Source organism: Chinchilla lanigera, unplaced genomic scaffold (genome assembly GCF_000276665.1).
Source record: "Chinchilla lanigera isolate Chin_1 unplaced genomic scaffold, ChiLan1.0 scaffold00022, whole genome shotgun sequence".
Lineage (NCBI taxonomy): Eukaryota > Metazoa > Chordata > Mammalia > Rodentia > Chinchillidae > Chinchilla > Chinchilla lanigera.
The window spans coordinates 17,954,379-18,242,736 of NW_004955423.1; the positions used below are offsets into that span (position 1 = coordinate 17,954,379).

The 288,358-nt window shown below is 39.4% G+C and overlaps 3 protein-coding genes and 2 long non-coding RNA genes across 8 annotated transcripts in view; 3 read left to right on the top strand and 2 right to left on the bottom strand.

Moving 5' to 3' along the window:
• Cryz (crystallin, zeta (quinone reductase)) overlaps window positions 1–21,604 on the top strand; it is a 23,200-nt gene extending 1,596 nt beyond the window's left edge. For 2 of the 3 annotated variants that reach the window (XM_005385232.2, XM_005385233.2), the window contains exons 2-9: window positions 3,132–3,255; window positions 4,620–4,772; window positions 7,559–7,722; window positions 11,424–11,475; window positions 16,088–16,237; window positions 19,818–19,919; window positions 20,013–20,108; window positions 20,533–21,604. In XM_005385232.2, the coding sequence (XP_005385289.1) occupies window positions 3,145–3,255; window positions 4,620–4,772; window positions 7,559–7,722; window positions 11,424–11,475; window positions 16,088–16,237; window positions 19,818–19,919; window positions 20,013–20,108; window positions 20,533–20,694 (990 nt within the window). In that variant the 5' untranslated portion in view covers window positions 3,132–3,144 and the 3' untranslated portion in view covers window positions 20,695–21,604. Of the gene's footprint in view, window positions 1–1,113; window positions 1,419–3,131; window positions 3,256–4,619; window positions 4,773–7,558; window positions 7,723–11,423; window positions 11,476–16,087; window positions 16,238–19,817; window positions 19,920–20,012; window positions 20,109–20,532 lie in introns of all 3 variants that reach the window. The other variant, XM_005385231.2, reaches the window with a different exon arrangement.
• A 12,146-nt stretch (window positions 21,605–33,750) lies between these two features.
• LOC106148556 lies at window positions 33,751–42,570 on the bottom strand. The gene is made up of 3 exons (XR_001234116.1): window positions 42,338–42,570; window positions 37,619–38,040; window positions 33,751–34,643 (listed from the first exon to the last, which is right to left on the bottom strand). It is a non-coding gene; the product is annotated as an uncharacterized LOC106148556 (long non-coding RNA).
• A 12,294-nt stretch (window positions 42,571–54,864) lies between these two features.
• On the top strand, window positions 54,865–155,962 carry Erich3 (glutamate-rich 3). 2 transcript variants are annotated; one of them, XM_005385238.2, is made up of 14 exons: window positions 54,865–55,734; window positions 78,337–78,430; window positions 80,824–80,949; window positions 85,591–85,662; window positions 87,126–87,254; window positions 91,767–91,925; window positions 96,186–96,404; window positions 107,431–107,611; window positions 113,987–114,173; window positions 120,131–120,411; window positions 125,565–125,801; window positions 134,328–134,780; window positions 151,834–154,135; window positions 154,850–155,962. In XM_005385238.2, the coding sequence occupies exons 1-13, from the start codon at window positions 55,712–55,714 to the stop codon at window positions 154,101–154,103; spliced, it is 4,431 nt and encodes a 1,476-aa protein (XP_005385295.1). In that variant the 5' UTR covers window positions 54,865–55,711; the 3' UTR covers window positions 154,104–154,135; window positions 154,850–155,962. The 2 variants fall into 2 exon arrangements, with proteins under 2 accessions (XP_005385295.1, XP_005385296.1); XM_005385239.2 differs by lacking the exons at window positions 54,865–55,734; window positions 78,337–78,430; window positions 80,824–80,949; ... (1 more) ...; window positions 87,126–87,254; window positions 91,767–91,925 and adding an exon at window positions 93,303–93,510.
• A 26,915-nt stretch (window positions 155,963–182,877) lies between these two features.
• LOC106148543 lies at window positions 182,878–184,810 on the bottom strand. Its single transcript, XR_001234089.1, has 3 exons — window positions 184,718–184,810; window positions 184,027–184,133; window positions 182,878–183,095 (listed from the first exon to the last, which is right to left on the bottom strand). It is a non-coding gene; the product is annotated as an uncharacterized LOC106148543 (long non-coding RNA).
• A 1,970-nt stretch (window positions 184,811–186,780) lies between these two features.
• Window positions 186,781–250,119, top strand: LOC102030440 (leucine-rich repeat-containing protein 53). Its single transcript, XM_013514452.1, is given in 6 exon segments — window positions 186,781–186,808; window positions 235,922–236,035; window positions 238,325–239,137; window positions 244,454–244,969; window positions 247,587–249,728; window positions 249,731–250,119. Coding segments are annotated over 6 exon segments (3,768 nt in total). The 3' UTR covers window positions 249,886–250,119.
• The last annotated feature ends 38,239 nt before the right edge of the window (window positions 250,120–288,358 follow it).

Below are 288,358 nucleotides of genomic sequence, written 5' to 3' on the forward strand. Positions count from 1 at the left end.
GGATAGTTAAATGTCATCTTTGTCGCTTAGTCTCTCACACTGTCATCATTGTAAAAATTATTTCTAAGAAATTAAGCTAGTATTTCAAAAGATGACATTTAAAGGCTTGTATGATAAGGAGGGGGAAATTAGCTAACATTGAAAGTATAAGAGTTGGGTTTTAGCTCTTTGTGTAACCCTGCTCAAATCTCTTACCTCTTTGCTGTGTATTTTTATTCATAAAATGAATGGTGATTTTATTTTTACTTCTGCATAAAATAACAGGTTTAATAACTATTGTTTCTCTACCTTTTGTGATCATACTTATATCGATAAAAGTGAAAGACTTGCTTTTCAGAATAAGTCAGGTATTATAGGAATTTAAGAATTATAATTGCTATTAGTAGGCCATATTATTTTATTCTTTTTATGATTCCCTTTGATATAGCTCCTGTATTATGAAACAGGTGGTGATCTTGTAGTTGAGTTCAAAGGCAGTGATTGTAGATTGGAGACTGATCAATCAGAATGGCAAAGGCTCAGTGGGAAGTAAGATCAAGAGAAGTACAGTGGAAGGTAGTGCTGTGGAGGTTGTGCCCATCACTTTACAAACTCTACAGGACAGAGTGGACCTAGGCAGGCCATGTGGGTATCCTCTACCTGGTAGTAAGGGTGGGTCTCCACCTTCTTATGTTCCTCTCTCCCAGGTTAGCCAGGGCCAAAGTAGAGGAAATAAATGAGTTAGATACAAGACAGAGACCCTATTTCAGGATAGTTTCGATTTTATTGTTACTTTTTGTTTTTAGTTTTTTAGTTTTTGTTTTTGGTGCTTAGGACCAAACCTAGGGCTTCCAGCTTGCTAGACAAGCGTTCTACCAGTGTCTGCTGATGGAAATACAGTTGCAACTGTGTGTGATCTCACATCTGTCTCTGTGTGCACCTATGTATGTGTTTATATGTGTCCGTGTGTACAGACCCAGTGTGTGTGAGCACAGGAGCTGAGGGTATGTGGCATTTTGTCTGCACCCTTTGTGCTTCCTGGGTTTAGCATAATACCATGAATACATTTTACGTTAAATAAAAGTATGGTTTGCATGAAAAATCATCAGTGTTTGGTGTTAATGTTTTGTTTAGGTGATCGAGACTAGATTCTCTGAGGGCAACAGCTTGTTTTCACAAGAAGGGTCCTGTTAATGTTTTGTTAAAGTGATTCTGGAATTGAAGAACAGAGCGTATGTTTATGCGTAAGAAGCTGGAAAGAACAGTAGGTGAAAGAGGACCGGTGAGGTAAACTGTATACGGGAGCCTGCTGTTGTCAAATTCTGTGCTTGCTGTGCACCAGCTCTCCAGCACAGCATGGTCCTTCTGACAGGGAGCCCAATTTTCCAGGGAGGAAACAGGCTCGGAAGGCTGACTTTCTTCCCAAGGCACCGGGGCTGGTAAGAGATAAACCAAAAGCTCAGAACCAGAGCTGTTGAATTTTAAAAGCCATATTCCTTCTGTAACAACATGTTGAAAACAAAGAAAAAAAGAAGGAAAGTAAAAAGCTCTGTGTTTTTTCCACCATGGAAAACTTAACCAGGACCATCTTTTCTTTTCCTGTTTTATTTTCTTTCTGTTTCCACTTTCTTGTCGAAGAAAATCCCAGCTGGAGCAAAGACCTGCAATGTGCAGTACTGAGATAGCGGCAGGTCGGCCTGCCCTCCCCACTGCCTGGGTGCCCTGGTGTGGTCAGTGTCGTCCCCTCTGCCTGTGTCTGCTCTGTGCATTCAAGCATGGCCTTTCGGGATGCATGATTGCTAAACCACTGGGAGAAACACACTGTTCTATATCGTTGTAACAGGATTTTTAAATGATACACTTTCGATTACTTATATCAAGAACTTTACATTTGTAATGCCACCAAAATAATTTTGGTACCCCTGCCACACTATGGAATACCATTTAATAAGCAGCATAGGATCTGTTCTGACGAGCCCTGTGCTGAGCTCCCGTAACGTCTGCACTCTTTCATCACAGGTCCTAGCTCCTGCAACTCTTTCTGATATTAAAACTGCTTGTGTTTGAGGAATATGATTATTATAGAAGTTAGCAGAGTGTGGTAGGTTGTAGAAGAATCTAAAAATCTTTGATTAGGTTTATTTCAAGAAATTATGATAACCCACAATTAAAATTATGGAGGTGTAGTTAAAACCCTTTCATTACATCTTTACAGTTACAGAAGACTTTCTAAAACTATATAATTTGATATACTGATGCTCTTTGCCTCCTCATGGAGTTGAACTTTGAGTCTTCTTTTCATTTTAATATTAACTGAGGTAGGATACAAAGGTTAACCGAGCACTTGTCATTTATAAGACATTGTACACAGAGCAGTGTTTTTAGTTTTTAGTACTTTTTATCGTTTGTTAAAGTCGTGTTTCAACACTGACAAATCTCAAAAACTTAGTGGTAAAACAAAAAGGCAAATTGCAGAATTAAGTACAGTACAATCTAAATAAAGTTGGAAAACATGCAAAACAATACCATGTATTGCTTACTAATACACATACAGGTAGTAGTGGTATAACAGGCTTAGGAATGATTAGCACAGAAATTACGGTAGCAATCACCTCTTAAAGGATGGGCCAGAAGTAGATTGTAGGGAGAGATTCAGCAGGCTTTAAGAGTATTTTAGGTTTTTACCCTGTTAAGATTTGTTAAAACTTGGTATAAGTGTGTTTATTACATTCTTTGTGTTTCTCAGTATGTTTGAAATATTTCATAATCTAACAAACTGGGAGTCTTATTTATTTGATGTCAATATATCTTTCATTAGCCCCTAAAATTTCCAAGATATTGAGATCTGAGCTTACACAAAAGCAAAAAGATACAGTATCATGCTATGTCTGTCCAGATGTTTCTGTTTGCATGTTTAATCCCTTGTTGAAGGCCCTAAATCCCCACAGGAAGTAGTATGAAGTATTTTGCTTTGTAGCTGAAGGATTTGTAAGATGAAAGGTCCTTAAACATGAAATGAGATCAGTGGTAACCGTATGATTTAAGTTGTTTTTTTGAAAAGTTGTTTGATCTGTCCCCTCAAGGAGGAAAAAATAGTGATAGCCTACATACTACATATATTATGACAATATATTGATTTTTCTTTTCCTTAGTATCTGCATCACCATGGCGACTGGACAGAAGTTGATGAGAGCTATTAGAGTTTTTGAATTTGGTGGACCAGAAGTGCTGAAACTCCAGTCGGATGTGGTAGTGCCGGTTCCAAAAGACCATCAGGTGGAAATAATTACTTTACCCAGGCAGTGATTATTCCAACTGTGAGGCTCTCGTACATTAAGTTAGGGTTGAGAAGAATCACAATGATTTCTTAAGACACTGAATTTGGACAGAATTTGCAGTGTTTATATTTTTGAACTTGACAAAATTATCATAAATCTAATTAATGAAGTAGGCTTAGAAAACAGTTATGAGAAAAGTTTTGAAGTGGAGACTTCCCTATGGAGTGCAATAATTGGATTTTTCTGAATGGAGTCATAAGCAGTTCTGAGTCAGTTTTCCTGTTGCAGACTTCCAAGATTTTTATTTCGCACATGGTGGGAAAACAATTTGGTTCTTCAGTCATGCTTTTTCACATATGATTTAAGATAATTTAATTGAAGAGTTTAATCATCTCCAGTGACTTTAACAATATCCTTTTGATTCAAAATTATGTAGTTTTATTACTGCATCTTCCATAGCTCCTAAGTCTAATTTCCTCAGCAAGCCTTAGGAGAATTTTTACAATTTAACTATAACTTATCTTTACAGATTTATTTCTTATTACTTCCTCAGTAGGCTGGGCTGCAACATCATCAGACTTTATCCATTTTTCCCAAACAGCCCTTACATTCCTTCTATCAGTGTATATCCCCTTCTTTTTACCTGAAATACCCATTTTTCTCCCATCCTTACAGAACTTCTACTCGTCTTTTAAGGCTACGAATACCACTACTAATTCTTCTGTAAGCTGCCTCTTACTCTTATATCAGAGAGAATTATTCTGTGTTAATGGTAAAATTAGCCACTCTTGTAAATGTAACTGCAAAATCTTAATGGTTCAAAAGTAGAATGTTATTTCCCAAATTTTAAACTGCTAGTGGCTTGCTCACCCCCACAGTAAAGAAGACAGAAGCTTCTGTCATCATATGATTGCCAACTTGACGGTGTGACTTCCAGGTTTCTCGGGAAGGATGAAGGTGTGCACTGCCCAGGAAAGTTTCTCTGGGGCAGTCAGAAATAGCCACCTTCACTTACCTTCCACGGGCTGTAGCCCAGTCCCTTGATTATTCATAATTATAAAGAAGGCCAAAAAATCAAGTCTGTCCTAGGTACCTAGGAAGAGGAGGAACTATTCCATGAAAATATAGAGGTCTCTGCTCTATATCCTTTAAATATTTCTTCTACTGTTTTCCCAATTTCTTTAACTATAGCATTTTTTTTTTCATATTGCCTTCTTTTTATTTACGTGTTAGAAAAATTAAGAATATGAGCTTATTGAGAGCAAGGACTTACTTGTCTTGTTTTCTTCACTTTTATAGTTCCCATAATACTGAATTAGTGCCGAAATGCTCCATGTGAACTAAAATACCTTGTCATTGCAGGTTCTAATCAAAGTCCACGCATGTGGCGTCAACCCAGTGGAGACATATATTCGCTCTGGTACTTATAGTAGAATCCCACCCTTACCATACACCCCTGGTACTGATGTGGCAGGGGTAATAGAATCCATTGGCGATAACGTGTCTGCTTTCAAGGTATTACATTTTTAATTATTTCTGTTTTTGCTTAATACTCTTTTTTCTTAAAATCCTTTAACACAGCTTTAAAACATATCTGTATTTAAGGCTTTCAAAGGCCCCATTACGTAGTTTCTGCCACTTGGGGGACTCCTCTAGTCAAAAAAGAAGTGATTTCTTATCCAGACCCCGGTGTGTTTGCATTGATGGGAATAAATGCCTGATAATTTCTGTGTCTTTACATTTCCACAGAATAAACTGTGATCCTTTGGATTTAATACAGATTTGCCAATAAAATTCTACTTAGGATTTCCTCTTAGTAGTTGTCAAGCCAAGCTATTTAAAAAATTATTTTATAAATTTAGTTGCGTGAAATAAAGGGAAAATGAATTCTGTTGAAGAGTAGGTAAAGTGTGAAAACATGCAAGGTCACTATACAGTTCAGAGCTTTGAATCAGACTAAGGTCAGTAAAAGTGCTGTGATCAGGGCCTTTGCTGTTTGTATGCCAGCAGAATAGAAAGCATTGATAGTGTGCTCAGAGCACACTCGTGTTCTAGCTTCTTTCCCCATAATGTCCTGACCTGCTCAACTTTGGCAGCACATTTACTAAGATCGGGCTGAGAGTGAGCAGAAGAATGTGCCCCTGTCCAGGAGGGTGGCGAATTCTTACAGTGTTTCCACTTCTCAGCCGTAGCAATCTGGCTTTTGCCCCTGTTGCTCCTCTGAAACGATTCTTGCTAATGTCACTAATGGCCTCTGTATGGCTGGAGCTAATGGGCCCTTTTATGTCATTATCTTTCTTGACTTCCCTTGACACTTGATGCTCTCAACCACTTAAATTTTTCTTAAAAACCTTTCTTCAGCTTCTGTGACTTCATTTGCTCTTATCCTCCTGTCCGCCTCCTCACTGGGTATTATTTTTTGAGGCCTCTTTAACTCTAGATGCTTCACAAATGTTGGTGCTACCCAGAGCTCTCTGTCCCTATCACAGCTCTGCTTTTTGTATGTGTGCTGGGAACCTTCGTTATGATGATGCCAGCACTCCCTTTATTTCTAGTATCAGATGTGATACCTTTAGTTTAGGGTTTTCAACTAAGCTTGGAACTGTGCTATCCAAAATGGTAGCCACTGGTTGTATGTGGCAATTAAAAAATGTAAATCAAGTTCACTTAAACTCAAGTTGAAAATCCAGCTCCTCAGTCACCCTGGCAGCGTTTCACATGCTTAATAGTCCACACATCTCGCCTGTACTCTACTAGACGGCACAGATGTAGAACATTTCCATCATCACAGAAAGCTCTGCTGCACAGCACTGGACCCACAAGGTCGGAATAAGGAGCCTCTTCCTAAGCTCGTCTACAACAGCTCATGTTTTCTTACTGCAGGTCCATTCTTTTCTTGTTTCACTGCAATGGCGACTTCAGGGGTTTAAGTTGTATCTCAGTTTTCCTCACTCAGCTCTCCCTTACTAGAACTACTTTTTCCCTCCTCTTTGTCCTACCAGAGAGGGAGAAAGAGGGAGAAAAGGAGGGATAGGAACATTCCTTTCTGGCTTATTTATTTAGCTACTGGGCTAATCATTAGTTAAATCCACTTATAAGTACAGCACCCCCATGACCCAGTTACCCTCCAGAGACTTTTGAAGAACATTTTAGATCTATACTGTAGCACACTGAAATCAGTTTTCGGCATATTTAAGCTGCAGAAAGAGAACTGGTCTTAGTCTAATCATGCTTGACCGTTTGCAGGAGAGAGTACTGAGTGATGATGCTTTTCTTTATCTCTTGGATACCCTTTGAATCTTTATTTTGTATCTATCCTTCTGAGTGATGCTGTTACTATTCAGATTTCTTTATTATAGGACTAATGTATACTGAGCAGCCTGATGTTTTGCCTACTCCAAAGAATTTTTACTTTATATTTTTCCAAGAAAGAAGAGTTAGGGTGGGTGATTACAATGGGCAGTCTGATTTCCCCTGGTGTAAAAATTGTATTGGAGCTCTAAAACCATGCGTGTACTTTTCATTTTTTTTTTTTTTTGGTTTTTCTCTGGTACCTGGAACCGAACTCACGACCTTGCACTTGCCAGGCAGGCGCTTTGCCACTGAGCTAAATCCCCAGCCCCCATGCATGTACTTTTCGATGATGAGGGCCCAGCAGATGTTCATTGAGAGTTTACTCTGATTCTGCTGACAAATAAAGAGGCCCATTGTCCCCTGGGGGTCCTCACGTGTTTCCTGCTTTTGGGCGTATGCATGGAAAATGATGGGAAGGCATGGGTGAGGATACCCACAAAAAGCATTTGGTATGTGGAAGAAACTTTACACTCAAGTATCGTGCACACAAGTAACTATTTGTGGTGACTGCCACTTGCCAAGTACTTGGGAGGAGGGAACTGCAGAACGTTTTTGTGCTTCAGTTTCCTTGTCTGTGTGGTGGGATTTAAAGTGCAGGTAATAATAGTGCCCATCACACAGTACTGTGAAGATCAAATAGCATAATGCTCATAAGACCCTGAATGCATTGCCTGGCTTCATAAGATCCCGGCGAAGGTGACTCCTCATCACTGTCATCATTATGTGCTTTAAGAGCTTCTCCTTTTGACTTTCCCATTTGCCTTCATTTTTCTTTTCATTGGTTTCCATCAATAAAACATTTTATAGCATTTGGTATTCTAAAATTGTTTTTATGAGGTTCTAAGATGTAAGAAACAGTGTGTGAGTGTGTATCTGTGATGGTACCAGCTTTGCTATAAAGGACTATGCCCGTTCTGCCGCATGTATTAATGTGATCTCTTCCCTAGAAAGGTGACAGGGTCTTCACTACCAGCACCATCTCGGGGGGCTACGCAGAGTACGCCCTTGCCGCAGACCACACCGTGTACACACTGCCTGAGAAGCTGAACTTCAGGCAGGGAGCTGCCATCGGTATCCCGTACTTCACTGCGTGCCGGGCTCTGCTCCACAGGTAAAGGGACACTGAATGTTGTAGCCAGTGCCAGAGGAGAGCAGCGTCAACTGCTTTCCATCTGGCCATCCGTCCATGCATCTCTGTTACTTTGGTTACTAGTTATTTACCATTAAGCATTTACGGAATGGAAACTATTAATTTGGGGGATTGTGGCGATCGCTGGGTGCTCAAAGCAGAGCAAACATATGTTAAAGATCCTCACAGTCCAGAGAGAAGGACAGACCTCAGAGCACTAATGTTCAGTGTGGGAAGTACGGAAGGGAGGCGTGTGAAGGGATTTACAGGATCACCAGGGATGTGTCTGTGGGGGTGAGGCACGGTTTCCTGGTGAAGTATAAGACTTGGATTATTTTAAAGCTGTGGTTCGTAAAATCCTGTTATCTGTTAGAACCATCTGGGCAGCAATTTCAAAGTACACTCTGGGCCCTACCCTAGACCCACTGAGACTTGAGAATCTATGTTTTGATCAGATCCGGAGGAGGAGCAGCTGGGGGGTATAAGGATATTTCTAACAATGGCAATAGCGTGGTGTGTGGGGAAAACTGCATGGTGTCTGAGGAGAGCTGCAGCAATTTGATTTTCTTGAATAGAAGATTTCAAAGCAAAGAACTGCAAAGAATAAGGTTGGAGCACAATCTCTTAAAAAAGTGTTAGCTGTTACCATAAAATAAACAGGTTTAAGATGGTAGAGATCTAGGTTACGGCACTCGCACATTGTTCTGTAATGGACTGAGGGTCATGAGGTGTCTGATTCAGGAGAGTGTTATTATTACATTTGTGTCTCACTGGGATCACTGATCTGCTGTGTGCAGGATGGATTTGAAGACAGGGGTGGAGGGAGAGATAGAGTCTTGTAGGAGATCCCTCTGAACAAAATGTTTATGGGGCCAGAGCAAATGTTATGTTAAAAGAGGTGGAGAGAAAAGATCTACTATTTAGCGTGGGTAAAAGCAGGGGTTTTTGGTAATTATTTCCAAGTGGAAAGTATTCCCAGGGAGAGGGAGAATTTATGGGCGCAGGTAGCTTTCTATCTGGGGTAATTATCAGGGACCTGGCCAAGATCCCCAATTGCCTGCTTGAGGGGTATGGCTAAAGGATGAAATAAGAAACAGATAAATTTAGTCATGCATGACGGGGGTCTAGGAGGTCAGTGCCTTACAGCAGGCAGAGACAAAGACACTCCCGACCAGCCACTATTTATTGGGGGGATATAATGTTAGGAGGGGCTAGCAGAAGATTCCAGGTCAGTGGAAGAATCAGAGGTGGGTGACTCAGTGACATGGATGACTTAGGATGACTCGAGTGCGTGGAGGTGGTCTTCTGCTAAGAAGGATCTTGCCCTGCAGTCTTTTTCAATCTAGTGGTCTTAGTTTTAACCTTAGTGGGTGGAAGAGGATGGCCTACCCCTAAAGAGACAATGGGAAATCTCAAAAGGGTGATGCCTGGTGCCGATAATCCCAAACCCACTTTATCCTTCAAGGAAGGGTGCAGAGTTAGCCATTGTGAATTTGTGGTCCCCAACAGGTAATATATAATTGCAACAGAGAGAAGGTGCAGAAATTGTTGAAGGTAAATGGTGCTCAGTTTTGGATGTCTCAGTGGAGAAGCCCAGGCACCTGTGGAATAAGCGAGTCTGGAGTTTGATGGCTGGAAACAGAAGTTTGCGACTGTCAGCATGTAAGGGAGAGCATACAAGATGAAAAGTGATGGTTACCACTTAGGGAGTGAGAATAGGACCCTCGGTGTTAAAGAATGTGGTCACAGGGAGGGAACAGAGTCTTCAGGGACCAGAAGGGAGTGGCTCTCAAGGTCAAGAGAGTATCAGGGTTCTAATACTCATTTAGCCTTCAGTAAGTTCATGGAAATAAAAGAAAACCCTGGGCTAGAGTACTGTCTTCACTCGGTACTAAGTATACAAACTTGGTCAGGGTGCTTGTCCATGTCAATTACAGCTTACTGATTTGAAAGTCATGGATTACAACAGCAGCTACTCCTGGGGTGTGGTGGAAAGGAAAAGCTCTCAGGATAGCACCTGTCGGCATGTTAGGAGCAGTTGTTGCTGAGGGCTGCTAAGGCGGGAAGCTGAGGGTCACATGTAGCAATGAGGTCTCTGCAGAAGAAGCAGTGGTCGGGCTTAGCTGTGATAGCTCATGAAGATGCAGAAGTTTTGCAAATCTACAGTTCGCTGAGGTAGGCTGGAGATTCAAGAAGAGCTGTGGTTGAAGTTCACAGGCAGCCCTCTGGCAGGATTCTCTCTTGCTTGGAGGAGGTCAGTCTTTGTTCTGTGCAGACTTTCAACTGATTGGATGAGGCCCACCCCGCCTGCAGAGGAGAATCTGCTGTACTCAGACTGCACCAATGTAAATGTGAATCTCATCCCCCAAAAAGCATTCAGAGACACTTCCGGAGGGATGAGTGAACAGATACGAGGCACTCGAGCCAGTCAAATCGATACGTAAAATTAGCCATCGCAATGACTGGCAATGACTATGCGGGGACAGAGTGATCATGGTAGAAGTGGGGTGCAGGAGGGCTTTGCCTATGTTTTTCCCACTCTCCCCAGCTTTGGGAGATTTAGGAATTGGGAGATTTAGGGATGTTCTTAGTGTTTAAAGGGTTGTGTGTAAGAGTTTTCCAAAACTTCATTTAGTGTTCATGTCCTATAGCGTAGGTTTGCTACTCTGATGCCATCCAGACGCAAAGCTTTTGGTCCTAATTCTGTTCTTACAGTTGAACTCACTGTCCTCAGTCCCCTTTGTCTCCAGCAAGAGTGGCTTGTTGCGGTTGGCACACAGCTACAAGCTGGACTCCTGGCTGAGCACAGCGTCTGGGGAGCAGACAGCAGCCACCCCACACTGTCTAGGAAGCTCGGGCTCCACCCTCTGAGTCAGACCCGGATCATGCGGCCGCTGCTGGCTGTGACTCGATGTTAGCACTTGCGCATCTGGAACTGCGAAGCGTCCCCTCACTGTCTGGGTGCCTGTTCCTTGCTTTTGCTGTACAGCAGAAACGTTTCATGAGAACCGGAAGTGGAAACACTGTCCTTCCCCTAGGCGATCTGATCATTTTAGACGGTGACACGGGAGCCTCTGTGGCAGGATTTACTGTGTGTCCTTTGTGGACTTAGCCCTGCTTTCTGGAATGAAAGCATGAAGGCAGGGGCACCCTGATGCTCGAAGCCATGGAGAAGTGAAATACTTTCTTACTCCTGGTCCCAAGTCATCTTGCTGCAGTACACGCTGGGGCATTGCTCTGGACCCAGAATAGACTGGGCTTGAGGAGCCTTCCCCTGGTGGTCTTTAGTGGGGCTCCTAACAGTGAGAAAGTCCAGTTCCTCCATGCCTGGCAGCTCCATGTAACACACCCACAAGCACCGCAGTGCCAGGGTCAGAGGCAGCACCAAGTCCTGACACCAGCACCTAGCACAGGGCCTGGCGTACGTCCACTCCCAGGAAACATCTGCGGAATGAATAAATGAATGGGAGGTGCTCTTTATCTGCCAATCTGAAGAGCTGTTCTTGTTTGATCCCACAGAGCCTAGAGAATATCTTGAGCTTTGAGGGTGCATTTGCTCTTCAGGTAAGTGTGAGCTAGAATAAGGGAGGAGTCCTTGAAGATAATGCAGAATACCTGAACTTCATTAACTTTGAAAGATCAGGTGATGGAACCTGTGTGTTTTTTTTTTTTTTTGCATGCAGTGCCCGTGTGAAAGCTGGAGAAAGTGTTTTGGTTCATGGAGCCAGTGGAGGAGTAAGTGTTTCTCTTTTTTCTTTTTTTTTCTAATTTAAGTTTAAATGAGCTTGGGTTTGTGGGTTCACATTACAGTCAAACCATTTCTAATACCTACACTTAGTCACAGGTGCTTTTTTTCCCCTCTTTTCTGCAGTGAAGCTTTTCTTAAAATTCAGTCTTCTGAAGGTGATTCTTTGTCATTCGTTTAGCATCTCTTGGTTAATAAATTCAGCATAGCACCTCATCAATGATGTATGTAGTAGGTTTCTCATCTGTATTGGGTGTGGACCAGGATAAACTGGTCTTGTTTTTCCCTTCAAGTAGCATATGTTGCGAGAATATTTAGTTGCGAATTTTAAACAGCTCTAAAGGTTAATATTAATTCCATATTCCCTCAGATAAGGAAATAAGGCTCATTAAAGCTTTACCTGTGTGCCCAGGACAGCACGGCAAAGCCACTCTGTGAGTTCTAAGTCTCCTCTCTCCCTTCACCGCTTGCCTGCTGTGCTTTGATGACTTTCGTGAAGGGCACAGTGTACAGCTGTGTCCCTAACACCACAACCCACGGCTTAAAATGCTAATGCCGGGCGGGAGCACTCAGAACTTATGAAAGAAGCCCCTCGCGGAAATCACCCTGTAGCAGGCCTGTCAGAAACCTCTTCGAGAGACGGCTGCCCATCTGCCTCAGAGGAGCTTAGAGGAAAAGTTAGAGCTCTGAGGTTGGAATTTAACAAGAAATCCACATGACCTCTATCCTGCGTGTAGAGGCTTTAGAAATTTTGGAGACGAGATTTCACCTTGTTTAAAAATAAAGGGCCTAGGGCACCACAGCTCACCTGCAAGAGGCTGGTTAACCCTTTGAGGGCGCTGTGTGTTCTGAGGAGTCGATGGAAGGAAGTAACCTATTACACGGCAGATTATGCCCTGAGTTATGAGAGTAGTATCCTGAAAACGGGAATTTACCTCTAAAGAGTGGACAGAATTCAGTCCATTTTCACCTTCCTGCACCTTTAGATAGATAAATCATAAGGCTGCACATCTGCCTACCTCTATACCCCAAATAGGTCAGTTCTGCAGGATTTCACAGATCAGACTATTTACTGAGAAACACCAAGGTTGTCCTTAGGAGGCTTGAGAAAATATGACAGATAAACCTTGTCAAAAACTCCTATTGTTTACCTTTACCAAAGAGGCTGTATTTGGGTTAAATTAAATTTAACCCTAAATAACTGAATGTCTATCAAAGACATGCATTTATTTAAATTGCTTTGGCTTTCTGAGAGTTGACTCATGCTCTGTAAGAAGGGAAAAATTTCAGTAGGAAAGAGAGTGAAGAGTTTAAAGAAAATCTCTTTTGATTCCCTTTACCCTCTTGTAAAAAGCTCAGGCGCTTCACTGTGATTTTTTTTTAAAGGTAAAATCCACACTCTTCTCGGGGCTGGCTGTGTTTGTTAAATCCTTGGCTGGTAGGGATGGGCAGGCATCCCGATGTGTGAAGCTCTTCTGATCCTTCCAGCCCTATCGAGGGAGGCAGTGCTGGATTTTGCCTTGTTTCTATTTGTACTTTCTGTCCTCATTGAATTCAAATTCCTTTGGGATTATGTCATATGTTTAAAACAGTGTGGGATTTGTGAGCACAGCAGTTGCACCAATGTATTGGTAGGGAGTGCTGTTAGTGTTAGCAAAATAAACGGAAGGAAAACAGTTGACAATAATGGTGCATAATCCATAGGGAGATAGCGTTACTATTGTAATTGTGGACAAGAATAAACAGTGCCCTTAAAGAAGGTATTGGGGAACCTTAAAAATAGAAGGTAAGGATCTATATTTACATTAAATCTTTAGTTTAAAATGTGGTTTTCTTAGAGGTCTATTTTTATAATTGAAAACTAGAGTAGAAGTCAACTGTACCACACAGTCAGCTGACCACACAGTATCTTGTATCTTACATCATTGGATATGTTTCTTCACGCTTACACAGAGAGTTCCATGTATTTGTTAAATCAAACAGATCCCTGCATAACCTGGCTGCGTTCAGGCTCATCAATCCTGTATGCCTCAGTCTGTAAGGTACATTTCGGGTTTGGGTTTTTGCGACTGCTACACTTTTAGCAGGTTCCTCTCATCATTTTTCATTTTAATTATTTTCTATCTTGCCCAACTCAATCCTTCCTCTGGATCAGTGGTTATCAATAGAGGTGATTTTGAATCTTTCCCTCGTTCCTTTCTGGGACATTTATCGATGTCTTGAGGTACTTTTTGGTTGTCACCTTGAGGAAGAAGATTCTGGAGTCTAGTAGGGAGAATCTGAGGGTGCTGTCAGACCGTCCTTCCAAGATCAGGAGAGTCCCCGCAAGAAAGAGTTACCTGAAATATCAGACAAAGAATGTCACCAGTGCCACGCTCAGAAACTCTGCTCTGATAGTGTGATGCTTGGCTGTGCCATTCATTTGATGGATAATCAAATATATTTCCCAGCATTATTGTTTCAATAATTGCTCTGTATTCCTAAATTCTACTTTTATTTCTCCTTTATACTAAGCACACTTGTCTGGTGTTCTAGTGATTTCCTTCAACCCTTTGGCTTCAAATACCATCTAGAAGATGAGCATCAACTGTACGTCTCCTGTTCTGAGCTCTTTTGAGTCATACAGTGGTACCTCGGTTCACAAACACTTTTGTTTGCAAACAGTTTGGCTCACAGATAGAAGCATTTGACAGAATTTTGTTTTTGTTTGCAAACCCTGCGTTGGGTGACAGACATGACCACGGCCATCTTTCCCACCCAAACACAAATGTGGCCATCTTTTCCAGAATTGTAGAGCAAAATAAGTTTGTGGACTGAGAGCAACTACTTTGGAGATAACATAGCAATGTACTGACCATTGTTACTCTCCTTCTACCTTGGCTTGAAATTTTGTATCATTGTTTTTAGTGTTTTTTCTCTTTAAAAGAAAAAGAAAAAGTTTGTGATCCAAGTCCACTGTGTCATTTATCTGGTTATAGAGCATCAGCGCTTGGGTGAGTGCCGTGCCACTCAGCCTGTTCTGAGTAAATTCTCAATGCTTCAACAAACTGGTTGCTCAGTTACTGTAACCCTTGAATTTGGACAAAGCCCCAGGAGGCATCCTTGTCTCATCTTCACTTCTACATTTACTTTGTGAGGAAGTCACTTCCCTCTAACCTGTGCCGCCTCCTTACTTCTCTTATCTGGACTGTTATATCTGCCCTAAGCTGATCTTCCTTCCCCACCCCTCCTTACCTCTTTGTGCCTGCAGCAGGACTGCAGTGACCTTTCCTAAGCCTACACTGATCGTATGCCTCCGCCGGCTGAGCTCTGAATGACTCTGCATAGCTCTTAATGTAGCCCAGAACGTTTACCTTCCCCTCCCCGGTCCTGTGTTCCTTGCCTCCCTGTCTCTTGTGCTGTGTCTCTGAGCCATGTCCACCCTCTTTCTGTCCTCTGAACCCTTGAGCGCATTTTCACTTCAGCAGGTTTGCCTTGGCCGTGTTTTCTGTCCACACCGGCCCCTCTGTGGCTGCCCTGCTTTTCCCGTGTGGCTTGGTGCTCCCTTTCTCCCCGCCTCGTTTCTGTTTCTGCAGAGCGGCCGCCCTGATGGCCTCAAAACCCCTCCTTCTAAGTCTCTCTGACACAATATCCAGCTACAATTTTTTTTTAGCTGTTACTATTTTCTGAGTTTATTTTATGCATTTATTTATGCCTATGTTTATGGCCTTCCTGCTCCTTAGAAGGTAAGTTTCTTTCATGAAGTACAGCGGCTTGCATGTAATAAGCACTCAACAGTTGTGCAGCAGTGAGTTACTGCTTCGTTGCGGTGACAAAAGAGCTACCGTAAACAGCTCAAAGAAGGAAAGGTGTATTTGGGCTCTTGTGCCTTCAGAGGTTTCAGTCCATGGCCAGCTGGTTCTGTTGCTTTTGGAAACGTCGTGGCAGAGGGATGTGGCGGAGGAAAGCAGCTCACCTCACGGCTACCAGGAAGCACAGGGGAAGACTCAGAGAGAGGGAGGGGCTGGGAGCGAAATACACCTTCAGAGGCACCGCTGCCCCCATGACCTACTTCCTGCAGCGGGCCCTCACTTCCAAGGGCCCATTCAGCTGAGAACTTGTCAGTGGATGAGGTCAGTGCAGTTGTGACCAGTCACCTTTGTAGGCCCTACCTCTGAACACTGCAGTAGAAAAGCATGTTCAAATCCTTTGCAGCCCGCTCCTGTGCACACAACGGAATGTTGAGGTGCTGTGGTTAACAGCTCCAGTTCTGTAGTCTAGTTTGTGCAGCTCTCTTCCTTCTCTGTATGTGACTTGGGCAAGGGGCTTGTTATTTTGAAGTTTGAGCTTCCTCACCTGTAGAATATAGACATATGGACAAATAATGTGTACTTCATAGAATCATCATGAGGATGAAGGAAAGCAATGTGTCTAAGATATTTAATAGCATATCCAGAAAATTATAATGCTAAAGTCATTTTTCTTACTTCTTCGTGTATGCTGTAAGTTCTTCCAGGACAGGTGAAGTGGTAAAAGAATCTTAAATTCATTTTATAGAAATATTTAGTGAATGTTTGCAAGAATGGAGAGAATACATAACTGTCTCGTATTTTATTCTTTCAGGTTGGATTAGCAACATGCCAAATTGCTAGAGCGTATGGCTTAAAGGTTTTGGGCACAGCTGGTAGTAAGGAGGGACAAAAGATTGTTTTGCAAAATGGAGCCCATGAAGTGTTTGATCACAAAGAAGCTCATTATATTGACAAAATCAAGGTAAAATTTTCTGCAATTTTATAGAAGTCACACATTATTTATTGGAGACTTACGTGGTTGTTTTTATTAACTTATTCACGAGCTCGTCTCTTCAAGTTGTTTGCTTTGTCTTTTATGTGTATATGTGGTTTGTGTGCCTATGTGTGTTTTAAAGTTGTAATTAATTTTAAAATCAGAGATGTTCATTGTACAACCTTCACTGTGATTTGCATATTGCATGTATATTAAATATAACCTTTCTAAAGTCTTAGAGCTGTACAAATTGATGTTCTTTAATGCAAATCACATTTTAAGTAAAGCTGGAGCTTTATGTTTACAGATGTGAAATTTCCATGGAAGGTGAGGTGAGGTATCCACAGAATACAAACTGGATCTGTCTAGGCAGGGAATAAAGTTTTGTTACCTATGTGCTTGGGAGGAATAAGTACTATCTCATTCAAAGTGGCAGCATTTAGTTGTTGCATAAGAGTTCAAGTGGATTCTGAAGTTCCTCATTTATACTGTAGTACCAATTTACTAAACTGATTACTTTGCTAATCTTCAAACCCCTAGGAAAAATTAGAATTTCCCAAGTTGTGGATACTTTGCAACTAGGTCATTGCAAACTGACAAAAAACACAAGTGCAAGTTTATTATCACTAAACCCTTTTGCCAGAAAACTCAGCAAAGTGATCCTTTATGTCTGTCTAGGGAACCTAGGACGCAGTACATAGAGCCAATAACATTCTACAAGAATATGTACAACAATGAAAAATGGCTGGTTACTGTATGAATGTGTTTTGTTATTGAGCAGTAATCTAATTTTATTTGTTTTGTTTTGTTTTTTTGGGTTTTTCTCCGGTACCGGGAACCGAACTCACGGCCTTGCACTTGCCAGGCAGGTGCTTTTGCCGCTGAGCTAAGTCCCCAGCCCCAGTAATCTAATTTTAACGCCATGGTCTTGGAGCTTCTATATTTTTCACTGATTCCCTCTACTTAGGTTTCTCCCCTTCTCTATAGATACCATTTCCTTACCCTAGCAGCTCAGCCCCTTTTTCTCCTCCCCTTTCCCATCAAACTTCTAGAGAAAGAAATGACAACTCACCTGCTTTTTCTCCCTTACTTCCCATTGCAGTTCCACCTACATCCCAACTACTTAAACTTCTGCCAGTGGGTCACTGATGCATTTAGTCACCAATCTGCTGGGCATGTCCAAGTCCTCGTTCTGTTTGACTTTTCTGGAGCACGTGACCCTGCTCATATCTCCCTTGTAGCTGATTCTCTTCCTACCTTTCTGACAATTCACTGTCAGTCCACTATCTTTGCATATCACTGATACATTAGTGTGTCTAGGGCTTTTTCCACTCATCTGATCACGCAAGACAGAAACCCTCCTTTCATTTTTTATACCTTTTAATCACCATTCTCCTTCCCACCCATCAAGTTGGTCACCTCATTCTAGCAGTATTGTCTCTGATACGTCTTTGATATGGATCTCTTTCCATATCATGACTTCGCTTAGGTTTCAATTTCTCCAGCCTCGGCTATTACTCATGTTTGAGCTGGTGTCCGCTTTTATATTTTTGCCTATCCTTTAAAAAACAAAACGAACAAACCAACATAGAATCTCTTATTACTAGAGGGAGTTTTCACTCTGTCATTCTCTATTGCTGTTGCAGAACCTAACACAGCACCTGGCATGTGGATTAGTGAACACCTGCTTTAAAAATATTTTTCCAAATTCGTTCGCAGCATTTAGTGTATTTTCACAACTGTGCCCATTGACAGCCTCTTCTATCTCACAGTGGTTTGGATAAGCACCCCTCGGAGTCCCTGTGTTAAAAGTCTGATCACCAGTCCCTGGCACTGTTGGGAAGGAGTGGAACCTTTAAGAGGTGGGGCCTCATTGGAAGTCTTCTGGTCACATGGAAGCATCCCCTTCAAGGGGATATTGGGACCTTGGGCCCTCCTCTTTCTCTTTTGTTATGGTTTATATCTACTTAGCCCTCCAAAGCCTCCTCATAATTGGGGCTTTGGGGAGATGACTGGATCATGGGGGTGATACTCAGCAGTGGACTCAACCACTGGTGAGTTTATAGCTAAATGTGATGTTGAGAGGTGAGCCCTGGTTGGAGGAGGTGGGTCGCTGGGGGTATGGCCGGGAAAGGTCTGTCTCCTTCCCTCCTTTGATCTCTCTGTTTCCTGCCAGCCCCTGAACCTCCTCTGCTATGCCACGCTGCCTTGCAGCCAGCTGACTATGAAATGAACCCTCTATAGACAGTGAGCCAAAATAACTCCCCTTTCTTAAGTTGTAGGTGTCAGGTATTGTGTCTTAGCAACAAATAAAGTGACTAAGCCATCTCTCTCTGCTGCTGGGCCACCATTGGGTGAGCAGCTTGCTCCGCCATTTGCTCCCCGACTGCCTTGCTAGCACACAAGAACATCAGGGCTGTGAACTGAAGCTTCCAAGATAGTGAGACAGAGTAAACTCTTTCTTTTTATAAAGTCATTATCTCAGGTATTTTGTTGTATTAACAGAAAACTGACTAACACACGCCTCTTTTTTTTCTACTCCTTCTCAAACTCTCCTTGTATTCTTTGCATTTTAGTTCCTTGTATTGAGATTCTGCCTCTTGTCTGGCTTCCTCTTGCTCCTCTTCCTTCCGTTTTTGTTTAAATTCCTTTTCATGCCTCAGGGTCCAGCTCATTGTCTGTGGAACGTTCTTTGACCATGCAGGCAATCACACTTTAGCTTTTTCTTCTATAACTTATGGCTTACTTCTGCTAAGGTAGCTCATAGGCCATTGCTTCTTAACTATAATTACAGTATTTTTTATCTTTCTTTCTACCTATGTTTTTGAATTCAGTATGCTCATTCTTTGCCTTCTGGCATAATGCCTGGCACAGGTACTTGTTTTTGTTAAAATAAAATAAATATAATGCAAATATGTATTAGCTTTTCTTAAGTTCCAGTTGTAGATGTTGGGAACCAAAAAAATAAAATTAGTGTGACAAGCAGATTATAGATCATTTGGAACACAGCCAAATACTCACATGCATGTGTGTACATACATACATACTCTGTCTTTGTCTCTTTCACACACACATATACATTCTCTCTGATACTCACACACACACACACACACACACACACACACACAGCCTACAATACCAAGCAGCCATTGCTATTTTTCTTTTTTTAATAAAAATGGGAGTTCCCTGAAGGTCTTGAATTTTTTATTTGTTGTTTATTTCTCTGCAAAGGTTCATTTTGGAGATAGAAGACTTTTAGCTAAGGAAAAAGTATTTTGTATTCCAGTTGAGTGTAGCACTTGAAAATTCCAGGTAAATTCTGTTTTATTACAGCAATTTATGTAATACAAACCTTTATCATTTTAGGGTTATCCTGGTTCCTACTGTTTAGCTAGTACCTTGAAATTGGATCATCTTTATATAACTATATCATTTAAAAATTTGCATTCTCTTTAAAACATAACATTTTTTATGTCACTTTGAAGAATTTTCTGTAAAACATGACACTAAGAGCTATTTTATAGTGTTTTTCACTTGTTATCTTATTCCACTCCTTGTTATTGTACAGAAATCTGTTGGTGAAAAAGGAATTGATGTGATTGTTGAGATGTTAGCTAATGTAAATCTCAGTAACGATTTGAAACTTCTGTCATCTGGAGGCCGAGTAATAGTAAGTAGTTTTCTTTCCCACTTTAAAGTTTTACAACAATTTAATGCTATTTTGCAGTAATCTTTAACTGCAGACATGTTGTTTACATAACAGGTCGTGGGCAGCAGAGGTTCTATTGAAATAAACCCACGGGACACCATGGCTAAGGAGTCTACTATAACTGGGATTTCTCTGTTTTCATCAAGCAAGGTCAGAAAGGAAGTGATTTTGATTTTGGTAACTTAAATATCAGTAGACTAAAAGTTAAAGTACGTATGAAGCTCACTCCTCTGACTAGAGGAGTAGCAAAAGATTGGTCACCCGATTATGAGGAAAGAGTAAAATTTAGTACCCTAGTCAAGACATTTTGGGGAGAGAGAGGGGATAGTGCTAGTAATGAAGACAGTGGGTTTTGTTTTTGTTTTTGTAAACTAACACTCTTTTGGGCAAGTGGGACTTACGGTTATCCTTTAGAGAAATATGTTTTGTATAGTTCTGGACAAGCTGACAAAAATCACAAATTTATGAGAGGTTTTTTGTGGTATATTTCTTAATTCTGAAGTTTTTTCAGTGCTTCTAAAAGTTCAGTCAGATGGTCCACTGCAACAGGTGTTTTTTTTTTTCTTTCCTTTAGGAGGAATTTCAGCAGTTTGCATCAGCTGTTCAAGCAGGGATGGAAACTGGTTGGTTGAAGCCTGTGATAGGTTCTCAGTATCCACTGGAGAAGGTTTCCCAGGCTCATGAGAATATCATTCATGGCAGTGGGACTGTTGGAAAAATGGTTCTTCTGATATGATGCTGCTTTCGTGGGCTTCCAGTGTAATTAGGAGATTTTCTTTCCTCCATCTTCTTTACATTGTCTTTAACATTTATTTGATTTAGTGAATTTGTCTTGAAAAAACAAACTATTTCTTTAGGGAGCAGGGACAGTGGAGTAAAGTTTATTTCATAGATGGTAATCATTTTTAGTGCCTTCTATCTTAAATCAAGGAGTCATCATAGTAGGAAAGAGCATGGTAGTGTCACTTGTACATTCCAGAAATTCTTAACTGATACTTGTTTAATTCTGTGCCATTGACTAACACATACTAATTCAAGGTAAGACTGATTGCCACGCCGACTAATCTTTATTGAGTGTTCCTTAATCAGTTCTGATTATCCCATACCTAATGGGACCCCACAGACTTTCTGGACTTAAAAAAAAAAAAAAAATCCCTTTTCCAAACTAATCTCATTGGTAGTTACCTAGAAGGGATGAATAAGTAATGTCCCAAGAAATTTTTTGGTTTTCCCAATATTTCCCTAAATCGTACAAAATTCACTGCATCACTGGATGATTGTCTGTGACCTTCCTGTATGTTCTTTGAGGATAGCACCCTTCTTGGGTCGATGAAGCTAGGTAGAGAGGCACCAGGTAAGCACTTTGTGATTAGATTTTCAGAGTAGATTTACTTACCTTTTATGTGCTGTGGATCAGACATTTTTATTTAACGAGTCCACAAATTGGACATATTAAGATGATCTCCTTTTGTTTCATAACACAATAATCTGTAAGAAATTCTGCAGATCAATCCTGTGTGACCTAGTTTGCCTTTGTATAGTACTTGCCTCACATTACTTCAGCATAGCTGCTAATGGTTACTTACTAATAGTGTTCTGTGTTGGAAGCCTTTGCCTAAACTAAATAAAGGAATAACCTTTTAGAAGTCTTGTTGTCAGAGTTATGTGTAAGGAAATAAGTTTTGGTGATTGATTTTTGCTTTTGCTTTTCTTCGTGTGAATACATCTTCCTGTCTCTTGCTATATTTTGCAGTTGAAGTTCTTACCTGATTTGTTCTGTAGAATGTAGAATGTTGTATTTTGACATAGAGTCCTACGCTGATAGTGAACAGATAACAGAAAGCACTGCTGATTTCTGTAACTGCGGGGTATCAGTGGCTTCTAGCTCTGTGCTGTGATGTGATTTTCGCTATGAGCATTTTCTGTGTTCATTCACTGTCTCTTTTACAGGTTAAAGTATCCTGTAAAATAACATTTTTGGAAAAAGTATGAAAAAGCAAATTTATTAATCTACAGACTAGCACTGTGTATGCTTCTTAAAGTGGAGGATTCTTTTACATGCACAAAGAGAAAGGAATAACAGTTCTTTAAAAGTCAGTTTAATGTTTTCACATTGGCCTCAGCCATACAGTAAACTAAGCACACTATCTCAATACTTCAAATTAATTTTGAAGATTAAGCCACCGAAACTGTGTGAACAAACTGCCGCATTTATGATTATGTGGCACAGGGCATGTTTTCTACATGAGTATCCTTATAATTCTAGCTCTAGCCTTGTCCCGGTTTATAGCGAACTACATGCACGGGTTAGGGGTTAGGGCTACTATGTAATTCCCGGTGCGGTGCCTGTCCTTGATGTAAAGTAGTGTTTTAAAAAGGCTTTATCCCACCTCTATAATGGAGTAGTTTTCTGTTCCTATTGCTTTGAATTCTGTGACCTGGACTTATATAATGTGTTTGAGACCAAATTGATCAGCCCCCCGAGCTCCAAAAGATGAAACCTGCTATAGGAACTTCAGATTCAGGGGACTTTTGTTCTTGTTTTTGTTTTTAAATAGGCTGTTGATGTAAAACCATAAACTGTTGAACTTTAATTTTTCAGTCTTTGGCTTTCCTAGCTCACTGTACCTTTGGTTTCCATGGGACTTAACTTCCTACCTACCAGCTTCATTTTGCCAGGAATTCCTAAGTTCTGACCCATTCATCATCCTTACCTCAGTTATGCCCTGTCTCCTGATTTGGCAAGCTTTTTAAAAGAGGTTATTCTATTCATCCATTAGCTCAAGAATTATTTACTGAGTCTCAGAAGGCACCTTACTAGAATTTGGGAATGCCAACTAACGTAGACATGGTCCATATCCTTAGTTTGCTGTTGAGTAAGGTCAAAACTTAAAACTTTTTGGAGTATAATGAATGGCGCGTACTAGGCAGGGTTCTTCAGAGAAACGCATATATTAGGAGATTTATTTGAAGCAATTCACGTATGCAGTTGTGGTGGCAAATCAAGGGCGGTTAGAATTTTCATGGTATAGTCTTGAGGAAGATTTCTATCTTTGGAAAACCTGTTATAGCTCTTGAAGCTTTCAACCAATTTGATGAGGCCCATGTGTACTATTAAGAGAAATTTCCTTAACATTGAACATAATTTTATGCAAGCGCATAAATAAAGCACAATGATTTTATGTTGGTATATATAATCAGCCATTATTAGCAGTGACAGGGACATAGAAGAGAGATAAGATAGTTAGTATAGCTTGAATTTCCAAATACACATTTAATTTTTCAAATGCATGTTTGAGCTCTATTCCGTAATAGCTTTGTCCACAGAGGTAAAAAACATTTTGGGTGCTTCTGGAAAGGGAAAAATCCGATTGTATTTTATAATGTCCCTAAATGTGTATTATTAAAGCAGAAATTATATGCATGGCAGGAGGCTTCCAAAATTCACAAAGACTTTTTTTTTCTAAGCAAGATAACTTCCCAAGAACAGCAAAACCTACCCGGTCACTTCGACCCTGCTCTGCGCTTCCTCAGCCACAGACTAGAAAATACCTCAGCTCAGTCCTTGGCATCTCTTTCTAACCGTAACAATGTTTAGTGCAGTGCTTTTAAAATGTGTCATTTTAAAATTGTCATATGACAGATATACTATGCTAAAGGGCTCATTTTGAGAGCTTCATACTTCCAAGGAGAGGGACTAGGAAATATATGCCAGAAATTTAGGTTCGCTTTGGTCCTCATAGGTCACATATGAGGACAGTCCATGTATATTTAAGAGTCAGCCTAATGCTGATCCCAAAACCACTGTGTGATACAGATGTCCATTAAAAAAGGGTGAATGTGCCCACAAGTGAAGTCTGTTTTATTTATTCTCAACTCCATGTAAAAATACCCATGAAGTTCGCAATAATACAATAAAGTGAGAAGGAGACCCTGTGCCAGAATCCAATTGGAATTTCTGACTCTAGCACCAAGCTCTGCACTCACTGGACCAAATTAGCTGCAAGGTAAATAGGAAGAAGCCTCAGCTTGGTCACTGTCTCTAACTTAGGACACAGGAGCTGTGCTGCGTGGAAAACTACATTCTGTATTGCGCAGAAATCACCTGAGCTATTTGGAGCTGACATCTATGCCCACGTCATGGTTTCCTTCAATTTTGTGTTCATATTTTTTTCTTTATAAATTGCAGATTTCAATTTTCCATGAAGCTACAGGTGAAGAAGGGGGAGACAAATTTACACCTTGGGTGTTGCTGCTTTTAGGTGTGAAATCTTCCCCAAAGCCCAAATGTTAGACTTTGCCTAGAGGCAGGGCTTAGTGAAGGGTCTTAGGTGATTGAAGGCATGCCTTCCAAGGGTATTTTTTGGACACCCATTTCTTCTTTCACATCCCCACAGTGAGATGAAGGGGGTTCCATGGTATACTGACTGCCTCACTACAGGCCCCAAATCAATGGGCCCTACTAATGATGGACTGAAACTTCCACAGCTGTCCACCAAAATAAGCCTTTTCTATGAGCTGATTATCGCAGGTACTTAAAGCAACAAAACTAACACGGGTGTGCAGCCACCGCAGAGAAAGCATTGATATGGATGGAGAGCAGAGGTCCCTGGGTTGTAGCAAATGCTGGAGAGAATTTGACACTACAAATAATCTTTGTCTGACTGGAACAAAGCCAGGTCATTCAAGAACTGGAACAGGAGACGCTCACACTTTAGTCCTGATTTCAGGTATTTATACTGCTTGCCTACAGGTATTGATCAGAAAGGAGCAGAGCTCCCTTACAGACGGATAAGATGACCAGAGGCATTATAAAATTCTCTGATACAGTTGTTAAGAGCATGGGTTAGGGAGGCAAAAGATTTGGCTTTAAATGCTAGCTCTGTGACTGGCCAGCCATGGGGTTCTAAAATAATTATTTAATTATTTGGAGCCTTAATTTTCTAGTTAGCATGACGTGGTAGGTATGAAATGAAATGAAAGTAAGATAATGGCTGTGTGGCCCTTAGCGTGCCACCTTGAACAAAAAAGTTTTCAAATACACCTTTTGTTGGTCATAAAGAGTGAATTGAGAGAAAGGGGGGGGATGGAAAGGGAGCATCCTGAAATATGGAGCAAAGGAGAACCCCAAAGGCAGGTTCCCAAAGTGAGAATATAGAACGCTTACTTGACTGTGTGCATATATTTGGTAACTCTCCAAGAATACGCGGAAAAAAATGCAGGAAAAATATGATAGAACAAACAAATGAAAATGCAACCTTGGGGTTGTAGGTATACTTGAAAAATAGCCCAGAAAAATAAAAGAAGTAAAGGAAACTTTCCTGAGCTAAACAAAAGAACTGTTTTTCACTGATTATATCAGTTTTGTCATATTACTGGTAATATAGCATAGCATATCCTTTAAGGTTTTTAAATTTCACATAATTTGATTGGGAAAGGAACATACAGAAGAATCATTGTTTGCATCTGTATTATTAAATACCTAGAAAAAGCAAGAGGACAAATGTAATGAATTCAGAAGGGTGGATGATCATGTAATAAATGTATAAAAATCAAATTAATATTGATCCATCAAAAATATTCACAATTGCAACACCAGTATCATTGCTACCTTAAAATGTAGTGAGGCATAAGCAGCCAAAATTATAAGAAACATACAGGGCTTTTAGAAAGAAAATTGGAACACTCTCTCCCAGGGAACATAAAGGAATCTTCAAAAGATTCTTGGTCAGAATCGTGTAAAGTCTGTTCATTCTCTAACAGTTCACAGAAATATATAACAAAATCTCAATAGGGACTTTTAGAACGTTGGCAAAATATTTCTAAAGGATTTTTAGTGAGAAAAAAGGCAAATTGCCAGAAAAATTCAGAAAAGAAAATGACTTGGAGCCAGTCCCAGCAGACATGAAATTTTTCTCAGAAGTTAGTTACCGGACTCATAGTGATTGTAATGCTCCAAGTGAGAATGGATCACTGGAACAAAATAAACTCTAAAAGTGCTCCTTATTTTGTGGGTCATAAAAACGACCTTTTAGTAGGAAAAGAGATTATTAAGTAAGCAAACTGGCTACCCTTTTAGTAAAAAATATAGCATTTTTAGTGTAAAAAATTTTTAGATGGTTCCAAATGTTAATTATAATAAAATATCAAATAAAGACATAATAGGGGCTGGGGATTTAGCTCAGTGGCACAGCACTTGCCTGGCAAGCACAAGGTCATGAGTTTGATTCCCATTACCTGAAAAAATAAAATAAAAAAAAAAGACATGGTAGAATATTGTCCGTAATCTTGAAAGGTGAAAAGTCTCTTAGACAATTACTCAAAAGCCCAAACTATGAAACAATAAAGTTAGCAAAGTAGAAAAAGATCTCCAAGAACAAAGATTATTAATCATAAAAAACCTTCAGAGTAATTAGCAAAGGAAAAACAACCCACAAGAAAAGTGAGTATGAGTGATAATTCATATGAAGTTAAGGAAAGTGTGTTCAACCTCACTGGCAGGAGGGATAGGCCCTCCTCGCATTGAGGAGGTACATTGTTTGTATCCTAGCAGACAGATAGGTAATGTATTTATATTGAAGTATGTGGATTTCCTTTAACCCATTAGTTCCACTATAGCAATTTATCCTGAAGATATAGACATGTCTATAAGGGCACACATCAAAATTATTTTCATTGTAGCATTGCTTATCATAGTAAAACATTGGAAAGAACCTCAGTTTTCATCAACCGAGTCATTAAAATGCTAATGCATCCAAGTAGTCCAATACCATGTACGTATTATAATGATGAAGTATATCCATAGTTCCTGACTTGGAGAAAACATTCAAGGCATAGTATTTAGAATGTTAGGTTTAAGAAGAAGGTACAAAATGTGTGTAGCACATTTCTACTTCTATATAATTGTGTTTGTTATGCATTGCCAAGAGATGCCTGGTAGACATTTATTAAAACATTGTCTTGGTGTGGGGATTACAAATATTTCTCCCCAAATCTTATTTTTAATCACTTAAAATATTTTAATAGAAAGTCATTTCTGATAAATTAATAGTAAAAGAAAAATGCTTTCTTAGATAATAAACATTAGGAAAATTAAACTAAGTATCAAAAATAAATGACCATATCTCAGAATACTTGTATTTATCTTTCCTTGAGTCCTTTATAATTGGATGTCTATAAATTCAGAACTAATTCTTTCTTGTGTTGATAATGTATTTTTTTCTCCAGATGTACTCTGCAAAAAATGATAGTGTATTTGTATTAAATTTACACTAAGCAGATCATAATTATTTGTATTCATGTTTTTGAAATAATGCATAGTCCTTTGAAAATACTCCATTTTATTTTAGAAAGATAAAGTATTCTCCCAATGAAAAGAACTATTTGATCCTGGGGAGAAATTTCTGTTTACATTTCTAATAATGAATTGTGAGACTGAACTCCTGCTTGATATAAAACCCAAGATGAACTTGGGCTTATCAATTTGTTTTGGTATTTATTTTGATTGCAACCTCACATTTGAAATCCTATTGTAAGCATTATTTCTAATCAAAACACTTTTAGTAGGTGTGACCGGTGCATTTTAACAAAATTGAATCCGTGCATTATCTGGTGAAATATTATTTTGCTTAAGAATTAACACTGTAATTCTATTTCACAGTGCATCTATGTCATTTGAGTTTTTACATGTCTTGCAGTTCCTTTCATCCTAGAGTAGGTTTTGAGTTTATTAGCTGGTTTCACTTAGTCTTGTTTATAAGCGTATTACTATAGCTTCTAAGTGCCTCTAAGATAATAGTGCCTTTTATGCCTATCAAACTACATCTCCACATAAATGAAAACTCTTTAAGTTGCTGGAATTCTTTGCCTTTTTATTGTTAGTCTGCTGGTTAGTAAAATGAAACACACTACTTTCCCTCCTTTTGTTCTACCCAATGTTAGAGAATTTGTCTACATTTTTTTCTTACAGGGAAGGAAATAATAACCCTGTTTACACTTGCAAATTTATTTGCATCCTTTTTCTCTATTCTCTCATTTCTTTAGAAGGGACAGGCACTCCTCTTCACTATGTACAGTTTCTCCAAATCCCATTGTGCTGGCCTCATCGTGAACTTCACTTTATAGGTTACCCCACTGCTGTATCTTCATTCTCTCCTTAAAAATATAAACATCTCAATTTCTTTCCCCCCTGACCTCTAGAACATCATTCTCCTGGTACTTCACTTTATAGGTTACCCCACTGCTGTATCTTCATTCTCTCCTTAAAAATATAAACATCTCAATTTCTTTCCCACCCTGACTTCTAGAACATCATTCTCCTGGTACCTCTCCCTGAGCATTTCTCCATTTCTTTTGTGAACATCTTTTCTTCCATGAGCCTTTGAAATGTCGGTGTCCTTTGATTTCTGATTTATTCCTCTCTGTGCAGGACCCTTGGCTGATACCTCACCCCGGTCTCAGTAGGACCTGTGTGTTGATGGCCCTCAAACCTTTATGTCCAGCCTACTCTGTCATAAGATCCATCTATTAAACTGACCACTCGGTCATTTCTTGAATAGTCCACAAACTTCTCAATATGTCCAAAATCAAAGTCTGTCCAACAACAAACCCGCTCCTCTTCCCATATTTTCTACCTCAAAAGATGAAGGCAGATTGTATATACTTAGCCTTGTCTGGAAGCCATTCTTAATTCTTACTTCCTCCTAGTCCCCTGGCCCAGACTGGAAAGGACAATGGAAATAGCAGCAGTGCTCAAGTTCTCGCAAGACTTAGCAGCTGCAAGACCAGGGATAATTTCCTTGGTCTAGACAGGCTGCCCGCCCCCCGCATCAAAAGCACTTAGGGAAAAATTTTAAGAAGCCATATGCCTTGTGCTGGGTCCTAGTCACTGAAATAGCAGAATTTGCATTGCTATGAGCTCAGTGGCCCTACTCCCAACCTAAATGGTGAGGACTGGAAAGATTTAAGTTGTACACTTTCCTAAGGTGATCAGAGAGTGGGCAAAGCAGCTTGCAGAATGGAAGCACTTAAACTCATTGTCTCAGTCCATTTTGGCTACTAAAACAAAATACTTGAGACTAGTCAGTTTATAAACAGAAACTTGTTTCTCATTTATTCTGCAGACGGAGAATTTTACAGGCAAGGTGACAGCAGATTCTGTGTCTAGTGAGGACATGGTTTCTGGTTCATAGATGGCACCTTCTCGCTGTGACCTCACGTGGTAGAAGGGGAGGTTACTTCTCTGGGGACTCAGGACTTGATCACCTCTATTTGTTAAATCCCTTATTACCTCTCAGGCCAATGGCTTAACCAGCTCTCACATTCCACCAAGTCCAGGTTGGTCACTACCCTTGATTACCTTGAAACCTCACCCTGGGTGAAACCCGTAGTCTACTTCCAACTTTCAGCTTTCTCAGCACTTCACGTACTCAGACTCTTGTCCTTAATAAAACAGTATGTTCCACCTAGGCTCCACCTCCAGCTTGCCCTCCTAAATCAGCATTTCCCTGCCTCTCACTCTGCTCATGACGTTTGCTCCCCATCTATTACCTGTTCTTCGAGTAAATCAGAGAATTGATCGTTTAATTAGGTTTAGGATAATATGCATGTATCTTTGTTGCAATATTTAGAAGATGACCAACGTGTTTCATCCTTGGAAGGTAAGTGGAATGTGGGGGTAGCTATTCATCAGATGGCCATTAAACCATAAGTGAAAGCAAATTTCTCTAAACTACACAATAGGAAAGAAAATGGAGGAGTGAAAATTAATATGACAAGCAGTTGCTAATCAGGAGATGCGGATACTTCCATCTTTCAGTTTAACTTTTGTGCATGTGTCTTGTAGTGGAGATTGAACCCTGGACCTCACACAGAGTACGCATGTACTCTACACCTGAGGTGCACTCCCAGCCCTTGCCATTTTTGCACTGGTTCTTAAAGCAACTTGACATAAGGGATAAAAACTGGAATGTTGCTGGTAGAAACCAGACACTCAAATGTTTTAGGAGTGAAAGATTATGATGATAGCTTAGATTTTCCTGTTTCCAAAACTTCCTCTTAACTTTGGTATGTATGGTTATATATGTAAATGTGTATACTTAATTTGAAATTTAAGTTGCATCACAGAACATACAGAGCTATGTACATGGGTTTATACATTCATAGACTAGAAACGACATTCGATCAAATGTGAAAAATTTGGCTTTATGTGTTATCAAATCTCACTTTTGGGTATTTTCCATTTTGCTTCCAAGAAAACTTCATTTTCATTGGCTAAGAGAAAAAAGTAGAATTAAAAAAAAAAAAAGGAAACCAACCCATTGAAACATTTATTTATATTTATTATTTTGTTTGGGTGGAATAAGAATCTACTTTTCCTAACCCCCTTCAATTTTTACCTTCAAAACGTTTAACAGCCTAATTCAAAGTTATATTCTAAATACTAAGAGTATAAAACATAGGTCAGTATTAATTTTTAAAATATCATTTCAAGTCCATAGAGAAAAAGAAATTGGTGTGCTCCAGTAGCAACTTCCACTTGTTTTAACTTGTTACATTAAAGCTTGCAATTCTATTTAATTGGCATGTAATTTAATTGCCACATAAGTTATTTAATTACATACTATAAATGGAACATGTTGTTTATAGGCAGTCATATCTCTTTTGTTAAAAGTCAGGATGCTAGATCTTCCTCAATCTTGTTTCCATGTAAATCCTTCATGCCGCGCTTTTACTTTGCATGTAGCATCATAACACATATTGACTGATTCTGCCATTATTTATAATGGGGGGTGTGGTATGTGGATGTGCATATGTAGTTTTGCTATATTTTATTAATGAATTGAGCAAGCCAAATTTCAGTCTGCTTAATAAAAGACAAAGGCACAAAAGTCCAGTGTTTTATTTTAATGGAGATGATCATATCGCAATAATTCACACATGCCAGTAGATGAGGCCAGGTGGCCTTGCCCGCCATTCTTTGGCTAATTCCACCATATTCCTTTTGAACTTTTACCTTGTTACTTCTACTGGGAAGGCTTTTCTGACCTTGTTCATCAGTAGGTGGCTTTTCCTTATTTTCCTTTAAATAACATAAGAGCTCAGAGTCAGAACTAGGGCATCATCTTTATCTTTCTTAATTTAGGTAACATGATGGTGGGCTCCCACAGTTTAACTTCGAAGAGGCTCACGTTTCTTGATTGTAAATCAGGGATGACCAATATTTATTCCATTTTTACTAAAAATGTATTAAACAAGCTATTAATGACTTTCAACAATGATTCACACATAGAAAACATTTGACAAATTTTGCTTCCTTTTATTAAGTGGTAATAGATAAAAGTTGCTTGCACGAATGGATTATGATTATCTATTGACTGGCCTGGCTCCCACTCCTCTGTTTATTCAAGATGGGCCTGTGCATGTTTGTTTTCTGAAAGGAAGAGAATGGTACCTGTGATGTGGTGATTGGTAAATTGTGACAGTCTCTAGCTTTCTAATCTAACTGAAACTTTTCATGACTACTTCAAATAAATATTACTCATCTAACAAATATTTCTTAAACACTTGCTCTGAACCAAGCATTGCTTTGCAGGTAGGTTATAAATCTGTGCTCAGTTTCTTTTTTTGTAGAATTTTCGTGTCAATGGAGAGACTAATTATAAGCACACAAACAGATAAGTACCTGTTATGTTAAGTGGCGGTGATAAGAATTACACAGAAAGATATAGAAGAGGCAGAAAGCAAGAGAGTGCTACCAGCATTGCTCCTTTATGTAGCATGTTGGGCGGGCTCCTTTCTCCCCAGTGTGGATGATATTTGAGTAGGACACCCTGAGAAAATGAGGGAGTCAATGCCATTGTGGATAGACACAAAGTTTTCTGGGTGGATGGAAAGGAAAGTGCCCAGGCCATGAGGAAGAAGCAAGCTCAGTGTGTTTCAGGAAGAGCAAAGAGCTATTGTTCTTGGGTGGTCAGAGGAGAGAGAGGGTAGTAGAAGATGCCAGCAGGATAGCAATGAGCCTTCTGCAGCAAGGGAAATATCTAGAATTTTATACTGAGTTTGATAGGAAGTGTATTCATTAGCATTTGAAATAGAAATAACACTAAGCTATTTCAAGAACATTATACAGAGTAGGTGCTTGAAAACTACCACAAAGGGTAGAGGAAAGAGTGACTCCTAGATCAAGCCTTTGAGATACATTCCCAAGGGCAGTTGCTCTCTGCTCTTATCTAGAAACTAGGGAATTAGGGGCATCTTTTACCTGCCATTCAGGAATTAGCAACCCATCGGCAACCATATCCACTTTCTGCCACCCCTGAATCCAGTGCTGGACATGAGAGTGGTGGTCCACAAGAATCCAATGTTCCCACCACTCTGGTTGCTGGCAGCAGTGGCCAAATGCAGCAAGATATGAACTTGCGTCTTTAAAGTCCTACGAGGGTGCTTGAGTTGGGAGAAGTAAATTTTACTGTAAAACTTGGCTTTCTAGCTTTTGCTGTAAAGGAAATTGAGCAGAAGGACATTCCACCAGACTGTGAGGTCCAGTCACGAACGATCCCCATTCTGTTCACTACCAGCAGCCATGGGAGGTAGTGACTTCAGTGGCATTGCATGGAGACCACTCTGGCTGCTGTGTAGAGAAGAGACAACAGAAGACCACTTAGGAGGCCACTGAGATCATGCCGTGAGAGAGAGGAGCATGTTGGTGGAAAGTTGTGTTGAGAAGAAATGTAATCTAGTGGAACTCATTCATTGAGTTCTCAGTCATTCATCCAAAGGTTTATGTATTTTTGTAATACACCATATCAAATGCTTGAGCAAATATATCTGTGTGATCTTATTCCAAACTGAGTAAACATTTCTGTAAAACTAATGGTGAAATTTGTAGGGCCATGAGAATCAAAGCTTAATGTTAATCCTTCTTCCCAGAGATAGTTACCCACATCAAAAGATTTAAATGCATTCAGAGCAGTTTTATTTTTCAACATCAAAAGAGAAATTAATATTATCCATATTTTAATCCACTTGGCTACATGATCAGACTGTCAAAGCTTGTGGGGATGCCCGTTTCGGACAGTTAGCCCTTTGCAGGCTTGATATGAGACCAAAGCACCCCGCACGTTTGGCAATATCACTTATTTATATATCCCGCCTGGAAGCTCATTATTTTATATATCAGGATGCAGTCAGCACTCTGATGAAGAAATCACGATTATGTAGCCAAAGTGGGTTCTTATACAAAATATAATCTCATGTGGTTTCCTTTTTCTCAGTTCTTGAAATTCATTTAGATTGATGTCAAATTCTCAAAATAAATGCCACCTGATGGCATTTAAATTTGCATCTGAAATATGTGGATCGGCATTAAGCGGATGATTCCAAAATAGACTTCAGAATAAATATAATTTTTATTTTTTGACCAGATATATTTGTGAGTAAAAATAAGTCAGCTTGCCTGTTATTATAGGATAGGTAGACCGAGGTAATACTTTTAACACATTACATCTGTTTATGTTTGAATTTTTATTATTTTGTGTCTCTTTTTAATAAATTATCATGACATAAATATATACTTTATCTTTTTTAAAAGAACAGTGTCTGATTGCTCTTGTGGAATATTGTGTTAATTGAAACAATTTTAAGATTACCTATATGAATATACAAGGGGTAATCAAAATATATAGTAAATATTTAAATTTTAAAAATTATTATAGGAGGCTGGGGATTACCTCAGCGGCACAGCTCCTGCCTGGTAAGCGCAAGGTCGTGAGTTCAATTCCTGGTACCAGAAAAAAAAAACAACAAAAAAAAACAACAAAAAAAATTATCATAGTAAAAGGTACTTTGCCGTTAATCCCTCTCAGAATACAGCCCCTTATTTCCAACACATTTATCTCCTTCTTCTTGCCACTTTCCGAAGCGGTTCTGGAACTCCTTTTTCATGAGTGTCTTTACCAAGTATGACAAAAAATACGGTGAGTGCTGCCGCCAAGTGGCATCCATGGAAGGGCAGGAGTGGAAAACAGCTCGGCACCTTCATCCGCTTGTTCACTGGATCTGGCATGGTATGATTCTGACTCTTCCCAAGACAAAATGACTGCTAAAAGTGAACATTTTTAGTATATTCCAGATACCAAGGGAGCCAAGATAGCACCACTAAAGACTGTAATGAAAGAGGACTGCCAGAACTGCTTCAGAAAGTGGCAAGAATGGGATCAGTGTGTGTGAAGTAGGGTTGGGATTAGCGGGTGGATGTATTTTGAGGGGCACTAGTGGCAACGTGTTTTTTAATATAATAAATTTTTTAAAAAGTTCACCATAGTTTTTCAACATAGTATATATATATACATTTTATGTGCATGTGTATAAAATAGTGATCATGTATTTATGTGTATGTGTGTTCATAATTTTGGCTTGTTAATTTAACAAGAACCTGATCTCTTCTGCAGGTTTCATGAATTATACAGACATTCCTTATTTCACAACCTACCTGTTTAACGACTGTTCACACTCGAAGCCCGCATTCACACTTGGGATACAGGAATGTGAGGGGTAGTGCAGCCTCAGAGTACAGCACATTGTGGCTTCTTCCACAGTACAGTGCGGTCGTTTTTGCTCATTGTACCATTCAGTACCGTCCTGGAGTTTGTGTTCTATTATACATTACAGCACTGCACGTAGGAGCTATACAAAGAAAACCAAAGTCATCAAGTTGGACGCTACTTTGAGCATTTCTTTGTTCTGAATATTGTCATGTATGTGCTATCTACAGTTCCTCATTTAGTGTCCAAGTCACTTAGCAACCCAGCCTCCACAATGGCACTTGGTCCTTAAGCAAGGAATGTCTGTATGTTCATGTGCTTGGTTAAAGAAGTGATATTATTTTACTGGGTAGTATGATATAGATGGTTAAAGGCATAAAATTATTCTTTAAATCTGCAACTTTATATAAAAATGACTTGAATTAAGTAATGTGTTCTTACTACTAAGCCATTATAGGACAAATATGTTTAATAAAGAAAATATATATACATCTTTATCACATATATATATGAATATACAATGGGTATTCATATGAATATTCACTGGTGTATGTTTGGTGTCCATATATGTGAGATACCACACATTTTTAATACATGGCACTGTTCCTGGATTTATGCTATTTTTAACATTTTTATCTTGTACGGTAGTTTGTACATACAAGCTTGTACTTAATAAATATTTACTGAATAAATGACTACAAGAGCACATCCTTGCCTGATACTCAAAGAGCAAAATGTGTTTCTTAGAATTACCTTGGATTCAAGGGAAGCCATAGTCTCTTTTTCATTCTATTTAATGTAGAACTTATAATTACAGGTGTTCATTTAAACACGTTAAGGCTTTGTTTGAAAAGAACATTTGCAGTGATCCAAATTTAGCAAGGACCAGTGCAACACCTATCCACTACTGATACAAGTTAGCAGCGCTGGGCCCTTGTTTCTAAACTGCCTTTGTCAAACGTTTTTTCAGGTGGGTTTTTTAAAAATCAATATGCTTTTAAAGTCTCTAAATTTGGATTATAAAACTTGTGTGCTTGCATGTGTGGAGTAAATATGATGCAAAATGTCTCCTAAAACCACATCCAAAGACAAGAAAGATATCTACAATAAAAAGCTGGAGTTTCTCTTTGTGTAAGCCTCCATTTATAACCATATAAGCTTAAACTATCTTTTGAAAATGCATCATCTGGGCCGAGGATATAGTTAAGCCTGGCAAGCTCAAGGTCCTGAGTTCAATTCCCAGTACACATCAACGAAAAAAAAGCATCATCCACAGTGCTTTATATTGGCTATGTTCTTCCCCCCAAAACAAAGGTGTATTTTTACTCCATATTGCTTATCCTAATTCAGCCACTCACCTCTCCAGCACTCTCCCAAGAGCTTCCTGCTTACCGTTCTGACCTTAGCTAACCTCCTTCCCTTCCTTCACAGTCAGGGTGATTTTTCTAGCAAGCAAATCTAACCATATCACTGTCCCACTTACCCTTTCTAATGGGTGCCTGTAGCCGAGGGCATAGAACTTGAAGTCACTTCCGGTTCGAAAGCATACACTGTGGGTCTCTCAGACTCAGGCACATAACATTTTCAGTCTGGGCACCTTCCTCTAGACACGCCCCACCTCTTACCTTGTTGCCTCATGAAACCTCACCCTTCAAGATTCAGCATCACCTGCTCTGTGATCCAGGGGATGTAGTCGTCCCCCAGGGCCCTTTAGTACCTTACACATCATCCCAGCCTGGCGCACCTGATTATAAATGTCTACAGATGGATATGTAGATAAATTTCTTCTCTAGGAGTCTGTAAGATTACTGAATGTAAATACAATATCTTCCACTACCCGTTATTTCAGTGTCTGTCGCAGGATATGAGACATAGCAGGTAGTAGTCACAAAAGATGGGTTTGAAAGAGTGAAATCTACTCAAGAGAGCTATTGTCTGAAATTTGTGTTTGCTGTGGCTGATGAAATGCAGTTTGTTTCCTCCAGCAGGTGTCGCACTAGCTCTATCTTTTTATCTTGCTGTTTGGCTATTCAGCTTGGCTGTAACATATTAATTGGGCTGTTATGGGAAGGAGATGATAATTTAGGCACTGTTTACAGAATAAAGCTGATTTAACCTTCAGTTTTTCTATGAACAGTTTTTCCCGAATGCAATGTTCCAACTGAAATTGCCAAAGTAAAAGGAAGACTTCAAATTTGAAAAACAATTAAAGTAAAATAAAAATTCAAGATAGTGCATCAAGTGAAGAATGCAGGAAAAATGTAGAGCACAAAACCAAAACCTCTGAATGGTAATAGCACAATAATAGCTCTAGCTACACAACCCTTTCTTTCCACCTCGCAAGCACGATGCAAATTGTGTTTGGTGTTTGAGGCAGACCACCTAAAGGGAAAGTGAGGCCCGGGAGGAAATACTCCTTCCTTAAAAGGGTGTCTTTAACTTCGACTCACAATTCTGTGTAGAGAACCTTTGAATCGTAGCTTTTTGGACACTAGACATGTGACACTTTTACACAATGAGAACCGGGGAAAACAGAGACACAAACAAGGAAAGATACAGTCTGGAGATGATAAGTAATCATTGAAAGTATGAAGATAGATGGTGAAAATAATTCCTTAAATAATAAAGGTGGTGATTAGGTACACATTATTGGATAGTAGCATCTCAGGATAGAAAAGGAAAGAGAGTCATGGGGTTGGAAGGCCCTGGTTACATGTTCTACAATGCACAAGATCCTAAGATTATAGGTACCTAACCACCAGGACTATGTATTTCCAAACGTACTTTGAAATTTTCTACCCATCTGCAAAGGGTATTGTAAAGATCAAGTAAGTTAATGTGTGTAAACATAGTTCATGTTCTTCAAAATGCAACATTAGCATAAATGAGTATTAGAAGGGTCAACCTAAATAGAAACAGAGTTTCTCCGAGGAATACTGACTTTTTTGGGAACTGCATTGCCATAGGAATATAAGGGTCATGATAAGTTATGGGCATATTGAAAGAGGTTCCAACATGAGGATGTGTCTAAACTGAGAATGACTGCAGCAGATATTTGGAGCAGTAATGTTTGACTACAATAATTAATAGCAAGAATGGCACCCATGCAGGGCTCACCGGTTACTGGGCAGACTCAGCAGAGGTACTTCTGGTACGAGGCTGTAGTGGCCTCTGCATAAGTTCGTGGTCCTGGCAGTCTTTTGTGATGCTTACTATCAGGCAATCATGAGTAGGAGCCCTTTCTTCATAATCTCCCAGCTTCCTTTACTATTTTTTTTGATAGGATTGACACAGATGACTCCATTTTGAACCTGGCAACTTTCACATTTCTTTCACAGTGGACGAAAGTGAAGATCCCATCTCCTGAGCATCTATCATGTACCAAGAGCAGTACCAGTGACCTTGCACGAACACCACACACAAAGATCTTCCGGTCGGCAAGATTCTCTTCACGGGTTTTCACTTAAACACCTGCATCCACAGCTTCCTCCTCACTGCGCCCTCGTTGTTTCTTGGGCTTGTGAATCGTGTCCTGGTACCTGTGAGACATAGACGAGGTAGATATTACTGCCCGGCCACAGACACTGAGGGTTTGTGTCAAAGGCCGAGCTTTACCAGAACTGACAGTTTCCAGTTTCCAGACACCTTGTGGGAGTCGTGAGGTAGAATTAATGCTTCTAAACAAGCTGTGGATATGTTTGCCAAAAAATTCCCAGTGGAAATTTTCTTTTGAAGATGTAAAACAACTTCTCATCAGATTGAGTTTATATATACCTTATAGACCTTTTCAGGTGATTCAGTGAAAATCTCTGTTTCTAATTCAAAGGCTTCTTTGATGACAGGACAAAACCAGCTTCGGAAGATGACACTTTGAGATGAAAATACCAGCCTTATCCTAGATAAACTCAGTAAATATTACTCAATGAACTAAGATTAAGCCTTGTACCAGGCAATACCATAAATCTATATTCCTAAGGTTATTGATCTCAATATGTGCACAGAATTATAAATTATTTCATAGACTGTGATTTCTATTCAAAAATAATTGGACTGGCAAAATATATTGTCTTGTATGTGTATGTTTTGGGGTGCACTGAAGTCAACATTATTATTGTTCTAAGGAACATAGTTTGGTTGATAGGAATAGTAAAGAACAAAATAGTGAGAGAAAGGAAACTCCAAGGTTTTATTCAGTTTCTGTTTCAGAAAGCAAACCCACCAGCAGTGCCTACCCTTAATTCCATCCTAACATTTCCTTTTAGTCATCTTTGGCTTTTCTGTAGGTTATACCTGAAGTATTTGCTGCTAAATGAAACCAAATAGTGCAGGAAATTAAGCTTTTCATCCCCCTAATTTGCAGACATTCAGATCAGTTATCATACAAGCACTGTTGGAATATTAGCAATCTATGCAATGGATTACAACTTGTATAGATTTTCTTGTGCACTTCTGCAAAACTTCACTATTTCCCTGGCTGTTGAACTGACACTGTTTCCGGTTGGTAAAAAAACTGGCCAAATACTATGTCAGTTGCTGATTAGTAGCTCTATTCCTTGACAAGGTTACCATGCTGCCCTTTGATGTCTCATCCAATGTGGAATTAATGTTGTTCCAGGAGGTAATGGAAATGAACTGAGTTCCACATCAACCGAACAGGCTGGACAGCAGGGCAGCCTTGCACTTTGGTCTTTATGAGTAGTCAGATGCTTCATCACCACAAATCCTGTCTGTCAAGTTCCCCCAAATAAGCTGGATTTATGAATATGGGTTGTTACTCCTTGTTCCAATAATGAGCTCCACTACTGGTGGTTGCTCAAAGAATCACAGAAAAGCAAAGCAGCGGACCTGTCATTAGAGAACACCCTACGTAGGCAGTGGGAGTTGGATATAGCTTTTAACTCCAGGCCGTTGATGGTAATTTTTGGTTGCTTGCCTGAGTTGCCTGAGGCAACTGAAAACATCACCTGAGTTTTATTCAGGCTAATTGTCAGCCTGTGCAGGGGTCCCAAACTTCAGACATGATTGACAACCAGATACGTATTCTCAGGTATACGAACCTCCAGTTCACGGTCATTAGCATGCAGTTATTCAGGGTGGGCGGCCCCAAAGATGTTCGTAGAGGCCAGAAACGTGCAGAAGGAATAGCACACTGTCACCCAGGTGTTTACAGCTCTTGTTGCCTCACTGAGAATCCTTGCATAGAGGAAGATGGATGGCGTGGGGACTGTGGGCGACCTTGTTTGACATCCGTTTGTGTGGGAGGCTGTTCAGGCTGGACACCATCTGTCCTGTCTTGGCCACCGTATCATCGCGTGACTGTTACTCCACATGGATGGATTTCTTTGAATAGCTGAGTGTGTCATGCCTTAGCTAAGTAAAAAACATTGTATAAACCCGGTGCTGCTTATCACCTTTCTTCTCTCCTTAGAAAACTGTAACACTGTCTCTCTGTGACTTGTCTATAATTTTAAGGGACATACCTGACTATAAAATAGATGATTATATGTGTGTATTACATAGTTTGCCTTTAAAATCTAAATACGTCTGGAACTCTTTTCTTTCTCTGTTCTTTTAAAATGTATCCTCCCCACAAATGTGCCTGTTAGTGCCTTTTTTTTTTCTTTTTGGTGCTTCTGGTGCTTTGTTGGGTAATTAAGCTTGTATTAAAATCAAAATCCCTATAAACAAGCTGTCAGCAATTACATCTAAAAGCAGGGTTGACATCAGATGTGGTATGTTTTGAAGCATTATATCTTTTTCAGGCAAAGACATTTGAAGTAATATAGTAAATATGACTTTTTCCCCAGCCTGGGAAGAAAAGAATCCAAGCATTTAAAACTTCCACAAGTCTTCTGGTGCTCACTCTAACCTTGCTACACTCCTTGGGATCTTTCCTGAGAATGGCTTTCACTTCAGAAGTGGGAGGGCCTTCATGTTCCCTTGAGGGGGAGATCTGTTCCCTACATATAGGGGCTAGTATTGCCTCAGGACACAGTAGCCTTCCAAGAGCTTACACTTGAGAGAGGATCTCTAAGGAAAGAGTTCCAGCAGGACAATGCGGCCTGCTTTAGACCTGCCCCGGAATATTTCCTGCTTGTCTTTATCTTCGGTTGCTAAGAGATAGGTATCTGTTCCTCCACAGGGAGACAGAAATGCATGCTTGGGCTTCCTGCCCTCCCCGCCCTTCTCTGAGGACCAGGCTTTCCTGATTAGCAGAGTCCAAACCTGTATTTATAAGCTGGAAGCTACTGGCAATGTTCTGATCATAGGTACCTTTTGTTTGCCCTGAAGAGTGTTTTAAAAAATTACACATTTCACCCAAAACATCTGCCTTTTTGACTTCATTGGAAAAATTAGAAGATATGTTAATCCTAGAAGATGTTTCTAGATGGCAGCAAATGTCTGATCCCAGGAAAAGCTGAGTTTTAGACAGGCTGTGAGATGGGATTGCCACTCCTTAGTGTTTTGTGTTTTTCGCCTGCCTTTGTTTTTCTGATTCCTAGCTTAGGACCATAACAAAGAACAAAAAGTGTTCCAGATCAGACATTTCTTTCACAGTGGAGGTCAAAGAATTCTTCATATGCCCAGTAATGTTAAGTTCTTTATTTTTATCCCCACTCATTTTTCAAATTCTTTACTGAAATAGCCACAGCCATTGACTGCAATCTATAGACTTTCTGGGGTGTTTTGAGTAGTTACATAAAGCCTGAGGGAAACAAAAGTAAGAGTTGGATCAAAGGCCTTATAAACCCTCCTTTCAGGAAGGAGGCAATGGGAAGTCCTTCTCCCAGAAGTGCTCGAGGTTCTCAAGGGATTGGCATACTTCAGCTCCATCCCTCAAACTCAAAGTTTCCTGAAAGTCTTATAATCCACTTCTTTCCTATAACTGTAAGAATTTCCGATAGAGAACTTCTGATTCCCTTTCTTGATCGTTTCTAGAGGTTAAAATAGCTTCCTACCATGAATATTTATTTCCATCCCATTTTTGGACTTGCCCTCTGTGAAATGGGTAGAAAGTGTAGATATGTTAATCCTAGAGCACTTTTCTAGATGGCAGCAAATGTCTGATCCCAGGAAAAGCTGAGTTTTAGACAGGCTGTGAGATAGGACTGCCACTCCTTAGTGTTTTATGCTTTTCGCCTGCCTTTGTTTTTCTGATTCTTGGCTTAACACCATAACAAAGAACAAAAAATGTTCCAGGTCAGATATTTCTTTCACAGCGGAGGTCATAGAACTCATCATATGCCTGGTAATGTTCTTTATTTTTATCCCCACTCATTTTTCAAATTTTTTACTGAAATAGCCGTAGCCATTTGCTACAGGTCAAAACTCTGACCCCACAAGGTTGTTGAGATAGGGATTTTAGTCACTTGCTTCTGGAAAGGTTGTACTTTCTTTAAGCCAAACAGTATCTCATAACTTGTGATCTCCCATGGAGCTAATCTGCTCCACCCCTCTTTTCCATACAAGCTGTTAAGTGTTGAGTGACATTAATACTTCCCAAAGTCCCATTATGTTTGGTTTAAAAATCACCAGTTATTTCATTGGTTTCTCCTATGACAGTTTCTAGAGTGCTCACCATTTTTATAAACATGCACAATATTCTGTGCTCAGAGGCAGCACTTCACTGTGGAGTACTGAATGTCATACCCAGGAGTAAGTGCAACAGACTTTTTCTACTTAATTTCAGCAGAGGTCATAGAGGCAGAGGACAAACATGGGCTAGTAGGGTTGCTGAGTCCAAGCTTGTAAAGAAAACCATTCATATGAATCAAGCACCAAGTGAAGGGTGAACCCTGGAGTTGTGCATGTGGGGCACAGCCTGCCCGATCCTACCTGAAGCTCCTGACACACCCTGGAGAGAAGCGCTGACTGCAGGTGCAAGCTGTGCGTTAGTTCATCACCTGCTTCAGGGAAATGAAAGAAGGTAAAGAGTTTATTACCAGGAGCAAGAAGCCAGTGGTGAGAATTTCACCGGAGAAAGCATTCAGTGTGTCCACTTCTCCTTGTTCCCACACCCATCTGCCATGTGTGTGAGGATGTTTCCCCCCACCTTAAACAGACAATGAGACTGTCAGAGTACAACTTAGAGAACACAACCCCTGCCTATGAACTTGGAGACTATAGTGACTGGTATGTTGTCTCCTCACTGTAACTCCTGCCGAGTTGCTATGGCACCGCCAGCTGGAGGTCATGGGCTATGACGCAGAGCCAGTATGGCACCTAGCCAATATGCTGCTGGCCACTAGAGGCCACGTACTAAACCCCACCCTTTTTCCTCTGAGTCAAATTGTGACTTCCTACTTCCCTTTTTGTAATATCCTGTTTCCCTTTCTCATGCTCCTGCCCAATCCTGGTCTGCCACATCAAGCGGTCCACCCCCTAAACCCTGCCTCCAGCCGGACCCTATTTAACCTTTGACCCTACGGCAGACCTTCAGAAGCTCCTCCTCTCTCCTTTCTGCTGTGGTTTTTTCTGCGCCCACAATAAAGGCATTTTTACTTTTGTTCTATTCTTATCTGCGCCAAAAAACCTATCAGTATGTGCGCTGAGATATAATTGTCATATTTGCACGGTGTTATCAGTGTGATCCTCAGAGGACACTGAACATCTGAGAGTTCAAGCCTGTATCACATTGATATTTTTTCAGTTGTCATGTGACAAAATTATTTTATATTGGGTTTCTAAGCAACTAAAACATCTAGGTCTTTCTTAAAGAAACAAATTTGACCAGACATCGTGATATTGCATATGGGCAAATATTCTTCTGGATGCTAATTTAGAAGCAACTGGTTACAGAAGCAGCAACCCTGGATTTATTTTTTTTTGGTTTTTCTCCGGTACCGGGAACCGAACCCACGACCTTGCGCTTGCCAGGCAGGCGCTTTTGCCGCTGAGCTAAATCCCCAGCCCCAACCCTGGATTTAGAATGCCTTGGTTGGCATCTCAGCTTGTCTAATGACTTGGTCAACTGCTATCTCTCTGAGCCTAATTTTTCTTATCTGTATCATGAAGATAATAATGCCTTCCCCCAGGAATCAAGAGTTAAATGAAATAATGTGTGTGGGTAGATAAGGACGGATAATTCCCTTCTGCCTTTTTGTAGGACACTCAAAATTTGTGATTTGCTGAATCCCCAACTACCCTGCAGGGGACAGTGTGACACAGAGGCTGAAGTCCATGGCTAAGGAGGTGTTACCACTTACAGGTGTGTGACTTCAGGAAAATTACTTTAATTCCCTGCCTCTCCAAACCTTTTCCTGCTAAAAAGGTAGAAATAATAGTGTTTGAGTACACGATAAGACATGACATTTAAAGCAGTTGGCACACAGCCTGGCACACAGCATGCATTCAGCAATTTTTTTTTTTTTTAAATTGTCATTACTACTGTTCTGGGCACTGCGACCAGAGTAGAGTTTATTTGCTTCGATGGCAAAGCTTACAGCTTTCCTTCCCAAACCTGGACATAGCGTCTCCTTGAAACACATGTAACCATGTTCATTTTCTGGTGATCACTGAAGAGCCTTTAGTTTAGTCTGTGAATAAATAGTGTATTTCCACCAGGAGGAGGGGAAGGGTGGGGAGGGACACCAAATGCCGCGGCAGTGAACAGTTTCATTCTTTCTACACAGGTTCTTGCTGATTCTTCTGAGAATATCCTCCTCCAAATTCTAGGTGTCTTGTCTACATCCTCCTAAATAACTAGGTTACTCTGATCCTGTCCCTCCCATTCCATCCTTTTATCTAATGGACTCAAGAGGAGGAGGCTTCTCTGAATTCCTTCCTCTGTGATCTCTCTGCTCACCCTGCCTTTGCCGTCATCCTCCCTCAGCCACCGTCCTTCTTTCCTTGCTGTTTTTTGCTACTCTTCAGGACACTAGGGATGAACTGTGTTATCAGGAGCTAAGTTCCAAAAAATGGAGAGCCATAACTTCAGGTTTGAACTAGCCGAAATTTGAGATTTAGGGTTTCCATAATATATTCTTTAAATTATCATTAAAATGATGAAACAGATTATACTTTATTTAGGAATGGTAACAAATAATGTTTTCCTATGAGAAAGCTACAATGAAACGATCCATTGTGAGAGAAAAGGAAGAAAGAAAATGTATTGTTATTAGTTTTAGTCCTTTTCCTCTCTATGAATATATTAATTTTTTCTAGATTTGTAGAGGTCTTAAGAATTGCTTGAAAGCCCTTATTATTGCCTTAATAAGCCCTTGGGAGTTGGCAACCTCAGATTGGGCATTGCTGGGTATGACTTTAGCCAGAATCATTAAAACCAAATCTGCTAATGAAGGAGATTCCATATTAAGGAATACAATGATTTAAAATTTGAAATGGCTTATTTCATTTTGTTTCTTTAATGTTAAGACATTTGTTTTGGTTACTAATATATCCTAAGTAATTTCTCAATTACTTAGTGGAGAATTAGCTACTTTCTTTTTGGGGAGGAGAGGTGTGGTAGAAAAAGCAAGAGCTTTGAACCAGAAATATCTGTTTCTTCTACTTACATGATGATTGACCTTCACTAATCTAGTAAACCTATCTAAGAATTGGTTTCACCAATCAAAAATGATCTTCATACTGACCGCCTAAGGTTGATGTGAGGATGGAGGATGCTCTATATAGATAGTGACTAGAGCATTATAGATAGCTAATAAAGTGCATCTGTTACTAGGAGAATGAGAAAATTACCTTTTTTGAATGTTACTGCATGCCAAGACTTCCTCCTTTTCTAATGAGAGAACAGAGGGTTGGAGAATGTAAGTAGCTTTTCCAAAGTCAGGTAACTAAAACACAGCTGTGTTCATCACCATCGACCAGTTTTGCTGTGATTAACAGCAATCCCCAAATGTCAGCGGCCTTAACCACCAAAAGCTTGTTTTGACTTGCAGTCACTCTTGTCCACCGTTGGTTTGCCTGGGAATGAGGGGCTGTGCTCCATGTTTTACTTGCACAGGAGGTGAGCTGGGGAAAAACTGGTATCTGGAATGGTTAGTTGTTTTGCATGAAAAAGAAAGCTGGAGAAATCTGCAGGAACTCTTAAAATATTTTCCAGAAGTGTCAGACATCACTTTTCATTCATGTTTCATTGACTATAAGAAGCCACATGGCGATGCCTAACTTCAGGGGAGGGGAGACATGCAAGCCTCTCTTATGACCCAAAGAAGTTCCATCTTCATGGTGACAAAATTCAATTCAAACCCAGGTCTCTGGTTTATGAGTGGACAAACAGGGGACACATAACCTCTCACCTCTTCTTAAATCAATTCTTTAGAACATGGCATCTTTGGTACATCTGAAAAAGCAATTTTAGAATTTATACTATCACTTGCATATCAAGTCTTAAGTGTGGGGGAACGATGCCAGGCAAAATGGAGGCATACACGGGACTTCTCATTTTGTGATTATGGATAATTCAACTATGCACTTTGAGAGATTTGGCCTCTTTGTTATTTATTTGCCTTTTAAAAATCAATGAAGTTGTGCCTTCACCTCTATACTCCACTTTCTGCTTATTAAATATTTCTCCAGATCATAACACACTCCGGTATTAACCACTTTGCTATTTCCCTTTTGGCTTATAGCTTAGGAAATAGCCTCAGACTCTGTGGTGACTACAGAACACATCGGAGGAAGGACTTCACTGACATTCTGCACTTCTGTTCCCAATGTGGTGGAACCTCATCTTAACAGAGCATTTCTCCCACATCCTTGTAGGACTGATCATTTGCTCAGAGAGAAAACTCTCTACAGCAATAGCCTCATGCAGGTGCAGAGAATAAACTTTGCAATCGTGATTCCTCTTCCTCAGCAAGAATGTGGAATCTGTGTGGCCTTTACTAAGGTAAAAACCACTAAAAAAAGAAACTTAGAAGAAGGGAGTAACCTTACATTATTATTTTTCTTTTCTCTGGTGAGTCTAGAATGCAGATCCTCCTACCAGGCAAACTGTCTACTGCTGAGCCTCATCTCCAGCCTGACGTCTCACAATTTTGGTGTTGGATTAACTATAGGTGTTATATTGCAAAACTGTCTGTATCTCAAGGGATTCTCACTTTGTTTCCAAGCAAATTCCTAAAGATCCAGGACTGCAGCCTCGATGCTTTACTCTGCCTGTTGAGTGACTAATGTCACTGCTTTGGGCTTCACTGAAGATGATCAGTGGGTAATCTCTGCTATAGTTGGGTTCTGGAATGTCCCTGCTTTGGTTCCCAGCTTGATTGTAGTTGGATTTTTTTTTTTTTTTGTATCTGGAATTGAACTCAGGACTTTGTGCTTGCCAGGCAGGCACTGTGCCACTGAGCTATATCGCCAGCTCCTATATTTGGAGGTGAGGGAACTGTAAGAGGTTGGGCTTAGTTAGAAGTCTTTAGGTCACTGGGACATGTTCCAGAAAGGCATAAGGAACCCTCATGCCTTCCTCTTCCTTTCTTACACTTCCAGCCATAAGCTGCACCCTTTTTCTCAACCACACGTTGCCCACCAAGGTGTGCTGCTTTATCACGGGCCTAAAAGCAATGGAGGCAACTGATCATGGACTGACTTTCAAAACTGTGACTTAAAACAAACATTTTTCTTTGTAAGTTGATTATCTCAGGTATTTGTTTTATTGACACAAGACTGGCTAATACATCCTCTTTAACTCCAAGTGAACAGTTCTGTTTTCCCCATTTTATTTTCTTTGAAGCCTATTCTGCAATATCTATTGGATTCATGTCTTTCATTATAACAATAAAATCTCATAATTCAGATTTTGTAATCACTTCAGTAGCGACAACACTGTTTTTTTTTAACCTTTTGTGCCCATAGGATGAAACGTTGGTTAAATAATTACTAGTGAAAGCACGCTTGTTGGTGGAATATTGGAGCCCTATGAGAAGATGCTGTAAATTTTATTAGAGGTGCTTATTTACATAAAACTAAGATTCTAATTACCAAAAGTGTATTTTTATCTAATTGCTATTTCTCATAGTTCCCATAAGGTAGCACTTGCTGAAGCTACAATATGAACTCCAATATGATGGGGAAGTAGTAATAAAGCCATGCTTTAGTTGTTTAAATATTATAGACCAGAGATGTTTCGGAAGCCTGAGTATCATCTTCCTCAGATGAACCATCCCAGGCAGTCTTCTCCAGGCCCTCTGAGTTGAAGAAATGGAAATGATTTTATCTCCACCATGTAATTCAAGGACTCACAGCTCCACCTTGCCTTCCAGCTGAACAAGATAATTCAGCCCAGAGTTTATGATACCAGGATGCTGGAATGCCATCACCGTTTTGTTTTCAAGCAAGAGCAAGCCCAGTATTGCTTAAACCAAATGAGGCTATTAAAAAATAGAGATGGCTGCTCCTGAGTTGAGAGTGTGTGGGATATTCTATTTCCCCTGTCATAGAACAGATAATTATTTTTTTTTATTTTAAAAATAAAAGGAGGAAAACATTAACACACAGACAACATTTTACAAAATAGCAAAGGAACAGTACGGACAGTACGGAGTTACAAACAAAGTGGTAAGGAATTAACAATGCTTGTTGTATTACATACTGATATCTTCAAAGTGGTTTCTCATGAAAACAGATATAGACATGCAATGCTGATCAACCAAGGACTCATTGACAGTTTCTTTCAGCAAAGAAATACAAGACAGTAGAATAGCTATGTTAACTATCCTGCATATACATACATACAAAATTTCTCCTTTCCCTTCTCTTTTCCCACATCCCAGTTGCCCTTTACCTTTGAGTGCTTTCCTATCAATTCACAATGTCTATCATATCTCCTAGTTTAAATTAACTCTTTCAGGTTTTACACTAGAGAAACAATGTGGTGCTTGCACATGTATGTTTGATTTATTTCACTTATGAGTATGGTCTCTAGTTGTGACCATTTAAATATAAAAGCCTCGAGTTTATCTTTCTTTACAGCTGAGTAATATTCCATTATATAAAAGTACCACAATTTTCTTATCCAATCCTCGGTGGATGGACATTTGGGTTGTTTCCACATTTTAGCAATTACAAATTGTGTTGCTATGAACATAGGTGCACATACATCACTGTGATATGATGTTTTTAGATAATTATTTTTTAAAGAGGAAGAAATTCTTGTTCTTTGGTATTTTTTCACCAGCAACATGGCTGACCTGCTCTGAGTGACGAGACTCCGAAGAACCATGAGTACAGCTGAGAGTGCATTTCAGGCCAGTGACCTTACAATCACTACCCGCTCCTTGTGTCCTATGCCTTCTAATCTCTTGGAAGTGGGAAGGAATGCAGCAAAGTGTTTAAGAGTATGGGTCCTGGAATCACAGAGAACTCAGTACCTGAATCTCAGCTGTGCCCCGTACTAGCTGGTATATAACTTACGGGAGCCTCAGCCTCCTCATGTATAAAATAAGGATAAAACTACTACCCACTTCCCAGCTGTGAGGACTCAGAAGTGAAGCACTGGGCATGGTGCCTGATTCATAGGAAACCCCTGTCATAAGCCAGGGAGAACCTTAGTTCTGTGCATCACAAGCATGTTCTCGAAGGATGCTCTCCAGCAGGGAACCATAGTGCCAACTGTCTGTGGCTGCTTCTGAAACACTGGATCAAGTATGCAAACCTTGTCTCCCACTGCACCCTGCCATTGGCACAGCTCTGCTCAGGTCCTCTCCCCAAAATTCGGTGTTTGTGGCTTCGAAGACATTTTTGCCTAACGGTGGACAGTAATCTACACAGCGAGCTCCTTAACATCTAACAAATGCACTCATATATGGGCAGGGCCAGAGCCAGAGAAATATTTATTCATGACTCTTCGATGTCATATTCTTCACGTCTTCTCCTCTAAGTGCAGTGTCAAGGAAAATACAGACTATATGCCTGTTATTTATTCAATACATGCTTATTAAATACTTCCTAAAGGCCTGGAGATTTGTTTGACACTGAAGAGCGTGAATTTGCTTTTCAGTATAGAATATAGGAATAGAGGATATGAAATCCTGGGGTAGCAGGAAATGAATAGGACATTCACACAAATAATACAGCATCTTTTTTTTTTTTTTTTTTTTGTACTGGGAATCGAACTCAGGACCTTGCGCTTGCTAGACAGGTGCTTGTGCCACTGAGCTGTATTCCCAGCTCCGTAATACAGCATCTGAATACCTGGTGGAACACATACAGACAATACACATTGGAAGAGGAGGTGACCCTGAGGCAGTAGTGTGACCCATCTGAGCCCTGTATGAATCTCATCCTCTTGATCAAGGCTTCTCCTACCTCTTCTCCTTTTGGTCCTCTCCTTTTTCTCTGTCCAGATCATGAACTCCACTAATGTCGGGACTACAGAAGTCAAAACAGTGTCTACAGACACCAGCTGAGCCCATCTTTCCCTGGAAAGACTTAAATAAGCAGATATTATCTTGCGGGACACTTGCCTCTTACCCCTGTTCTCATCTTCTCAGCTGACTTCTCTACATCCTTTAGTGTTTATCTTTCCACAACCTAAGACCTGAGTTCAGAACTTTTGAATTTCTCTAGATAAGTTTTGGGCTTGGGGCAGAGGATGTGTCATAGTCACTTTCCTTGTTGCTGAGACACAGTACCTGACACCCACAGCTTAAAGGAGGAGAGGTTGATTTTGGTCCATGGTTAGGGTCCATGGTGGCCTGGCTCCAGGCAGAAGCAATATGGTGGAAGGATGGGGCAGAGGAGAGCTGCTCACGTCATGGCAGTCAGGAAGCAGAGAGAGAAGGGAGGGGTGTGGAAGGGAGATGCGCCTTTCCAGGTCCCACCCCCTTGTGACTTCCCTCTGACTAGGCCTCAGCTCCTAATAGCAAGTCAATTATAACCTTCAGTGGTCCAATCACCTTCCAAAACCTCGCCTCTGATGCAGGAGAGTGTTAGGGGTCATTCTTGGTCTACATCACAACAAGGTGTGTTTATTGCACATTCTTACAGGTTTCCTAGTAGTTATGCCTCAGTCACAGGCTCTGTATCTCTCCTACTTTTGTTTTTTTCTATCTCTTTCCTCTCCTGGTATAGAACCCTGGGACAAGATACTTGGAAATAATCAGGATGTCAAAATGTCTTCGTATATTTCCTGTTGTTACAACAGAGTGCCTGCACCCGAGAAATTTACAAAGGAAAAGCATTTATTTATTACAAGAATTGACTCATAAGGTGATGGTGGCTGAGAAATCCAAGAGCAGGCTGTCTTCTAGCTGAATAATCAATGAACTGGTAATGGGACTCAGTTCTGATTCAGAGGCTTCAGAACCAGAGAAATTGACACATAGTTTCCTGACCGAGACAAGGGGCCCAAGGACCCCAGCTGCAAGTCCTACAGTCCAAAGGCCAAGGTGCTCTGATGCCCAAGCACAGGAGAAGAGCATGCAACTCTGGAAAAGAAAGAGCAGTGGAGACCCCTTCTGAATTTTCACCTTCCACCTGGGCCCCAGCCTATATGAAGGTACCCACCTATTTGAAGGTGGTCCTCACAAGCCAATATTGCCTGGAAGTAGAAGTACCCAGAAAGAGATTTTCACCTCCCACCTAGCTCCTTAACTCAGTCACGCTCACACCAAAAGTTAACCATCACACAAGGCTAGAGGAGATAATAATGTGATTAGGGAGAAATGATGTTTATCGGCACCAGCAGTGAGTACATAGCTGGAAATGGTGGGGATAGGAGGGATAGGAAGATGTATTTTCATCATAGTATTTAGCATTTTGCTTTGTCATTTATTGTCTGTACGTCCTTATAGCTAATAGACTTCAAGTTTGAGAGGAGACAGGAATTATGATAATCTCTGAGATCTCAGGTCTAGCAAGTACCGTTGATTTCACATAGCCACTAAAGAAGTCCATTGACCATAAGTGTTCAAGCTGATTTGTTGGCAGATTTGATCCAAACAAGAAATAGGGATGGAAGGACCTAGACACCTTGACTAACCAGGATACTCAGAACTCTAAATTAGGAATGTCCCTTTGAGTTTGTCTCTATCCATTGTATATGCCCTGTACCCTTTCCCATATCTAATGACATGCTTGACTGGATGGCTCATTGGAATTAGACGTTTCAGGGAAGGCTCATGTCTTTGTGCTGATATAGCAAGATACCACAACCTGTAATCCCAGCTGTTTGGGAGACTGAGGTAAAAGAATGCCAAGTCTGAGGCTGGCCTGAGCAATTTAGCAAGATGTTATCTCAAACTTAAAAAAAAGTGCTGGCGATGTAACTCAGTGGTGGAGCAGCTACTAGGTTCAAACTTTAGTATTGCAGACAAACAAACAAAACCATGGACTGGGCAGTTTATGAACAATGGAAGCATTTTTCAGGGTTCCAGAAGCAGGAAAGTCCAAGATCAAGACGTGGGCTGGCTTGGTGTCTGATGTGGGCTGCTCTCTGCTTGCAACATGGTACCATGTCGCTGCGTCCTTTGGAGGAGCTAAGGCAGTGTCCTCGCCTGACAGAAGGCAGGGAAGGGAGTTAACCCATGTTTTGAGCTTCCCCTCAAGATTTAGTCATCCTCTGAAGGTCCTGCCTCTTAACACTACTATTGTAGTGATTAAAAGTTTGAACGTACACATTTGGAAGAATTTGGGCCAGAACAGATGGGAAACAATTTCAGGAGAGTAAATTCATTCTTTCAATGGTTTGGAGTTAAATCCTTATCACTTGACTGCAGCATATCCATGCTACATCTTTGAGCAACCAAAACTAGCTTTGGGGGATGTGAGGTATTCCAAAGCTCTCCCGTAGACTTAACCATCCACACAATCGAGCATAGCCTGAGGAAATATCTGTATTAGCCACCTCCACTGGTGTTTTATATAGTGTGTATAAAGGAAGGTAAGGCCGGCACACATCTAATTAATATGTCCCCAAGGCCTTGGTTCTTTGAGCCTATGGTGAAGTAGCAGTTTTCTCAAAGACCTCCACCCAAACAGCTTGGGTTATATGTGAGGGGATGTCCTGGCTACCTCATCTTTTTCTTTCAGAAGGAAAATAAACATATTTCACCTATCTATTCATTCTTTCCTTCATTTGCTTATTCAGGATCAGCTCAGTGAGAGGTCCTGTGACAAGCTGTGGGGATACAATGATGAAGACTGCAGTACCTGTTCTTCAAGTGCCTGAGGATAAATCGCATCCCTGATTCTGGAGATGGTATAGGCTGAAGGTCTGCAAACTTTTTCTGTAAAGGGATAGATAATAAATATTTTAGGTTTAGGGGCCATAGGATCACTGTCACAGCTACTCAACTTTGCTATGTGCAAGAGCAGAGTAGATAATTAGAACACAGATTAGTGATTTGCACACAGGTGAGTGTGTCCAGCTTTATTCTCAGACACTGAAATGTGAATCTGAAATCGTTTCCATGTGTTGTGTGATATCACTGTTCTTCTGACCATTTTTCTGAAGCACTTGTGAATGTTGCAACAATTCCTGCCTGCAGGCTGTAACAAAAGTGGCCGTGGGCTGTACTGAGTGGGAGCCACAGGTTATCCACCCCGACTGAAAACATAATCCCTGATAGTTCAGCTCTGTGGTTCCCTAGCGCAGCTCCTGTTCACCCCACGAGGAAAGCCAGCCAACAGGTTAAGCGTAGTCCTGCCTTTCCTCCTCTACTTCTCTCCATCTTCTGCTCCCAGCTCCCTCCCCAAAGGTCTTTCTCCAAAACAGAACCCTTTGTATGAATTTCTGATACTGCCGCGGACACCTGGGTGCTTATGTTCCTGAGGAAAATGCAAATGACTCCAGTGACTATTTGGTCCTGAAACAGTTTAATTTAGTTTATTTAGTTTTTTTCTCTTTCTTCATTCCCTTTTCCTTTCTCCATGCTAGAAATTAACATAAAAATTCCTTCTGGCTAAATTCCCAATGCATTTTCACAGTGAGCATTTTCAGAAGCGAAAATTAGTAGCTTCCTTGCAGTTTGCATCAGGGATGTGAAATTGTACAGCTCACAGGGGTGGAGAACTCAAACCCCATTTATGAATTAATACATGCTGCTGAGGGGACCTCACTGTCTGTAGAGTGCCGGGGAATCATTTCTACCAGTGAGAGAATACCATTTTCTTTTTGAAAAAAAAAATGAATTAATATAGAATATGTAGCACTTCTATAAGATTACATTATTTACGTCGTCCTGAGGGACTGACAGCACCTGAGGAAATTATATCTCTTTCTCATTTTTCCCTCATCCTTCCGATTTTTATCCAGGTGAAATCTAATTATTGTGAGCATTAAGGGCAACTTCAAATGGGACCCACAGTCCGGTGTGGGAGAGTAAACATACGGGGAAGACAACGACTTCTGCCTCTCCCTAGCTCCAGCCATCTGGTTCCCACAGCAGCTTTGAATCCTTCAGCCTCAAGAGCTGAAATATTGAGCTAGCGTCTTATTTTTTTCTTTTCCATTCCCTCCCGCCTCCTCATGTGATGCTCCGTATAAAAAATCTGACTTCTGTAGCAACTTACAGGACTTGGGCAGGGGAAAGAAATCTTATTACAATTGTTAAAATTATTACAGTTTTTGCACTCGGACAGATCTGGGTTTGAATCCGAGCTTTTCCACTCAGAGACTTCAGGCCAAATAACTTCTCTGTGTCTCAGTTGGGATAGCTCTGAAATGGAGGAGAAATCCTATTTCAGGGAGCAGAGATGAGGATTAAATGAGATAAGGGACAGCGGATAAGTGCTCTATAAAAGGCTGATAGGAGCATTTACTAAGTACTCAGTAAAAATCCTTCCACTTAGAAGACATTTCTTTTCCTTCATTTTTTGCTCCAAACATTTGTTGAATTGCTGCTTGCTTCTGAAAACATAGAAAAACACAATCGATGTACAAGATAGAGAGGCTCACATCTGAGTGGTTAAAAGGCGGCTCCTTACTCAGGCAAGTGCAGTACAAATGGGTGAGTGTAAGACATGTTTGTTCAAGTCGGTGGGCACACAAGCCAGGGCTATCCTGGGCAAGGATCTCAAGCCGCCTGGAAGATGTCAAAGCGGGCAGGGTCCAAGCTGAGTGCTAAAGAATAAAGAGACATTTTCACAACCTTATTATATTGTAAACATGTATTATATTGGAATTATATTCCCAGCAGAGGCAGAGCCCAAGAGCCCGGTTTTTGCTAGAGTTTAACGTGGTAGAGGGGAGAAAGCGGGCCAGATGAAGGCTGGTGGAGGCTACAGGAGGCGAATGAAGTGTTTTGTATGTCAGGCTAAGGAAACGGACTCCGCCCTTCACGACAGGCAGGAAGGCAGAATGCCACTGACAAGCTGGCGTGGGTGGGTGTGGATGATGGTGTGTGAACTACAACTGAGACCCACAGCGAGCGCAGTCGCCCCTGCAGGGCCCGCCCGATCGGTGAAAGCAGGGTTCAAGTCACCCGGCACAAGGCCTGACAGAGCAGGAGCAGGTCATCTGAAGCCAGCGCTTGAGCCTGCTCCGCCCAGCAAGGCCTTCTGGCTTCTTCGGCGCCCTGCGCTACAGTCTCGGGTCCCAGCCTAAGCACTGGCCCCTTTCCTGTGCAAATCTTCCATCTCTGAACATCCTCGGAGCCTGCCGGAAAGGAGGCCTCGGCTGGGGGCAAGGACGGGAGTTTCCAAGGAGGAAGGGCGTCTCTAGCCAGGCTTTCAGATGCAGAAACAAAGCCATGTTGAGAAAGGAGCCCTCTGTCTGTCTCTGGAACTTGCTCCTGGCCTCTGTGTTACGACTGGGAACAACTGCATTTCCGTGTAGCTGTGCCTGCAGGCACCAGGGGTCCGGCCGTCCTTCCTTCCTTCCTCTCTCCCTCCCGCCTTCCTTCCTTCTTTTCTTCTTCCTTCCTTCCTTCGCTAGGGCCCTGAGGGAGCACACAAGCCACAGCCACGTGTGTGTGTGTGTGTGTGTGTGTGTGTGTGCTCCCGCGTGTGTTTGTGTTTGCAGATTACAGGTGCCTGGGGAACCCGCGCCGAAGCACAACACAGAGGGACCGGTCTGGGTCTCCTCCCACATTGCGGCCCAGAAAAACCGGTGGAAGTTGGCTTCGCTTTGCGGCTTCCCAGGCTGGCTTCCAGCAGCGCCTGTGCGCCCGCCCGCACCTCCTCCCTTAGCAACCGGCGGCGGTGGAGACGCCCAGGCCGGGCCGCGCAGGGCAACCCCCGCGAAGGCCAAGGCCAGCGCACCCGGGCCCGCGCGTGCACCTGCCACCGCTCCAACAGCATCCTGCAAAAATGAGCCTTTCTCACCCCGCTGGGTAAGTGACAAGTGCAGCGCTTCCACGCGGCGCTGCAGTCAGCCGCCCCTCCTCCACCCTCCTGCTGCAGAGGGGGAGGGAGGAGGGGAGGGCTGGGACAGGAACCCAAAGGAAGGAGGGGAGGAAGGAAGGAAGGAAGGAAAAACAGAAAGAAAGAAAGGAAGGAAGGAAGGATGGATAGATTCGGGGCTGCAGCAAGCATGGCAGAAATCCCAGGCATCCTGCGTCCTCCCTCCTCATCCTTCACTTCTTCCACTGTAGTTCTCCCCTTTTGAAATTTTCAGCCTGGAAAGATTAAAAAAAAAAAAAAAAGAAAAGGATGTGAAAAATGCATACATTAAGCGGAGACGTTAGCTGGGAACGAAGAAGCTCCTATGGTGGGGAACATATGTGTTTCAGTGTAGAGCTAGAGGTTACCGAAACACGCATGCCTCGGCAGGGCGAGCCCGCTGAATTCCCACGTACAGCTTGGCACGCAGGGCGGGGAGGCGGGTTGATCCAGGTAGGAGGGAAGCCCCTCATGTCAGAATCTTTGTCTTCCCCATATCAAAAGACTCACAGAGGTCTTTTAGAAGGATTTTAACTAACGTCATATGACACAGGGAAGAAAAGAGGAAGCAAGAGATGAGTGTCATTGTGTTTACCTGTGATCTTACCTGCGCTCTCTCTTGGGAAGTGAACTCCTCTGAGGACCCGTTTTGGCAATATTCCATATATTCTACAGAGTTAACACAGTCGTTATTGGCTGTTGTCCCCTCCCAATTAAGAAAAAAATCTCTCCATTCTTTTATTGGGAGAATATCCAATTTCCTTCTGAATTAAGCAATGTAATACATATGAGATGGGTTTTTATTGTGATACATCAAGTAAGCAGATAAATATCCTAGTTGATCTTACAACTCATTTGAAAATGCTTTCCTTTTTAATAGCATTTATGGCACATTTTCAACAGCAGCAAATTAGCAGAGGGAACCACGTATTTAAGATCATTTGGAGTTTGTGATGTCTGAATTACTACATGAGTCGTTCTTGAGATACACAGTCAGACTCAAAGATTTTGCCTTCTCATGAAGGCAAAATCTCTCCCAATGCAATGACATAAATGAAAAGGGTTGAGAGAAACGAAGGCCTTATCAAGTGCCGTGTTGGAAGTCGGTTTCAGAACTTTCTGGAAAATGATAAAGCGATGGCTAAGTGAGCTTCATATTTTATTTTAAATTGAATTAGGTTAGGCACATAAGTGTTTCAAAGCTGAATTTGTGTGCAATTTGGTTGGCCCTGGGTCACATGGGATGTAAATAGAACTATTTTTCTGCAGCTGCCGATTGCAGTATGTCTGCATTTGGGAAAATGAACGTGTCAGTCATGGTTGTCTTCCTGTTTTTCAAGTTTTTGGCAAAGTTAGAATCTGATTAGACCATTTAATCATGTATTTTAAAATGTGGAAAAACCTGAAGCTGCTTATTAAATTGTGCATGATTAAGATTTCAGATACTAAAGTCAAATTTTTCTGAAGTTCTATTAGTTCCAAGCACATGGGGAAAAGGAAAAATTTGTGGCTTAATGAGAGTGTACGCTTTGGGATACTCTTCAAGTATGATATGAATAGGGCAACAAATATTTTGCACTAAAATGCTGAATCCCTATAGTGTGGGTACCATGTCTTATTAATTTTTCTTTCCCTTGTATGTAGGACAGTGTACAGAATAGAGTAAAACTCAACAACTATGGAGCAAATGATACCATAGGATGGCATTTCCAGTTTCTTTCACATTTGAAAGCCATGTTTGTGCATTCATTAAGTGCTTACCATGTGCCAGGATCAGTGCTTATGTTTTACATGAAATATTTCATGGACCTGTCCCATCCACTGTCTGAGACAGGTTCTAGCCACCCTCATTTTCACAGATGAGGAAGCTGAAGACTGTGAAGTTTATAAAGGAGGCCCAGCTAGGAAGAGTCAGGACTGGGACACAGAGGCAGGGCGTGCAGCTTAAGGGCCCCGGGCTCACTGCCACCGAGCTCCGTTCTCAATAGCTGGGAATACATGTGTGGAATCCTGAGTACATGTGCGTTCTTATCTAGATCAGACCAAGATGTGATGGTGAACTGCTGAAGTAACCACTTAGCACATCAAGATATAATCAGAGAGTAATTTTGTGTTCATGTATTTACATCCATGCTTTTTGTTTCAGTGATCAAAAATAAATGAAAATAATAAGCATAAACATAATCAATGCAAATGCCTTCAAATTCACCCCAAGAACAAATTCATTCAAATTGCTAAAGTTTTCCCTCCAATAAAAGTAGTGATTATTTTTCTTGCCTGTGTTATCACTTGGAAATCATAAAAGTTTCAGCAGCAAATAAAAGGTTTCATTCAAACTGAGAAGGCTTTTCCATCATTACTGAAACTGTTCGGACTGCTCACATTTTAAGGATAAAATGGTAATAAAGTGCAGTCGTACAGGAAAACAGAGTTTACATCCATGAAATTCTATCAATCAATAAACGATGTCCTGATGCTTTCTCTCAGTGTTTTCTCTAAGTTTCTTTGCTTACTTCATCACAGCATGAAGCACTTGGTGTAGAATTGCGAAAGACCGGTGCTAGCTTCATTCAGAGTTCAGAGTAAATAAAAATGGCCTTAAAAACTTCTGCCAAAGATAATAGAGACTTTGAATCTGAGCTGCATCATAATTTGATGGAAGTCAACTATAAAATACCATTTCCAGCACTGCCATCTCTAATGAAATTGTTTGAGGGTGGAAAATTTCAATTGATAGTCCCTCCAGCTTGCCGGATCTCACCCGCGTTGCTGTTCGTGTGTGCTTGTGGGTTGTGCACTAGTCCTAGAGGCGGGATGGGGATTTTATACCCCTCAGTCATGCATGAGGATAAAATGACATGGCTCTTTGGGCTCCTTCCAAGGAGCATTAGTGGATCCATGTGAAGTTGGCCGCTTCTGCGAAAGAAGCGCAGGACTCTAAGGAGAGATAGTCACACTCAGCTGTGAATTTCCTTTGAGGAAAAAAGAATGCGAGCATTATCATTTATGACAAGGAAAGAAATGCCCAAGTGTATGTTTTGAAGGATTGTTCAAAGGCTTAGAAACTTTCTGGTTTAGACGCATTGGTTTATGCTTTTTTAATCTAAAGAAGGGTTGCTGTCCGGACAGAGTGCACTGGTGTGCAGTAAAGAAAGAATTAGCACATCCTATTACATCCTCTAACTTAGTCATCCATCAGAGCAAAAGTGCTGTCAGTAACCTTGTCAGTACCCAAAACTGACGGATGTGACCCACCATCAAAGTTGTCTCTTTATCAAGAATTTCAGACTTCAAAATAGTAAGTACTTGAATTCAGATTGGGTGCTTTCTCTGCATCCCCGTGTTTAATATTAGCCAAAGAACTATAGTGTGGGCACCATGTCTTATTAATTTTTCTTTCCCTTGCACGTAGGACAGTGTACAGAATAGGGTAAGGGTAAAATCGTTCCTGTTAAATGATATGTGTTCAATACCTCATTTGCCATAGCTTTTTCCTCTGATTATTTTAAGTGCTAGCTTATGCTTTTTAAAAGATAGATGCCATGTCTATCTTTTACTTAACAAACTTATTCCTATAAGTGCATGGGAATGTAAGGGTTTTGTTTTCACAGTGTCACTAAATTCTTTGTACTCCTTCAGAGATACACATTTTAAAAAATCACATAGTGATTTATCACTAAAAGGTTTTCAATGAACTTTTGATACTTTCACTAGTTCTCCTACAATGATGTTCAAAACAAAGGACTTGGAACTGTTTGCCACCAGATTCCTTGCCAGGTCACCAAAGCCATTTATTGTATCAATATCTGGCCAGTACTTCAAATTGACCCTTTGCTTCTCAGATGTTTTTCCAAGTCCAGTGCATCCCAATAAGATACCAGATGCTGACGGTGTACCTTTGTTCTATAAAAACAGAAAGAAAATTATAAAACAGTTGGAGGAAGCCTGGCATGATGGCACATGCCTATAACCCAGAACTCTGCATGCCAGTAACCCCAGAACTCTGAGATGCTGAGGCAGAAGGATAGAATTGTGCAACTTAGTGACTTAACAAGATCCTATCTCAAAACAAAACCCCCAAAGCTCCATACAAAAGCCCTGGGTTCAATGTCCAGTACTGGTGGGGGGGATTAAAAAGGGCAAATTAACTCCTCTACTACATGCTCTACCCTAGTATAGGGATGTAGCTCAGTGCCAAGTCTCTGGGTTTAATCTCCATACTGGAAGAAACAAATTGTAGAGGCAGAAGAGAGAAGCAGTGAAGAGGTAAAAATCAGCATGACCAGAAACGCACTTTCAGAAGATCAGTTTTGAAAGAACATAGAGGAAATTTGAGGAATAGAATTAATTCTCCTAAAATTATCCTCTCCTGAGTTTCCCAGCAGTGTACATGTCCTGATTGGTAGACTTCCGGTTTAGAGAACAGGGAGCCCTCAGATGAGGTCTTCTGCAGTGTTCCATTTCCTTTCTGAGATCTTTACTGAGGAAAAATATCTTCAACTAGGAGAAGTGGAGATTTCCCAACTTACTTAGATTATTAATAACTATACTGTAGTTGATCAGGGAGATGAGAAAACACAATTTCTCCAACTCAATTCTAAGTCAGCCCCAGATATTCTGAAATTGTGGTAAAATCCGTCAATTTTTGAGACTTTGCATTTCTAGAAATATCATTTTTAATGAACACTTCACAGAAAGGAGGAGAAGTTTATTTTGGCTCACAATGTCAAGTGGTTGGCCAACTCTGAGGCAGAAATGGCATGGTGGATAGTCACAGTAAATGAAAGCTGCTTATACTATGCAGGCAGGAAGAAGAAAGAGAGGGGAGGAGCCAGGGAGAAAGACTACGTCCTAGGCCACGCCCCCAGTGACCTGCCTGTTCCAACCAGGCCCCACTTCCGGATTCATGTTTGGGTTTCTGTTCTATCACTATGACAGCGTGAATTCTGTTGTATATGCCATTGTGTCAGTGCTGCCTCCTCATGGCAGCCCTGCTAAGCTAATGCAACCTGCAAAAGTTTAAGATGGCCTTTAAAAGAAATGCACAGCCATGGAAAAGAAAGGATCTGTTTATTTATAATGATTTGGGGATCACAGGTGCCTTAGTCCAGTCAGGCTGTAACATGCCAAAGGCTGGATGATATATAAACAGAAATTCATTCACACAGCTGGGGAGACTGGGAAGTCCAAGTTTAAGGTGCTGGCTGGCAGGTTCAGTATCTAGTGAAGCCTGTTTCCTGGCTTCAGATGGCGGCCAGATGTCTTCTAGCTGTGTCCTCCCTTACCGGAAATGTCAAGATTCCCAGGGTCTCTTTTCTGAGGCCGTATTACCATCCATGAGGCATCCACCCGTATTTAATCACTTTCCAGAGACTCACTTCCTAATATTGCCATCCTGGGGATAAGGATTTCAATATATCAATTTGGGGTAGGAGAATAAACATTAAGCCCACACATAACACAAGGAGTGGATATTTGAAAACAAAATTTCAAATGGGAGATAAAAGCCAAAGCTAACAACAATAAAAAAAAAAATCAGTAAAGTCCCAGTGAGAAGATGTAATTAAGATAATAACTCAGTGATCTCTACAGGTAAGTGTTGGACTTTTCTTTTGTTAAGTCTGATTAGCAATCAAATTACTCCCTACTTCCCAGTGCCTGATGCTGATTGGGATATAAAAGTGAACATTTTAAGCTGGTGATCCATTTTTCTGTGACTGTTATTATTTTTCTATAATAGTCATAAACATTTGTAAATTAATGAAAATTCTTAAGGCAAAATATTGAAGCAAGTGAAAAAACAGCAGGGAACTAAACAGATAATATAAATTGCACATAGTAGTTATGAAACAGCATTAAAAACTAAAGATTTTAAATTGAATTGAACCATAGTGTTTTATAGTAGCAGTTAATTTGGCATTCCCTATGTGAGATGGATTGTAGTTTTTCATATTTGTGAATGTTATGTGGCTCTCATATTAAGATGTTAGTTCTCTTCATAGCTTGCTCCAAGATATTTACAATATTATTGTTTCTATTGTTTAGATTCAAATAAAAATAATCTGCTGTAATGAGCATAGTAGAGTGAGAAGGAATGTCAAACCTCTGGATTCCAGGGATGCAAATGGTTTTATATTTTCCTCTTTGTACTTACCCGTAGTTTGAAATTGTCTGCTTTGAGCAGAGAAGTACAAAGAGGAAAAATCAAAATTGCTTGAAATCCTACCATCTATAAATAATTATAGCTAGCTTTCTACTCGGTTTCTAGTTTATTTCAGTTTTTAAAGATATGTTGACAAAGCTAAACTATTTGCAAAGCTGTTTTAGAATTGTTTCTAAAGTTATACCAATAAGTACATGTAAGTGTTTCCCTCAGAGTGTTTGAATTATCTTTGCATCTCCCATACAAATTCCAAACTATTTAGAGTGAGTTTTAAAATAGAGTCCAGAAGTTAATGAACCTCACTGAGCTTTGCTATCAGTAGGGATGATTGTATCAATTAGGAAAGTGTTCAGGTGCAAGTAAGAGAAAATAAAACTAATATGGCTTAAATTGTATTAACATTTATTATTTATGAGTAGCTGATTATAGGTGATTACCTTTTTTATTAATATTAGGACTAGGATTTTTTTTAAGTGCTCATGATTGAACCAGAGTTCTGCTCTAGGACTTGGGTCTTTATCTCTGAAATTTTCTTGGCCTTTTTTTGTATGGTAGTAACATGTCAACACTAGCACTAGCATTATATTCTTATAAAACCATCCCAAGGAGAGAAGAAAAATTTGGAGTAAATAGGAACTTTTCAAATTTTATCCAGAAGTAGAAAACATTCCTTGATCAGTCCAGTAGACTTTCTTTTGTACCTCCTTGACCTTAGCTGCAGCATTGGACATGCTTAGCTATGAGGGACAGTAGCAAAGAGCATTTGGATTCTCTAACCTGTAATGTGGGACACAGCCAAGGGGGAGAGCTTGGGGAATGGCTTCTCAGAGATTGATTGGCTGGCAATTGGCTCCAACTGAGTCTTAGATTGTCAGCGTCACCACCTAGCTGCCAGGGGACTCCAAGCAAATTCTACGATCTTTCAGATTATTGTGTTTTTTGTCCTTTGGGAAGACATTTCTCCTTGCATGTTGTTAGGACTAGTTGAGATGAACTGGTACATTGAGCACAGAACTTGGCGTATAGTAAATGTTAGTATGTTAGCTTGGTGCTTGGTTGTTTAAATGTTAATGGCACAATGAGTAGACACAGATTTTATGCAAGAGAATTTCCATACCTAAGTCCTGAGCTCCATGTAGAGTTGGGTTAGTTCAAGAAGCCATCCTAGAGAGACCCTAGAGAGATTAAACTTAATCTTTTAGAGAAGAGCTTTGAAGGAAGGGTGAGGCATACAATATTATGAAAACATTTAAAAATAGCAAAAAGGCATTCTCTAAAATCACGGTATTGTAATTGCAGTCATTGGTGCGGTAGACCATCATGACTTTGAGTAAGTGGGAGAAGACAGCAGCTTTACTCATTTATTTAGGGGCCTTATTCTTAGAAGCAGGCAAGGATGTTCTGAAACTAAGTGAAATCTGGCCTGTGCTGAGAGTTACTACCTAATTTAGTTTTAACTTCCCGTCATTTTAGATACTTGAATAAAACACAGTAGGGTTTTTCTTCTTTCAACTGAAAACTAGTTGCCTTCAATTTTAGGTAAAAAATTAACTTCCGATTTGTATCTGGTCATCTCCTAAATCTAAATCCTCATAGAATTGGATGTGGACATTTTCTTTTCTTGAAATCAATCAATAACTTGGAATCTGTCTCTGTAACTATAACAAATACCCATTTGCTCACTACAATTCATAGGGATTTTACATAAGAGTACCACATAAAAGTCTTCTTCTTTACAAATTCCTCTTTGCTGTCAGTCAAGCTCTGGTCCTGGAGCTCTGTCCTGGACTGGAATCCTCTAGAAAAGGTAGTAGAGAGTTGGGGAGGCAAGGCCCAAGCTGCCCTGTGTGAAGAGAGAAATTGAGATTTGAACCCTCGTGAGGAGGTAGACCCAGAAAAATAAATGAGAGTCTGAAAGTCTGAAATCTCAGGGCCAAGTGCAACAGAATGGAGCAGAAATCAAACTCCAGGGCTGGTGAATAGGTGGAAAGTGGGGTGGGGGCCAGGGATATAGCTCAGCAGCATAGCACCTGCCTGGCCAGCACAAGATCCTGAGTTCAATTCCAAGTACAAAAAAAAATGGGGTGGGAGATGAGTCCAGGAGACTGTAGCCTTGCACAGGAGGCAGGAGCATAGGTTTGAATCAAAACTGGTCTTTCTCATTTTTCTATAGTAGTTGTGGGATTATTTTTCAGAGTCGGAAAGACAAGGGTTTGAATTTCAGTTATGCGTTTTGTAAAAGTAAGAAACTTAATTTCTCTGTGTCTCACTTTCTTTTTCCTAAAAACAGGGCTTATAAATACTTCCTTTGCAAGAATCTTGGCACATAATAGAGGTTTGATGAATGGCAGCAGTAGTGCATTTCTTTTGATCTTTGTGTAAAGCGTATATTGCTTAAATCTTGACAATTTAATTCTTCGGATATGGCAACCAAAAGTAAATAAAATATACAGTTCAAAATCAACAGAGATGTTCCAACCTAATAAGGAAAGAAGATGGGGAAGGTGTTTCCAGTCCATAAATCACTTTCTTGTTCAATTAAACTAATTCGTTTTAAATGACAGCCTATTTTTAAATTCATGAATTTTTGCCAAGAAAATTAACATTGACATACCAATTCATGACCCCCACAAATGGGATTTTTTTTTTCCTTTAAAGAAACCATTCTCTGGACAACTGAAAAATTTAATTCAAATGAAACTATGACCCTGAGAGTTTGTATTTCTCCAGCATTTGGTCTTATTGTTAAATTTGAGCTTTCCGGGCAGACTTAGGAAGCGGCATCATTATTTAGACCTTGATAAACTGCAGGAAGACTGGTGAAAATCTTACAGGTATGCATATTTTCTAGTGATTGAGCATTCACAATTTAGTCAAGCTCTTTAGCCTTTGATCAGAGGCTATTATCATCTTGCTATTGCATGTAGAATTTACATTTTAGGGAAACGAGAAGGTTTTAAAAGCGGTGATTAAGTTTCTCTTCCGGACATACACTAATTTTATTGGTGTTGTACCCTTGGCAGTTTGATGTGTTTTATTTTTCTCTTTCTTTCTTCTTCAGGACTCTGTTCCTACTTCAATTCTTCTTAGATACCTTTCCTGTCTAGGCATAGTTCACTTTTTCATAAGATGGGATAATAACCTGAGACACAGAATGTTTGTAAGATTAAAGAAGACTACCTGCAGGTGCAATAAACAGCAGTTGCTATGATAGTAGCACATCAGACGTTTCTTGGTGGGACTGTCAGAATGGTGAGGGTAGGGACTACTCTTGCACAACTTTGCACTTTTGAGACAACACAGCCCAGGCACAAGCAGGCACACCGAATGAGGTGCCTCAAGTAATTATACAAGTGATCTTCTCTCTATCTGGTAGCAGGCGTGCCTGTGGACTACCCTCCTCTCTGATCATCTGCCCTCTGCAACATGGTGCTCGGGGTCCTGCTGCTTCCTGTGGGGGTCTGAACTCTGCGTGTATGACAGGGGTGAAGACAGGGGCTCTGCCGGTTCTAGTGGGAGGGCAGGGAAAGGTAGGCACTGTGGTGTTCTCTTAGCCCTGGGCCTTCTCTTAGCCCCAGGCAGATGATAATCCTTCTTCCCCTCTTCCTACGGCCTGGCACGTACCTCATTTCTTTCTATTGGCTCAGGTTTTATTTCACTCCTGATTATTTAAGTCAGCCTCTGCTCCCCAGTCTCCTTGAAGAACCCCTTCAAGGACTCTGAAACACGGTGTATTTACCCTTTGAAGAATGCAGGTATGTGCATGATTCATTTAGCAAGAAAACAGTGCTAACAATATGATAGCAGCATTGGTTCCTCCCACTGTGCTGAGATGTTTCCTTGCCATATCATACTTTATCTCCAACAAAAGCTCAATGAGCATAAAGCTCTACTGTCTGTCCCTGTTTATAGATGAGGAGCTGAGGGTATTAACAGAACAGAAGGGGCATCAGAAGATTCATCCTAATCTTTTCAGTTTTACAGTGTGGGGATCACTGCACACCATACTGGTAATATAGTCTCGAAAGAAATTAGAAATAGTGTGACTTTTAAAAAAATGGCTCCTGTGAAACCAGCATAACCTTTGGTGGAGGAAAATAAGCAGCATTTGAATGAAACTCTTTAGGACAATTTTATGTTTTTGCCTCAGTGATAGTATCTATCATTTATGAACTATGATACACTGCTTCACTCTTTGCCAAATGCACCATTGCTGATAGGATCTACTTATTAGGCATTTGTCGTTGTTTATTTACAGGTCAGACCCATGCCTCAAGCTGTCTGTCATAGTCACCTTGACTTGAGCCCTGCAGAAGAGTTAGTGGACTGCTAATTGTGGAGGAAAACCTAGCATTGGGGATTATGGACATCCTGATGCATATACAAATTTTTAATTTATTTTTAGTAAGTTTGGATTTTGTTTACAAGTAAATTGAATGAGTTAGCAAAGAAAATTTCAAGTTGGATTGTGACAAAAAAAAGGAAGGAAAAGAAATAAAGAGAAGCATTCCCAAATACAAATCAGCTATGATATCAAAGGGTAATATTTTGCTATTTGTTATCATTTTTTGCCAAATGTGCCATTGCTGATAAGACCTACCATAAGGTGTTGGAGGTGATAGTAATATGGTTAGATTAAAGCAATCAGGATCTTTGTGAAACAGAGATTATTATTTCCATAGTGGATTTCAGAAAACATTTTCTCCCCAAAGTCACCTGTTTGAGTTTCTGATTCTTAGTATCTCATAATCAGAGTTTGTACTCTAAGGGGCTGGGGATTTAGCTCAGCGGCACAATGCCTACCTGGCAAGCACAAGGTTGTGAGTTCGATTCCCGGTACCAGAGAAAAACCAAAAAAAAAAAAAAAAAAAACCCAAGAAACCCCCCCAAAAACCAGAGTTTGTACTCTAGACTTAAGCCCTTGATCAGGTCAAAATACAAGTATCTCTGCAACAGGGAACACATTGCTGGGATACACACGGGGGGTGGGCACCACACGGGGCTCCCTTGCTGCCCATCTGTGGCAATGTAATCTGTTGATTCTCTAGCTCTCAACATCTTGGGTTCTGCTCAGCTCCAGAGTGCACCCTTGTCTACAGTGCCTTCGAGGAAACCCAGGGTAGGGTGGCCCGTGTACAGCGTAGCTTGATTTCTCTCTCTGCTCTATCCTGCTCCAGCCTTTTTTCTTTTCATAGGTTCCTAATAAACATGTTGTACCCAAGGTGCATTTCACCATATTCTGTATTCTTAACAACCTTGAGAACAGCTCACTGGAGAATACCTAAAGATGGAAGAGGAGCACAGGGAAACATGGGTAGGAGAAGAAGAAGGACAGAAGGAGGGAGAAGAACCTGACAGTGCCAGATGGTTTAAGAGAATCACTTAGGAAAAAGCAGGGACACAGGAAAGGAAGGCTGAGTGTGTACAAGCCAGTCATTACCTACTTGCTAATTTTGCTTAAGCCAACTCCAGATGTCAGGATATGTAAGTAGAATGACATGGAGATTTTCCGGATTCTCTCTAAAAGATGGCAGCTTTCTACTCTGTTAGTACTAAGTGGCTATTGGCAACTAGAAAGAATTTGAAGATCTTCAAAAGGAGCAATACTTGTTTTTATATTAAAAAGCATATTCTAGGCATTTCTCTATAGTACCTTGAATACTGGGCACTAGTAAAGAAGTCTAATTAATGCCTTCATGGGGTTTCTAATCCAGAAGAAGCCTGGCTGTCTAATTTCAAGGAGAATCCTTGAATTTATGCAAGCCTCTTACTAAGAGGATGATGATCAGCTGCCTAGTCTTTCAGCATCAAATAGAGAGAAAAATTGTATCTGAGGCCTCTTCCAAGGAAGATTATTTCCTGATAATAGCTGAAATTAAATATGGGAAGGTTATTCACAGTAGAAGTTTTAAGTTGTTTTGCCCATGTAATGTTGTTTCAGTTGAGAGACAAGGTGCTAATTTTAATGTACACTGAGCATTTACTAAGTGCTGATAAATTGCTAAGTGCTGTATACATATTGACCCATTTAATGCTCTCATTGACTTCAAGGAAGCACCGATATCTTGTCTCAGGTCAGGTGAAGGAGGAGCACAGGATTTCTTTTTTTTTTTTTAATTTAAATCAAATTTATTTTTTATTTTTTATTTTTTTGTTTTACTTTTCTTCTGGTACCTGGAATCGAACTCATGATTTTGCGCTTGCCAGGCAGGGACCGTGCCGCTGAGCTAAATCTCCAGCCCTAAGGCACAGGATGTTTAATAGCTTGCTTCCGCTACATAAGCAAGAGCCAAACTCAGACACTGACTTGAGACCCTGAAACTCAGCTACCATATCCGCCTCATCAGACACTGCAGGGAGATGTTTAAAAAGACAAAATAATCTGGCCATGGCATTTCCCTGCATAAAACCTGGTACTGCTACCACAAAGCCCTCCAATTCCAAGAGCAGCAGCTCCCAGGCCACTGCTTCGATTTTTAAGCAGCTGGCCTTTTACCCGCTCTGTTAGTATCATCTGCAGGTCAGCTATCGGCTTCTCTAACCTTGCTAGGTTTTCCCTTCTCCAGGCTGAACTCTTCATCACAAAGTACAGCTCAGTTCAGTGGCTAAGATGGAATGGTCCCTGGTTTGAGTCTGATTCCACCTTTAGCAAATGACAGCTAGTTATCTAAGCACTCTACCTTTATTAACTCAACCATGGGGAGAGAGGATAACAGCGCTTTACAGGGTTGCTGTGAGAATTAAAATATATAGTGTGTGTTATATAGAGTGTTTGCTGTATGCACTGCGTGATGTTAAGTGCTCAGTAAATGCTTGTGATGATAATGACTGGCTTCTAAATCTTTCTTCCATGTTCACCTTCCCTTTAACGGTCTCATTATGTTCTCTTAATTTGAGTACTGTTTTTTTTCGTTAATTCATATTTTTAAAATGGCCATAAGGGTTTTTTCCTGCTCAAAGATGGAAAATTTGAAAAACAAGAGACTGGAGGTACACAGCATGGCTTACCAGGGGCTGGGTGCCCCCGACCTCCGTTGCCTCCTTTCTGAGCACTGTGAAACTGTCTTGCCAGCGGTGAGCACAGTTGGAGACCGGTTTTGTTTTTACTAGTCACTGCAGACCATCATATTAAGGCTATAAATACAATAATATTACAGTTTTCATCCGGCTGCATTGTTAGGATATAGTGGGAGAAATTGTAAATCAATATTTAGCATAATTGCCAAGATCTGGCAGGACTGGATGCAAATAAAAAAGAATGAAGAATGTAATATAAAATCATTTATATGATATCAGTTCAATCACCCCCTATAAAGTGGCAGGCTGCAGAGACTTGTGGTTGAATTTTAGTTGGCAAACAGTTTTCTTATAAAGGAATGAAAAATAATTGACCCTTGTGTCAATTGTTCTTCTGTATTTGCTTTCCTTCAAAATTTCTCAAAAGGATATACATTTTTTTTTCTGATCTCTGGGAACTTTGTTATTTCTAATGCAATTGTGTAGCACACTACAAAGCACGTATTTGACCAAGAAAAAAAAAAAACAAAAAACAAAACCCAAAACAAAACAACAAAACTGACATTGTTAGTATGATCATCCACGCAGAGCATTTTGTGTTGTTAAAAAGCCAGAAAACAATAAGCATGCTTTGGACCCTTTTTGGTCAGACTGCTTGTGGTTATTGTTCTGAAACAGAAGAAATGGAAGGTTGTGATCCTCACATGCGGATTTAACAAAATGCATGTATCAAAGACTTGGGGCAATACACTTCGTTTCCATAAGCTGACTTACTCATTTATTCAACAAATACTGGGAAAGTGCTTACTGTGTACAGGGCTCCATAGTCCATACTGTGATGGAGGGAAATGGGAAAGAACCTTATGTGAATTTGAAGGGAAAGATGAAAGACAAGTAAAAGTAATTTTGGTAGAAAGGAGTGAGACAAGAACCATGGGAAAGGAATGGGTCCCGTTTGGTGGAAACTTCTGAGACATTCTGGCATGTTCTTCTTGAATATTTCTTTGAGTTTATCCGTAAACCATGCCTACTTTTGCAACCACAGTTTCCTGAATATAACATTATGGAGTTGACCAATTCTTATGTGACCATTTCTGTATGTCATTTTCTATAATACAGTGGCACATAGCACCAAGTAAATATGTTTTCAGACCCCTTAGAGAACCTACTTCAGGAAGCTCTGTCAACATTTTACTTCATGAGGATGGGGGAAAAGATTGAATTCTCCAGGGTCATGCATCATGGAGAGGGTGGAATTAGAATTTGAACCCAAGTCTTCTAGCTCCAAATTCTGCTCTTTTTTATTGCATCAAACTTTACATCAGGCTTGAGGTGGTTAATATAGATTTCTCTCCCTTAAATAATTACAGAAATATTATCATACCTGTTTAGAGGAAAGATATTTGGTCCCATATTTCCTAAATTTCCTAACCTTTAAATAATAGACATAGAGTTTTCAGTGATAGAAAACTAAATTCTCTAAACTAGAGCTACGGTTTAACTTTTTTATTTTTAATTTTGCTGTTCTAGTTAGTGATACTATAATGAGAGATTTTTATTTGCAGAAATTACTTTCAATTTAGATTTTTAAAACTTCTTTACTAAGAATCTTGCTAATATTCAAAGTCTTAGACTTGGTTGTGTGGCTTCAGTGTGATAAGTTTGTTTCTTCGTGGAGCTGGAATTTGGTGTACTCTTGCATATTTTTCTAATGGACACTGAGGACAGCATTGGAGTCAGGGGCAAAGCTCCACTGATCATGAACTGTGAACTAACATAAAGGCAATCAAACTCGTATATTCTGTGATCTGTATAACTTGCTTTCCCAATAAAAACACTTGATTTATGAGTTACAGAAACATGTTACCTGGTTTTTATTAGAAGTCTGCTTAGTGTTCAAGTCAAAGACCCTCCTTGAACACTATCAAATCTATAAATTGACGGAGATCCTCCTCGAACACTATCAAATCTATAAATTGCAGATTTAGTGGCTGTTGAAATGCAAAGCACCTCTCGATAAGGCTTTTCATTTTCAATGATAAAACTGTACTCACTCCCTAAGTCGCACTTGATCCTGTTGAGCATAAAATGGTGTAATCAGTTTTTCCACACTGGTAAGTGAGTTGAACCTTTCCATTTTTGGCAATGTAAAATTGCATACAAATTTCTTGATTGAAATGCAGCTGAAAAACAACTCTTTTGCTAGAATCCTTATGTTCTTTGGAGAAGGGATAGGAAATAGCTAAACAGGTACATGAGGCCTTTGGAAAAATACTGCATATAGAAGATGAATTTTCAGGCAAAATCTATTAAATTCATACTTCTGTGTATTCACTCCTATGATGAATCATGTTATTTATTCCCTGTGCTACATCTTGCCACTTACTTTTAAAATTTAAGCAGCAGTATGCTGGTAAATTGGCTTTTCAGGAAAAGAGCCCTGATACGTAGTGTTTGCCAAATTCTGTGGTATAAATACTCCCATGATGTCTAATTTCAAGCTACCAGTGCCTTGCAAAATTCCTGAAAAATTCAACAAGTTTCTCATGAGAGGCAGTATGAACCAGTTCCAGCACACCCTCTTAGTAATTTTCAAATACACTTCTGTGTATTTCCTAATTGTTTTATGCATAAAATCATTCTATTTTACTTCATTTTGAAGTTCCTAATGGGAGAGGCCCTGCCATGTACTGATTCATGGCTTTTTTCCCCTCTTCCTCAGATTTATCTAAACACATGTAGTCGTAAGCATGCAAAGGATCATTTTCATCAACAAAAACACAATTTTTCTCATTTTAATATCACTAAAATAATTCTCAGCTTATAGGCAAGGGCATGTCATAGTGCAATTGGTAAGCTTTCCTTCTTAGTGTTTTATGTAAAAATATGATTACCTAAAATTCATAAAATATTTTAAGTACTGAGTAATGGGTATTTGATGTGGGTGTGATTACATCCTATGGATGAATCTGTCGTTCCATGTATTAAATTAACCTAAAGAAAGTTATCTCTATGCTGTTTCCATGTAAGAAAAAATGTGAGTTGCTTGAAATGCTCTTTAGTGTACTTCTTATTCTTTTGTCTTGGTGTGTACATCTGATACCTCCAAATCAGATCAGCAAGGTGGGCTTTAACTCAATTTGTGTATTCAGTCCTGGTACCAAGTGCTGCATCTGGGAGGAGTCTGTTTTTGAAAATGGAGATCAGTGGCATGATTCATCATGGAACAACACATGTTACAGTCCAGTTGCTCTGCCTTTGGAGTCCAGCAGATCTGTTCATTGACATCTGGCGCGTGAGAAAAGTCCTTGCAGTAGGCAAAAGAATGTCTCCTTAGTGGTGTCCAATTCCTAATTCTCAGAATCGGTAAAAGTATTATTTTACATGTAGAGAGAGGATCAATGGTGTAGATGGAATTAAGGTTGCTAATTGGCTGACCATGGCGGGAGTATCCTAGGTTCATCTGGGTGGGCACCACGTAAGGACAAGAGTCCCTAAATGAGCAAGAGGGTAGCAGAAGAGCCATTTGCTCGCTTTGGCAATGGAAGGGGGAAACAATCCCAGGAGTCTGGGCAACCTCAGAAGATGGAAAGAAGATTCTCTGTTAGAGCCTCCAGGAAGAATGCAGCCCTGCTGACACCTTGGTGTCAGTCTAGTGAGGCCCATCTTTTGACTTCTGCCTCCCAGGAATGAAAAGATAATGAATCTGTGTTGTTTTAGGGTACTAGTTTGTGGTATTTTGTTACAGTAGTAACAAGAAACTCTGAAATATGTGATTAATCCAAATGGGCTAAGTAACAATTTGGATTAAATAAAAATACCGTGGTTATATCAAAATTTAGACTTTATGTTCTCTCTAAACAAGTTTGCTAGGGAAATTTGTGGTATGAAGCAGATTGCAGCACTATATATTTAAGAGATTGACTGATTTAAAGATTTCAGCACATTGTTTTTATGCTAAAGATATATCTAATTTTAAATGAAAGCTATGCATTTGTTAATTTATTTTATGAGTTTTTTGCTGAAAAGTTTTCTGTCTCTCTTCTGGAGAACTGGTGGAATGACATGCCCTGTGAGTATGTCTAGATTCATATCATTTCATATAAATCCTCCAGGCCCCACTTTAGCAAGACCTGCTGAGCAGCATTTACTCTGGTTGGGTGTATGTTATCAGGAACAAGTTTTAGGTGATACGATCTTTTGGAAGTAACTTAAACTAAGGTTTAGTTTCTTATACTTTCTACTATGGACTACAGATGTCTGACCCCACCTCGAAATTCATGTTGAAACCCTACTTGCCAATGTACTTGGAGATTTGGCCCTTTGGAGATAAAGAAGTCATGAGACATTAGTGCCCTTTTAATACAATAAAGCATTTATCTCTTTGTTCTCTGCCATTTGAGGATACAATAAGGAAATAACCAGGATGAGGGTCTTCATCAAGAACCTGATTATGCTGACATTTTTATCTCAGACTTCCAGGTTTCAAAACTACTGGGAAATATGTTTGTTCTTTTAGCCACCAGGGCCATGGTATTATATTATAGCAGTCTGAGTAGACTGAGATAGAATTGGTATTGAAAAGGAGTATTGCTCTGATAAATATCTAAAAATATATATGTGTAGTTTGGAACTGGGGCATGGGTAGAGATTGAAAAGATTTTGAGTTCATGGTAGAAAAAAGTCAACACTGCCATGAAGAGAGTTTTAATAGTGATGGTGGGAAAGGCTCAGGATGGAAAGAGGGGAGCTGGAGAGACAACTTCCATCTTTGAAGAGATTACATAATCACAAACAGGATGTTAGTAGAAATAGGAAGGGTCAGCCCATTCTGAGGAAACCTCAGATAGAAATGAAGAACATGTGAATGTTATCAGAAACTGGAAGAAAGGCAATCCTTGTACACTGGCACAGAACTTGGCTGAGTTGTGTTTGTGTCCCAGTATTTTGTGGAAGGTAGAATGATTAAGGCGGAAGGAGGTAACCACTTGCATCTGGTCATGGAGCCAGAAATGGTGGATGTGGACCGAAGCAGAGCTGTTGTCTTAGGTGCTATACTGCTTTTCTTCCATGAGGGTAGAGGGTAGACAGTGTGGGGACAAGCAGTCTAGGCATGGAGGTTGGGGCTAAAGGGTACTGTTGGCCAGAAAAAAATGACTCTATCAAGCATGGTCCCCAAATAGCTGTTACCTCACTCAGAGCTCCCTAGGACTGACTCACAACAAATAGTAACCTTACTTGAGTGTTTTCATTTTAGGAAGCTAGAAAGCTGTGATGACCAAATACTGCTCATCTTCCAAGGACCTGAAAGAAATCAAATTACAATATGAAAATGGATATGCTTTGTAATATGCAGAGTGGGAGATGGATATTATACTCCTTCCCCTGCTCAGGGCACAGTGTCTGACCTAGAGATCCTCAGAATGAATTCTCCTCTGATACAAGAAGAAATCGAACCTGTGCATGTACACACACACACACACACACACACACACACACACACACACATACACGTACACACAGTGCATATGTTGATTAGACTGGCAGCTTTGTAAGTGCAGTATCTGTGCCATTCCTGCACCCGTAGTGTTCTGCAGAATGATCTAAAGAATACTGCACTCAATAAATGTGTGTGATTAATAACAATTATAGTGCCTCTCCTTTGACTTGCGTTTTTATGGGGCAGACTCTCTCTCTTTTTGGGGCCAGATGGAGGAACTGATAGGAACTGCTGACTTTTATCTCTATAGAGCACTGTTTATGTACTCTGCAACGGTGGGAGGCAACCATTCAAAGACTGAGTGCTAAAAAGCTGCAGCTGGGAAGGCAGCATGTCTAGTGACTCAGCGTGAGGCCTTGGAGAGGTGTGGGCATGTCTGGAAATGGTGGAAACAAGAACCAGCATAGAAAGCATTGCTTTGTTTCCTTGGGGACTGGTTTCCCAAGTGCACACAGCCCGAGAATGGGTGTTTCCTCACCCAGAGACCTGGCAACCACACTAGACCAGTCTGGCCAGTCAATTGTAGTGCAAGGTGTGGGTAATATGGCCTGTGGGTAGTATGGTCACAGTGGAGTAGGTTAGGTCACAGACAGTATGACCAGGAAGGCCAGCTTTGACCATAGATGCAGAAAGTAACACAGAAAGGAAGGGCATGTTCAGAACGTACACAGTCACCAAGCCCGGAACCAGGTGACCTTATCAACCCCACAGTTATGCCAGGTGCAAGAAAAGTAAAAATGGGGGTAGTGGTGGCAGTGAATGCAGAGGACAAAGGCAGAACTATCAGGAAAAGCTCTAATAACCTATGTCTGTGGCTTGTTGAGTAAAGGTCTTGGAATGGAGCGAATACAGAGAGGCTACAAGCCCGCATAAGGACTGGGGCGCAAAGGATCAGGTCGGCCACAGTTGTGCTCACAGGAGATTGAACCGTCTTCCTAATAAAGTGCACTTGATGGGCAGAACAAAGCTGGCATTTGTGTGAGCACAGTGGACATGTTTGCACTGATCACATTGCCAAATCTATCTCCTATCTATCTATCTATCCTAGTGCAATTTCTGATTATCAGTATATTAACCTAAAGTGGCCACTGAAACATATTGTCTGAAAAACTAAGTCTGGGATACCCAGGCCAGTTGTGTGGTGCTAGTTGTGGAAAGGGTTGCTTTACAAATGACTTCTCAGTCAAGAGGCCACGTTCAGTCCTACCCATGAAAAGGTGAGAGAACTGATGTTCGCAGAGGATTCCACCTAGACTTCCTCAGCCTTTGGGTGAGAGTGAGCCAGGGGAGGGTTCACTATGCACACTTACTCACCTAGTTGGAGCCAGAGAGAGTAGAAGAGAATTCAGGTTACCCAACGCCAAAGCTGGCTAAGAATTGTTATTAGGACCCTAAATATTTAAAAAGTTAAGGTGTCTGAATTGAAAGAAAGAATATTTAATCTGTCAATAGGAAAAGTGAGGGAGGCTTAAGTTATCCTAACTTTTGCCCCCACTTCATTTACTCAAGGTTTTAACACTCCTAGCTACTCCAAAACTATTGACTTTTTTTTATCCTGGGTCTGGCAAACAGACAAAAGACTATATATGATATCACCCTAATGATTTATCTTAAGAATCTGTGAACTGTGGAATCGTGATTGTTAGGACTGAGAGACACCTGCTCACCTTTCTGAAATAAGGAGTTGAAAAGATATTCTGAGATTCAGAAAGGGTAAGGGATACAATGTTGACCTTTTGGAGACAGGAAACCTTTGATGAACTATAGGACATCAAGACAGTTCATTTAAAAGATGGTTTCAGAGCATTATCCGGGGATGCCTTAGTGAAGCTCTTCAGCTGTCTTTTTACATAACCCGAGGAGATAATGGTTTCTGCAGCTGTTCATGTCGGCAACCCTCGTGTGGCACCTTGGCTTCTGGGCCTTGTAACTGCCTTTCAGTCTCCTTTGTGGGCAAAGTTAAATTTTCTTTACCATTTGACGGCATGGAGCTTTCTTGAGATGGGCTGCTAAGAAGAAAAGAGACAGGAAAAGGTCACCAAACCACCCTCACGTAATTAAGGTGGTGCAAACAGCAAAACAAAATTATTGCTAATGACATTGACCTGAATCTATAACATGAGTCCCTCTCTGGTCTGGGAAAGTTAAGGATCAGCTGCCACTAAAACATAAAGATTGTAAATCTTGGTTGTAAGTAACATTGTAAATACTGTAAAAGATAGGTTTACTGGTTTCCTTTAGGACCGTGTTTAGGCTGGCTTGTTTTTTCTCTCTCTATGTATATACATAGACACATATACAATTAAAATGTATCCATATATATATATATCAATATCTATGTATATGAATGCATGTACATCTACATATAAGGTTTTTTGTTTGTTTTATTTTGTACTGGTACTTAGGGATTGAAGCCAAGGGTTCATGCGTGCTAGGCAAGCATTGTACCACTGAGCTATACCCCCAGCTGTATGTATAGAATTAAGGTACAGAATGATTAATAAAAAGTTAGAAAGAAAAATAGCTTCCAGCTTTGACTTATAGACTGAGATTGATCATCTACTAAGGGACAGTATGTAATCAAGGAGCCAGATTGTCCTTTTTATTATTTTTTATTTTTTTATTTTTCCTGGTACTGGGAATCGAACTCATGACCTCGGACTTGCAAAGCAGGTGCTGTGCCACTGAGCTAAATCCCCAGCCCCCAGATTGTCCTTTTTAAAAACTCTTTTGGTTTTTTTGATGCTGAAGATTAAGCATAGGTCCTTCATGCTGAATTACATCCCTGGCCTCTTTTCTTTTTTTTTTTTTTTCCTCAGTTTTCATTTTGAGTCAGGGTCTCACTAAGTTTCTAAATTGCTCAGGCTGGGCTCAAACTTGTGATCCTCCTTCTTCAGCCAGAGTGGTGAGATTACAGGCATGTACCACTGCACCAGGCTCTTAGTAATCTCTTAAAGGCCCTAAATTCAAGGTAATCAATACCTTTAAAAATGTTTTGGTGCTAGCTATAGAATTCGTGAAATCATCTAGATATACATGAGGATGTTAATACTTCAAAAAAACAGTTTAAACTTAAGTGAAAACTTATGCCAGTAAGAGTAAATCCCAAAGTTGTATCTGCATTTACTAGGCATGTTATTATTTAGAGACATAGCAGGTAATAGTAATAGGGACACCAAGAGTCCCACATGCTCCTGAACTTCCAAGCGAACAGAAGTGACCAAGAAACAGTAATTCCATACTGTGGGATGTGAGGTGCAGCTCCGGGTCCGGAGGAAGAGTGGAAGAGAAAGTGTTATAGTGCGCTGGGTGCACATCAGGGGACGTTTGCTTTGAGGAGAGGTGCTTGTGCATCACCTTCTCTCTGACAGCTGAAGAATGGGTCTTGGCAGTCAAAGGACTGCGTTGTGTCTGGAGGATCTGAGAAAAGATGAGGAGGGGAAGCAGGGAAGCGCGAGGTATCAGAGTTTAGGGTACACAATGAGAGGTTGAGAAGCCCTCTGAAAGAGCTGCTCCTTGTCCATCATCCATCTCGAAGGCTTTTCTGACAGCCGGAGCTGGCATCCCCTTCCCTGGGTTCTTGTGAGTTTTTGTACTTTTCCAGTACCGAATTTCTCACCCTAATTTAATTGCTCATTCTTCAATTCTGTATTTGTCTGCAAGATAACCAAAGTCAGGACGACCTCCCAGTTATTGCTATAAAACCTCGAAAATAGCAGGTGCTCAGTAAATGTTATTAAACACATACACTGATAACTAGCCGGCTGGATGAGCATGCGGTTATGGACAGCTTGGGGATAAGAAAGTCAACCACTGCCTTGGTTAGCAAGCAACAGTTCATAAAACCTTAATGGCTTCATTTTTCCGTTTCAGATTACTAGCGGCGTATAATAGCCTGACCGATAAACACCTGGCTGGATATTTTAACAATACCAGGATAAGGAGGCATCTCTTAAGATCAGGGCTGGTAAGGTTTGTTTTCTTTTCCACCTACCTGGTTGTTTAAGTTGAATAATTCTCAACCTTTTCAGGTTTCCTCTTTGAGCTAGTCGGCGCTATCTTTTTTCTACTCATTTCAGAAAAATTACTTCCTTTCCAAAGTTCTGATTTATTTATTTGAGGCTATTTCAAAAGATGAGAAGAGAGGTCACAGTGGCAACTGAGGGAACATAAATTATTGAGGAACTGTCTCTGCTAGTTTTCCACAGCATAGTTCATTTGCTTGTGCATTCATATATTCAACATGTGTTTATTGGGCACATTCTAGGAGCCAGAAACTGTTAGAGAATGAGGACAGAGAAGACTTTATTGTCTTTGAAAGAAAATATTATTTTTAATAATCACAGACTATGATGGGGAAAACATGAACAGTTCAACATTTCCCCCTGAATTTTTTTCAGCTCTCATTTCCTGTGACAGTTTATTGAGACATTAGCATCTTTCATTAGCTTCAAATCTGTCCTTCCCACATTTCCATTCCTCTAAATGTATATGATACGGAAAGTTTTAAAAATGGCTATGGCTTTCCCCTGAAAGAGAGGGGTGTGGTTATAGAAAGTGTTAGCTATTTACTTACTCTCTCAAAACACAGTGGATTTTCTTAACAGTTGTTGCCTTGGTGTTGAGAGGACACACCTTGTGTTTTTCATTGTTACGTGCTTGGTGCTCCAGCTGGAGAGATCTCAGAGCACTTGCTTCCTGTCTCCCGGGGCTTTGTTATCCAACAGACCTGGTTGAAACCTGGCTTGCCATTAACAAGACAGAGAATCATGAGCAAACCACTTACTTAACTTTTTCACCCACAACTTCCTCAATTGTGAAATGAAGATCGTGATGCTCAGCCCTCAGAATTGTTAGGACAACTAGAGATGCGCATCAAATGGAGTTATCCTGGCTACTATTCACAATGATTTCCAGGGGCAAGAGTCCATTGAGCTTCACGTGGAAATGGGGAGGGCTTTGTATTTACTCATCATCATCATTGACAAGCACTTGCTGACTTCCAGTTACGTGCTTGGCATCTCAAGTCAGGAAGACTTGGCCGTTTCTCTAGAGCAGTGGTTTAAACATAACCCTCAGCAGCAGCGTTCAGCCTCACCTGGGAACTTGTTAGTGGATGCAAATTCAAAAGCGCTACCCCAGACCTACTGAATCAGAAGCCATGGGCTGGGGCCCATCAATCTGCTCCCCCTCATGCTCTCCCAGTGATTCTGATCCAGGTTGAAGTTTAAAAACCTCTGCCCTGTAGGAGCTTCTAGTCTAACTGGGGAAATCAGACGGAGTCTGGAGAAGACATGACAAGGATACATGTGAACTGCCAATGGAACGGCAGTCACAATTCTAAGGACTGCAACTGGGTTATTTGTCATTTTAAGCACACTTTTTATAATATATACTTTTCTTTCACTGGAAAAAAATGTATATGGATCTACTATATATATATATGCTATTGATTTATATATGTATGAGTTATCAATAGCAATTGTAACACACATCTGGTTGATCTTAATACTAACATTTTTGAAAAACTTAAACTGCTGTTAGCAAAATAAAGAATAAATATGTGGTTTGGCTTAACTGTAAAAGAAGAGTGGAGCTTATATAAGTGGAAAAGTGGACAATCGAAAGAATAACACCCGTTGTTTACAGGAGATATAGAAAAATACACAAAAATGCCCACAGGAAAGAGCCAAAGAAAAATACATAAAAAACAAACTGGTACTCCTGGGGCATGCAGTGATATGAATTGAGACTAATATTGAATACCTTCTATCTAAAGTACTGTGTCGTCTGTAAAATTCTAAACCACAACAAATTAAATTACACTGTGGGCTGCAGAGTAGAAGAAAAAGCAGTAGGACAACAAAGTAATGAAACCAATTATTTTTTAGAACAAGCCGATGAGACCCTCTGTAGCTGGCCTGTTTTGCTCTTCAAAGCCTTGTCTGAGAGCTCATCAGTCCTGTGATCAGGGCTCCTGCTCCTCCTCTCAAGGTAGCCTGGCGCCCACTTCTTCCCAGAATTGTTCACAAAGAGAAATGAAAAGAACACCTGGGTTCCATCAAGGGAAAATTGTTCGTCTAATGAAAACCCTTTTAAACGTCAGGTGCACCACCTGTATGTGTTTTCACAGTGATGGTATCTGAGACTTCCTTTCTCCTTTTTGCCTTATGAAATATTCATTGGAAGAGAAAGTTTATCCACCGGAGTGGTGTGCTCCCTTAAGCTTTGAAGATACTGCCGCTGTCTCTGCTACCTCCCTGCTTTCTCTTTCTGTCTCAGTCTTTCTCTCTCTGCCTCCCCTTTTTGATGACTAGCAACTGATTTTCTACTGTGTATTTCTATGTTTGTTGATTACAGATCACAAGAAGTGGAAGAATTCTTTCTGAGAAAGAATACAAACTAAATATAATGAAGCGGGATCATCAAAGATATATTCGGGAGTGCTTAGCCCAGGCCATTTTCCATAAGGTTCTTGATATGGAGGTACAACTATTTTTTTTATTATCTTCCTTATAATTGTTAGTTTATAATATGATAATTAATAATGCTTCTGTACCCAGGAGCAGAAAATTCATCCTGTATTTCATGAAAAAGTAAATAGACCCCAGCGATTTAAGGAGTACTCTCTATCTAGGTAGGCAATAACCAAGAGAGTAGAGTTAAGCTTTTCTCTATTTCATTTGGGAAAAAATATGGACATCATGGTATATTTTGTGATATTTAATTTTCTAAATGTAGATTTTTAATCTACAATGGCTACTCTGAAACATACCAGCCCTCACCATCTGTACTTTAATTTCCATTTGCTAAAAAAAAAAAGTGACATCTGTTTAAATATCAGTAATTCCACTGCCATGAATTATTTCAGATCTGTTATTCTTTTAAGGCTTCGAAGCTGAGCCGTATGTTAAGTTTCAAGGAATAGGCATTGAAACATCTGCTGTCCCTCCTACTTTAGGCCACATTGGTCAACATAGATTTACAGCCCAGGCACCAACAACGTTTTTTGTTTTTTTTATCAGACATGGCATTTTTAGTGGGATATCTAGCTAACTTGATAAATTATTTCAGCCTTGCTCCATGAAACTTGTGGCTTCCAGCATCAACACCATTTTAATCTCTGTGAAAAAGTGTGCCACTTCCTGGCTTGACCATACAGCAGTAAATCAGAAAACTTGGCTGATAAAACCACTGACCTGTGGATGCAGTAAACATTTATGAACAACTGTAGAATCATCAGTAGACCAATACTAAGATTGTCAACACTGAAAATATTTTTACAACGCTGTCATATTGATCAAGTAGAGTATTCACTTAAGATATATGTATATTATATGATCTATTAATTTAGAGATTTCTTTTTGCTTTATATCATATACATGATTATATAGAATCACTGTTTATGCCCCCCCAATTCACTTGTTTATAAGAGTATTATTTGGAATTGTTCAACTCTGTTAAAAAACAGTACAGCACAAATCAGTCTATACCTTGTTTCAAATGTATGCAGTAGGCACTGAGTTTGATATTAGTTTGATCTTTTCACTTTGTTTTTTGGCCACATTATGACAGATCAGAACTATTAGACACACTATCAAATCATCTAAGGATCTTCAGAAGTCTAAAAGTTTGGAATAAACATATTTGACAATATAGAAGTTGGGAATTCCTCATCTGAAAATATGAAATCAAAAATATTTCACAATCCAAGACTTCTTGAACACTGATATGATGCTTACCAAGTTTTGGATTTAGATATATTTGATACTTCAAATTTTCAGGTTAGAGATGTTCAACCAGGAAAGTCTATGCAACTCTTTTATTTTTTTTTATTTTTTTCTTCTGGTACCGGGATTCAAACTCATGACCTTGTGCTTGCCAGGCAGGCACTTTGTTGCTGAGCTAAATCCCCAGCCCTGTAACTCTTTTAAAACGTCTGAAAAACTCTGAAATCTGAGACACTGTGGTCCTACCCACTTTGGATAAGAGATACATAACTTGTATCGTATATTAATATCCTAGATCAAACAATATTTCCCTATAAATTATCACATTTGTCTCCCCTTTGGTCTATGGTGATTCAGCTTATCAAAATTGTTGCATTGGTATTTGTATTCATCACCTTTCTGGTGCTGGGACAAAAGGCCTGAGATACACAAATTAAAGGAGAAAATGGTTTATTTTGGCTCATGGTTGCAGATACTTCAGTCTGTAGTCAGCTGGTTTCCTGGCATTTCATCCTGTGGCAAGGCAAAACATCACAGTGAAAAGGCACAGAAGAGGAAAGCTGCCAAAGAACCAAAGAAGAATGGGCCAGGGACCAGACCTAGTTCCCAAGGGCATCCTCTGTACGCCACCCAGACACACCAGAAGTGTGTTTTACTAATGTCCTAGGTGTCTTTCAAGCCAATCTAGATGACAACCAAGATTAACCGTCAGCCTGGTGTCATGGCACATACCTGTCATCCAATACTCTGGGAGGTGAAGGTAGGGGGAAATCACTATTTCAAGCCCAGCTTGGGCAACTTCGTGAGATCCTGCCTCAAAATAAAAAATTTTAAAAAATGGGCTGGGGATGTAGCTCAGTGGCAAGGGTTCAATGCTTGCTACTGCAAAAACTAACACAAAACAAAATAAAAAACCAAAACCCCACATTTTAACCATCACAGTATTCATATTAATTCCAGGCTTACCATATGCCAAAATCAAGCTATATGTTTCAGCTGTAAATATATCTTTAAAAACACTTTAGGAAGTGATCCAATGCTAGAAGAAAGTCATATACAAAGTAGTTAGGAAAAAGAGGGAAAGATGGCTTCCCCTGTTGGGTCAGAACAAACAGAACAGAAATCCTATTTGAAATGCGTCTTTAAAAATGAATGAGAATTCTCATGAAAACTAAGGACAGGCCTTCTGGACAGTGAAGACAGCTGCTGTGAAATTACAATACCTTGTGAATGGACAGGCAAGCTCACTGAGCCCAGATTGCATAGCGGGTTGGTTGGGAGCAAAGACAGGAAGTGACACTATCCAACAAGTTGGAGCTCCCTTTCTGGAGAGCTTTAAACTCCCAACTTAGTTTGAAGTGTAGGTGATGAGGCGATGAAATGTTTTCCAGCAGGGGAGTGAAATAAATGAGCAGAACTGTTTTAGAAAGATGATGTTGCTAAAAATGTGGAAGATAGATTAATGAGCTGGAAAAGATTGGAGGTGGGAGGTCAATTAGGAAGCTGTTGCCAAAGGGTGTGGGCTAGCAGCAGCAGTGGTAATTCCGGGGAGATGCAGCTGTCTGCAGAGACACAGAAGATGAAGAAAGCCTTAAAGCAACAGAACAAGGCGGAGTGAGGGAGAATAAAGAGGGCAGAGTGACTCTGAAGCTTCTAGCTTGGGTTAGGGTAGGTGTACTTCTGGGGCACAGGGACCCCACCAGGACAGGGAAGAACCTTTGAGTAGGAAAACACATGCCTGAGTGAATGGTGTCCGGGATGCCAGGAGGTTCTTACAAGTGGGAGAATGCTTAAAGAAGACGGATCCCCGGAAAAGGAGCAATGATGTTTAACCCAGAGCACAAGGACAAGGGTGGCCTTAGGGAAAGTGCTGTCCGTGGTGCTGAAGAGGACCGGCTACCTGTAGTGTTGGTAAGGAGTAAGTGGAAGGTGCAAAGTGGTTGATAGCGAATTTAATAAAGTTTGGTAATAAGTGGGTGAAAGACCAGAGAAAGGGGAAAAGGAAAGGGATGTGTCAGTAAGAGGCTTGAGGATACTTAGGTGGCGAATGACCAAGTCTTCAGGGTGCCCACGATGGCAGAAATGGATCAAAATCAGAAAAATAAACTTCTTTCCCCCACAAAGGGTCAGTAAATAAAATGTCCTTACATGCATCTCCATGACTTCAATCTGAATTGTAAGCAGATTCTTCCTATGTCAGTTTTATTTTTAAATTATAACAATATATTACAGCAACTTTGGAAAACACAAAGTACGTATCACAAAGGAAAATAATCACAGATAGTTCCTATTTGCAGAGATTACTATCATCATATGTTTTGTAGTTTTATCTTTTCATGTTTATGCATTAATAAAATCATGCTATGCTGTGCAAAAGACATGATATTACAAAAAATAAGAACAAATGAGAAGAAGTTAATGTCAGATAGAGCAAGATTCAGATTACAGTTCGGTAACTGATTGAATGTATGACCTGGGGCAAGTTTATGATCTTCTGCCTCAGTGTCTTTGTTTTTAGAATGGGACTGCTTGGTAATTAAACACAAGGGGGCCCTGGAAGCCACAGGCACAGGCAGAGACTCCTCGCCTGGAATTCCAAGAGCACAAGAAATAGTATGAAGAACCAACAAATGGAATTACAACAAATTAAAAAACTCCTGCACCACAAAGAAAATGACCAGAAGATCGAAGAGTCAACCTGCAGAATGGGGAAAAAATTTTCCCAGTCATTCTTTTGGCAGAGGACTGATATTAAGAATATATAAAGAACCCTACGTGGCCCAATGAAAAAATGTGTAAATGAACTGAAGAGACAACTCTTGAAGGAAGAGGTACAAATGACCAATAAATACACAAAAGTGTTTATCTCAAATGCAAAATAACTTCTTGCACAGGGACAGTTACATGATATGGCTTTTTCATCAATTAAACTGTGTTCCTGTGCAATTTTGAATCCTACTTTTTCTTGCATTATATGCATTTTCCATTTTTAAGAACAAAATCCTTGTAATTCCCATGTCAGTGGTTATATCCTACTCCCTTATGGGATATGCCAAAAATTTAACCATTCTCTTGAAAACTTACAACAATGTTGTGGGTAGCATTTTTGTGCATACAACATTTAAAAATTATTATTCAGTTTCCCCCAAGGTGTAGGAGTGAAATGTTTAAAGGGCATGACTACTTTTAGCTGCCTGATATATATTTGTAACTGACTTTTCGAAGAGCAGTACCAATTTATATTCCCACCTGCACACTTATGCAGGTGGTTCTTCTCCATCTCAGTGACAAGAGGGATAACTGAGAATATAGTCGGCTATTGCGGTTATTTTCCTCTTAAAACTCTTTTTGCTATGATTAATAAGATTCTCTCCTTCATTCTTTCCTGTATGCTTAGCGTTACCATCAGCTTGAAATAAAAAGGAAACTGGAGACCTTAGCTAGGAAAGAGCGGATTCAGAGATTTAAGGTAAGGCAATATGTACTCTCATTTATTTATAATATTATTTTGTGATTTCAGAAACCACTGGTCATATTTCTCAAGTTCCCTAAGGCTCTCTACATTTGAGTAACACATAGCTGAGGTCAAAAAATGGTTCTACTGAGTCTAAATCTTGGCCATCATCATTATAAACGATCGTGACAAAGTAGAAACTGTTTGTGTGAAAAAAATTTAATAAGGCAGAAATCTTTCTAAGACCAAAAAATCAAGTTTAAAATTTTGCTTTAGTACTTTCTTGTGATAGAGCCCAAAGGATTTTTGCCTGGCTAAGTAAAAATAGATGGTAATGCTCCAAATGTAATGACAAGTAGAGCATTGTGAGAATTATACAATGGCATGTTTTCATGTGACTGTCACCCTTGAAAATTATGGTGGGAACGATCCTCTTTAGGAAAAGAAAGCAAAATTAGATTTAAGGCATTTTGTCCTAAGCATTTTCAAATCCCTTGCTTCTGTTCTATTTTTGTATACGATATCCCTTCTTTGAAGTGAACTTATGAGATACATAAATTTGAATCAAGCGATGAGAGATTCAATTAGGCATGTTTGAAAGATTGCAGGTTAGTCTGTCAGTTTTATTCGATTTCTTGAGCCATTCAAAATCACACGTTGCCTTTAATTTTCAGTGCAGTATTACAAATGTGGTACCTGTGACATGTTTCACAAACTGATGAGCATTTGTAAAGCTTCCATAGAACCACTTGCCATTTAAAACTGTAATTCTTCCCTTTTGCCTGATAGACTCAAATTTATTTCATTAGGGTCAGAAGATAATCTTGTTACAGAAATGCTGTTAAGTGACTGAAGATAGCTTAGTTTTTCTAGAGATCAGAAGAGTTGGCCTGTAAATATTGAAGATTAGTTCAGCTTTGCTGATGTTGCCCTATATCAAGGTCTGAGTTACTGGCTCAATCATTCATCTGCTGTGGTGTTGGTGGGGGAAAATAGTTAACGGACACAAAGCGTGAGTGGCAATATTTGAAGCCAGGTTGCTGCATGCCTGTGTTTTGTCCACTCCTTGCCAGGTGGCCAGGCACAGTAACCTGTGCACACATGAGACTACAGCCTTGGCATAGTCTTGACTCACTGTAGTTGTCCAGTCCCTTCCTGTAGGATTTTTATTTGTCATACTTTTCACTACATAACTGTAATTGGCAGAAAAATGTTTTAGGTCCCTTTTATTTCATAGGCAACCCTCTTTGCTTAGTGGCATTATTAAATTATTTCTAAAATAGAAACAGTACTACTTCCTGATAGTCTCTACTGATCAGACTAGTGAGCAGCCTTTGTTTTTCCGTAGTGATCAGTTTAAAGCAGATTAATGAAGTCTTTGGTTTCATAGTGTATCTTGAACCTATGTTGTATACCAACCTAGCCCAAGTGACTAACAATCACATGCATATATCCACTAAACCTTTTGCCTGTTCCAGGGGGAGCTCACAAGGCAATCTGCTGAAAATAATATGCCAATCCTGTCCCCTCGCCCCCCCATTGGCCCAAAGATGCACCGTGGTCATAGTATTCTGGTTAATGAAGGACATTCCAGTCCCTCAACACTGGTGAGTTGTACTACCAGCCCCCACCACTTAATTTGTGATTTTCTACTAATCTCAGAAATAACACTCTCTGAGAGTATGCCTGCATGATCATGTGAATTCTGCTGAATGAAAACATACTCTTAAGAATAAACAAGAGCCATAGACTTCTGTCTGGGCAACTGTCCCAACTGCATGTCTCCTCTCCAATCAAAATCACTCCTGCCACGTCCATTTTTTCTTGCTACCTTTAGATCAGCTTTCTTGAGGTGCAGATTACTTACATTATTTGAATGACCTGATATCTTCCCTGGCTCTGCATTGCTTAAGGAAAAGCACAGACTATCTCACGTAACGTTTGAAACCCTAAACCAGTGATAGTGAACCTTTTGGAGCTTTCAGTGACACACACAGCATACGGTGGCATGCGTGCCACAGGTTTGCCACCACTGCTCTAACCCGTATGATCTCAGCATAGCTACTGCAGTGTCGCATTCCATTTGTTTCTTAAGCCTCCTACAGCACAGGAAGGTTGAACCGTGAGTTGTTTCATCCACGTTCTGCAGTTTTGATCACTAAATTTTGTTCTTGTGCTTCCCTCTACTACCACCTTATTTGTGCAAATCCCTTGGTACCATACTTCATGTTGGCTGGATACTAAAGTTTGGACTTCTTTTATTAAAAGTGTAATCAAATGTATAGAAATTCTCTTTGAAGAAATTGGAGATTGGTTGCTATTCCAGTTTGATACATGTATAACCTAGAGGTAGGTGATATTTACCCAAAAGAGGGTGAGGCACCTTGAAACAATAGTTACAGGAAAAGATTTGTAAAATATTTCCTGGAGGCTGGTGGTTTAAGTTATAACTGAATTGCCTGGTTACATCTTTATTCTTATTTTGCATAACCTAATGTATTTCCTTGTTAACATGAACCCTTTTATTGTGTTGCATAATATTTATAGAGAAATTACAAAGCTTTTCACAGAATGTTGCAGTAGGTTCATCATACAGAGCGTTAAGCTTTGACATTTTCTCAAAGGGAAATATATTTTGATATTTCCTGAAGAACAGCTCAAGTGATGACAGCAGCCATCTTTCCTTTGTTGTTACTCTATTTCCTTGTTTGATTTATGTGTATAAATAAACAAATAATTCTTTTATTGGCTGGCAATTCACTAGATTCTCAAAAGCTTAACCCAGGTGAAACAAGAGAAACAATTAAGTACTGTTTTCTGTCTTACCACCTGTTTCGGAAAGAGAAAACCCTTTAAAAGCTTTCTTTTCAATTTTCCAGCTGAATACCCTCAATAAATAGTTTATGATACATCCAGGAGATCTTAATGTGGCAGGAGTGAGAAAGTAATTTAAAAATTACAGGAAACATTGACACTAGCACTTCACAAGTCTTTCTCTGTGATAAGTCTGGATTCTTCACTTGGCCACCCCCTGTGTCACTCTGGCACCTAAAGGGGTAGCTACTGTGGTCTTAGAGTTGTATTTCCATTTTACAGAAAATCAAAGCACCTTTCTTTTTGTTTTCTTAACCTGGATACACATCTTTTAAATGTCACTCCTTACCCCAAGTGAGATGAAGATAAAAATCCTTATAGGATACTGCCATCACAGAAAATTCTCAAGTGAATAAAGAAAGCAACCGACGCAACCTTAGCATAGCTGGTCACTAACTGCGCCTAAACCTTCAAAATACCATGCAGGCTTTTAACTGAACCACTACCATTAAAACTGGGGAGAGCCCTTTCAACTAATTCTGTACATTCTAGGAAAGTTCACCTCTCAATGTCTTCTAGGAATTAGAAATGCTCAGCTCAACTGAATAAGCAGCAGGTAGTCAGGGTCAATTCACATTCTGGTACAGCTCTCGTGCCATAGCTATTCCAGGAGAATATATTCCAAACAATTTACAATATAGCAAATTTAAGGTAGTTTCTGATGTGAACTACAACAGTTTGGAGCTCACAGCTGTTAGTTAATGGTGCAGATTTGTTTTCAGAGATAAATGTAATCAGTTAAACATTTGACTGCCACATTCATCTAACTGAATGATATTTGTATGCAAATGCACGGAAGTAAAATTTAGAGCATAACAGCCAATAGATCATGTTCTAGTTTGCAGTAACCTGCTTTCTTGAATTCCTACATTATATCTTTCATATTTTTGTGTTCAGCTAGATTAGGTGAAAAGAGGGAGTCTTAAGGCATGTTTGTTTTTGAGTTCCAGACAATTGTTTTGGGTGACCTGATTCCCTTGTTCAGAAAACTCTAGTTTAATTTCTCTTTGAGGATTTTAAAAACCTTTACCTTTTGGTCCCTATAGGGTTATATCTTGTTACTTTAAATCATGTGCCACTGTAGTGAATCCACTGGGGCTGGCTGTGACATAGGTTTGTATGTGGATTAAACATAAGGACCTCTCCCAGTGCCAACACACACTTATGATGCAGCTGGTGTGCCATTTTTGTTCTAGGAAATTAACAACATGTATTCCTTTTGTGTTATTCATCTATCCAACTTAAGGTGTTGCTTTTATCCACATACACCAAATGGTTTATCACCATATGAATACTTCCACCTGAGGGAAAAAGTGAAAAGAAAATCTAAGGGCACACTTCTCAAAGGGCATTAAGGAGAAGTTTCATGTATCACTTCTCATATCTTGCTGGTGAACATGGGGCATACATCTACACAAGTTATAAGGGATTCTGGGAAATATAACCCTTATTTATGACAGCCACATTCCCAGATAAAAATTCTATTACTAGTGAAAAAGAAAAATCGATAATGGGGGTGTTTGCTGCTCTTCTTGTATCTTGCTCACAAATGGCTGTACTTTGGTGTTCAAGTTTACCATTCTTCTCTGAATGTCTATTTTCATCACATGTTTAACCATTTGGATAAAATCTGTTTCTGTGAAACTTGAATTTAGTTAGCTGCATTGGCTTACTCCAAGTATTCTAAGACCTCTAATTCTGAGTTTTGTTGTCAGGTAATTTGTTGTCTTTTTGGCAGTATTTGTATGGTTCATTTGACACTAATTTTCTTACAGTCACTATTAATTCCTTTTTATCTTGGGAATCCAGTTAATACTGAATTAAAAAATCAGAGATTTCACAATGGACAACATGTTTCTCAAGTACTAAGGCTAGTATTTGGGAGTACAAGCTACCTTATCAACATTTTAAAATATTTTTACAGCCTTTCCAGGATGAAATATTTGCTGTTTATCATTCCTTTGAGCTGATATACAATGCTTTGTTCATGAATCATTTATATATCATCCTTCTCATACCCTCTTAGCCAAATATGCACGTCCTATTCTTGACAAGTTTTCTATTATCTTATTATAATAGAACAACTGGATCACAAGCCTCCTTCCTTTCCTCACTTCTGACACATTGCTAATCTTTATACTAAAGTTATAATATTTTTTGATGCCCCCAAAAGGCACTTCTGATGCTCCATGCTGGCACTTTCGGTGTTCACTGCGGTGCAGCCTTGATTGGAAAATGTCTCAGTCGGGAGCTCAGCAGGGAACAGATGGCTCACACAAATAGAGTAATTAGGAAGTGTTTAATAAAGAAACTATTTACAAAGATGCAGGCAAGGTTAAGAAAAACTAACTAGGGGTGTTAGGCATGTTAGGGTCAGCACAGTGAAAATCCACAGCCCATAGGATTAAGGGAAAAGGAGAGGGAGGGGATTCCACAGCCAGCAGATACTACCTGTGGCTGAGAGAAGGCTTCCCAACAGCAGCGGTGGACTTAGGTGAAGGGACCTGGCTGACCCACCGCAGCCCATGGGGGCAGTCCAGGGGAGTAAAAGCCCCAATTTTATTATCATCCTGTCCTTGGTGAAATCCAAGCTGCAGTTCTGAGGTTAGCTGGTAAATGTCCAGAACAAGGCCAAGCAGGTGAATAGGAGACCTATGGGGATAAATGGGAAATAGTTGCCAGTTACAAGTTTTTCATTTTTTTCTTAATATATCAAGGAAGCAGTTGAATAAATGGTAATACATTATACCTAAGCATCTGCCTTGCCTATTGTCTGCTTTTACTTCAGCACCAATCTGAAGGCTTGAAGCATACAGAGTAGAATTTATTTTGAAAACATGAAAACAGAAATGAGTCCATTACAGTATCCTTTTAGATCTCTAAAACAGGAACATTATTCAACCTAACATTTAATGAGCAAAGCCATTCTATGCACAGTATAAATTAAGTACTGTCAGTGAGTTTACAGTATGAATAAAAATACAGGGATGTAATAGAGGACATCTCCTTTGTCTAGAATACTCTATAATTGTGGCATTTAGTTATGTAGAGGACTCCAACACCATATGTTTTAACAAATACTTTGGGTCATGAGGGTATGTATAATGGAAGGACGTAATTATAGTTTAATCTGTTCCATAAAAAGGCACCATTAATTACTCTAGGCAATTTGTTGCGTTATTAATTGGCTCTGGAAACATGTCAAGATACTAATTTAAATGGAATTTTTTCCCCTCATTGTCTAGACATCTCCTCGACCATACACCGCCCCAGGAAATATGCAGCCTCCAATTCGATTACAGCCGCTTCCCAGTAATCCTGCAGTGAGGACAGTTCCAAAGCTAACTTCGGGATCCAGATCAAAAACCTCACTGCTGGAAAACGAAGCTCTGTTTCCCATGGGGGTAAAGGTTATTTTTTGAGAAACACTTTCATTCGTCATCAGAGTATTGGCTCATCACAGTTAATATGTTAATATAATATTAACACAATTAATATAAGATGTTATATTCAATTAATCCACTGGCTTAATTTTCTGCTATGTGTTTATTAAGCACTTACTGTGTACTTCTGATGAATTATATCTTACTCTAACTGGAAGGCCTAGAAAATCTGTGTTATTGAGTGGAAAGGGTAAGGAATAGATTTGTAATAATTTATGGTGATTTCTTATTAAGTTGAAAGGCTAATTTAAAAACAAAGAGGAAAGACCTTATAGCCATACATGTCTTCTATCAGAAATGACTCAGTTTCAACTCTCCAGATTTTAAATGTATGAAGTCTAGAAAATGAAAATTTCTCAGAATAGGTTTGCATTTGCATGCTGAGTTACTTTTCCATCAGTGTATGAAATTGCTTCAAGTTTGACTCTTGGACGGCTGAATATAGAAGGAAACAAATGTCCATCTTTTAAAAATGCTGAGTTAATCATACCCGGGAGCTCACCTCTGCTTTCCTTTCAAGGTTATGTCCCGGGCAATTCTCACTTATTTAAATGCAGCACCAGAAGAAGGGATGGTAACTGTGAAACATGGGTTACTTAAGCAAGGAAGAATAATTAGGACATCACTAACTAGCGAAGGTTTTGTTTGTGTTTCTAACGTGAAGAAGAAACATTTGCCTGCCAAAGAAGGAACCGTGTCATGAGCATCATTGCTGTGACTTGGAAAGGGATGAATTATGCTCTATTTCTTACCCTAGACATGTAAAATTAAGGTTACGATATTTTTATCCTTAGCTAACAGATAACCTTGACACAAAGACATTCATTCAGATAAATAAATGATCGTGTTTCACAGTAAAAGTCTAAATATAACCCCCAAAAGGATAACCTATAGTTTAATTCATTTCATGTGCTTTTCAGCTTGTGTAGCACTATTCACAAACATTATTTCAGTTAATTTAGAAAGCAGGAGAAATTAATCCAAAAGTGGCAGCTCTTTGTCTTTAGAAAACTGCTCAGAGTTAGACAGGAATTGGTTGGGTCATAAGGTAATTATTCTGGCACTTTCTAGCATCTAGTCTCCAATCTAAGGCCCCAACACAGATTTCCCATTTCAGCAGTGTGCAGGAATGGTCTGATGCAGTGGGATTGTCTCAAGCTCTCTAAAATAACTAACAACAGGAAATCAAAATAGGGAGCATGTGATCACCAGGGGCCATTAATTCAAGAGATATCAAGCAGTCACGGCTTATAGAAGTGCCTCTTTCTTAGGCAGAGCACATAGGAAGCCAAGTCACAATGAGCATGGAATCAGAATGAGGTGATGTGGTGTGATGAACAGAATGTTGATGGGACCAGGCTTCGAGGTCATGGGGCACCCATCTCATCTTGGGAATGGGCTTGCCTAAAGGACCAGAAAACTCAAAGATCTCCTGTGTCTTCCAGGGATAACTTTGCCATTAGGACTAGAAATATTCAAAGTCCAATGGGTAGGATTTCCTCTTCCCCAGCTAGTACTCGAATGAGTACTTTCCGTGTTTGCCAAGGTGATTATATGTTTTTTCCAACTTTAATAATTATTAATTCTACTTTGAATGGTACATTTCCTTTTTAGATAGGTCAGTATTATCAAGTTACTAATATCCAAGTTCTGCTGGACAGGGAGTGATGTTTTGTTTTCTTTTCAGTTTGTTTTCCAAATCTACTCTAAGCCATTAGATAGATTTGCTACTCAATCTATGTAGGGATTTATTTTCTTGTTTCCAAGTTTTTGGAGTGAGGGTTATTGAATGATCAGCATTTAATGGTAGCTCGTAAGTGCTGACAAATTGAGATCAATTCCATGTTAGTTTGAAGTAGCAAAACTCACTTTTCATTAAGTATGTATTTATTAGGCTCTTACTATGGGTGAGGTACTGGTGATATATCAGTTACAAAGGGAAGCATAAGTAGCTTACTGGAGTTTATAGTGTAAAGCACATAAGCAAAATGTATTGCTAGAAAAGACTTGCTATTTTTTTTCCAGTGGCATTGATGATGAAAATGTTTTAAAATAAAATCAGGATGGAAATTCCTAATGAAGTATAGTTGTCTGAATGATTGTTAAGTGTGTAGCAAGTGCCTGCTACATTATCATTACTTTTTAAAGAGTACAGGATCTGTGTGGGAAGGATTTGTAGACGCCATAGATAAAAGCAAGTTGGCTGTTGCTTTGGAGCCAGAGTAAGAGTTTCTAGGCAAAAGTGATTTGGTATAAAAGGGATTGGTTGATATGCAAGTAAAAATAATCACATGGCTAAAAATGAATATCCTCAGAATGAGGGTTTCTTATCCAGTGTTGGCAGCAGTAGAAATTGGTACAACTATTTGTAAAGGGAACATTGGGAGTATCTAGCAATATAAATGAATGTGCTCAAGCATTTTAACATATAAGAATTTATTTGAAGAATAAATTCAAGGATATTTTATACTGTCCTGTTTGCAGTAGTGAACAATTTGAAGAAATTTCAGTACATAAGAGTATTAATTAAAAACATTATAGTATACTAAAGTGTATTTTAAAAATTATCAGTAATAGTATGGATTGGTATCTAAGAAGCCATAATCTAAAGCAGCAAAGAAAAATACATCAATTTTTTAAAAAATGATTAAGCCATTTCCAAGGAAGTCATGAAATTCCCTAACCCCTAGTCAGAAATTCAGTAATACCTAGTCAGAAATACATTCAAAAAATTCTCCAAGCCCTAATAGTTGTAGATTCACTGACCTTATTGTTCCTATTATTTTCGTTTATTATTGTTTGTTAATTCCAATGTAGATGCAGCCTATTACAGAAAAAATTGAAAATGTAAGCAAAGAAAAATTAGAACATAACACGATGCAAAGTCAACCATTTTCATAATAGTAGACTACTCGGTGAATATCTGTTCAAATCCTTTTCCATTCACATAAATGTTTTCTATCAAGAGTTGGGCTATACATATAAATTTAACCTTTTGTACTTATTTAACAATGAAGATGTTTGGAGAATAATTTCCCTGTCCTACAAACAACTTTTAGCTATTAAGCATCTCAAAAGAAGTTCAAAATTGAGTCAACTTATAAGTAAAAATATAAGTATGATATAAATTATAATTTAGAAAAATAAATAAGTATAAAATATATACATTGGTATAAAATGGACAGAAGTCTGTAAACATTCCTTAAAACTTGAAAAACTATCTCAGCTACACAAAAACTGCCAATTTGTGAAAATTTGGAGACTCGTGTATATTCACAAACATAATGTAATTGTTAATTGTATGTTTAGAGTTGATTAAAGAAACATGAGGTGTACCCCCACTGGTAACCCCATGGTCAAGTTCTTCCAGTTATAGTGTGTTTAGTTAAAATGCACATATAAATTATTCAAAAGATATATATGACCAAGCCATGCTTATTATTTTATGCTGGAATCAAAAGGTTTCCCAGCTTTCTCTTTATAGCCTGGTGTGAATCTTTTATACAAACAAACCAAAACTTAATTAACTATGTCCCTATTGATGGACTTTTAAAACTTTTTGATGATTCAACTAAATGTGTTTTCTGTGAGCATATGTGTTTGTGCATGTACATGTGTGTCTATTCCTTATATACATTTATGCTAGTGTACTTGTGTAGTTATCTGTGTAGTAGGCTTTCTAGGTCAAAATACAGGCATCTTAAAATTTTGATAAATACCCCAATTTCCCCTCTGCAAAGATTGAAGTAATTCACTCAAAAAGTGCATGAGATTGCCATTTGTTCACTGCCTTGCTGATACTAGCATTCTTACATCTGGATGAGTGAAATCAGAATGTAAAAAACAGTATCGACTCCATATTGCTAAGTGTTTTATCCAACCTTACTTACAACATTACAGATTTCTTGATTTTAATCATTTAGTTGTATTATACTCCACAGGGATTTGATAGACTGTTGAGGACAAATCCCCAAAATGCTCTAAAAGTATCATTACTATATGTAGGCTGAAGTATACTACACAAGGTTAGAAATTGATAAATATTCAATTTTCTATGGCTAGGACTCAATGCCGTTTTTCAGCAGACCTGAGTGCTCTGGGTTTGTCTCCTGCTATTAGCTGTGCTTGCTTTCAGTGTCAGGCTTGTCTTACTAAATATCGGGTTGCATTGGGTCCCTGCGATAGCTTCAGTGGTTCTTACATCACCAAATGTGATTACAGGGCAAGAAGGTAATGAGGAAGTTCAGGAACTCCACGGAAAAATCACAGAAAGTGAATCTGTATCAGTTTCCAAGCATTGACACCTGCAGGATACCCATTCCCCCGCCACCTCCGCCCCCCAATGGAAAGCTTGTCCGAGAAAGCAAATCAGAGATGTGGAGAAGAAGGAGACTTCGTCCAACCACGGCTCCAAATGGCTTAGAACCTCTCTTTACCAAGGTGATTATGAAACAAATTTTTCTTTTATTAATTTAACGTAGATTATATTGCACTGTTAGAGTTTTAGATTTGTAGAAGATTTGGAGGAAAGTAACATGCAAAATGCCTTGCATAAAGAAAAATAGTAATCTAAGTATAATTATAAGTTTATATTTTATTTGTTTGTTTTGGTACCAAGAATTGAACTCAGGACCTTGCACTTGCCAGGCAGGCGCTGTACCACTGAGCTACATCCCGGGCCCCATAACTATAAGTTGAAAGGAATCTGAAACTCAAGATCTGAATAGTTCAGTTGAGTCACTAATTTAGTACAATTGACAGGAGCCTCTCAACCATGTGATCAAATCTAGTTTAAACTATACCCATTTCCTTTAAAATACCCATACAAAATACCTTAGCATTTAATTTGTGAAAATTTGGGGAATTAAATATACCAGGAATTATAATGTATCTTCTCAAATCTGATTTTTAATGATGCATGTCAAATTAGTGTATATTACCTAGAAAAAAGTTTTCAGTGTCTTTTCAGACTATTTCCTGAAATCATTTCCTGAAAATATTATTGAAAAATATAACTGTAAGGCCAGGTGAACTTTACACAGGCTCGAGCTGCTAGAAATCCATCCTCCTTCAATTCCATTACGTAAATACAAAACCGATATTATTTTAATCGACTTCTGTGATTATTAGCAGATAGCGGGGTACACAGTCACAGTGAGTATCAGGGAGGGAAACGCTGCTGTGCACATGGATTCTGTCTTCCGGTTCTTCTAGACCAGCGCCTCCTTCACCCCACGCCCATCTCTCAGGACCTGTAACTGTTCTCGCTTCCAACCTTCTCAAGAGACTGGGACTGTCTTTCTCCCACGTGCTTCAGTTTCCTCCTTTTAACTCAGGTTTTACAGTTATCTCCCTTTGTTACTCTCTCTGACGCAGCCTTCACTCATCCCTGAGGAGCGGCCTTTGCCCGTGTTCCTGATCTCTGACTGTTCCCTAGCCCATGACACCTTGCGCACTGCCATCCTCCTCTCTAATTTGGATTCTTTTAGTTTTTCTCCACATTCAGCTCTGCCTATCAACATACCCAGGCCTGACGTAGAGAAACACACCCTTCCATCCCAGGCTGTCACCTTAGACCTCTGTTTTCTCCTTTCTTTCACTGGAAAGTTCACCGAACAATGATGTATTATTGTAGCTTCCTCTAATAAACAACCACAGTTTACAGCAACAGAGCTTTATTTCTTGCTCCGTTGATCGTCTCTGTTGGTCAGCTGCAGTGCTGGGCCCGGACTGGAAGAGCAGCTGTTTGAAGAGTTGGGCTGTGTTGACCTCATGGCCGACAGAGCCATCATGTGATGTTATGGTTATGTGCAAATGTGGCACACGCTACTCCCTTTTAAATTCCATTGCCAAAACAAGTTTCGGCCAAGAATGAAAACCATGGAATGGGAAGCATTACCCTTTCATAGTGCTGGACAATGGGAATATTTGGAACAATAATAGACTCTTCCATGTCTACTGTCTAACATTTTATCTTCTATTTTTTCTTTTCTTTCTTTTTTGGGGGGAGTGTCACTCAGAACTGAACCCAGGACCTCACACCTGCTGGTAAATGCTCTACCTCTGAGCCGCCTCACCAGGTTATGAATCCTGCATTTTGGCATTCATTTCCACCACACCAATGAGCATGCTCCTTGATGAGTGCAGTCCCCATCTAGCAAAAACAGTGACTTCCCATCATTTTCAAATAAATAATGGAGTGCAGCATTTAATTTCCCAATGTTGAATTATACTACTGTGATAAATGTTAGTTAGGTGGTCAGACTCTAAAACAGTTTATGTCCCATAAGAATATACTAAATCTATGTGTACTAATTAAACAATAATCAAGTAAATACCTGCATTTCTACCACTTAATGAAACTGCACTTTACTTTGCCACTAAATGCATGCGAGATCCTAAATTCTGCTCTATCATATTCCCTACTCTTTCCCAGAGAAGCCACTGTCCTGACTTCTGTGTTAACTCTATCCCTGTCTTTCTTCAGTGTGTTCTATCAAGTACATGTGTTAAACTTCAGAAATAAGTTCAAATGTAACTTTATAATGAAAGGGCAGTAGTTCTAGGAGAAAAGAGGATCTTTGGGTGAGAGGTTGGGTTTAATTCCTTAACAGTTTTGAAAGCCCTTCCTGGGGGAAGGCAAAGAAGGAAACATGGTGCTCGCCATAATTGGGGTATCTGGTGAGGTCCTGTTATGGACCCCACACTGGACATCCAACAGGAATATGGCCAGGAGAGTGGGCTTCTGGAGCTGAATAAAGAAGAAAGAAATAACTTCTCGTCCTCTGGTCATGGTAAATGAAGCAAGCCAACCCCTGAGCTAGGTCCACCTGGGAGACAGCATTCAGGTTAGAGCCACAGCATGAGGTCAGCAGGTATGTGGGCTCTGACAGCCCCTGTAGGCCAGCCTGTCTCTTCAGTCATAGAGACAGTGTCACCTGTTTGTTTCTTTTTCTTTTTCTTCTCCCTCCCTTTTTGATCTCTCTCAATCTCTCGCTCTCTTGCGCTCTTTCTCTTGGCTATTTTCTCCTTTTAGAACTCCTATTGCAGTAATTCTAGAACTACTAGACTGATGCGCTCGTAGTCTTAGCCTCTCTCTGCTACTTTCTACTGCTTCTCCATTTGTTTTGCTGCCGAGAGCCCGCCAAATGAGCCCTGTGCAATTACACGTGTCTGATTGATAGGTCCTACTGCCTTCCAGTTCAACATAGTTACATTTTAAACCAGGGTGTCTACCTAATTGCCTTATTTCTCTTTAAGCACAAGCTTTTCTCTACTAATTTGGCCTCAGAATTAGAATTCCTGCATTACATATCCAGTTAATTGCCAAATTCCCTCGATCAGTCATCCAAAATAAATATAAGCCACATTTGTTGTTTTAAGTTTTCTAATACCTACGTTAGAAAAGGTAGAGAGACATGTGAAATAATTTTTAAAAATATAATTTATTTAATCAGGTTCATCTAAGACACGATCGTTTTAAGATGAATCAGTAGGAAATATTTTAAGGTGGTATTGCACATTATTTATACCCTGTCTTTGAAACACTAAGATTGTTTTATACTTATGGCACATTTGATGTGAATGAGCCACCTTTTTGGTGTCAACAACCAAATGGGACAAACTTCTTGCCTTTTTAGCTCAGGTCTAGGTGCCACATGGTGCATGTCTCATGTATCTGATAAATACTTTTCAATCCTTGCTGCCACATCTCTAGGTCAGGGAATTATACTGTAGTCACCTCTGTGCTTATGTGCTGCCCTCTAAGTCAACGAGTAGCTCAGTTGAGCTTTTATTGACTATGCTGAAGGCTTTGCTAGGAGCTGAGCTTACCAAGATGGGTAAGACTCCATCCTGGCCTCAGAAAGAGGAATTAGTCTTCAGGAAGGGAGATAGAAATGTATCCAATTAGCCATGATAAATTGGAATGAATACCATCACTATGGTGTAAGTAAGGCATAATGGGAACACAGAAGTAGGAAATATTACTTCTGACCTGAAAGATTGGAGAATGCCTATAGGAGAGTATTCAAAATGGGCTCCAAATGCTGATTAGGAAGTTAGACTCAGAGAGGAAAGAGTGAGTCAGGAAGGGGAAAGGAAAGTAAACAAATTCATCTCAGTTTTAGTAGATTTTTCCGTAATGATAGTAAACAACTTTATAGAAAGCCTTCCGACATGTCCCTCCTCTGCTTAAAATTTCTAATAGCTGGCCCTTTCCTAATGAAAGCAACTATACTTTTCTGCCTGGTTATTTTAAAATGTGGGCATTTTCCTTTTGGTTCTTTTGATTTGATTTTGTTAAATTCAGGTATGATGAACTCTATAGAACAGGAGACACTTGCCATTAAAAAGATAGCTCAATAATCACAGCTCCCAAGGGGAGGGGATGTGACATCAGGTGTATTAGTCAGGGTCCATCCTGACTAACTGACTAGTCATTGACAATGACTAGTGCATTGACCCCTGTCTATGCACTGTGTCCACAAGTAGTTGACATAAAATTAACCACCCGTCATGTAATGCAGGGACACTAGGATCAGTCAGGGGACAGAGGGAGTGAAGGAGATGTGGTTTCCATGGGAAGGAGCAGGTGAGGCAGATTTGGGATTGGATGCATAATTTCAGTGGGCTCTGGTGGAGCAGGACTGTCCTGAGTTGTCTGTTATCTGGTCCTGCGATGCTTATGGCAGGGGAATATTGACTCGGAGTATGCGGCTTGGTAGAGGACCTGCACACAGATGTGGGCTCTGGGTTGGTTAGTTTGCAAATGAAAAGTGCTGTCAGCCAAGTCCTCTAGAGATAGCTAAGAAGTGCTTAGTCCAAGGTCACTGAGGCTCCAGGTGCCAAGGTGTCAGAATAGGAAGTCTGACATATTCCGGCATTCAGGGTCTCTCAGTTGCTGGTTCTGTTTCTCTCCGCTCCTACCCCCATGAGCCTGAATTATTCCTGCTGTCACTTGGTCCATCAACATTTTCCCCAACATGCTTTTACTTTCCACTGGAAATTTCCCCATTTTCAAATCATTTAATTTTTTTTTCCCATTCAACTGCCTGCTTTCATAGGTTTGCCTTTTTTTTTTTAACTTTTCAAGAAAATATGTAAATTTACACTTAATAATGACCAAATGATTACAACTAACATTTCATGGGTATTTAGTATATGGTGGTGATCTTGCTCAGTATTTAACATACATTTGATCATCTGATGTATAATCATTTTTTTTTTTTTTTCATTTCAACTGATACCAGATAGGTGAAATAACCTGCCTAAGATCACAGTTAATGAGCAGAAGATTAAATGTACAACCCAGCAAGCTGACATTTTGAGCTTACATGTCAATTTGGATAATCCTCATATCCAAATTACAAAGAATTTACCTGGGAGACATTTTGCCTCGAGTCTCTGAAGATATTAACTGTAACTGGTCAGCTGTTTCTTTAACACCAAGTCTAGTTAGACCCTTAGCCTGTATTTGTATTAGGAAGGCAAATATTCATTCTCTCAAATTGCTTGTGAGTACTGGAGAGATAAGAAGGGTGTGTGACCATCATAAGCCCTCTTCTCTGCAGTGTATGTCTGGGCAGCTAGCATCACAGAATTCCATTTTTTGCTGTCTTCAAAAAGATATGTTCCCGGCGTAATCATGACTATAGAGGAAAAAGTAAACAGCCTATTGCTGGACACTGGTGCTAGTCTCTCGGTCCTTCTTTTCAATCCCGGCCTTCCTTCCAGCCGTCACACCTCAGTGAAAGGAGTCACTGATGAAGAGGTAATCTGCTATTTTTCACAACCCTTAGGCTGTAACTACTTGTTACATCTTTCTTGCATATCTTTGTTTTCCTGAGAAACCACTTTGACGATACCAACATGTATTACAGCAGCCATTGATAATTTCCTACCAATCTGTCCATAACTCTGTAGTGTTTCTATTGTTTCTATGCTATTTTGTAAATGGATGTATGTTTATCACTGTGTGTTTTGAACAACCACCATTGAGAGTAGTCAATGATTATTTAATTGATCACTCATGTATAGCTCTGTTTGTTTGCCCTAGAAACCACTTTGAAGAAACCAAAGTATGGTACAACAACCATTGATAATTTCCTACCATTTTTGTCTGTAACTCACTATTATTTGTGTATTTGTTTTCCTGAGAAACTATCTTGAAGATACCAATGGCTAAAATAACAACCATTGATAATGTCCTAAAAAAAAAATACTACTATTTTGCTCATGTCCCTGTTTTATTCTGCTAGTATAGATACTCATGAACTTGTCTTATTCCTTACTTTTACTCCCACATTCTAAAGACTGCTGAGGGCAGGCATCTGATTTTGCTTAAATTTCATCAAGTTTCTTTATTGGCACTATGTTCATAAACACATATTTTGTTATCCATGTCAGAAACTAAATCCTTATTCTTTTTATCCATAGGTAAATGTCATGGAAACCAATCATGCTTTTCCTATATAGATCCTTTTCTCCCGACATCAAATAAAGACTAACACATATTAGCTTTGCTAGAAAAATTGCATAATAAAAATCTTTCCATCTCCATTATAGTCAGTTCATTATCTTGGTATTTCCACACTTTTTCTTTTTTTGCCAGTGGACCTAGACTTGAGAACCAAAAGGAAAACAGCATGGTTTTAATGTGTGATAATTCAAAATATCTTATAATAGGCTGGCTTTATTTCAGACATTTTCCTTTAATCAGTGTTTTTGCTTAAAATTAGCATAGAAGTTTGGTGGCTACACAGCTAACTCAGACTCGAAAAGCAATTAAAAAGTCAACTAATCAGTGGAACACTTAGTAGTACCAGGCATTTTGGAAAAATGTCTTGGTAAAAAAGAGTGACCAAGGATACTTCTGAGATCCTTGCAGTGGGTGGATTCAGGGTAGATCCTTCACTAGGTGGGTCAGATTCTCAGCCTGCTCACCCAAAATAAGAGCCAGCGAGGAAGGAGTGCCTCATGTGTCAACTGGAAATCTCAAAATCTGGAGTTCTGCCGCCTCCAGAAGGGTTGGGCCATTTCTGGCACGTCAGAAGTAAGCAGGTGGGATGGTTATTAAGAAAAGTGGGCAGGAGAGGGAGCGAGACCAATAGCCAGTGAGTGGAGAGAGGAGAAAGGTGTCCATTTCAACTGGCTGCTTCCTGAGGCTTGGGGATGGAATGCTTTTCCTCCACCTTGTGGCAGAGTTCCCTCTGTCTCAGGCCAGTAGTGTTAGTATGGGAACTGCCTTTCTATGGCCAGGTTTTGGTATCAATCTTTTCAAAGGACTTGCCACTGAAGGTGGTGTTTGCTTTACTAGGACACTGTGAAGCAGTTTTCCTGTTCTGATCACTACTGACTTCCCTTCAATATAGAAAACTTGGGAGTTAGGGTAGAGTCAATCCACTGCAGCTTTTGAATCACCCAAAGACCAAATGTGGAATTTTCTGTTCCATGTCTGTCCCCAGGTCCTTACTTCATCTCAGCACTGGCAAGATACTGGGGGTATCAAAAGAGAGGAATGCAAAGAAAAGTAGCAGGACCTTGTGACTCATCTAGCTAAACTGAGGTTTGCAGATGCAAAACAGGTTGTTCATATTTGAGGCACTGTAATCTGTGGAATTGCTGGAATTTTAAAGGCACCCCAAGAAATTGCAATCATCGAGAAATAGTAAGAATCCAAGAATATAAGATATGTTATATTTGAGGGCTGTTGAAACTTAGCTCAGAGACATTGGTAGTTGGTAAGGGACTTTAAATAGGAAAAGTCGCATGATCTTAGTGATCATAGATTCCTTTTATATCTGGGATTGCGGAGATTTGGGGGGACATCAGATTGGAGTGGGATGATTATTAATAGGGTCACCATGTATACCAGTATCCCAAGAACACTTTAAATTTCTTTATTGTTTTCTTGTTCATAATAATTAGTAAGTATGTGTTCCAGACTGGATAATAAAATCTGTGGTAAGAGTCCTACAGTAGTCTAGGTAAGGCTCTATTAGTTTCAGTACACCAAGGGTTGGTTAAGTGAATAGAGAAGAGTTGCCATCCAGTACTATGAGTGAAAACAGATACGTTAACACCTATAGGCTCTCTTGGATATGCTCCGCAGACAGGCCTGGGTGGGGATAATAGATCCCAGTGAAAAGCCTGGACATCAATCAAATGCTAAATGTTGCACATATATAATGTTGGAGTGGCGCACCACTTCTCAGGCCTGCTGTTTATCTGTCTCATTGCAGTTGCCTCAGAAATCTGGAGAGGACTAGAAGGGAAGTCATAAGCAACTGATGACGGAAAGAAAAAAGTTACACCTTTATGTGCAAGGCCTGAAATTTCAGGCCTTTCAGAAAGGGCCATGAAACCTTGTCAAAGTTTCATCAGTCTGAGCTCATTCTGAATATGGAAGTTAAATGATAAATACAGAAGCCATTTAGTCAATTGAAAGAAACAATGGCTTGTTTCCTACAGTGTGTATTTAACCATGAGCTGTCACTTGAGCCACCTGGTAGAACCTAGGAAAGTTTACTCTGTGGCAATAATTGGAGAATATTTTTAAAACAGAGAATGATAAGGTAACTGTAGACCCAAGAGATGTCACTATCAGAAATATGCTTCAGCAGAAAAAAAAATTGAATGAGAAGAAATGAAAAAGGTACAAGGCTGCCATTTATTTTATTTTGAAAAGTTTCTCCCTCCAGTTTCTCATTTCACACACAAGAGGCAAGCATCTCCCCAGCTCTAATCCCACTATAACCTTGTATTTATAGAGTGCTTATCTCCCAGGAGCTCAGAGGGCTTCCTCTAAATCCATGCTCCTTCAGAAAGTATTGCTTATCCAAAAGGGGATGCTTTTATTTAATCAGTCACTTCATTAAGTGTTTGCAGGAGCTGGGAGCTGGAATTGCCTTAGGTCTTTTGCTGGTGTGGCGTGCTGTATGCGTGCAGGTCACTGCTCCATGGTCCCCGGGCAAGGAGAACCATGGGATTATGATTTTGCAAGCAAGAGCCAGGCTTGCCATCGTAGTGTTGCTTTCAACTGTGATTCAGGAAGATGTTTCTAATCTACAGAGCATTACCTCCTTTGCTGATTTGCCTTCGTGACTCTTGATGTTCCTGAAATATTTCTGTTGATTATCTCTATTTGGAAGCTCTTGTATATCCACAGGCAAGACAGTTTGCTTCAATAATTTTAAATCTTGGACTTCTCCCCCACTTTTTATTTTTCAGACTACTGTGTGCAGAATTTCACTTCACCACACTTACTTGCTCTGGTTTTTGTTTCAGAAAAATAGAATTGGATTTTTTAAAAAGCCCTCTGAAGTAGAAGGGCTGGGTTTAGGGATGGAAATACTTTAGTATTCCCTTCAAAACTGCTGTTATTGCAGCTGCTTTTTCAATGCATGTTTCCCGTACACCCATAATTCAGTGAAGGTCAAACATGAACAATTGCTGTGGATCCACTGAAAGTTTGTCTCTGCATATTTTTCACTTTGTAAAAAAGTTATTTATAGAAAATAAAGTAGATTAAAAGCAAAGCTGGGCCTGTGCACAATTCTAGAAACCTATAGCATTTCCAGTGGGCCTCTGAAAGTGCCGCAAAGCCGGCTCATCCATTCCTATTTCTCCCTTCCTTCCTCCAGCCCATCCTTCACATCACCGGTGTCCAGCCTTTGACTTGCTCGCCTGGACCCCCCTGAGTAAAGCGAACTCGCCTCCTCCCCCAGGACCCTGTTGTCACCTGGGCTATGCAGAGATAAATGAGCAGAGATAAATGAAACCAGGGCTGGCAAAATAAAAGGCAGAGTGAGGGGAAGGGGAAAAAAGGAAAGAATTGAGATGTGGTCTGTACCTGTACTGATTCTCTACAATGAATGTAATCATTATGTACTAATCAAAATAAAAAATTGGAAAAAAAATTAATGTTAAGAGTAATGTTAAAAGTTTGCCATCTCGTGGGGTCGCATCAGTAGCTGTCTGGGATCCTACGAAGCCTGTGGGGCACATAATAGACACACATGCTTAGTTTGGGCGAGCACCGCTGCTACAGAAACACCTCAGAATAGACATTAGAAGACACTGCCCAGGACATTCTGTTCCATGTCAGTAACAGAATATCACGGAGGTTCGTGGGATAATTTTAAAGTCTATTGGGAAGATGTTTTTGACATCAAAAATCACATTATTGATTCTCGTTTTTTTGGTATCAGGAATAGAACTCAGGACCTTGGGTTTGCCAGGAAGGCAGTGGTGCCACTGAGCTATACCCCAGCCCAAAGATCACATTATCAATATTGGGTTATTTTGTTTGTTTGTTTATGTTGTGGTACTGGGGAACTCATGGCCTTTACATTCCCATCCACTTCTTAATTATTTTTTAAAATTTTGCAACAATGTCTTAATTGCCCAGGCTGGGCTTGAACTTGTGATCCTCAAGCCTCCCAGAATTTGGGATTTCAGGTGTGTGCCATGCACCGGGCTGTAATATTGTTTTGGTTTTTGTTCTTTCTTTGAACTATATGCTTCTTGTGAACATGGAAAATTGCAGGCAAATAACATATGTGATCCTTAATCCTCAGAATGACCCCAGAATGAAAGCACCTCTACATGTCCTTGTCAGATAGAATAAACCGAGGGGAGGACATGCTGTTAATGTTTGATTGTAAAGACTAACCAGTCAGTTTCAAAAATTACTGCTATACCACGAACAATGTTGACTCAAATTGGAACAAAATGATGTCAACATTAAAAAAATTCATTTGTTTGGAAGTTTATTTAAGAACTAGCTCAAATAGCCAAAAGTACTTTGCTCCTAGCATCACTGACATTTTCACTCTGTGTAAAAGACAAATACACAAGCATTGGACCCTTGAGTTACGAAGGGCCTGACATACGACCAACTGGGGTTATGACTGCCATTTTAGTTTTAATTTAGGACCAAAGTCTTGAGTTATGACTCCAGTGCTGGCTGCTTGTGCTTCCAGATGGTCTCAGATACAGACTTAAAGAGTTCTGAAAGGAACATTAAATGTCCTTTCCTGTGTGGGGTTAATTGAGAAATCCTGGATCAGTGTCTCTCTGAGGACACCGAGATCTGCCTGCATACAGGAGAAAGACTTTGCAAGCTGTGTAGAGGAGCCTGAGCCTTCAGCTGATGACCAGAGTTACAACCAGCAAATTGAGTTCTGAAGTAAAGGGTCCACTGAACTTAAAAAAAGATAAAATTTCTCTAAATCCCCAGCATTTAAAAGTACAAAGCCAAAATACATGTGAGAGTGGCTAAGAGGCATCTATTTTGTAAAGAGCTTGACTTTTCATGCTCCATGTAAACTGACGCTTGGTAAAGATTTTTTTTAAACTACTTGTATAAAACTAGCCTTTCTTTTTTCATTATGATGTCATACGACAATAAAAACTCTAATTGGAAGGTGATTAGTTAATAAGACTCTTTTTTTGTCTGTTCTAGGATTCAGGAAGGATTTACAAAACATCAGTGCACAGTAACGCAGCTATTACAATGATCTATTTGGGGAAAAACGTGCACCTAGCTTATGATGATCCAGACTTTCGAGATGAAATCAGAGTTTATCAGCAACACTGCGGCGGGGAAAACCTGTGTGTGTACAAAGGCAAACTACTTGAAAAAGGTACACATGAAAGGTGGATTTCTTCTAATTGCTTGAGGATGATATTATAGATAAACTGTTGTTGATATAGTACCAAAATGACTTCAATCACCTTATGAAATTATGCATATCCAGGGGCTCATAAACCAGCTGCCTAAAAGTAAATCTAGATTTACTGCTCTATGATTGAAACTGAAGCAGCAATTACTCTTGCAGATTGTGGAAGAAGGAATTTGGAATGATTTAACGGGATAACAGATTAATTTGGGAATAGAGATATATGATCGTTAAAATATTGCACAAATAGGCTGTCCCCCAAATTACGAGTTAACTATTTGGCTTGCCATGGTGAATTATATCATACATTATTCTAAGAGAACAATAAAAAATTGGCAATTTGTTGTTTAGGGGTATGTTGAAATGAAATCACAAATCCAGTAAACTCCAGGGTGAATCACACCTAAACAAGTTGGTGCAGAATTTGGCTACATGGCCCTTTAGTACATTTCTTCTGTCATTTGATCATAAACCTGTGTTGATCAGCATGAAAGATCATTTTTATACCCAATACAAGTTTTACATATTTCCTCTAGCATTTTCTTCCATATTTAGTTCAGTGGAGCACTAATAAAAGGAAACATGTATACAGGATTTTATTTGTTATTTCCTTGCTTAAGGAACTGTATTGAGAAAGTACTAGTATTTTAAGTAATCACAAGTAATATTTAGAAATCTTGACATAGACACAGGCATTAAGGAAGGAGACCAAGAGAAACATGAAAAAAGAATGACGATTAATGAAAAATATTTTATACCCTAAAACTAGAAATATAACTACATATCTAGGAATTAACATATCTTAAGTCATTTTATTGGTTTAAACAATAGAATGCTTGTTTTAACTTAAAAGTTAAACATGATGTCCAATTATGCAAGAAACCTTTTTCAATTTTGTATATTTGGCGGAAATATGATTCCCTTTGTGACATCTTGCCAAGGCATCTCAGAGTTTGTTGCTTCCATTTTTTAGATGGCAAAATGGGCAGACTCCTATGTTGGCGTGGGTCTCCGAAGTCACACATTCAGAGCAGGGGTGGGTCAGGACCCAGCCCAGGTGCATGCAGCCCTGGATAGCTCCTCTCAGTGCAAAGAGTTCCCTGCATTTTCATAATGCGAGGGTGTGAAACTCCTAATGAGTTTGGCAGAGAGAGCACTGTAATGCACGCACTTATTTTTTAAAGGATTACAATTCAGCTCTTAATTTAGGGGAATTAGTGCAATGAGGTATAATCTACCATTGAAACTGACACAGTGAAAACTGTCCTGGGTATTTGATTATGCTGCATTCAGCGAGATATATCTATAATATATATTTGGCTGCTGGAAAACTGGTACATGCAGACGAAAATAATAAGTCATAGCTGAACAACTTTTTGGTAGAGGACGTACACTCTGCAATGAGTGCAAAAGCAAAGCTGATAGGAGGAGGCATGCTCGTCCATCCTAGGACTTTTTGTTATGCCTTTGGGCAGTCTTGAATACTAGCATGTAATGGAGACTTAAATAATTGAATCTTGTCCATACCGTAATTTTGTCTCAGCCTGCCCTTGATTGCCAGGAAAGTAATTGTTCAAAATTGAAAACTTGGGTGGCTTAGCATACTCTTGAGGTTCAGCAATCTTAGCAATTTAGCTGGGCTGAAAAGAATCTGCCCTTTTGACAAACCAAAGCTCTGCATGATTCAGTGAAATGTGAATAGGTTTTTAGAAGATTTCAGTTTTAAGAGAAGGGCCTTTATCATATTCTCGGAAGAGTAAACTCATTAAAATGTGGCAGTTGTTAAATAATCTTGGTTTTTTATTAAAATAACCATAAACTTATTTAAGAAGGCAGAAAGTACATCTTCTATTCCCAAAGGAATTCATCTTGTTTCTTGTAGTTGGATTTTAGACTTCAAGCAAAAGCTGACTGCCTATGATATCTACCTATGAAATGACTGAATATTTTCGCTTCCTGTAAAGAGTAGTCTCTTCTCATGTATTTTTATTTGCCATGTTTATCTTTTTGATGGAAAAAAACATTGGCCTCTTTTTTCTAGCCCTCCTTCCTCCTGTGGCCATCTTTTCTCGTTTCCATAAAGAGATTCTGTTGTATATATCTGTGCATTTTTCGTAGTTTCTGAAGTTTTTCTTTTGAAGGTTTTGTTTTTGTTCTTTTTCTTTTTTTCTTTCTGAGGGACGATTTGTAGCTGTTTATTTGTTAACTTATGTAAAATAAATATATGAAATTCAGTCCCTATCACCCTGGTATAAAGCTACTGAAGTTTTACTCAGAGTTTTAAAAAATTTTATTTGTATGTTTTAGGCTAGACTCTGATTTCAGTTTGGTGATCATCAAATGATGTAAGTGATTTGTTAAGTATCTTGAGCTAATAGGCCTTCATAGTGTGCCAGCAGGGCTGTTTTGGGGATATTAGTTCCTTAGGGCTGAGATAATGAAGTTCTCCAGTTGTGGTTTAAAGCAACAAAAATTATTTGCTCACAGGTTTGGGGTCCAAAAAACAAAATAGAAGTGTTGACAGGGCCATGCTCTTTGAGAAACTTGAAGGGTCATTCTTTTTTGGACTTTTGGAGGTGGGAGGGAGCAAGGAAGAAAAAGTGAAAAAGAATCCAGATGCAATGTATGTATGTACCAGTCCCCCATACGAATGTTTGTGTATTACAAATACTTAGTAATAAGGAAAGGAAGTAAAAAAGACAAAATATAGTTTAGTCAAGAACAAGAACAGAAAGAAATAGAAAATTTAGAAATGTCCTAAAAAATTATGAGTATATGAATATTTTTATTTCATAAAGATGTAATTTTATTTATTTATTTTTTGGGTGGTACCAGAAATCACACTCATGACCTAATGCTTGCAAGGCAAGCACTGTGAGACTGAGCTACATCCCCAGCCCAAAGATGTAATTCTATACAGTAATAACAAAAAGTTTTGGAGGAAATATGCATTTAAAAACAAACATTGATTATTGTATGAAGATGAATTCTAGATATTATATATATACATACATATACATTTAGAAAGATGAAAGTACATGATGATATAATAGGTCGAAGTTTTATTTAGTAATCTTAGTAACACTTAGGAATCTTAGAGTATGGAAGGTTATTTTAGTTATGATATTCTCTTCCTCTAAGGAAAGCAGTTATTGGAGTTAGGGTAAAATTTAAATCTAGGATGGTCTCATTTTGATCCCTCGTTAATTCTCTCCGTGAAGAGCCTCTTTCTGAACACTGCATCTGAGGTTCTTAGTAGCTTGGGATTTCCATGGTGTCAGGGGTACATACAAAGTTCAGATGATTTCCAAGTCTGTTTCACCTTTTATTTTCCACCAGGTTCTCTGTTTCCTCTGTGCAGAGGTGAAGCTCCAGGCAGCCCGGGAATGTAAGAGTTGGGTGGGCTCTGAACATCCCTGCCACGACCAGTGAGCTGGGATTTGCAGAGAGCGTACGGAGAGCCACTGTGGCTGCCTTATTGCTTGTATCTCCCTGTTAAATTTAGGATTCATCCACCGGCCTGTGGCTGGCTCTAATTAGACCTACAGTCTCAGGAGACCTCTGGCCTTCCTTGTTAGCTTGCCTCCCAGATTGCTGCTTATTACTGGAGATACCACAGTCCTGGCGTTTTACATCTTTTCTCTCAATCAAGTCAGCCCCCTTGACAGGGAAACTGCTGATTATTTGTGTCCTGCCCTACCCAATTAGAAGGGCTGTGATGCAACAGAGTCAGGGGTAGGGCTGAGAGTAACCCCAGGAAAAAGAACGCTGCCATCTCAGCTTTTATCTAAAGTTCAGTTGTATATGAATTAAACGCTGCTTAGTTTAAGTCTTTGATTCCAAAGACACATTTTCAAGGGGAGAGGATCTGGTGACCTTACTTCAGAACTCCAGCACATTAATTTCACCTTTCTCACTGAATTATAACTTCTCAGAGAAGAGGCAACCCGGGATATTTTTCTAGTAGTTTTGTTTTTCTTCAGTGCCTGAAACAGTGCCACCCATTGTCAGGAAATAATGAACAACTATGTTTTACAAATATTATAAATTGCTTGCTAGTATTATATAGTATATAATCCTTAAAACTACTCTGAAGTGGGGAGACTGGGGCTCTACCCCTTCCCTTGATGAGAATTTGAAATGACACAAATGTGGATGACTTACCACGGCACACACTACCAAGTGAAGACCTGGGAAATGAACGAAACCTTGCTGATTTCCGGTTCCGGTCTGTATTCTTTCTATCCTCCATGGAAAAGCAATGGAGTCAGGATTGAGAGATGTCACAGTACTCTAAAATGAAACGTCACAAAACAAAGAGCCAAAGGAGTGAAGACAGAGGGTGTCCCTTCTTGTTTAAAACACTTCAAAAAGTGAAGAACAAAATGGAGTGATAGCTGTGTGTGTTCTGCAGATCCACAGACATACAAAGGAAGACCAGTCCCATCTAGAAGTTGATTTTCTGTGCCTGTTCTCGGCGTTTCGTTGAGTGCATTTTCTTCAGGCTGGGCGCTCAAGGAGTTGTCAGGCACACGCTGCAGTGGAATGGGTTATATTTTGTGAATGTGGAGTTGAGCTTTCTACAGTGAAAGCAGTGAAACTTGCTTTCTAGTCACCACTTGCGGAATCGATTTATCATTAAACAAGTGGATTTCAACAACCCACTGTGTGTTAGCGTCCCCAGATACTAGCTTTTCAATTCTTCCCTAGTTTAATTTTACATTACAAACACTAAGGTCTAAGTCTTTAGAGTGACTTACATCTGATTTAGACATCTTTAGGGCATAATGCGACATTCTTATCACATTTCTAGATGGTGGTGAAATACATTATAATAATGAACCATTTTTACTACTTGGGGAGACCTCATTTCCCACTGTTCTGGGTCCCGGGGAAACCACGATGCGTTAAGTTCTTCTTCAGCTCTCGTAGATTTCACAAACATGCAACAGAGAAAATATGTAAATTAGGACTTTCAAAGTGGGCTCCCCAGGCCAGTGGATCGGGCTCTGCTGGACTCTTGTTGGATAAGCAAGTTCGTGAATCTTCCCCCAGACCTGCTGCATCGGAAACTCTGGAGTGAGACTTAGTGATAAACATTTTAACAAGCCCTTTAGGTGATCCTGGTGCACACTAAAGTTTGAAAACTCCAGGTGCAGGCATATTTTAATGTACTGCAATGTGTGCAAGATTAGAAAGAAATGTGTACAGAGTGGAGAGGTGAAACTTGTTTACTGTATTATTGGTAGAAGCAAAGTAGTTTGTTAGAGGCATTCTTAGGTAGCAGGATTCCAAGTCATTCTGTAGAAAACAGGGTCTCTCGGGTAGGATTTTGTCCAAGTCACTCACAAAAATTTGGAATCATTAAAAACTGTCAACTGCAATCATTATTCTCAATTTATTGGTAGGATGTTTGGGTGGGTGGGGAAGCAAAGAAAGAGGCTCAAAGCCACACAACTGAATGTGGCCTCGTCCACATATCTATTAGGATATTTAAAGTGTCAATACAAAATACAAATTGTAAAAAAAGCATACTAATCCCCTCCTCCTCTTTTTGGTACCAGGAATCAAAGCCAGGACCTTGTGCTTGCCTGGCAGGGGCTGTACCACTGAACTATATCCCTGGCCCAAGCATACTAATCTCATGACGACTTCTTGTCATTGTGTACTTTGTCAATATAGATAGCATAGCAAGATAGGGGTATGGGATTTAATGACATGTTAAATACTAATACTAACTCTCCTACTTATGTACAATAGTGAGTAAATTACTGGACTCCTCTAATTCTTAACTTTCTCATCTAGAAATTGTCAACAGAGACATTTGTAGTTTATATGACTGCTGAGAAACAAGACACCTAAGATAATCTAGCACAGTGCCTGGAAGTAACATGTGCTCATATAATGCCAGAAGTCATTGTTTTATTACAAATCAGAGTTTTATAAAGACTTACATATTTATTACAAGTAAAAATAGTAGAATGGTTTTTAAAATTAATTTTAATTGGTACATTTTTCCATACTGTACATAATGATCACATTTATCATAGAGAATTCATACCTGTGCATACTATATCTCAATTCTTTTTTTCCCATTCCCCTCCCCTCCCTTCAACCCTTCTTCCCCTCCGCATTTACAAAACTTAGTTTCCATTGTTTTCCTTCCATACTTTTTTTAATCCTTGTTCCCTAATAGAATGGCTTTGGATGCTGAAGTTCTCTTCAGAAGATGATCTAGTGCCTAATACTGTATTTGTCTAAAAATAAAATGCGATGTAGAAGATGTTAGCCCAAAGTCAACAGTTTTTACTGATTTATTTATTTATTTTTTCATTCTAGAGACCTTTCAGTTCATTTCCAAAAGGCACCATGGCTTTCCCTTCAGCCTCACCTTTTATCTGAACGGGATGCAGGTGAACAGGTTGAGCTCCTGCTGTGAGTACAAGCATCGGAAAGGTTCCAGACTCGGAGGCAAACGAGGCTACTTTGGGTTCGTGTGTGTGGAGAGAGCCTCTCCTTGCTACAAGTAAGGAAACACCTCCCTCTGGTAGAGGGCAAGTTTGCTTTCATTTTTCTTCTGCTTCTACTAATGCATTTATCCATGCAATTTGTTAAGAAATCTCAGTGTGTACGAGCCCAGACTATCTAGGATAAACGCTGTTCACTTCACTACCCTGAGTGTTTGTGTTTAAAATTATAAACTATAACTCAGATTTCCAGATATGTTATATAGTAGAGGTAAATAAATGGTGGCCCTTTAAATTGTCTCTGTTTCTTTCCTTTTCCTCATGATATCCTTAAATTCGGTCTCTGAAAGAAAGAAACAGAGTTTTGTCTTGGAGTTGTTTTAATCAAGGGTCTAACTGATTTGGAGCTAGAGCCCACGCCTGTGCCGTGTGCCGAGCACCGGTCTTGTGTGGTTGGACACTACACAGGTTACGCATATGGGAGCTGTGCCTGCATCATGGCGTGGTTCAGTTTTCATGCTCGTCCCCTTCATTTCAGAACAGAAGTTAGTTTTGAATGTTGTTCATCAGCTTTCATGTGGGACATTCTTTCTGACATCAGGAGTTTTGCCAGCAGGATTTCTGTCATTTTTTTTCTGAAAGTATTCCTGGAAAATTGACTAGGTGCCAAGCCAGAACACAAGAGTGAACCAACTAAAGTACGTGAGATTCCAGAACTTATTCTAACAAGGAAAGGGAAGATAACATACTAATAAAGTAATGAATGCAAATCAAATGGTAAGAGAGTTATGGGGAGTGAGCGAGCCAAGCCCCAGGGCGGGTGTTGTCTTACACAGGGTAGTGAGGGAACACCTCTCTGAGAAGATTTGTCTTCTGCACAGAAACCGGAAAGAAAAAGTCCTTTCCTCCAAGTAGTTTTTCCAGGAAAGAAAAGCATATCCAGAGGACAGGAGGGCAGAGCACGCTTGTGGTGTCTTAGCTCGCCCCGCAAGAGCCAAAATGAGGAAGGGAATGATGACAGGAGATGAGGTCAGAGGAGCAGTGGGACCGCCCTGTACAGAAGTCCTGAGGTCCTGACTCTGACTTTTATTCTCAGAAGCGCGGGAGCCTTGACCATGATCCAACAGTAGTTCCCATGAGAAAGAATGAACTAAGAGGTAGGGCAAAGGAAACTGCCTCAATCCATAGAAGAGACGAGGTAGGAGTTAGAAGTGATTGGGTTCAATATGTAATATGTGTTTTGAAGGTAAAGCCTACAAGTTTTACTGGTGGGTGATGTTGGGCATGAGATGAAGAACAAAATCAAAGATCGACTCAAGCGATTATTTTGTCTGAAGGGTTAGCAGAAGGGAGGCCCAGTTACCATGCAATTAGTGTGGGAATGTGGAAGAAACGGATGTGGATGGTGGTGGTGGGATGAAGGGTTTGGGTCTGGGATTCATGCGATTTCTCCTTAGATGATATTTAAAGTCCTAGAGTCCAATAAGATGGTCTAAAAATTAAATACAGACACAGACCACGTTTGAGCAATGGGCTACATATCATTTCCATTTTGGAGGTGAGGAAAGTCAGGAGAAGCCAGCCAGAGAAGGAAAGGCAGTTTTTAGAGGGAGAGTGATATTTTGGAAATGAATGAAATATTTAAAGAATAAAAGGTTGATTGACTGGCCAAATGTGTGGATAGGTTAAATAGGATGATGACCGGAGATTGAACAGTAATTTGAGGATGGGCTGGTTATTGTAATCTGGAGACAAGTTGTCATAGTGATGTTCACTTGATTAATGGGTTTAAGGGATAGTTGGAGAAAAAAATAACTAAAGGCAGAAAATATAGAGTACTTTTTGAAGAGGTTTGCTTTAAATAATAGTTAATGGGTAATAACCTAGGAGGGAATATTATATAGGGTCAAAGATCTTTTCAGTTTTTATGGTGGAGTATTATTACAGCATGTTTTTACACTAATAGGTAGAGTGATACCCTATAGGAAAAAAAGACTGATAAAGTGTGACAGAAAGAGGGAAACTGCTATAGATGTTAGTGCTTAAGTATAATAAAGAGGAGGGGCTTACATGGAGGTATAAGCCTTAGCATGAGGAAGGATGCTTTTCTATGGGAACAGGAGTGTGCATGGATGCCATGTAGAGGAGAGAGAAGATGGTGGATGTGGTAGGACCAACTGGAAGTTCTCTGATGATTAATTCTCTTTTCTAAAAAAGAAATACATTTATCAGCTGAGTTTAAGAGGAGGAGTTGGAAGTTTTAGGAGAGAGAACAGGTGTGGAAGAGTCACCCTGAGAGTGGGAGATCGAATGGCCCAGGGCCATACATCTGTGCTCAGCTGTATTTAGGGCCCTGAATTCCTTTCATCTCCAATTCATGTATGCTTTCTCATTATTTGTGGGCAAGTCATTTAACACAGTGCTGTTTGACTCCCAGGAAAACTTACGAGATTATATATGCTCATCCATGTGCAAACACATTGCATTCTTTGGGAGTTGCTGTACAAATCAAAGATGTAAAATTTAGCCCTGAGCACTTTTTGTGGTTTAATAATCAGTACCCAAACCTGACTGATGACATCTGCTCTCCTACTCAAAACCTCCTCTCTGCTGTACAGTTTTTTCCTCTGATTTCAATACTTGGTCCTCTCTACTGTTTTTCTGCCATTTTCCAATAATATCAAAATGGTTTTGATATTAAAAAATAAGTCCCATCACCCCCAATTAAAATATATCATTCTTCAAAGAGAATGGTTTTGAGGTTTTTTTAAGGTTCAAAATCATTTCTTCTGATGAAATCTATGAATGATCAAGGTGATGTCTTTGGATGTCCCCCTGTTGTAGAGCAGGTCAAAGTCAGACCAGGCTGATTTAAATGGGCAGCCTTGGGTGGCCCAGCTCCACTATATTATCGCTGTTATTCCAGAGCCACCAACACTGAAGAATTCCGTTGAGAGCCTGAGAACTACCATTCAGGGGACTGGGATCACTTACACCCTGCATCATTTGTTTTGCTATATCCAGAATGATACTTTCGGTTATTGTAGGGAGTGTACAGCAATTCCTCTAGTTTGTTCAAAATGTAATTTTAATTCATTAAAAAAATGCTGATCCCTACAACTTTTCCAGCATGAGAAAGGAGGGCATGATAAAATGAAACACTGGGGAGATTTATTTCTAAACATGTTTAGGAATTACCTGTTTAAGGTCTCCAGAAAACAAGAGAAGTTGAGTGGTGGTGATTTCCCAAATATGTAGGTTCTGTGACTGTCCTCCTCCCACACATCCCGGGTCTGTTTGAGGAGGCACAGTTGCTACTCTCCCTTGCCAGAGGGAAATGTGGGAAAACGAATTACCCAAACAAAGAGAATGCAGACTGCTTTCAGCTTCAGTAATCAGAATCAACACCTCAAATTAAGCTCCAAAGTCAAACAGGTAGTCAGTGAGGAGAAGCACAGATGTTTGTCACTTTGTTTGTCCAATTCCCTTCAGCAGATGGGCAATAAAAAGTCTGTGCATGCAATAGGGAGGCATCAAAGCCTTTACATAGTCACAACATAAACTAAAAGTAACAGCATATCACAGGCTCCAAATCAATGGATTTGGTGTTGCCCCTAAAAAAGGGAAAGCAGCTTGAACAGAAGGCAGGGCTGAGAATCCTGTTCCGCGAAGATGTGTGACACCTTCATTCCAAAGAAATCTCCGTGCTAAGCACCTCATCATTACTGTCTGGAAATATTTATCATGTTTAATATGGGTGAGGTGAGTAGATTTTTATTATCTTGTGTTTTATAGCCTGGTAGGTTGAGTGCAAATCCTTTTAGCTTTATTTTATGGGAAGATATTGAGGTGTTAAGTGATAGACATAACTCAGCTCTGGTATTTTCTCATTGGGAGAATTTATTAAAATCAATTCCTGTGCTGTTTCAAAACTGGAGATGGTTGAAACTCAGGGAAATCTTCAGTTTATGGAATTGCCACTGGGTTTGATTCAGGCCGAGGTAGTTTTCAGGATGTAGTATTATTTCTATGTCTTGGACTGAGAAGCACAGACGGCACGGTGATTCCTTTTCACCTGTCCGTTATAAGTGATTTGGCTCCCCATGGTTGCCTGGCATGGACAGAGGGGTCGTGGCAGCTCTAAGGAGGGAGGAAAGGGGAGATTGAAATGTGCTACGCATCTTTCCCAGTCAGGGACTGTCTCAGGCCTTGGTGGAGACCTCTCCAGGTTGTGTTAGTGTTTGGTGTGAGAGTGCGAATACTTTCTTGGGTGGTGAGCCCAGCAGTGTGACATCTGTCTGTGTGTCTGGTCACCTCAGAGGCTACGCCTGCAACAGAGCTATGCTCCAGTGTGAGGTGATCTGGCATCCAGCACCATCCGAGCCTGCTTGGTGACCTTGAGCAAGCCATGGGAGCTTTACAAACTCAGCTTCCTCCTTTGTGCAGTGGTGGTGGCTGTGATTAATTTTTTGGTTTGTGGGGTAATGAATCCTTTAAGACACTGCATAAACAGTATTCACCAAAGAGGATGACATAGGGCAAGTGTTCACCAATCCACCATTATAATCATGTTAAAATCTAAATTATCCCTATGGGAATTCTTATTTTGATATTAACTCAAGAGAAATAAGAGCTATAGAAGACAGTTTATTCACGTTCCTTTTGTTATAACTGATGAAAACTTTTTAAATGTCATGATACATTGAGATCATCTAGCTGGTTCACCAGTTTTGACTTGGAATGACACCATGACTTGTACAAATTATTGCCATTTTCAAAAAACAAAAGTGTATTGCCAGAAAAATGGCTAAAGATTGCAGTACAGTCTTTAAAAGGCCATTCTAAAAGGAATAATAGCAGTTCTATTGAAATAAGTGTGAAGACTTCTGAGTTATTTACTTAAAGGGCATAACAATGTTTAACTGTTTATATTTCTTAAAAATATCAGCCATGTTTTTCTAGAATCCACCTTATATTTAAGTCTTTTGTTGTATTGTTGGAATAATAAATTAGCACAAATTGAATGGCATCTGTATTCTTTTTTTTTTTTTTTTTTTCAGTAGAGGGTATCAAACCCAGGGCTTTCCCAGACAAACATTCTAACACTGAACTCCATCGTCAGTTCTTTTCTGATTATTTTATGTTTTTAAGCCTGAATGCTCTTTTATTATATAATTCTCATTTAAGGACTTGCGTTATTATCTATGGATCTTTCTATCTATCCATGTATCTATTGTATAGATGTATAAGGTATGAAAAAATACAGTAAATTTTCAAATCTTTAACAAATTTAATACACTGAAAGGATATGTTACAATTAGTTTGCCTCAAAATATTCTCCCGTGCTTCAAACACACTTATCCCGTCATTCTGGCCACTTTCTGAAGCAGTTCTGGAAGTCTTCTTTTGTGAGTGTCTTTAGTTGTTCTGTTCTGGCTGCCTTGATATCCTGAGTTGACTCAAAACATTTCTTTTTATGGTCACTTGGACTTTAGGGAAGAGCCAGAAATCACACAGTGCCAGATCTGGAGACTAAGGCGGATGAGGTCACACCATAATGTTTTTATTTGACAGACACTGCTGTATATATAAACTGTAAACTGCTTCAGAATGGAAAGAATGATGGCATGAGTGTGTCTGAGGGTGATTGATGGCAATGTTTCTTTTACTGAATGAAATTTTAAGATTTAAATATTGGCAGTATTTTTCAACCACACCTCATAAATCTATAAATGACTATCAGAAGGCCAAAAATGTACTTTCAGGCACAAATTTAATTGACAGTTCTTGGTTGATGACTTCCTTTGTTATTATTAGAGTAAAATTATGAATATGTTGTGTTCATTTATGTTTTAGCATCAACAAGATAGTTCATTTTGATTAATATGTGTACCAGTCGTATAGTATTTCTTATAACTTTCTTATTAGAAGAAGAAGTAAATGTTTTAAAAGCTGTGAGGTTGTACTGTGTTATGTATGAAGGCTAATATATAGTTTACGTTAATTTTTTCCATAGGTGCATTATTGCAATGGGCCTGGATAAAAAAACATCTCCACTGAAGCCTAGGAAAGAAAAGAGCCCTGAGGACAGAGAGGATCTGAGGAAGGAGGAAGAGAAGCTGAGGAAGACTAGAGAGAACTGGATACCAATAGGGACCGAGACTGAGAACAAAATCTCTACCTCCGCCACTTTTTTAGTGGAAGAAATAAAACCAGAGGTCAGAGAGGTGAAAACTGCTGTGGAAGAAATGGAACTGAAAGGAAAACTGGAACAAGACGTTTGGGATGAGAATCAGGGTAATGCTTTTAAATTTGGTAATCAATAACAGTGTTCTTTGATGTTGCTGCTGTTGTTTGAGTTTTTAAACTGTCGTTATTAACAGTTTTCAAAACTATCTATTATGCGTTCTTACTCAGTGGGATCTTTAGAGAGCTCTGTTCAGTGGGAGGAATCTCTGCCCTGCTTTGCCTGCTGTTTGTATAGAGTCCTGCCTGGGTTGCCTACCTTGGAGGAGGGCATTTGCTGCTGGGATATGAGAGGGAACAGGGAGTCATCTGTGTGAGCTAGAGAGATCCTTTTGACTTCCAAAGAGATCATTTTGACAAGATACAATTCTGCCTATTGTTTTAGTCTTTTTAATGTACTTGCTTTGTTGAAATTAATGAGTAGCTTTGGCATTAGGCAGGTCTAATCTGTATGATTACATGGTGTATCAGTCAGTGTGTACCAGAGAAACAGATATGACACAAGATATATGAAGGTACAAAAAATTGCAAGTTTGGCTTACAATGATCAGCCACAGAGCTGGATGAGGGATGTGCAGAGGGTGTTGGCACATTAGAGATTGAAGAGCCCAGTCCAAGGCCTGGCGCTCACTGCAGTGTCTGTGCCAGTCCGTATCAGGAGGCTGATGAGTCTATGATGGAATGCTGAAGAGTCTAGGATGAAGGCCCAAGAGTCTACACCAGAAGGCTGAACAGTCCCAGATGGAAACCAGTCTGCACCACAAGCCAGGAGATGACCAAGCTGAAGGCAAAGACTGGAGATGCTCTGAAGAACCAGCAATCAGTCCTTCCTCATCTTCCTTTTATTGTATGCAAACTCCCTGGCCTGGGAAGGGGTGGTCCTCTACACCCACACCATCTCCATACCCTTCTCTTGCATGGGCTGAGGATGAATATAAAGGGAGGACTCTGGCTCCCTGCTGAGTCACATAGTAAACCTTCTAAACTTCTCAAACTGACACAGTGAACAACATCATAGAGCAGGAAGGGCATGTCCTTTTCACCTTAGGAGGTAGAACTGCTGAGTCACTCAGTCAGGATGTATCAACAATAACACACGTTGATAGAGTATTTGGTATCTAAAAGCAGTTGACATAGGCTTAGGATCCTGGAGCTTATCTGGATTTTTCTTTTGCTTTCTTCTTTCTTTTCTGTCTTCTCTTTTTCTTTCCTCTTTCACTCTGTCTATACACACACACACACACACACACACACACACACGCACACACACACAATTTACATACAGTATACTGTTGTCGTTTGACATGGTAGGTATTAATCCTCCCTCCATTTACAGCCTGAGAAACTGAGGCTCAGAGAAAGCAGCCACTGGGATTCATACCCAAGTTGGTGAGCTTCTGAATCTCAGGCTTTCCAACACTGTATAATTCTGTTGCCAGAGTCCATAGAGTGGTGGGTGACGTGTCCAAAAATCAGAGAGGGCTAAGTGTCACTCTCCTGCCCAGTAGATAAAGCCTGAATTGAGGAACGATAGCCCACAGGCCCAGTGACCTATGGAGCAGCTGGCCTTCCAGGTATCTTCTTCCCCACCTCCTCTTACTGCTGCAGGGGTTTTTAGAAATCTGAGAGAGTGATTACAGGAACATCAGAGCCCTGAACTTTATGTTTGTTGATTTCTAAAATAATGTGGCTATCTTAAAAAAGATTTCTCTCATAACAGTATCCATCCTAATGTTACTTCTTATCTTTGACAGAATTTAAAAATAATGATAGCAACAGAAATTGCAAAGAGATGAACACAGGGCGTGTTTTTTCTGTGTTTTAACTTTTAAGACAGAGTGGCTTATTAAATCCATGTTAAAGACTAGTCTTTCATTTTCTTCATTCTTTTTTTTAAACCGCCATGATGAGCATTACAAGGGATATTCTTTGTGCATGTGATACAGCGTTTTCTGAGATCTTTCTTCAGTGTTGGCTGCTAATGGACCTTACATGTGCATTTCTATTAAAGCTCCGCAAAGGAACAGCAGCAACACCAGGGCTTCGGCGGTCTGCAGAGCAGCCACTGGTGTGCAGGCTACAAGAAGCCAGAGTGAAGGTTAGAGGAGAGGGTGGAGGTAGCACTGATGTCAACTGGTGTTGACTTGGATCTCGGGAGTGAGCATGGAAAACAAGGCAATTTATTCTCTAGAAGAGAAATGGGATGTGGAGCCAGAATAAATCACAGAATGGAAGGATGCCAGAAAGCACGCCACTGATTTGTTCACACTAAAAGCTTGAGTAGGCGATCCAATGCGTATGTCTTGTGCTACCATGACAATGGGATGCATGTGCTGTTGGAAGACTGAGAGTTAGATGTATTGGTTGGAGGAGTAGACAAAGTCAGGCAGCTTTGAACTTTCTATTTAGACTGGAAACACAGAAGCATCTTCAAAATAGGATGCAGGGATTTTCCCTGTGGTTCAGTACATGTTCTTTCAATTTTATGCTTTATTTTAATAATAGAACTTTAACTGTATCCTAATGGTGGACATTTGTACTGCCTGATTTTAATCAGGTGCCACTATGAAAGTGTACTGCTGTCAAAGGGGTACATAGTGCAGGTAGTTTCTCCTGCTTTATGACTACTTCCTTCCACTACCCAGTCACAACCACCATTATAGCTAATGCCTGGTATTCATTAAGCACTTGCGGTTCATAGCACTGTGTTAAAGGTTATTGCTTTTAATGTCACCATTCAATAGCAAGCAGAAACACTGAAATGACACCCAGGATTTGGAGGCAGATTTATTTATGTCAATGGGCACTGATCAGGACCATTCCCAGAATATCAGGCCGTGATCTCTGGTGGTCTAGGGCTTATATGGGATATGCAAGCAGGAGGTACAGAGGCAGAACAGATTTTCCATTGGGGATTGGTTCATACAATGTGCATCATAGTGACCAGCTATGCATCACAGTGACCAGCCATTTCTAAGAGACCCGAAGCAAGCAGAACAAACAGGAACTAATACCTGGGCAACTAAGAAACTGAAGTATACTGTCTGGGGTTGGGGGAGCACTTTCTGTTATAACCACACTGTTGTGCTAACCAGGTTATGGGTGAAGAAACTGAAGCCTAAAGTTCAACGAATTTCCCAAGATCACATAACCAGGAAGTGTTTTCACTGGGTGTTGGACACATGCTGACCAAATTCCAAAGCCCGTCTTTCACTACTGTGTAGTACTCTACTTCCAGCAGAACTGCAGCAATTCCTTTGCATTCTGTGCAGCTCCCTACTTATCTTGTGATCCAGAGCAAATATTGTAAAATAATACTTTTGCCCATATTCTACTACTAACTTCAGCTTCTCCTTTTATCAAGTCTTCCATAGCTTCATTTTCTATGATAAAGTTTAATTTATATATTCGGCATAGTAAGAGAGTAACAACAATAATACTAAAATGAAAGAGGTAGAGCCATATGTTATAGCAAAAGTTATTTAAAACCTATGAGTTGTTTTAATTGCTGGGAGTTTTAATGTGATATTTTCATACTGCAGTTGATCACAGGTGACTGAAACCACAGAAAGAAAAACTGTGGCTGAGGGGAGGGAGCTAATGTACTTGATATTACTTCTCATAATTGATTATGAGTCCCATGTAAAAATCCACAGCGATTGAGCTGTAGTGTCAGCACTAACATGGCCGAGGATCTTGTATGAAAACTACTACAAAAAGAGCACACTACTCTTTGTGTTCTTGTACCTTGTTTCCTCAACAAAAACTGGAGTTTCCTTGGTGGCAGATGTGTTTTTTAGTAGTGTTTTTTATTCTGTTTCACATAAAAGCTTCTCAGGAACTGCACCAACTGGGGAACGATCTTGTGCCTGGCTAGCAACACTTGGGCCAAAATATTCATTTGTTTGTATCAGTGTTTCCTGTTTGTGTCATGCAATACGAACCAAATTCTTCATCTTCTTGCTTGTTGTACAGTTTTGGTTTGCTGATGCTCACATTCTTTACTTACACATATTGAAACCTCTTTACTGGAAACATTTTTGTGAATTCTCCTTTTTTACCTTCCTCATTACAGTTTTGATTTCCCAGTTCCTCTTATATCTTTCTCATTTGCTTTCTGCTTCAACTGAGCTTTCATTATATGCACAGGACATGTATTTCTAAATTAACTTTCTTTTATTGCAGCAAGGTGGACCTCTCTCAAATCAATACCCAAGAGCCACCCCCCTACCACTGGAAGAGAAGCCAGGATACCTAATAATTAAAACCCACAAAATTGGGAACCTTTATTTTACTTGTAATTTTTATTTTATGGGTAATTGTTTATTTGCTTAATTGGTTCTGCATGAGATAATTTTGCTTTCCCTCTTTGGCATGTTGTCACTTCAAGATTTTTAGCTTTTGGTGGAGGAAAAGGGGGAACAATTAAATATGAAAGGTGAAAAATTATAACCACAAGGGACAGCTGGAGTTTATCTGATGTGACAATTTTCTTTTCCTGCCACAGATTTGTTGCACCCCTGTAGGGATGAAGCACATTTGTAGCGGTGACAGGAATATTCTATTTTGTAGGAATTTTTCTACTTGGAATGTAATTATTGCATTCATTGTAGGAATGAATAATATATATGATTGGAATTCTGGCTTGGGTATAGAATCCTTCATAATGCCTTTTTAATGTCCATTTGTGTCTCAAAGAATGTGCTATTCAAAGTGTTACTTCTCAGGGCATTTGGACTTGATTAATTGAATTTTTCCACTTCACTATTCATTAACTTGATATCCAAATATTTTGAACATTCTTCATATGAAATATGACCTCACTGGGTCTCCAAATTAACTTTCGTTATTATAATCCTGTTCTCTTCATTTTTAATTTGCTTCTAATTTATTGTCTTGTGGCAAATTCTTCTTTTTCTATTGTAGTCATTGTAGATGATGGTATCCATTTGTAAATGGACTTTTATTAGGTTCCAGTCTTGTCATTTGGAGGTTCATTTCTTTTATATTCTCATATGTGTAGCTGATTGCAATCTTTGATCATTTACTCTCAGTTTCCATGTTCACTAATTGTAAGAAAAAGAAGTGGCAAAGAAAGCACCAGAGAAGGGAGGATAACAGAGTCCAAATTCTCATTAAAGTGAAATGGGGTAAGTACCAAGGATTCTATTTTCATTCTTATGGTGGAGATTTTCTTTTTTCAGAGTATGAAGAAGATTTTGAAGTAGATGACGAGAAACAAGATGAGAAAGCTAATGAAGAAGGACAGGCTGATGATCAAATGAATGGAATATCAAAGTCACCGTCAGAGGATGAAAAAGATAATTTAGGCCCTGGAAAGGAGAGTACAGTCTCGTCACAGAAGGCGGCAGATACTGATGACAGTGAGAAAGATGAGGGTGATGGCTACTCTGAAAGTGAACTGGAAGAGGATAGACAAGGCAAGTGTTTGGCTTATCATCAAATAGGCACAGACATAGGCTCCTTCACCAGTGCACCTCCTACTTTTCTGTGTTTTGATAAGCTAATCTGTTCAGGGAGTGTTTACAGTATGGTTACTTAAGCACGGTCTGTCAACTTGCTGTACACATCCAAATCATAGAATCAGTCCTTAGTCCTTTCTCATTCCTCAGTTTTTCAGCAGGGTGTTAGGTAAATTGGGCAGTAACATATCTTCTCTTTAGTTAGAAAGCTACTCTATTTGTATCCCAAATTCCCCTTTACGTACACATATACACATGTACACACACACAAGCACCATTTTATGAGTTTGGAAAATGAAAATAAGCTAGTATTCTCTTCAATAAAAGTTAAAGATTTGTGCCTTTGTCCTCTTTTCTGCCTTTTCTCTCTTTTTTCTATTTTTCTTTCATTCGTTTTCTCTTTTTTAATCTCTTTCAACTTTCCTTGAACAAAGGGTATTGTCATATTAGTTCAAGGTAGATTTTGTGGTAGATTTTTATAGTCATTAAACTTAAAATAATTTAAAATGTTCACAGAGAAAATTTAGAGCTTTCAGGTAGAGAAATAAACCTTTATTTGAAGCATATAGTATTTCAACTTTCGATAACTTTGTGAAGATTTTAATTCACTTAAATTCTTTTTATTTGTTTGTTTTTAAATTCACCTAAATTCTTTCTAATGAAAGATGGAGCACAGTTTCTTCTTTGTCTTAGGAAAGGGTTTGGCCAGTTTCTATGGATTATAGTTAATGAAATATCTCTCTTGATATATTCTGGGCAGGTACTGTATTAATAATGAACTTACATCTGAGTATGTGTATGTTTTTATAATTTGCTTCTAACTAGAGAGAGAGCAGTGTGATATTTTGGTGGTATTTTTTGAGTTGCTATTTTTTCCTATTCTTTTCATCTCTCAAGTTTTTTTGTATAAAGTTTCAAAATTTTGCAATCAGGACATATATTAAGATATATGAGAGAGAATGAAGTAATCAAGTCATCCCAAGAGCAAATATTTAGCTTGTATTATAGTTCCCTGTTCTTCAAAAAGGAATCTAAACTTATTTAAAAGTTCATGCATACATATACAAGGCAATACGAGTAAATTATTTCGAGTAAAAAATAATTTTACTATACACAAGAGATGGGATCATGATGGTGTCTGAACTAAAATTTTAATCCTAGCTTCCTGACAGCCAAGGTAAAAAATGAAGTATAATTTGAAAAACTGAGATGAAGTTAATTATCAGTAAATTTGAAAACAAGATTTGTATTCTCTCTTATTTACAGCCTTTATTTTTTATTTTAGTATTCTAATATAGTTGAAACAGCTACTTAAAAAGTAAGTGTCAGACACTTGTCACTTTTTCATGCCAGGGCTTTTCTACAGTTTCTCTTAGTTCTTAAATTTTGTGTTTCCTAGGTTAGATGTGCCTAATATATAAGCTGTTTCTGTTTGAATATGAATACGAAGGTTAAGTTTATATTTTGTCTGACACAGAGTTAAAGAATTGAACGGAAGTGTGGTATCACCTGAGTCAATACTTGTTAAGAAATTGTTCAAATGGCTTGAGTTTGGAGGATTAAAAACATGTTTGCATAGAAACATAACAGGTTCAAAACACAAAAGACTCAAGTTTTTATTTGTACAGTACTGATGACAAATTATCAAGTGCTTGATTCAAAAAGCCACAACATACCCTAGATACTTAGTTATCTGGGTATTATTTTTGTGCTACCTAATCACTTTGCTTTTTGGGGATCTGAGACGCTAAAATATTTTATGTTCAAGCAGGCAATACGTGGGCTTTCCTTAAAGGAAAAGCTTTAATTATTTAGATCTGTAATTACACATTCATAGAGATAGGTAACCCTTAGAGCCTAGGATTTAGAGAAAATTATAACTTTTCTTCAAAATCAGAAGAGATCCTCTTGCCTAAAATTAAATTTCCCCAATAAAGTGATTTTGTTTCCTCAAGGTTATGCATTTCATAGACTGAGCTCTTTATCTGATGTTATTGTCTAGCTTCTGTTTTTTTTTTTTTTTTTCCAGGCTTATTTTGATTTGGAAAGAAGGAAATAAAACAGACAGTTTCCAATTTTACCCACGTTGACCTTTCCTCTCACTGGATGCACTTAACTCACGGGTCATTCACTTAGGTCTAGCTCACCCCTGTCCTCTCTTATGACTTCACCCTTCTTGAGCAGCCCTCATGGAGCACTTCATTTTATGAGCAACTATAGCTTATTTCTCACTCACTGTTTCACATGTTAAATTCTGCCCCTCAAATTAATTCCACAAGCTAATAATACATAGACTTGTTTTTTATTGTTTATTTTTTTTTTCTTGGTACCAAGAATCGAACTCAGGACCTTGCGTTTGCCAGGCAGGCACTTATACCGCTGAGCTATATCCCTGTCTCACTACATAGGCTTGGTATAATATGCAAGCTAATACTTTGTGGTTGTTCTATTCCTCACAGAGCCAATTTCCTAAACTATATTTTATAAGTATTTTTTAAATTACTTGACTGTGAACACCAAGAATGGTAAGGTGCTATGGTGAGCACCACGACTTCTAGTTACATTTATGTGATTTGACTTTTGGGATCTTTATTGAAAAAAATTATATAGTGTTAGTAGCACCATTTAGGTACAGAACATATAATGCTTTAAATAGGTGTGCAGTGAAAGCTAATGAGAAACATAACCAGTCCCCAAATACTGAGAAATTTAAGAATCAGAAATTAAATTGACCAGCTATTTTCTTTGTCGTTTTAATAATATTATCAAGCGTTCCTTATAGAGGCTCTTTTGCATCCGGCATATTTACATTATAACATTACTATTTTTTAACAATGTATTATTTTATTCTACTTTAAAGACAATAAAAAACTGTAACATTACTATTAATGTGAAATAAAATCTCATTACAGTAGTTGTTATTAGTTTTTTTCATGGTCATTTCTAAGCTGTCTGGTTTTCATCGTTTTATTTTGCTAATCTGCTTAGGAGTTATTTAAAAAGATACTTTTTGCCATTCGAAGTATCAGAAGTAGAGGTTTCATCCGTCAAATAAGTGGCATGTATTAAAAATGATAACGACGTGACAGATTCCTTGAACCAGCCTTTTGAAAAGCAAGACAGCATTTCATCCTCAAAAGTGTAGGAGGCATATTGTGACCACTGAATCCCGGACACTAGTACATCCTTTTTATTGACATGATTAAGGATCTCGCTGTTAGTATTTGGATGTGTTTCATTTGAACCTGACTGCACCTGTTCCCAGAGGGCAAACAATTGCCCGGACTGTCACTCTCGTGACAAGTCAGCCCCATTTAAACTGCCAGCTAACAATCGCGCCGCCCGCCTTGATGAATACCCTGCGCTGCGCGGCCGCTGAGTGATAGAGTGCTGTGGACCGGAAGCTGTCGGAGGGAGGACTCTGGTTTAGGAATGATGTGTGAGACTTCCTATCGCTTAAAAGGAATGGCAGCTTGCTTTCTCTTCATTTGTGCTGGCAACCCCAGACACTAATTTACCAGTTCAAAATATATTGTCATAGATGAATGGTGGAAGATTGAGGGGAAAAGTATCATGTCACTGGGAATATACTGCTTTACTTTAATGGACAGTGCGAATGATAGTGCCTATGAGTAAGAGGTAAACACTCAGTAGCTCCTTATGAGAGGGGATTGAGAGAGAGAGGGAGAGACAGAGAGAGAGACAGAGTGAGAGACAGAGAGACAGAGAGAGACAGAGACAGCTTTTTTCCAGAATACTAAAAAAGCAAAACCTGAAGTCATTTTTTTCTAGTAAAAAGACACCTTCACTTGTGCTGCTTTTCTTTTTCAGTCTGTTAGAAGTACATCTCATAGTCTTTCCAAATCCCAGGATCACAGAAATAGTATTTGACTTACAGACACCAAGAGTCTCACTGACTGAATTAAGAATCTTGCCTGACTGTGGGTCTGAGGAGAAGTATCCAGTAACATTTTCTCTTCCACGTGGAAATGCTGTGTGCTATCACCCTGTGGACTTTGGTGTACCGTGCCTGCTTCTTGGATCAGAGAGGATTATGGGAAGATCTTAGGCTGCTGTTGGACAGAAATTTATCTGTGATTTTTTGCATGGTTAGATTTCTTCTTAATAGTAAGAACTCATGTTTAATTATTAAAGTAGGAAATCATAGTTTTAAGGTGACTATTAAATGCAGCCCCATCCTTCAGTTTACATAAAATATTTTTATATGAACTGTTCCTCTACAGTTGTGAATCTGTCTTTGTATATATCACTGGCACAACCTAATCACTCAGGGAGCTCTTGTGGATGGAGGATGCGGGTCACATGCCTGAGTAAACAAATGTACGGAGACTTATGCAGCACACCAGATACATGATTTGATTATACACTCAATACTGTTTTGTGCTTATAAAGTATAATTAAAGGTAACAAGGGAGGAAACTTTACACTTGCTTTATGTTTTCTTTTCTTCCTGCTATAGCTGCATTCATCTGTGAATATGTACCCATACAAAGTAATGCATATATTTTTCTTATTGATGAATTGAGGCATTTCAATTTGTGATAATTATCTGTGTGAGGACATATGCTCCCTCCTTTGACGAATGACTAGTTACTATTCTCACCTGGAATTTAGTGATTTCTGTTTTCATTAAGCACACTGTCATGCTATAATATTTATTGAGTACAATGCACTTGTCTAATTAAGTATTGTTGTATGTGAAGATATTGATTCAACCCCAGTATCTGATATAAAATATAAACAGATTTTATGAATTTATGAGTATAATCAAGGCAGAAATACACATACAACTGGAAGGCATATAAATTTGTGTGCCATGGCTAATTTAAAGAAAGTAGAAGCATTACTTATTTCGATTTTGCACAGAAAATTTAGACTAAGAAGAGAGGTTTGATTATTATAAGTGTTCAGAAGTCTATTGGGCTTATTTTGGTGGGGATCCATGATACATCACTGAGTGATTTCAATCTTAATTAACTCTACTTATTTGACTTTTGGCAGTTACATTAAGATGTCTATATAGGTTTCTGGCTAACAAAGAAAAAATAAAGTTAAGTAAAGTATACTAAGTGACAAGACAGTGAATTTAAACTTTCTGCGTTAGAGCTGATAGATGCTGAGTATATTTAATCTCTTTGGACCTCATTTTCCTAATCTGAAGAAAGGAAGCAACAACTATTCCATAGGATTAGTGAGATATGGTAAAATGCTTCACTGGTACACAGTAGATGCATGATTGTGATCAAACAGTGTTGTTTTCCTAAATGAAGCTGTGACGTCACTGTTAATGTAGTGTATACTGGATGGAATAGCAAATAAATTCAGGAGACTATTCAATGGGTATAATATAAAAGACTGCAAGCCATCAAGAAATGGTTATTTAATTGACTAGGTTAACCTCTCCATTTTACCCAGAAAATAGAGGCTTGCAGAACTTAAACAGCATAAACAATCTCAAAGCTACTAACTAGTTGGGTAATGATGGGAATATCTAGGTTTTTATTGCAGAAGAGCATATTATTATTTATGCCAAGTTCATGTTTGTATGAGGTAAGATTTTAAGTGCTGCTATGCAAAAATCAAATCATCATTAATGCACAGCTATTAATGACATGAAAAGGGAAGGATTTGGGGACCGACTGATGTGGACAGAGAAAAGTTAGAGACCCCCCCACCAACTTTGGACATGGAACAGTGATTTCAAACCTGCTGGCTTTGGCCAAGGCCTCAGGCACTGGGTGCAGGTCTTATTTTGCCTAAAGAAAAATAAATAAATAAAAAATGAAAACCGAAGCAAACTTCTTCAGCATCAGTACCAGGAGGGACCCTGGAGGGCCAAATGGAACTGGGTAAGAAGCCGCGGTGTTTACCAAAAGCCTCCAAGGTGGTTTTTCCCCCTTGAATGACAAAAATTTACATATGTGCCAGAAAAGTTCATGCACATGAACATTTTTATAGAATATTTGTTTCATTTCTAAGGGAATAAATAAAAGTCATTTTGAAAATCCCTTCATAGAGGGCCCTAAAGCTTTTGAACAGTTTTTTTTTTTTTAAGCAACATCTTGCCCCAGTGTCGGTATGAAAATGAAAGCAAGAAATGAGACTGAAACTAAATTATACCGGGAGGTGAAAGAGAAATTGGAAAACTGAAATGAGCTGATAGCGGAGGTCAGGTGCCCCTGCCACTTCGAGCCCATTCATCCTCCTGATCTCTCTCTGCTGAAGGACTGACTCAAAGCGGAACCAGAGCACATGTCAGCCTTTTGAAATAAAATAATACAATTAATAGACGCTTCGAAAGAAAGATAAAGGACTGCTCATTTTTCATTATGTGAATAACTCTCAAGAGCCAAAAGTGGGAGTCCTGAAGAAGCTCATGATAGTAGATATAATTTCTGCAGCTCAGAGCAAGTATAACACTGTGTCCTAGTCAGCTGTGTAATGACTGAAAGCTATTGATCAAACCAGTAATAAACAAGGGTTGTCTTTCTTTATTTAAAATGTAAATATAAAGTTCTTAGAAAAGGGGAGCCCATGAACCCTAAAGTTTCTGAACTGACGCAAGTAGGTCAGAGAATACCTCGCCCTCATCTGCCAGGTTTCCTGCAGAGACAGCCTATCTAGCTTTTATAAAATGGAAAATAAAAAAATGAGTGGCTAAAGTATGTGAGTTCTTTGGCTTCTTTGAAGCAGTGATCGCCTGGTGCTTGTCAAGGTATTGGGGATTGTGCTTAAGGGGTTCTGTCGCTCGGTAGCTTTTTTTTTTTTTTCTTCTGTTTAGTATCTCTCAAATCTTGGTGGGAAAATGGGTATGTCTCTGTTTGCTAAGACCTGTCATAGACAGCTGGGGTTTGGTGGGCTGGAGAGAGGGAGAGAGAGAGAGAGGGAGAGAGAGAAAGATAGGCATTTCTTTCCTTAAACTTTGCATTAAATGCTGCAGCCATCTGTGTGACTGTCATGCAGAAATAAAAAAAAAAAAACAAAAAACAAAAAACAAAAACAAAAAAATGGGTGGTAAAGAGTACAGAGAAAAGAAGAGAGGCGGGCAGCATTCAATTATAGGCTATTTTACCTTAAAATATATTCTATAAGAAACAGGTATAAACACAAATCTATTGCTTACAAAAGCAAAAGCAAGTTTCTGTTTCCGCTCCCCGGCCATGTTGTGCAGGGACTTTTACGCTGCAGATCTTCCATAGAGGCTCAGTGAGTACAGCACATTCTTGGAGATTTTTTTAAAGGTTTTTGTGTAGCATGTGAACCTCTTTTGACTACTGCAAATGTCTAGACTGCTTATCTTTAGCACTACCTCAATGTATGACTCCCGTTTATCTGTCTTTGCATGTCCAGTTCCTGGTTTCTATACCCTTTAGAAGACTGTGTTGGGCTACTGGAGTTCACCCTCTGGGACAGAGAGCCAGGAAGTTCATTTCCAAGTCCTTTGGGTGGCCCATAGCCAGTATCTTACTGATACAAAGTATGAAAATCCAACTCTATTTTAATTTACTTATATCCTTCTAATATAATCTACACAGCAGAGATCCCTTTGGAATGAGACTGAGGTTGAGTCCTTGCTTGAGATAGCTGCTTGACTATTTCCCATCCCTGCCTGGACTCCCAATTCTCTGAAGTGTTTTTTCTAAGGCATGTCCTCAGTGTATCACTTGCACATGAAGCTTCCTCTCATTCCTTGCTTCTGGGAAAGTTAAGGTGAAACAGTATCTCCTATACACACACATTTGTATCACTTAAAATATTTATTAAACATTTATACTGTGTAAATTTGTAGGTCTTACTCTACTTGGATCCCAGAGTGCATTATAAGGTGGGAATCACAGCAGATAAAAAAAGTTTCATGCTATACATGAGGACACATAAATACATACTGTTGCTGTAATACAAGAGCAAAGGATTGCTTAGTAAATTTTTCTGAATCATACCAAGTATTTACAAAAGTTTTCCATTAAATTAACTCTTTTTAAAAAGAAAATCAAAACAATAGGGCTTTCTTGGCTTAAATGCCACCAAGACTTGTTAAAGTCTTATTAAAGACTTCTATAGTTCATAGAGTATATTTTTCTTTGTCATGACAATTATGGGGACTATATTGGAAAAGGGGATCAGAACTAGTTAAACTATATATTATTGGGTTTTTTTGTTTTTGTTTTTTCTCCGGTACTGGGAATCGAACTCACAACCTTGCACTTGCCAGGCAAGCGCTGTGCCGCTGAGCTAAATCCCCAGCCTCTAATGGTTTTTTTTGTTTGTTTGTTTTCTGGTACCAAGAATCGAACTCACAACATCGTGCTTGACAGGCAGGCACTGTGCTGCTGAGCTAAATCCCCAGCCCCCCTAAACTATAAATTATTTAAAATTTTGATATGATTACATTCTAGCATATTTTCCCCTATTAAATCAATTACTTTAGAATAGCAATGATGTCATCAATTTTATTTTTTGTAGATACTAGAAGTGCTTCATCAGTCTCATCCGGAAGTCACCCATATTCTAGCGACAGTGAGGATGACTCTGCAGAGCGGGACCGGGAAGCCCTTGCTGATCGCAGCACGGACAAAGGTGCCAGAAGTTCATCTTCTCTGCAGCTCAGCGAAAACGACGAGCCAAGAAAATCCCACCTTCCGTTTGAAGAATCTTTTGAGACTGAACTGGAAGACCAAGAAGTGAGAAAAGCAGATGTGGGGGAGACCAAACCTCTGCCCACAGAGGAAAGCGGAGGGAACATTCTTGAAGAAGAAATGGAGAGAAGAACACAGGAAACTGCAGAGAACTCATCTGAGGAGTCCAGGAAACATGTTTTTGAGAAGGAAAAGGCAAAGGATAAGAGCCAGCTTTGGGAAGGAAGCACTGCTAAGGTGGAGGACAAACAGGCAGGTCTCCCTGGGGTGGAGGAAGGTGGTAAGTACAGCTGCTGAGTTGACTTGCCATTGTGCCTGTGCATGGAAGCTGATTGTGGCCATTTCACACTGCCAAAGCACGGGAAGCACAGCTGTGGGGATACCAGGGGGACTCGATGTTTTCCATTTCTTCCTTTGTCACATAATCATCCCTGTATGTTCGGCTTGCTGTTTTCCTTCTGTTGCATTTTAAAAATTACTTGATAATTCTTACATTCTGTTTCCTATTTTCTGTAAATTCCTCCTTGTGGTAATTCTATCTCAAGAATCAAATAAAATGAAATGCATGTCTGAATGCAAGGGTATGTGTGGCTTTTTAGAAGTTAATACCTGCAATGCTGTTTGTTATTAGCTATTTATGCATTTATATACCCACAGCTTACTATGTCCCAGGCATGGTGCTAAATACATATATTAACTCATTGATTCCTTCAACAGCCCAGTCTCCTTTTGAGGTATGTACTGTTATCATTTCTTTTCTGCAGATGAAAAAAAAATATGATTTGAAGAAGTTAGGTAGGTTGCCAAGTACATAATGACAGGTCTTCCGAAGATCTGAATTCAGGTGGACTAGTTGCAGCGTTTCTAAAGATTTCCTACTGTATCCACCTAATTGAAATTTGAATTTAAATAAACATGTAAAAATTGCTTAATTCCAAATTTCATTTTGTGTTCTTCTCTGAAACTGAATTGTTTCGTGATGCTTGGGTTTCCCAGGATGGTCCCATTGGACATGGAAGACTGGAGTATAAATACTATTAGGGCCCAGGACCTCTGACACATGACGGCTGGATGCTCCTAACTTTGAAGCACAGTGAAAGGACCAAGTTCAAATGCAGTGGCCACTCTTCTTAGTTCTGAGAAAAATGTTCTCGAATTTTTGTATTGTGAACCTCCACCTGTGTTGTAAAAACCTGTGAATCCTTCTAATGTCTCTCTTTATTTTAGACCCTTAACAGTTACTGTTAAACCACGGGTGTCTACACCAAAGAATGGGGAATTTGACTGGCTTTCTAGTCAACCATCGATATTAACCTCCTACTGTATGTGAGACATCATCATCACTAAGAAATATATAAGAGAGAGTTCTTCCTATAAAATATTAAGAAGAAGGATTGGCATACCAATAACTAGGCAGAGATCAGTAGCTATCCACGCATAAAATCAGAGAAGGTACAAAATGCTAAAGGAAGAGAAGTTCCAGTTGGTTAAGGACACCTTGCCAGCTTTCATGAAGAACATGTTTGAGAAGAACTTTAAATGTCAGATATAGTTTTGAAGGTGGGATACAGCACAATAAAAATATTTCAGATAATGGTGTATGACAAAGGATATGACCTTCAAGTAAGTCATAGAGAATAACTCTACTACAAGCTAAGATTAAAAACATTTTATGTTTTTAAATGGCCCACAAAGCCCTTGAAATTTCCTATCTAGGCCTTTCCTTAAAAAAAAAAAAAATTGTCAGTCTCTTCCCTAGAATTATAACACAAAGACTTTCAACAGTTTCAAAAGGACTTTGCCATGTATGATTCAAAATTATGATTAAAATATATTTGAAATACTGTTATAAAATAATCCTAATCTTTGATCTTGGATTTCACTGTTCACTTCTAGTAGATTATACTGTATAATCTAGAAAATGTACATAATTTGGCTATCTGCTAATTTAAAAGGTAGAGGTGTGGACATGGGTACAACTTAGTGGTAGAGGATCTGCCTACCGTGTGTGAGGCTCTGAGTTTGATCCACAACATAGAAAAAATAAAGCTAGGGGTGTTACCATTCAGTATTAATATTGACATTATTATTATTGAATTTATACTAAAAAACTTTTTTCCCAGACTTATGCAAGTAAACATCTATTCATAAAGAAGGATGCACACTATGTCAGTCGTACTTAGTTGCAAACTAGAAGAACAATAGCAGAGAGATTGTATTATGATCACTGTATTGTGATCTCACTCAGATGAGAGTAATTTTTATCCCCAGGCTAGGAAAATGATACGTGTTTCAGTTTATTATTTTTCTCAAATACATTGGGAAACCTGTATTTTTGACTTGATGACATCTATAATTTTAAAACATTTTGTTTTTTATTCAGGTAGGTTCAAACTAGATGGGAAAATGTGGGACTCTTTGCTTTTCTTCGATGTTTAGTTTTACTAGTACATGTTCGCAGTTCATAATGATTGCATTTACCACAGGGAGCTGACACATGGCTATAACACATCTTGATTCTTTCTTCACCCCACCTCGCATCTCTTGACTCCCTTCCCATTTATAAAAGCTCTGTCTCCATTTCTTTCAATTCTTTTTCATGCTCCTTCCCCCCTCTCCCTCTAACCTCTCTCTGTCTCTTTTGTTCTCCTGCCTCTCTGAAAAACATTTCCCTGCTCCCTATCCTGTATCCTTTATTTTGTTCTTTATTTATATTTTGGGTTTCTTATGTAACAGGAATCATGAGCAACTTAAACTTGTGTGTCTGATTTATTTTACTCAACACTATGGTCTCCAGGTGTGTCCATTTAGCTACAAATGACTTAAATTTATCTTTCTGTAGAGCAGATTCATACTCCAATGTGTTTAAATACCACAATTTTTTATCTATTCATCTGTTGATAGACATATAGGCCATTTCGAAGATTCAGCTATAATCAACTGTGCTGCTCTAACAATAGGAATGCATATGTCACTGTAGTATGATGTTCTGAAATCTTTTAGTAAGATACTTAGAAGGGGAATAGCTTGGTCACATGAAATTTCTAGTTTTAGTTTTCGGAGGAATCTCTATACTGATTTCCATTGTGGTTGTACCAGTTTACATTCAGAAGAATTCCTTTTTTCTTGCAACCCACCAGCATTTGTTATTATTTGGTTTCTTGATGATGGTCATTCTTTCTAGGGTAAGATTGGATCTCAGGAGCTTTTTAACTTGACATGATCCCATATGCCATTTGTTGATTGCTTGATATTAGATCTTTTATCACTGAGGTTCTCTTCAGAAAGTCCTTGCATATGTCTTCCAGCCATTTAACTCTTTTGTTTTAATAGTTAAATCTTTGATCTATTTTGATTTTAATTAAATACACATGAGCTATATGGATATAGATTCAATTTTCTGCACATAGGCACTTAAGTTTTCCAGCACCATTTATTAAATAATAAATTCTTTTTCCTCCAGCATATGTTTTTGGCTCCTTTGTTAAAGATCAAATACTTGAATATGCCTGGGGTTGATTCTGCTTCTTTTATTCTATTCCATTGGGTTACATATCTGTTATTGTACCAGTATCATATTGTTTTTTTTTAATCACAGTATCTTTGCAATATAGTTTCATATTCTAGGATTGTGATGCCTCTTGCTTTGCCTTTGCTACCCAGGATTGCTTTTGCTATTCTGGGTCCCTTCTGAGACTGTTTACCTTTGTTAAGCTCTAAGCTATGTGCTAATTCTCTTTATGAACATTTATTTTTCATAACCATGTAATGTGTAGACATGGACTAACATTTACAAAACAGAAAAGGTAGCTGAATGATTACCCATAGGTTTAGCTTACACAAGAATAACTCTGAACATTTAGCTAGGGATTTTACTTCTAAACCTAGCTTTATTGTCATAGTTTTATAAAATGTCTTCTATTTTAAATGTTAATGTTATACTGTCATCATTTTCCCCATTGTTATGGAATTTTTTTTTTTTTTTTTTTTGGTACCTGGAATCAAACTCATGACCTCACACTTGCCAGGCAAGCACTTATGCTCTGAGCTATATCCCCGGCCCTGTTATGGAATTTTTATGAACATGTTTAAAGTCTAGATACTTCATTATATGTTTTTCTTATATATTAACCATTTGGCTATTGTAGAATATTTATAGTTTTCCTACTTTCATTATTATTAGTAGCATTTTAATTAGTAATTTTGACCTATGTCATTTCAAACTTATATTTATTTCCTTAGGATAGGTTCCAAAGAGACTGATTTTGGGTTCAAAAGTCATAGCAATCTTAAAGATTTTAATAAATGTTTTTTTCTTCATAAAGTATTGATTTAAAGGTTTAAATATTATGGAACAGACAAAAATAAATTGAAAGTCTTCTTTGTTAAACCTCTACCCTTTCTCGACAATGACCATTGATTTTGTGTATGAGATGAAAAATTTTAAAGATATTGATATATATTAATTTACATTGATATGATGATATATCACATAAATATATCAATATATACATATAATATGTACATGCATAAACCTATATTGTTTTATATACATGAAAAAATAATTAACTTTATTCAGCCACTCATTTTTTTCACTTAACCTTTTGTCTTAGGTGTCCTTTTTCATCACCACATATTTCTATTTTATACTTTTCACCTTACACATATTGTATTGTGTAGTATTTCACAAAAGCAAACTTCGTTTAAACATCTTTCCTTGTGTGTAAGAACTCACAGTTTTATTCTAGGATCATTTTCCCTAACACAGCAAAATTTCCCAGTGTCAGGAAATATAAAGCACATTGCAAAGTAAGACATGAATAGGCAAAAAAAAAAAAAAATGAAGACCATATTCTGAAAATATTCAGAATATGGATATTCTGAAAATATTCAGAATGACAAAGAAGATTAATGATACCAAGAACACAAGGATGAGTGGATTGTGTTAATGTTTTATAAATGTAAATACTCAAGGAAATGATGCAGTACCTCTCCAAGAACTTTAGTGGAATCAAAAGAAGTGACAAATATTCTTAAATACCTTTATATGAATAAGAATGTCTAAGAAAATTTTAGGTAAAACCATCAAGGTCCTGACTGCATAGTTCACAGTATTGATATTGTTGCCAAATATGTTGACCAGCTTTTTCACTGATGGGCAAAAATATCTGCCACTCACAATTTAAAGGAGGGATTTATTTGGCTTGTGGTTTCAAAGGGTTCAGTCCATTATCAGCAAGGCAGGAAGTTCCTAGTGGAAAGGCATAGTAGAGCAAGGCTGCTCAGTTCATGCCAGTCAGGAGGAGAGAAACAGATGCTCCACACACATGCTCAGAAGTGTTTCACAAACCACCCGAGCGGATCACAGCCAGTCAAGCTGACACTCTTCACATGGAACAAATAGGCTATGGAAAATTTTTGCTTCTATAATGAGTCTTCAGTTAGATGGCTTAGGAGTAGAGACAGTAACCTACAAAATGTGGGATCATTAAGGTGACTATTCTGGAAAACACAGTTTATGTACATTAGGCCAGAAAACTGGTAAGGTCATAAGATGGAAATATGTATATTTTACTTAGATCTTTAATAGAAACCTTAAATCAAAATGAAATGATGGCTGAGATGATGTATAAAAAAGTCTCCCTCATATTTGTGTAGAATGTATTTCAATTAAAATGAAAACTGTGATTATGATAAGAACAGATACACAGATTAAAGTTAATGATGCTGAGGTATTTTGTAGTATCCTAGATAATAGACATAAATAGTAAGTTAATATAATTTAATCTGAATTGTTTTACTGAAGATCACAGCAATAGATAAATCAAATGCAGTCACTGCCTTTATAACTTTTAGGTTGATACCATAAAATATATTCCTTTACACTTTTTAAAGATGTCTTATTTAATTTGGCTTTGTCCTTATAAATCAATAAATCAGGTCAATTGACTCATTGTACGTTATACAATGAAATAGATAAAGTAAAAGATTATAATTTCTACCCACAATGAGATAGTGTTCTTTGGAGTTAGTTCAGTATTGTAGGGCACAGTTGTCTTTTTTTTTTTTCTGTTAAATTGAAGCTTTCCTTATGTATTGTAACGCAGTGTTTGTAATATATTCTAATGGTGGAAGAATTCAGGTGCTCTGACACATCAATTTAATATAATGTATACAATATGAACATAAATATATAAATTCATAAAGTGTATTTTAAAATAAATTATAATTTTAAATGTATATGAAAGTAAGCCTTTTATATTTTATATGTAAATCAAGAATAATCACAGGGTTTGGCCAAGGTAATTTAAACCTAAGTAATATTCTGAGTAAAGTAAAAAGGCAGTTTTGTCATCCTATAGGCAGGATAAAATGCTCCTCATCAGACAACAAAGAAATCATGTGACTTGAGTTGAGGTCTAAATACAATTTCTGAAAGGACCATGGAAATATTGTAGTTTGTTTCAACAGATGATCTTTCTGCCAATGAATATTTGTTGAGCATCTGCTTTATATCACACATTGTTCTTCGTGTGCACATGATGAAGTCCTCTCTACACAGGTTTTACATTCAAGGAAGGATTATTCCCAAAAAGTGAAAAGTGAATTTGTAATGGGGTATTTGGAACATGTGCTAGAAGACAAAGAAAGCAGGATAGGGAGATGGAGTAATGATTTGAAGAAGGTGTGGTATTCGAGAGATGGCCTCTATACTGATAGTTCATTTGAGCAGAGATATAAATGAATTGCAGAGTCCAGCAAGGGCAAAAACCTTAAGTTTTTGGAGCATTGTTTCTGAGAGAGAATTTTGAATAGAGGGCCAGCTTGACAGAAGTGGAGTGAACAAGAGACAGAGTAGTACAATGTGAGGACCAAGTTAGAGGTCATCAATGGGAATTTATTCCAATATAGGAAACCTTTCCACTGGAATGATTTAAGCCAAGAAATAGCATGGTCTGAAAGTTTTGGGGAGATTATTCTGGCTTCTCTGTAGAGGACAGCATTTGCCCTTGAACAGCTGTGGCCTTGAGTTTGTAATTAATCCTGAGATCTGGTGGACAATGTTTCAGTGTCAGAGGCAAAACAAGAACATCTTTACTGTGTAGGTAGATGAGTTTTGTCATGGGGAGTTGTTGGAAGATAACTGATTGGTTATACAGAGAATGATCAAACGCAGGGATACTTTTCAAGGTGACTGAGTTTGTCATAAACTTACATTTATATATCTGTACTCTGCTTATGGCTTTCTCATCTTTTTTTTTTTTCTCTCACCTTCTTAAAACTGAGGTGAAAACTCCTTGGCAAAATTTTCATCTGAGATAGAATCTCTCAGGATTCTCGGCATTGTTTTAAGCCAGGAAGAGTTTGGTCTGTTTTAAAACAAGCAGAGTAGAGTGAATGAATTTGGTGTCCCTGAGAACACAGGGTATAGAATATGAAAGACATAATGTATTCCAAGTTAGGACACTTGTGTTTTGACACCTGGGAACCTAGAAAAGAGAAAAGGTGGTGAAAGAGTAAGTACAAAATAGAATAAATAGAATAGAAGGACATTTTTTGCTTCCTGGCTTAACCAGTTTTAAAGTTAGATATTCTTGTGGTTTTATGCTGCCTCACATTTTTTTTCTGCCCAAACTCTTCTACAGATACAGTTGGGTAGAAAATATTTGGTGCTCTAAGAAAGGAAACAAACACAGTCTCTAAAACTCCCATCATACACAGTAAGTTGAAGCTCTTAGATGATTTCTAGGACTTTTCTTGTTGCTCCTCTGCATAATTTTCAACTAAACTGGGCAAAAATGACATCTGAAGCCTATCAAAGAGAACAGGTAACTTCAGGAGAGAAATACTGTGGGTTTGATTTGTTCCTTTTTGCATTATTTTAAAAGGGAAAAATGCCTAGGGGAGATGTAGAAGTATGTTAAAAAAAAAAAAAAGAAAAAGTGAAAAAAGGAACAAAACAAACACAACAGGAATTGCAAAAATAAATAAATAAAACATACATACATATGTACGTACTTACTACCCTGGAACTATTTCTAGCCTCCAAAATTATAACCTTAGCCTTTATCATTCTACCTATTTTTTCTTAAAGTCAGAGTTTATCATAGGGAATTTCTGAAATCTTCTAAATACCCATTTAAACTAGACAAAGAGTCCTTCAAAAATAATTGGAGAGTTATTTTTAAATTTATAGATATTTATGCTACTCGTTCTCTTTGCATCTTGGCTAGTAGCTATTAACAAAGGCAATGTTTATGTCTCATGAGAGTGTGAATTTCAGCGTGAAGCAACTTGATTTGTTTTCACCAAAGCATTTACCTTATTAAAGTTTCCCAGTTTCTGTATTAATGTAGTGATTAGTGATATGAAGGCTATAAATCAACATTTAACAAAAACATTGAGTAGAAAAATTCTTTTCAATCAGTTCAACTGGTCAGATGAGCTCAGGTCTGCGTCTAAGGTCTGCGTCTATCTAAGGTCTGCGTCTCCTACCGTTTGTTCTACTTGAATGAGGAAGAATGTAAAAAAAAAAAAAAATTGCAATTTAAGAGTTAACAAATGTTTTAGAAGTTTGTTCCTAAATCTAGGGATGGATACCACTCAGATAACAAAAGTCAAGGAATTTGCTATGTGAGATTGTATTAGTGAAAGACATCAGGAGTTTTCTGAGTATATTTGCCATGAAAAAGGAGTGGCCTCATGGAAGTTAGGAGTTTAGACTTTAAGAATGAGAAGATGGAGGATAAAGCATGGATGAGCTGTAGAGATAGGAGAAAGATGGGCCTGTAACAACTCACAGTCCTTTAGTTCTAAGAACTCTAGGGACGACACCAAAGAGAAGAGCAGGTGCCAGGGTGGAAGGGCTTTTCCCCCTGAACTGATTGGGTTTCCTTCCTTGTAAAGATGGCACTGCCAAGAGTCAGGGTCTGACCAAGTCTGGAAGCTTCAGCAGCTGTCAGCACCTTGCCATATGCAATTACCATTCTGCAAGAAAATGCAGAAAGCCCACCTTCTTTTCCTTTTCCCTCTAGCTCTTGGGCGATTGGTAACTACTTCAGCATAATGCTTCTGAGAGGAATGCTCATCCAGCTGGAGATTAAGAGCATTCAAGAAGCTCAGCACACTCTTTTAAAGGAAAACACAAGAATCACAACTTGCATGTTTATATAAACAAAAGTATCAGTTGTTTTCAAAATAATAACATAAAGAGGATTAGTATAATTTATGAGGTTGATTTATCAGATAATTATCATGTGCTATGTGCTTTTGTTCTGGAATGCAGAGCTTTTGAATCCACATTCTATGACACAGTACAATAAAAAGGAGAAATTATTCACAAAATATTAAAAAACCCCACTAAACATTTTGGAAATTTGAAAGCAGTACTCTATAAATAGTTCTTAAGTCTAAGAAAGAAAGTCAACTCTCTAGATTGCTAATTGTGTATTTATTAGAACCAACAGTGCTTTTGTAAGTACCAATTTCAAACTGAAGCCTCAAACAATGCCTGTGAAACTACAGAGAAAGAAATTACTTAGTAATAAACAACAAATGAGCAAAGGCTATAATCATCCTTCCAGGGATGTATCAGAAGGGAAAGCATAATATGTATGGGCTGAATAAAAAATTGATAAGTGCAAAATCATTGCAAATATTTGAGTGGAAGATTAAATATAAAGATGCTGATGCTTTTTGACAGATTAAATTATAAGCTTAATATAAAATGTCTCCAAGTCCTACAGTTAATATTTTAGGATTAAAAAAACTATTAAGTTAATTTGGAAGAAATATGCTGAGTAACATGGAAATGTTTACAGCAGCAGCAACAACCACAATGGAACAATAAATGCTTCAGCAAAGAAAACTGAAAGCCTGGAGAAGAGTCCATAATGTGCATATGACAAAGGATTGGTATTTGTGTACATAAAGAGTTCTTACAAATTGGTAAGAGGTGACCACCTGTCTTGGTTACCTTTCTCTTGTTGCTGGGACAAAATACCTGACGCCCAAAATTAAGGAAGGAAAGGTTTATTTCCCGCTTACAGTTTGTGGAGGTTTCAGTCCGTACTTGGCAGATTATAAGGCAGCGTGGCAAATGGTAGAGAGCTACAGCTCAGGGTGGCAGACAACAGCAAAAGCAACCAGCACATACCAGCAAGGAATGGGGGAGGAATGGCCTCAAGCACCCTTTTCCTCTCCCTTACATATGCAAACTATCCACCCCAGGGGGGTGCAGCTCTCACACCCATAATTAATCAAACTTTAGAGGCCTGCCCCATGCCGCATGAGGCTTTGGGGGGACACACAGACATAAACCATAACATCACCATACCAGAAGTCTATAGAGTGGATTGCAGGAAATTCACAAGAGGAAAGTAAGCCTACTGATGATATAGAAAGGCCTATATTTGCCTTCATCTTTCAAAGTTTGGTGTTCTGGAGCAATCATGCTGGGGCACAGGCTTTCCAGTCATTACAGATGAAATTGGTGACTGGCTCTTCCTGTTTGGAAGAAGATTGAGAAACAGGTATCAAGCAAGAGCTTCTAAAAAGTTCATGCATTTGGACCCAGCAATTTCAATTTCAGAAATTAATACCAAGGTACTGATCATAAATATGCAAGAAAAATGATTGAAAATTGTATATTAAATAGTTTTATAAGTACCAAACAATGGAAATAACTCAATCTTTAACAATAGATAATTGGCTAAGTAAGTTTTAGTAGGACTTTATTAGGATAGTCTATGTTTTTGAAAGAATATTTTTTATTTAATGATGTGGGTTGGGGCTGGGGATTTAGCTCAGCGGCAAAGTGCCTGCCTAGCAAGCGCAAGGTCGTGAGTTCAGTTCCTGGTACCGGAGAAAAACCAAAAAAAAAAAAAAAACAAAACCAAACAAAAAAAAAATGATGTGGGTTAATATAATTTGTTGCTAAAAAAAGAGTATGAAGAAATGTGAGATGCTACAATAGTAAGAGTAGAGCAAAGTAAATATTTGGAAATCCATCCAAATACTAACTAGTAGTTCTCTCTGGTAAAGCTATGAATAATTTTGTCTTCTTTGTATGATTTTATCTTTTCAAATTTAGATGGATGATGTATACTATTTTCATATTTAGGGGAAATACAATATATGTTACTTTCAAATGTATTAATTTCCATAATAGAAAGCTAATATTGTAACATAAAAGACTTTGCTGTCTCAGTGAGTGTCTTAAAGTATCCTATGTAATTTGAATGGAAGAATGCTTTTCCAAGCACTTCTTTGTAGGGGACGATTCTAGTTTCCTGTGGTGTGAGAAGTGACAGTCACCTTTGCTTTTATTGGACACCTTTAGGGGAAATAGAGGAGTGAAACCTTAAGGCCCAACTAACTAGGTGGGGAGAACAAAGTGACAGGTCACATCCTGACACAGGAGTCTCAGCATGCCAAGGCCACTTTTACCATGGGTAGAAAGGCGTTGGTGTTAGACACTGGCCAAGTTCTTGCTTTTGAGTTTCATTTTCACAAGAGCACCTGAGAAAAACTGTCCCAGGGAGGCCTTTTCTGGTCTTGCAACTAGGAAGTCTTTGTTGCTTAGGCCAGAGTCCCATGCTTGTGGAGCCTCAATTAGGCAAGTCTTGTTCCCCACCCTTCTCCCCTGGGGGCCAGTGAGCAGATATAGGCAAGCATGATGACAGTCCTGCATTGGAGAGGAGGCCTCACTATCAATCTGTAATGAGTTGCAATTTTCAAATTATGCTAATATTGTTTGGCTTCTTAGAAGAGTCTTTTGGTTCAATAGCTACTAATGGGTTCATTGTTTCTTATTATTATTGGGGCTGGGAATATAGCTCAGTAGTGGGGCATCTGCCTTGCAAGCAAGAGGTGCTCAGTTCCATTCCCAGTGGGAAAAAAAAGGTGGTATTGTTATTACTGTAAGCCATATTTCTTTATAGACTCTAGAGAAAAACTTGGAAAAACCTAAATATTTTGTTGCCACTGATGAAACAAAACTTTATATAGTCACAGCTAAGTCTCATTCCCATCCCCTACCTTCCTTGTGATTTCCATAGCTCAGTCAGCCAAATTCATACGCAAAGGTAAAAGTACTGCTTATTTAAACTCTCTGCATAGTATTTATATGCATATACAAGGCTTATAAACTTCCTAAAATAAAAATTGCAATTCACAAACTGGATGACAAATCTAGCTATAACATAATTATCATGAGTTGATGTCACCACCCAATGACTGCATTGTAAGGAGGCTTTTTGATGTATTGCATGAATGAGGAATATTTTTAAAGAGAATATACTTGAAGTATATGATGCTGTGCTTCCAGCTGCAAGTTTTTCTTATTAAGGTTGATATAGTTAAGCTACCATTTTCCTGCTCGAACCCACAAGAGTTAGATATCTCACTACTTGTTTCCAAACACAGGCACCAACAAATGATTACCCCTTAGTAATTCACTCTAAGCAAGAGACATTTTTCGAGTCCTGGTGGATTAGCTGTGTCAGAATGTCGTCGGGGGGCGGGGCACAAAGGAAGGAAAAAAGAATGGAGAAAAGGAGGAAGGGGGCGGCGCAAGAAGGGAGGAAGAAATGTAGGGAAAAGGGAGCAAGGAAATTTTGACGCTAGTGTGTTTTTACCTCAGAAGGTAGATATAGGTCTAGTGTTATCGAGGAGCTTTTGTTAACTGGAAAGCACGTCTCACTAGATGTCAGTGATTTAGAGATACAGGCCATCAGATAAAAAGCAAGCTAAGAAGTGGGAAATTGTCAGAAACTAAAAGTTAACTTAACTGACTTTTCAGTTTTGCCTAGATCATACCACATTAGGTGGTAATACTATAAAAGTGCCTGTCATCATCAGCACCATTAATTAAGTGCACAGGAATTTGCTAAAAAGGAAGATATATAGCAATGCGCTAGGTCAGTGGTGGTGAACCTTTGGCATGCACAGCCTTCTTTCAGCATGTGAGCCAAGTCTTCCAAGGTGCCCCAGCATCTCCCCAGCAACTGCAGTGTTGGCACTTTGTGATAAATAAGCGGGTTTTGGATTGTAGTTTGGGCACTTGGTCTCTAAAAGTTTCAACATCTGCTCCTCTAGTTGATACATTACTTCACTTAATCCTCTTAGTCACCACTGCATTGATGTCTCTTTTTGACAGATAGGTAAATTGAGGCTTAGACGTAAGTAAAAGAATTTATCCAAGATGATACAGTTAGTATGGGAATTTGAGACTTGAATTTGTGATCCTGAAGTCCATGCAAGTAATCAACTGCGGATAACAGGAGTTTGTACATTAGCTTTTACAGTCAAATTTATAGGAGTCATGTCATGGCTTTTTTTTTTTTTTTTTTTTTTGCTTCTGTCCATATGGAGTGAGATTGGGGTCAAATCACTAAAACCTACTAATGGATGAAATGCGCATAGTGTAGTCACTCTAGTCGTTTTAGCAATTTAAAAGAGCAGTGATGATTGGTGTCATAAAAGCCATAACACACGTTCCTGCAAAATAAAAGGCAACTAAACTGCTTTTTCAATCATTTCATTGCATGCGCATTTGGCAAACTGTCACCGCCTCTGGCAGTCGTCTTTTTTAATGCAAGTGTTTCTTTGGATGTATCTCCTTCCTTCATGATCTTCTTCTGTCTGTGGTGTTTTCTTTTTGAAATCAGCACAGGAGTTGTTTAATCTTCACAGATTTTGAAACAAGGTCACATTTTCATGTGAGTGCATTTAAATGGACCCCACTTGCTTAAATGATGTGAAGTAGCTCTCAGCGACATTCCCATGGCCTGTTTTTGTACCTTTTGATACTTTATATGCTCTCCAATCAGTTGGACAGATAATAAATGAAACCTTGGCACCTGGCTGCCACCGCCACTGTGATGCTGAGTCTGGCATTAGCCCAGCTGACAGGGAGGCATGCCCATGAGGAAGCCAGAGAGCAACGCAAGTGGAGGTTAGGGCACGTTACTATCTTCAGAAATTCTCTGCAAAAGACAGCCCATTTCCATCTTTCATCTCTCTGTCTGTCCTCATGTCTTCTTCCTGCCACATTTTTTTTTTTATTTTTGCTTTTCATCTGATGAACACGATGGCAGGAGGTAGCTGAGAGGCCTAAGGGGAGCTTGGAAACTGACATCAGCTATGAATTTTATTATTTTTTAAATACCTTCGTGCCTACGATGATAAAAAGGTCTTTGGATTCTCAGTCTCTGGTGGGGATTTTCAGATCTGCCTCAGTTCATAGCTTGCCTCCCCGTTTGTGGGAGAGCGAGGTGGATTTGTCATCTCTGACCCAGTTGGAGACACGAAGAGCCAAGAAACACCATATTTCACAATGATTCATTGAAAACTCTCATTCTTTTAATTGGGAAAGAATTCATTGCCATCAATGACTTGGCTTTTGATGACAAGCATTCCATCTGGAAGACTGCCAATTAGGGGTTGGTTCCATGGACCATGACTCATGTGTATCTGGGCAAACTTCTTGAAATCAGAAGAAGTTTGCTTTCTCACATGCAGTGGATGACTTCTTACAAGTGTGCTGATGTGAATATATGTATGTGTATGTCTGTGGTCATCTTTTCATTGCATGATATGTTAATGAATAAACATGTGCATTATATGACTGCATTACCATCACTTCTGATGTTTAATGAGAGTTATCAGGAACTGCAAGACATCTGAGATTTTATCCTACTTTTAAGTGAATGACTTGGCCAGACAAGGCTTTGCAGACAATAGCAGAAAACATGAGACCAACTCCACTTCTCACTAGGCACCATGAGGGCCAGGTGACACTGAAGGAGGCAGTCCCTGAGTCACAGCACAAGGACCCTGGTGAATCTAGTGTAGCTCACCACACATTTATTTTGCAGAACACCTGGAGTAGTTATCATTGATCAAATCTAATTCAAACAAGAAAGTCTAGATGACAGCAAACTGCAGGGCGAGAGTATGGAAACTTTGCTAGTTTTCTGCATGCCAGGCAATGTGCCAAGCATTTTACATGTACGTCTCATTTACCATCACAAGACTTGTGTGAGTCAAGAATGGCTATTCCCATTATATGGACAAGGAAATGAACGATTGGACAGGTGTGGTTTTCCAAGGGCATCCAGTGAGTAAGTGGTAGAGCTGGAATTGTCTAGAGGGCCGACTTCCAAGTACACACTTTTCCCACTAAGTCAGATTGCTTATTTGTGAATACTGCTTGCTCTCAAATATCTTTTTCAAGTAAGGTTTGAATAAAAAACCTTATGAGGTTATTATCAAAAATTATATGTCATGTTTTTGTACTCTTTCTAAGGAAGCTTCAATTACTTTTATTCCCTTGTTTCAGGAATCTCCTTTCCGATTTCCCTACAGTGTGTGTGTGTGTGTGTGTGTGTGTGTGTGTGTGTGTGTTAATGTGTGTGTTCATATAATAGCTCAGCTTGTTGCCATTAGTACTCTCTTTCCTAGAATTTAGACAGTGTATTATTACATGGTGACCAAGCCATTTTATACCCTGGCAATTCTGAATATTCTTTAATTAATCCATAAATCTGGAGGACATCTTAGAAAAGCAGAGGACTTTATTTAAATAATTTTCATAAGTGACTTTTTAGTAATACTTTCATGCAAGAATTTGGAGAGCAACAGATATACTAGTAGAATGGGCACGTTTGTTTCTGGTTTCAATATAATTTGTTCTAAATTCAGCATTAATCTGTAGTGAAATAAAATCGACCATATGAATTTGCCTCGTGCACTCTGAACAGTCTGGTCCTACACTTCCTTTTGGGAGGTTTTTAGATACAATTTAGAAATAATCTGTTATATACACAGAGGACCGCCTAAAAAAGTCAACCTCAGTCCCAGTAATAGATCTGAAATTTCTATTTTGCTTTGAAAAAAGAAAATAAAAGTCATCTTCCAAATATATTTTCAAAGCAAAATGTCATATCAGCCATTATTGCCTTACCTTAAAATGGTCTATCATACTGATTGTCACGAGACTCAGGGAACCCAGCTAAGGATAGCCTTATTTAGTCTTAGGAGGAGCAATGGAGTGGTAACAGTCCTGGACAAGGTGCTAAAACTAGGCAAGATCAGGATAAGATGTGCCTGAGACTGTCAGTGACTTGTTGCAGATAAGATAACTAACCAACAAAGCAAACAAGTAAGAAAATATGAGGAAGACACATTTGCTTACTTCACAAGTTTACATAATTTAAAGGTGGACAACCTGGTATGATAATTTGTTTTATAATATATAGCCCACTGTCTTTTATAAAGGATAAAGGTTACAGTAATAGAATTATTAGGATGAACATTTTCAAAGCCTTTATCTCCCTATCATTCTTTGGTTGGAAAACTGAGTAATAAGCATAATATACATTTCCTTAGATTGCATGGATCATTTAAAAATATATGTCTTTGTTAAGTAATAAAAAATTCACCTCAATCCTTTTAAAAATATAATAAACCTATATTGGTAATGGGTGGTATCTCCAGATTTTCCAGAGAGTCACTGTTGAGAATTATTAAATACTTCAAGAAGGTCATTCATGTTGAAAATTATCCAAGACTACAAAGTCTGTCTTACTCTGTGATCCTATTTTGCCACAGGCAAATCCGTTTCTGAATGTTGATGGTAGGTATCCCGACCTATCTTACAAATTGGTGTCTTTAGTAAAGAGTCGTACTTGGAGCTGCAAAGTTTTTTGATGACTAGATCTAGATACAGTAGCTTGAAAATGTGGGTGTGATATATGACTCAATTACCGTCTGTGTGGTATGATTGTGTTGCTGTATGCCCACATGAGCAGCAGCAGAAGCATAGTTAGAAAACAGTCAAATTATGGTGCTATAGGAAATGATGGCTTTAAGCAAAATTGAATATTATTTTTATTGCATTTTTCTGCAAGTACTATATTTCAAGTGAAAGCAGGATGTTAGGATGTATGCATGTGTAGGTATATAGGGAGAAAGACAGAAGGAGGGGGAGAGAGAGTATTGATTTTGAAGCATTAGGAATTGAATTCTTGTTTGCTTATTTCCATTCTTTCTGATGCCCACCTTAATATCAATGTTTAAGAACAATGTATTCATTAAATTTGAAAGCATTTCTTTTCATAATGAAAGGTCTTCATTAAACCATGGTGGATATTATAGTCAGTGGCACCATAGAACCAACTTAGCTATGCATCATACATGATATACATGGCTCCTTGGGAACACGTAAATCTCTTATGATATAAATAAATATCACACAAAATTGTATGCAATATCTTCTTCTCTGTCTGTCTGGATTGAAGTGACCTTGTCTTTTCATCTTATTTGTGTAGCACCAAATAGGAACTTAGTGGTGGAAGAAAGAGCAGAGTTCAACTCAAACAAGGAATCCAAGCAGATTACACAAGAAACACGCACTCTGGAGAAAGAAGCTGCAGAAGCTGGCGAAGGTCCCCAACACCAGGACACTGACCTAATGGAAGACAAAGGAGGGGCAGCCCAGGAGGAGGAAGCAGGGGCTAATGAGTTTCCCTCAGGGGAGTGGGAGCCAACAGCAGAGCAGCCAGCATTAGCTCAACAGTTTCCAGAGGCAAGAGAGATCCCTGTAGACCTAGCAAGTGGGGTAGAGGCAGATGAGGAAGAGGATGGAAGGCTGGGAAGAGAGGAGTTAGACCTCACAGTGAGCCTGTGTGGAGGGGAGGCTCCTGAAGAGCAGGCGCTGAGGCAGACAGGAAAGGCAGCTTCTTCCGCAGAGGAGCAGAACTCAGCGAAGACAGTGTTTCCAGCCGGCACAGCACAAAGCTCCCAGCACCCTCAGGAGGAGGTCACGTTGAGAGATGCCACTACTTCAGAGATGGGAGAGGCTGAGAAAGAGAAGGCTGTGAGCCAGACTGGGTTTGAAAGGCCAGCTGTGGATGGAAGTGAGGAGGAAGCGCCCACAGACCTAGAGGACTCGAGGCCTGGGGAAGACGCAGAATCCTTGAAAGAGGATAGGGTAGAAGAGGCAACACTTGGGGGAGAGGAGCCAGACAAAGAGGGAACGGAAGTTCTGCAAGCAGAAACACCCTTGAGTTCCTCAACAGCCGAGGCCAAGGCTGAGAGAAGTGGCATGGGTGCTTCTGGTGGCAGCCCCGAGAAGCTACCTGAGGAAACCACCCTGGGGAAGGAGATGGTGACTGAGCTAGCACCTAACAGGAAAGATGACAGGGAAGAAATGTCACGTGAGCAATTAGATGTACCAAGAGAGAGGAGGAAAGCTGAGAGGCTGGTAACATCTCTGAGGGAACCCGGGTCTGAGAGAAAAGTGGTGACTTGGGCAGATGAGCTGAAGGATGAAGACACATTAGAAGAAGAACAAAAACTTAAAGAGGAAGAGAAGAAAACAACAAAGGAAATAAGATCTGAGGAGCAGGCAAAAGCACCCAGAAATGGAAAGGAATCTGGTGCTGAGGATGAAGAATCCACAGAGGCAACTGACTTAACTGAAGGCACAGAGCTTCTAGAAGATTCCCCTGGAGAAAGAGTGGTTAATCTGTTGGAAGTAACATCTGAATTTGAAAAGTCACCTGAAAAAGTAACAGCAGTGAGGAAAGAAGGAGAAGGACTGAGGGAAGGTAGAGACACAGAGCACGAAGACTGGGCAGAGGGGCAAGGCCAGGACACCACGGCCCCTTCAAAGCAGGGGGAAGGGCCTGGGCGTGGAGGAGAAGGAACATCAGAGGGCCCTGGCAGTGAGCCACTGGGAGAGGAAAAGGTCCCTGACCTGGCCTTCCCAGACGCAGGACAGGCTGAGGAGTGTGCAGTCCTGGATCATGGAGGCCCTACTGGCCTGGCTGGGAGGGATGGGGAAAAACCTCAGCAGGGGCCAGGAGGAACACAGGCCATGAGAGTGACCCAGGAGCCTCTGCCTGAGAGAGATCCCAGGATGGCGAAAAAGTTCAGTGAAGAAGCAGAGGGTGAGGAACCCGAGGAGGAGAGGGATCAGGAGACAGGAGTGATGGAGGACAGCAACACAGAGAGGGACGGAGTCACAGGAGGAGCATCAGTTATGGCTGAGGAAGAAAGAGTGGCAGGGACAGCTGCAGAGAGGAAGGAGGTGTTGGCAGATTTGAAGACATTTGAGGGGAAAACAGTAGCAAATACAGCCGCCTCCTCTTCAGATGTTGCTGTGGAGGAAACCAGGCTCAAGGGGGACGAGGCACCAGGGAAAACAGCAGCTGAGGAGAGGGTGGTGGCAGAGGAGATGGCGTTGAGCAGGGGGGTAGTGACAGCAGCTTGCACAACAGAGGCTGGGGGAGAAGTGCTTCCAGAACCTTCCAAGGGGGCAGGGGAGCCCCAGAGGCTAGGACAAGATGGAGAGGAAGGAGAAGCAGAGGCTGCTCAGCCTACAGGCTCAGCACAAGCCAAGGCAGGGCCAGGGGTTGGTGACCCTGGGCAGGTGACAGGGGCAGCAGAAGAGTCACCCCAAGAGAGAGAGTCAGAGCCCAGTAGAGGGAGTCTAGAGGTGGTGGCTGAGCTTCCCGTGAAGCCTGACTTCTCTGGAACCCAAGAGGAGCAAGAGCATACGGTGCAAAGACAAAGCGAGAGTGTGGATGTTCCCTGAACAGCAGGAAGGATGAGATTTCGTAGCAGATGGTGAGTCTGAGGCTGATCTGTTTGCAGGAGTGAGTAAAAGCCCCGGCGTGGGTCTCCTCTGCTTGGGGATGGCATGTCCCTTTGTCGGTGTCTGCTGCCTGATGTTCACGCATGCACACATGGGCTTCAGTTCTGGGGCACTTGGTCCCAGCCTGTGAAGAGAAGGGCTGGGGAGGTAGAGGAGAGACCAAAGCACACATAGGAACCCAAGTAGATTCCTTTGTGACTCTAAAATCATACATGTCTTTGCAAGTATAGCTCCCTGAAGTAGTGAGACCTGTGTGTCCCTGACAAGGTCTCAAAGATGAAATACAGAGAATGTACCAAAAGGCATAGCCCCAGAAGTAAAGGATCAAGCTCTTTTCTAGAACACCAGCATTCTTTAGCATTAGGAGCAATGGTTGTTAGTGATCACTGGCCTTTACATGAGTTCTTTGCCTTTGTTTCTATAGTAGTATAAAGTTCAATGTTTGTATAAGTTTTACATATAAGGCATAAATACATATTTGTCTAATATGTACTGCTTAGATACATAAATACTGAAAGTAGAACTGAAGACCACGACTTATTTTTGCATACCTAGCATTTCACTGATGCCCTTACATCCTTACATCCTTGACACCATTGCAATCTACTTTCTAGAAGGTGTGCAGCAGTCTGCTACTTTGAATGCTTATATCCATAGTACTATTATTCTTTTTATTTTTTTTTCAGGATATTTTAAAAGTGTCTCTGGAAGACATAAAGCCTGGAGAAATTTCCACAGCAGCATCTCAATAGGATGGTAGAATTTATCTTTTTCTTCTTCTTTTTTAATGTCACTGTGCTTGTCTGAGATGATTCCACTTGATGAATGGATTTACTATGTATCACAAAATGTACAGTCATAAAAAAATGAGAAAAAATAAATTTAAAATGAAAAGAATCAAGATAGGACATGTATATGTTCCAGATCCCTAAGATGAATGTAATTACTGTACATCTTAGTTTTACTAATAAAAATTTAAGAATTAAAAAAATAAAGATTGCTCAAACCTCTAGGTCTTCTCAGAAAAGAATTGCATTGCATGTATATTTATTTAAATATGGAAATATTCATTTTATGTATGCCAGAGCAGTAATTTAAAGTGGAAACCTTATTTCAAAATGCCCTTTGTTTTGTATGTATTTCTTTCTCAGGTAGACTTGTGAAAAACCAACTCATAGCACTTTGTCCCTGAGAGCCTCATTTATGTGACCACTCATATCTAAATCAAAGTAGTAAATAATGTAGATAAGTGGAATGAATATAATAATTATACCTGGTAGATGTAGCCCCTAGTCACACATGCCAGCATTCCAGAGACTAGTTGATGTCGCTAAATGGAAAAGAAACTTGGTTAAATTAGTATGCAGCTCACCTTCCTAAGTTCAGTTATTTCAAACTTGTGAACTAACCTTGTAGTCCATAATAAATTAATAGTCACAATAGATTTCTAAATTACCCCCTTGGATTATTTTCTAGTTGAGCATCAGCATGGCTCTAGGGTTTTGATTTCCTTGAAGTTCTCTGTGCAACTGTGCCCGAAAGGGCATGCCTTTTCTCCAGAGAGCTGGAGAAAGAAATTGTTCAAAAGTAGCAGTTTTCCGTCAGTCTACATACTAGTCTTTCCCAGGGCACTTTTACAAAGGACTCAACCCTTGACTCCATCCCTGAACTTCAGATTTCATTAGTTTTAAATAGATCATTTGGATGGGTCATTAGTTTTAGATGAATAATATACATATATGCACATGCATATATATCCATATATACCCATAAATATCTCAAAATACATAATAAAGGCCTAAATTTTTAAAAAATTACAGTAAATAACACATTGCCAATTAATTCCCCTCAAAAAAAACCCTCGAACCAAAAAGAAGTGGCCCAACAATCCTAAACCTTTTTTTAAAATTTTTTTCCCAGTACCAGGAATCAAACTCACAACCTCACGCATGCCAGGCAGGCGCTGTGCTGCTGAGCTAAATCCCCAGCCCCTGTCCCATCATTCTTAGTACTTTTGTATCTGTCTCTGCTCTCAAGTCACTACACATGCCTTTCATTATGGTCAGCATGTCTGTAATTATCTGAGTAATTATCTTTCTGATTGGATTTTTCTAGAGCCTCATTCATTTGCTCTGTTGTTACCACTTTAGAGAGACAAGGTGGGTGGCTTTCAGACTGTTCTATCTTACTGCCCTCTGAGTTTGTCTTTGGTGAGCTGGCTGTGTGGGCTTGCATCTTGTTTAAAATATATATATAATATTTTAATTCTTGAGTTGATGATTGTAAATGCCTAAGTGAGTGGCTTTATTGCCAGCATTTAGAAGTGTACATAAATTTCTACTCCTCAGAGCTGTCTTCCAGGTGTAGCTGTCTTTTGGATTTTGAGTCTGCTGCAAGATCTTACCTCTTCAGTTTTGGGGGGATGAGAAATTGCTGCCTACTTGGCCAAGCCCCTAGTTCTTTTGCACTAGCCTATAGCATTTTCTGTCATCAGTAGGCAATCTCAGTCTTGGTATAACAGGAAGAACAACTTGGTAAGAACAATTATGTCACTTTGACTGAAGTGGTGCAATCTACAATAACCATAGCATCAAGCAGAGCCAACAGCCAGTGCAGTCCTCCAGGCCCACTACTCCGTTCCACTGCTGCATCTCTCCTTGGAGGCCTCTGGGGCTGCCAGCAGTCACTGTCTCTCTTGCTACTTTTGGAAGCAGTCCTGGAAGTCCTCTTTTAAGTTTTTATGCGGTATGATAAAAAATATGGTGAATGCCACTGCAAAGTATCATACCACATAAAGGCAGGCTTGTAGAATCATTACAGTCAGTCCTCATCCACCTTATTCATTGGATCTGGTGCCATGCAACTTCCGGTTCTTCTCCAGAGTTAAAATGACCGTGAAAATTACTGTTCTAAATCAGTTCATGGGGCTGGGGATTTAGCTCAGCGGCAAAAGCTCCTGCCTGGCAAGCGCAAGGTCGTGAGTTCGGTTCCCAGTACCAGAGAAAAACCGAAAAAAAAAAAAAAAAAAAAACTAAATCAGTTCAGGACTTCCAGGTGGCCATGACAGCACAGCTAAATACAATCACAAAAGAAGATTCTAGAGCTGCTTCAGAAAGTGCCAAGAATGATGGGATAGGTATATTTGAAGTGATGGGGAGTATTTTGAGGAGTATAAATACCAATGTATCTTCAAATGTAATAATTTTTTAAATGTAAGCTTTAAGTATTTTTTGATTCTCACACACACACACACACACACACACACACACACACTTTACTCCATTCTGCAAAGTAGCCAAAGTTGAGAACCACTTCCAAAATCATCATACAATCCATGTTGGATCTTCTATACTAACTACATTCCTATGTAGGTGAGATCTAGGCATATCATTGTTAGAAGTGTTTTTCTTCTTAATCAGTGATGGAGACATTCAGTATTCAAAAAGGATACAGGACTAGGCATAGACCAGATGATGGATTGGTCATTTAATTATGAATATCAGTATCAACCAGAAACCGTTTCTGGTTTCTTCTCATACCTGTTAAATTAGAAGCAATGGTAGGAACTAACAGCTGGTGATTTCACAAGACCTCAAGGTAATTCTGATGTATACCAAAGTTTGAAAAGTGCTCTCATGGACTGTTGGTGTTACTGAGGATTAGTCTTATTTAAAAAAAAAAACCTAATTGTTGGAGAATCATGAACTTTATTTGCCTCTGTCTGTCTTGTCTCTTTTTCTGTATCTCTGTTTTTCTTTCTCTAGGAAATGGTAATCATTATAAAGTGGTAGATTCAATCATATGCTCTTTTATGTTATGCCTGTATTGAAGTGTACATGAAGGAGTACCTCTGCCCACTTTGTCTTGAAGTACTACTCACTGTACATCATAGATCTCCTTTGTCTCGTTCTATAAGTGGGTTTCATGTACTTCACATGTAATCTCCCTTATTTTGGGGTTGTATTAGTACGGAGCACTATAGTATTTTTTCCCTGGCATCAACGTCAGTGTTATGGAGCACTTTAAATACATAGCACTTTAAGAGAAAGATTGCAAATTTGTTAATCACATTAAAAAATGAGTTTTGTACAATGTGCTAAGTGAAAGTTGCATTGGGTTATTTTTATATTTAACACATTCCATCTAAACATTCTGTAACAGAATTCTGCAGTCTGCATGTACGTTTAACTGTGAAATTCAGTGTTGTGATGTTTTGATTCATTCTCTACTAATACTATGTTTATAAAATTGTTAGTGTGTTCAGCCAAGCTGTTTTTTTCTATTTTCTTCATTATTAAATACATAAATAAATAATATGTTTACAGATATGCCATGAGAATTGATTTTTTTGTAAGAATAAGTTTGTAATATCTTTTGTGTTCTCTTTGTACAGAAGTTACATTATAAAAGCAGAAAAAATGAGAGTTAATATTATTGGGCTTGTATTTTGATTGTGTGTATTTATACTGCCTACATTTATACACATCTTTCACATACACAGGATAGTGTCAGACAGAAAAGTTATTCCCACTATTTTATAGATAATTAAACAAAAGTTCAATATACTTAAATGGACCATGGTTGATCTTAGGTCTTTTGATTCTAAATTTGGACTTTTAAAAAATACTCACATATACTAATTCTAAGAAGAGGCATCTTAGACATTAAGACACTAAATGTGAAAGACTACATGTTTTTTGTTTACTAGTAGAAGGGAAAAGACTTATTAATATTTTGTACTAGTCAGAAGGGAGCAAAGAAACTTTATTTAAACAATTCAAGGGAAAAATACACAACCAAAGGAAATGCAGGAAGAATTAGGATTTCTACTTGAATTTCTTGGTAAAGCCTTTCCATGGCTTTACCAACTCCTGTGTTATAAATTTAAAGTATCATTGAGTTCCTTAACCTTTCTGTGATCAATAATTTTGCCACAATTATTGCTCTTGGAAAATGATTGTTTGGACAGAGAAAAGAAAACCACAAGGAAGATTCATCTAGTGAGTGAAATATTCCACCAGGCTCAAGGACAGCCCAGAGAAGGCCACTCTTGACCTTGGGTCATATTTCTTCCTGGGCTTCTGCACCACTCAACTGTGTCATTTGAAAAAAAGAAATTACTGTTCCCTTGGCTAGCAGAAGAGGCACAAGAGAACAGGGAATAAATACAGCTGAAAAGCCACTCTCAAACTCATTCTTCTTTTGTTATTTTTTCCTTTGTTCATTATTCTTTTCATTCTTCCTTTTATATGTTGCCCAGTGACAGAAAAACTGTGTGCTTTGAAATAGTGGAACACTCTGTCTGAGATACAAGTCTGGGTATTTGAGAATATACGAGCCTTTTGAAATTCCTTCCAGAAGATCTGGACTGTTTAGGAATATTGCAGTGCCCCTACTTTTTATTAGGGAAAATGAAATAGAAAGAGGTTTCCCAGGACAGATAAATTGGTGCCAAAGTCTGCCTCCTTTGCAAGTGGTTCCTGGTCTTTACTAAATACCTACTTATAATTAGAGTCTGTGCCAGGGACTTCAACATTATGGGAGAAATCTCTCAGTTGTTCAAATCTCAGTACGAATGCGACATAAAGAGCTTCCAACTGGTGTGAGTGTGCTCATGAGGGAAAATTCAGCTTTTTGTGGGATTCTCTGTCAAGGCGAGTTTGGAGGTACCCACCTCTAAATTACTTTGCTTGGAAGTGGGCTTCAGAACTATCTGATAGTCAAGGCCCTTCCTGTTGCCAATAATACCCCATCCTGTGTTCAGGACAGAGCCCTCGTCCTCACTCGCCAACTTCACTATGTACCCGAGGGCCCTTGGGTGGCATAAATGAGAGAAGAAAAGAACAGTTTGAACTAGGTTATAGGGGCTGAGAATGGGAAAGACTTTAATTACTGGTTAACAAATCCGTCTGGAAGTCGAGGTGTCTCCAGTGCTTTGTGTTCAACAAAATTAAATGAGGATCTGATTGCATTGTCAGCTCGTAAGCCATTAAAATATTTTCTGCATTTTTATCAGCCTATGATTTTTAGGAAACTATTTAGAAGTTCAAGGAAGAGCACTGCTATACTAGAGAACAAAGTACTTTCATCCCCATCTACTTTTTTACATGACTTCCACAAGCACTGTATTTTTACATCTATGAAAATAAAGCTCAAAATGGAATAGAAGTTTCACTCTAGCAGTAAATATTTGCTTGCACATATACACACTAATTAAAACTAGAAATCACTATCTTCAGAATGCATTTCTACTTTTATTTTTTATGTACAATGTTTATCAAAATTTATAGTGTATTTAGGTTGTCAAGATCAAATGTGTATTGCTAATAAATGCAAAGATAACTCAGTCCAGAGGACATTTTAACCCATAAAGGCCTACAGTCATAGGAATTTTTTAAAATTAAATTTTAATGTAGATAGTAACTTAGTGGAGAGGAAGTATGACAACATGATCAATAAAAGGCTTTGAGCTATTGAAAAGTATGGCAGTAGCAAAAAATTGGGTGGCTAAAGTGGAAATGGAAATGTAAGTTTAAGGAAAAAGTAACGTGAGATTTTCTAATGCTGAAGAAGAGCTTAGTCACACATTTCTAAGATGGCGGGCTGAGGCCAGGCTCCAGGCTCCAGAGGAAATGCTCTGGAACAGAAGTACATATGCAGGGAGTTTCCTGGGGCTTGATCTGGGGATGACACTGTGGGATGTGAAGAGGCAGACGTGGCCTGTGAGAAAAGATGGCTGCAGCGTAGTTGCTAGAGAGGCCGCAGCCTAACTTTGAGGAGCCCAGGGCTGAGACGGCCAAAGGCAGGGAAGGGGCCAGCTCTCTTGGTTTCCACAGTACACAGCCATTGGACGTCAGCTGCCTTCTCAGCAGAAAGCGCAACCTTCAGTCAAGGCCTATGCCTTCTGTCAAAAGTAGTTGCTGTGGAGAAACTTAGGTATGACACTGTAAGTGCACACATAAAATAGCAGACTTGTAGGTATACTACGGCAAAAGTTAGAAATCAGTTCACAGCCGGTGATATGCTCCTGCTGCCTGTTGTATAGCTAGCGTACTGCATTCATTTAGCCTTGACTGTCTAGGTCTAGATGTTTCCCCTTAACAATGTGCGGGGCCAAGCTGACTGTGTCTGGCTTGTGTTTTAAAAATATGCAGTGATGCCAACTTGCTTCAAGGGCTTCAAGATCATCATGTTTGGGGGGAAAACTGGCCCACACCATGACACTTTCAACTCTGCCTACTCTTCTCAGACCCCTTCCCTTCCAGAATGCTCCTGTATAATTCTGCCTGACAATATATGACATGACTCTTGTATTCCATGTAACCAATCCTGTAATAACCTTTGCTATTAGCTTTGTACTTCCCACTTGAAAACCCTATTTAAACTGAACTCAAACCTGACTCTGGGCTGGTGATTTGAACCTCTGTGTTCCCCCACCTGCTAGCATAATAAAAGTTGCCTTGTAACTTCTCAGTGCAAAGAGTTTCCCATTTGGTTTGATATTGGTTTTCTGCAACACCATCACCCTCCAGGCAGCTGGGGAACAAACTTGTTCTCTGTGAAGGGTATTGGGGTAGATCCCAAGCACCCACTGCATGGATGAGGGTCATATCTAGTTGCTGTAGCATTTTGATTGCATTGGATCCTTTTTATCTTCAAATGTCCTACTTTATAAGAGCCTAGAAATTATATCTGTGACTACTATTTAAATGTAGGACCAGTTTTAGATGTCAATGAAAGAAATGTGGGAGGAAGTGCTGACGAGTTTTCAAAATTCTTTTAGGGGTATGTGAGCAGAGATATTTGAGGAGCGCTGAGATGAAGGAAGAAGCGAATACAGCAGGGCTGTGTTTCTTCAGCTAGCTGGCACAGCAAGCCATCAAAAGTGAACTGCCAAAAAATGTTGAATAATGTGTAACTTTTAAAAACCTGCATACTACTAAAGTGATGTCTGTCAGCAAACTAATGAATGGATTACCCGCAGATAGGTTTTTCTATAAGGTAAAGAAGTTCTGGAATAATGTCCAACTGTTAATAGAGAGGGAGGTGCAGCCCTCTAGCGTGTCCACGTATAACAGCCAGTGTTTGTTCTCAAACAGCATCTCTGTGTTAAAGAGCAGGAGTCCGGGAACTTTTTCTGTCCAGGTTTGTAAATACCGTAGCCGCCGTAGCATACAGGGTTGCAGCGCTTCAGCTCTGCCATTTTAGACTTCAAGCAGCCGTAGATGATATTTGAAGGAGTTGATGGTCAAATAAAACTTTATTTAAAAAAAGTAAAAGGGATGCAGCAGATTTCCCTTGACTACTGTAATTTGTTGATTTCTGCAAAAGGCTTAACAAGTAAATAGTCCCATAATGATGTAGACTGACCCCACTCCTCAATATACCGCATACGTTTCAGTATTCAAAAATGTGCCTTAAATGTAAAGTCTGGAAAGAATCTACCATACGGAAGTAACTGGGTTTTAGCCACCTGGGGAATGGGTGACTTGCTAGAATCTTCCTTTCCTTGTAAGACTATGATTAAAAAAGCTTCAGCTCAGTCAGGTTTCCAGTGCTTTCTTCCACTTGTTCCCAATCTTCCCGGTTACATCTGTTAGAACGCAACTGTGAGATGGTGTGAAGAAGGAAAAAGAACTGTACAATTCCGACAACTCCATTTTGTATAACACCAGCTGCCTGGCTCTTCAGTGGAACAGCGTTAGCTCCATGTGAAGAGGGGTGTGTTACCTGTTCTGGTTCTGCGCAGTGCCTTGTGCTCAGGACAGTGTCTGGCACATGACACATACTCAAAAACACAGTAAAAGCACGAGCACATGAATTGAAATACATGTTGAATAGCGTTGTTATCGGTTTTTCTGAGCAACTTTAAGCCCAAAGTTGATTGACGTTGATAGGACACAGGGACTGTCAGAAGAGAAAATCATGATTAGTTTTATAAAGCATTAGAGTCAGCAGGGACCCTGGACATCACAGATTCCACTTGTCCCTTTTTACAGATCAGATGGCGAAAGCGCAGATCCAGCAGGGCTGACGACTCGGGTACACATTGAGTAGGGACAAAAGCATGACTGAAATTCCATTCTTTACTCAAGAGCACCTTTGGCTTCACTGCACTGTTTTTCATTATTCAGATTTTCTTTTGAGAGACACAGAATCCTAATTTGTAACCAAATTCATTTGCCAAAACTCACTTAAGAAACAGCTATTTTAGTTCTTGCCTTATAAACATAGAAATACAAGCTTTTAAATGAAGTGTAAGGTGAGCCACTTTGGCTTTTGTTTTCTGTAATATAGAAGTTGCTGAGGGTTGGCTTTACCCTTTTTTAATTTCAAATGAGACTGAACTCATGGCTACAGATAGCAGATAGCAGAAACCACACACACATACATATACATACACACACACTCACACTGACACACCTGGCGTTGCTTAAAGAACAGAATCTCTGAGAATAAACAGAAATTCTCACCACCAGTGTAAGTATTCAGCAAGTTCCAAGCCTATCTAAGCATACATAAATTGGCTTAACAAACTCAATTCTAAATCACTGAATCTCAACTACAGCTGTACAGTAGAAATCTCCTGAGTTTTTTTTTTTTAAATCTCCAGAGATTGACATGGGGCATTGGAACTTGAAATAAAATCTCCCCAGGTGAATGCCTTGTGCAGACAAGGTTTCGCACCAGTGATTTCAAGTCTGAATAGCTACTGCAATTAAAAGGTAGCCAGCAATTGTGTTCTCATAATCCAATTTAAGTTGGTATAGTACACCTTAAAATACTGCCCTTTTACTTTTTTACTGGTCTTTCTCTTTTACTCATTTTTTACTTATTCTTTCACTTCTCTCATAATGCTATGAAGAAGGTAGCATTGGCCCATTTTACAGATGTGGAAACTGAGGCACAGATGGTGAATTAGCTTGTGGCAGAGCTAGGAAGCATCACAGCTGAGAGTCAGGCCAGGTAAAAGGGTTCTATCTAGAGCAGAAGTTCTCAACATTTAGTCTGCATAAGACTAAAGGGAGTATAAGATAGAATTTTCTGGATCCACACCTTGAATTTCTGATTCATTTGGGCCAAAAGAACACCTGAAATGTTCATTTCTAATAAATTTCCATGCAATGCTGATGTTGCTGGAACGTGAACCAAACATAGAAACGACAGAGTCCAAACTGTGTTCTACAAGCCCAGCAGGTGGTACTGATGCATATTTGTGATTTTCACCCTGGACTAGACATGACAGCCTCCCGGGCAGCTGTAAAATCCTGAGGCCCGAGCTGTACCCCAGACCATTAGAATCTCTGAAGTAGGGATGGAAGTCAGTAGCAGTCAAAGCACACCTCCAGCTCTGATAGAAAGGCCCTGTTAGGCCTGACTTCTCTTGGCCATAACTTTGTACCTGTGCTCTACAATCTGAGGCAAGGCTTCCATCACACACTACAACTACAGCTACCAAAACAGAGCTGCCGTCATTGCTTTGTCACCCACCAACAGCACTTCAGCTATACACCATGAGTTTGCAAGCTGAGACAAAATATCCTTCCCTTCACCTCTGAGGCCTGTCCTGCAGTGGAATGCTTCTTCCATTAATGATTAGATTCTGTCGTTTTCAAATCCTAAGCACCATTTGCAAAATGCACGGTCTGTGAAGTTGAATCTTGGTACATTTGTGCTTCATTTAGTCTCTGAACAGCTGCCTGTGGTAAGCTCTGCTTCTCAGCAGGAGAGCCCACATGCTCTTGCAGTCACTAGCAATAGCCCACGTCCCCTAAGGGTAGCGCACCATGCTCCACCCAAGTCATGTGATCTCTTCTCAACTGAGCACCTCTCTCTAGTGATAAAGAACTTCAGGCTTGTCTACTCTGCCTGAAAAACATCTGCCTGAACAAATCCTAGGAGCTCAGGATCCAATCCCAGTGTGTCCTCACCTTCCTTCCTAAGGTATGTCTCCAGGAGAAATCAGGGTTCTATAAGTAAGATAACAGCAGCCCAAGAGAAAAGGTGTGGAATGGACTAAAGTCATCTCATAGATTATGCATATTGGTATCTAACAGCAAATTCCACTTACAGGTTATGAGCACACGTATCTTGCATTGTTCTCATAAAATAGAATCTAGTAGCAAACAAATGAAAGATATTTATAAGCTGAGGCAAAAAATGCACTGAGATTTTCCTACACTGTTGTTCTTAAATATTGTATTCTATGTAATTTCTTTGGTCCTGTTTGCCAAATTCTTTTTTCTTATTTATATGTACTTAATTTTCTGTTTACTATATCCTCAGAGCTTGTACTTTAGATTTTATTTTTTCTTTTCTTAAAATTTAATCAGTCTTTCGTCCAAATCTACTTGCTCATTTGTGATGATCACATTTAGCTGGCTGATTTTTTTTTCTCTGTGGTGCCATTTCCTTTAAAATTTTTCTGTAAATATTGTAGTTACATAATAAATGTAGGTATTTCCTATAAAAAAGGTTATTGTATTTGTAATCCTTACCAGTTCTGTCATTTGTTATTTAGTCTGATTTTCCTTCAGGTGGTTGATCTCTTGTTTGTTTGTGTTTATCAAGTCTATATTAATTCCTGGATGATACTTTTACAGTCTAATTAATGTGCCATTTTTAATAAATATTTCCCTCACTTTGTGCTCAAAGTCTAATCTCCAATTTCAATGCAAATACTCTACCATTTCCAAGGCATAAGTACAAGCATATCTCTATGTTCAAATAGGATTTGTATTGAAGGTGAAGATACTAGCAGTGGAAACTAAATTTGTTCTGCAATGAAAGCTGCTTTTTAAATTTTTAAATTTTAAAGTGAATTAAAAAACAACAAAATAACAACAACATATATAAAAACAAAGAGCAAAGTAATAAAAATGATACAGGGTTTCAAACCAAAATGATAGGAATTAACAGTGGTTGTTATATTACAATTTGATATCTTCAGCAGAATTGCTCAGATTACCAGATGTAAGAATATAAGATTGATCAAACCATTAAACAGAACAAAAACTAATAAAAAAACATTAGCAATGATACAAAGCTTCACTAAACAAGATGGTAGGAATTCACCAATGGATGTTATATTGCATATTGTTGTCTTCAAATTAGTTGTTCATATTCCCAGATATAAGCATGCACAATTAGTCAAAAAATTTAAGCATTAACTGTTCCTTTCAATAAACCATTAAACATTAGCAGTACAATTATCCCAGCTATCCGTATATCTTTTTTTCCACTTCCTTCTTTCTTTCTTTTCTCCTTTCCCTCATCTCAGTTGTTACTTCCCTTTCATCAATTTCTTTCCCTTTCACAATACCTATTGTACCTTTTGGGTTTTGTTTACTCTTTGAGGTTCTTACACTAGTGAGATAATATGATGTTTACACATGTGGGTCTGATTTATCCCACTTATGAGTATGGCTTCTAGTTGCATCCATTTACCTATAAAAGCCACTAATTTATCTTTTTTATATCTGTGTAATACTCCATTGTATAAAAATAACACATCTTTTTTTATCCATTCCACAATTGATGGACATTTGAGTTGCTTCCAAGATTTAGCTATGAAAAATTGTGCTGTTATAAACATGGGTACACATATATTGCTGTGGTACAATGTTTTTAATTCTTCTGGGAGAATACCCAGAAGGGGACTAGTTGGGTTAAGTGGGACTTCTAACCCTAGTTTTGTGAGAAATCTCCACACTGATTTCCACAATGGTTTCACAGTCTATACTCCCACCAGCAGTGGAGAAGTGTTCCTCTTTCCCCAGAACCCCTCCAGCATTTGTTATTAGCTGAGGTTTTTTTTTTTTTTTTTTTTTTTGAGGAAAACCATTCTTTCTGGAGTGAGATGGAATCTCAGTGCTGTTTTTTAAATTTGCATTTCTCAAAGGACCAATGATGTTGAACATTGTTTTATATATTTATTTGCCATTTGTATTTCTTCATCTGAGAAGTCTGTATTTATCTCAGATGCCCATTTTTGGATTGGGTTTTTGAATTTTGGGGACTTGATATTTTTAATTCTTTATATGTTCTAGAGAGAAGTCCTTTGTGTGAGGGACAGTTGGCTATTATTTTTTCCCAAGTTGTGGGTTTTTTTTTTACTCTGTTGGTGATTTTTTTGATGTGCAAAAACTTTTCAATAAAAAATGATGGTTTCACACAATTGTCTTAAATGTCTGTGGAGAGATTTTAAAATTGCAGTGCTGTTGTTATTGGCATTTAACACTGTAATACTCTTTTTAGTGGCATTGAAAATTGCAATGCTCTTGTTAGTGGTATTTCTTCCCTTATTTCAGCTCCAAGGAAGAGTTCATAGATGGGTCAAGGAGACAAACAGGTTGAGAAAAAATTAGTGAAGTATTCTAGTCTCAGAGTACCCACTCCACTTTTACTTTTTCCCCATTTTATTGTAACCTGTCTATTGCAGCTCATGAAACAAGATGGGCTTAGAAACTCTTTCAAAATAGCTATAATAAGCCCTTTTAACTAGGAGAGTGGGCTGTCTTTGTGCTTTTGTAAAAAAATACTCAAGACTTCAAATTTATTCATCTATTTTTTATAGTACTGGGGACTGAATCCAGGGCCATCACACTGAGCTACATCCTCAGTACCATTACATTTTTATTCTGAGGCAGGTTCTCACTAAGTCAGTAAGTTTCCCAGGCTCGGCTAGAATTTCTGATCCTCCTGCCTCTGCCCCCAGGGTGCTGAGATTACATGCCCAGCTGAGACTTGTTAGTTTATAAACACACATGCATTTCTCATAGCTCTGTAGAGTGGAAAGTCTAAGATTAAGATACCACCACCAGCCTGGTGTCTCTTAAGGGCTAGTCCTCATGGGAGGTGCTGTTTAAGGCTCCTTACTTGATGGAAGAATTGAAGTGAGGTGACAGCTTTTTGGTCACTTTCTTTTTGTAATATTTGTTTGTATTTATGGGAGTTTGTGGCACCTAATACATTCCTCATGGGGACTTGGCCTGTGTGCTCAACACGACTTAGTTCTCTCCAGTCCCCTGACCATCACCCTGTCCCATCCTTTGGTCCCCTCCCCATCTGCAAAAGAACTACCTTCCTGTTTCCTGTTATCTATCTTTTATTTTTGCTCTTTGATTTATTTCTTTTCTGGATTTCTCAGTAAGAGAAACCCCCTGAAAAAAAGAGAAACGATGTAATTTGAAGTTTGTGTGTCTCTTTGTTTGCCCTTAACATTATGGTCTCAAGTTGTATCCGTTTTCTGATAAATGTGTTCAATTTACCCTTCCTTACAGTAAAGTAGTGCTCCATTGTACATAGATAGCACACTTTCTTTATCCATTCGTCCATTCATGGACATACAGCCCACTTCCAAAAGTTGGCTATCATCACTTGTGCTGCTCTGATCCTGGATCACTGTAACATGATGACTCTTTTATAAAGGACTTAATCTAATCAGTAAGGGTGGAGCTCTTGTGGCCTAATCACCTCTCAAGGGACCCTGCTCTAAACTTTTGGAGTTAAGTCCCAAAGTGTGAATTCTGGAGGAGTGCATACACTGAAATCGTAGCATGTGCCAATGTCAATTTCCTGATTTTGAACACTGTACTAAGGACATGCAAGTATATTTTATTGGGGAAAACCGAGTGAGGACAGCCTGGACCTCTCTGGACACTATTCTGCAAATTCCTGTAAACTGAGCATTGTCTTAAGTAAGGAATTCTTTAAAGGTCAGTGTAGAAACTGGAGGAAGTTGTAGGGGGAAAGGAGGTGTGAAGAATCGCCACTGCACCTGTGTCTGAGAAGGCTTTCAAAGAGTGAGGGAAAAGGAGTCTTTGCCGCATACGCATGGTTTGTTCTAAAGCCCTTGCCAGTGACAGCACACATTCAGTCCCCTGCTGAGTACTCTGTAGTGAAATCCCCAAGTGACCTAGCAGGGTGACAGGCAGCTGTATGACTGTGTAGAGAACCAGTCATCTTCTCCTCAGAGGCACTGCTAATAGCTACTTTTAAAAGTCTAGCACTATTTTGATTGTTATTAATGCCATGTTTTACATACAAACACCATAAATTAGCACCACAGGATAAATAACTCTATAGTGTCTACAAAAACAAGAGGAAATGTGATTTTTAAGGCACATCACTTAAAATTAGAAGAGCATAAAGAAGAATCTGTGTTTTAACCAGGGAAGAACACTTATGAGCACATTTGTGAGTACTCCTGTATGTTGTGGAAAGTGCCTTTGATTAATTGTAATGTATGTTTATAGATGATTAATAATTTTCCATACAGTAGTAACATTTGACAGAAAAATTTCAAAGAAAGAGGTATCTCTCTATAACGCTTGTGCTATAGTAATATTTTAAATCAATGAACAACCTAATGTATAGAGTGGTGAAAAGTAACACACTAATTTTGCTTCCACAAGCAACAATTTCCACTACTCACTATTTTACATTTTACAGCATTTCCATTTGTATTAATAACTTATTACTTCTATTAAACATACATTTTCCCTAAAGCTTAATGTTTCTTCATTGCAGACCAATTAACTGGGACAGTCTTTTCCTAGCTAGCCAATTATTTTAATTACTAGAATGTAAAAAAAAAATATGCTTGCTTTTCATAGATTTGACCAGCCGAACTTGCCCAAAGATTGCATTGACTTTGTATTCCAAGAGACCGAAGGCTTTTAGTGAGTATGTGGATGCCAACAAAACTTTTGGACATTTTTTGAGTCCTGCAGAGGAGTAGACTGACAACACTGTGTCGCTATTTCACTATTTCTCAGTGCGTTATTTACCTTTAATTTGGTGCCTCTCTGGTCCGGCAGTCTTTGTTTCTTGCTTTTGATTCAGCTTCCTTGTACTCTGCAGGTCTACAGCTTCAAGGACAGACAGGCAGTCACTATAGCTAAGGAGGAACTCCTCTGTGGTAGATGGGGCCCTCTGGTAGCAGAACTTAGTGAGTACTCCCTTGGTCTTCTGGAACTAGTTTTAAAAATGTGTGTGACTTCCATACTTAATGTATTGAAGAGTTAAAAGCAAAAGTAATGAAACAGCATTTCCTTCCTTAGCCCTCCGAGCAGGTGAAGGATGTTTAAAGGGAAGAAATAAGACAGATGGTGCACAGAGGCAATTTGTTTGAGGGGCTCCTACCCTGGGCAGGCCAGGAAGACGCTTATTTTCATGAAAATGACAGAACTACCTGAAGGGCAGGTAAAAGTCCTTCCTACCTTGCAGAAAGACTCTAAACAAGTGACTAGAGAGGAAAAAGGTTAGCAGTAATGATGCAAAGGCTAAGAATTAATATTCTGATAAAGTAGGAAAGGTAGTAAGCACATCAGTAGAGTGAGAGATTTAACAAAAAAAAGAAGAGAAACATCAGCTTATAGAAATATAGAGCAAAGGTAGCGAATGCCTAGTTACACACTCTGGTTTTGCTAGTGGTAGGGGTGCTTGCAAAGGACATTACAGATATACCAGTGCTGTGTACAACTGTTACTGGGGTCTGGAGAATCCTAGAGGTGCTTTCTAAGTTCTTTTTGTCCAGAATAAATAATTGGACAAGCGAAATACATAGTAAGATTTTGCATTTATTAAAGGTAGGAAAAGAAATACGCTCTGCAGAGAAAGTATAAGGCAATTCAAAGTAGGAAAAGAAGTGTACTCTAGGGGTGACAATGGCTCACTCTGAAAGAGAACACAGTGGCCAACAGCTTAACAGAGGTCATCTTTCGTATCTCCCACTCCTCAGGCTTGGGCCGTCCTATCAAAAACCAGCTTGAGTCCTCACGAGAAGAGCTGAAGGTAGCGTTCTCTGGTTGGTCCCAGGTGCAGAGGTTTGAGAACTGTTTTTCTGAGCATTTATGTCCTGCATCTTGTTATTGATATCATACCCACTTGCTCAGTCGGTTTGCCACATGCTAATCTCCTGCCTCACAACATACTCACAGCCTGGGAAGCAGTGACCACAGAAAGTTAAAGAGGAGAATGGACTGATTGAAACAAGGCTGAATTACAATTTCAGCCTAGCTGCCTGCTAATCCTACCCATTTGTTAATTCATTCTTACTATCATTGCAGTGTTGACCTATTCATTCTTTAATTCCATACACTATGTTTTACTAGGAAGTAATTAATCATCAAAATTCAGCTCATTTTCATGTCGTCTCTTCTAGTTTGGGGTCATCAGGACTGAGGCCAATGCTGTTACACTCCTACCTGTCCGAGGACATCAATGCCATGGAGGATGGGACACGGAAAGTCCCATGAGAAAGGAGAGAAAGGAGCGCAAGTCCTACAGCGTGTCATTGAGCTGGATGCTATTTGGGATCTGGGGCAAATGACTGTCAGTCTCACCATCCTTTCTCTGAGCTCTAAGAACAGCTGTGCCTCCAGAGAGCAGGGTGCTGTGGAGAAGAGAGAAGAATCTACTACCTTGCTTTGGTATCCCAGGAAGAAAGGCTCACTCCAGAGGCCCATAAGCACTGACTGCTAGGGTGGACTCCAAGGTCTGGAAGACCTGCCCCCCCATATGTGAAAGAAGTGAGGAGTAAAAAGTGGTAGGACCTGGCCTGCCACGAAATTACCAGTGGGCTGAAATGAAATTCTGAAATGAGCACTTGAAGCTGGTAAATATAATGGCGGTTTCTCAACAGCCACTTCCATCAGGTAACGCCCAGAAGCCCTGATGTGGCCCTAAGAGGTCTAACACCTTGGAGACCTCAGCAATCCCTTGCTTAACTTAAAAGCATTATAGATTTGACTATAATTGCATCCAGATGAAAATATGCTTTTTTATTATCCTCATTATTTTTATTTAGCTTCAATTGTAGGGTTCTAATATAGTGTTTACTTTGCAAACACTTCAATATTCTCAAGCCATAATGCTTGAACTAGCACCTAGAAAATACATAATTACTCCTTGTGCTTGGCTGATTCCTCTCTCAGTCATGTTATACCAAGCGTGGCTAGATGTTACCAGCACTGATCATGTGCCTGGTACTGTGACGAGTGGTTTGCTGGTGATATTTCACTTCATCCTCCATGAGGAAAGAGTCACAATGTCCATGGCATAGATGGGGAATCTGAAGATTAGAGAGGCTAAGTAACTTGTCTGCAGTCACACAGGTCACACAGTGATGTGGTGGGAGTCTAGCCAGGCATTCACTGAGATCTAACTCTAAAGCCCATGCCCTTCACCACTTTGCTAGTGCTTTGTAACTGTGGTTCCAGGACTGGCCACATCAGCAACATCTGGGAACCTGTGAGAAATGCAAATATTCATGAGCCCTGCTCAAGAGCTTCTTCTTCTACACCTCTTTGGGTGTGCTCAGCAATCTGTGGTTCAATAAGTCCTCAATTATTCTGATGCTGGCGAAAGTTTAATAACTGCTCTAAGCTATTTTGCCTCTTTCAGTGTCATGTCGTGTGAGGTGTGATTGAAATATATGGTAAAAGTTTAAATAAAAATTCTATTATAGTAAAAGACACATTGCCACTAATCATCCTCCAAATACTCACCTCGCTTTAAACACATTTATCGCATCACTCTTGTTATTTGCTGAAGCAGTTCCGGAAGCCATCTTTCAAGTCTTTGCAAGATATGATCAAAATACAATGAGTCCTGATGCCAGGTGCCATCTAATGGAAAGGCAGGCTCATAAAAACATCTCAGTGCGTCCTCATCCACCTTGTTCACTGGGTCTGGTGCCATGTGACTTCTGGCTCTTCCCCAAAATCAAAGTGAGATGTAAAGGTTTTGAATCAATTCAGGAAATGAGGCAGCCATGACAACACAGCTAAAGACACAAAAGAGGACGTCTGACAGTGCTTCAGAAAATGGCAGGAACCATTGCATAAGTGTGTTTGAAGTGAGGAGAATATTTTGAGGGGGATTAATGGATAAATACATACACACACACACACATATACATATAATGTAAAATTCAGTGTCAATTTTATTTTGATTCTCTCAAGGTAGCCTCATCCTGGCATTGATTCTTTTCTCTTGCACTAATATGAGCTTCAGGAAGTGAAAAAGAATTATACTGAAACTTGATATTCTTCACTGTGGTCTAATTTTTGAAGCAGTATTAAGTAGACCAAGGATTATTGTAACTAAAGATCTCAAGGACAAAAAGTGTCCAAATTATTTCCACCTCATTTCGCGATCCTGCTTCAATGGTACCCTTTCCTGATTAGTTGAGATAAAAGAAGAGAGAGAGGCCAGTGAAATTAGTGACCTTAAAAACCTCTTTTAAAAACAGTGAAGATGCTTTTCTTCTGCCTATGAGCCCATTGCTTACAAGACGTACAGTTAAATAATATGCCTTTCATCCCACTAATTACACATAAGGCCAGGCTGGGAGTGATTTAGAGATGCATCCTCATCAGCAAGACCCAACACCCGTGGCAATGTTTTAATTCAAGGAGCCTAATTTAATTAGAACTCTGCCACTGTGTCGGCCGCTGTGCTACCTTGGATCTCTGGCCCGGGGAGAAATGTGCAATCCTCACTCTTTTTATTTCTAGTTAGCCTCATAAAAGGTAAGATGTCCAAGGAGAGAGAGGATCTTTGCTTCTCCATCATGTTTTGCATACAGTGCTAATTGAACTGACAGTCTTGGATCACAGTTTCTTATGGCTGCAGCCGATTCTTGAGCTGGTACTCAAAGGGACTGTGAATGGCAAATGGCTCATCTTTGTCCTTGTGGCTCTTGAAATATGGAAGGGGATTGACAAGGGGGAGCTCTTGGGTCTGTATGCTTGAGTAACTGCAAGCAGCGCCAAACTAGAGGGGAATATGGTATTCAAATCCTACTGGAAAAGGCTACATCTTCTCTCCTCACTTTCCTCACCCAGAGTGCTAATGAGGAAAAAAATGTAAGACTCCTTGGCTTCTCTAATTGCTGTGCTTTGCCCTCATAACTTCTTTGTTCTTGCTTATCACGGTGAAAGTCTTGTTTCTGTCAATCATTTCTGGTTCTTTCTGCCTAGAAAATAACAATGCATTTTTTTTGTGTGTGTGCCTCAAGATTATTCCAGCCCCTTCTCTTTCAACCTTAGAACTGAGAAAGTGATTAATTTTTTAGTTGTACTTTACATTAATGAGCCATAGCAATCAGAAGAGGTTTGTTTTTCTAGTTTCTGAAACTCCTTTTGAGATATTTCCCAAATTTCCTGAGGAACTGCAGATGTGTTCACTTTCAACAAAACTCTGGACTGTGCATGTGTGTTTTGTTCTGCCTTTTCCTCCTTCAAAGTCAAAACAGTATTGTGTAGCAGACAAGACATGGACACTAGTGCAAGACAAAAGTAGCTTTGAAGGCTCACCTTATTTGCTACCAAGTTTTGTCACTTTAACTAAGCACGAATTCCCCACTTAAAAATAAAGTTTTAAAAATTCTGTCTTTCCAGGCTATGCAGAAATTTAGGTCAAATAAAACATCTAAAATGGTGTAATACTGTTCCTGGCACATAACAGGAGCTCAATAAATGTGTTTTCTATTTTTCACTTAATGCCCTCCTTGCTAGGGGGAATTCTTTCTGGTTCTTGTATTTGACTGATGTTGCTACCTAAAATCTGTTAGATCATGGCTCAGTTTCCCTCAGATACATAGGTTCAGTAGTTTGCTGTTGGGGACAGTGGGGTTTTAGAATATTGGTGGCTATTTTTACAATGGGTTGAAAATCTCTGCATTTCTCATAGTTTCTTTTACAGTATATGTCTTTGGATGCATGGTGATGTTCCAGTAATAACAAAGATTAGCTTCTCCTATTGTGTGCCAGGAGCTACAGTACACACGTCTTACCATTTGAAATCCTTACAGCACCTCTACAGCATAAATTTTATCAAATTGTCTCACAGATAATAAACTAGAGCTCAGAGAGGTTAAATGACTTTCCCAAGTTCACACAACTCTCATGGAAGGTCAGAGTGACTCCAAAAGCAATGTCCGCTTAAGACAGAGAAGAGGAAGGAAGAAAGAAATGAAGAAAGGGAAGGAGAGAGAAAGGGAGTATTGGAGGGAGAGCAGAATGGAGAGAGGAAGGGAGGGAAGAAGGGTAGGAGTTAAGAAAATAAAGAGAAACAAAGAGAAATAAGACTCTTCATTTTTAGATGGATTGTCTAACATTAACCTTTTCTCCTACCACAAGCACTCACTTTTTCTCCTTCCTAGGGAAATGTCAGCTTTGGAAATTATTTAAACCAAATAATCACGCTGTTGGAATAACTCTCTCCTGGTGCTGCTGTAATTTGGCTTACAATTATAGTTAATTGAACATCTTCGGAGTGAACTCCGTGCTGCATGCACGTGGAAAAAAATTTAATGTGCTAAGCATGCAAAAACATGATCTTAGAAGTTCGTTTTTACCAGCAGAGAAAGAAAGCAATTAGAGAGACATTTTTCAGCAAGGAAGAAAAAAAAAAATCTCAAAATCCCATGGTTTTGAGACCAGTTCTCAAAAGATGATCCCTGGGCCCATTAACGGGGCGGTATTGAAAAGGGCTTGGTGGGCTCCAGGTTGGCATCTGTGAAAACGTTCCCCTTCTCGGGAATCAAGGCACATTAGTCTCGTTATTTGCAGATACTTGACAAGATAAGAGCCGGAGGGAAGCAGCAACACAAGGAAAAGCAGTGCAGAGAGAAGAGGTGGCTAATTAGAGGAAACAAAGCAAAGGAGCTTGACAAATCTGTTCTAGAAAATCCCCTTCTAAGAGAGAGGCATTTCAGAAGCAAACAATTCTCCCTCCGAATATGAGCTCCTACCATGGGAACCTGGGAGAAGACCTAGTTTACCCTGGTGCTGTCCACGGTCCTGATCACACACATTTGGCTCTATGTATGTTGTGACTGTTACTTAAAAAGCCTCTCCGCAATCCTCCTCCAAATTCCAGCCCCCCACCTTGCTAAGTATTGTTCCTTTCAACTCATTGACAGATTTCGCCCCTAACTAGCTCAGGCTGGCATTGGCCCATCTGCTTGAGTAGCTAGAGCAAAGCAATAGAAGGGAACAACGGAGACACGTGTCCTTTAACCAGCTCCCTTTTCTCTTTTCGTGTTTTGCCAGAAGGGTTTATGCCTGAGAAGTTACTTCAGGTTCCTTGGCCTTGCTTATTATAAAGCCAGCCCTTTGGGAACTTGCTTGATGGGATACAATATCTGTGACTCAGAATAATGGGGTAGAAACATGAAAAGTACCATGATTTTAATTTCTGCCTCTCAACTCACAATGGCCTCTCCACAAGCTAATCAGAACATGTGGGGACTGTGACGTTGCACCCATAGATTATAAGGGAGGCTCAAAGAGATTTTAGAGGTTGGGCTGCTGTCCTCCTCATGGAAATAACCATCAGAAAGCACAATTTTTAATTGGCAGGAGGAGAGATGAGCTTGCACGGACATCCAAGGGGCAGTAAGCAGTTCTACCACCCAGTTCTATTTGCATTCGTTCACACTATTCCTCGAGGAATAGAAAGCAGATGTAACCGAATGCAGCAAGTCAGAGGCAGGCTGTATGACCCCTCATTGCCTTCTTTGGGTTCAGAACAGTGGCTTTTGGAGAGGATCAATTGTGTCCTCTTGGGTTTAGAAATGTCTAGAGACACTTTTGATGGTCATAACTTGGGGAGTATATTAATTAGGGTTCTCTGGAGAAGCAGAACCAATAAGAGATAGATAGATTGGCAGAACCCCCTTAGTATGCATCTGCAGGGAGCTAGTTCTAAGAGTTCTAGTTCCCTGTAGTTCTAGTTCTAGTTCTAGTTCTAGTTCCTTGTAGAAACCACTGTCCCTGGATGATCACCTCCCCCATATAAAATGGGGCAATATTTTCATGTAAGCTGTGCATATCCATATACACCTAATCTGTACAATCCTGTATACTTTAAATCCATCTGCTCCCATGTACTTTAAATCTGTATACTCCTGTATACTTTAAATAACCTCTAGATTGCTTAAAATACCTAATAAAATATACATAGTTGTTATACTGTGTCTTCTAGGGAATAATAAAAAGAAAAATACCAAGTGCAGAGGTATTTCATATTTTTTATCTGTAGCTGTAACTTGAGTTCTCCAAGGTGTTATCCATGAACATAGACATCAAACTATATATTTGTACACATACACATATGTGTAGGTATGTATATTGGGTTAATAGTATCCCTTAGTTATTGCAGGCTGGTCAGGCCCACAATCTCCTGAATGAGCATACAGTGAAGGCTAAATAAAAAGAGGCAAATTGAATGATTTCAGGACTCCAGGAGGATCAAAGCCCTCTCACAGAATTTAAGATTCTCTCAGGGCAGAGACCAAAACTTTCTCTGTGTAGCCCACATTTATTTGGTTATCAGAAGAAGGGAGGGGAGTACTCAAGAAGGGCAGAATCACTCATGGACTTCTCCAAGTTAGGTATTAAATTAATCCTTAATAAGGATTAAGTCAATGCACCCAGGAATGAGAGGCCCAAGGCTATAGTCTTTATCTAGGTAAGATCAGATTCAGGTATCCTTGGCTGTGATCTTGTCTTATCCTTTGAGGTTTTCTGGCTTCATCCACCACTACAGGTTTTAGTAGGGATTAGTGACCCACAGAGGTTCACTTACTATGAGTCCACTATTTCCAGACAAGGAGCCTAGGCCTTGGGCAGATTCACAATTGAACATGAAAAGCCAACTGATTAAGTCCTGCTTAGGTCTCCTTCATTGCAGTCTCCATCATATTACATTACTATATGTGTACATGTATATGCATATTTATATTTATGTATGTGTGTCCTATACCATTATCCACTGACTGCAAGATGGGCTCCAAAAAGAGTTGGTAGTGCAGTTCGAAGACCTGAGACCAGGAAAGACTATGGTGCAGGTTCCAGTTTGAGTGTAAAAGCTTGAGAAGCAGCACTGCCAAGGGTAGGAGGGATTGATATTCCAGCTCAAGCAGGCAGGCAGAGTAAGGGAATCCCTGGTAGATCTTTTTATTTGAGGCAGGTCCTCCATGGGTTGGAGGAAGTCAGACCATGTTGGTCCAATGCTGTTCTTTTCCGGAAACACTTTGATAGACACACCAGAAATAACGTTTAACCAGAGGTCTGAGCATCCTGTGATCCAGTCATGTTGACAGATTACATTAAGTATCACAGGGGTTGTTGTTACCCCTGGGGAATAAAGACCAGGAAACTGGTAAATATTCTGCATTACAGGTCAGACCCCAACAACAAAGAATTATCCTGTTTAAAATGTTTGCAGTGCCAACATTGAGAAACCATGATGTAGGGAATCGTGAATCTCATGTCTTCATTTTATTTCTCTTTCTGACATCAAATGCAGTCATTACCACTCAGTTCTCATGGTTTTATGTCAAGTTTTTTTTTCAATCTGCCTGCCAATAGCTAAACTAGTTCATCTGGTGGAATTCTTTGTGTGTGTCTTGCTAGAACCAATACAGAGGGCAGGTTTCTCATTTCTTGAAAGCAGAAAACACCCTAGGTCTGAGCCAGACACTGATATAAGTGCTCACTTGGCATTCGTGGGGGCAGAAATGACCCAGCAGCATTTATGCCATGCTAGGCAGCAACAAGCTGCCTAAGTAGAGCACAGAGCTCTTGGAGTGACATGGAAAGGAAGCTGAATAATTGCGTACTATATTTTTGCAAGCTTCTTGATATAAAGGTCATTACTCTTTACCAATAGATCTGAAGGGAGGTATACTCAGTGGAGGTTTGCTGGAATAAAATATACTTCTGAATCAATTTTCTATGCAACCAAAGAAACTTTAATCACAGAACTGGACATCTGAAGTAACATACTGAGTTAAGAAAGTGAGCAGTATTCTAAGAAATCAAACCAATGGTTCTCAGACACAAGTCTTCAGATTAGGAAACACAATAATCCTTAAGTGCCCACCATAGACTTAGGTCCCATCCCCAAGCAATAAGGTACATTTGTTTTTCATGCATAGAAATAAAAACAATTTTATACACATATATTCTATCTTGGTTCTTTTGGATTTCATCCTGTAGCCACAAACCCAAAGCCCAACTTGTAGTAGGAAATTAAGTCAGACCAGTAAAAACAAGGCAATTTAAGGAGACCTTTGCAGGTAAAATATTATAATTGGAAGCAAGCCTGCCATGGTTGGAATCATTGCTGTCAGTTTTGGGGAAAACTGTCCTTAGGTATATGCCAAATGCTGTCAGCTGCTGTCCTCGAAGCTGCCACTATCCCAGCAAGAAGGAAAATGCATGGGGCTCAGGGGATCAGACACGTAGCCAGCATCAGAAGCAAAGTTGAGCTCTTTCTTATCTGCCACACAGGTTGGCTGCCTGTTTTCCCTGTCCAACCTGACCCAGGGCAATATACAGCTGCCAGGCAGCTCCCCCAGATCCTGCATACAGAGTGTGGACTCTGGGAGCAGCTGTAAATCAAAACAAAAATTTAAAAGGAAAAGAGAGGTGACACCACATGACATAAGTGACAGATGTTGGGTTTGGAGCTGCACTGACAGGGCAGTGTGCTGTGGGTGGAGCAAGGAGGAAACAGTTTAGAGCCAGAGGTGGTGGCACAGGGCTTGAATTCCAGCACTCTGTGTGGCTGAGGCAGGACCACAAAAAGTCTGAGCCTTAACAATAGCAAGCTGGGCAACTCAGGGACTTAGTGAGACCTTACTTCCAAATAAAGAAAAACATATGTAAAAGGTTTGAGGATATAGCGCAACACAAAGGCCTTGGGTCCAATGACTAACAGCACAAAGCAAAAGAAGGGACAGTTCAGGAAGGTGGTGTATCAGGATAGCCACAGAGCACAGTCCTTCCTGTCAAGTATGCCTGCTCCACTGCTTGCTGGCTCTGTGACTTGTCATCTTATCTCTCTAAGCCACAGTGTCTTCCTCTGTGAGTGAGAGAAATAGTAGTGCTTATTCCTAAGACTGGTAGTGGACATAAGATAATTAGTAGCCTGGCACCAGTGTGTATCAAACAACATGGCTAACACGTTGGAGAAAAAGAAAGAGGCTTTCTCTGTATCAGGATGCCTCCTGATTTTTTTTCTTTTTTTTTTCTCCTCGGTACCTCAAGTTTTAAGGATGTATTAATATGCAAAGGTCGAAGTAGTAGTGGCATTAGATGCCCTGGGAAGCAATAGCCATGGCTAGGTCCAGAGAATGCATCAGGCCACTGTGCAGGAGAGCACACGGGTGTGTGCAGAGGGAGAAGTTACCTTTCTGCTTTGAAAGGAAGAATCCATCCATTGCTTCCGTGAAAGGGGGCACAGTTGTCAACAGCTATTGCTGCTTTTGCTCCCCTTCTATAGCTAAAGTGTCAGGACCAACCCAGCCACCTCCATGCTCATTAAGCCTTCCAGCTGTAGGCAGCTGGGTGGGCATATTTGTTTTCATAAGAACAGCCTTTGTCAAAATCTCTTAGATGAAGTATAAACTCCCCACTGAGGAAATGCTGCTGCTGTGGATCCTCCTGTTGCTGGTCTCCCTCGTTCATGTCCTGTGATCAGGTAAGAGGACGGTGGTGCAGAGGGTCAGGGGGAGGGCAATGAGGTCAGGAAAAGCTGGTATACATCACTGAATCTTAATTCTGGGCCAACTAATACTCTTCATCCTAGAGCAAAAATATTTCTTTTGTCCAGCCTGAAAATGTGATTTAATTCCAGGCATAGATTGATGCTTTAATAAGCGGGTAATCTTTTTATTACTATAATCAACCTTCTAATGTACCACATACAATTTCACTGGCTTGTGATGCTCCAGTACTTCTTGCTCCATGGGACTCTAGTGGAAATCTGATTGTAAACATGCGTCCCGCCAGTGTGGGTCAGCTCTCCTTCAGGGATGGATAACAGAATCAGCAGGGAATTGAGCTTGGCATTTATTATTGATGCTGTTATTGCCAGAGAATGAAGGAGCATTGGTTGGATTTGGGTAGCCGTGTGGCTCAGGAGGGGCTCAACTAGACCGCAGAAGACTGAATTCTATCTACATGTCTTGTTATTTTAGGGGAAAAGTTTTCAAGTAGAGAGAAAACAGCTATGTATTTAATATTATCTTCATTCCTATCTCTGCCCTTTGGAGTTAAAAAATGTTCTATAAAGATTCCGTTAAATTGCACTTGGCTTATGAAAAGAAAAGAGAGGGCAATTAAAGAGTTTTTTCTTCTATGATATTCCTAGTGGGAGATATTGAATACACCTGCCTTGTCTATAAGGACTCTCACTGTATACAAACATGTACCCTAATGTTTTCTCCTACCCCTGGTCCAGATATGTACAGGAAAGCTCACATTTCTATTATTAAATTGCATTTGCCTTCTCCATCTTGGAGGACTGTGAGAGTATTATCTTTAAGAACAGACCTCTAAGTTAAGGAGATGCCACATTTTGAAACTCCACCATGAAAGAGAGACTTCTGATCCAAACACCTATTTCAAACAGTGCCTGGTATTTTGTGGTTGTGCAGTCACATCTATGAAGTTTGGAGAAAATGGTAGGATATCTATTCAAAATGTGATGCTATGAAACTTGGTACACATTTTCCCTTCCAGAGGATCTGTTCCTGGACTGGCCAATTATGTTGTAAACTTGCTGATAAAAAGTCCTGCACTGCATTCTCGAAATGTATGCAGAATGAGTAGTGTAGATTTCTTGTCTTTAATGACCCAAGTAGTTTGCATCTATTCCAACCCCCTTGCCGCTTTGCTTCTTTAAAGCTTTCTAGCTGCTTAGGTAACGATAGCCTGCATATAGTGTGCAGTGATGAGGATCCCAAGGCCTGTGTCTCTGGGGTATACATCAGAGGACCAGGCACACATTATCCCATTTATTCTTCCTCAAACCCAGCTCTTGTAATAAATCTGATCTCCTTAGCTGACAGATATCTTTTCAGTCCTGCATACAGTGAGAGGAAGTCACCAGAAATAAATGGGCCCATTGTCCAAAACTTCCAATTAAATTTAGAGCCTCCTAGGCTTAAAGCTTGGAAAGAGGATACCAGGGCAGCAGCTGCTGGTAAAGGTGATTGTCCATCCCCCAACTTCCAAGGGCTCACACAGAACTTCATTAATTATTTCAGAGCGCTGTGGTAATTTATTCTGAAGCTGTCCTGTGTGAAATGGATCCCACCAGCCCCTTCTTTGCCTCCTCTCCAGTGGTTTGGGAGAGGGGTGGATTTGCATTTCACACTTGGGTGTTTGACTAAAGGGTAAGATCTCCCCAAGCACAAAATACAATCGTGGAAACTCATCCCTGTTTTTTCTTTCCCTCCCTACACTCCCATGATGTGAGACTAAGAGGCTGGGGGCTCACTAACACGATGACAAAGTGTCTGAAATGGCACAAGAGCCCCAAGAGTATTTACATGGAGAGAGTGGTACATCTCAGGAGTAGAGACACACACTCGTGCACACTTACACATACTTTACTAGGATTAAAGGTAACTGTAGTTCCAAAAGACTCAAAAGACCAGAGTTAGAATTTTTATATTTTGAGGCATCCTTTATTTCTAGATATTGCAAAATGCAGTGTTTTGTCCCTTGTTATCACCTCCTTTTAGGGGTGGTTTCCTTAGAAAATCTACACTCAGTCTACTCAGCGTATTTGTCAGTGGTAGTATAGTGGAGACTCCATTGCATCTCCTCCAAAGACAGCCCCGGAGGGGAACATGGTCCAGTGCTGAATTAAACACAGTGTCACACAGTGGTGACTTGCTAACATAACAGCTGTAAAAACAGAATTTATTCACACAGCCCAAAACACCATAGGAATGCCAAAATGAAGCAAAGGTGCTTTTATCTTACAAGTGTGTAGTTGGGGAAAAAGTCTAGCTTATTTGGACAGAGTGAGACCCAGGTGTGAGTTCTGTCCTTTCTACAGAGGTTACAATTTCCAGCAGCAGAACCGTGGGCACGTCAGCCTGGCTGAGCTCCAGTTTACCTGCATAATGGGAAAACGAGAAATAATTTTTATGTTTTTGTAATGATTTTATATTAGTAGCAAATAACATTGAATCTAAAACTGTTAATAGGCTTGCAGTCCATTATTTTTATTTTTTATTAGAACATATTTGCAGTACATCATGATTGCATTCATTGTGTGAAGTAGGTACAGGTACATAATATATTTTAATTCTGCTTTTATCTCCTCCTCTCCCTTTTTTTGCTCCTCTCCATACTTAAACTAAGAACAAGAATATTATCACTTCACCAATAATCATTAGAAATGTAACACATCTCATGCGATAGTACCATTATTATATCGCTGTTACTATAATGAAAATTATAAGATATAGATGATAATTACTACATGGTTCTTTTGTGTATAGCATTTACACATAATCATCTCAGTTAATCCTTATCACTGGATATCATTTTCCCTCATTTTTACAGATGACTCAAAGAAATAACTTGTTATAGAAATTTGGTACATGCTTTGTCTGAGATTCAAACCCAAGACTTTTTGACTCTAAATTGTATGCACTTGTTCCCTCCTCAAGTGTATATTTTTCCCCTGATCTTTATTCATCCTGCTCTTTTTTCAGCTCTGCCTACTCCTTTACTAATGTAGTCCATGCAGTTCTTCCCTTTATAGGTTATCAGACTCAAAACCCAAAGTTTTCAAACGCTTTCCTCAAAATCTAATCACGTCTGTCAGTTAATTGTATGAGTTGGGATAAAAAATGGGTGAATATTTAAATTAAAAAGTGACTACAGAAAAAGATGCATTGCCATTAATCTATCTCAAAATACTCTCTCACTTTGAAAACACTTACCTTTCTCGCCACTTTTCGAAACTTCTGAAAATTCTTTTTCTTGAGTGACTTTAGTTGTGCTATTGTAACTGCCCTGAACAGATTCAAACTACTTACCTTTTGTGGTAATTTTGACTTTGGGGAAGAGCCAGAAGTTGTATAGCGCCAAACCTGGCCAATAAGGTGGATGAGGACACACATAACACCTTCACCTGCCAGCTTTTCTGTTGGCAGAAATATGTACCTTATTTTTGGTCATACCTCATAAAGACACTCACGAAAGAGGACTTCCAGAACTGCTTCAAAAAGCAACAAGACTGATGAGAAACGTGTTTAAACAGAGAGGGAGTATTTTGAGAGGAGTTAATGCAATGTGTATATAGTTTCTCGTGTACCCCTTCATCTTTTGTTATCCTCAAAGTAGCTGCCTTAGTTATCCCCAGAAATGCCCTTCCCATGTCCACAGCAGAACTCTTAAAAGCTCCACACTCAAAGCCAGTTCTCCTGATTTCAGCTACTGGCACCACACCACGTAATCACTTCAGCAAAAGTTAATGAGCTCGTCCTTGGCACCTTCATTTCTCTCATCTCACTCATTCACTTCTTTTAGCTCTGCCTCCAAAATATAATCCTCTTCCCTCTGGCAAGCTTCTCCTTCAAGATCTAAGCCATATAATCTCTTCCTTGTCTGCCATTTGTCTCCTAATTCAGCTCCCCGCTGTCATTCATTTCCTTATGTAACCCATTCTCCATATATTATTAAGAGTAATCCTTTCAAACTATCAAGTGGGATAAGTCATTTACCTACTTGAAGCTCTCCAATCCATGCTGAGGTCTTTCGGTGTAAAATGCAATGCCCTCACTGTGGAACCCTGGTTCTGTCTGTTTGACTTCAACTCATGCCCTTCTCCTGATACTTCATGAAATACTTTTTTCCGGCACCCTCCCTGTCCCTTGATTCCCCCAAACTCTTTCCCAACTCAGAGCCTTTTTATTTGTCAACTTTTCCTGGAACATTCTTCTTAAGGAACCCAAAACTTGCTCTGCTGAACCCTTGACCTTACAAACAGCAGTATCTCCTGTGTCATTCTTCAGCTCTCAGTTCAGATGTCACTTTCTCACAGAGGTTTTGGCTGACCGCCATCCTGACGTGGCCACTATGTCCACGTTCACCCTGTATCACATTGCATTGTTTTACTTCTTCTTTCAAAATTACATAAAGTTGCCCTGCTTAATTTTTTCTTTATTTACACTTGATTTGTATTCTTTCTGCAAAGTAAAGTGTGTGTGAATTTGTCAGGTGCAATTTTGTCTCTCTTGTCCCTTGCTATATTCTTAATATGCAGAACAGTTTTTAGTACATAGGGGAAGCCCAGTGCTCTGTGTTGAAGGAATTAATTAATTAACAGATCCCTAAACAATGCCCTCCCTCAATCACTCAGTCCTCCCGCCTACAAGCTATTCCTGCAAAGTAATCTTACCACAGCTCTTCCTGGCTTCCTCTTGAAAATCCTCAGGTCAACATTTCAAATGCTCTGCTATCTACTCTGTTTATGTTCTATGAATACCTTGTCTTCTGCATTCTCTCTCTCTCTCTCTCTCTCTCTCTCTCTCTCTCTCTCTCTCTCTCTGTTGCTCTGTCTCTCTGGCTATTCAAGCCATGCTAGTTGCCTACTTCCTGGGCTTTGACAAACTATTAGCTGTTCCAGTCTCAGCTATGCATCTCTAAACAAGCAATTGCAGCAGGACTTATGGATTTAAGATTAATCAGAAGAATGAAAAGAGTCAATAAGTGTAAGGCACTTTGAACAGAGCTGGCATTCAGCCAACACTTAACAAAGGTTACTTGCTTATTATCTTTCAAGGTTGACTCAAATTCAGCATTTTCTCTGAAGCCCCCTTGAAAATCTCCCCAGTCAGAACTGATGTGTTCCCACTCCAGTACTCTGTACTCATCCTATCATACTGTAAATCCCAGGCCACCTTGGAGGAGAACCTAGAATAATCTGTATTTGTGTGCTAGTGAGTTCCATTACACAGATAGCCTCTTAGATCAGATTTGCTGCCTAACTTCAGATCCATCACAGGGCTTAGTCAGTACCTCACAAATAGTTACAATAAAAAGTGTTAAATTCAACAAAATTATTCAAAAATGCTCATTTAGAAAAGTCAGATTTTTTTCTGAAAGCAAAAAGCAGTTCACACTGATTAATTCACTTGGTTGCCTTCAAAATGACTGGCTCTTTGGCCTCATTGCCTTCAGGTATAAAGAAGAATGCTAATTCACAGAAGAAAGCAATGTTTCCAAAGAGGAAAAAGGCCTAGCTTCAAGCAAAACATAGTATGATCTCAATCAGCATTAAATAGCAAACTATATTCATTTCTGGTCAAGAGAATGTCACTCAATACATACTTTTTTCAAAATGAAATTTCTCCTACTAATATATGTAAAAGTGTTAGCACTCTAATTTCTTTTAAGAAATGTGCTCTACATGGTAGTCTTGGCAACATGGAGATAATAGGGAATAAATATTTGATCACCAAAATGGCTATCTGGTTTCCTGTGAATAAAAACCTATCTCCACATTGCCTTGTGTGTTCACCTGCTGAGTGCAATTCACTCCAGGAAATGCAGCCTTCCTGTCCCAGAGATGCCACACATCTGGTCTAGTATGACAAACAGATGGAAGCTAGGCACACCCAGGTCAAACAAAGCATAAGAAACTGGATCCTGATCAGTAGAAATAGGTGTTTTCATCCTATGTGCACCCAGACTTCTGTACGGATTCCGCAGAAACACAAAGTGTAAGATACACCAGGACCTCTGTTTGCTGAAGTTTTGGACAGCAAAAATAAGGCTCATCCTGGAGGATGCAGCTTCCCCATGAATTTAATGAAAGTAAGTGTGAACTAATGGCAGGTAAGCACAACACTCAGTTTTATGGTGTTTCAACTTCTGGTAATTAGATATTCTCCTTTATGTTAACAGGATGATATACGTGATAGATATGCAGATATAAGAATGACATAATTTCATGAATATATTTTGTGAGTATGGAATGCAATTTTCTCCATAAAAAGAGAGTAAGATAGTCTTTAGGGTTGCTTTTGAATATGACCACATTGTATGTGTATGTCTTATTTTAGTGCTGAAATTTTTTCTAAACTTTCAGAACAGACTGGAGGTCTATGTCAACCCATGTAGGTGACAATCCCTGTGGGCTACGTTGAGTCTTAGACACCGGGAAGAATTAAAACAAAACACTACCTTTCATCAGGTTAGAATTACCTGAAAACAGATTGAGTTATTCCCAAATGTTTAAATCGAGCTTGACCCTAGTACAGTGAGAGGAACTGAAGCATCCACCTAGAAATTTTGTGATCCCAGGTCCTTCTTTTCTCACTTTCTGTGGTTCTTTAGAAAGTAATCACAAGCCATCCGGGCTTTGAGATTTTGATTTGATGTGTTGGAAAGGCTGGGTGAAATTACATGGCTCCCACTTAGGCAGGAGATTTGTATCTTCCTTATCCGAAGTGTGACATTTGGCCGGGGCCAAATGCCGGAGTTTCACACACTTGCCCATAGCACACCTGGCTACATATCAGCACCACAACTAAGAGTGGTATTTGTAGCTTTTTGTCTAGACACATTTCATTTGAACTAGTAACTGAACTGTGCTATTTGCCTGAAGGAACCATCTCCTTTAGTGCTTTATTTCAAAAAGAGAACCACACTGCTGTCAAAGAGGAAGCAAAGCAAAGTGTAGGAAAAGATCTCCCAGAGAAATCTGTCATCAAAGACTTGAGTGACAGCTTTTATAAGACTCATACTTGGAAATCCAGAGCTGATAGAAATAAGTTTCTATATAAGATAAATGTGTAGACTATTCAAGCTGTAATGCTTGAGCAGTGGGGTAATTCCCTAAGATGAACTCTATGATATCTCTTTACCCAGACACGTGTATTGTTAAGCAAGGTGCAAGAAGAAATAAGGAAAATGCTGAGTACACTGAGAACTGTGGAGCTATCACTCCAGACTAGTGGGACCAGCCAGTGTGACAATGAATCCAAATGGCCCTATTTAGAACCTTGAAAGCAGACAGTGTTTTGGTTTCCAAACTAAATCCTGCCCAATGCTTTTGGTATTGGAGCAATGAATCACAGTTTTGGCTGTGGAATTACATGAATTCTGAGAATATTTCCTGGTGCCATCATAGCCTGACTATACCACATTCCACAGAGGGCTTCAGAAGAGAATACTGTACAGTACTTTTTTCCTAAATCACATTCTTTGGAGTATGGATTTTGCAGATTTGGGAACTTTGATTTGGTGATTTATAGTAGATGTATACTTTCTACGTGGACCAAAAGTAAGAATGAAATTGAAAAACTGAGAAAAATAAAGAGACGTAGAACATTTAAATTCTACCATAATGATGATACAACAACATCAGTAATAATATACTTAGAGAGGGCTTTACAGCTTGCACATAATTTTTTCTATTGATTACATTTTTCACAAAACCTAACGAGGCATCTGGAAAGGCATTAATTTCATTACCACTATGTAGGGATGGGAAATCAAACTCAAAGGGTGAGTGACTTGTGTGAGCTCGCAGAGTTAGCAAGAGGCAGAGCTTGAACAGTTCTTCAGAGTTTCAACCTATACTCTCCCTTCCTGTCTGTGAAAACATACAATACTTAATGCCAAAACATGTCAAAATATTGTTCTGTTATCATTTGGGGAACTCACAGAATTAGTCACTAGTTACAGAGTTTTAGATCTTGTAAATAAAGATGAGCACTAAATTTTCATAGAGAAACATCCCTTATCATCATAGCAAAACTAGAATCATGCTTTTGATGCCTTGCTTTGTTTGATCTTTTAGAAGGTATACTTTGTTTTTAACAATTGGCTTGCTTGTTTCCATCCAATTATTCCTAAAACACAGGATACACACACACACACACACACACACACACACACACACACACACACACACACACACTAAGCATTTAAAATGAGATATTTATGAACTCTCTCGGCTCTCTGACCTTATATAAGGTTTTCTGAGCTGCATGCATGGATTTGTCTTCCTAAATATAGCCTTCGCTATGTTAAACAACAACAACAACAGCAAAATACATTAGGTTACTAGTGCGATTAAAGCCTTCGGGCAAAATTTTGTTCCATTCAAATTGGTCCAATTAGTTTTCATACAGCTAACAAGGCCCTCAGGCTATCTGTATTCTGGAAGATTTGGCCATTTGGATTCAGTGAAAGGTTTCACCATCCAAGACCTCATAGCTTGGCAAATATGTTTTGTGGTTTTTGGATTATTTTACCACCTGTCACAATGATGTTACCTATGAAAGAATATTAGCACAGAGATGAATGGCATACACACCGTTTTCTGCTTCTTCAAGAGGCATATAACCAAAGTAGGAGTCATTTCTTTCAATCACAAATAAACTCAACAGATAACAGCTAACTAGTTCAGTTCTTTGACTCCAATCTAAGAAAAGGTGGAGACTCAACCCTCAGAAATACCTAATAAAGTGTTTACACTATGAAAATAAAGGCCTTACTACTGAAAAGCTTATTACAGTGGTCTAGATGATTTTTCTTGCACTTAGCTAAAAATAAACATATTTAAAACAGATATATCATGCCGGATCAGTGCTTTTCTGTGTTTTGCAATGTCAATGTAGACCACCTTTCCTAAGAGGAGAGCATCTTTGGCCAAACTTCAAGAGTATGACGGTCCAGTCACACCCTTAGGAATTGGCATTTGTTAATGTTTCAGTGAACGTCAATGTATTTCAGGACTTCATCCCATCTCTTTTCAAACTGTTATTTTATTTTTGTCTGTATTCCCTACTTGACAAAGTCCTAAATTAAAACAAATTTATTGCTCCCCTCACAGTGAATGGATGAGGGCCAAAGCATTTCATGGGGCCAGAGGTCAGTGCAAAATATCGCTTAGAAAAATCAAACCCATCAGTTTTCTTTCAGTGGCAAAAGTCCCCACGCTATAAAAGGACTAAAAGACTTGGCGATGGGGTCATTGCTCTGTTGGATCCATTAGGCAAAAATCCAAGGTCTCAGCTCCCTAATTCTCAAAGAAAAAAGCAATTAGGTAAAGAATTATGAATAAAGAAAAATGCAGAGAGACCTTAAAGTGTGTGCTAATTCCTGGGTGGGTCATAAATTATTAATGTGCTCAACAGTAGCCTAAATACACCACCTCTCAATTTACCCACTAATGTAAGCAGGTCTAAATGAGCTAGTGGTACAAACCAGTAGGTGGTAGGCTTTGCATGCCTTGACTGCTGACACTGAGGGATATACTTTAAATACAGTGAATTCGTTCATATCCTTCACCTTCTGTATTCATTATCATTCAGAGGAAAAAAACCACAAACTTTAAATTTTAGAACTTGGTAGCATGACATTCATAAATCCCACTCCTCTTTTTCTTGGTTTACTACCTCTCATTTTACAAGAAGGAAAAACTGAAGTCTTGAAAAACAGAAAGAAAGAAAAATAAAAAGATATCCAGGTTCTAAACCTGGATAGATTCATATATCATGGTTATGGGAAAGTCAGGAATATAAATTGGAATTTTAAACTTCTAGTCTTCTTTGATGGTTTTGAATATTTGCTGAGCAAAGGGAAACTAAAATTTACTGAGTGCCTGTTAGATGCCAGACTCTACCAGATGCTTTACAAATATTGTTCAGTTTGTTTTATCTAATAACCCATTTTATTTTATTTTATTTTTGGTCCTGGGAATTGAACTCAGGACCTTGTGCTTGCCAGGCAGGCTCTTACACCACTGATATATACTCCCAGCCCATAATAACCCATTTTACATATGAAGAAAATTAAACTCAGAGAATCCAAGTCTTATCTAAGATCACACAACTGTAATTCAAACTTAGGCCAGGTATTTTCTGTATCTCTTTTTCCACTTGATTCTGTTGGCTGTATACAGAATTCCCAAATGTATTTCTATGCCCTTATCTCTCTTCCCTTTTCCATGACTGTTTTGAAGCTCAGTGCCAGGAGCCATGCTCTATACTAGGGATATGGACAGGAGTGTGAAGGGTATGGCCCTGGCCTGTGGGATGAATGGAAATGTATCATGCACAGGTAGATTTCAACCCAGGAGAAGAAGGTATGTTCTGTAGGACACTCTTGCTATGCAGAGAAAATGAAGGTAAGCAAGAGGGCAAACACCTTGGCTAGGACATGACAGGGCAGGTGAAAAGACCTAAGAAATTAAAAGGTCAGTGTATATGTTCAATTTATTAAAATTTCTATTTTGAAACAACCTCAAGCAGAAACAAAAGTTATGTAACAATGATACAGCTTTTCATTTCTCTGCGCCATTTGAGAGTAAGTTATTAATTGAATGCTCATCATCTCCAAAGTACTTTAGTGTACAGTATTCCTAAAATAAAGACCTTCACCAGCATAACCTGATACATGCATTTGATTCTACCATCTTCTTGCAGGCCTCATTCAAATGAGACCAATTATTCTAATAATATTTCCCACAGCAAAATGATCCAATTCAGAATCACACACTGTATTTAGTTGTCATGTTTCTTCAATCTCTTTCAATCTGGAACAATTTCTCAATCTCTACTAGAATTTCATAAACTTGACATCTTTGAAGATGACAAGCAAGTAATTTTGCAGAATTCCCTTCAATTTGGTTTTATCTGAAGTTTCCTAGCAATAAGATTCAAATTATGTGTCTTTGGTGGGAAGTATCACAGAAGTGATATTGTGTTCTTTTCATTGTATCCCACTGCATTTTGATTTGTACCATTATTGTGTTGTTTGATTACTAGACTAAGGTGGTGTCTGACACACTTCTCCACTATAAAATAACCCATTTTTCTCTATATAATTCATAAGTAATTTGTGTAGAGGTAGGTGGAGAACATATAAATATCCTATACCTTAATAAAATTTTAGCTTCTTCATTTATATCCTAATAGACTTACACTTATTATTTTATTCAATGGATTATAATGTTACCATCATTTATTTTATTATTTTTTTTTGTACTGGGAATCGAACTCAGGACTTTGTGCTTGCCAGGCAAGTACTTGTGCCATTAAGCTATATGCCCAGCTACCATCATTTATTTTGATGTTCAAAGTATTTCAAGTTGGCCAGCTGGAGTACCTTCAAGCTGTCCCTTTGATGTGTGACCATTTTCTTTGAACCTTTTTACTTCCTGACACAAGATATTCCAGGTTTATTTTCCTATTCTGTACATCCCTTGTCCAATCCCTGAAATCTGCTGTTTCTTTAAGCACCTGACTTCCTTTGGTGGAGGGTAATATTTAGGAAGGAAAATCCAGGACCTTGATTTGCTCCTACTGGTGAAGCACCGCTGCTCCCAGGGCCTTTCATGGAGCAGCACAACTAAAGAACATGGTGGGTCTACATGTGTAATACTTTGGAATTTCCTCTCTGCCAAATCATGAGTTTACCCTGAAATTTCCAATTGCAGCCCAACACTATAGGGTTCATTCCAGTTTTCTCCCTACCCATATCTATAACACTCTTCTTTGACAGTGGTAAGTCTAATCCCATTGTCTTTATATTTAGTTATTTGATCAATGCTCATGAATATACAAATCTCCCATTGTTTTTGCTCACCCCCCACATCTCTCACACATGCAATTGCACATGCGTGCGCACACACACACACACACACACACACACATACACACACACAGTCCTTTTCCCATTTGGGATCCAACTTCCCATACTCATGAGGATGCCTTCCTTGCCCTCTTGCATCCTGACACATCCTGGCCTACTTCCCATGTCTGCTCCAAGTGGGTGCACACCTCCTTCCCTTAGGTACAACACTCGGCACTGAGCTGTGCTCTGGTGTGATGCCGTCTGCACCCCCTTCAGGCTCCAGTCTTTTGCACTGGGCTGTCTACCTCACAGAGAGTCTATTTTAAGCCTTATGCTCAAACTTCCCTGCTCTGGACACCTTCTTGGTGAGACGTCCTTCTCAGCCTACATGGATCCAGAGGTCCACCGCTCCGTGTGGCCACCTGATCACCAGGGTGATAGGCTCTAATAACCCGAGTGGGGCCACTGCTCCCAACTCCCCGCTTCAGGGATGCTTTTCTTCTCAGGCTTGGACTGAGGGCTTCTATTATGGTTTGCTCCCCTGCAGAGATCTCTTCCTCACCATACCTTGGCTCTAGCACTTTACCTGAGCAGGCCCAACCTTTCCTCCTCCACTGGTTCTATTAGAAACAGTGCTGGCATCACTCCCACTATCCTCATGGACATTCTCCAAGGGCTGCTTGGACTCTCATCGTACTTCATTCTGTGCTACCCCCGTCTCCTATCCTCTGAGCCCCACTGTGGCTTCTCTTTCTCATTTTTGTTCCTGCTGCAGAAACTCTGGGCTTGCTTTTCAAGCCTGCTGGATGTGTTCTCCCAGTCATCCTGCAGAGGTGCTTCTGTCAGGCACCTGCAGTTCATACTCACCTTTAACTCACTCTCCCGTCAACTTGTTTTAATTATGTGCGTAGCACATGTCACTATCTCGGTTTTCTTGTGCATTTAGTCATCATCTGTCTCCTATGGAAGCAGATATCTGTTGTGACTGAGTAACTTGACCTGCTTGGGAAGTCCCCTGCAGAGGCTTCTGTCCATTCTTATGCTTTCTGTGTCTCTCCACAAAAGGAGACAGGGAATCCAAGACTCCTTCTCACCCTCCCACATCACTCTTAGCCAATCAGAAATGAGACGCAGTGCATAAATACTCCCATGTCCTTGTTCCACATTGGGGCAATTCTCAGGCATGTTCCGTACTTCAGAGGATGCAAGATGAGATTAAGCCTCAGTGGGCCACAGCAGAGTCTTGACAACACGTCTCATGTTCACTCTTTTTCCTTTCATTTATCCTCCTGTGCTTTATAAGGTTGCTTCTCCGTGGAGAAACTTACACTCAGATTCTTGTCTCACCATCTGTTTCAGAGGGAACTCAAACTAAGATGCCCTGCATCATCTGACTAGAAGAGAAGTGGTGTGAGAGCTGGGATACACATGCCTTTCTTATTTACTACTGTGTCATGATCCTCGGTGCCTTAAACTAATTGTTCTGTGCTAAATACCCAATAAATATACATGAAATGAGTGACTGCATCAATGAGTGATGATTTTTCTATTGCAGATTTACTAATATTTATCATTGTTAATCTATTTTGGATCCTTTCTAATAAAGTTTGTGGTCATTAGTCAGTCTTCCATCTCTTTAGCTGTCATGTAAGACCGAACTGTATCCCCATGCAGGGAATCATAACATTGATAATAATGATTCGCTGTGTGTTAGAGCAGTGAGCTCTGCGGAGGACTCCCCATTCCTGTTCCTTGTCTGTTCCACTCCATCCTGAATGTTACTGCCAGAGAAATCTGGGAAGGATGCTCACGCTGGCATCCTCATCCATCCAGTGGTTCTCCATGTGGTCTCACAGATAGGAAAGGGAATTTCACCTCTTCTGTGCTGGGCATAGGGGGCTGTGGAGCAAAACGAAGCACTGCACCCAGCCGTGTCCTCTCAGAATCTGCCACAGAACTCATCTCATATGGCAGTGAACAATAATCATCTCTTTCTGCCACTGTACTGTGGATGCTTCATGGGGAAGAGAACTGCCATGGAGCCTTTGTACGCCTGGAGTCTCTCACAGCACCTGGCACCTGCCACAGTAGATACTCTGAGTTAAGGTAGCCCTCTGTATTTCTCCAGGGGGATAGAACTTTCTAATCTATGACACTGCAGAGCCATGTAACTTGGAAAAAAAGTTAATTTTTGTACTTCTAGAACACAGATCAGCAAACTCTTCCTATCGAGGGCCAGACAATAAATCTTTTAGGGTTTGGAAGCATACTCTGTCTGTCCCAGCTACTGTGTTCCTGCACCAAAGCAGACACAAGCATGTGTAAACAAAGGCGTGTAGTTGTGCTCCAGTGAAACTTTACAAAAACAGGCAGGGAGGTAGATTTGGCCCACGAACTGTACTTTTACCACTTTGTTACTTAGAGAAGCCGATAAATCCTGTACATGTTGCTCTCCTAAGGTGCCTTCCATTTTTGGGCTAAACAATGCAATTTCAGTCAAAGAAGGGTATATATTTTTCTTTCATTTTCATGGTTCCTCAAGAAAGCAGACTGTTAAAGCCTAAAGTGTGTGAGCTATTGGCAAAGTAGAAAAAATATATCGTTTCTTTATTATTTACCATATAATCAATATGTACAAGTTGCATTCTCACTCTCATTACAGCCCTTTGAAGAGGGTGAAATTTTTATTTTTATTCTACAGATGAGAAATGTAAGATTTAGAGGGCTCAACCAGTTTGCCCAATGTTACGTAGTTTATAAGGGGTAAAACTTGAATTTGAACTCAATTCCAAGTGAGCCCAAGCTTTTAACCGTGTCTCCATACTAATGGCCACTGGGTGGTTACATAAATAAAAATCAAAAAACCAATTTTATCCACAGAAGATGAAAGCAGCAACTACACAGGAGCCTACAGAGAAATACATATTCTTTTCCCCCTTTGGATTGAGGAAAGTTCAAAGGCCACCTTTTTTGATTTTAGATCTCTGGGCTCTTTTGTGTGAGTTTAGATCCCTGCCAGAAATTCCATGTTCCTTTGTTCTTTACGACAGGCCAGTCAGAATGGAAAGGTTTTAAAACTCCCTAAACTCTTTGAACATGCAGAACATTGATCTTCAGAAACTTTGTGAAACACCCTAAGGAAGTTACAAAATTACAAGCAACGTTTTTTTTACTTTGTTTTGGTTTTTGTTTTAAGTGAGTGTGTACCAAACCTCTGGGACCTTTGCTTCATCCCACAGCACCAAAGCTTTCCTTCCCTCCGCTCCATATTCTTTGCTGTCAGACTCTGAATAACAAAACAGAGTGATGTTGCTCAGGTTCCTTCTCTTGCAGACAAGCTCCTCTCCTCTTGGGAACGTGGGGCTCCGACCTTACTCTGCTGCCATGTACTTGCTCTGAGGCATCTTTGTATCTTGGAACGACCCAACGTTTGACATTTCCCGCTGGGCTGACTCCTGCTCCTGCAGTCGGTGTAGCAGGAATATGAGTGCATACTGAGAAGTGCTTGCTGGCCTTTTAGGTCTCCTTCCACAACTAGACCTCAAGGTCCCTTCTGTACTGGTGTTTATTCAGCCTTGCACGCAACACAGCAAAGGACACTCCTGCTTAAGGCAAAACAGGAGCCATGTTTTGTTATTTATCTCTACGGTAGCCCTGGCAGACAGGGTTTACATACTGCAGCAGTTACGTATTTTAAAGAATGGATTTGCATGAATTGAGCTCTTAGTCATTTTTCCAGCTTCATCTCTCAGCTCTGATTTCCTGTAAAGGTTGGTAATACAGGGTCTTAGTCATCTTGGGCCAAATTTCCAGTCATAACACTACGCTCTACCTGTTGCCTTTGAGCTACTTGCCTTGCCTTCCTGGAACTTGTTTTCCTCTTGTGTACCAGGATGACATCAGTAGTACCTATCTTTGTGACAATTATATGAGATGATATACATGGAAAGTGCTTAAAAATGTGTAGCACATAGTAGATGCTATGTACATATTAGCCATTTTATTATTGTTGTTTTTATTATTGTCCTTCTAATTAGCATTTCTACCTGTAGCATTGATTCCTTTTCTCCAGTAGATAATGCTACTTATTTGTCATTCAGGACTTGGTTTCTGTCCTGCACAGTACTTGGTTAGCTGTCCTCTTTCACATTTTTAAAATCACATTGTTTTATCATTATTTCTTTACGTGTTTGCCTCATTTAGTATTTAGCTCATATTCTGTCCCAAAGAACACAATTGTGATCCTTCTAAAAAGGAGCCTAACCAAGTCACATGGGACAGTGACAAACCTGCAAGGCTCGGGACACCCAAGCCCTGTGATAGCCCCATTTCCTTCATGGTTGGGCTCTCTTTCTTCTATACATCATCTCCTCTTCCTGTGACTTTCTTCCTCCATCTTGATCTTAGCTATATTCTCTGAATCCACAGGCATGATTCTGTCTCAGGGAATTTGCACTTCTGTTTCTGTGGCCTGAGTCACTGTTCCCCAGAGGTCTGTGATTCTCATTTTCATATCTTTGCTCAAATGTCTTCTAAGTGAGGCCTTCTGGACCATCTTATTTAAAGTGCAAACCACATCTTTTTTTCCTATTCTGTATTCTCTAACCCCAACCCATGCTTTAACATATTACATTATATTGTATTATATTATGTTGTAATCTATCTATCTATCATCTATCTACCTCTATATCTGTTTTTCTTGAGCAGTACTGCCTATCAAAACCAAGTCTTGTGCTTGTGAGGCAAGCATTCTACAACTGAATTACCTCCCCAGCCCTTATAATTTATTTTAAAAGATTATGTCACTGCCATCCCATATTAGAATAAAAACTCCACAAAGAAAGCAATCACTTTGTTTTACTTGCTGCTGTATCTGCAGAGCCCCGAAGTAGATGCCCCAGATATATATTTGCTCAATAAATGAATAAAGATGCTCCAAACCACAGAACTGAGATGAAAAATCTCTCAGGATTTTCATACTAGAAGATTCATCATGGGGCTTTTGCAAAAAGCCTTTTCCTATGAATTTTTGCATAAGAAAGGGTGGTGTGGACTTCCCACAGTCACTCACTAGCTGGGCCTACCCAGGTCTAGCCACAGCTATAGTGGGACTTCAAGGAGTCCTGCAATTCGTACAGCGTCAGGGTCAGAGGGCTGCACCTTGCTGAAAAGAGGCGAGTCCAGGGCGTTCTGCGCTGGTCCCGGCGGCAGCCCTCTGAGTGTCTGCTTCACGAGCCCAAAGGTGCAGAGATCAGCCTCCCAGAAGGCCCAACAGCCTGTTCCAAATACTTTCATTTGGGGCTGGGGATTTAGCTTAGCGGCAAAGCGCCTGCTTGGCAAGCGCAAGGTCGTGAGTTCGGTTCCCGGTACTGGAGAAAAACCAAAAAAACAAAGATCCAAAATCCAAATACTTTCATTTGCAGTCCCCACACAGGTGCTGAGAGTTTCAAGGACCTGCAACCTAACATACGAATTCACTAGAGCCTCGGTGACACTGCCACCAAAACTCCCGGACAGTGGCTGGCCCCGGGTTGCTTGTTGCCAAAGTCTGGTCTCTTGTAGAAACACTTCTCTGATTCATAAAAGCAAGAACTGCTCATACAACCATGCCTTGGGAATTGTGGCTTAGTTTAACTGCCCTGCTTTCCTGGATATGTGCTAACACAATATAAAACCCCCACAAATATCACACCCACAATTCGATGATACAGTACAAGCATTTGCACCTGAATAATCTTCATAAAAATAACAATTGGGATGATATCTATAAAAGCAATTTTGAAACCGCCAATCATAATATTTATTTCACTTGTAATTCCTCATTTAATCTTCCCCAAAACATGTAGGGTTGGGGTTAGCTGTTTCATCTCCAGGAGGAAACTGAAGGTCAGGTAGGTCAGGCAACTTGCTGGGGTCATCTGGCTCTTAATAGGGAACAGGAAGATCAGGCAGGAACCACACCAGGTTCACTGTTCTATCGCTCAGTGGTGTGGCCACACTACAGAGAGCTGTGTGATGCGGTGCACTGAATGCATGAGATTCTTCCCTCTTGTTAGTAATTTGGATTTTCAATTTCCAGTGGGCAATGGGCTTAGAATTCAGGCTTCTGGTCACGAATCCATTGGAAGTTTGCAACACGCAGTTTTGGACTCTCTGTGTTCACAGTCTAATCTTCAATTCCCTGTACAAATTTTCATGCAAGCCAGGGGCTAAGGTAAAAAGACAACAAATTTTAAACCTAAGAAAAGCATTAACTTTAATCTACATTTGAGTCACATAATCAATATTCCAATCAGAATAACATTATCTGGAATTGCTTCCTTGGATGTTGCACACATGCACACACTCAAGCACACACACACGTGTACCCGCGCACGCACACACAGGCATTTTAGATACTAGAAACAATGACCGCTTTTTGGAATATATAGGAAAAAGACGAATTCCCTCTTTTTCATGTTTTAAAAAATGTAAAAACTCTCAGTCCCCAGCCTGTTATATTGTGTAGGGAGAACTTGATCATGCAATTTCCACTACAGATAGCCCCCAAGCTCTGCTCTGCAAGTGTATCTCTTGGTCCGCCTTCTAATGTGAGACCCTGAGTTGAGAGGGAATCGTATCTGGGGACTGGGCAATCTGAGCTGCTGCAGGTTCCCATAGGAACGCTAGGCACTCACCTCTTCTTCCTTTATCTATGTGCATTTGCAGCTGCTGCTTGCTTTGGAATCTGGCTCTTAGCAAGTGAAACTCCAGCTCCCAGAGCAGCACTGCCCTAAACTTCTCTCTTTCAAGTCCCGACTCACAGCCTTCTCTTTGCGCTTGGCCCTGATTCACCATGGGGCTGAATACCTCATCTGGTTTACTGAGTTTTCCAGTAAAGCCTGAAGTACATATTTTTACAAATGAACAATACCTGGCCAGTGAATCTCAGCATGGGACTTTGGAAAAGTGAGGTGGGTAGGAAATGCAGCCTATGATAATAATTTCCTACCAGCAGTAACCGGAGAGATTTGATATACACATCTGCCTTGTTTGGATTTCTGTTGCTCTATCTGGGATTCAGCTACCTGCTTAGAAGATTAACAACATTTGGATGTAGACTCAGAATTACTTTGGGCTTTGCAGAAGCTATGTTTTATAGCAGAAATGACATTATGAATAGACTAGGATAGGTTTTAGAGAAATTTCACATTACTCTCAGGGATCAAAACACTTAACATTTAAGTAGAAATAGCTAGAAATATTCACTCATCCATTTATTCATCATATATTCATTCATCAGAGTCTCTGCCTCTCTTATAAAATTTATCATGCTTGCTGAAATGGCCTCTTCACCAACTCTGAGGACAGGGACTAGGTCCATCTTGCTGATTGCTCTGTCCCTGTGTCTGAAATACAGTGAGTTTTAATTAATCATTTGGTAGACATAGGAAGGCAGAAAGGAAATGAAAATAGATTTATGGAAATGGCAACATTTAATTTAGGATGTACATATGTACACACACATACACACAATATATATGTACTGATATGATATGCTATAAGTACGTAGTACAATAAGGTATGGATTTATTTTACTAGAATGTAGCTATTGTGTATTGAGCAGTAACTACATGCCAGATATTGTTTTAAGTGAATGACATAGATTCAGTTAATCCTTCCAATAACCATGGAGAAAGTACTATTTTCCTTATCTGTACTTCATTTTAGAAGTGAACAGAAAGGGGTAAATTAGCTTAGCAAAATGAAAAGACAGTGCCAGGATATGATCTGGTTGTTCCATGACATCGCACTCCTAGCTTAGCACACACAAGCTCAATGCACATCCTAATTTCACCTCTACAAACCCTGTGGGTGACTGAGAAAGGGCATTATCGAAGCATGTCTGCCACTGAGACTCAGGGTTGAGCTAGAACCCCCATGGAGTTACCTATCAGGACAGTCTGTCCAACCAGGGGAGGCAGAAGGCAGAGAAGGCAGGTTTATGCTTCCGGTGATAGCACCCGGACACTGCTACTGCAACCCTAGAGAGACTATTCTACCTTCTACTTCCACTCACCACAGAACAGATAAAAGCCCCAAGTAAACCCCTCCAAAGTGGATCAGCTCCACCTGGAATGTCCAGTCTAAGTTCAGCGAGGGACTTCTCTGAGGCTATTAGCCTGCCTCATGCACCCTAACTCCTGCTGCATAGACAGGTTACAACTCAGAGAGGACTGCCTTCTGTATTGTTGCCAAGTAGAGCAAGACTCAGGTACGTCATAATACGCTCTACGCCTCCCTTCCTTTCTCTTTCTCTTTGACACCAGTGTATTAAAGTGGAAGTGGAATAATGAAGTTGCTATCTAAAAAGAAATGCATTTTTTCATGACTTGAAGTCATGAGACCTAAGTTTCCATGCCAGAGGAAAGGAGAGAGGGAGAGAAGGTCAAAGAGAAAATGAAAATCTTAGGAAGAGCAGAAGGTGGAGGAGGTGATAAAGGCATGAATGGATGGATGGATGATGGATGGATGCATGGACGCATGGATAGATGGATGGAAGAATGGATGGATGCCTGGATGCATGGACACATGGATGGATGCATGGATAGATGGATAGTTAATGGACGGAGCAAATGTAACCCTTTCTGGGATAAAGGAGAAGCATATTTTTCTGTGTAAAGGGAAAGAGATGAGGATTCCTGAATTATAGAAAAGAATAGAGGAACAGAAGAAGAAAGTTAGTTGCAATGAGGAAAGATAGCCTCAAATTTTCAGAGAAGAAGGAAACAGGGTCACTTAAATTCTATAAGTGTTTTTAAAAGTTATGCATTTAAAGTTGCCCATTAAAGATTCTATTTCTTTGTTTTTTTAAAAAATGAAGGGTCATTTGTACTCAAGGCAAAGATAAACATTTCATATTTTAAGATAAAATGATAAACAATATAAATGTTAACTTTTGGCTTAACTTAGCCATGCCATGACACATTCTCATTATAGAAACTTCACATTAGGAAAATTCCATGTACAAAATCAAGTTTTCTTTTAATGATATATTGTTTAGGATTATTTTGTAAATCTTTACTTTGTAAAGAGATTCTTAGGAGCTTTCTTACCTATTACCCTAGCTGTCCTATTATTAGAAAAATAATTTAAAGACTTTAAAAAATTGTCCTTACAATTAGTTTAACATTGAAGACTACATACTCACCAAAAAGTGCATATTCTAAATAATATTTTTTAAATGCTCCTTTACATATGGAAATAAAATAGACCAAAACACTGATACAGTAATTGGAAACTTAAACTACAGATATTGTTTCAAAAACCAGTTATGTTGGAAGACGATGCCTGCGTCATTGACAATATGTTCCTGGGATAGATTTCAGGTAAAGCACAGAAGCCAGAAACTTAGTCAGGAATACTTAAATCCCCCAAGATCCCTGAACAGGGAGTAAGCAGGGTCTAACACTAACGTGTTTTTAGGGGCAGAGAGAGAATCAGATGTTCTCAAGATAAGACCAGCATACCTTGCCGAAAGAGGCAAGAGTCTTGAGTTGCCTTTTAGATCTATTAGTCCTTATCAGAAAAGCAGATGAAGGAAAATGCTGTAGGAATCCAGTAAATCAACAATAAATAAAGGGAGTGAGCAGTAGGAGGCTGTGTGGGAACAAGAAATGGAAATACACAAGAAGGGAGAACTCCTCTTCATTTCTACAAATGGGCTAATAATTCTTCTAGCTACCCAGACCAAAAAGGAGACTGTCACATCTGACTACAACGTTTACCTCAATCAGTCAGCACACTTTCCAGCTACTCTGCTGGACCAGTATTTTGCAAGATCAGTTATCATCTCTTTAGTTCTACTTGTTCAGCAGTTCCTGATCTGTGTCCTCTAGTACCGTAAACAACTGCAAGATTCTTCTCAAAGGCCAGATCCCCACTTGCTCTAAAGCTGTGTCCATTAGTCAAAGATGATTACACCAAGTGCACAATTGCCTGGTCAGTGGCTCTCAAGGTGTGGTCCCTAAATCAGCCTCAGGATCTCTTAGAAGCTCACTGGAAGGGCAGACTTCCTAATTTACAGCACACCTACCAAGTCAGAAACTCTGGGTGTGTGTCCAGTAATTGGTGATTTAAGAGGGTTTCCATGTGATTCGGGTGGCTTCAAATTTTGAGAACCACTGGCTTTTCCATTGAGACCATGAACTCGGCCTTTAGATGATCTAGTTGTCAATCCTTTCCTGCTTGCTACTGTAGCTGGATTCCTTCACAAGTCACTTGTTCAGCCTGTTTCCTTATCTTTGAAATGAGGTGATAGGAAATTAACAATGGTTGTTGTATTACCTATTGTTATTTTCAAAGTGGTTACTCAGATAACCAGACATAGGCACACAGGATTGATCAAACACATTAACTGTTCCTTTCAATAAATCAATAGAAATTAGTAGTACAATTATCTTAGCTATCTTGTGTGTGTATATATACATATATATATATATATATATACATATTTTTCCTTTCTTCTTCCTTTTTTTCTCTTTTCTCTCACCCTAGCTGTTCTTTCGTATTTCCTATCATCTTGTTTTGAAATCCTGTATTGTATTTATTGTTTTTGTGTTGTTTTGTTTTTGCCTTTATTGTTGTTATTTTGTTATTGTTTTTCTCTCTTTACAATTAAAAAAAAAGAAACGAGTCCTATTGAGTTTGCCATGGTGAGTTGTCCTTAGAAGATCATATATAATGCTCACCACAGGGCCTACACATACAGAACTCACAATAATTTTTCCTAACTATTGTTGTGAATGATTACCTGTAAAGCACTTTCTACAGGCTGGCTCAGCTGATCCACGGTGATCCACAGTTGTGATGTGTTATCTTGAATGAATTAAGAAATACCTGCCATGTTAGTAGAATGAAGTTTTGAGTTTGTCTGTGGCTAACTGACACCTTGGTCACACACTGAAGGGAAGATCTACCCTGGATAGATGTGGGTGATACCAACCAATAGGCTTGTAGCCTGGATGGAATAAAAAGGGAAAGGAGAAGGAAATTCTTCCCTTTGCTTCTTTGGAGGAGCTCCAGTCTTTGCCTCTGCATTTGAACGTTCATCTCTAGTTCCTTCAAGCTTCTGGGGCAAACTCTTCAGTCTTCCAAAGCAGACCTCCCTTTCTGACATGGAATGGCACTCAACTCTGCAGTGAGGTACAGGCCTTTGACTTTCAAGTGGATCCTCCAACTTTCCAGGGCATAGATGGCCATTTTGCATTGTTTCACCCCTGACTGCACAGGTGAACATTGGGAGCCTACTTAGTAACGAGAGAGTGCCTACTTCTCTCTCTGTCTTTGTCTCTCTCCCTCTCTGTCTCTCTCTCTCACTATATATATAATATTTTATATTAAATCTGTCCATTTAGTGAACCCTAACTGATATGCCCATTAACCACTTCCTGTGGAGGCTTCGTGCTGATCCATGGCTCAGTGACTTGCTATGTCTGAGATCAACTGTTTGTCACATGCATCAGTAAGGAGTGAATTCCAGAAAATGCTTAATGCTAATTAAGTGCCTTAGGGAAGGAGTAGAATTTGAAATTGGATAAAGGAAAAATTCTAATGAATGTTAATGAGGCATTGATTTACTACCTGACCTGAGAAAATATGATAAACCAATTGTCTTTTATTCCCATCTGTAAAATGGGATTAATGTTATTAACCTTCTTTGAAAGAATTACCCCTACAGATATATTGGACCAGAAAGTGCCCACAGGTGTTGAGAATGAGTCCTGTGACACATAATGAATAGCATCTGCCAAAATAGGGGCCAGCTGTAAATAATCCCCATTTACAGAGCTGCAGACAATGGTGCTTTTGTTTTGTTTTGAAATGTCATCAATGTTTCCTTGTAATTCTGCTCGTCGGAACACATGCTGTAAATATTTCTTTTAGACTTCTGTCGCAGCTGGAGAGCCTGACAGTGGAAGGACTTTCTTGAGAAAATATTCTCTATTGTGTGCTTAACAGTTGCTGGTAATTTTGGGGAATTGGCAGTAGAGAACATCTTATCTATGCAGACTATTCTGACCTTGGACAGTTTTAGCAGTAAGCTACCTTAACTTGTCATGATAAGAGCTGGAGAAAAAGCAGGGCTGTATAACGGTATATCCATTAACTACTCCTGGAGGAATAAAATGTTTGAGTTGGTGATTAGGGAAATTGAGACACCATCTTTAAATAGGAAGCAGATATGATTCTATCGGTTGTAATATTCTCCATGACTCATTATTCTCCTTTTAAACATAGCAAGACTAACTAAAACCTGATTCAGGCAATATTATGACTGAAGGCTTCTGCCACCGGCACCCACTGCCCCTTGCCAGGCCATTCTCAGAAAAGTTATACAAATGATCTGCCTGTAAAACAAGGGTGACCCTTCCCCATGCCGCTGAGGTCCCAAAGCCCACAGGAGTGAGAACCCATGGCCTAGTTCTGCACTTGCAGATCTCGGTCTACTTTTCTAGCCTCATCACCAGTTACTTCTGGCCTCATAGAGGTAAAATATTCTCAACTCCATCACACACTAACCCTGACAGTAGAAGGACTTGCTGTCTTTATTACCACACTAAATGTATCATATTGTACAGATTTCATTGGGATTTTTTTTTTTTTTTTTTGGTTTTTCTCTGGTACTGGGAACCAAACTCATGACCTTGCGCTTGCCAGGCAGGCGCTTTTGCCGCTGAGCTAAATCCTCATTGGGATTTTTTGACAGGATTATTGTTTTAAGTCAGAAAACATGCCTTGTGTTTGACTTTATTTTCAGCATTCAACAAAGTGTCTGGAAATTAGAAGATCCCTCCTCATTCCATCAAAAGAGGCATGCACAGCAACACCAACTGGTCCTCAGTATCAGTCAATATGTTTTCTGGTTTATGGAAATTTCAGAACAAAAATAGATAGCTGGAATAAAATATGAACATACCAATGTTATCATCCATAAATATACAGATGATATGTACTTCAGACCCACAGTCTTGACCCAGTTGTAATTCAAAGATCCACAGAAGATTTCTTTACCAGCAAGTGGGCTACACTTTCCTTCCCCTACAAGAGGCCTCCTACATTCAATGGTGTGACACTCTCCACTCACATTCTCCACTCACATTCTCCACAGATACAAGTTCCTCATCCTGAGTCAGATGCCAGCATCTCAGTGGAAGAAGGGATAGGAAACTGGCCCCATGTTTCATTGGGTGGAGATGGCTAAGTGTGGTGATGATCTCCAGGCTAAAGAATGAGCTAACTGAGGAGGATGTGGCTTCTGAAGACAAAACCCTCAGACTTCCCTTATCTTCTAGCAGGTATGTTCTTTGACCTACTTGAGTTTTCTTTTTAGATGCAGCTTTTAGTTATTCCATCAGTGTTTAGTCTCCAGGTGTTGTGGCCATCCCCTCAAGCCATGATCCCCTGAGTTTGACTACATCCATTGTCAGCCACCTGCCCCACCTGAGTTGGGTCTGACCTCAACTACTTGCAACTTATTCTTGACTTCTACTCTAACTAGGCTGTGCCTTTTGTAGAAGCAGTTGCCTATAACAACTATAAGGGAAACTTCACTTAAGCATCATAGCTTCTCCCAGTGTCTTTTGATGGGTATGGGCATTATAAAATGGTAAAAAAATGTCACCACTGCTTTAGCTGATCATATATTATTTTCTGAGAGGCACCAACAAAAATCATTCAAGTCTCATCCTGGGTTAGGTGTGGACGTTCTGTAAAATCACAGATGATGAGGAAAATGAAACACTTCACTGTTACTGTCATGGAGGGAGCTACCCTCACCCCTAGTCTCAAGCCTGCTTCCTAGGTTCTATAAAGCTCCATCATCTCTCAGTTTCCTGGGGTGTCCTTAACAGAGTTCTAGGAACTGGACAGCTATAAAGAAGAGGAATGTATTTTCTCACAGTTCTGGGGGACTGAAGTTTCAGATTAAGGTTCTCAGCAGGCTTGGCTCCTTGTGAAGGCCTGGAGGAACCGTCTGAAGCACACTCATCTCCTGGTCTGTGGTAATGACTGGTGAGCCTTGACCTTCCTTGGCTTATAGATGCACTAATCCCACCCCTGCCTCCATGGCCTTCACACTATGTGTCTCTCTCCTCTTTTCACAAGGAGATGGGCTAGGGGGAATTAAAAGCCCACTATCCTCCAGGATTAGCTCCGATTAACTTCCTATACCTGCCACAACTGTGTGTCCAAATAAAGTCACATTTTGAGGTACTGAGGTTTTGGACCTAAGCATATATTATAGGGGGGACACGATTCAACTCAAAACATTACTTCCTATTTTTATCATAACCTTGTTTTCATCACAAGTTCCAGACCAGGTTTTGTTTGCGGTCCTGAAAGGAGCACCACATAGGCTTCACGTTTAGGTGGACTTGGGTTCACTCAGAACTCTGCTTACTACTTCTTACCCAAGGGAATTTTTCCATATTCCTAGCAGTTCTAGCCAGTTTTTCCACCTTCCAAATGGAGATCTATGTACATTGCTATACATGAAATATAGTATATAGTAAGACTATATATAAATATATATAAAACAGTATATAGTAAGTTCTAAATTCTATTGAGAATTTCTTCCTTCAATGAATGATTGATAGCAGAAAAACACTAGCAATTTCTATTAAAATTATTCCTTGTATCAATATTTCTCCTATATTTTAACCTTTCCTCTTAGTAGTGTCTATTTCCACACAAGTGTGCAGTCACACCAGTTGCTGACAGCATCATGAAGCCCTTGCAATTTGTCAGCTTGTGAACCTCTGACAAACAGATCAGCTTGCAGGAAAATGCTTTAAAACAATTTCTCCTGGCATCTTGGTCAGGATGCATTTATTAGACTATATCTCATACTTGATCATAAAAGGAAACATGGGCATGAGTGACCCAGCCTTAAATGTTTTACAAAATCTGCATTCCAGGATTGTGTTCTATGATTCATAAGGAAAAGCTTCTGTGTTGGTGTACTTGGGTAAATCTGGGCATGTGAACTTTGAAAAGCCTTTGAAATGGAAAACATAGTTATCTTTTACTGCCTGACAATTTTTCCCAGGGAGACAGAGGCAGGCAGTGTGTCACCAAAGAGAACTTCACTTAATTAGTTGTTGTAAGATTATTTACTCCCCTTAGCAAAACAATGGTCTGTCAGAGCCAGATGCATCTGACTTTTGCAGATGTGGTGTGGCTCCTGAAATCTATAAAGATTCATCTAAAATATGCACTCAGGTCTCCTTTTGTGAAACTTTGACAGGATAATAGAATTAGATTTGCTGAATCTCACTAAGCTGTGAAGTAATGTGTCATCAGCTTCACTTACTTTTCAAAAAATATTTCTCTCTGGTAATACTCATCAATTTAGCTTTTCAACCCCTAAACATGAAATTCTGAAACAAAAAGGATGACTCCATCAGTTACCCAAATGACAAGATGTTAAACATATAACACTCCCACACTGTAGCTCCAGCTACCTCTGGATAATGCAAATGTGCTTAAATTTGGCTTAGAAGAGGGAGAAGAGAAGAAAGCTTTTGGTGAGAATGCAAAGTTCTCTGGAAGTGTGGAAGAATCTGAAGATGACACACCTGCTACACAAACCTGGGCACTGAAGGGAAATTGCAAAGAGAATCATCATCAGGATTTCAGTTCCTACCAGGACCCCTGTATCTCCACCTTTTCCTGGATTCACCCTGATCAGAGCACTTGGTGCACTGGATTAAAATTGTTTGTCATTAAGCAAAGGGATATGGATGCAGTACATTTCCAAATCCCAGTCAAACTGTTCAATGCTTGTGGGCTGAGTGAATGAACTGGAAAAGTATGTATCCACAACCAATTCCTCATCTCTGGCACCTCACCTGTGATCTTAGGTCAAACAGTACCTACCGCTCATTTGATTCTAACAACCAAATCTTTTAACAAAGGCTTTGGTGAGAGTCTAAATCTAGCATACACCTTACAGAGCTAAAAGTTTGTTTTCCTCTTCAAGTGTCTTGTCATGAGAAATAATGATGAGTAGAAAAAGGTATCTATTATTTTCTATGGTGAACCAATTATCTAGGGAGATGGAGGATGGGCAACACAGGATATGCACAGTCTCCCCATAGGAAGCTTTCCCTGTAGAAGGAGGAGTGCTGCAGGCAATGGGCATTTTAAGAACAGAGTGTGAACCTCTCCTCGGTGAAGACAGAAGAATATAAATAGCACCCCATCAGTGGCAAGTGTTCGTCCTTTCATTCAATGCACTTTTGATGAGTAACCACCATGTGACAGGCGTTATTCTGAGCACTAAGACAGATGGGGGTGGTGCGGGAGTGGAGACGCAGATAAAAAAGCAAAGGCATATGGCTGAGACGCTGGGCAGTGAATTCAGTAAATCTCAGATTCATCATCCATTTTTCAGTGTAGACATTAACAAATTGTGAGCTGTGAAACCCTCGAGTAAGTTAGTTTGTTTTCTTTCTCTTTTCTCATGTGGCTGGGTCTTTTATGTCCCTTTCTTCACTGTGCAAAGAGACAGACCCATAACTAGGTAACCACATGGGTGGTGGCAGCTGTACAAGATGGGCTGAGAACTCATACTGTTGCCAGTGAGCAGTCCAGAGGCCAATCCAGGGTTCAACAGGGTCTATGTCACTATGTTCACATGCAGTGCTGCATGATTTTCTACCCTCACGTCTACCCAAGTACTTATGATAACGCCTTCCAATCCACACAGCTATAGACACCTCATGTATTCAGGGAGACTTCTGGTTTTGTCACACCCTAGTGCAATTTCAGGAAAGACCCCTGGCTGCTGTATCAGAGCCCACCTAGATCACTGCACCCCATTGCCTGGAAAGAGAGTTTGGGGTCACAGTGACTGCCAAGAAAGCTGTTTGTTTCAATTTTTCCCTGGTCTCCATGGTTTTCAGTTATTTCTATTTCTGTTCACTGTAAGTCTCCACTTCACTTTTCTGCTCTGAACAACTTTTTGTTGTTCCTCAGACATGTAACACTGATTCCCATCTCCCTGCGCCTGCCCTGGCCCACGCTGCTCTCTTTGTCTGTGATGCCCTTTATCTCCTTCCCTGCTTCGGTAGTTTTTCCAGATTCAAGTTAAGTAGCATAGCTTTTAGAAGCCTCCCCCAACCCTTCCCTTGGTTTCAGGGAACTGAATGGCTGGTTCAGGTCTTTTCTTCCAGAACGCTTCTCTGGCCTCCTCACAAAACTATGAATTCCGCTAGGTCTTTGGAGATGTCCAACCCACCACTGTGTTTCTCACATTTACTACAGGAGATGGCACATAGTAGGTGCTTAATCAACGTTAGGGCAATGCATACATGTCCAGGAGAATAACCTAAAGGAGGAAGAGTGGAATTGAGTAAATGAAGGGGTTAGATTAATAAGGAAAAATGACACGTACATTTTATTTTCTCATGCATAATATATTGTTCATTCTTTAAGAAAATACGAACAATTCAAAGAGGGATTTAAAAAAGATAACATATTCCATTTGTCAAAAATGTTTATATAGGATTAGCCATCAAAATATTGCTACTCTACACAAGGCCAAACACAGTAGCCCAACACCTCTTTGTGTTGATTAATTCTACAAATTTTCCAATTCTAGCCATCTTTAAATTTTGTATACTGTTCAAACTCATGTATATGTATGTATTTGAAAAAAAAAACCCTCAGGAAACTTGATAATCTTTGAATTTCTTTTTCTCCTTCATTCCAGATTTTAAAATTAAAGGTGAAATTGATTGCCATTGTGCTAAAGCAATCATCCTTTTAAAAAAAACCACAGTACCCCAGCAACAAAAAACTTGTTTAAAAAATTCAAAATCCGATCATTTAAATAGCAGAAAACAGCTAATATGTACCTTTCTTAGACTAAAAAACATTTTATTTTGTAGCACATGTGATATGTCAAAAACAGCACTGTGCATCTTACCCTGGTGTTTTGTCATCAATTTGTACATATTTTATGATCTTAGAATTTATTTTCCTCTACAGTGACCTGATAAAATATTATTGAAGAGAAGAGCATGAGACTTATCTTGCCCTGAGCAATAGAGGACATTTTTAGAATTAGAAATAGAATTAAAAATGTTCATTTGGGTAATGCCAGATTTGTCATCTCAAGCATTTTAAGCACTTCCATATATTTTTTTTTAGCAGTACCCTTGCTTTTAGCAGGCAGGTTCACAATTAACTGCAAGTTTTCTTTTCAGGGATTACAGAGAAAAGCTGAAATCCTCAAAAGTCATTTCCCCCAATTTCTGTCACTCTATTCTTTAGCTCTATCAAAACATCCAGAAACCCTTACATTAAGCCAAATGGAAGCTTGCCTGAGGCATGATCACCAGCACCGAGTGTGACAATCAGGTGGTATAAACAAGTGAGGAAAAGTGATGAGAAATTCATGGCTAAAACTGTACTTAATGAGGAAAAAGGAGTGTCTTACTATTTCAAAGAGAATCAGTGATAACAAGGAGGAGGGAGTGCTAGAAGGAGGCTCCTGCATTCCAGGTAGACATAGGCTTTCCTTCCTCAGCCTCAGAGGGGTATTTATTCATTTTTTGAAAAACAATAACAAAACAAAGCAAAACAAAAAGCCCCACTATGACTTAGGAGATATTTATTCTTAGTTTGAAACAAAATGACACATCATCCTCCTAAGGATAGTATTAAGTGTTCCTCCCCTCCTTACAAAGGAAAAAGAAAAAAAGCAGGCAGGATGTTATCATGATCCCTATTTTAGTAAACCAAAGCCCAAGGAAATACTGTTCTTAGGAGGCAGAACTGGAATTTGAGCATAGGCAACTCTGCCTCCAAGATGCATGTTCTTTTCCAGGGTGGCAGCCAACCATCACTTCTGTCATCAGCAAGGCGTGTCCTCCCTCCTAAGCCCATCTTCCACCACACATCTGACCCGGCCAGGCTCCGGCCTGTAGCTCACCCTCAACTTCCCGTACCGCACTCTGTCGGACTAAGCTCTGTTGGGCTGAGTTGCTAGTTCCCCTCTGACTGCAGTCTGCCTTTGGGCCTGCTGGCAGTTTCTCTTAGCTTTGCTTTTCCTTTTTTGATGTCCTTCAGTAGAGTTTAGCACTGGGCTCACCACTTCTAGAGCCACATTGGCTAAGCGCAAGTCCCGCCTTAGGCATATGCTATGCCACCCCTGTTTTCTTGGAGCTCATTTTCTTCTCATCTGTAACATAGAGAAACTGATACCTTTCTCATTGTTATGGGCTTGAATGAGATATCACATTGAACATGTTATCTTGATTGAAAATAAGAACCTGGTATGGGTAGGTTAGGACATTTACTAGTTACTCCATCTTTACACCTGTGTCAAAACCCCCTTTGCAAGATGTGCACAGGCCCTGTGATCAGCTGTCCTTGCTGCCTGCCTCTCCTTGCTTTAACACTATCTTCTGTGTTGACAGTATCTCCAGTCAAGTGCCCATTACTGTGTGTACAACAATGATGCATCCGGGGTACTTTTCAGAGTAACAACTGCATGATGAAAAGATTATATTATGTTCTGTTTTTAATGTCTCCAGTCCCCAAAAAACATCTGGTAAAATATAGGCTTTCTGTAAATGTTTGTGGAATGAGTACATGACTGGTTGAGAGAAGAAAAAAAAAAAAACAAAAAAAAAACCAACTTTGCTTCATTTTCAACCCTGTTAATCCCAAAGGAACATGAACCTCTTGTGTCTCAGCGCACGTGTTCCTGGATGACTAGCTCCTGTGGCCTCCGTGACACTGAAGGACAGCACTGGTAAAGAATGCCAACTAAACTGTGCTTCTCTGTGTTCTTGGTGTCAGTGAATTCACCCTAATGTGAAGGACAGGAAATGAATACATTAAAGCAACAAAGAGAATTTGAGATCAGAAAGACACACACTGATAGAGTGCTCACTCATTCAAATACCCATCTATTCATTTCTTCTTTCAATATAGGTACGCCTACCGCGCTAGGGGCCCAGTATTGCAATAATGCTTAAAAATACAGAGACAAACACATAGTTCCTGACCTCAAGGAATGTGGTATGTGTGTGGTGTGTGAGGTATCTGTGTGTGTGTGTGTGTGTGTGTGTGTGTGTGTGTACACAGCAGGGGGTGCCACTGAAATGCACATAACCAGTGATTTTAATAGAGTCTGTATGTTCTGATGCAGATTAATGCATAAGACATGATATCAGCAAATATGATGGGTATCTAACCTGTTGAGGGTTTTCAGCAACTCTTCTTGCAGGAGGAGGCTTTGGGGTTGAGCTTAGCCTTAATTAAATTTCATATATCCATGTGGTAAAATGGTGGAGGGGAAAACAAATTTGAAAACTATTCCTGTTGATGTGGACTATTTTCAAGCTTATTTCGACTTACATTTACAAAAATGCATAAACAGAGTTTGCCTTGAAATACTCATAACTGATAGTATGGGGATCTCGTACTCAGAACATTATGTAATATCTCTATAAAAGTTAGAGGTTTGTTCAACATTCCTTTCAATATATTTTCTTTATTGTACTATACTATTTCAGTTGGCATTGTAGATATAAAATAATTTCACAGGGATGGGTCTACCCCTCCAGGAACTTAAGCAATGCAAACATTATACTAAGTAAAAAATGGCAAGTGAATTAAGATAGATACACCTTTTCTGAGGAGACAGAGCATGTCTGTCACATATAAGGATGATATAAGGAAATTTGGTGGAGAGAGGTGTGATAACCTTGGAGAAGGGGTCAGACGCAGAAAAAGAGGAGACGCGTGCAGAAACGGATGAGACGGGGATGTTCTAACTACAGCTAAAGGGTCCGCAGCTACTGGCAATTCCCATGCTTCTTAAATTTTAATGCACAATCATAAGCCACCTGTTAAAACCTTGTTAAAATGCAGATTGTGATTCAGCAGGTCTTGTGCGGGGCCCGAGACTCTGCTTTTCTGATGAGCTCCCGCGCCATGCCAGTTCTCACGCCTCATTACTGACGAGGATCCTGGAACCCAGAGCAGGAAGGGAGTTGCTCAGGTCGCACAGCTGATTAGTATGAGAGCAGCTCTTCTCCTTCACTATCAGAGCTCGGCAAGGAGTGGAAGGATCAGAGGCTTTGGAATCAGGCTGATCCAGGCTCGAGGCTCGGCCGTGCTGTTTACTAGGTGCAAAGCCTCGGGCAGATCATTTATCCTTCCCGTGCTTCTGCTCTCTCATTTGCAGAATACTGATAAATAACTCTTACCTTGTAGGAGAGTTGTGATAAGTCAGTGCCATGACTGGCCTACAAAAACACACAGTAATGTCTGGAACACAGCAAATGATCAAAGCCTGCAATACATCTTCTCTTTCCGTCTTTGGCCAGGTTAACACCGCTCCCAGTGCGGGTGGCAATATTAGCATTACCCCTTCACCCCTCGGAGCCTAGGCTCTGCTAGCATCTAGTAACAGGGTTGCATTTAACATTAACTGACAAATGTGTATAAGTTATGGCCAGGAAAACAAAAGGGATTTCTTTTTCCCCACTGTTTCTTTGAGTAAGGATGTATAGGATGGTAAACACATATCCACTAGTGAGCTTTTCATATCTGTTTGCAACTGAGGCATTTAAAACATCTGCTCATTAATAGAAAGTGCTCTGCTACTATCACAAATATTAATGCTGGATGTGTCTGTTGTTCATTCTCCTTTGGTTAGTCCAGGAACTGTTTTATGCACAATTGCTTTTTTCTGGTTGTCTTAGTTGCCATTACCCAAATATCAAGTAAAAATTAAATCCCACGGGTCCTAAGGAGATAATAAGGAGTAATGACTTGTGAAATGTGGTCTTTTTAAATAACAAACATCCTGTTTCAAAGGCTGGCCAGCAAAAGGAAGAATGTTGCTACTTTTACATTATATGAGGGTTAGATTTAGTCGATATGGAAGGCGCTGGTGGTAAAAAGAAAAAAAAAATATGAGAAATTAAACCCGTTAAGCTGTGCAGTGCAATTGTGAGAGCTGCTTCAGAAATCTATTTAGAAATCATTGCTCTGGTATCTGAATCATTACTGAGACACCGGCATCATCCACTTCTTATTACTGCAAACATAGCAACAGTTGCCATGCTACCAAGAGGCTGGCGACACAAACACGGGAGTCAGGGGGAGGGGCCCAAAGTCAGGGCTGTGGAGCAGAGCCAGTGCCACCTGTATAGATTTAATTGGAATGGTTGTTCTCTTTGGTCCTTGTGCTATGTCCTGTCAGACATTTCACCCAAGGAGAAGCAGTCTCCAAAGCAGCATTTTTCGGACCAAGTCTTATTTTCCTCCGCGCGCAAATGTAGCCACCAAAGGCAGGATCTTGCTTTGATGTATGCAAGAGTGGGTTTTGCTCCTCCTTTTGTGTCTGAATGGAGAAAGGGCCAGGGTGCCTTTTCATTTCCAGGAATGCGAAACTCGTAAAAGGCTCATCATTAGAAAGCCAGGCCACTCGTTGTCCCAATATGTCATTTCATCTAATTGAAAACTGAAGAATCTGTCACCATTTATTTAGCAGTTTGCCTCTGGCGAATCTTTGCAGGTTGCCTCCATGTGGCTGGGAATTAGTTAATTAGTATTACAAAATTCACGGCGAGGAGAAAGCACTGTGGCTCGCCCTTCGGGTTCCGAGGGAGCCCCTTTCAGGCTGCTAACAAGCACTGTGAAGGATAGAAAAGAGCACCAAATTACAGCAGCAGAATAGCCGCCGTGAGGGCTGCGTGTGACTCTGCCGCTCAAGTGGAAATGCTGTAACCTAAATATGTCACTTGCTCACTCTTTTCATGCAAATCTTTTATGTGTGACAATAAATTCAGGTCCTTCAAGTTTATTTATTTATTTTTCACAAAAAAGGTGGCAATTCTACACACGTAGGGCTCGTCTCCTCTCTCCACTTTCATCAGTATCCCATGTTTCATCACTCTTCGGAACAGAATATTTTGTCTGATGTTCTTTCTTTGACATTTTTCACCGGGAAAGGCTGTTTTGAGCAAAGGAGGGTTTTAAAAGCCAAGGAAAGGACTGACATTTTTTCACGTGCTCCTCAACTTGGAGACGGCACGCCTGTCTTTGCTCCATGAGAAATCTCCAAGCCTCGACCCGGAGAGCAGCTGCAGTCAGGAAAGCTGAGGTCCCACCCCTGGTGAGTCGACGGCCTGCTAGATGGCGCCGGAAAGCAAGGCAACTCGGAAGGAGGAAGGGAAAAGTTGGCTAGAGCTCTACTCAGGATGAAAGGCAGGCCTGTCCTAGAGACCTCCCACACCAGCACGAAGTCCAGTTCCCACAGTTCCTCAGGTGGCGGAAGACTGAGGTGCAGCGGGCACTAGCAAACAGTTGTAACTTTCAGGTTTTGAGTGCACAGGTGTGCATGGGGTTGTTTGCGTGCTCCACCTTAGTGCTCTCTGGTGCTGCAGCGCTTTAAGGCACCCAAAGGAGTGGTACAGAGTAGTTGCAAAAATGTAAATGGCTGTGTTAATATGATAGATAGCTGTGTCTTTGGGGGGCCTTCATGGGAACAGCTTTAACATCCTGAGAGACCCCTGCCTACCTTCTCTAATTTCCCCTGTCTTTTCCAAGACATTCAGGGACATAATGAGGTGTATCAAGCACTTTCACGTCCTCACATCAAAGCGCACAGCTATATATTACCCTTTCAGCCACATGCTCCAGGACATTAAGGTATTTTTCTTCTTTTGTTAATTAGAAAAATAATATTAGCTACCTCAAGAAGACATGGGCTTAAATTAAAGAGACAGTGTCAGCTGACAGGTATCGTGGCACCCAGGTAGAGCATAGCTTCTTCCTTTGGGTTTTACATTTTTCTTCCACAGACTCTTCATGAGTCTGATAACTGACTCTCAGCAAGTATCATAAAAATGCATATCCCTGAGATGACAAATGTCCCGAGAAAACTGTCTTACCCTTTGGTTTAGGCCAGCAACATTTTACTCTCCTTATACAATATGCGGAAGAGGACCGAACTTAAGTTGCCTGTTCAAAGTCACTGTGTTAGGAGAAAATTCCTTCTATAAGCTCAGACGACATGGCTGAAGTGAGGATTAGACAACCACCTGGTGCTCCAATAAGCCCTGAGCTCTATGGAAAGTTCTATCAGATATAATTTAAATGAATAATGTTTGAGTAAGCAAATAAGCAGTCCAAAAAGCCAGGGAGTCTATCTTTTCTTGAATTTTGTAAAGCTTAATCTCCGTGTAAAGGTAGTTTAAGGTTCTGATCCCAGAAGGTGTTTATGATTGAGAAAGTTCAGAGTATCTTTTCATTTTCAGGACTGAAAAAATCATGAGACTCACCACCAGAAAGTCAGAATGTTTATTGTCTCAAAATTTCAACGAGTTTTTTTAATTGTTTCTTATGTATAGTGAATGTGTACAAGAGCTATTGATCAATCAAAGTAGTGGACAGTACATTTACTGAGGAAATCTTAAAAAGGCCTAGTTTGATAATATTCTTAATGTAGTAAAGAAAGCAGATTAAAGTAGAATTATTCTCAAAATCTGTGAGTGTCCCTACATTGGCAAGTTTCTAGAAGAAGGGAGTCCATCTTTTTAGGTATTCTGATACCATCGCTACTTTTAGAAATATGGTTAAGGAGTGGGGCTGTTTTTGAGAGATGTGACTGAGGAGGACCCAGAGGCTGGTTTAGTCCATGATGTTCAATGAGACAGCTGTGTGGAGTTGCTGTGCTCAGGTGGGAGCTGTTTATAATGCTGGTGTCAGTGGTGGGAGCTGATTATAATATAATAAGTAGGAATAAAATGAAGCAAAGTGGCTAATATCAGAATTCGAATGAGAAAGGAAACTCCCCCTGCAATCAAGGGTTGTACTGGCCATAGACTTTGAGGCAGAAGGTTCCGTTGGATCTGGCTAAGCTTCAGTGTGAGGTAGTTCAATACCCTGGACAGCTCCCCGCTGGTTATCCTTGAAGCCCCAATCTAAAATGGTTCAAACATATTGATGAAGATTGGGCTTCAGAGACATCGTGATAGAGAGAAAACCCGATTAGATAGAGCAAGATTCAAGTATTAACTTGTTTTTTCTCACTATATTGTTCCATACAGATTACTTAAAATTATAGTATTTGGGTTTCAGTGTTTATTAAAATATAAAAAAACTTTCATGTTCAGTTATGTACTCTACTAATAGGTATTTAACACTTGCTGTGTACTACACACCGTTATAATTCTTATAGATAAGCAATGTAAAGGAGAGGAGTTGTTTATGCTTCATGATGTTTATAACCTCATGTAGATGCCAATAAAAAGGCAAAGGATCAGTTTAAACTATCATTCCAGATGGGCAGAAGGGCAATGACACTCTTCTACTGATTCTTGTTGGCCTAAAGTATAAATTTTAATGGGCCCTTGGGAGAAACACGGCATGGGCCCAAGCAAGTTGGGAGATCAGATTTAAAAAGAACCACAGAAAGCCAAAATTTTCAAGAGACAACAGTAGGACTAGGTGAACTAGGAAAAACAAAATCCACTCTACATAGAAAAATGCAGAGGACAAGAGACCTATTTTATACTGAGTATGAGGAAAAGCAAGAGAAATGAAATACAACCCTGAGAAGTGTCATCCACAAGTCTGTATACTAGCAAGTTTTAAAATAGAATTATTAGTACACATGCTTTCTGAAAAACTCCATATTAAAGTTTTATTGTGCTTCTGAGGTGTTAATGTTCCTACATTGCCAGCCAGGGCAAAAACATGCCCCTCTGTGAAATACAAGAAACTAGCAGAGATAAAGGCCTAAGAAACATGAGTCCACAATAGAAACAAAAATTCAAAATGCATTACAAAACCAGGCGGCAGAAGCAAGAATTATCAGAAAGAACAAGTTATAACTGCAAAGACCTGAGAGATTAGAAATAGAAAGTAAATGTGCCTAAACAATAAAAACAAATAAACTATGTACAATAAAGAGATCTTTCAACACTGTCCAGTTAAATTGTTAAAAGCTGAGAATGGAACATTAGAAAGGAATTGGATTATGAATGAATTTGAGGAATTAACAGCATATAGATTCAGCTACTGAGAGAATCAGTGAACTAGAATATTGACCTAAAAATAATTATTGAGAAAGCAGTGTAGATAAATAAAGAGTAGAATGACAAAAAACAAAAATGTGTCTGCATGACTGAGAAAAATGGAAAAGAGACTGATAAATTTGACTTTAAAAGTGCATCTAATTAGAATGTAAAAAGAGATAGTAAGAAGGTAAGGTAAAGGAATATTAGAGAGATAATGTCTGAGATCCCCGAACTTGTGAAAAATGCAAATACTCAGATTTTGGAAATTCAACAAATTTCAAACAATATAAGTTAAAATAAACTCATACCTACAAACAAAAATATCAAAGACAACCATAGAATATCAAAGACAGGGAAGTTCTAAAAGTGGTGAGAAAGGGCAAACTAAAAATTAAAGGAATAACAAGAGGTTGATAGACGATATTTTAACAGAAACAACAAAAGTTAGAATAGCATAGAAGAGCAACTTAGAATTGTAGTGGAGAAAACCGAGGATTAACATTATTGACTGTTGACACAGAGATAGACAAACATCTCAAGAAAATAGAAGAAAGCCAAAACATGTCTATCTAAATGTCTTAAGTGTATGAAAGAGTTGCTAACACAGATTATTTGGGAAAAGGGTGTCTATATTTTTAGGAGAGAAAGTAGGAAAAATGCTAAGTTAGCTTATAATCATTATTCTATGCCTATTCATTCTGTCATTTTTATTGTTGGCTGAATTTCCATAGCTCTATCTCTTCAATGAATTTGATTACCTCAATTTGATTACCTTTCTTAATTATCTCAACTCAATTCAATCTCTTTAAAATGCACACACACACACACACACACACACACACACACACACAAACACACACAAGAATATGGCAGTCACTTTGCTTCTAATACATCTCATGTACATACATTCCTTTCTTTTGTTTATTACAAAGAAATAAGTGAGCATTTAATGCCCTAATAAGAGGGAAAAGGGTGGGAAATGTTTGAATACTTACTATTCCATCATTTTTTGATGAGAGTAGTTTTGAACATGATAGGAAGGGTAGCCATCAAAAAATATAAATGCTAGCTTTGTATTCACTTAAACTGCAGAAATATAAAGCATAGTATTCATAGACCTATTAACAATTTCTCTAAATTATAATAAAATGTGAAATATTAACCACATAGAGTAAAATTTTAAATTAAATGTTGTAGGTACCTGAAAAAACAAATAAAAAGAAAAATCCTGCCCTTACAGTATTTATGAGCTAAGAGGGATAAAACATATAATTATAAGATGAAGTAATGGAAATGTATACTATGACAAAAATGACTGCAACCCTTGGGAAAGTACGGGTTGGGATGGAATAGACTCACAAAAGCCTTCATCATCACATCATAATTAGGCTGACCGAGATAAATGCTGGAGGATGATAAATAATTTGACAAGCTTGGGGGAGTGGTCAAAGTGAAGAATAGGTGGGCTAAGGTGACAGGTTGTAATAGGTTGACCTTGGTGTACCTATGGGATACAGTGGGCCGTCCTGTTTACCTATAATGCAGTTCACCAGGGACACTATATATATTTTGTGTACAGAATAATTTTGTATTTTGTAAGATTGCCAAAAACACTAGAAAGTTCAACATTCTGGCCCTAACCCATAAAATATTAGTAGTAATTCTTTAGTCATTGGGTTTTCCAAAAAAGCATTCCATGGAGTTCCTTAAAGCTAGAATGCTTTTGAGAAGGAGTATGTCAGTGTAACACTCTCAGTTCTGAACCATTGAATGTAGGATGCAAATATGTGTCATGGATGACTTTAAACTCCAAGATAAAATAACTTCACTCGGTTTTAGAGGCAGTGTAGAATTATTGGAGGTTTTAACAGCGATAATATCAAGTCCTACAAAAAAATTGTTTTGGCCGAAGACAGGTGGGATAAAGATGGAGAAGGTGGGACCGGAGAGAAACTGAAGATGTTACAAGGGGTAAGAAGCTGAGGTCAAGGTTGTATATATGAATGAGGGTGAACTGGGGTGTATGTGTCTCTGAGACAGAGAGAGGAGGCAGGGGAATAAAAGTCCATGAAGAAGAGAGAAACAGGTGAGACTTTAAGTTTAGTGTGAGCATGGTGTTAAAACTGCTGATGATTGTGATTTGACACAGGAAAGACATTGAGGATGAAAGAAGGAACAGAAGAAAAGAGAATTTTAAGGATCTTGGTGGAAGATTCAGTACAAAAATATAGGAAAGGCAGTGCACTGATGAAAGGAGAATTTGACCTGCAATAATAAGAGGCAAGACCAGGGTTAGATGGTAAACATCCCATTCCACACAGCAGCTGGTCCTGATCCCTTTCTTCCCTCTTTTCTTCAATCCTCCTAGGTGCACCAGTTCCATGGAGCTATCATCTTACACAATTGCTCTATTCCAGAAAAGCTATGTGTGAACTGAAATTTTATGTTATATTCAATTTTTAGAGACAGAAATGCATTCTAAGTACACTAGGCAAGCTTTCTATTTAAAGGAACCCTTTGATGAACCCTTTTTAGTGTGAAAGATTAATTCCATACATATCTGTTTTATGGCTCCAAACTCTGGATCCCTGGTTTTCATCTCCTGGACAGCTAACTAGGTCACTGCATTCTATTCTCAGAGCCAAGCTCCACACAAACACTAATTGGTTTTTGCATCTGAAAGGTGGTGTATCACTTTGTCATTTCTAAATTTACATGATGTAATCCATGTACAAGATGGGAGATTTCATACCCTGTGGGAGGAGCAAGTACAACATGCTTAGTTTTCCAAATATAGCTAGAGTCACAAAGTATTTTAAAAGAAGCAGAACTTCAAGAGTGCATTCCTCAATCTCAGATTTTATCAATTTGTGGTTTCAGCTGGAATTAATGAATTTCTATTATCTGTGAAGAAAATACCTGATACCATTTCCCATCTTGAAATTTGTTTTGTGAAGGAAAATAATCATTAGCAAACAAACATGGAAATGTCTTCAACCCAAACCGCCATTAAATCAAGCTTTACAAAATTACAATCGACAGTCTGTAACTTCATAGCCAGAAATTGAAAAATAAAGTGCCATTTGCAAACCTTGACAAGGAGACAAATTTTATACTCATTTTTCAAAATATAGTCTACCAAAAATCATGTTATGTTAAAAAACCAACCCCTCTAAAGCTAAAAATTATGTTATTGTGCAATTTAAATGAGTTGGTTTGGCAGCCCAAGGGTGAGAGTTAGGTAATTAACACTACAAGGACCTATCATGAAGACCAAGCAGGTAACAAATCTTCAATATGTCCTTTTTGGTCACAGCTGCCCTTTCACCTCTACTCTCATTTCTCTCTTCTGTGTGTCCATCCTCTCACTGACACTATTGTCACACAGAGTGACTGGCAGATTGGTATGGGTCTGCTGTCTTTAAGCATGCATCTCATACTTGATTGTATACTGGAATAATCTTGGAGACTTTGCAACATTCTGACGCCTGGGTGTCACAGCTATGAACTTATGGTTGATTCATTGTGTCAACCTGAGAAATTCAGAAGTTTAACTAAGTGACTCAGCAGGAAGCCAGGGTGCTCACTTTGTGAACATCCTGAGTCTGTGAAAGAGGAGAGCAAGGAGATGGTGTGACTGTTACACTTGCCCTAGGGCGTGTAGCCTGCTTACAGTATAACGGAAGAAGAGAGAATTCCTTTTCTCCCTTTTTTGCTCTTGTTGCTTTTGCTGTCTTCTACCACCATGAACTGTTGGCCCTCTACCATGCCACCCTGCTTTGGAGCCAGCTGATTACAGACTGAAACATCTACAAACTGTGAGCTAAATAAACCTTTCCTCCTTTAACTTTGGGTGTCAGGTGTGTTGTCTCAGCAATGAGAGAAAAGTTACCTGGACAGTGGTATTTGTGAAAGCTTTAGGTGATTCTAATGTGGCATCAAAGCTGATAACCACTGTTCTATAGGCTGTTAAACTCATGGCCCTGTTGGAATTAGTCCATCAGTTCCTATATCCTTGTGCTTTCTGATTTTAAGAGCCTATTGATTGCTGGCCTTGCTTCCTCTGCCTTCATATATACAAACTGAAAAGGCAACTACGGTCAAAGTAGATGAATTCATTCCTCCATCAGCTACTCAAAAAAACTAGCAGAAGTCCAGCAAACACAAGAATTACCAACTATATCAAACTTCTGTAATTGTCCACATCCTGTGACAGAGAGAACCCAGAAAGCACAGGAGACTACCGTTGAGAATTCCAGCTCTGTCCCCAACTTGCTGCCTAGTAACTTGGTAAATTTGGCTCCTGTTTCAAGGCTTATATTTGTGAATTATGAAAGTTGGAATGTCTACCTCCTAAGCCTTATTCAGTAGTGATAGTTCTTTAATTAGAAAGAATTGAGAAGTTAGCTAAAGCCTGTTCACTGATTATTTTCCTAGTGAATAATTACCATCTATTAAGCCAATTTAAACAATTATTTATTTTTATCTGCTATGCACATATTTCCTACGTACTGATTTTTATAACAATCACACTGCTAGGTTTGTGGATATAATAATGAATAAGAAAGCACCATTCTTCTCTTGGTCCATTTTACAGTTTAAACTTTTTACCTGGTCTTGACATTGATTTCAAACAATCCAAAGACTTAGCATGCTAGAGAGATGGTATAACTATCAGATTGACCTTCACATCACCCTTGTAGCAAATGCTTGGCAGTGTGCTAGGCTGTATATAGAGAAACCTGCACATAGCAGAGAAACACTTATCAGAGGTTGATGACAGTCATGAAAGGCCACGCTATAAAACTTTTTATGGGAATATCAAAAGGAGGAGTCCAAAATGCTTGAAGTTTTTGCACCAGTTGAGGCAGTTTTATTGGTACGGGATTACCTGTCTAGGTTCTTGAAGGCCAGAGACGCTATGGTCCCTCCATTTCCAATTTGCCCACTGGGGGTGCTCTGTGCACTTTCTCTGTAGCTCTCTGTGTACTGCACATCCTGTGACTCATCTCCATTACCGGAACTGCTATCTTTGCTGAGGGTCCCCGGCATCTTTCAATCACTCGCTGTCACTACTGTGTCAGGAAGGCCTCTCTTTCTAACAATCCTAAGAGCTGGTGTTATTGTCTGTATTTTACAAATGAGAATTAAATAGTATGAGCAAGATCACTGAGCTGGTAAAAGCAAAGCAAAGATTGAGTCTCAACTCTGTCTGATTCCACAGCTCATTCCCTTCCCCTGTCTCAAGTGCACAAACCTCAAGTGACTGTGTTTCAGCTTTAGAAATATCAAAATCTGACTGTTCAGACAATTAATTTTAAAAATCACAAGCAAAGAATAAGAAGAGCAGATGGAACTACAAGATGATGATGTGACCAAACCTAATCTAATCTTGGCCTATGGGTCCCTTATGAAATTATGTTGGAGACTGAAATCCAATAAAGAATTCTGTCCAGTTTGCCTGGCTATCAATCAAACCTGCTGATACTTAATTTCATGACATTCTATAGATTAATGCCCTCACGATTCAGGTTCCCATCTCTTCATCGCTGCAGCTGCAGTTCTTTTTGAAGACGAGGAATATAATAACTATGGCTAGAAAAAGTGACAGCAGCAATTGTAAATTGTGCACCACCCTCGCCACTCCAGATAGTCTTTCTCCACCTTCCACACGTTAAGAACCTCTACCCTGACAATGAAATGCACAGGAATGTGTGCAAGTGAATGTGTGCAACTGGGATGAAAAGTAAATGCTCTGGCGCTCCTCTGTAGACAGACTTTCTATCTTTTCTGATTTTCCATGAGTTGCAGTGCATACTTATGTACTTTCTAGTGTTTCCATCAAGCTCACAGCGACTTCTCAGCTCCTTATCTAGGAGAGGGAGACAGCCTTGTGTATATTAAGGAAATATGACACCACCGCCACTCCCACTATATAATTCTACCACAGCTATTTAACTCACAAAAGGCCAATCACATTGTCTTTCTTGGTAGACTAGATTTTTATTGCTAATTCACTATGAATTAATATCCTACCCTTGTGTCTATCAATTATTCTATTATTCTTCCATCTATGCCCTTTACTATGCTTGACTTTACAGTTCTTTCCACTAGAAAACCAGTGTATTTATTCTCTCTGTTGACAGCTGGGCTCTGCCGTTTGTCTTGCCAATTGGAAGTTAGAGGATGAAATTTGAGCAAGGGCTTTAAAGGTGCCTGTGAAGCTTTTGGCCTTTGGGAAAACATGCTTCAGGTAAAAGTTCTTCTGTGTGCTTATCCAAGGAGGCTGAGGGATAAATGGAACAGACCTGGGCATCATCTGTGGCTTACAGTCAAGCACACTCGAAACCAGACCTCAGACACATAAGGTGGAAATGAATATTCCTGCTGTATATCCCTCAGCTCCAGAATGGCTATGATGCAGAATTCTTATGGCAAGAGATGACTCATATCTCTCCATTAACCTTCACAAAAAGCCGAACAACTGTCTTAAAAATGGGCTGATTGTGGAAGAACTATACTTTTTCTCTTTTTCTGATATACTTTTGCTTTGTTATTTTTGCTTTTAATTTTCATTGAAGTAAAGTTCATCTAATGCAAAATTAACCATTTTAAAGGAAGAAATTCAGCAGTAGTTAGCACACTTAGAATGTTTTACAACTACACGTCTAATTCTTAAATATTTCCATCACCTCAAAATAAAACCCAATACCCCATTAAGGAGTCCCTTCCAATTCTTTCCTCCCCTCAGCCCCTGGCTACATCAATTCTTTGTTTTCATTTTTATAGACTAATCTGTTGCTGTCAACTGGATTATGTCTAGGTGAAGTTATGCCGAAGCCCTGACTGAAGCCCTCACGTGTCTGTAATGGATGGAGATAGAACCTTTAAATAAGTAACTAAAGTTCAATGCGATCACAAGGGTAGAGCCTTGATTCAATGGAACCGGTGCTTTTATAAAGAGATGAGGCTATACCAGAAATCTCTCGATATATGTGAGGATACAGAAAGTGAGGCCCTGAGACCAGGAAGGGGATCCCTCCCAGAACCCAGCCATGCTGGCACTCTAATCTCAGACCTTCAGTCTCCAGAACTGTAAGAAAATAAATTTCTGTAGTGTCAGCCATCCAGCATATGGTATTTTGTTATGGCGGTAGGATCTGACTAACACACTTTTGTATTCCAGATAGTCTTATAAAAAGGGTCACACAGTACGTGACCTTTGTGACTGGCTTCACTTAGCATGTGTTCAAGGTTCATCTGTGTTGTCACATGTATCAGTACTTTATTTCTTTTTAGGGCTGAATTGTATGGATAATACATCTTGTTGATCGGTTCATCTGTTGATGGATCTTGTAGTTGTGTCTACTTTTTAGTGATTGTGAATAATGTTTTTGTAAACATTTGGGTACAAGTATTTGCTTAAATACTTATTTCTAATGATTGTGGGTTTATTCATAGGAGAGAAGTTTCTGGGTTATGGTAATTCTTGTTACTCTGAACGTTTGGTGCTAAGATCCTCAAAGCTGCTTCCTGGCTCCTGCACAGAATTCTTCCTTGAATTCCCTAAAATAACCTTAGAAAACATATAATAAATTCCTCTTTGTTGCTTCAGAATTGCTGTTTCTTTTTATGCTAGAATTAACTGCTATTACGTTTAACTTAGAGAATGTATATCAGCCAAAAATAAAATTTCCAATATTTGGTTGTGCTAATTTGAGAAAATGCACTCAAAATTCTTTGTTCAATGTTTTCCACAGGGTTGGTTGACCCCTTGTTAATAGTAGTCAAATCAGTTGACTATCACGATGGTATTCTAAAATCTGGTTTTATTCTGAGACTCTTGCTTGTATGGCATTCACCTTTGGGGCCAGGCAGCACAGGACCTTGCGTTTAGAGCGTACTCCAACTCAAAGCGACTCGGCAAGGCTGCCACACAGCTCTGGCCAGGGCTGCCCCCGCTCAGCAGGCAAGCAGAAGAGGAAGGTGAAAAAGATCCAGTGGTTACTGGGTGCCAGAGACATCAGCTGAGTGAAGGAGGCATTTAACCAACTGTTTAATAAGTCATTTTTAAAAACCCAACAGACATAAGGTATAGTACAGCATATGCACTTTAATGTTCTATTCCAGGATTTATCACATTTTAATTTCTATTCTCAGCTCATTTCTGGATTTTCCTTTCGGCCTCTGACAGCAACACCTGGATAGTTTCACTGACATTTTGACCCAGTTCTATGTTAAGAGCTGCTTTGTTAAACTTGGTGTCAGCTTTCCAAAAACACAGTAGGTCCAAGTCAGGTCCATAAAACAGATAGGTAGATGTTATTAGTCCATGATCAAAAGACCCCCCCCCCATTTTTTTATTAGAGCAATAAGATTTGTGAAAGAGTTCTTTTAAATTGTACCTAAAATTATTCTCTTTGCATGAAATCACTGCCTTGACATAAAGTAGATTTTTTCATTTTCCCAAAAATACATCTGTTTTATAAGGTGAAGTGTACTTTCATGTCTGGCAAGTGTTTTCCCAGAGAGAACAAGGCAATTCTTTTGTCACACTATATTTCTTCAGATGTTTAAAATTAGCTGTTGGACTTATCCTAATTTTCTTTCTCCCATACTTAATTTTAAGTGTCTCTGTTTCCTTCAAGTCATTCTCAAATTACATGATTTTCAGCTCTTTCACCATTCTAAACTCCATACTTAAAAGGTGCCCCAGTCTTCAGTAGTCCTTTAAAAGGAGGAGGAGGCAGCTGGGTACCATTTTGTTGATCACCTCAAGTCAGGGATGATCATATCTTTCATTCTGTAGCAAGACAGCTGCTTCATCTTGCAATTGCCAAGGAACATATCACCCACTAACTTTCATGGTGCTTCTAAACTGCGTCTACTCTTTCATACTTTTGTTGTTATTTCCTTGGTTCAGGTGCAGAATATTGCATTATTCTTCTTACATTTACTCTTGTTTGACATGTTGCTGTTATTTCATCCTCTGGGGTACTCTAGAATCCTGCTTTTGGGTATTTTTGGTCGTCTCAAAATTACTATATCTTCAGATGCATGATGAGCAGCCCTGTCTTGACTTAGGTCTAAGCCACTGACTGGAAAGTAGAAGAGAAGAAGGGGTGGGGTTGATGGGACTTCACAACTCCAGTTCCGTTAAGACTGTGGTCCGTGAATTAGTGCCACCCAAGCCAGCAGACTCTTTTTGTACATAGCCCCTTTATCTTTTCTGAGACACATTACTGAATGGTGTGGTCAATTTAACAAGACAAGCTAGGGTAGCAGGTCCTACCATTGTCCCTTTCTGTGGAACTCCAGCCTTCCTCAATCCCCCCTCCCTAATCTATGGGATGTATCCCCAGGCTAAGAGTAAGTTTGCTCAGGCAAACACAAAGACTTAACAAGAGAAGATGCATGCAGTTCAAACCCTGAAGTTAACTCTTGACATCCAGGCTTTTGGCCCATGCTCTTGTCCATAGCTACGCCTGAATCCTCACCCAATCTGTTACTACTTTCCCAATTTGCTATAAATTTCAGGACCAAAGAGAAGAGAAGTGGAGTTTTATGTTTAAAGGCTGAAGCCTCCTTTTAAGGGAAAGGTTCTCTTTTAGAAGACCCAGGGAAGAGTCCGGGGACAGAATCACTCACTGCAGACTGCAACTTGCCATCTGGAACCCTTTGCCAATAAACCAGGTTCCACTGACTCTCAGCTGAGATTTGTTTTAAAGAAGGGAAGCATTTTGCGGATGGCTCTCCTTGGACGTTTATTTGTGCAATCTCAGCTTGATGCTGTTCCCGCCGATTTTACCCCTTTCCTTCACATGCAGATATACACATGATCTCACACGGTTATGTCCTTCCCCTCTGCCAATCACAACCTCATGCTTTCAGGAATATATTGCTTTTGAATTAGTGCTTCTGTTCTAGTCCTCTGCCTATTCTCAAATGCTATCTCTTCACCAGGTGTACAGCAAATTAAGACAATCACTGAGAAAATTAAAGCAAATAGCTCCTTGATATTAAGGGAAGAAAATTCATTAACCCAACTTCCAACATATAGCACTTTAGACATCATATGCATGGTTTGAAACCAATGCCTTCCAATTAGTTTATGCATTATTTTAGTGGCCATTTTTCTTATTTTTATTGAACATAAGTGGATGACAGCTTAAGATTTTGGCTTTTATCTCCCCTTGTGTAGGAACTGATTTAAGGAATCGCCTTTGAACATATTTGTTATGCTTTCAAAATTTTAACAATAGATTATTTCTTAAGCTGAGCATGACTCTAACCATGACCAATTATTTGTTGGAACAGCTCAGATTCACTCCAAATTTACAGAAGTAGCTGATTCTGCTCTACCTTAGGGGTTTACAAATAGGGCAGGTCTGAAAGGAGTTATGGGCATTATAGTCACTTTCTGTAGGTTCCACCTCACCTACATTCCCAGATGCCCTTGGATATTCAAGATTTTTTTTGTATGGACACATTTCTGAAGGTAAAGTTCTTACCTCAGTGTTGCAGAGATAGATACTCTTCTAACTTCATAACAACTTCAGAAAACTCGGGTCTTCCCTGAAAATAGAGGAGATTTTCCCTTAAGAATAAAAGGAAGAAAACTGTCTATGGGTTTTAAAATTGAGTATTTGCATTTGTAAAGGCTGAGATTAACAATAAAGTATATTTTTTATTTAAAATACACTTGCATTGAAGTGTTAATTGAATGTTCATTTGCTGTTCATGGAGGGATGTTGAGTCTTCTTCTGATAAGAGTTTTAAGTCAGAATTCACAACTACAGTCAGATAATGAAATAGTGGGAAAGCTTTAATTAGCTTTGCATGTTTTTTAAATGGCATGTTTTCGTCTTCAAAATGAAAGAATAAAAGCAAATACTAAAAAACTATTAACTATCTCAGTGCCTTATAATATGCTGCACATGTGTTTGAAGGAAAAGAATTGCTAAAGCTAATTTTACAATTATGCAGCTTCACTACTGAAAAGACAGCTCAGATTTAAAGCTAAGACGGAGACACAGACCTCGTAACTATGCCCTTTTTAGGGTTTAAGATAAGATTTTTTTAAATCTTAAAAACTGTCATTAAAGATACTGTCCATTATAAACCTCATTGCCAGATAAGTTTGGTTAGCTATTTCTTGTATTCTGATTATATTTCGAGCTTTGTTCCACTTGCAAAGGATATAAGAATAATTACGAATCTACAGGAAAAAAATCATAAAATGTTAGGGAATGTTCCTCTCTTTTGAAAAGCATGATATGCCTCCCTTTGTCAGAGCCCAAGGACTATGTATCCTGTCATTTCTCCCTTTATGAAATTTTCACTGCCAGGAGGTAGCGAGCCCAATTTAACATTCAGACGCAGTTACCACCTAATTTAGCATCTTAGTAGAACAATTTCTCCCTTAAGATCCAGCCCTCCCCTGAGGACGCTGCTTCCCCTGAGCCCTTTTCAGCGGGAGCTGCTTTCCCCAGCACGCTCCTGCTCCTCTCGGCTGGGGTGGGAGTTGGGGGTGAACGTGAGCGAGGGGTCCTGTCTTCCATGTTAGCTCTGCTTTTTCCTCTGCACCCACTGGCTCACCGGCTCCACCAGGGAGCCCACAGTCCCACAGGCTGTGAACGGTTTAACACGTGGCTCACTGGGGCGCTAAGATGAATGTCCTTTGTACTTTCACCGTCCGTACAGTCACTGCAATAGCCTGACTTCTGGGTTCCTCTCCTCCAACCATCTTGTTCTCTGTGTCCACATGGCCGCTCAGCTCCAGAGTCACGGCCCAGCCCTTGCCCCCGCCAAGGCCTGTAGAGTCCTTTGTGTTTATTCTGGGCTCTGCCGCCTTCCTTTTCACTCACTTCTAGAATCCAGACTCCAACGATACTGCACCGCATGGGTACTTCCATTTTACCACTTAAAAAAGCAAGGCTTTTCATTGTGAACATTTCAGATATGTCCTAAGCTAGACAAGTATATTCTCTACCAAATCTATAGTGTTTTATTTTTCGTTTATCTCATCAATATTTTGCTGCTGTCTTATTTTCTTACTTCTTCCTTACCCACCTTAGATTTCATTGGCAATTATTTTCCCCTGTCATTCCCTTCTGCATAGCCATGACATCCTTGCTCTGTCTTGTATTTGACACACCACCCTACCCCCAACATTGATTACATTCACCCAGACTGGTCCTACTTCAAAAGCATGACCCAGGTATTCTCGTTCTAGGTATCTTCCTGAAAGAGTTAAAGACATCATATTATAGTGATCCACACAGACTCGTGTTTAGAACAGCACAGCTCACAATAGCTGAATCCTGGGAGCAGCTAAGATATCTGTTAATGGGTAGTGGATAAAGAATGTGTGTCATTTATATGCAGTGAGTACTAGCCTGCCATCGATGGATAAATTTGAGTCATTTGTAGATAAATAGATGGATCTTGAGACCATAATGTTAATTATAGTAAATCAAACATACCAGCTTAAATATAGCATAAATGCCTTCTATGAAAAACCCAAAGTATAAACAATCTAAAGAGCAAAAGAAAAGATAGATGATGGAAAATAGGGGGACAGATCTTGATAAATAGGAAGGGAGTTTTGATATTGAAGGAGAAGGAAGGGAGAGGAAAATGAATATAAAGAAATAAGATACATTATGGATATACCTCTACCCTCCACAATGAAGATCATCATTATGTACTCACAACACACACTGACAACAACAACAAAAAATCATGACCCTCAGTGGGCTGGATTTAATACTCCTGTGATCCCAGCATGTTGTGAGGCTGAGGCAGGAGGATCATGATTTCAAGCCCAGTCTAGTCAATTTAGAGACTTGGTGAGAGCCTCTCTTTTAAAACAATGGTCTGGGAATTTAGCTGTCATACACACAAGCAAACACGACCGTCATACCCCAAGCACACTTTTGGTAGAGCACATATTACATATTTCTACCTCAGTCATAATCCCACAGACCAGATGCCTACCTTGTGCCTACCCATTTCCCCTCAAACGTCTAGCTTCTACCTACTCACCCATGCCTGAACTCAGGCAATCTGCCTTTGCTTTTGTTTTTATGGATGAAATTTGCCTGTCTCCACTGAGGCCAAATCCAGCAACAATTCTTCCTTCTACTTTTTGCATAGCCAATTTTCCCTCTTTATTGTTTAATCCCTACTAGTGTACAGGCATACTCTATGTTGCCCAATTTAAACACAAACAACAAATTAAACTCCTCCTTGGGGACGCTTCCTCAGAACATGCTTCACTTCTCCGTTCACCTGCGCTGTCAAAGGGCTGTAAAGAGCAGTCTCAATTTGCTCTTTCATTCCCTTCTTCCTGTTTCCCTCCCTAATCAAGCTTTCTCCTACAAAACTGCTGTAGCTGTTCTCGTCAAGGGTGCAAAGACCTCCCCACTGCAAAATTCAATTCTCAGTGTCCGTGCTCATCTCATTTGGCATAGGGTTAAATAAACTGGAACAGTTATCCGTTGGCTTTGAAGTCATCATTTTCTCATTGCTGTTCACCCTCTCAGTGGCTCTGTAATTCCCTCTTGTGGCTCTATGTCCTCCCTACCTCTAAATTTTGAATTTCTCTAGAACTCAGTATTGGAGTCTCTGCTTCTCTACTTAGAGTTAATTTGTTGATGAGTTGATTCAGTGCCAGACATAAAAAACAACTCATATTTCTGTCTTTTGACTAATAGTCCCCCCTTTGAGTCTAAACTCATACATGCAACTGAATGTATACATATACATATGTATATACAGTCTTTTTTGTTTCAGTAAATAGCAACTCCATCCTTATACTTACATGGACCAAAAGCCATGCAGTGATCTTTGATTTTTGTCTTTGTCATACTTGCTGTTAACTCTCCAGCAAATCAGACTGATCTGAGTGGTCGAGTAGCTTATATCAGAACAACCCTCCCACAGACAGAAACTATCAACTCTGGACAAAATGTAAGAGACAACCCCTTGAAGGCCTTTAAGACTTAATAAAATTAAGCTAGATCCTGGACAAGTCATTTAGGAGGAAGGAAGGATGTGGAGAAAGTTTTCCATCTTTTAAAATATAAATATTTAGTATATAATATATGCAATATTATATATTATACACACATAGATGTGTGGATCTTATCTGTATATTAAGAAATTTTGATGACTTCCTTGCCTGAAGAGTAGTATGGCATAATACAGGGCAACCAGTGTTTAATTGGTATTGTTTTCTAACAAATTCCCCCAAATTCAGTGGTTTAAAATAACTCTGACATTTTATCTTACAGCATCTTATGGATCAGGAGGCCAGTACAGATTTTTCCTTTGTTTCAAATTCTGCTGAAATCAAATCTGCGATCAGACTTAAGGTTCAGAGATCTCTTCCAAGATCACTGGTTGTTAGGAGACCTTATTTCCCTGAGCTTGTATGACTCACGTGTTGCCAAGTATTGTCCAAGAATGACCCTCAGCTTTCAGAGGATGTTCACAGGTGCCTTCCACATGACCCCAATGAGGAGGTCACAACATGGCCATTTGCTTTTTTCCTGCCCAGCATGAGCATGTGTCTCAGGTTGCTTCCTCTTACTAGCTAGACAACATTCCTTGCATTTAAAGGGTTCAGCTAACTAGGTCAGTCCCAAACAGGCCGAGCTTCACTTGCCATATGATGAAATGTAATCATGGGAGTAATATCTCACAAAGTCCACATGTTTTGTTAACACACATGCATGAACTCCAGGGGATGAGAATCTTAGCAGCCCACTTAGAGTTCAGTACTGATGTATAGATTCTAGGAAGCAACAGAGATGCTGGAGAAAGAAAGCCTAGAATCTGAGTGTCATTCCACCTAAGTCTCTGCTCCATCCCCTGACCTGGCTGTCCTCTTTAATCTGTGTCTGTAGATGTGCTGTTGTAGGCAACTCGATTTCCTAAATTCATTCAAAATGTTTGCTTTCCATGGCCATTTTGACTTGGGAGATGAAACACAAGTCACAAGATGCCAGATCTGGTCAATAAGGTGGACAAGGACAAATCGTAATGCTTTTCCAAGCCTGTGTTTCCTTGGGAAGGAATACAGCTGCCACATTCACCATACTTTTTGATCACACCTTGTAAAGATGTTCAGGAAAGAAGAACTTCGGAACTGCTTCAGAAAGTGATATGAATGATGGGCGTGTCTGAGGGGGTGTGTTTTGAAGGGGTTAATGGCTATGTGTATTTTACCATAGTAAATTTTTCTATTTAAACACATACCACCTTGCTCATTCAAGTCTTGTTCACATGTGTGGGACTTACTCTAAGTAGCTCAAGCAGGACTACAGAGAAGGAACAGAGACTGGCTTTGCTGCCTATGCTGTTCTTAGTATTTTCTCAGACTGCATTATCTACCAGTTATCCACAGCCTATGGAAATCCCCTGTCCTCTGCTAGGTCCAATTTACTAGCCATGTCTTTCTTGAGTCCACAAAATAATTTTTCACCATTAGTTAGACTGACTTCATTCTTCCTTGTGTTATAGCTCGGCATTGACATAACTATCCCCCTCACTAAAAAGTACTTTAAGGAAAAACATTGTTTATTTACTCTTGCACATCTAGATTGTTCATTTGAGCTGAGATTTGCTAAAATGAATTGCACCAAGATAACAAAAAATTCATCCAAAATCTGCCTACTTCTCATCCCTCTTGGAGTCCCAATGTCTCTTGCTTTTGTCTTCTATGTTTTCTAGTTTCTTTTCTAATTTAGTAGTGTGTCCCCAGTGCAGTAGTCAACAGGATCTTTTAAGCGTGTACTTCAGATCACCTAATGCCACTCAAAAACCCCACAATTACTTCCTGTCTTATTTGATAAAGAACCAAAGACCTTGCATTCGTCTTGAAGGTGAACCTGTCGCCTCTGTTACTCTCCGACCTACTCTTCCTCGCACCCTGTCCAGTGTGGCCGCGCCAGCCTCCTCGCATCAAGCCTCCCATGAGCTGCAGACTCTACACTCGCCCTTCTCCCCTCCCGGCCAAAGGCTCTTGGCGTCTTTCCCTTCTGTACGTCTCTGTTCCAGTGATACTGTATTGGAGAGTGTTTTCCCCACGCTAATGCTATCTCCTTTTCTTGTTTTATTTATTTACTTATTCCATAGCATCATTTACTACCAAATGTCTTAATACTTCTCTTTGTTTTTGTTTAACGCTTATATCCATTCATAGAACATACACCCATGAAGGCAGGGGCTTGTCACTACTCTAGCTGGCGTGCCATGAGCGGTGCCTTGCATACAGAAGGGACCTGTATTTGCATAAAAGACTTGTTGAACCAATGAGAGAATTAATGAGGTGATGTTTTCTTTATGCTTTCTTCTGTTTGCAAACTATCATGTGGCAAAGATAGAAGGCTTCATGACAGTCTGCCTCCTACATTTTGAAATCAGCCAAGGAATACACTGTAAGTGAAGGGTCATTTCTGAACTAAAATATACATGGTGTTACCATTTCATTGTGAGATTGAAAAAGCATAAAAATAATGGTAAAATTTAACATTTACTGAACATTTAGAGCATCTCATTTAACTCTCACAATGCTCTGTCCTGCAGAAATTTATTATTATTTCTATTTCACACATGAAAAAGCAGAAAATAAGAAAGCTAAAATATGTTTTGAAGATAGTATAATCAGTAAACAAGAGAGCTAACTTCAAAGCTACACGGAACCTATGATTTTAATGTTCTTTCATATTCTCTCCCCGAGTGTGGCATCTAAATCTTTTAGGAACAAAATAATTCAGTTGCAATTGTGTAAAAGTCAGTGCCTGAGATTAGCTTGTGCATTCTAGAAAGAGTCTAGAATGCAAAATAAAAACCTCAGTGAAACCCTAGTACCTGTGTGACTTTGCTGCTTTACTAACCACTCTGAGCTTCAGTTTCCTTAGCCTTACATGGGCTAGCAGAATTTAGAGAGCTCACTAACATGATGTTTGCTGAAAAACAGTACAAACTATAGAGTGTTTCACAAAGTAACTTAAATGCTGTAGGAATCTGTACTAAGGGCTGTGCCTTAGATGTGAACCCACTGAATTTCATTTTAAACTCTGTGAAAAGTAAGGATGTCAGCCATTTCCTGGAGTCTTGTGAGAGCGCCAACATGTTCATTGAAAAGCAGAAATCATCAAAATGCCTCGGGATCTGTACATACTACAGCCATGAATAATACATGCCAGTATTATGATGGCATTGCCCTCTCCTTTCTTTTTAGGTGGATGTCTAATTCTCTTTGCCATCCTGCATCAGCTGGTGGCAACCTGCCCTCCGTCTTGTGTGGTGTGCACCAAAGATGTGACCCTCTGTCAGCAGCTACCCTATATCTTAGGTAATAAAACTAATAAGTCTAGTAATCAGTGTTCAGTGTAGCTGGAAAATCCATGGCTATGCCTTTCATTGTGCAGACTGAAGAGGTAACCTTTTAAAGAGCAGGACTAGACACTGAGTGAGGACACTGCCAATATTATTTTGTTTTTCTGTGCCTGCTGGACTTGATCAAAATGATTTAAAAAGCTTCAGAGGTAATTGAGGTACATTTATTGCAAAAATATTACTGTTTCATGTAGGCACATGATTTTTAAAGTGAAAAAAGATAGATTCATCCAATTTTTGTCCATAGTTTGCATAGATTTGAACCCTACCACTCTCTGAAAGAAATACAAGTGAATCAGAAACCTGAACGACAATTGTTCAACATTAGTAAGATTAAGTGATGTACCAGTGAAACAGATTATTATCAAACTGCATCTCATTTTGAAAGTCTGGTCTTTTTTTATTGGTGGTAAATGAGCTGTAGAAATGCTAACAAGATTCGCTGCCTGTATTCATTACATATTGCTTGCTTAAGTCAACAATTTAATAAGACACCTTATTAACAAATTTGAGGAGAATGTGATTTACATCCTGATATTCAGGAAGAGATAAACAAGCTATAAGCTCTGCCAATGGAAAATTTTCAGAAACAAAACCGAGTTAAGAAAAAGTAGGAGAAGATAATTACTTTCATTTCTAAAATCCCAAGACTCTATGAGAAATAAGGGGTAGATACTATCATCATTCCTGACAGGAAAAAGATTTCAAGGCTAGTTTCATGAATATACTATTCTCCATCATATTGACGACATTTTAATGCTAAAACTCTTATTCTCTAACATGGGTTTCCTGACTTCACTAAATTTTGTGTGTATATGTGACCAGAGAGACTTGCTATCTATAAGAAATAAACGTTTCTCAAATACATTGCCACACCTCTATAAACTCCTCATTCACAGAATGTCATGTGTGAAGTTATATTTCGTAAACACCGAGAAGTAAATGGATGACTTGTGAGCAGCATTTCTGTTCACTTTTAGACAAGAAGTAATTGACAGAATAATAGCCTGCTCATTCAGAGTCTACAAATCCCTAAAGGAACGGGGACGCATAGAAACAAAACTCCTCCAGCTCATATCAGAAACAATGACGAGGAGAACGAAATGCCAAACTGGCCAGAATTAATAGAATTCAAATGATCAATAATAAATGCTAAGAAAAAAACCAAAAACCCAAACAAAATAACCCTGATTTAAGCTTGCTTGTGCTGCAGGGATAGAAGCAATTTTTCTAAAAGAAGCTACTCTGAGATGCCTTTGTGCTTTACACTTTTTTTTATCTCTTTGTTTCAGCTATGCAGTCTGAATTTCCTAAGGGGATAGTGAGTTGCTTCCCCCATGGTTCACTGTTCTAATATCACCTGTAGACCTCCCAGGGACAATGGACTTCTCCATTCTAATGACACTGTCATTTGCAGTCAAAACAATTTTAGCATGATAAAGATGTGTTACAATAACTCCTGATTATAATACATCTTTATTGAGTTAAAATGCTTTGATTTCTAATGACAGAGCAGTGATAGCTCTGAGGTGATTATGGTGAAGGGATTTAACAGTTGGAGGCCCTGAATACCACCTGTCATCTCATGATGGACTTCATTGGAGGGAACACATATAAGACAGGAGGCCAAGGTGGCCCAGACTATAATGAGAACCCCACTGACAGATCCTCGGCTTGTCTGGAGAGAATATAGATGCTTACCAAGTTGCCAACTTTTAGCCTGGAGCTAAAAAGCAGAAACCAACGCTCCTTCTCACCCGCCTCCCTCCTTCATGTTTGAGAGAAAGGATGACTGACTTCATGGCACAAATACACATCGCTAGCGGAAAACCGGTTAGGAGGCTCTGACCACGGCTCTGCTCTTCATGGGTTTGTGTGGGAACAGCAGAGTTGGATCAGGACAGGACACAGCCTCAGGGGGAGGAAACCTGAAAGTCCACCTTCAACATAGCATCAAGGGGGATAATCCCAAGCAATGAATTAACTTTGACATCTAAAGGAACAGATGGGTCTGTGTGTCTCAAACAAATATGTCACAGTAATAAAGAATATATTAAGTCACCATTCTGATAGACTGCCAGCTTCCTCTTATGTTTAGAAATCAGAGGGTCATTTTCATTTTGTTTGTTTTTCTTAGCCAGGTGAAGAGATTAGGGCTTTGAGGGCTTTCATTCCCTCTATTGTCCACCAGACCCCTTCCCGCTCCTGTGTAGCCCACTTTTAGCATGTTCTTTTCTCCCTGCAGCAGTCCCCACGACCACGAGGGTTTTGATAATCACCGATGGACACCTCTCCTCTGTAGAGAGTGCAAATTTGTCTCTTTTGTTTAATCTTGCCCTGCTCTCCCTGAGCAGAAACGGTATCAAGGACATTCAAGGTGAGGCCCTGTATGGGCTGACTCAGTTGAGGACGTTGTTGTTGGGGCACAACTGCATATCCAGCTCCTCTCTGGCTGACAACACCTTCAGCAAGCTCCTCCACCTGCAGGTGCTGGTGCTCAGCAACAATGCTCTGCGCACCTTGCGAGGAGCCTGGTTCCGAGACACCAGGGCCCTGACCCGGCTCCAGCTGGACGGCAATCAGATTACTAATCTCACAAACAGTTCTTTTGGAGGCGCGGATCTCCACAGTCTCAGGCACCTGGATTTATCTAACAATTTCATCTCCTACATTGAGAAAGATGCTTTCTGGCCCCTGCCTCAACTACAGGAAGTGGACCTTTCTCGAAATAGGTTGGCCCATATGCCGGATGTTTTTACTCCGCTGAAGCAGTTAAGCCTTCTGAGCTTAGATAAGAACCAGTGGAGTTGCACCTGTGATCTGCAGCCATTGGCCCACTTTTTAAGGAACTACATCAAGTCTTCTGCTCACACATTGAGAAACACCATGGACATACACTGCCAGCCATCCCTTCCATCTGCGGCTGCCAAAAGCGTGCTGAGGCTGTCTGAGACCAACTGTGACTCCAAGGCTCCCAACCTCACTCTGGTTCTGAAGGACAGGCGTCCTCTCCTCCCAGGGCAGGATGTGGCCCTGCTGACGGTGCTTGGCTTTGCAGGTATGTTAAGAAGAAGTTTGCCCTCCTCATCTCCTGTCTTGTGTCCATGTTTGTGAGCCCACTAAATGATGCCTTTCTCAGGGAACTGGGAGGAATTTGCAAGGATTATGGATGGGAGAAGTTGACAGCTCATGTGGGAGGATGTTAGCCCAGTTGGCACAAATCTCGAGAAGTTCTATTTCAGGGAAGCTGTCTAATATGATGGAATGAGCCTGGAATTCAAGAGCTCCAGTTCTGATATGATTAACATCACAATCTTGAGTAAGTTGTTATGTAGACTTCAGTTTTCTTGTTCGTAGTGGAGCAATATTATCTGTACTTGATCAATCATAGGTTTCCTAAAGAGTACTGGAACATTTAATATGACCATAGAACATAAGTATTAAAAACTTATCAGACACAGATATTTTCCTCAAGACCTTCACATTTTTGTCCCTTTCCATGGTGCAATAATAGACAGTGAGCTTTCTAGATCCATGAGAGGATGCTACTATAATAATCACATGCCTCCTAATCTGCTGTGCTTGCATAGCTCAGTAGGAAAGTGCTTGAGTTTCGGAGTGGAACCACCCCAGTTTGAATTCAGCTTTGCTCCCACAAGCTGTCTAACCTGCTGCATGTTATTTAACCTCTGTGGGCCTTAGTTTTTCTTCTGTTTAAGGGTTCTGGTTTCTTTGAGAACATTTGTTTATTTTACTTTTTAAAAAGCTAGTCCCCATGCTTCCCCCAGACAACCTAAGGAAAGGATAATATTCAACCTTAAGTATTTTTGAATAATAATTTAGAACCTATGCTTTGGGTGTCATTCAATCTCACGAGATGAAAGATATCAAGTGATGTCATTAGTTGAAGAGCAAATATGCACAAGAATTCTTGAGTTATGTAGCTCTGAGTACATAATAAAACCAACTTGTGATGATGGTGATAATGGTGGTGGTGGTGGTGATGTGTGTGTGTGTGTGTGTGTGTGTGTGCGTGTTTAAGTTTGGAAGGCCAGAGACCCACAGATGACACCTAGTACTGAAGTGATGCATGTTGAATATATGGTATAAATCATTACTCAATAACAAATTACTGGTGAATTAGTTAATTTACTCAATAGTGAGTTGCTTTTGAATTACATGAACATCAGGTTTTTGACTCCTGACAGTTGTAGTGTTAATCAGGATAGATAGAGACCACCATTTGTTCTAGACAACAGAACTACCACTAGCAGTAATCAAACTAACTTGAAAGAGAATTTCAATTTATCTCAGTAAGATAAGTGGTTTTAAAATCCATGTAACCATGTTAGTAATTATATGTGTTGAGAAATAACTTACCATAAATGACGGAAGTGATACAGTAGTGGTTTAGCTTTAAACCTGCTTCTTCGAATACTGGTACTAGGGGATAATTAGTAGATATTCTGATAAAAACACAGAAGAACACAAGATACTTAAACGATAGACTCTGGAGATCAGCTAGGTTTGGAGAATGCTAGGTTAAGCAACATAAAACAGGCTTATTGTCTGCAGTACTTCACCTATGCTTTCTTATTCTAATGAGCATGTATTTTAGTAAGGTATAATGTGGAGCATTTCTCAATCTTAATTCATCATGAACCTTTTTTGTTCATAGAGGATTCCATTGAATTAATGTTCCCCATGACATCATGTTGAAAATATTACAATAGTAGGATAATTTTTAGTATCCTTTACATTTTTAGAAATATATATTCAGAAGCATATTTTTCTAAGGTAAGTTACTAATTACTATAGAGACAGATACAAATTCTGAAGATTCCAACAGTTTTAGAAAGTTTAATACACACAGGGAATTTCTGATAAATTATCCATATGATTATAGGTATGTTGAGTGTTCGTGTGTAAAGCAATCATACTAAATACTTTTCATTGGCTAATTATTCAATATACTGTTTTGAGAGAACATTCTTCTTTAAAAAGATTGATGTTATACCAATTTGTTCCTTTAAAATTCACCTCTTTCTGAATAAATATGGTGGATTTTGTGTACCTCTAGCTTGTAGAAAAAAGAGTTATAAATTTTGCCTACGATTACTCTTGGCTCTTCAGCCATAAATAAGCCACAACAATTAAAATAATTATTAATAATTATATGTACAGTACTTAAAACTAATCAGTAGATATTTTGTGCCAAACACTAAGATCTCACATTTCTTACTCTGTGACCTGGTGGACAGAAAGTTTTCATGAAGCTGCCATATGTGTTTAGTGTTTTTATAAGAAGTTTCCAGTTAATTTGCCTTTTTTGTTCTGACCAACTCAGAAAGATTATGAAAACACTTGTGAAAATGGAAACTGCCCACAGCAATGAAAATTCAAACATCTTAAGAGCATTTCCAGTCTGTTTACAAGCTCTATTTGCACCTTTTGCTCTTTGCTTTCATCTAATATATTGGATGCTGCTTTATATCCAGCCTCAATAGTTGGAGAGTGAGCACGTCCTTCCCACTTAGAAACAACCACAGGAGAAGCTACCCTTTCACTAGGTTATGCTGACACTCACATTGCTGGCTAATGGGCAGCTTTAGGATACACAGGTCTTTCTTTCCTTTTACTTGCTTTAGTAATTCATCAGCCATAAAAATATTCTCTGCATGATTTGTTTTTGAGCTTTTTTCCCCTAAGAGTCAACCTATTTCAGCCATACAAATCCTAAGGCATAGCACCAGCTAAAGGGTTATGATTTGCATCTTCAAGGTTCCCTAAAGGCTCATGGGCTAAAAGGCTGGTCACCAGCTTGTAGTGCGACTGAGAGTTTGTGGGACCTTTAGGATTAATGGAAGTGAAGCCACCGAGGAGGGTAGGTTCTGTCCCTGGCTCCTTCTTGTTCTTTGCTTTCCTGCTACCATGAGGTGAGTGGCTTTGCTCTACCGTGTGCTTAATGGTATGATGGGTGTGATGGGATCTCACTTCAGGCCCCAAAACAATGGAACCAATTGATTATTGGTAGAACTCTCTGAAATCATAAGCCTAAATAAACCTTTCTTTTCTTATATGTTGATCTTCTCAAGGACTTTGTCACAATGACAGCAAACTAACACAACCATAATCATAAACACCACAATGATCATTCACAGAATTTTACTACATATATCAAAGCAATTGTGTTCCACAAATCACATATATTATCTCACTTAATCTCTGGGTGGTATTAATTATCACCACTTGAGGAAAGATGAAAAATAAGGTTCAGAGATATTAAACACACTCAGTAGGAAACTCAGAAACTCAGTCCTGAATTTTCTTATTCCATGTAACAGATAAGGAATGTTAAGATTTATTTTCCTCATACATTTTTAATGTGTTAAACCCAAGTCCCCAGTAGAGAGGGTAGATAGGATCAAAGTGCATTAAATGCATTTATGCAGATGCTGTGAAGAAATCCATTTATTTTTATGATTAACATATGCTAATAACTATAGTAATAATAAAAAAAGAGCTAAGAATAGGAAGTATCTCCTTCACTTTTTCCTGCCTTCTCCTGAAAATAAAATAAAATAATGATAACAAACACAAATCTTTGGAATAACTCATATACTGTGATCTGACAATAAAATGGTATGATATCGTTTTTGGTACAAATTCAAGATAATATTATCATTAAGAGAGATTAAACTATTTGAAGATGTTACGGTACTTTCTGAGACTGCCCTGTCAAATAAATTAAGTTTATAATGTCTCATGTTCTGATATACCATACAGTGTTTGAAATGTTTTACCAGAAACTGCTCTTTTCTTTACTTTACCTTTAACTGAAAACTGAAACAGTCATGCCCGACACTCTCCCTTTTCTTTAAGTTCAAACTATCACATTTTCATGAACATTGCCACCAGCGGAGAGAACCAGACATGCTGCACCTGACTGATGTACCTAGAATGCTGGATCCTCCCATCCACTGTTGATACTTCCAGAGGAGGGAGCTGACTGGTCCAAAGTCAGAACTGGAGTGTGGGAAGACCTGGGTCGAATGCAGAGATCCTTATTCAATCTGTACTGACTTTGATCTTGATGACCACAATTTTTGGACTTCCAAGATTACAGGACTCTGTTGTCACTATCAGAATTTATAACCAGAATTCTTCCTATTATTTAAGAATCATCAACAAACTTTTCCAGAGCACCTTCTTTGTGATAGAGTTGTGGGCACCGGGAATAGGCTGCTGAACCAGACTGAAAACGTTTGTTCCTGCATTGTAGTTAATTTGGGCAGCGAGGACAGTGAACCAGCAAGTTAATGAACAAAACACTATCCTGTTATAAATGCTGAGAAATGAAATCACTGTGATAGGCGGTGGAGATATGACTAGCAGAGTTTGGCTTGAAATTTCTAGGTGGAAAGAAGTGAGGCAGGAGGAGAGGACAGTCCACAGCTGGGCTCGAGAAACACCATCCCTTACAGTTCTCCTCAGAGGACAAGTGACGCTTACATAGCATGTGAAATGACAGTACCAGGCCAACTGGGATCGGATGCTGTTCATCTTTTCAGGGCAGTCCCCCAGATCTCTGCAGGAGGGAAGAAACAGCAAAAGCATCAAGGAATTTGGAGGCACTGATTTAAATATTAAAAAATAAATAAAATTTAAATAAGCAGAGACAGGAGAAGGTATTTCAAGCATTACTAAGCTCATCCACAAAGGCTACAAAGTATGTTTTAACACTAATAATGAATTAAATAGTTTGAAATATAGTGTTTGAATGAAGAGAATAAGGAAAATAAGGCTAGGTAAGGAGCTAATAACAAGAATGTATTGAATCTTGAATGCTAAAGACTTTGGCCTTTTGGACAATGGGAAGCCAAGGAGCTGGGGTAATGGTAATCTTCAGGGAATGATTAAAATACGGCAATAGCATGTAGGGTCAATTGATCTTTTAGGGGGATAAGGTTTGGCTATATGAGATTCTCAGTCTTTTTAAATTAACTATGATATTAAGGAATAGGAAAATGGGAATTAAACTGGTTTACCATAGTCAGAAAAATAAATTTAATGCAGGAATTATTTGTTCTTGAATGAATTTCAGTCTTGGAAAAGCACTTTTTTTTCTACTAAAAAGATTCCAGGTGGTGTTGTTAAATAGATAGATAGATAGATAGATAGATAGATAGATAATGAAGGCAGAGTAATGTCAATTAAAATGTCTGACCCACCACTGTTCCAAATGGTGATGGACTTCCTACCCATTCTCATGCTGTTGAAGCCATAAACCTACGTATTTGTGGATTTCATGTTTGGTGATTTATACGTTCTTTCCTACGATGTTATCATTTAATGGTTTCTCTATTTGTCACAGGAGCTGTTGGTCTCACTTGTCTAGGTTTAGTTATATTTAACTGGAAACTCCGACAAGGCAAAGCAAATGAACACACATCAGAAAACCTTTGTTGCAGAACCTTCCATGAATCCCTGTGTGCTCATGAAGCAAGAAATTACCACTCTAAAGGATACTGTAGCTGCCACTTAACTCAGGAAAACGAGATAAAGGTCATGTCCATTGTGGGACCTGGAAAGGAAATGCCACTTTTACAGGAAAACAGCCATCAAGCAACATTGGCCTCTGAGTCCGCAGCCCTTGATGGATCATTTCGAAACCTGAAAGGGAAAGACCGAGGGGTAGACAGTGCTTTCTTGTGCCTGGATAGTAGATTGCTGCAGTCGGGATGCTCAGAGCCTCCTGGGAAAAGGGCAGCTTTTAACGATGCAGGTTTAGTTACAAGATACTGTCCAACGAGCGTTGAAAAGCTGAGGAGTCTTAAGCATGGAGCAGTCCAATCTCAAACACTGCCACAGCTTGTCACAAGAACAATAGGTGAGTTTGTCTTATTTCAGAAAATTCTTCTCTATTTAATTCCCTCTGAAGGAGGAAATCTCTTTAATTTCCTCAACAAGGAAGTGCTGTAAAAATCACTAAAGCACCACTCTATTCCTCTTCTGCAGCTCTAAAGATTGCTTCTCTCTCTCTCTCTCTCTCTCTGTGTATATGTGTGTGTGTGTGTGTGTGTGTGTGTGTGTGTGTGTTGAGGTGTAGATGATGTGTCTGTACCTCAGGAATTGAAAGTGCATCTCCTGTCTACTGAAAGAGAATTTTGAGGCCCAACACCTAACAATGTTGAAAAAAAAGAAAGAATCCCTTTAAATAGCAATATCACTGTGAAGATTTATGGGAGGGTGAGTATCAGCTTTCATTCCAACATCCTTCGAGCACTAATGCCAATTCTGCAGTAAGCAACCTTCCCAGAGCATGACAAGTTAGAAGAATGGGCCTTCTAGTGCTAGTGATTCATTTCAGGAATGATGTCAAGAAACATACTTTGCTTGCTGAGCTGTCAAGGATGATAACTTCCCAGTTCAGGGAAAGTCAGGACTTAATTCATTGTCCTATGTTGGGAGCCAAGTGAATCTGGCCGTGACATCTACCCACTGTACATGGGCGATGTCAATATGTACGTGGAGGCAATGAATTAAATGTCTTCCTTTCTCTTTCTGCATAGTAAGCCAATGCTTTCAGGTTCAACAGTGAACACTCTGACAGCTGCTCTGTAAAGAGGCTCCTGTCACTTATCCAATTGGTTTACAACACACGCGGAGCTTTCTCTCAGAACATGAATGACAGAGGTGCTGCATCAAGAAATTCTTACCTTGGGGATCTGGCCCCAAGGGTAAATTTGGGGACACCTGGAGAGGAATGAACCTATGCTCTTTGATGTGTGGTATAAGGCACGATGCAAATTTATTTAATTGTATTCCTCACACTTCAGTACTTGCCCGTTCTGGGGGCTGGTGATTTGACTAAAGTGAGAGATGGCCGAGGAAAGAAACACCTGCTATAAAATCAGAGAGTATTGGTTTTATTTTATAAAGAAATAAGCACTTAACCTTTCAGAAGAGTCATACCTTAGGCAGATGTTTCATTTGAGCTTTTAGCTCTGTCTAATGCTTTACATTCTCACAGAAAACTTCTACTCTGAAGAGAATGTAATTCCTTAACCATTTCAAAACCAGTCTTTTGTTTCAGCGGGTTTTCAGAGTGATACAGTTACTGTTAAAAACAGCTGAAACTCTGCTGTGTGTTGAGCAGTGCACTGGAGCTTGAAAGGGCAGGTATCTGAGAAGAAGCCAGTGGACACCATGCTTGCTACTTTGAAAGGAAGTCAGTTGGAAGTGAAATCAGTGGGCCTACGCCTTATAACTTGGAAATACAAAATTACAGGCTTGCAAGAGAGAGGGGGTTTTAGAGATGATCTACTTTAATAGTTCTTATTACTTATCTTTGATTTCCAGAACTCTGAGAATCAGATAAAAGCTGCTCATTTTTTCCTCAGTATAATTTCCATGCTCGCATATAGTTTCCATTTAGCCTGACCTTCTAATACCCAGAGAGTAAGTAGCTCTGGAGGGTCACACACAAAGTTAGTAGGCAGATCTTAGATTACATTTCTTTTTTTCTCACAGAATAGAAATACTTCCATTGTCTCCCAAATAAAACAATTTCATGAAATAAGAGAGAGTATAGTGATAAGATACAATTTTCATCTCAGTATTCACGCTGGTTAGGAGGACAAAACTGAAAGTCAGACAGACCAAATTTCAAGCCCTGGCCACATTATTCAGTGGATACACAACTAGCAGAAAACAGGAACCTCTCTAAACTTGTTTCTTCATCTGTAAAAATTATCATAATAAGGCTTTTCCAAAGGATTATGGGTCTTGTGAATCAAATAAGATAATGAATATGCAAGATTTAGCATAAAGCTTCGCTCTTAGTATATGTTCAGTGATTTATTGTTATCTTGCTATTTGCATTATTTAACATATACCTTTAATCTTACATTTACTTATACCATTTCATAGTCTCAAGCAGAAATTTGTGCACCATAAAACAGGCCATATTCTAAACCTATTTATTTAATGACTATTTAATACACATTGTATTAAATTACAGGAAATGAAAAAGTATCTGTTTTCACTGAGTCAATAGGTATTTTCTTTTATTGTTCATTTTTGTTTGAAACCTGAACATTACCTAATATTGCTGCTATGCCTTTGACAGTATTTGAGTTCCAAGTAGGAAATGAATGCAAAAAACTTACTAGGTCATTTGATAAATACTTAGACATTATTTACCTTTACGTTATCCTACCAAGTGTAATATAAAGATGTACAATTATGAATAACATTTATATTTATAATTCTATAACTTTTAAGTCAGTGTTACAGCTGACTGGAATGTGTCCCTAGAGTGTATCATTGCAAACATACCAAACTGCCAAACATCTTTCATGAGTTGGCTAAAAATTAGCAAATAGTCAAGAATTGCCATAATCAGAAGAGTCATTTTTATATTTTTCATAAGGTTCCAAAGCATCTGTTGGTTGGGGCAATAAAACTATACCCAGTTCTAAATTCCTGCATCTATTCTTCAACAGATATCAGCAGTGACACATTTAGAAGAAGGTATGCAACATCCGCTTCAGCTTTGGCAAGGGAACGACTTGAAAAGCATTTAACAAATGAATCATGGCAGCCTCCAATAGAAAAAGAAGACAATGGCTTACAACCTCACAGGAAGAGACATTTTATTACAAGCTCAACATCCAAGCCTCGTGTGCCTGAGGAACACCATGTACAAAAGATCTTACACAAACAGAGATCAAAATATGATGACCCGTATAAACCATTAAAACAGAACAAGACTCAGTATTTCCAACCAAACAATACCCTATCCTGTAAATATGTGCTGTGTGATCAATTTCAGGATTATATGAAAGAAACAAAGCTAAATTGTAGCAAACCCTCAAAGTGTGAGGCAGAACAAATCCAAATTAATAGTGCTATAGAAAAATTCCTTAAGAATGAAGATAGCATAGATTTTTCAAAGTCATCAACAAAAATCCAGAAAACATACTCCCCAAAGAAGGTTAATATCTGGGATCCTGATTTAGTAGGAAAAGCATCAACCCACTGGCCACAGCAGCAAAGTCATGGAAACCAACTCATCAACTTGGATCTCAAGAAGTATAGCAACCGTAGGGACAAACACAAAGGAGGAAAATGGCTTGCTGACTCGCAGATTCTGAAAAAGGAGAGAAGCAAGCAACTGGATCTCAAAGGCAAAATTAAAAGACAAAATTTAAGGTTAAAATTAAATTTACACCCTTTCAGAAAAGTCAGAGTCCATCCAGAAAAATCCTTACCAGAGCTCCCAAGGAAACGTAAACAAGTGTCTGTACCTCATAAAAAATTACTTAAAACTTCTGAGCAAAAAACCAGAATAAACCCTGTATCTTCTACAGATTTCCCTCAACAGCCAGAGGGTAGCAGCTGTGTTAAATGCACTTCACAAAGGCTGATCTTCAAACATGCCTCAAAGCAGACACCACTGTACAAAAGGAGCAGTAAAAGTGCCCCTCCCCTCAGCACTAAGATGCTGTCTGCTGGCAAACAGAGCTCTCTAAAGGATGACTGTTACCTGTCTGGTCTTTTTCCGAATGCAAATGTACCCGTCTTGCCCCAGCCTACACCTGCAGAAACTGAGGCGAACCCCTCACACTCTCAGTTCTCAACTGAACCAGAGAAACGTGCAACTCAGCTCCTACCGGAAGCTCCTAGTTATTTGCCGGATACTTTGGAAAATGCAAGGAATTACATTTTACCACCTCATCCTCCCAGTGGGATAGGTGTCCACAGTGCAACAGAGCCCACTGAGCATGTAGAGGAAAACAAATCAAAGACCAGTGAACAAAACCATTTTTCTGTGTCTCCAAGAAGCCAAACACAAATACTAGATGTCTACAAAACTGGCACCTACAACAAAGCACACCCATTAGATCAAACTCCAGTTGCACAACATATGGGGCAAAACTCTGACCATAAACAAGTTGGAAATGAACCAGAAACATTAATGACAAAGCCTGAAAGATCACATCCACTTATGGAAAGTTCCTTTGTGGATCACAAAGGAAATAATGTAGGAACAAATCTGCCTGGCACAGAAATTTCTGATTCCTTGCACATTTCTTGGACACAGTCCAAGCACAACCTACCATTTATGATGACGAAGTCCATTCCAGACGAAAATACAATAGAGCTTCCCAAGGAAATCAAACCATCTCTTGGTGGTCAAGCCATCTGGCATCTAACCAACGGTAGCAAAAAAGGAATCGACCAAACAAATACTTTGCCCAGAGAGGACGGCACTGAAGACCTAGAGAGAAAAATACTAGAAACAGAAGAAGAAAATATACTCGATGAAAGCAAGATAACTTCTGGTATGTTAATTTGGACCACACAGATGACTTTAAAAGGCCCCCCAAAAGAAAAGCAGCCAACTTGGGAAAATGGAAGAAGCGAGAAACCTGCATTATGTGATTCAAGCTCTGCTGAGGAGGCTGTTACAGTTCAGGATTTGAGCATCACAAGCTCCCATGATGCCATAAATGGAATACTTCATCGTGAAATAGATCCTGAGGCTAAGAGCAGTATGCATAATTTGAAAGAAATTCAAAATATTCAACTAGATAAAGATAACAGTGCACATAGAGATGGCATAATGATAACAGAGACACATGACAAATAAAAGATATTCATTTTAAGGCACAAAATGAGGTATCTCTAATTCCTAACAAAATAAGTGAAGCTGAAAACTCTTCTCGCAGACCTGAACTCTACCCACCATCTGCTGAGTATGCTAATACATCACCTTTAGAAGCAGAACAGAGTGAATAAAATAACCCAAATAATCTTTTTCTACTTTAGCTCCCTTCAAAAAGGATAGACATTGCATAGCCTTTACATATATTTAAAATGCATTATTCTGGAGAATAAATTCTCAGTAATTCTTCATTATAAATAAAAAAGAAAGTCGCAAAAATCAAAGACAGGGCCACAGGATATATTTGATACAATTAACTGAACATACTTCTTGAAGGCATGAGAAAATGAGAAAGAAGATGTGTCTAGTGCTGGAAACATTTAAAAAGAGGGAGAGAAGTGCTCAAAGACATAAAGGATTAAATATGAAAAAGGACTTAAGTAGATTTACATTTGATGTTTATTTTATGGAAATTGCTATACTTATCTCAATTAGCGATAGTTCAATATTGCTGTTTTGCACAGATGATTATAAATTTATATTTGCGCCTGATCTGTTTTCCTAATTATTGTACAAAAATAAAAAATCAGCCTTGTTTGTTAATTGTAATCTAGCTAGTATGCATAGTGATATATTCATCCATTTGTGTTCTGTTGATAATTATCCTAGATCTTAAGTAGAAGTCCTTAAAACCTTTCATTTCTGGGAGGAAGAGAGGGAGAGAGAGAGAGAGAGAGAGGGAGAGAGAAAATTTGCTATCTAGGGATGTAGGTTTTGTAAAATCTGCAAAATCCTATAAATCCTCTAGGTGGAGATCTCAGCTTCATTCATTTTAGACAAAACAGAGGAATCAACACAATGGATCTTGAACAAAAGGAATTTTAAAGAGCTTTATTGCCAATTGTTATTAATTTAAGACTTTGGAAAACTAAACAGCCCACTAGCATGTAGCTTTCAAAATTTGATCTCTTGAGTTTAGCATGCCACTGTTTGGTGGGAGCAGTCCTCTTGTCCACAGGAATTAAATGTGCTTATAAACATTTGATTTAGAAGTGATGGGAGAATAAGCATCTTTCATTAAAAGTTACACTTATTTGGAAAATGTAAGTATACTTAAGCAATTCCTGTATTGATGACCTAGTAAAATGTTAAACCTTTCTTTTAGCATGCTTTTACAGGATAATTTCCTAGTTGAGGGAAACAGTTAAAAAGAAAACAAACTTTCTCTTCTATCTCTCATCTGTCTCTCTGTACTTATATCTACATTTGGCATTACAAAGCATAAAATATTACAAGAAAAATATACAAGAAAAATATTGCATATGCATCCCACCTATCTTCCTTACCTCTTCCTATTCAGGATTGCCAGCAAATGACATAACTTTCTCGTTTATAAATCCTTACTCTTCTTTCTCTTTCCTCACTAACATTCAGGACTCTCTGGCTTTGCACTTCCACTCCTGCCCCCACCATTTTTACTCGGCCTCTCTGCCTGAGCATACCTCTTATGCCATCTGTCTGCTTCTCTCGGTCCCACTTCATTCTGATAAGCACCTTTACTGAGAGAGGAGCCTCTATGCCAACTTCTTGCATGATGAGTTTATTCTAATTGACAGCTCCCTCAGCTCTACATATCAGGTTACTTTCTTTCCTGTATCCTTCCTTCTCCTTTCCCTATTTTTATTTTTAAAGCACTGCCTCTTCACTGCAGTGCTTAGCTTTGTTCTTTGTCCTCACTGCTAACAATATCCCTGGTATGTGGAGGCTTAATATTTCCTCCTGGTCACTATCTGACTCTCAGAATGCAGCAATGACAGTTCTCCTGGGCACTTTCCTCTTTTTCATTTCTGAAATCCAGTCTTTTACCTCCTTATGGTGTTTCCTTTGAAACAATTCTCGGATTTACCTTTGCCCCTGGATCTACATGGTAGGTAGTCAAGGTAGTCTCTGTGATAAACAACTGGGTTACTGTAAGAGCAGCCCAGCTAGCTGACCTGACTGCAGTATCTTCTGCTCCAGTTTGAATCCACTAGTTCTCTATCTTTACTGCGCACATCTTAATAGGGTGCTTGTTGAAATGTATGTTCTCCGGCTCCATCTCAGAGATTTTCATTCACTAGATCTAGGGTAGGCCCCAAGAAGGATTGTTATATGCACACTCCAGGGTAATTTGGAGCATGTAGTTGTCAGCCCACATATTAGTATACAATGCTTAGCTATTATAGTTAAAATTAGAAGATAACTCAGCACTTGTTTCTTTATAGTAACTACGAAGTCAATAAATTCTCTATGCCCACCTCAATTACATTTCCAGAAATTATTTTTATCATTCTCCTTCACTGCTTTAGAGACAACCATAAAATTTTGTATTAATTTCATGTCCAAATTCCCTACTCTGGTTTCCAAGGTTTTCCAGTATCTGATATGATCTGTCAGGACTCTTTCCCAGTCTCCCAATCACTTCTTCTCATCTGCAATACCCTGGGATTCTCACCATCCTCTAGGTGCTGTGTTGAAGTCTTGAAAATATTTTTGTTAGAGCTTATTTATGTCACAGATTGGGTTTTTCTGTGGCAAATTCATACATGCATGTAACATTTTGCTCATTTTCATGTGCATATTACGTGTTTGAGTCTCAACTAAGAAGACACCCATAGGAGAATATATTGTGCTTTGTGTGCAAGGAAAGAGGAAAAGATAAATATGAAAAAATGACTAGTCAAATTGATAACCTATGCAGTAAAGAACAGCAGAGCATAATGTTAGTGTCTTAGATTTAGAGATGGACCCATTTCCAATGGGACCTGAGATAGAGATTTAACCCTTCAGGGACCACAATGTTCAGTTACTGCTGAGCCCCTTTTTTCTTCTCTCCCAATAATTTGCAGAAGTTTTTTTTTTACTTGAAGAGTTTTACTCTCACAAATCTTTCATTCAGCAACCTCCCATTTATGGCTTTCCATCTCAGATCACTTCCGGGAAGACTTTTCTGACCTACACTATCTCTTTGTCTCCCAAATTGCTGGAACCCTTTAATATATATCCTCCTCGAATCTTGTTTCCTTTAATCTTGGCTTCTAGCTATAGAATCAGTCATATGTTTATTCAATTAATCTCCATATGACTATTAAACTTGCCGCTCCATGAAGAATATATCTCTTCTGAATCCCCCGTCCCTAACCTTGGACAGAGTATAATAGGAATTCAATAATTTGCTTACTGAAGGAAAAGAACAAATAGTCCATTGTTCCTTTTTTCATCATCACTTAGCCTACTAACATGATGAAGAACATTCTGGGGGATGTAATGACCACAGAAGCAGCTGAACTTCATAATCCTAGAGTGGATATTAAGCACAAGCCACCTAAACTGACTGAGAAGCCCAGCTATTGTCAGTCAGCTGGAGACTTTGCTTTCTTTCTATGATTTTTCTCCATCTTCTTCCTTAAACCTCATTGCTACATCCCAGGCCCTGTGCTGATAAATTTCAGTGGTTAACAATACAACTTCTCCATGAAGCGATTGATTTTGAATCATACGTGTATATATATTCTATCATATGTATGCCATATGTAGGCCTTATTTTAGTTTTTCTTTCTTAGTTTTGATCTTTTGCTTGAGACTTACATTCTATCTCCACAGTGCTTTTAGAACCTGACAGTGATTTGATTTTATCTCTGTATTAAAACTCCTTCATGTTCTTTAGCTATAATTAGTTAATAAAAGCAAAAGAGATTTCCTTGATTGTTATTTGATGTTAAACTTTTACGCAGCTCACTCCCTACATAGAGAAGGAAATTCTGGAGAAGGTAATTGGCATATTTATCCGCAGAGAATATGCCTGAAGTTCATTTTGAAATGTAAGGAAATGGTTCCTTAAATTATTTTAACTTTTAAGATAAAATTTTCTTTACATCAAAGTAAAGATGTGGAATCTGAGGCATTGCCAAGCAACAGAACAATTCATTTATTTCCTCGATAAATATTTTTAGCAGCCTGCTAGGGATAGTTGTAAACACTGGACTTAGAGCAATGGATAAGATAAAAAAAAATCTGCTTTTATAGAGCTAATGTTTGGGTAGTGACAATATTCTAAACAAATAAACATAAAACATATTCAACTGACTGGTTAGAGGAAGAGGTTATCTTCTGAGATACTCAATGCATAGCCCATTAAAGTCTTCATTTTTCTTCATAACAGTTTCTGCTTACACAAGGGGGTTGGTCTGGGCTTTGCCTTTAGGAAAAGAGAAATGTGCTTCCTTTTTTTAAATATCTGGACTAGAATTTATTTGGTTTCTTCTTATTGAGATACTTTTTTGAAGTAATAACAGTGCCGCTTTACCTACTGTTTGGTTGAAGAGAGACTAAGTGTCTCGGAACGTTCAGAAACAAGGATGTATGAGGAAAGGGCAATCATATTAGGAAGACTTGGACTGGACAACTAAAGACTGTCAGCCCTTTACAGATGAGGATCTCCAGTGTGAAGAAGACAAACTAATGCTCTGTGAAGAAGAAGAATTGATGAATGGATTCCAAAACACACGGATGTCAATCAATAAGAAAAATAGGTTGACAAATTCTTAGACACTGGAATGAACTGTGATACCAAGACAAGTTGTGGAGTCTCCTCTGCCACATTTGGAGAACACAGTAGATGTCAACTGGTGTGACACACATAAAAATTGTTTCTTGGATGCAAGTTGAGATTTCATTATGGCATTATATGAGTGATCCTTCTCTACTCTCAGATCTAGCACCATACTTAAAATGTTCTTTTTGCTGTTTACATATCCTATTCTACTTTTTAATTCATTCCTCCCATAACACAATCTCTCCATTTGTACTCAAAGTCTATGCTGTTAATCACATAACCAGACAGTCATATTCAGGTCTTCTGATTTCTGCTTGAGCCAGTGCCACCAAAGACCACTGGGGTCTCTGTTTGAAACCTGATACAAATCCGTCTTTTGCCAAATTTCTTCCTTTAGAAAATGACTAAGTGTGGCCCAATTGTAGTTAATAAAATTGCAGCTGACTTGAGCCCATGAGTCAGAGTCCTACCCTGCTGTCTCTTCTACTAATCAGGTGTGAGAAACATTTCAGAATCAGAAAGCAGCAGCAGATATGAGATACTCAGGCTGCTCAAGGCAGTTAGAAACTAAAGAGCAGAAGCCAAATCCATCTTCCTGCCTTGACAGTCTTAAAATTCACACTGAAAGTAGACTTCGGAGTTACACTATCTGTGACAGATTCTGAACACATTTTCTAAGAGGAAATGAAAATTCCTCACCTCGAGATATGCATTCCAACTTCGCATCAGCAGAGATGATATGTACTTGGGAATGCAGTAACCAATGGGAAGCCTGCTGCGGTGGTACCCGTGTCTGCCGCCACATCACTACAAACCAAATTGTCAGGTATATTTTGATATTCGTATATTTATTTGAAGAAACACATGCACACAAAAAGTCATCAAAATCAATCTGTATATTATTGACTAAGATTCCAAAGAAATCTCGGTTATTGTTTCTCCCTATGGCTTCACCCAAATAGCAGATAGTCTCATACTCAAAGGTTAACTTTACAGTCATTCATGTGGCTGTTGATTTACTAATGAGCAGAAGCAGTTTATACAGGAGAAAAGCCAAATACAGGGAGAAGTCGTTTAGGGTGTCTGAAGTGTAGGGTACGCATTCAGTGTTACAGGAAACTGAAAGATGGACTGGGTAATACTGGACAGTGTCATGAAATCCAAGGCTGGAGAACTAAGACAACTTCAAATCCTTTATTTCAGCTAATACTACTCACTCACCGAGTTCCGTAATACTGCCTGCATGCATGGATTTCTGAATATTTCTCATCTCACATTCTGCATCGCTGTGCTGTGGTCCTCAGTACTTCATTGTAGATTCCTGTTTGATCAATACTTTTCTATTCTGCAACCAGTGATTTCTATGCCCTTTTGAGAACCAGAGTTATAGCTATTTTTCTTGAATATGTTCTGTAGCAAACATCATGATAGAAACCTCTATGCAAAGTAGGTATTATTATTATTATTATCTGTGTGTGCCTAGTTTTTTATTTATAACCATTTTAAATATAGCTAGCAGTGGGTGTAGGCTTTTGTTCCAAAATTTGTACTTCTTCAGCACATATTGCAATGAAAATACTTTGTAAACAGCACACGATGCTCTGTTTGTTACTCAGAAAAACTATTGTGCACCAGCGGGAGGATCAAGTTGCAAAATGTTTCTGCTTTCTGCCCTATAGACTGTGGGGTTTTAAGCATTCATCTATATCTTAATGAGTTCTGAGATATAACCCACTACTTCTCTCCTATCAGCATTCACTCCCAGTCGGTTCTGCTTATCCATCTACTTCCAGTAGATCCGGTGAGATTATGTGCAGTGTAATTTAAAACAGCACATCTTGGTTTATAGATTATTCTGAATTATTACCTCATTTTTCCAGTTGGGAAATTATCTTTTTTGTTGAAGTGGAGAAATCAAGCACGTTAGAATAAATAAAACCTTATCATTTAGAAGAAACCATTGTTAAAGTATTTGAGAGTATGTTATGTTTTTATAAAATTGAACTTTTGTTGATATACAAGTATATCAGTCTTTTTTCTAAATTAAAGCATTAATTTAAGCAATTAAGCATTTTTCTGTGTTATTAAAACTCTGTTAACATGTTTTAATGGCTCTGCATTTACTGTGATTTGCTTAATCACTTCCTTATTTTGAGTTGTTCTAAATACTTCAAAGAATATCTTTTCCATATGAATTTCTCTATTTCAGAAATAATACATTTGTGATATACTGAAAGGTGAAGGTAGTATGTTGGATGGCATATCTATTTTATAGACTCCATACATACTGATAAGTTATTTTCCGAATAGTTGTTTTAATTTAGACTCTCAACAGCAATTGTGTGGGAAGGTTACCATGGTATCTGCCCTAGAGAATATTTTACTAATTTGAGAGGCAAATGTGTCCATCCATTTAGGTTTTTACTTATCAGATGTGTCTTTGTGTCATAAAACATAGTAACATTGCTCTCAGTCCTTTCAGTGGTTACTTGACTATTTTTAATTCTTTCCAGAGTTAAGTCCATCAATAAGCAAAGAAGTAAACTAATGCTTAGTGATTACTGATCTCACTCTAATTTACTTCATCATGACTGTTTCGATAGTATTGAGCTGGTGCATGTAAGCAGGTGTAGTGAACACACTTAAACTAATTGTAGATTTCTTCATGTGTGGATAGTGAGTGTTCTTAAAATGAGTCAAACTCAGACCCAGATCCCAGTCACCTCCCCTTGCAACTCTTAGATTCTGATATCAAGTGTACAGAATTACTTCTTTGCTTCTTGGCAAACAAGTGTATAGAAAATCAGTTTCAGGTGAATGATACTTAATTCTTCATCATTGAGAGTAGATTTTGCAAAGCTTGGACATCTCTTTCTCCCATTTGTCTTACTCATTCTTGGCAGTGATACTGCTCCTTATCATCTCTGCCAGGGAGTGGACAATACAATGTGAGAGGTCATGGGATTAAAACTCCTCACCCCTAGATATATCAATCTTGCTTAGGTGGTTATGCTACATTAATAGATAAGAATCTTTTGACATCATAGATTCAGGGATTGGACTGTCAGCCAATTCATCACATTATTAGCTTGATTCTTATAAAATATGTTAAGTGATTTATGAAATATTCACTTCTTCTTTCACAAAGCAAGTTTTGCCATTCAAAGAGACCAAAACTACTTTAAAGTAACTGCTGTTTATTGAACAATTATTTCTTCAACAGTGCCTTGATAATTATAATTTATTAAAACATAATAGCTTCTAGAGTAAAACTGTGTGATAGAACTTTCCGCATTGATGAAAGTGTGCTGCATTGCTTAATTGCTAGCATAAACATTTAGGCCATGATAATGTGGGTGGTAAGACTGAGAAAAATTTTTAATTTAATTTCAATAATATAAATATAAATAAATAACCATGGTTAGTGGCACCACACTGGACAGCACAGTTCAAGGGGATAACTTTTTCTCTCTCATCCTGAATGAGGAGACAAGTTAACTACAACTGGAACTACATAACCATGGGAACAACTTGTGGATTCACTTTATTCCTTATTTATCAATACTTTATCAAGGGAAGAAGACTTTGAATGAAGATTATCAGTGTTGCCTCTGAAAAGAAATATCGGGTGAGTTACAGAATGAGCATCCAATATAATATACAACAACTTTTGTCCATTTATTCACATATCAAACTGTATTGAAAATTCTGCGTACATGATAACAGGCTAAGAAAATGTCTGGCATTAATATTTTCTGTATGATTTTGTAAACCAATGGATAATTAATAAACGAATGCCTGGATTTGTCGCTGTTTTTCATGTTTCAAGTTTAAAGTCTGAGATATGATTCCATTTGCCTGGCATTCTCTTCCCTCCCTTCTTTTCCTTCATGACATCTGTTCTTCATGACATCGTTCCTTCTCGGTCTGCGATAGCCAAACTTTTAGAGACTGCAACCTCAAACCCACTAACTTACCGCAAAGTGACCACACTGCAATTAAACCTGGACACTGGGGTTTTACTTTAGATAAAACAACTCATACCCCTTTGGACGACACCTCCGCGATGGCTCTGCATTCTCACTGCAGCATGCGTGCCGCAGGTTCGCCACCAGCATTCTACGCCTTCTCTGACTGTCTGGATACTCTCCCTGCATACTCCCGCAGCACCTGATGCTTTCACACCAACTCCTGTATCATTGTACATTTCTTATTTACTTGCTTGGCTTTGCACATAGATCATAAGCTTCTTGTGGTTATGGGCTATGTGTTTACTTTATTGTTCATCCCATGCTTCACAAAGTAACTGGCAATGAATAGGTATCCAAGAGTTGCATTCAGTGAATAAGTGTGACCATTCAAAATGTTACATCACTGCAAAATAATAAAGATATTATTATCTTTACTGAATGAATGAAAATGATGGCTTATGCCAAGAAGTATCTTACTCGTTTTTTATGTTTTTAAATCATAGCACTAGCCATCAAGAAACATTGTAAAAAAATACGTTTCATCTAATATTAAATTACAACATAATGAGGTAAATTATTGAGAGCTAGTGGTGAATTTAGCCAACAGTATCTTTTGTTCAAAACACTTGGTAAGGGACTTCGATAAACACAAGTAGTATGATATATTAAGAAATGCTCTTAACAGGAAAGTTTAAGGCCTAATTCCCAGTCTGACTATGCCATAAACTTCCTGGGAGATCCTAATTAAGCCTACTCACCACTGTAAGAATTTCATGGATATGAGAAACCCCAGGAAAGACATAGTGCCTTTGTGATAAGCGCTGGCTTCTGACAGAGGGGTCAAGCACAGAAACCTCGAGTCCATCAGCACAGGACACTGAGTGCGCCTTGAGAAAACCCTAACCTTAGGTTGTCATTAGGACTAACTGGCTTGTTGTTGGAACTCAAGATCTGTTGTAGCTGTCTGTGTTTTTACTACTGTTATTTGAGGCAACAAAGGTAAGGCTGTACTATACTCTTTCAGTTTGATTCTAGAAAAGTAGATATCAACAGCACAATGGTATGCTTTCTTTTCCACTTAGATCACAAGATATGAGATCCTTTGGGTTTTGGGGGGATGAGGATATGGCTATCAGGGATGAATACTGAATAAAATTTTACATTGAGTCATTGTAGATTTGGAGAGGACCTCCCGTCTCATCTGTCATGGGGCTCATCTCATAATCCAACAGTATGCTGTGAGCACTGCGGTGATTATAAGTATGTGACTGGCCATGATGAACTTAGTTATCTATCCACTGCGTACGGGTATATTGGCACTAGATGTGGAATTCCTAAAGCAACAGTTTTCTATTTCAAAAAATTAAATCTAGAAATTCATATTAAAAAGAAAGGAGAATGATAAAGTGAAATATTTTATTAATTAAGTATTGACCAAGACACGATTGCCAGAGTGCTTTCTGCAATGTTGATTGTGTGTATGTGGTTAAAAAATACAATTGATTCAACTCTATTGTTTTTAACTACCCAGGCTGTGGTGAAACAAAGCAAATGTGTTCTACCATCCCAGCGAGTGCTAAGACACATTCTTTGTTAAACTGACACTTTTCAGTGATCTATCACCACAGTGTATAGCATCTGAGCGAGACAAGATTGCAATCTTGAGATTGTACTAAGAACTGCTTAATTTTTTAAACCACATCCTATTCTCATTACATACTGTCAGAAGAATAGATTAATTTGCACCATTGTCTATTCTCATTGCAATCTTTGTCAGTGTAATGAAGTATCAGGATGTTAATATCAGCTATATTCGCAGAAATATCACCATCTATTGAATCGATTTAATCTTTCCAGTGATCTGTGCAGGGACTGGGTGGCTCCTCTCTTTTCGGTGATAGACTGATGTGGATTAGCATAACACGGATGAGATTTGCTTCATGCCTGCTCTCCTCCCACTTGTCCACATCGCCAATGTTTTTCTGAAATCATTACATTCAGGATGTTTTTGGACTCTAAGCACATATGGAGAAAACCATGAGAAGGTATAGAAAACATAGATGGCTACAGATACAAGACCTGTAAAATAACTATGTCTCCAAGTGTACTTTGCAATTCATGCAAAAAAATTATATGTGAGACCAAAGAAGTCTGCAAGCCATGCTTGGCTCCTGGACTTTCAGTTCTCAGTTCCAAATTAAAGTCTCAATGTGAAGTCACACCAAAACCTGGCCATAATAAATTGGCAGATGTTCTTAATTTTCTGTCACATCCCAGACTGAGTTGAAGCTTGGCACTAAGGAATCCCAGGACACCAAGTTGAGTCGCCTTGTGAACCAGCCGGCATCACACAGGAAAACAAAAGGAGAACAAGACGCTTTTTTCTTTGAGTTCAAACTATGATTTGAATATGAGCCACAAAACAGGGTACCTGGTCATAAGGGGAAGGGATTGGACACAATACATATTAATAGACTAATTCACCCCAGTTTTCCTCTTTAGTTTCTCGTGATATATCAGACGAGACAGCCCAGGAGAGAAATAAAATCTGGGAAGCAGGTGTTGATTTGTTTCTCTGAAATGTATCCAGAACAGCGCTTGCTTGCCAGGTTGTACCAGCTCTTTTTTCATCCTGTTGGTTCTTCTTTCTCTCTCTGCTTGGCTTTCTACCTTGGCTCCTCTTCCTCTGAATCTTTTCATTTCCCTCCCAAATCTGTTCCTTTTCCTGTATCTGTCATCATGCTGTTGGCTAAGTCAGAAGCCTGGAATTCACCCTTGACTCCTTGATCTCCCTTGTGTTCTCACCGCAATCTACTGAGGAATCCTATTCAAATTTCTCCAAACCAAACTCTCTTTCCTCTTCCAAGCTTACTACTCTATGTAAAGTCTTAGATATTTCTTCTAGAAGACATGGTCCCCTTTCCCCTGGTTTTGAAATCCTCCAGTCCTGGCTTTGCTGTATAGTAGGAGAAAATACTTAAAAATAATAATAGAGTTGTAGTATGTCTCCTCTTAAAATTCTGCAATGACTTCTATTATTGATATATACAAGATCTATGATGGTTAATTTATGTATTAATTTAATGGGATCATATGATAGCCAGACAACCAGATGAAACATTACATCTTTTAGATAATTTCTTAAGAAACTAATGTTTGAATAAGTAGACAGAGTAAAGAACACCCGCTGTCATCAATTTGGGCAGACATCATCCAATTTATTGAGGGCCCCAATAGTAATGTGCCTTAGTAATCTTTTGGACACAAAAATCAACACTTAGTAATCAACCTGATACATCTTTCTCCTCTGTACTGGAAGTGTTTTGGGGACCTGAGAAATTATGTATTTCTCTTTGTTTTGCTCTTAGTTTAGCATGGTTCCTGGCCAGGAGAAGCACTCAAATATAAAAACTACACTTTTTTGTTGAATGCTTACTACTATTACCACTCTTCCAATTCTTAGGGGTACATCTATCTTTAGGAATATTTTAAAAATAAGCTCATGTATAGTTAAGTGACTTGCACCAAATCATAAGACTCATACTCTAACCCATTATGCCAAACATAGTGTTAACTTGAAAAGTATTTTCTTTTAGAAAATTAAATTAATTGCCAACATTAAAAACCTTTTAGTTTTCCAAAGAAGCAAACTGAAATCAGTTGTAAGGTAAGAGTAAGAAGACATACCTATATCTTTACCTCAGTACCATCTGGCTTCAGCTGGTTAACATCTGTTCCCTTGAGCCAGAGCAACCAACTTCCTATTCATCATAGTTTGAGCTTTGAGCATTTGCATGCTTGGGATAGGCCTTAAATGCCCTTTACCTTGTGACCCTTGTGCTGGAGAATGTGAGGATTTTTCAGTTCTTTTTAAATTGAAGATTTAAAGGTTAATTTGAATATGTGCTATTGAAAAGATACCCTAACTTCAAGTTCTTTAGAGTATATACCTGTACTTCTGTAGGAGTCTATGCTAATATTGGCATTCTAATTTTATCATTCTCCCAGAGGGTAGCATGCTGCTAAATCCAGAAGGATGAGCCCCGTGTAATGCTGCTACTACCATAATTGATCATGCTGTCCCACACTGCAGTCATGGATTTGTTGCTCATTGTAAATGGCTAATATGTAGCTTATATTGAATCTGATGCTTCACATAATTTATTGCTTAACATATGCTAGATTGCCTCACCACCACAATGATATTAGCAGTCTCATTTCTTGATGCATGGTCACTGTCCAACTTTTATAAATCCAGCATCTATCATAAACAAATTCTTTTTCCAATAAAGTACTATAAATTTTAATATCTAGTATACTAAAGCAAAGCTATTCTTAGGTATGACCTCTATCTTTTTATTAAATAATATTGTCCCTCTAAAAAGAGTAAGTATTTCGAGTGGATGGGAGAGGCACATGAAGAGAAGGGGATCTTTATCTTCTGGTGATAGTAATTTTAGAATTAGCAAAGCACAATAGAGTAGAGAACATTAGTAAAATGTGTAAGCAAAACATGATAAATACTATGATAAACAGTGATGCGGGATACATAGGAAACTGTGCTTAATTTGATTCTAGGCAACTGAGGAAGAATTTTTAAAGAAGAAATCATGTTTAAGCTAAGATCTAAAAGTCAGTTGGGGTTAGAGGGATAAAAAGTGTGGAAGAGTGTTTCTGACCAAAAGGTTAGTGTGTGCAAGGTATGGAGGGCACAGGAAGCAAGTAAAGGATGTGCAGTCATTCCTTGTGGTGGGAAGTTAGTGTCAGGATGGCTGTGGTAAAAAGGAGACCTAGGGAGGAAAGCGGGAAAACAGATATGAGAGGCTTATAGGTTAGTTTACTTTATCTTATTTTGTCTTTATCAACATGAATGAATTATTCATATTAACTGATTGAATAAGGGTAATGAACATTTCCTCTCATTGTGCACTGTGATTGGAAACTCTGAGCTCCTATTTTCTAGATCTTCATTAAATGCATGAAATAGGTGAGTATGAGCTATGCGCTATGTATGTGCTGATGTGCTGTGGTATTCCAGATCTGACTACTTCTATCCAACTATGTTTTGGTTTCAGTACCTGAACTTGCTTTATATCCTCCTTCTTTGGACTCCAGTGATCAATATTCCACATTCAGGTTGACTTTGTAAACTTCCACAGGCAAGAGAAAGAACATACAGCACTCATCTTATGTTTGCCTTCTTTCATTTAACAGAATATCTCTGGGCTCATCTATGTGACTGTAAATGACAGTGAGAATATATATATATATGTATTCATTTGTTGATGAGTGTCCAAATGGATTCCAGATTTTCACTGTTGTGAGTAGTGCTACCATAAACATGGGAGCACAGGTATCTCTTTTGTATGCTGATTTTATTTCCTTTGGATATTTATTCAGAAGTGGGTGTGCTGGATCACATGATAGATTTTATTTTAGTTACTTGAGGAATTTTTGTACTGGTCCCCATAACAGTTGTATGAATTTACATACCTACCATGGTATATATGAGTTTCTTCTTCACATCCCTATCAGCATTTGTTATTGTTTTTACTTTTGCTAATTGGAGTCAAGTGATATTTCAGTGTGGTTTTGATTTGCATTTTACTAATGACTAAGTCATTTCTCCATGCTTGTTGTCTTGTTTTACAGATCATTTTAAGAAATGTTGTTTGTATCTTAAAAGAAAAGGAAAAACATTTTGTGTTAGGGAAGGCCATGTGGTTAGATTAGAATTTTGAGAAATCTGGAATTTTGAGAAAGCTAGAGTGGTGGAAAAAAAGATGGGGACCAAAACTGAAGAAGAGAATATTGTGGGATGCTGTGCAGTGTTCATTACAGGAAATAAAACAGAAACAGTGAAGTGGAGGGTAAGAGATACATTTGAGAAGCATGGATATGAGATACTTGGAAAGGAGAATTAAAAATAAGAAAGTTGAGAGAAGGAGACTGACTTCAGAACCACTGGAGAGCATTCTGGAGTGATGGAAATATTCAATGTCTTGATTCCAGTTTTGGTTATATAAGTATATATATCTACTACAACTCATTGAATTATTGACCTATAAGGGCAAATTTTCCTACATATAAGTTGTACTTCAATAAATCTGAGTTTTTAAAGAAAGACCATTCCAGCAGTTTAAGTGAAAGGTGGTGGGGTGAGCTAGGAAGATGGTTGATAATTCCATGCACACTGTAACATGGCTTAAGTTTTATCATTTAAGCCATTGAAAAGCACATAGAAAAACATTAGGACAATTGCATCATCAGTCCATTCAATAAACTGCACAGAGAAAGTGACTCATGAAAAGTAAAGTTTGATATTTTCTGGGGAAAATACAAAGAGAAAAGAGTATAAAATGTGGGCCTTTGCTCCATACATGAGAAAAAATACATATATTAAGATTCTGGCTAAGATTTTTACACTTTTTAAAGGAATGCTTAACTATCCTCCATTTTGACTATATCCTGATTTACTGCTATAAGGGGACCATTAAGAGCTCACAATATAATTCATTACAAGCTTATTTATAATCTCACTTGGCAGCTGCTTTTTAAGCATGCAAGGTTCTAAGGATGCCAAGTCCTCATGGAGTCTCCAGTTTAGTAACAAGACTTGAAAACATCACAAATAAAATCAATAGACAGATGCAAATAATGTTTACCTGGAACCTAAATTATTTGAACTGTGATTACTACATCTAAGCAGAATGTAAGGTGTAATTCAAATCCAGGTCATTCAAAAAGCCCAACTTTTCTAATGTATCCATATATGTAATATGAAATTCTTAGGAAAAGCAACTGTAGTCATAACAGGTTTCTTTGGGGTTGTTACTTTGTCATCCCTATATACACACGTTAAAATATTGCTAAAATCTAACTTCAGGAAATATAGCATGTCTACATTACCTGTCCCCACATGGCATATGGCTACAGTTACCTGCTTACTTTCTCTGAAACAGATAAATAGGTACAATTTGTTTCTTTCGTTTTTTTTTTTTTCCTCCAGTACTGGGAATCGAACTCACGACATTCCGCTTGCCAGGCAGGTGCTATGCCGCTGAGCTAAATCCCCAGCCCCTGAAATATGTACAATTTAAGAAACTATTCCTACACTTTTGAGTACCTGTGTCTAGTTTTCTCGACCACTCATATTAAAACAACAAGTTTGATTCCTTGCCTCCTGTCTTGTCATCCCACTGGGAATAAGCATTTTGGGGTAAAAGCAGGCCTTTTGTTGCACCATGCCTTAGCTGGCTTGAGATGAGTGAAGGGAGTCCTGTTGATGAGCAGCTCCCGTGGGCACAGTGAGTAGCTGAAGACGCGGGGCTTGGCAAAGGAGCAGGGGCACTGGGTGAACACCTCGGGGTCATCCAGTGGATGTTCTGCACCGAGAACAGTCACAGGCCTTCAATCAGGGCAGACTGTCCTCAGGGCAGACTCCTTAGAGGTTCCTGATGCTCGAGATACTGCAGTTTACAGCATCAGTGCTGTCTTCATCTGGCGCAGTTGGTGCACGCATGTGTGCACGGGTGCGTAGCGTGTTTCTTGTGTGCGCACTCCTGCATAACATTTTTGTGTGTGTGCACTTGTGCATAGCGTACTTATTGTGGCTGTTCAGTTTCTCGGCAGGTACTGTTTTCTAACCATTAGAAGATCATAAAATTCATAATTCTTCAGAAAATCACCAATATTAATCACCAAGTAACTGCCTTGTAAAGTGATTTTCAAAAGAGCAACATTTCCTTAGTTTTATTTTTTTTCTTCATTTTAGTCTATGAGTTCCTTTTCTCCTGAAAGTTATACAGGCTTCACAACAGCAAACAATAGATCCATTCAGGAACCCTATGACTTAGGGTAAACCCTAAGACTCAGAGTGAATCAGCCCCCAAAAGAGGCATCTGCCCCTTTAGGGTCTTCAGGTTGTAATGTAGGAAGTCACTACACAGCAGTACTTACATGGAGGAGAGAAAGGTCCATAGGTGGCCACCTAGAATTTTCATATGAAGTAGATTTCTCATTCCAGGATCAAGTTTATCCTTTTTTTTTTTTTTTCTGGATATACTGATTTTAAATTCTTCTTGTGCAGTATCTCAGAAAACAAGTCCCTAAGATGCTACAAATTCCCCCATGCAATATTATAGCCTCATCCACTGAATGGTGTTATTTAAACTGTTTTTATTTGCAGAGCATATTTTTCAGTTTAAAAAATAAGTTTCCACCCTTGGATGCGAATGCATACATTTGGTTGATTTGTAGGTTCGAGGACAGACGCTAGAGTTTGAGTGAGGAGATGAAAATTCTAGGTCTGGCTGTCCCATTGACTGGGCAGCTCTGCTCAGCTCTCTCCTTCTTCCTGGACCTCATGTTCCTCAAGGGCAAACTAGATGAGTCAGGCTCTCCTAGCTCTAAAACTCCATGACTCCATATCAATTCATTATGTTAAACACTTACGTCTCCTGAAAGAAACCAGTGTTCTGTTATTACTCGTACTGAAATCCTGGGTAGAGTGCTGGCTGCTGTGAAATCTTTGGAAATGTCTACCTTATTTTGAAATCATGCATAATTACAGCTTTCCAAGAATATCTTTATTCTGATTATGTTGCTCACATGCAATTCTCCCACATGAGCTTTTACATCCCAAATAGCCTCCATTTATATAGCAGATTACGCCTTGTGTCACAACACTGCATCCGTGGGAGTAGGCAGAATGTATACCCATCTTTTTCCCATGGAGAGAGCCATAGAATAATTAGCGAACTTAAATTAGGCCGCATAACTAGTAAGGAAGAAAATAGTCTCCAAAACAAATACAGAGTAGTGCTGTGCTTAAAGACTATGTTGCTAGGATAAAAGGATTAATGTAACTTGTTGTTGAAATTCAATTTAATTCAATTTAAAGTTTATTTAGTCAAGGAGTCTCTGACGGCTGCATTTTAGACTCGCTTGGTGAACCTTTGAAAATATACAGGTATTGGAAATAAGCTTTGGGCCAATGAAATAATAATTTCTAGGGGCTGGATTCAGGAATTATGTTTTATTTTTTCCCCAAAGTGTCTGCACTGATTTTAACACACGGCCAGGTTTGAGCTTAGCTGTCTCAGGTCCTAGATGAGGTTTGTGGATTCTGCTACTTTTTTGGCCTCCTATCCTACTTCTCTTCTCCTTGTTCCACATCCCGCAGCCCTCTACCTGTGAACACACAGAAATCCTCCTGCTTCAGAGTCATTATACCAACTGATCTTCTTGTGTGTGACACTTTTCTCCACATCAGTGGGAGTCAGTCAGGTCTCACAAAATGTTACATTTCTCTCTGTCTATGGCAGCTCCATCACTCTGCCCTCATTTATTTTGGGTTTCTTTTTTTTTTTTCTCATAACACTCATTACCACTTAATATTTATTTTTGTTAATTTGTGCAGCATCTATCTCCTTCTGGTGTAACATTAGCTCCAGAGGAAGAAGAACTTTAGTTTGATCCTGCTTAATATCCTTAGCGAAGAGAAAGGAATTGAGAATTTGAGTGAGACAATGGCTTTGTGAAGTTGCAGAACTTTGGCTGTGATTTTTGACCTTGGTTTTGAGATGTATCTTTTGACACGAATATGTGGTTTTTTTTTCTCTGTCTTTCTGAATCAAGATTTCTGTAATCTCTGGATGCAGACAACATGACAAAGCAACCTAGGGTTTGCTGTTACTTTGTTCCTATAATTATAGAACAATTAAAATGTGCAAGCTCAGCATGAAAGGAAGCTAGAGGAAAGCCACTTTCACTGGAAGAAATGTCTTTGTCTCCGCAGCAGGATAATATTTTATGATTTTATTTTAAGTAAACTCCCAAAACAACTCTTTCAAGGAACTGCTAGAGAAATGGATAAGATATACTTGGAAAAAGTTGTAGATAAAATAATGTAGGAAATGTTTCAGGTGTAACAGAAAAAAACATCAGAGGCATGGACAACTCTTTCTCATATGTAGATAGCTGCATTAAGTAGTAGAATTAACAGATAATAGGCAACTAACTCTAAAACTAGTGGCTTACCACTATCTATTAACTATTCATAGTTCTCTATTCTAACATTGTAAGGGAAGAGGTGCTATAGCCAAGCATTAATGTTTAAGCAAAACATAAATTATAACATCTCAGGCCAGGACAATTGTTCTCAAAATGCCTGCAATTGCATCCATTACCTGCCATCCCCTTCGTTCCCCTCAACCTCGCTCCTCACAGTAAGTACACTTCCCTTTAGGAACTACCTGTGATGTCTAATTACCCACACTTGGAATAATTTTTCATTCTTGCTTTTACTCCTTGTGCTTACACGTTACTTAATCATGTTTTTCTGGTAGCTCTTTTTTCTTCAGATTTAAGATTCTCTGTCTCTCTGTCTCTCTGTCTCTCTCTGTTTCTCTTTCTCTCTCTCTGTCTGTCTGTCTGTCTGTCTGTCTGTCTCTCTCTCTCTTCCTCCTCCCTTCCATCATTTCTTTTCTGGTCGATTGCAGTAGACTCCTAAGCCCAGTCAGTCCTCTCTTCCAGCTCCTCCCTGGCCACGTTTGCTAAGTGTTGCTATTCTGACAGTTCCTCTCCTAATAGCAATCCTCAATCATGCCCCACGGCCACCAGGCAGAAATTCAAATTCCTTTGCCTAGAAATTTTCTGCCCCTCCCAGTCTGGTCTCAGGGCCTCTCTGTGACCTCTTTTTCCACCACGACATGTTTCCAGCCTCCTGGGTTCCAGCAAAAAGCCATGCCCATTCCCCAAACTTACCATTCACTGTCACATCATGTGACTTTGCAGTGTGGTACCCTGCCTGGATAGCCCTTCCCTCTGCTCCACCTGGATGAAGATGGCTCATCTTGTAAGGCTTGTGCAGATTTTTCCCATGTTAGACACATTCCCATCTATAAACTTCCCCTTACTTTTTCTTTCTCTACTTTGTCCCCCTTTGCCCTGTTAGTCTGTACTCTTATTTACTCAACCAACTTTTATGGAGCCTACCATGTGTCAGAAACTGCCCAGAGGGCTGGAAATGCAAAACTTTTTAAAAATGTGGTTCTTGAGCTCAAGAAACTCATTTTCTAATGAGAAAAAAATGGTAAGAAGTGGACAGGTTGAAGCATTATGGAAGTTTACTGGTGAAAGAATCACCCTGCACCGTGAGAACTAGGCACCATGAATTGGAATTAATCACAGGATGGAGAGGATAGGAGAGAATGCCTGGAGCAAAGGCAGAGTGGAGATGAGAAGTCTGAATTTGGGGGAGAATTCAAACAGTTTGATATTATTGGCATATACAGGGGAGAGAGAGAGAGAGAGAGAGAGAGAGAGAGAGAGAGAGAGAGAGAGAGAGAGAGAGAGGCAGAGACAGTTAGGAGCCATGCTGCATTGTGAGAACAGTTGCACATGCTGGTTTCTGTAGTGTAGCAGCCAATTTTCCTTCACTGCAGCAAAATATGTGAGACTGGGCACTCTATGAAGAAAAGTGGTTTATTTAGCTCCCAGTTTGGGAGACTGAGAGTCCAAACTGCCTGGAGCCGGTTCTGGCAAGGGTTCCACTGGTTGTGTCACACAAGTGGGGCAGCAACATGGTGGAATCACACATGGTGTGTGAAGGAGGCCAGACAGAAAGCCAGGGATGGAAGAGGCCAGTGTTGCTTTTTATATAACAACCCCCCTCACAGGAGCCAACTGGGGTCCCAGGAGAAGCGCAGCGATCCTTTCGTTTCGGTAGGCAGCAGCCCCAGCGACCTCATCACCATGCCCAAGTTCAGCCTCTCCAAGATTCCCTACCTCCCAATATCATCATCCTGAGCACCGAGCTTCCAAGATGTGAACTCTTGGGGGACAAACCAAATCCCAACCTTGTGCTCAAGTAGATTCCACTCACCTGTTCAAATAATATTTATGGAGCATCCACTAGATGACAAATATTCTTCTAGGTGTTCAGAGAAAATTTATTCTTCTCGAAAAGGAAATGTAAGTAATTGGTCTCTAGGCCAGGCAGTAAATTGCAGGGTGGGAGGAAGGGTATCTCTGGTGCATTGTGCTTTATTCATTGTTAGACCAGTAGCATTTTTATCAAACTACTTCTCATACTGGAACAAACAAATACAGAAAAACAAACTGAAAATAGACTCTACTATTTTAGGCAGTAATCAGGGTTTAGAAGAGTAAAGATTATATTATTGCATCATTAAGTGCTTAATGAGCATCTATCTATAAATAAATATTTAAAATTCAGAGAAGACTGAACTGGAAAAGGCATTGGGGCTAACCTAATTTAACCCTTTTTTGTTCCTAAGGAGCCCAACTGTCAGAGACTTTAAGTGTATCAACACAAGCTATGGCAGTACTGGCAGCGTGGATTCAGAGTTCAGTTCATCGAGGGCATCATCTCAAATGTTAGAACGGTCCCTGGCAAATAGTAGGTGATCAATGAATATATATTTTATGAATCACACCTATGTGCTTTCCCCCAGAGCATGATATTTACTTTCCTCATGCTATTATGGAACTCTGGGAGATGCAAACTCATAGAAGTTATGGATTCCATCTTCAAGAAATTTATAATCTCCTAGTGAAAACAGAGATGAATGTTTTCAAAGAAAATAGCATAGGTTAAAAAAGGGATTAGCTTTCAGGTGAGCTTTGAAGGGCAGTCAGTTATTAAGTCTATAAATATACGGTGAGACTGTCATAGGTGAGGAAATTTCCTATACAGTAGGATATAGCGGTGAAAGACATAGGTGAAGACTGGGCTTACATTGCATGGAGGAAGATAATTTAGAAATATAGACAGTGTAGGTGCATAGATGTAAAAGTGGCAAAAAGTCAACAAGGATGCTATGGGAATGACATGCAGAATGCAAACACATCAGGAAATGCTAGAATATAATGAAATTTCCTATTCATTTCAAGATAGCCATTTGGATTTTCCTACCTCTTTGCTATGTACTCATAAAAATCCAAAACACCAACTTCTAGAATTTCCTCCCAGAGTCATTTGTTTTTTCCAGTTAGTGTGGAGCCACCCTCCCTATCTGGTGTGAAGTAAAGGGTAGGGGATGGGTAGGTGTGAAGTTGACAGAGCCTGCGTTAATCAGGGATAGCACAGAGAACTCAGTGGACGACCTGTTCTGAGTCTGTCTTTGGAGCTAGAGAGGCCATGAAAAGAGTCAGCAAAGCCAGCGTCAGCATTGTGAATACGCAGGGCAGGAAATGAGCTGAGAGCTGAGCAAGTGAGGACAACAGAGCACAATCCTTGCTAATGATGAGCTCAAGAGTTTCTTACTGAATGACATCATGGAGGACTGCACGTTTTGAGAAGAGTGGAAACTGTGGGAACATGGGGCACTGATGGAAAGGGGGGCAATAAAGACAGGAGCAGGTACAGTTAGACTTAGATATTCCCGTGGGCTGGGACTAGTGCTCCCCACACTTTTGCAATCTTCAGTGAGTGCCTATGTGGTTAATATCAGCAGGCCTGATGCAGGTACACTGAGGCTCAGAAGTTGGCGAGCGGTATAGTTGGTAACTTTTGCTTGGAACCTGCATTCCAATTTGAGTCTCCAGAATATTCCACTTTTAGGAAAAGCTGACTCCACTGACTCCCACATCAATCAGATCCCAAGGAGGAGCCAGGAATGCTGCCATCAGATGACAAATATTCCAAATATTCTGACTGGATGAGTGAGGACCTATCAGCTAAAGCCCAAATGATCTGCTTTCAGTGCCTCAGTGTTAGGTAGAGACTGAAATCAGCAGACCAAATGGAAAGGAATCCAATATATTTGGGCACCATGAAAACACAGCAGCAGGAAAGACTAAACTTGCTCCCATTTAGAGCCCGCTGATGTGGTGCAGGTTCCACAGGGAGTAGGAGGGGAATAAAGCACAGTCACTGCAATCGGGGGAACTTGCCATCCGCACTGGGGAGTGATCCAGGTGCACAAGTGTGAGTATTATAGACAGCTAAGTTAGATAGAAATGTTATAGGCAGTCAGGTAGGGCTGGGCCTTCTAGAGAGTCAAGAAAAAGGTGAAAACACACCACAGTTGTGGTGGTTAGATACATCAGTTGGAGGTCAGACCTCAAGATAACAACAAAAGGTCCAGAACTACATGCTCCCCAAGGAGTGAAATAAGTGATAATATCTGGTCTAATAAAGTCTAGAGAAGTACCAGTCACCTCAGTGGGTGAGATCCCAGATTCCAGTACCAGTCACCTCAAGATCCCAGATTCCTCACTTACATGAGAAGTTCCTTGTTCTTTCCATACCTACTCTGTACATGGTTTATTTCCCCACTGGATCAATATTACCTAAGTGACTATACTTATAATCTTACTGGCTGATCACAGCTATAACCTACATTGTATACATATGGTTGTGCTGTATAAAACTTGCCCCAAGAAGTGAGGTCCTGGGCGATCACTTTTAGGTGTCCCTTCTTGTCTTTCTCAGACAGGAATTTCCTATCCTTAAATAAATATTTCCTACACTTAAACTGCATCGTCCCTAGAATTCATTCTTCCATTTTCAGAGAAGGTGAACTTGAGATATTAGACATCTAATAGGTTGAGAGTTATATTTCAATTACATCATATTTGGAGGTTCTGATATTGTCCCTATAACATCTGGGCTGGGGAGATGGGCTGGGGAGATGGTTATCAGCATCAGAAGAGAAATAAAAGAAGGGTGAGGGGAACGCTTAAACTTCCTTTCCCCCAAAAGACCACCTGTGAAATTTGATCTTATCTGCTGCCTTTTCTATAAAATCTGGGGAGAGACAGTCTTCAGTTATGTGTGACAAGGCAGAGGGCCTTCATGCACAAGTTGTCATTTGGCGGGAACAGCCCTGTGAGCCCTTTTGATTGGAGTTTGACAGATAAGCAAACTTGCCAGTAATTGACTGAATTGCATGCACGTCAGCCCAAATCCCCTTCGGAAGCAAAGCATAGAAGAGACGTAAGAGGCAATAGATAAGAAAAGGTAAGTTTCATTTAAAGGAAGGTAAAATATGGTGGACATACTCTGTGATTCACAAATGTGTACACACATAAGCTGTGTACAAACACATGCACACACATGTGCATTCTAAGCAGAAGCCTCTTTAATGTGAAATGCTATTGAGGAAAACTCTCCATCTATATAGAAGCAAGTTTGGTAGATAAAGGCCAATAAGTCTTATATTCTTCAAGTAATGTATTTTACATTTCTGGATTCAACTTTTATATTTCATTTGAGTGTGATTCCAATAGTCTATCCTGTTGTCTACCTTGCAATAGTCTATCCTGTTGGCTACCTTGCAGTTTTGTCAGGTAGGGCTTAAGCAAGCAAGTTTCACGGTTAACAAGTATGAGTTAGATCAGTCTTGCTCTATGGGTGCATTTGGTCATCATGTTTTTAGGAGAAATGATATGCTCGAGGAGTGTTTACCAAGGCGAGGATTTGGACAAATCTCTATGTTTTACTGTTATTGATCTCTTATCTTGTTTCTTATTCCCCTTGATTCCTTGGCATCAGACGGCAGGACTTGGACTCAAGTGTGAGGTCTATTACTGGTGCAGTTATGCTCTCCTGTGGAGGGAAGTTCTGCGCTAGGACCTGCAGTGCATATCTTAAGAGACTGCACTCTGATTAGGAAGAAAATGTACACTAATGGGAAGAAATATAACCATACATAATCTAGAATTTAAAAGGACTTTGAGTTTGAGAGATCAAGGAAAGAACACAGTGGATGGAAAAGATAACTATGAAAAAGATCATTAACCAAGTAGAAGAAATAGCTGGAAGAAAGGAGAAGGACCGGGAATAGTATGTAGAACAAGAGCCTGGAGTCAGAGGACAGGGCTCAATGTTTGGTGTTAACTAGCTCTTACTAATCTTGTGATTTGGGGCCAAATTATAACACTTTAACTTTCTAAGAATTTTATCTTTTAAAATTCTGAGAGGAATAAAAGAAATCAAGAGGTAATAGTAGGAATTTTGTAATTTTTTTTTTTTTTTGTCTATTTGAGACAGGGTCTCTCTATGAAGTTCAGGCTGGCCTTGACCTCACTTTGTAACCCAGGCTGGTCTTGAACTCAAAACAATCCTCCTGCCTCAGCCTCCAGAGTGCTGGGATTGCAGGGGTGTGCCACCACACCCTGCTATATTTTGTAATTTCTTATCTACTAAAGAAATTCTGACTATTAGTAATGCACATAAGACACAGCTTACAGAGTATTTGTGGAACTTACATACAAATGTACTTTGTAAACTATAAAGCCGCCTATGTAGCAGCTATTGAGTGATAAGTCTTGTAAGAAAAGTGACTTCCTCACTCAAAACTTATAAAAGAAACTGATTTTATCAGAGACTATTTTAACTCTCTTTCAGCCCTAGAGAATTTCTTCCCCTTCCATTCCCATTGTCTAATTTTCAAAATTGTTGATGCTTTGATTGAGTCAATTGTTTGTGCAACAGAAATATTTATCTCTTTGAAGTCTCTGCTCTTCACAGACCACTCTATGATAGAGTTCTTTGAACCTAAACAATGCACACACTTAGCAGAATATGAAATATAATGCAGGGCAAGATTTACTTCATACAAATAAGCCAGGCGACTAGAATCCATGCTCTGACCTTCAATTCTTTCTTTCTCAGCAACACAAGCTCACTCTCAGAAAAGAATACTCCATTTGCAACGTGTGTGGATGTCTGTGTTAAATCTTTCAAGTGTTTTCTCCAGTTTTCTTTTAACCGAAAGTGAGTAGATGTTAAATTCTGCTGGTTACTTTCTATAAAGGAAAAATTTTTTCCAGCCTCAGAACTGAATTAATTTAATGAAGTCATTATGTAAGGATCATGAGTCTTTTCATTTTAATTGCCTGTATTGAAAATTTACCTAAAGTGCTCAAATGATTCATAATCAGTTGGTTATGCACTGTAGTCCAATACTAATTGTCACTATTAATCAGACTGGCCTGATTATTAGACCATTTTCCAATTCTGATTTTCTTCCAGAGCTGGATGGTGTGGAGTTCATGGTGGCCTTAGAAAGATCAAGGTGACTTGCTACTTTCATTCTACCATTAGGAATTTTTAAGTCATTAAAAACGCATAAATATTAACTCTTCTTTTCACAATTACGGAACCATGTAATTGCCTGTGTCAGTCGCTACTAGCAAACATAGTCTCAAGATATGGTGGACAACCTCCGGTGTCCTTATTTGAAGAGACAGCAGCCCCAGAAGCGTCAGCTTAATAACACAATGGCAATGCTTTGGAGACTTGGTGTAAGCCACCGTTTTCTGATGTATCCCTGAAGGTGATTAACTCACATGATTAAAGACACATGGCTATCGGCATGCCTGGAAGCATTCCAAGGGTTAAATCAGTGGAAGCAATTAGGCTTCATTTTCAATCTCATCACACTGTGAAAGTCATTAGTTTACAAACACATCTGCCTGACAAGCAATCACTCAGACCCGAAGCTGAGGAGCCCTGGATCTGTCGGCTGCCACATTTTGCCTGCAGAGCTACGTGATGGCTCAGGACTGTCTTCCTTCTACAGACCTCTCATTGGGGAGTCCCGCCTCGGTGACCTTCAGCACAGCCAGTTACTTTGTTCCCTTGAGAACCTTTGCCACTTGCGAACTCAATGGAACCCCCAGTACAGGACCTCTGAACCTTGAATGGCTGCGGGTGTTTTTCAAATAAAATGTGGGGTACCGACTAGACCATAAATGTGGGTGCAATCCACACATACTTATTCTGGAGCTTTGTACTCTTTCCTAATAAATATAAAATATTTTAGAGTCATCTAGGTCAGCTTCCGGTGGTCACAGTATATTATTATATATTCTCTTTTGGTTCCTTTTGCTTTTGATTCTCTTTCTCTCCCTGCCCCCCACCTCCTCCTTCCCTGCTTCTTATATATAGGTAATAATTACTGCTCTGGAAGTTGCTACCTTCCTGAGGGATTATTGCTGGAGGCTTTGGATTTGAGCCCAAGGGTAAGGGAGAAGCACATTTGTGCTCAGGGAATGAAACTGATGGCTTCTATTCATGTGCTCTCCTCATGTGACTGGACCCTCAGGAACTACTGCAGGCCCCCTCCCAGTCTGGGCTGATCATAGAAAACTAGTAAGAAGTATAGGATAGTATCAGAAATCATTTACTTTGCTTCACAGCCAAATTAAACCTCTTCCTACATTTGGTATGTTCCTTGGGGTTCAAGATAAACTACTCCAGCACTGCTACTGTATCCAGCACACCTCCATGTCCAGCTCTTACCGTGTCAAAAAAATATTTTTTGCTGTTGCTCGTTTACAAGGTTCTTGAAGCCTCTGGAAGTCTATTGTTTAGCTTTTATTTCATCAGCACACCTCCTCCTTGTCAAAGGCCAGCAAACGCCAGCTTGAAGATCCCTATTGAAGTCCATAAAGTGAAATCCTTAATAGAAATTTGTTTTTTTGTTTTTCTTCCGGCACCAGGAATCAAACTCACGACCTTGCGCTTGCCAGGCAGGCGCTTTGCCGCTGAGCTAAATGCCCAGCCCCCAAAATTAAAACTGTGCTTTTGATTTATTGCAATGCCAGAAACTGAACCCAGTTTGGCTTCACACAGCCTCACCTGGGAAACCTCCTGTCTACCTTTTGCTCTTTAGAAGAGGGTTGCAGGAGCAGTCATGCTGACCACACCCCTGCCTGCCGCTGCATCCGGGAACGGCGATTCACAGATCTGAACATAATCTAGGTAAGAGAGGAGCACTTTACCAAAGCCTCATAGCATGAACCTCTAAACACCTAAACCCTAATTTCTGTGAACTCTCGGAAACCATGGAAACAGAGAGCTCCAATAAATGCAAAGGATTGTAGAGCCTTGACTTTTTCTAAAACAAACTTCGGTCTGTCAGGAACATATTCAAAAGCTTATTTCTAAAGCTACTGGATTTGTCCCCTTGCCAGTGGGATTGAAGTGGTAGATTATAAGATTTGTGTTGTGGTTAAACCCACTTATTGAGGGTAATGGGAAAAAACCTCATACTCTTCATATTTGCTCAGCACATGAGAAGCAAGCGAGAAAGTGATAATGACTGGGTAAATCTAAGGAAAAACATACGCTATTGTGAGATTTCTATGAGTAAGTAGCCAAGAATCAAAACACATGTCCACGTATGACTAGTTCTTTCTTACTCATAGTAATAGGGTATAAGCTTATGGGGAACTTTGGTATGCAAAAAAACAAAATGGAAGAGTTTTGCATGCTGAAGTAAAATTCAAAGCAGTATCAGAGAAGATGACAGCTGTGTATTCATTATATATAAATTACTTTAATTTAAAATTGAGAAAGGGAAGAAGGATGTGAGAAACCATCAAATAGATTCTATTTCGCTCACAGGATTTTGTTCCATGTTATTTTGTTTACTTTTTCTGCTGCATTGGGACCGTGAATGAGCAGAGGCTTTTGACTTGAGCTGACTGTGAAACCTGGATTTTCAGGTCACAGAAAAACAGTACAGGAGAGAATTTTCCCCCAAAGCACATAGGCAAAACTTTGAAAGATGAAAATGCCAGAAGATATGTGATATCCATATACATAAAAATAATAATTAGCTAGTTGATTATCCAAATAAAGTTACCGTATCAAAAGAATCAAAGAAGTTTCCAAATTTTACTTTTCCTAATTCTTAATCAACAGCTCTCTCACTACATTTCTGAATACTCAGCTATGAAAATACTGAATATAATAATGCTCCCATGCCAAGCTCTCTCTGTGTAAGTCTGGCAATGGGTTGGACATTTGTAGGTGCTGGGGAAAAAAACACAGTTGTTCAGAACAAAAGACAGAAAAAAACTCAGGGAAATGGTATCAAAGAAAGACATGGAAATAATATCAAAGTCTATGCAGCAGAAATTTGGGATACTGAAACAGGAGACAGAGCAAGCAATATTTTATGAGTTGCAAAGGGTAGCAGAGATAAATGACCTCTTTGATCAATCTTGTATTCTTACATCTGGCAATCCAAGCAACTTTGTTGAGGATTACAACATGTAATATAACAACCATTGTTAATTCCAATCATCTTGTTTTGAAATCCTGTATTCTTTTTATTGTTTCTGTGTTGTTTTGCTTTTGTGTTCGTTGTTCTTATTTTGTTATTTTTTTTCTCTTTTACATTTAAAAAAAAAAGATTAAATGACCTCCTACTGTATAAAGGAAAAATTTGGAGAGCTTTGTTTTTTCCAAGGCCACCTAATGGATCTCTGGAATAGTAACTGCTCTTTTCCTACCTCTCATTACTGCCTATGCACCGTGGGGATCCAAGCAGGTCTCAGCCAATGCTGAGGGCAGAGAGAGGGGTGTTACAGCAGCCAGCTGAGGATTATTCACTTTTCCCAAAAGTCTTCTTCCCTGTATTTAAGAACCCAGAGCCGAAACTTAACTCTTTGACAATGGGCCAGGGATCTTTCAAGCAAGAGATCTATGCCAGCTCACTATCTCTGCATATTAAAATTGATTCTAAGACACAATAAGAAAGTCAGAGGGGAGGGGAGGAAAAGTCCAAAGACAAGGGAGAATAATGGAAGAAACATATGAAAGATAAGTAAAGAGGACGAGAATCTTAGGAGTGTAGCATGCTAGGCACCATTGCTCTTTTGCATTCCAAGTCTCCTGTTAAAGATCCTGGAGTATGTGTACAGATGTTGAGCAGGGGAGGGATGATCTTAGAAATAACAGCTGGGAGGAGACCTGCACTTTATCAACAAACAGGGCTTTTAGTTTTAAGTAGAGCAGCCTTGGACTTGGGCAACACACTAAGAAAGCAGGCGAGCAGGCGCCCCTATCTCCGACAAGCAGAGGCTCTGCTCCTGCAGAGCTTGACCTCCGCAGAGCTTCTCTCTCAACCTCTCAGAGAGAGCCACAAATAAGTGTTTTTAAAAGCATGTCTTCAGGGGACTTTGTGTGCAATGCTTTGGGAAGCAGGGATTAGTAGGTACTTCAGGAAAGAAAATTGCTTACCTACTAGATTAATCTGAACCTACGGCTTTGACTGTGGTACCTCTAGCCTCTCCTTAGTGAACTGAGACACTAAATGCCCATTTCCCCGCAAAAGTGCAGGTTCGAAATGTATTTATTCCCTCATGCTTTCCATCAAGGACACTTTGAAAACTCAAAAGAAATGAACAAATCTATTTTTCAAAAACTCACTAAACCACTGTGCGTCTCTTCATTTGCTGAGAAGAGAGCTGTTGATTTTCCCACCCTGGACACTAGATAGTCTTCCCCTGAGGGGAGAAGTATTAGTCACAGGAACATGAGTTATCAACCATGAAGGTTTAGGGCTATTTTAGCTCTAACTTCTTATCAGTGCTTGTGAGACCATCCTCAGAACAGCCCCTGGCTCCTCTCACTCCTCTCCTGCCTTTCACTCATGCTGTCTTCTGCAAGTCTGAATTCATTTCCAACTTTTCCTGTAAATAAATATCCCCATTTTTTAGGATCCTACTCAGCCATGTTTTAAATTTTGGCATTCATGGCATTTGTTCCCAATAAGATGTAAGCACCCAAAAGCAAGAACCAAGAGCCAGGAAAACCATTGGTAATCCATAAACTGGCACTGAATTCAAATTACTCCTGACACTTCAAAAGTAAAGAGCAAGAAAGTATTAGGCAGCTGGGGTATGGTATGGACAGGTTGTATACGGCAGCAGCTTCTAAAAAATTGAAAGTGGTTGTTACTCAGAATAAATTGTTTCATATTTTCTGTAACTATTCACACTTGTGACTTAAACATTGAAACTTAAACCTTAAATTTTGCCTTTTTAGTTATATTCCAGGCAAATTCTTATTTGCATTTGTTCTATTTCCTCCAACAAATATTTGAATAATATTTCTTTGGCTTCTGCTGCGTGGCTGGCTACTGTGCAGAACACAGCTTTCCACTAAACTCACCTTTGCAGTGAAGATAAGGAACGAGTGAAATAAACACTCCCCACTCTGCCCCGTAATCATGGACTATCAAGCCTGTGCCGGAGCTTTCTGCCTGAAGCTCTGTGCACACCGCTGCATTCTTCTCTCATGCTTTTCCTGACAACCAATTCTTAGCCTTGTCTGAAGAACAAGCTCAAGGGTAGCTTGCTTCTTGAAATCTTTCCCAAATATTCTAGCCTACATCAACAGCTCCAAGACGAATGCATATAACACTATTTTCAGTTCCATATATTTATCACTCATTATATGTTCTCTGTTCTTATAAGTTTTATTTTTCCTTTTTATATACAGTTCCTGTTCCCCCAGGTGGATTAAAACCATTCCTAAGCCAAACTGTATGCTTTGCCTCCTAGAATCTGGCAAAGTGAAGCAGTTTAAGAGACATTATGGTTTTGAATAATCAATATAGCTACTGACATAATATCTTGCCTTTGTTCAGAGCAAACCTCTGATCAGCAATCTATTCTCTCCCCTTACAATCAGTATTTTTAAAGGATTTTTTGCTTCCCTGACCATTCCCTCTTCAACCCACTATAGTCTTATTTTTCCACTGTCACCCGGTAAACCTTTCTGATGTGAACTGTATATTTCTAAATCCCATGGCAGTATTTTATTCTTCAGCTGTAGAATCTCGCAGAGCCCTCCTTCTTGACCACAGCTGGCTTCTGACTTTTAGTGTAGCACATCACCATGAGTCAAGTTACTCAAATAAAAGCCAGGGCCCATCTTGATTCCTTCCTCTTCTCAAATTCCCTTGTAAAATGTCTGTTACGGTTGCGACCTTGAAGCACCCCCAAAGGCTCCTGTATCGCAGGAGGGGTCCCCAGCTGATACTGTTTTGGGAAGTGGGGAACATTTTACAGGTAGCCTGGTCGGTAGAAATAAGTCATTGAGAGCATGCTCTACAGGGTTGGTTTTGTCTCAGGCTCCTTCTTCTTTCTTTGCTTTCTGGCCATGATGACGTGACCAGATTTCCCTTGTCACATGCTTCCCCATATCTCACCACAGGACCAAAAACAACCAGTCCCAGTGACCACAGACTAACACCTTTGAAATAGTGAGCCAAGCTAGACTTTCCCTTCCTTTAAATTGCTTATCCAGGGTATTTAGTGGCAGTGATAGTGACTAACACAACATCCTTTAATTTCTATTTATATAATATAATCTAAACTGTCCATTACGCTCTCTAGACATTAGTAAATTCAACAGCAAGCCCTTATTCTGTCTTTGCAAGTCAGTAACCATCATTTTATTAACACCTTATCTGTAGAAAAAGGGTACTAGTATGAGATTACCATGCAGTGGTAGACATAGTTTTAAGTATTAAGTAATAAGCTGGGTGTGGTGGTGCACGCCTGTAATCCCAACACTTGGGAGGCTGAAGCAGGAGGATCATTAGGAGTTTGAGGCCAGCTTTGGCTACAAAGTGAGTTCAGGGACAGCTAGAACTGCATAGTGAAACCCTGTCTTAAAAAGACAAAAAAAGCATTAAGTACTAATAAAAACAATGATGATAATAAGTAACGCATATGTCACTGTTACGGTTTGTGTCTGGATGCCCCCCCCCCAAAGCCTCATGTGATCATGAGGGAGGGCATTTTGGAGGCAGTTGAATCTAAATTTTTGTGATTGGTTCATTGTGTAGTGCTGGGATTGGGATTGTGAATGCTACATCCATGCTAGGGCAGATAGACTTCTTGCAATATAAGGGAGGAAAAGAGGCTTGCTTCTCTCTTTTGCTTCTTTTGCTGCCATGAACTGTTGCCCCTCTGCCATTCCACCCTGCCTTAGAACCAGATGATTATGGACTAAAACCTCTACAAACTGTAAGCTAAATAAACCTTTCTTTCCTTATATTTTGGCATCAGGTACTTTGTCTCAGCAATGAGAAAAAAGTAAGACAGAATTTGGTACCAGGAGTGGGTCATTGCTATGTGGCTCAAAAGCCTTTGGGAATGGCTTTTAGGGAAAGAGTGGAAAAGTTCAGAGATAGAAAAAAGTTGTGCTGGGTGTTTAGGCTATTCTATATGGAACATCCTGGTCAGAGTTCCAAAGGCCAAAAGGCTGATAAAAATCCTGCTGTTAAAGACGAGGCTTGGGATGTTTCTGCAGGGAAGAAGGACTGCATTGGCTGTTAGACCCTAGACAATATGATGTATATTATGGCTTGGTAAACAGTTTGTTTGCATTTTGTTCATGTCCAGAGACTTTGCCTGAGACTGAGATTAAGGGTGGTTCACTAATTAATTTTACAATAGAAATTTCAAGGCAGTCTAGTGCTGAAGCAGTGACATGGCTATGGTTGGGGGATTTTAGACAGATTTGCATTGGGAATCAAAAACAGAGAGCCCAGCAAATGATTTAAAATGTGAGATTGGCCAAAAAGAAAGCTTCAATAAATTTATGAACTACAAAATTAGTGTTATGGTTTGTGTCTGGGTGTCCCACCAAAGCCACATGCAGTCATGGGGTGAGCTTTGAGATTTTTGATTCATAGTTGTGAGTGCTACATCCGCTCTGAGGCAGATAGTTTGCATATGTAAGGGAGAGGAAGAGGCTGCTTACCCCGCCACTCCTCCCCTTTTGCCCTTGTTGCTTTTGCTTTGTTCTGCTGCCATGAACTGTTGCCCTCTGCCATGTGCCACTCTCCCTTGGAACCAGCCAAGTATGGACTGAAACCTCCACAGACTGTAAGCTAAATAAACTTTTCCTTCCTTAATTCTGGGCATCAGGTATTTTGTCTCAGCCACAAGAGAAAACTAACCAAGACAGAATTATAGAATAGAGGAGCTCTTAATTGCTAAAAAGAAAAGAAAAGGATGGCCTGAGAGCATCAAAAAAAGACTCCAATTTTTTCAGGCTAAACATTACAAAAATAAAAAAAAAAACCCTTTGCTTTGAGGAGAAAGCCACAGAGCACCATGTTCCAGAACAGTGGCAGCATAGGGAATTTATTCCTCCAAATTGGAATCAGAGTGCTCATGAATCCAGGCACTTAACTCCTACAGAGAAGAGGGAGAAAAGCCTGGCTAGTGCTCCTGCCGGCAGCAGATCTTGACATCATCTACAAGGTACTGTCTTTTTTTTTTTTTTTTTTTTTGTCTTTTTTGTGACAGGGTCTCACTATACAGTTCAGGCTGGCCTTGAGCTCACTTTGTAGCCGAGGCAGGCCTCAAACTTGCAATGATCCTCCTGCCTCAGCCTCCAGAGTGCTGGAATTACAGGTGTGAGCCACCACATCTGGCTCACAAGGCACTGGTCTTGTTTTTTTTTTTTTTTTTCTCTGGTACCGGGAACCGAACTCACGACGTTGCGCGTGCCAGACAGGCGCTTTTGCCGCTGAGCTAAATCCCCAGGCCGGGCACTGGTCTTAAGTGTGTACAAAATGTGAGAGTTTTGGATTTAAGAAGGCTTCCATCTAGATTTCAAAAGGCCTGGGGGTGGGCAGGCATTGTGCCCTTGAGAGGACAATGTATAAAGCTGTGAGGCTGAAGCCAAAAGTGTAGTAAAAACTCTGAAAGTTTGGAAAAGCCAAAAACTTGGATCATCTAAGAAAAGCTGCAAGGAGGGAGCAAAGCAGGCCTAAGACAGAAGCTGTTGGAGCTACATCCATCAGAAGTGCCATAGGACTGGAACCATCCAAGCCTTTGGAGCTCACAACTTGCCACAGATTGCCTTGGATGCTATGAATAAAACTACAGGATTTAATGTTTGCCCTGTTGGATTTTAGACTTGCTTTGGTCTCCATCCTTTCTGTATCCCTGCTCATAATTTTAAAAATGAATATGTTTACCCTGTGCCATTAAATGTTGGAAGTGTTTAACTTTCTTTTCATTTGTCCAGGGTTTCATAGCTAAGAGTTTGCATTACATCTTGGAGGAGACTGGAAACTTGGACTTTTCAGCAATGCTGAAACTATTAGGAGTATGGCAACTCTTAGCAATGGAATAAATGCCTTCTGCATAAAGGTATGTGTATGAGTCTTTGGGGAGGGACCACAGGCAAAATGTTATTGTTTGCAGTATTAGGTGGGGGCTGGCTTTTTGGAGGCAGCTGAATGTAGTTTGTGATTGGTTTATTTTCTAGGGCTGGGCCTGGCGCTGTGAGTGCTACATCCACCCTAGGGTGGGTAGCCTGCATACACTATAAGGGAAGAGAAAAGGCTTGTTCCTCCCTTTCGCTCTGGTGGCTTTTGCTGTCTTCTGCTGCCATAAGCTATTGCCCTTCTGCTGTACCACCCTGCCTTGGGGCCAGCTGATTATGGAATAAAACTTCAACAAACTGTGAGCTAAATAAACTTTTCCTTCCTTATTTTTAGATGTCAGGTATTTTGTCTCAAGAAAGAAAAAAGAAGTAACTAAGAAAATTTATACACACACACACACACACATATATATATATGGCATAGTTGTAAACAAGAGATTTTAACTAATTTAATTGTAACATTACTCGATAAGATATGCATAATTATACCATTTAAATATGAAGAAGCTGAATCAGAGAAAGGTGAAATAACTTCCTGAAGATGACATACTAAGGCACTTTGATTTCTTCAACTTATTTAGACTCCACAGTAGCCTTACACAGTAGTCCTAATATTTCATCCTGCCAGCAGATGCTGAGAGCTTAAAATAATTTTCTTAAAGCCACACATTTGGTAAAAGTGTCAGAATTATGATTAGAATCCCTATTTAGTTGGCTCCCAAATTCATTTACTTTTCTTCACACGTGCTCTTACAGGGTCACATAAAATGGTTTCAGTAACATTACATCAGGACGTGCCACTCATATTTCTAATTTGTTGTATTAATTTGGGAATATTAGTTTTGAACATTGCTTTTAATGGAAGCAAGGAGGGTGCTAAAATAGTCAAGTCTATAAATTAAATAAAGGAACTCCAACAAGGGACATTTAAAAGGGATAAAAGGATAAAAAGGATAAAAGATATCAAGAATATTTTTTCTTTTTCTTCAGATGAAGGACAATGTTGAGGGGCATGCACAGGCCAGGGAGAGATGGTGAGGGTAGAGATAGTGGTGGTAAAGGGTGTGCATGGGATCTGAAGGAGGAGGCAAGCTGAGGCAGAGAAGGATTTGTTGCCTTGGCAGTGTTTATAAAATTTGATGAGCATGTCTTACTAGAAAAGGTGGCGTGCGACTGAACAATACAACCGTGTACATCTTTGAAGATGTTTTTATATTACCAGGTTACTCACAGATCTACCAGCTGAAACACAGCCAAAATCTACCCAGTGATTTTAAACAAGTTTACCAACAGCTACATTTCGCATATATCATGAAAGTAACAAATGATTAGTATTCTAAAGATGCCTAAAGGTGATCCAGCACTCTATTCTACATTTAGCAACACTACAGAATATGCTGTTCCTAAAGAATTTGGTGGGGTTTTTCTTTCTTTCTTCTTATGATTTCGGTTTTAATTTTAACATGTGTAAAACACTTCTCTTTAACTCTATTGCAACAGAAACAATAGACTACAGGGATTACCCATATACACTGTATAGTTAGGGAGACAAAAAGAAAAGACCTTCATAAGAATGCCCAGTATCCAGGAGATAATGAGTTGAAGAAGCCCAAGTGGTATGTTTAGTAAGAACACTGTGGAATATAGAACAGATTTGGGATTGGGAATTGGAGCATTTGGGTTCAAATGTCAGCTCTGCCTTTCAGCTAACAGTGATTGGGTAAGAAATTAATTTAGCACATTTCAAATTTCTTTTCCTTAGCATTTGTGAGTTTATGCTAAAGAGTAAATAAAGTAATACCTACAAAAAACCCATCTAGCGAAAGCTTGGTGTATAGTGTTCTCTCAATAAAGAAATACAGAGTGGAAAGGAAATGCCAGAATAGGAAAGGTAGTTAGTTGGTTGCTTCTAAGTCAGACCAAGGATTGCAAGCCCAAAATATGCCACATTCCTCATGGAATGCCAAACCATGTATGTATACTTTCACTGTATTACATGCAGAGGGGGTTGGATGCAACAAACTTAAATGGCAAAGGATAGACAACCCTAGGCAAAAATTTTGAGGCACTAAATCTTTTACAAGATGTGTTAATTCTTCATGGTTACAAAGATTACAAGGGATTACATATCTCAAAAAGGTGATTTAACTCATCCTTCCAATTCAGATCAGCTCTTTCTTAAGTAAAATGTAAAATACTAAGGCATCTTAGTTACTTTTCTTCTTGCTCAGACAAAATAGCTGTCACCCAAACTTGAGGAAGGAAAGGTTTACTTGGCTCACAATTTGTAGAGGTTTCAGTTCAGTCAGCTGGCTGCAAGGCAGGTTGGCAAGGCAGATAAGCATCTCAGAGAAGAAACAGTTTATGGTGGACAGAAGGTAGCAAAGCAAGCAACAGATGTCCACACATCTTTCTATCCCTTACATCATTTTGTCCAGGCTACTTAGAGTGGTAGCACTCACCCTTAGTCCTAGTGCTTGGTCCTAGGACTGCACCAGGAGTTAATTCCAGCATCACACACTCTAGATCCAGCCACCTCTGAAAAAGCCCCACCTATGACCACATGAGGCATTGGGGTTGGGGGTATCTAAACACAAACTGTAGCATAAGGAGAAGGGACTGTACTGAATAAATAAAAGCAAAGTGGTAGAGTTCTTTGTTTCTTTCCTGATGTTCATGTAAGTCTTAATTTTTCAAATTGTGGCCAACTTGGAAAGAAACTTTCTGAACGATGATAACCGGAGCAAGAGCGCTGACAGCGGGGAGAGGCTTCAGGAAGCACAGTGCCTGCCTCTTCAAGGACACAGCCTGTGTCTTCACTCCTGCCAGCTTTCCAGCTGATATCAGTCCTCTTGTCCTTGGCAATCAGGCCAAGCCACTTCTCTTTGTGAAGCCTACCAATTTCTTCATTTTACAATCCTTTTTCATTCTAGCATAAGCAATTATGGCTCTTATTCATGCTACACTGTACTAGAAAGGACAGTGGATTAAAAGAGAGATTCAGACACTAGTCCAGAGCTTATAGTAAAAAAAATTATTTTACCTTAGACTGCTTATCTTTCAATAAGTAGCCTCAGTTCTCCTTTCTCTAAGAGCTATCTCATCAGGGTACTGTGGGCATTGAACAATTAGGCTCTAGGACCTCAGAAATTTGCCAAGCACGATATAAATGAAATTATTTATCACTTATGTGTGCTTCTCACCTGCCCACCTCCCGCACTTGACTCTAAGCACCTTAATAGCATGAATTATCTTTATTATGTCTGTAAACATCAGGGGTTGGCGGTTGGTGAAGTTTCGGTTTTGTTCTTTGTGATCTGACCATCCAGTAAATATTTTCCCTGCTGACACTGCCATGGGAGGTGTCAAATACCAGGTAGAGCCTTTAAGCTTTATAGAAATGTTTGAGAAAATCTCAGCAACTCCTTTTCTACCTAGAAGCAAAGAGGTTACTGATGCTGACTATAAATAGAGATAAAATACGTTCAAGATGAGAAACAGCAAAACCAATTAAAATTCCTCACAGTACATGTAAGAACGAACCACTTTTTCCCCTTTTAAGCTGGCATGTAAATCTGAAGTCAAATAATTTCCCTTTCAAAGATCGATAAAAGACAAATTCCCAACTTGAAATTGCTACCATGTGATAATGTTCTGTCTGACACTTATTACAGCTCTTGCTAACACAGGGCATCTGCAGAACATTTCATTTTAATGCCCGTGTTGCTTGTGGTGGCTTGCATGGAGGTGCTGCCATTCGAATGCAGCTGCTTGGGGACCTGATAAAGAATTCTGAAGGTTGTGATGCTGTTTGCGGCATCTTTTCTGATAAAGTAATCATGAGGGAGATGTATGTTGGTATTTGATAATTTTGAAAGCTTTCAGAAAGCTATGAGAACTTGGCAAAACATAACTGGCCAGAAAACCTCTTTGAAGTGTTTTTCAAGCCCCGTGTTCATCCTCAAAACCAAAGCGAATGTCAAGAAAGAATCTACATGGAAGCAGCTTCCAGCATCTTCCTCAGCTGTCTTTCTAGAATCTCATGCTATTCTTTTCTTCTTTTGGTTTGAGCAATTAGG

Coding starts and splice junctions, on each gene's coding strand:
- Erich3 (XM_005385238.2), top strand. CDS start 55,712: ATGAGCCTTTCTCACCCCGCTGG. Junction 55,735..78,336: donor AGCCTTTCTCACCCCGCTGG/GTAAGTGACAAG, acceptor TTTCCGTTTCAG/ATTACTAGCGGCGTATAATA. Junction 125,802..134,327: donor ACTGGAAGAGGATAGACAAG/GCAAGTGTTTGG, acceptor TATTTTTTGTAG/ATACTAGAAGTGCTTCATCA.